Source organism: Periplaneta americana, chromosome 10, assembly GCF_040183065.1.
Source record: "Periplaneta americana isolate PAMFEO1 chromosome 10, P.americana_PAMFEO1_priV1, whole genome shotgun sequence".
NCBI lineage: Eukaryota > Metazoa > Arthropoda > Insecta > Blattodea > Blattidae > Periplaneta > Periplaneta americana.
The window spans coordinates 44,527,481-44,815,838 of NC_091126.1; the positions used below are offsets into that span (position 1 = coordinate 44,527,481).

Sequence of the window (288,358 nt, forward strand, 5' to 3'; positions counted from 1 at the left end):
TTCCTAAATATGAAATTGAAACTGAAAAGAATTCTTGAAAATAACTTTAAAATTAGCTATAATGTCGAATAATATTGAAACTAACTCGCTTACTAATATAATAAAAGTCAATCTTTTGAAATTTCTTTCTTGCCACAAAAGAGAAATACTGCAAAGAAACGACGAAAATCATCCCATAAGTCGCCCTGCATATGCCAAATCTGTTTGTTACTTTGCATGTTATACAATTCCTGCAATTCATTGTTCATTTTTATTCTCAAAATACAATATTTCATTAGAGGGCCATATATTTACAGGAATTCTTCCCCATGTGTTGAACATTACTGCATGTTTTCGTCAGTGGCCATACTTACTAAAATAATTTACAGCTGATTTTACCTACAATCACAGTTCAATGGTGATATCTCCAAATTTATAAAATGAGTGTCACGAAGATGGTACATACATTGTCATGTTTATACCGTTCCAAATTCAGTTCGTTTATCATTTTGCAAATAGATATTACCATTTGTAGTTTATTTTATTAAATCATTGTTTAAAATACGTACATAAATTTACTAGGCTCCCAAATAAGAGTATACACTTTTGTTTTCTTTTTTTTAAATGGAAACAGAGGTATAAGTATTCTTTTCAGTCCCAAGGGATAACAATTACCAACTCTATAGTGTAAAACATTATATAAGTAACACTGTCATACCTTTCATAATCTTTTTAGACTCCATATGTGTAGTCATTTGGCCAGAGGTTATAAAATCTTAGATTAAAATAACAATCAATATATAACTAATTCTGTATATAATTATTTATTTCTTACAATAGTGTGTTTTCTGCCATATAGGTACCATTGCATTTATCAGTTTCTCCTATGTAGTAGAAAAAATCACGAAGTTCTCATTTGGTGTGGATCGCCACTGTGCGTTTTTGATATCAAACACAAACCTGTTAAATTTCACTAAATATTAATAATTAATTTACATCATTATTTCAAATTAACTCACTGATACTGAATATGAAAATCTGCAAAACACTAGTCAGAAATCGTTACATATATGACATGCCTAAAACCTCTTTCTTGGCATTTAGAGTGTTGAAGACTTATATTTTCGTTAATGCCTGGAAATCAAATTTCTGCATCACAACATTTTTCCTTCATATTTAGTAATAAATGTTACACACTTGCTGCATACTATATAAGCAAAAATTTTACATTTCTGTTTTCTTAAATTCACGAGCATTCTACGCTGTAGCATCCTGGTCTAAGGCAACATTCCTGGACTCACGAAACGAGTCCTGGTACAGGTCCTCATGGAGGAAGAAATTGTCTCATGAAATTTCGGTCAGTGTATGACACTTCCTGATTCAGCATTGTGATGAATTTGAGAAGCTATGCTATGTAGCGAAATCCAGTTCCGAAAACCAGTTATAACTGCTGGGGAGGGGGGAACATCGTGCTCACCAGAGGTTATCTCCATACTGGTTGGATGATCGTTCACCTCTGGTGAGACATGTGGACCTGAGGCCAACAGCTATCTGGTCGGCCTTGGTCCTTCATGGACTGTAGCACTACTGACTGATTTGCAAAGAACCCTAATTATTAAGAATATTAACTTCTTCAAAGTAATTTGCCTATTAACGTCCTTTCACTTCGGTTCCATGAATTCCTCTCAATTCTCAGGCATTTAATTATATTTTGATTTTATTACTGATCCATCATTTAACCAGCTTCTTTAACTTGGGATAATTCCTCTAATTCTTTACTCAATGCCCAAACTATCAATACTACAGAAATCGAGGAATGAGAAAGCACAAATAACATCAATCAGTCCTGATATAGACTGCAACAAACACAATTTCTGAGAAAATATAGTGGAATTTTAATGAGTATAGTGATATATTACATATATGAATTGCTAGTACAAATTGAAATTATACTGTATATCCAAAATGAATAACACTAACCTCAGAATGATTTGAAGATTTATACATAATTTTTATATACCTTGTTCAGTTAACAAAAACTTATTTTTCAGCTGGCCTTTCGCTTCTCTTCCTTCCTACGCCATCATATAGCACTGTTTTGCACTCAACTAATATCATTCACTTATATTGTATAACAGCTAAAAAAATAGCACATCGGTTAACCAACATTTTTCAACAATACTTCATAAGAAACCAGAGTGAGGGAGTGAAGATATTGACAAATATATCCCATTTGCACTCGGATCCACTATATAACATACCACTATTATAATTTTACAAATTATATTACATATAAAACGCATATAATAAATGTAACAGCACACTTTGCATCAATTTCTTGTTCGTTATATAGACAATAAAGAATATAATAAAATTTTGAACTCCACCCAGTTAGCATTTCACCTCACACAGTATTAATAGTAAAGAGACGAAAACATATACATTAATTTTTGTGTATTATTAAAATTGGAGTGTCCAGTGGCCAAACTGTCTTAAGACTTGCCACAAGCATTAACACTCTAGCAATGGATATACGTATGCCTGCATGTGTGCTGTTTTGTGACTTTTCTCTAGTTATATGCCACAGATGCAATGTAACACAACAAATGAGTACCCTAAGATTCTTCAAGAAAAGTATTTTTTTTTTTTACACAAATACATAACAACGCGGTCCAGGACCAACTTGCAAGCAAAGAACAAAGTGCTTAATGAAATTTAATTTTTTATAAAGGAAGGTCAGTGTGTGAACTCCAGCTTGCTCATTTCACAACTAAGATTTTCAGACCCTACATTTTGAAAATGAATATTTGTTCCTGTACCCATAAGACTATTCTGTATTTACTGAAATATAGTTTATGTACATATTACAGATAATTATAAACACAAATACTTAAAATAACAGTACATTTTTGAAGTTACAGATTGTGACCTTTATAAAATAGGTTTACATAGTTTGCAGTAAAATCAAAAGTATGTTCATGCTTTAAAAAAATCAAACCCATTGACGAACGGTATACTCTACGATGTAATGTTTTACGTTTTTAGCGTAGATAGAGAAAAAAAATTATAAATATTTTACTGGTTCAGCCTTGAAACTTGAAGTGTAATCGCTTTCTCTACCAAATATTTATTGAGCCCGAGACTGAAGGTAAATTTACTTCTGCTTCGGAATTAGGACACTGAAAACTTCCCATTATAACGAAGATTTTCATAGATTTTCTTTCGCCCCCCCCCCCACTTTCATTAGAACAGCCCTGGGCATAAAGGGGAAGGAATAAGGAAATTACGCTTTTTGCTTACTCTGCTTTAGAAACAAACACACAGTTAGGCAGTGTGCATCAGTGGTGGGCTTAGGTGACCAGCGAGAGCCGAAAGCTATGATGCCTGCCTTTCACAGTCACTCAGCAATGCTTGCCTATCTGTGTACTCATAATGGTCCAGAACATAACTGTCTCAGCCAGGGAAGGTAGAGTAGGGAGCTAAGGAGTAGTCTGCATGACTCAATCGAGTTAACGCCCAGGCCTGCACTAGAATAACTTAGATGTAGACCATGACTTGAAAACCTTCCATACATTCTCCAGTATGTAATTATTTCAACAAGTCTAATAAATTTCAATTTTAATTAACACATTATGAACAATTCCTTAATAACTAAGGATTAATATTTTAATATGATTACTATCCTATGCGCAATATCTTCTGAGATACCTATTCATTATAGACTAACATTTACACGAATAATCCGTGCAGTTTTTTTAAAGTGTAATGCTAAAAGTCGGGATGTGTGAAATATGCGGGACAATATCGATCAGCCAGGCAAATCTGCAGGTGGCATGATTAGCCGCCAGTTACTGCATATTTATGTGGAAAGTTTTTCCTTCTTATTTGTTCATGGGAAAGGAAGAAATTAAACAGTACTGAATATGCTAAAGTAAATAGTAATCAGGCAAGAGGAAAAAATTATGACGTGGATGAAAGCTGTATCCAAGGCTGGAGTAAGAATAAAGTGTGCCTTCAACAAATGAATAGTGATAGCAAAGCTTTTGCTGACATTTCCGGAAGTCGAAATAAAGATGTGTGATTATGTGAATGACAAAGCGTTTGGCTTTGTTATTACTACAAAAATATACATGGTACGAGCCTTTTAGTATCCAAGGATCTAGGAGTATTAGTGTCCAAGGCAAGCAAGGGCTGACCCAATTTTTATAAGAGGAATGGAGTTAACTTCCACAGAAGAAGAGCATTTTAGAATCCACTGTTCTTAAATAATAGAAAGTAGGTAATGTCCCCAAAATTAAGGTACACTGATTCTTCGAGGACATGAATTATTTGGGCATATATATATGGCATTGATCAGCCCTGGGCACGATGGGGCAATGTATGGAAACAGAAACCTCCACCCATGGCATTTACCTACACTGCTCTACAAATGTACAATAAAGGCACTCTGTCTACGTCAGTGGTGGATTTCATATGGCCACAGCGAGAGCTGAAAGTTAGTGAAAGCTATGGTAATATCATGCAATCAATGACAATCAATATAAAAATTATTTTCATATCCGTTTGGCACTTTGCATCAGTAATAACAAAGATGTAGTTGAAAAAAGTTTTCCTTTATTTTACGTATTTCTGGCATAGATTACTCTCTTGAACAGCATTTGGGACTAACAAGCTGACAAGTCTAAGCCTCCCCTCCTTTTTTTTTTTCACGAGCAAAACTAATTGCGTAACTGTCATGTACTGTATTTGTAATTGAATCAATGGTGGAACTCATATCTTCAATAAATCACAAACCATACTTCATGGAGAAAACTGTGACAATAAAATGAATGGTTTTCTTAGTTTTTTTTTTTTTTTTAACTAGGATGACTTTATCCCATTTTAATAAAAACTAAGGAAAACTCAAAAGATATAAAATTATTCTCTTAAACTAGAGTTGGCATCTCAGGAGTAATGAAAGTGAAAATATTTCCTTGTTTACAGTATTAGGGTGAAAATATTTCCTTGTTTACAGTATTAAATACAGTATTATTTAATGTTACTTAAGTTCACGTGAAAATAGACGGTATTTTCTGCTTGTTAATTTATCTGCTTAGTTCATAAGATGTCAGTGAAAGTATGAGAAGCCAAACTAGATGAAAATACGTCAGGCTTGAACGACTATCACAAGATCCAACAATTCTTCATGGACATTAAAATTATAATCAACTCATCGAATAAACACGATTAATTGCGAAGTGTTCCTAAAACAAAAACCACAAAGAAAATGTTTATTTTAATTTATAATTTAATTTCCATATGAAACAATTTTTTCTATTCTACTTGTCACTGTATGTTGAGGGAAACTTAAAATTTCAAATAAATTGAGTTTCTCAGGGCGTATTTAGTCGGCTGTTACAATGGGGCACTTTTTAACAAATTCACAACTCACATTAGGGCTTCATACTGTTAGAATTTGCTGTAAAATTTGATGACTATTAAAATGTTTTCAATATTTATGTCGGGAAGCTTATCATCATCAATATGATTAGTTCTTCTAGCTTCATCATCCGAGTCTTTCCTAAAGAAAATTAAGATGATAATATTATTGTACAATATTCATAAAGGCAGCCTAACATGCCCTCTTACATTTAAATTTGTTACACATTTAGTTATAGATTTGTATGTCACATATTTGACACTATGGTAGCCTTCCTGAACACAAAAATTATTTTAGATCTTACAATCGGCTTTCCATGATGAGCCTGCCTTAGACAATCCACCACTGAGCAATGGTTACCTTAGTGTCTACTATGAGTTCAACGTTACATGTCTTCTATCATAGTCGTCCTATTACTACGAAGCTATGTTAAAAAAGAAATCTTGATTGCCATTTGATATGGGCAACCAAAAATACAGTACAAAATTCTAATAGGAATAATTTTGATAACAGATTTGTAACCGCTGTTGCTCCTCAAAATGAGATTTGACCTCAGGAAAGTACATAACTTATAAACACTGTTGTTACTATTAGAAATTGAATAATTACTTCTACTGATTAGGTATGTAGAAATTTATAGGAGCCATAATATATTCCTGGTCCAGTATGTGAATTAAGGATATTCCTTTACTTTGAGGCTAATAATGAAAAAGAACCTTAACCAAAGTCGTCATGAAGTTACATACACAAATGTACCTGCTCCTGAATACAAATTCCAACTCACTATGGTAATAGGGGACACAATAAAGGGGGCCAAACCAGCCAGTAAATATGTTAGAAGTCTATTGTCAGATTCTAGTTAAGAATATTAATGACATTACTGCAAAACTCTCATAAATAGATACATAAAAAGGAACAAAGTTATTTTATTATTAAAATTGAGAAGGGAAGATATATCTCATTTATTGTTAAAATATTTTCTTGAAAATGAAAAAAAAAAAAAAAAAAAAAAATGCTATAAACCAGTTCAAAACTACGCTGAATTCAATTTAAAGAACTTTTTCACTATTCTCTAATAAAGAATAAATCTTGCCTCTGCTAATAGTTCATATCTGAATGCAGAAGTTGCAAATTTGATTTTATTTCTAAACTTAAGTAGTAACACTAGTACCAGTGACTAATACACTCGACTAATTGGAGAACTGCATAGGACGTCATGGTCTTTCATCTGGAATGACAACAAATTGCGTTCCTGATACAAGTAATCATTTCTGCACCTAATATTAAAGCGGAAATTTCCGAATTTTCAAAGGGTAGTGTTTGTGCCAGAGTTACTTTAAATATCATACTCAAATTTGTTCAGATAATGTGACACCAACTTGATGACACAAAGTGTTCACTGCAAATGAAACACTGCGATTAAATTTCTTAATAAAGAAAATTTGTTAGCAATTTCCTCCTATGATGCAATGCATTAATTCAAAGCTATGTGGACTTGCATGCATGAATAAAACAAAGTATTCGAAATCCACTAGCACAGAATTTCTACATTATAATGAAAGTTTCGATACATAAAAGTTTCTTATAATAAAATTTACATGTTATATGTATGTACTTCTACATTACAAAATTAATATATTTGTGCTTATTTTACATTTCAACGAATAAAAGTTTTACACGGCAATGGAAATCATTCGTTACACGGAATTTCCGTAACCATCTGAAATATACAATGACACACATCTTCATTTGCTTTCCATATTGCACATATGCCTCATACATTATCTCCTCAAGCACACAACGTATCAGAATTCACACCCAGAAAATTAATTTTTCTATTATGTGCGAATAAACATCAGCTAAAATATATTATCGAATTATAAATTGCATATGAAAATAGTATGGTATTAAAAACACGCATTCCACACTCAGACAAGCTGCACTGGTTGTGAGGTATCTTTTGATACACCACTATTCAAAGTGGAATGAAATTAACTTCAAGGTTGCAATATAAATTTTCGTTTCCATATTTACATCTTTTACAGTTCTTTATTAACACTTTCTTCATTTCTTGGCACTGTTTAATATAAATGAAAGCTAAAATCGTTAAACGTTGAGGCAGTGGTCAACAATATTTTGGCAAAATGCATGCAAAAGCTAGATATGCCCCAAGCATCAAAAGGCTACATAAACTTCTTTATACATACATTCCATCAATACATTCAGTGCAATATCAGATATGCTGACATTTCTGAAACCAATTCGCTTTAGTGAATGTGCGTTAACACAAATATCTACCATATTTTATATGACAAATTTGTTTCATTACCTGGTCAGTAATAAGAATATGTAAAATCTAGTCACACATACGAGAAAAAAAGCTAATACTTCTTATGTATACATAAAAAACCAAAGGAATAAGAAGATATGTTTGCATAGAACAATATTAGAGATAAGATGGTGTGCAAATTGCTGCACATTGCTTTTTTATGTGTTTTAAATTTACTCAAGTTGTCTTGATATTTATCTTGCTTCACGATTATGTGATTACTGCACAAGACCCACTTCAACCACTTGGTAAATTCATCACCCAGTACACAGAATGGAACATAGAAGAATCAAGTGTGAAAGATGTTTAGGCCCGTTGCAGAAACACCGATCAAAATATGATTGGCAATCAAGGAGGGTTTGATTGGCCCTCAGTTCTATTTCTGTTGCAGAAAGAACAATCAGTGTTTGATCGGAGATCAGTCTTCCATCAGATTTGATCAACAGATTTTTGTTGGTTAAGTCACTGATCATCGATCAAGTAAGCTATTTATGTTGTTCTGTTTATAATGCAGTTACTGTAATGTATATAGTAAATAGTTATAGCGTAAAAATATTGTTTTCGACATAATGGATTCTTCTGATGAAGAAATTTTAGAATGAAAAAAATATTATTAAGAAGAAGGCGTTTCCGTGATAGACATGAATTGTTTTTATGTATAATGACAGAAAATTTGAGCAAAGATTTAGGTTAAGTAAGGATTCGTGTGTTTTGTTACTTTAAAAAATTGAAACAAATATATGCAGACAGACAAATCGAAACCTTCCACTTTCTCTTATGAACCAAGTTCTAATAACGCTGAGATTTTATGCTGTTGGAATTTTTCAGGCGGTCTTGGATTACCTTGTTAGAGTCCACAAATCAACTATTTGCCGAGTAGTTAGGAATGTTACGTATGAAATTGCTTTGTTATGGCAGGGTCTCATAAATCCCCAAACTTCAAACAGGGAACGATTTGAAATCCAGAGAGAATTTTCAGCTATGTCAGGATTTCCAAGAGTAGCCTAATATTGGTTGTATAGGCTGCTCACATCCCCATCCAATCACCTGGTTGAAATGATGCCGAACTTTATCGAAATAGAAAAGGTTTCTTTTCTGCGAATATACAGGCAATATGTAGTCTACACCATCATTGAAATTCTGGAATGTTGTAGCCCATTGGCAGGGTTCTACACATGACAACACAATATTTTTAATGAGTAGGTTACGAGCTCCATTTGTAAACAGAGAGATGGGAAATGGAATTATTTTGGGTTATGGAGGCTATGCATATTCCAATTTCTTGTCGACTCCCCTAGCAAATCCCACAACAGAAGTCCGCCATTTCCTTTCTACAAAAAGCAACAAAACAGCAAAACATTCACTTGAACATTCACTTGTTTTCCTAGTCACCGCCCACTTGATGCATTCGTTTCGCGACTTTTAAAGAGCATCAAATTGGCTATGGTTGCTAAATAGCGCTGTTGTCAAATGTATTTCTTTCTCAAATCAGCAATTAGTAAATTGAGACAAGTTGATTGGAGATTCACGTTTGTGCAACGCAATGAACAATCAAATAAATCAGACATCAACTGATTGGCGATCAGGGACTGATTTGATTTGCGTTTCTGCAACCGGGCCTTAGTGTTCTTTCCGCATTAGGGGAGAATTTCAAGCCACTCAAAGACAGCAAGATTACATAAAAAATAATAACTGTGCAGAAATTCCCACTAGATGTTACATAGCATTACATTTGTAGAAATTATCTCACTTTTGTAAATCCTTACAAATACTCGTTAAAAATCAGAATGACTTATAGTATTTAATTACGTATATACAATTTCTTTTAAGACTCTGATACCCATGCATCTTCATTTAAATTTTCTCACAACTCATAGAAAGAAATTTTTGGAAAACTTAAAGAGAGTTTAGTCTTTACAGACAAAACGACAACGAAGAAAAATCAATTTTCACGTTTAAAAATTAATTATATATTATAAATGTACATTAGAACCTAGAGTCCATTGAGTCCCATAAAACAAACACCTACGTCACAGCCTCAATCATCAGTTTGACGTTCACTTCCACATACTGTATAGATGAGATTTTTCTGGCCAGCAAATCAGTGAAATAAATTAATTTAAAATATTAGAGCCATTTATCAGAAATTCGTAATATTCTTTCTTTGATTTTAAGTTATGACATGGATAGAAATTAAAAATATAAAATAAAATCACATACTAACTGGTGATTACACACAAATGTTTACAGAGCCTTACAATTGAAGTTCATAAACCTAATGGGTGGCCAATGTTCCAGAGCACATCTTGATTGTATGTCCACGAAGAAAACTCTCAATTAAATTTTTAAGGAATGCTTCATCGACTCAGATCTAATCAGGAAGAAGTGGCTACTTTTTTTTACTCATCATATATGAATCAGTGCCACAATTTCTCAAAATTCCAGTCCAGTACTTCTGATAATTTTTATATTCTTTATTTCGTTTGACAATATTTCATATAGAATCTTTCCTTCACTGCCAATATTTTATACTCTGTCTTTATAAGGTACAAAATATTACTAAAATTAAATACATGACTTTTGATAACAATATTAATGGTAAAACAACATGTACTACGAAAAATCTGTAATTATTCAAAACAAGCACTATAATATATTATGAAACACACTTGATATAAGAATGTGCAATAAAAATTAACTTCTTAATGGAGGGCATGCTGAAAATATATTTTACACCTAATATTTCTTCATATCTTTCTTTTTGTTCTGTTGAAAGTTGTAAGTTTCGTGTTGTATTGTACATTAAACCTCCAGTGTTAAACAGTTTTTCTCAAGAGAATACATATGCAAATGCAATAATATTAAAAATAAACTGTAGACTGCGAACACAAAGTGATTATATATATGAATCTGTTTACAAGGATATAAATAATTATTTTAAGGAAAAAATAAAACATAAAAGTATACAGTATATTTTAGTACTGATATCATTAATATTGGATTACAGAGATTACCAGTTTTCATTTCCACTACTCGTGATTGAAGCAAACACTTCCTAATCTACACTCAGTCACTTTTTCTCAGAGGAATTAATATAGTTAAAGCTCTCACAATGAAAGAATCAACTTCTAACAGATCTGTAACAAGTAGAACTCAATTCTACTGGCTACCTGCATGGGCTAGCTAGTAGGAACTGGATTCATCACTTGCCCTTCCAGTGACACAAGGCAAGTGAAGATGGTGTTGCCACGTAGATACTTAGTTCAGTTGTCATAATGTAAACACTTCCTTCCGAGCTTATCAGTAATGAAACAAAACCTCTGCCTGCCTTGCCACCTATGTCTGCCTCCAGGTTAAGAGAAGGGGAATGCTGCTAGTTGCAACGTCATGCTCTGGCCTTGTACAGGGACATCATTTTATTTTTACTTCAATTTTTATTGTACCTGAGTTTCTGAATGTACTTCACTCCCATCCCTTCTACTAATGAAGTTCAACCATCCTCCACACAGAACTAAGACCGCATATACAGTCATAGTAGCCTTACGGTCATAGTAAACAGTATGTTCCAAAAATATGTTCGCGTTTTCCAGTGACAAAAGAGCTTTCAATATTGAATCATTTTCGCACAGGTATTGTCGTCCATTTGCCTACGTCGCATCCCAGTTTCTCACCACCTGCTTCTATTCACCTCTCTGTAAGGGCTAGTGGCTGGACTGTCTCAGCTCTTTTCTGAGAACATTAATTTCTGTTAGGAATTGGACATCTACGTAATATTATACCCATACAATTATTTAAAATAACTTAAATAAAAGAGCCTCGTTAAGTCACTGTCATGTGATTTCCTCACTTTCTATGACCCTGTGACATAACCACTTGGACGGACAGTAGATAGCATGTCTGAGTAATTTTATCTTTTCGGATTGGGCAGAAGTGAAGACTGAATTTACAGTACGTAAGGTACTCTTTTATAGAGTAGGTACAGAATTATTTCAACCTGAGTTACTGATACGAAGCATGAACCTGGTAATTGGAATTATGTACAATAGTCTAGTGCGATAATATGCACATTAGAATTGAAGCCTGTATCGAAATGAACGGCCACCATTTTAAAAAATGTATTTAAATATCCATATTATGATTATTTTTCAATTTAGCTTCATTCTCTATATTGTACGCTAATGTGCTGTAGACAGTATAATATACACTGCATAATGAATAGGTCTGCATGGACAGCTCAGTTTGTGAATAAAAACACTTATTGTTAATACTGTACTGTATTTTGATTAAACAAAAACCTAATGAAAATTATCACACTCAAAAGCGTGATATTTCCTAGTTTAAGTAAATGGATAAACTAATTTTCTTCCCTCCTATACCTAGTAAAGTGATTTGCTTGTATTTTACGCCAGTATCATCGAACTCCAGTCGTGGAAGGGGGTTTCTGGTTCTCAATCGTTGATCCGAAGGTATAGTCAGGTTAATATTAGGAATGTTAGTAAAAATAAAATGATGTCCCTGTACCATCCACGTGCTTCACTAGAGACATTAGAAGTTGATTCTTTCATTACAGTAGCAGTAAAGACACAAACGTGTCTCTTACATAACAGCAATATTTCCTATGTACTAAGTAAAATTCGAAATGTCTGCGAGTATTTTGATAAAATTCTCACGAGTATTTTAAAACTTATATGGTAGCCTAATTGTTGCATTCATCACCAAAATTATTACTTGTTTACAGACATTTCCAATTGCCAGAGTTACTCAGGGTCAGTGACATGATGATGAGAATGGCACAATGGTGGATTGAGAATGACAAAGTATACTGAAACACACTTGAGATAGTCAACCACAAATCGAAAAGAAATATGCTGTGTAGTGAAAATCAATCCCTTTGTTGAGAAGAATTCAGCTGACTCACAGAACCAAATTGATAACAGGTGTTTAATATTTGCATATCATAAATAGGAGATGAGTAGAAAGGAAAAGAATAATATTATTACCCAACCATTCTGTTTGTGGAATGGCAGTCACTTGTACTACACAATACGCCACTGTTACATTGCCTGTGCAATACAATCACTCTCTTATTCTAGTCATAGACTACGTCTTTCTCTTTCGCACAGAGTAACAACATAAAACCGCAGCACCACTGTTTACGTTCCACAAACAAAATGGTCATCTAGTATATACAAATTATTTACAATCAATCATGTTAATTTACTACACAGATAAATGTATGTGAATGAAAAACACTTGCAAGTATTTTGATTAATGTCGTCTCCTTTTATGTTGTATGTTATAAACTCAGACAATATTTAAATTTTAATTTTAGTTTGGACTCATATAGTATAACCAAAAGAGACTCATTCCAAATGATTTATGACACTTCCTATATGGACAAAACTTCTTTCACCTAAAATTATTCTAACACAATGTTTAATAACGTTGCACTCTAAAATGGCATTATGTCACTTACGTAAATAAAACTTAAATACTTAATTTAGTTTAAAAAGTGGACACCTAAGAAATAAGACAAGATCTCGTGAATTAACAAAAATAATTATATGTTTTAGAAAATACAAGTTCATCGAATAAGATTTTCAGCATTTCATGCCAAAATAATTAAACAAATAAAATAAAATTCTCTTAAATGTTGTACAAATTACTAAAGTTTTGTATGCTACATTAGTAAATCCTGTAGTGAGCATCACTCATAGCTCTGCAGATATGAAATTGGTATTAAAATTCCCCCAAGTACATTGAATCTTATCAGGCATTCGAGCTGTTATCATGCTGGTAATCCTCTATTTGAGATGATGCAGGTTATATTTCTCAGAGTAAACAATGGTTTCCACATATCACCACATAAAAAACTCCATGAAGGTGAATGGTATAAACACACGATCATGTGTTAATATGTCCCACACATTTACTTTTGAAGCATCACGAATGTACTCAGGACTTTTATAGTTGCTGTGAGCTCCATATTCTGCTATCATAATAATTATTAACAAAGTCATTGTTGTGGAACCTGTCATCATCAATAATAGTTTTAGTAGTCTTTAACATTGCCAATTTCACTCAGTAAGTGATTCGACATGTTTAGAATGATCTTTAACTTTTATTTCATATTTCAATTGAATCCTTTTCTCTCATTTGGTTACATAATGACACTGTATCAACTACAAGGTTATTTTAGCGTCAATGGAAAAGACCCAAGTGGGAACTGAACCGACACTCGAGTCCAACTCCAGAACAGCAGGAAAATGCACTACTAACTGAGCTACATTAGTGGTTAATTGAATCTTATACACATGCAATGCTACCCCTTATCTAGTTCCTAAGGAACCCTGATTGTATTGTATTGTATTTATTTACATTCCATGGTATTCGTACATCATTTCACACCTAGAATATGGAACATGTCAAAAAAAAATCTTAATAGTACTATGAAGTCTTAATTATAGGAGTTTTACAATATAGTCTACTAGTACAACATAAAGGTTTAGTATCAATACTTATTACAACACAGAAATATTCATGCACCATTGTAGAATGTCATAAACTCACCTACAGAATAGAAGGTGTGAGAAATTAGCTACTTCTTTAATTTGGCCCTAAATAATCTTATGTTTTGAGCTTGATTTTTTATATCCATAGTGAGGCCCTTAAAAATTTTGACTGCCATGTAACGCAATCCTTTTTGATAGCACAATAAACTTGCCGATGGAGTATGAAAGTCATTTTTTGACGAGTATTTATGCTATGAACTGTTGAATTAGTTACAAAGTTTTCACAATTACATACGAGGAAGTTCATTAATGAAAACATATACTGACAAGCCATGAGCATTATTTGTTTTTTTTTTTTTTTTTAATGGTCCTACATGATTCCCTAGATTTGGCACCTACTATTATTCTAATTACTCTTTTTGTAGTAGGAATATACCGGTACTGTTACTATCTGTAGAATTTCTCCATGGATTTCATGTAGGATTATAAGAAACCATACTGTTTACTTAGAGAGAATTTTATTATTAATCTGCATAACATGATAGCTACTATCATGGCTGACAAGATTCAGTGTACTTGCAGGAAAATAGAGTTACCTCCTTTGTGTCTGCAGTGTTATAATGTTTACATTAAGATTTACAAACATAAAACAAAGCTTGCAGAGTTCTTAAACATTTTAAAAGAAAAATCAGACACTAATAAGTTACTGCGCTAATTATTTGAGAATGAAATCCTGGACACCTCAGTCAATGAAACAGTATATTCTAATAAACATGTCCCAACAAGTCAAAACATTTACATGTAATTTATCAATGAAAAAGAGATTAATTTTTAAGGTATTATACTGGAACTATTTGAATAGCAATACAATTACAAATTTCACACCTATTTTGGAACATGCCACAGACTTCACTGAAACATACTGACCTGTTAAGCATGTATTTCAAGCTATTCCGTTATCTCTCGCATTATACAATTAAGTAAACATAATTTCTGCAAAATGGAGTAATTTCGAATATAATGCTGCGGATAAATTTAACTGATAAAATAAAATAAAATCACTCATACCTAATGTAAAAAGAAATTAATCATGAGACACTAAACTAATCCTCATTGCTTGTTAGGATTGTTCTTGGGCTTTCCATCCAAATGACAAGATAACTAGAATTAGGCCATAACAGTTTTCACAATACTTTCAATAACCCTAATTCAATAATTTTATCACTTCATTGGCACAACACATAACAAATGTTAATAAATTCTAGAACACTTATATTTTAAAATGTCTGTATTAAATTGAACAAAAACTACTTAATAGGGGTATCTTAATGAAATACAGGCCAGCAGACTTAATTAATGCTGTTCTATTACACCATAAGCTAGCACTCAGAAGAGAAAGTATCTGTTCTCCATGCTTCTCCTATAAGCCTTTACAATAAAACAATATTGACGTAACATTAGCTTAGTAACGTTACTCATTTTGGTTAATGCTTTTTTATTGTTCGCTGGTTTCATTTGGTCTTGTGGTCATGGTTAATAAACTAGTTAGTGATTAGCTGATTACTCTGTTTTATATTATGTATCTTTTTTGTGTAGTGTAATGATATTACTAGTTAAACTGCAAAGACAATGTCTGCATATTTGGATATGACTGATCTTTTTCAGGTAAGCATTTCTTTACACCACGTAAGACAGAATAGTTCTCTCCAAATGAAGAAAGGCATAACTACTTTACAGTTATGCATACAGGTTTCACTTTTTGACTAAGATGTGAAGCCCATGTTCGGTATGCTCTACACCATATCTGAATTTGGATTATAGTATTTGAAATATGTATTCTTCTTCCACGCTAAGCAAATATGCAGCAAAGGAAGTTGACTTCTTTAAAGGCAGTGAAATCATTTCGTAAATACAAAAAATTGGCTAACTGCTGAAAATCTTTCTAAATTAAAGTTAATACAGCAGGTTTTTTGTATGTTATAATAGTTTTGAATTCCTGTTCTGCCACTAACACTACAAGTGACATCTTTGAGGTATTTCACTACAATTGCAGGAAAGATCACACTTTCCTTTCTATACACTATGCAATAATTTACATATAATAGGGTTGATTTTGGCCTTTGTATAGGCATCTCAAATTTTTAGGCAGACATCCAGATGTTCTACAAGTTTAAGTATATTCTTCACACAAAAATAAGCCAATTGTATTTGAAAAATCCCTCATTAATCCATTATCCTCAAAACTCTCAGCACTGAACCTCTTTGATAGATCACTGATTGAAATACACTGAAGTAGGAATCACAAATTTCACTGCTATGCAGCAGAGGTCGGCATGTCTGACTACAGAACTAATGAGCTCGGGTTCAAATCCTGGTTGGAACAAATTGCCTTGATTTTTTCCAAGTTCTTCCTCAACCAAGTTGAAACAAATAGGAGATGTTCATCATTGGACCCTCATTTCACCATCATTAATTTGAACTTCATCATCATTTGATAGCTTCAGGTCAACAAAAGATGCAGCACGATGTAGTACTGTTGACTTACACACAGAGGGTATTGTTATGAGGAGATTACAAAATTCTCAGGGGAATGGAGGGATGTTAAATGCAGACTTGTTTGTAACTGGTTCTATTGTATACTGAATCAATAGATGGCACCAAATAGTGAATCGCGATACTTACAGGAATGCAGTATGTCCGGACTTCAACAATCTTTACGGTAGGAGTGGCAAACACAATAAGCCTCGGACTGCGGTGTAAAACTTCAGACCTCTTCTCCATGAAGAGAGAAACGCAGTACAGTACATGGGCAAGAAACTTTCATCCAAACATCTGTCATATGTTTCGGTATTGCTTCCGACATCTATACAGGTAATTCTGTGCTACAGGATGACACCATTGGACAAAACCACATTATTACTTTTTATTGTCTTGTGGTTTTCACATGTTTGTATCACTGAGAAAATCGTTAAATTGTCTGTAGAGCTTTTGAGGAATGGTTCCAACATACTTTCAGCATCCTCCTATGCAAGAGGCAAAGATGAACTTGCAAAGCATTGGAGCTGCAAAACATAACTCTGTCATACTATGTTCATCTATGCACACATTATTAGTGTTAATAGCACTATTGTACGTTTCATTCAGACATATAATGAAAACAATTCTCCCCAATTAAAATTTAATCTCTTATTGTTAAATAAAATATTTAATAGTGTCTAATACTACGCATGTATAAAATATATTAATTGCAAATTTCGTTTAACCAAGTTAGTTTAAAAAATGTTATGTTCATAAAGCACAATATTAATTAAATATTAAACAATTTTGTCTACGAAAGAAATATCATATGACACTTAAAATCACCTCCGTTAGATAGATGTACATCTTCAGACTTTACGTATATATTTCCTTTTATTTGCACGTGAAATACTTTAGTATTTTATATATATATATATATATATATATATACAGGGTGTAACAACTTTAATGTTTAGAATTTCTGGGACGTGTTCCCTGACATGTTCTACGTCGATTAAACCTAACATACCTATATCCAAAGTTCTATATGTTTGGATTATTTGTACCCCAAAGTTAAATTTTTGAGTTTAATTTTATCGCTGAATACTGAAAGAAGCAACACCAATTTCCGAAAGTGACATGTCTATGTCATTATTTTTATTATTACCATATTACATTTTAATATCAACTACTTGTGAGTATGAAAGAAGCAGTGCAAAGTTGAAAAAAAATGCCCTTAAGATTCCAAACACTGTACTTCTTTAAATTTGCCAATAGGCACGTGAAAATACCTGTGCACTAGGAATCCTACGATTTGGGAACCATGCTTGATATGCCAAAACAGCTGCTGTTGCATTGCCATCACACAGTCCATACACATAAACTATGTCGGTGTATTCCTGATGTGTGTACATAAAAGGCATGTTTTAATGGTTAAAACTCAATAAAAAGACTAGTCACAATGGTTCATTTTTCCCACAACTGTTATTTTAAACTGTTGTCTGTTTCGTTTCCTTAGCAACCTAAACAATTTTAATTTAATTTCTCTTAAAAGTAAAATTTCCTTCATTCACTCCTTTTCAAATGTTTCTTATGTATCTCTACTTAGTAATGCCATAAAATAGTCCTTGTATAAACGGTATTATGCTTGGAGCTGCAAGAAGTTCTATTTTTTCCAGCTCTGTTATCTCTGTAACCTCTCAATTTCGGATATAGGTATGTTAGGTTTAATCAACGTAGAACGTGTCAGGGAACATGTTCCAGAAATTCTAAACGTTAAAGTTGTTACACCCTGTATGTGTGTGTGTGTATATGTATATGTATATGTATATATATATATATATATATATATATATATATATATATTCATTTATTTGTAAACCTATTTGACACAAGACTTCATTTTTTGTGGAACATCTGAAGAATTAACCAAAAATCAACAAATTTAAAAACCTACAGACCATACCCCGGTGACAAACTACTTACTGTATTTGATAATTTAGTTTGTACAACAATACAAATTACGATAAAAGGTACTGAGTGCTGGTAGCAAAGCTGTAGCGGAATTCCAGTCCCTAATTTTGCTGTGAAGGCTGCCTGTGGACGGATCATTAGCTTTGTGCACATCAAAGCATCTGCTAGTTCAATACATATAAAGTAAAATAGAAATGCAGGAAAATCTTATCGAATTTTCAAATAAGAAAATAAACTACAGAAATTTAACCCTAGACAAGTAATGATTAAGCCAAAGTACATGGAAGGTAAACATTCGTAATTTGTACTACTTTTATAAATAATTACAATATTGCCAAATTAATAGAATTAAATTTATTCTTCTCAGCTATGATTATTAATACATTAGTAGAGAACACAGAAAACAACTTTAGAAATTTATTGACATTTGACACACAACATGGCTCAATGTTTTTTTTTTTTTTGTAAAAAAAAAACTCTCTGCATCCACTGGAATAGGTCATCTCCTCTTTTTGAAGGATATATCGAATGCACAGATCTCTTGCTCAACTGCTCAGGCATTGCAGACTGCTCTTGGTCTAGGTTTTCTTCGACTTTTCTCTTCAAACATTGATGCTATCCACGAACTGTCAGGCACTGCTCCACCCAAGCCTGCAATAACTTTTCAAACAGCTGGAAGACAGACTGTTTTCTGGATAGTACATTTTCATTTTTCAGGCCACATTTTCAGAAAAAAAAAATTATCCATGAATTAACTCTGCGATATTTAGAATGTTATAAAATACTGCGAGTGGCCAGTGTTGTTTTCCTGTTGCATGATAAATTGTGACAGATTTGGTTTAATGCGTCTACACTTCCTTTTGTACTATTATAATATTCTACTATTACAGATTCCTTTGAAATTGATTTTGCCTCAGGCTGTTCGTGAATTGTGGATAAATATATACGAATCTTCTTCTCCTTTGGTTTGTAGGAAACCATAATCAATTCTTCATCAAAAGAAGACACTGAAATTTCAACCTTTGTTTTGTCTTTCTGTGGCGTAAATGATGGAAATTCAGGCTTATTTTCCACAGCTAATTTTACCTAATTTATCTGAAAAAGTCTTCTCCAGCCAGTGACATCTGAAATATCAGAACATATCCTAAATTGAAATATTGTATAATTAACAAAGAGTCTAAGTAACGAAAATATATAAAATATTTAATTCGTTCTCTGAGTAAAAGACTGATAAATGGGCACTCACAATGAAATAAAGTAATGTAAGTAAACACTATTGCAATTATAAAATGAGACAATGAAAAATGTGTCAAAATTAACAAAACTTACCTTTGTCGTTGCAAGCACATATTTATGCATGGGCCACATGACCCTGGGCCCAGAGCAGCAAATCCTAGGAGTGACAAAATTTTGAGAAAACAAAAAAATAATCAAGCTGAAAATATATATATATATATATATTTTTTTTTTTTTTCCTACTTCGCAGAAGCCTGTTTTAGTTAGTAGTATATGTTAAGGAGGGGGTGAGGGGTGAAATTTTTTTTTCTCTACAATTTTTAATGCAGAGACTTCATATTTTGTACACTTCATCCTCTTCCTATAAGTATTTTTCTACGTATGTTCTATATGATCAGATGTATAGTTTCTGAGTTATTCAAATTAAAATAATGCATATTTTGAAGATCTATCTCATCTTAAGAAATTTAAGTTTCATGCAAGACTTTTTTTTATGACATGTGTGATATGGTTAGAAAAGAACTAAGTATCAAAAATTTTTCTAAACACATATGCAACTTCAAAATTCAATGTCAACTAAATATGTTTTATTTTTAATTTTGAAGGCATTTATTATATAAAAAATGATACTGTGTTTTGTTAACCACAGTAAATAAAATATGCAGTAAAAATGTCATGTTCCTACTCTCAAAATTTTAAGAATCTTTACACTTTGAACATGACGAAATGTGCTAAAAACATGTGAGAGGAAACAGCTTGTAAAGTTTGCGTGGAATTCAAATTCAAGAGTGCAACAATTTAAATATGACGTAATGTTTATGCTTCCAAGCACTGCAGACCACTGGAACTTGCTCAACATATAAATAAGCGATTGAAGATTCATTTTTCACAAAAAAGAAATGAAAATGCAATTATTTATTGAAAATAATCAAAATTTCACCTGTCCTCCCCCTTAAATCGTTGTTACATACCACTCTGTTTTAGAGTTTGACTGCTAAATGTATAAAATTTGTAGAAGTAAACTGGTGGTGGGCGCAAAATTTTTTCGAGTCATGGGCATAGCACTACCTAAATAATCTCAATAGATACTCAAAACTCTGAAAAAGAAAAACATACAAATAAATGAGTAGACACAAAAGACGTAAGTATGCGAAATAACACAATTATCAATTTAAATATATACTGGGTGTTCAGTTCAAAGTGTGTCACGGCTCGCTGTATGCCGTCATGTGGCTAGTCGATGAGCCTAGAGAATTCAATCTTCCTACACTTCCGCAGAGGCGTATTACCTTTGTGCCAGAGAAGTTGCCTAGCAAGTACGGCGTTCATTCTGAAGAGTACTTATCAATATGTACGGTAATGCCGGTAGTGGCAGGAATGTGAACTGTTTGGAAACACGTACTGAGGTGAGTTTTTTCTTACTGTTGGGATATGGGGAGAGGGTTAAGACGATTACTTACATATTTGTTGACATTAACTTCGACAGTCAACATGGACACGGAGCATTTGATTTGTATTGTGGAATGTTGCCTTACGCAACCAATAACAAATACCCTGTGTATGTCTTGGCCGCGCAAAACACAGTTCGAAGGAGGTTATGGTAGCACACAGACCGTACAGACCACCATCTGTTGCTACGACGTTCAAGTTATACCGTACACGTTCTCAAGTTCAGATTGACTGCCTTGATTAATAGGCAACTTCTCTGACACAAAAGCTGAAACTCACTTCAAATCGCTGACTCATGAACAGTGACGTCATGACACACTTTGAAATGAACACCCAGTACTTATAAATGGACAAAAAAAACATACCGCATCGAATTTTCTGTAGATATTACCTGTCTAGGGTTAAACCTGTATCAAAGCATACTTATAAATTGAATAAATTCAAATTCACTTCAGAGTGATAATTGTAATAGTAATATTTTATTTACACAATCAATTGCATATAGGTTATTCAGCAATGAAATTAAATGTGGGCAAGAAGTGGTCAAAAGCTTTTGGCTGAATACTCTATCAGGGTCAGTTTTAATCTACGACATGGGACCCAAAGTTTTATTTCCCTCCCAGCAGAAGCCATATGAAGGATTTCACTGCCATTTAAAATCCATTGCTTTTGGTTGGGTTTGAATCCTTAAACCTTGGATTAAACAGCACAAAAACTGCTAGACCACCAAGGACGGCACAGTACGTATAACATGGATAAAAATAATCATGAACTATTGGTATCACAACAACTGTATCCATTTCTTAATACTGATGTCACAGTTAACATAGAATAGTATGGCTTGTGCATAGTAGGATATATGGAGAATAACTGAAGGGAGGAAACTGAAAAATAGAAATGGCAGTTTAAAGAAAGAAAGAGTACGGGAATATATATGTAAAGAAAGATAGAAGTGATTGGAAATAAATTAGAGAAGAAAAATGAGAGAAAGGAAAACAACGAAAAAAAGAAAAATACAGAGAAAAAAGACAAATATTGAACAAAACAAAAGAGGGATGAAAGGAAAGAAAAGCAGAGAAAGATATATATATATATATATATATATATATATATATATATATATATATATAAAGCAGCATATAGATGACGACAAAAAATAAGAAAGGGAAAACAGAAATAACAGTGTTATGAAAATGACACATACTTTCTCATTATAGAATTCACATGTTTCGTAAAAATTCGGTTCTGTAATCTATTACGAATATTGGTATTTGCAGTTTATGATTTTTAACTTTCATTCATGTGAAATATATAACTGATACTAAACTTTTCATTCAAACCATAATTAACTTCCATTTTTCGTTCGTGATGAAAAAAAAAAATCTGTTACAACCCAGAAAGTACATAAGGTTACTAACTTCATTAACATATGAGGGGTCAGAAGTAAAGGGATACAAATGACATTTCTTAGAACATGAGTTAAGTGCATCCAGGGCAACCTAAATCATCTAAAATTTTAGTGGCAAAGGGATATATATTTTAACCATATCACACATTAAAATTTAAATAAAAAATTTCACTGAATTTACGAAGGCTTAAGTACTTTCAACCACATTTTCTCAAAAATAACTTAAGTGCACTTACACCCTTTGCTTCTGACCTCCTCACATGTTACTCTTTAATTACACTAAATAGCTATTTGTTTACTTATGCTGTTTACGATAATCAATACTTAAAATTTATGTAAATATTGAAAAGTACTAACAGTTAATCTGAGATAATTTCTAGCCTTAAAATTTTGGTCTGAAGATTTTATATACAGTGAAACCTGTTCAAATCGGAACCTGAATAATCCGGAATCCTGTCTATTTCGGAACAATTTATTGGTCCCTTTGAAATTCATATGTATTATGTGTAATTTTTCCTGAATAAAATGGAAACTGTCCAACGCGGAAACGGAAACTGTCTGCTACTGTTCAAAACGGAAATACAAGATTTTGGACACACTACTTTAATGTAAACTATATTTTGAAACAGTATGTGCTTTCAAGGAATGTACGAAATACGTAGATCAGTAAGATAAAAAAAAGTTTTCTTTGTAAAATTTTTGAGGGTGCTAGAGTGTGTTGGCCTGGTAGTCATAAATTTTATTACCCTATTGACTAGGCACACGAGTTCCTTCAGCGATGTTCAATTCTTCACTCCTGTATACTGTCGTAGCTGGGTAGAACGCAAGTGTATTAGTGATTTCGTGATAAAAAAAAAAAGTTGCGTAAAAATGCTGCGCTATCATTAATTGATGAAGTAAAAGTTATGGAGGAAAATGAGAAACGAAGAGTATGGTAAATAATGTTGAAATTTATGAATGGAAAACTCAGGTGTAACTTAACACTTTCAAAAATAAAGGCCGCATGATGAGTGAGTGGCTTGCGGTCAATAATGGTGACATGAAAGGAAACAGAAAACAACTGGTTACATAGAAATGAATGAACTGTTGTGGAAGTAGATTGTTCTTGCCCTTTCAAAGATCGTGCAAATTTCTGGACCTATTCTGCAAAGAAAACCCTTGAACTGGCAAAGAAATTAGATAATCCAGAATTCAAGGCTTGTAGGCTCCTAGTCCAATTAAATAATGTGCTGTGATATACAGTACAGTATTATAGTATAGTGTTAAATATTAAATTTAGTGTAATTAATAAACTTTATAGTGTTTAATGAGTGAGTTACGATACTTTTATACAGGAAATGGGATTTTCATCAAGATCATTCACCAATTAAATAAGTGACAGGAAGCTGATTTAATGTCAGTAGTGTTAAATGGAATATTTTGTAATTCTTACAACTTGCGGCATACCATTTTGTTTTTCATTTATACAAATGATAAAATATTTCAGTTTAACTTCACACGTGAATAACACAGAAACCTGTCCACAACAGAAAAAAAATTAGGACTATGTCACTTCCGTCTTGAACAGGTTTCACTGTATATAAATTGATATAATGACTGTAGTTGCATTTTTTCTTAAAAGCTTTTCGTGTAAATATCTTAACATCTAATTTTCTGGCTCAAGATATTCTAAACTGTAGACATAATTACGTAACTAATAATTAATTTCTCAGATATGAATCGCTTACCAGACATACTGTTTATACTATTTAATTTATTACTTCATCTTACGTAAAAACAAAAGTTTGAAATAAATCGTTGAATACTTATTTAGAATAAATCACTATTCTGTATTAATCCTAAAATAAAAAAAAAAAACTTTCATTCTTCTGTAAAAAAATATGTTTTAGATATTTCGTGTGCATCATTCTTGGATCAATTCACTCACAGATTCTGAATACGAATAGAATTCGTAGTATAGTTTAGTAGAAACCAGCAATATGGGAAACTATTTCTTTGAAAACCTCAAAATCGATTTCTTGCGGCACCACATTAATGAGAAAGTAAAAAAGTAAAATGAGTCAAGAAGAATAAAAATAAGTAAGGCAGGAAGGTTTGATCATCAAGGAATAAATCTGGAATGGTGATTTCTACTGACCATGTCATGAACAATAAATGCAGGGTCTTGCACACAAATCCAACCATAGGAGCGCAGATCCTATATCATAAATTATTTATGTAGTAATTTTATAATTTTCTGAATGTTTTATTATTATGTTGTATGACATGAATTATACAGCGAAACCTGTTCAAATCGGAACCTGAATAATCCGGAATTCTGTCTATTTCGGAACAATTTATTGGTCCCGGCGAAATCTGTATGTATTATGTGTAATTTTTCCTGAATAAAACGGAAACTGTCCAACGCGGAAAAGGAAACTGTCTGCTACTGTTCAAAACGGAAACAATATTTTGGACACACACTATATTTTGAAACAGCGTGTAATTTTAAGGAATATACGAAATATGTAGGTCACTAAGATAAAAACTTTTCTTTGCAAAATTCTAGAGGGTACGAGGGCGTGTTGGCCTGTCGGTCATAAATTTTATTACTCTGTTGACTAGGCACACGAGTCCCTTCAAAGATTTTCAATGCTTCACACCCGTGTACTGTCGTAGCTAAACAGAGCGCAAGTGTAGTGATTTCCAGGTAAAAAAAAAGTGCATAAATTGTGGCATTAACATTAAGTGATGAAGTAAAAGTTATCGAGATAAAGGAAAATTAGAAACAAAGTCTATGTGAAATAATATTGAAGTACAGTTGTAGAGAACTCAGGTGTGACACTTTAAAAAATAAAGATCATAATGAGTGAGTGGCGTGCGGCCAATATTGGTGACACAAAAGGAACCAGAAAGCAACTGTTTATGCGGAAATAAATGAACTGTTGTGAGAGTGGATTCTTCATGACCTTTCAAAGAACAAGCCAATTTCTGGATCTGTTCTGCAAAGCAAGCTATTGAACTGGGAAAGAAATTAAATAAACCAGAATTCAAGGCTTCTAATAGATGGCTTCTAGTCCAATTAATTAATAATGTGCAGTGATATGCAGTACAGTATTAGAGTATAGTGTTGATATTAAATAGAATGAGATTAGTAAACTTTAGTAATGTTTAATGACTAATGAGTGAGTTACGATAATATTTATACAGAAAATGAGATTTTAATCAAGATGATTCACCAACGTAATAAGCGTCAGAAAGCTGATTTAATGTGATGAGTGTTAAATGGAATATTTTGTACTTCTTGGAGTTTGCGACATGCCATTTTGTTTTTCATGTATATGATGACAAAATATTCCATTTTAATGTCACACCTGAATAATACGGAAACCTGCCCACAACAGAAAAAAAATTAGGATCATGTCACTTCCGTCTTGAACAGGTTTCACTGTATTTAGCTTGAATATGCATTCCGTGACTCTGTAACTGGTGGCCATTCCTTTCCAATTACAGATAACTTACAAGAAAATCCACATTCACCCATCCGAGATTCGTGATATGGATGCCCATTGAGGATGGGGTCATGTGCAACTGCAACTACATCATATAAAATGGCAGACTTGGTCATATGTTGTGTAATTTTATAGCGTGAATCAAACAAAAATAATAGATATTTATGCCAGGAACAGCAAAGTTAAAATGAGCAATTTGTAAGTGTGTCTCTTTCAGACTAACCCAATTAGAGGCACTTTCTGCTGGCACATGGAAGCAAATATATCAGCCCAATTTTTACAATCGGTAATTTCTGCCATCATCACTATACACGTAATATTATCAGTAATTATTTGTATTTGGGGAAGTCTGCATTTCTTCTATTTTAATATGGCGTCTTAGCCATGCTACAGTCAATTTTTGACTAGTTTTATAAACAGCACAAATTTCACAGAAATATTCCTTCTTAAAATTATAATTCCTTCATGGAAATCTTAAATAAACTGCATGTTCCTACTTTCGTAAATATATTATATTCTAACAGCAAAAGAAAAGAAAACATGTTATGAAGATACTGCAAACATTGGCCTTTAATTTTATAATAAAAATATACACAAAATAACACAGCCTTTGTTGTACTAATATTGACTGCAAAAACCATGGATTGCACTTATGTCTGTAAATACATAATAATATACTAGAAAATTAGCATTATTGAGGCTTATGTGGCAGGTTATGGAGACTGAAATGAATATCAATCCTAAGAATATTTCTGCAATCTGTGATTTCCATTTCATGGTACTGGCCCAGAAACATAATGAAACATGCACTTCAGGCCAAAGCTGTGCATATGTATAAGGAATGATCCCCTTTATCCTTAGCTTTAATTGTCAGTTTCAGTACTCAAAACGTGTTACATACAAGAATGAAGAAGAATTCTATGCTATTCGTTATGATAACTTCTTAGATATAAATTAGTTAAGATTGCTCACGAAGGTTTCTGGAAAGTTTGGCACCTTCTAGATTCTATTTCAAAACACCAAATAACTGTCGAGAAACGATCACACTATCTGCACTATTAACCTACACTGAAAGCTTATATTCTGAAATCATGCTTATCTACAAAGGAAAGAGTTGAAAAATGCTGACAATTTTAATGCAATATTGATCTTTGTGGATTTTCCATAATTATTTAAAACAGTAAACAATTTATTACAAATATGTGGTAATAAACATAACATTTACAAAATTAATAAATATCGTACCAAATATTAAAGTAAGCATTGACAATCTAATTCCTTCAAAAGAAGAAGCATGAACAGTGGAATTACAAAGTTATTCGTCATATGTTCATTTGCACCATTCATTCTAGAGATAATTCTCCCAAAATACTCAAATTTGGCACAGTAACAAATATGAAATCAAGCAATTATCTAGATATTACGACCATACTTAATACACAAAACTTTAACTCTAACTGCTTGATGAATTGACAAATCTATTATAATCTTCATATATAGACATTTCGCAAGCTGCATACAATATGTATTTATTTCTGTTATATTCTGTTATATTACAGACAAAAAAAAAAGAAAAAAAGAAAAAAATATATTTTGAGAGAAAGATCTATGTCAATGTGTGAACACCTTTTCTCAGCAAGAGGCACTATAATTATGTAGACACCATGCTCTTCGCTCTTCTAATTATTGGACTTATATCCTGAGCATGATACCAAATAACTATTTACTACCCAGTTCATTGAAGCATGAATCGCAGACACGGACGGGTTTCTTGTTGCTTGCAATTGGAGCATTCTTTGATGAACACTCATTACAAAAGATTTGTCCACAGTTCCGGCAATGATGCTTCCTAACTATTAACGAGAACTCCTTCTGACAAAGACTGCAGCTGATGACATCTGAATCTTCTGTCCACTTGCGACAACCCAACTTCTCCAATTCAAGCTATGATGCAAATAAATTAATAATATATCAATAAATATAAAGTGAGATTAGTACTCAGCTAATAGAAATATCAGAATCACTAATAATCAGCCCCTTGGAGCAAGATAATGGTAACTATAAATTGGTTTTCACATAATCTTAGGTTGTCATTACTCATAATAAATAATAATAATAATAATAATAATAATAATAATAATAATAATAATAATAATAATAATAATAATAATAATAATAATAATTTAATATGTTTTCCTGGCTTTTATTTATCACTGTAGAGCTAGGAATTTTAGGTGCAAAGTTTTGGTCAAAAGGTGCAAAAAAAGGGTACCTTAATTTAGTTGAAAAGGTGAGAAAAGGGTGAAAATTTCAAATGTAAATGTTCATTACAAACAGTACCAAAACCAATTACATGACATATAAGCACAGTCTACTATATACAGTCGCGAAGCTTGAGGTGATTTTTTGCAAATCTCGTGATAAAGCGCTCCAAGCAGTTAGCAACTAGAAACAATAGACTGTCCACGGTCGACTTTGGACTGTGTCGTATTTCCATCGAGTGCTAGCTCGCTGCGTATTTCACATTGATGCTTGTGAAATGTTCGTTATTGGTTGTAATGAAAATGTTAATGGCTAAAATACAATAGGCCTAATTGGAATAATAATATTTTACTAGAGAAGTAGAAAAATTAAGTTTGTTTTAATGAAATTTATTGATCACGTTTTATTTTCAATTCTGGTGGGATTATTATTGTACTTTTTTTTCAAAGGATATGTTTTTAATTATAGCTGTTAATTTTGTTGTTATTTTTATTTATGTGTTACTTTACTAGAGACGTAGAAAAAGTCTGTTACAATAAAATTTATTGATCACGTTTTATTTCCAATTCTGGTGTGATTATTATTGCTTAACCTCATCCCACTTTGTTAACTACGTAAGCCTACACTACAAGTACCGGTACACGTAAGTTACTCCATTAATTCATATTTCCATTATTATTGTTGTGAAGGGAAATGCAAATTAATATTTATTGGTTTCACAGTTAATTATCGCTATAATCTTGAATGAGTGAAGTGATTATAGTAAATTTCAGTTCGTTTTGCACAAACAAAAATAATATTAACCTATTTCTTGCAGGTATCTTCGAGTTTATGGTGGAATTTAATATACTTCATTAAAATAATAAATTAACTTTATGCATTTAATATTTCAATAATTGAAGGAAGGTGTTAATTTTTTCAAAAGAACACGACAACGAAAGTGTAACATATTTTGTCGTCTGCTAGGAGAGAGATCTGCGATGATGAGGCGATAGTAGCGATCCTAGTGGTGGGCAACTACCCATGTTTGCATTTTTACTACATATTGAGCTTCGTGACTGTATGTAGTAGACTGTGATATAAGGATACAAAATTCCTTGAATAAGCTCAGTTTCATCCTCCTTGGTGAAAATGTCAGCTGACTGACCTAAAGTTGGAGTTCAGCCAATATGGCAGATAATATTGACAAAGGGAGGAAAAGAATTAATCTTTCGCCAATGAAGGAGCAAGCTCAAATCCTTTTCTTCCTATTCAATAGCTTCCGCCTAACAGTGGTGTGATGAAGCAAAAAGTAATTTGTAGACATTTTACCAAACGGGAGTTCATTGAAGGGCAAATTAATTTGGAACTTTTGCCAAACAGGATTGCACTGAAGCGAAAGCAATGAGGTACCACCACAGTCTAGTATACACAGTCACGAAGCTTAAGTTTATGAGGGTACTAGGAACAACAGACTGTACAGGTACTATTTCGCATTGTCTGTAATAAGGCAATAGTAGCGATCCTAGTGGTTAGCAACTATCTATAGATGCATATTTACTACATATTGAGCTTCGTGACTGTATATACTAGGCTGTGGTACCACACTAAAAAATAGTAAATTCTAATAAAAACTTTCAGAAAGCAGTAGATTTGTCCATTAATTAAAAAAATCAACAGTAGAATAGTAGATTAAGTTACCTGAATGGTGTATTTAACAATACATAGAAGCCTTGTCAAGCCGCACACGTTCAGTTTTCCCTGTTTAATTTTTATAAGAATAAAATGGAGCAAAGGAGCCAAAGAAAGAAGGAAAAAAGTGCAAGAAGATGCTACATTGACAAAAGGTGTTAAAGGTGCCGTACTGGAAAAAGGTGCAACCAAAACACAGTTTGGAGTGTTTGCTTCACGTTTTCTTTGCAAGACAAGCCAATTTGGGCATTTCAATAGCAAAAAAAAATGAAGATGCAGCACCTAAAATTCCTAGCTCTAGTTATCAGTTCACACAACTTCTGAACATACAGCTTGTTTACTCTTATAACAAAAACATTTTTAGAAGCAGGCTGAGTAGAAAATATAACCCTAAGGGGCTGAATTTCAAACACTAATTCTTATGTCTTATACCTAAGTTGTATTCAGGTATCGAATTTTGGTACCCAATGGAATAGATCACAGGGGATTCAGGTTAGCAATATAGAGAAGGCAGCAGCTGGGGTCATTGGCTGGAGAACGAGCACATACAAATAATAGATTTGGGGAGGACAGTACCAAGTTCTATTCTGATGTGGTTTGATTGCTTGCTAATACGACAATGCAATAGTGAATGTCCTGCTTATTTGTAATGTGTTCCTGTCTACTAAAATTACTTATAATGCCAAAAATGTAGTGTTCGAAGACACATCCATTTATTCAAGAATTTGGCAGTCAGTATTTCACACAAAATAGGGAAACCATCATAATATGTAAACTGTGTAATGTAAAAATAAGGAGGACAACAATTTATACAGAACCATTGCAACACCAAAACACAATTCACAACTTTGTCCAAAAGAATTGCATTCTTCTAATAAATTTTCAAATAAATAATCTCAATATTATTATTAAATTGGTGTGAAATTATGATAGCTACTAATATCCTCTTTAATGAAGTACAATTCTCAATTTAAAGCCTTATTGGAAAAATGTACAGTACTAGTGAGAAGTTTCTGTCAACACAATGTTGCAACATGCTTATTTAGAAAAATGTCATGAGATCATACAAACTAATTTCAGGCAGCAAGTAGGAATTTTCTTGTCTGAGAGTCCAAGAAAGAAATTACTACAGTCAAGTGAAGAGGGCACTATCAATATGTCCAGAGATAATGTAACCCTCCTTCTACCATTCTCTTCGAAGTCAGATATTCACTCATACAAACAATTTTATTTATAATTGTTTGACTAATGCCATATAGATTATTTTAATGTACTGAAGTACATATGATATTTCCATGCAGATATTCTGCGTCATCATACGATGAAAGAGTAATGGAACGGAGAAAAATTCTCTCCGGCGCCGGGATTTGAACCTGGGTTTTCAGCTCTACGTGCTGATGCTTTATCCACTAAGCCACACCGGATACCCACCCCGGCGTCGGACAGAATCATCTCAGAGTAAGTTCCAACTCTTGGGTTCCCTCTAGTGGCCGCCCTCTGCACTACATCATAGATGTCTATGAACGTAGGACTGAAGTCCATGCATGTGCTGAGGTGCACTCGTTATGAGTGACTAGTTGGCTGGGATCTGACGGAATAAGCGCAGTCTTCACATATCATATATATTATTTTAATGTACCGAAGTACATATGATATTTTCATGCAGATATTCTGCGTCATCATACGATGAAAGAGTAATGGAACGGAGAAAAATTCTCCAGTGTGGCTTAGTGGATAAAGCATAAGCACGTAGAGCTGAAAACCCAGGTTCAAATCCCGGCACCGGAGAGAATTTTTCTCCATTCCATTACTCTTTCATCGAATGCCATATAGGCCTATTAACTGTTGATACATTCAGGCTGTTTTGCAAAAGAAAGAAACTGGCCACTCTATTCCATTAACTTCTGGCTTAGTCGCCTCACGAGTGATGCCTTATTATTTTTTTTTATTGGGTTATTTTACGACGCTGTATCAACATCTTGGTTATTTAGCGTCTGAATGAGATGAAGGTGATAATGCTGGTGAAATGAGTCCGGGGTCCAGTACCTAAAGTTACCCAGCATTTGCTCGCATTGGGTTGAGGGAAAACCCCGGAAAAAACCTCAACCAGGTAACTTGCCCCGACCGGGAATCGAACCCGGGCCACCTGGTTTCGCAGCCAGACGCGCTGACTGTTACTCCACAGGTGTGGACTAATGCCTTATTGGTGTCACTTATGAGGTTCTAACCTGTCTTCGAACTGTTCACTGAACAACTACTTTAGCTAAAAATATAATATTTTACAGTCCACAAAATCATAATGAGATATGGTAAAATTCATAAGGAATTTTTTTGTTTCATGTATTGCCCTCCATTAGTAAAGAAACAATTGCACTTAATTATCTAATAACCTGTATATTTTACATATACTACAAATGTAGTAGGCAATAATAAACTACATTTTATAGCAGTTATTTTAATACAAATAATGAAGGATCATTGAAAAGTATATACTTACTTATATTTAAAACAATGTATGGTTGATTCATTTGCAATGGTATGTCACCGGTTCTTCCAAACTTCTCTTAGCTTAACTGATAACCATTTTTAATTTTTGCATCTCGTACATGCACATCAGTGGGTACTGCTACACGAAGAAGGCTGAGAGTGAGATATTCAATGGACGTGCCCTCGCTCTTTTCTATCAGAGGCCTTCAGAATTATCGTGATAACATCAGTTACCAGCAGTTGAGAATGAAATAATGAAGGGTCTGAATTCGTATTTATTTATGAAAAAAAAATAACTTTCACATGCAGTAAATGTACATGTGATCAGTTTGTTTCCTTATCAGATGGAAGCCGCACTTAGGAGATTTTTCTGACTAAAAATGCACTAACCTCAAGTGTAACAGATTTGTATCATTTGCAGTTGCAAACAGTGTTCTTCATAGTTCGAAAACGGTAAATGCAACTTCAATGTGTCATTCAAATTTCATACTACTGCTGCCATTATTATCACAATTGTTTATACCAAGAAAAGTACTTTTTTAACAAGTTCAAATAACAAAAGAGGTAAGAGAAACGAACCTCCATAAGAGGAATATTCTGAGGGACCAACAAAGTTCACAAATTTACAGACAAATGATGATAGCTCAAATGGTAAGAAAGGGGTTTTACTGGACAAACATATACCTGAAGTGTTTGGTTTTCTCGCCCTAGCTCATGCAATGCTGCCTGACTTTCCTCCAGGCGCCTTCGAAGATCTGCAATTGTCTTCCTCAGGTTTTCACTTTCTGCAGAACTTGCATAACATCTTTCCAGAAGGGCTTGTTGCTCAGACTGACTAGCAGCCAATTGTGCTTCCAGGGCTGACAAAACACACATTGCAAAAATAATTGATTGTTACAGCTTCACGATATGAGCAACATGTACAAAACATAGTTCAAATGTTAACTATCTCCAATACTTTCATCTCAATGGACTCGATAGAAATGTATGCTCTTCATACAGAAAATAACTTTAACAAAGGGCAGTGAAGTTAGTTCATATTTAGGAAAAGTGTGCAGCTAAGACTTATCAGTGACACCTGAGTCTACTATTTCATGGTACAATCTGGTACTATATCGTTTCAAAATTAATTTTGCTCAAATACAAAAATATATGTGATACTAATAAGCAGATCTATTAGGAAACAATGCATCAGAGTTTTACAAAACGACGAAAGCTAATATCACTTGAAAGTAGGACACACAAACTTGAAAATCCAAGAAGATGAAATATATGAGTGGACTTTCAAAACACACTTTATCCAAAGTTTTAAAAATTTGGAAAACGTATTATATGTCTTTCACGTGTTAAATTTTATGTTAATTTGTTAACATGTTTCGGCCTGCTATCGACCATCATCAGAACTGGTTGTTGTTGGTCTTGGCGCCTTTTGTTTTGTTTCCTGTGGGGGTGTGTTTGTGTAGTGTAATGTGGAGTCAAAGAGTGTGTGTGTTCTGAAATTGAGTTGTGTGTTGAAAATTTCATTTGGATGTGTTTTTGTGTGTTTGTATATTTCGTATTGATCTAGTGTGTTTAGTTTCTGGCTTTTTGGTTGGATGTGTAGAATTTCCATGTCTGTGTTGATGTCTCTGTATGTGTGGTTGGCATTTGTGATGTGTTCTGCATATATGGAAGTATTTTGTAATTTTGTTATGGCTGTGATGTGTTCTTTGTAACGTGTTTGAAATGATCTGCCTATCAGTCCTATGTAGAAGTTGTTGCAGGTGTTACATTTGAGTTTGTATACGCCTGTAACACCTGCAACAACTTCTACATAGTACAGACAGGCAGATCATTTCAAACACGTTACGAAGAACACATCACAGCCATAACAAAATTACAAAACACTTCCATATATGCAGAACACATCACAAATGCCAACCACACATGCAGAGACATCAACACAGACGTGGAAATTCTACACATCCAACTAAAAAGCCAGAAACTAAACACACTAGAACAATACGAAATATACAAACACACAAAAACACATCCAAATAAAATTCTCCACACACAACTCAATTTCAGAACACACACACTCTGTGACTCCACATTAAACTACACAAACACACCCCCACAGGAAACAAAACAAAAGGCGCCAAGATCAGCAAAACCAGTTCTGATGATGGCCAATAGCAGGCCGAAACATGTTAACAAGGTAACATAAAATTTAACACGTGAAAGACATATAATACGTTTCCAAAGTGATATAGTGTTAAAAGTTGTGTAATCAAGATGTATATTTTAAAAATTGCTTCAATGTAAATTTTTTAATGCAAGCCTACATATTATACTTATGATTTTCCCATCAAAATGCAGTAATTTCCGCAATTACATAGGTATGAAGTTGGTTAGGAGTGTTGATCATTTTCCATAAAGCGGTTTTTTGCATTTTTCTTGAAAAGAAAATGTGTACAGAACTGTATTTCCAAATTTCACTTCTCATATACTTTTACTTCATAAATTTTACGGATTTCGACAAAATTCTGTTCTTTCATCATGCTGTGAATGAATATTATTTGGCACCCGACCACACTCCTCTTGAATTACTGCTTAAATTTTTCATGATGTTCAGAGGACAGATGAAAGAAAAAAATAAAGACCCAAACTGAGATAAATATATGATGTTGAGTCAGATTTACAAATCTCAAAGTAAGGAGACAAAGACTTACCTAACTTTTCCCCTGCTACCTCATCTAGAGATGCATGAACATCTTTCAACTGTTGAATTTTCTTCTCTATTTCATTTTCATACGATTCTTTCATTCCAGCCATGTCCTTCTCTAATCCTTTGTTCTTATTTCTTTCGATGTCCTGTATGTTGGGAAAATTTAAACCAAATAATATGTTATCCTACAAGAATTTATCTCACTTAAACTACACAAAAATACCGATACAGATGTAATTTAATTTCCCATGGAATTACAATGAATTTTCTATTATTATTGTCTTTGACTATTGTCATTTCTACTACCTGTCACTTGCTATTCAATATCAATAAATTCAATTACTGACGAAATGACATTGGTCACCCTAACCAGTACGTGTACTGGTAACTAGTATGTGTACTGGTGAGTCTGTCTTCAATGAATAACATCTGCACAAGTCCTATAAAAAATTGAATAAATTTACTTATTCTCGATTAAATTGAATCCATGTAATAGCGTTTGGGGATTATGGGCGGAATTCACAGTCGTCACTTATAAATGAGTGAACCCTTAAGTGGTTACTTATACTCATTTCTAATTCATAGTTGTCCCTCATTCACATAATGAGTGATTACTTAAGTGAGCTGATTTGTACCCTTAAGTGACTACTCATTTTCAAAATGGATACCGAGAATGATTTTGAGGATTTTGTTGAACGAAATGAGGAAGATATACGTGTCCCAAAAAGGTATATTAGAGACATGGAGAATCCTCTGGAAATATATAGTGAACTGGAATTTAAGAAACAATATCGTTTTCGTTGATATTTTAGTGCCTTTAATGGACAAATATGTTGCAAACAACAGAGGTTTACCACTCCCATCGCTGTTGAAAAAGTTGATAGCAATAAAATTTTATGCAACATCATTTCAGGTAGGTCGTAATTACACTAGGTCTGTTTCTCACAACAGAATCAAAGGCCTATACTTTATTAACACAGAATATATTATTATTTTACAGTTGGTGTGTGCAGATCTGTACTACGTAAGTCAGCCTACAGTGTGCAGAATGATTTCCGAAATCATATTAAAATGTTCAAATTTCCAGCATCTGTCTTCCTACGAGATTTTATATTTTCCCATAGTTTCTTCAACTGCTCGACGTTCTTTGAAATATTTTCGAGGTTGGAATTGAATTCTGATGCAATAGTTTCGCAAGCAGCTTTCTTTCTTAGAACAGAGACACAACCAGATTGCCTGTTTTCTACGATATCTTTATGCCTTAAAACAAGCTCTCGAAGCCAAAGTCATTTTTCTTTGGAAAAATTCTTTCCTTTCAGCATACTTATTTTCAGCTAAATTGATCGTTATTCAGTACAATAATACTGGTAACTCGTTGTTACAGCAACTCCACATGTACAGCGGCCTTAGATTAGTCCAATGAGAGCAAGCTTTTGTTATGACATCATGTCCGGCAGCTGTAAGTGAACACTCATTATGCGAGAATAAGTATTGTCTATGAATTCGGAATTTACTTACATGTTCACTTATTATAAGCAATCCCTTATTACTTAAGGGTTCACTCATTTTATAAGTGACGACTATGAATTCCACCCTATATTTCTTAAAACAAATAATGATATTAGAACTTATAACCTAAAATATAGATATTCATATATGCCCAAGTTCTATTCTCAAAACAAACTGTCATTATTAGAAGATCCAAAATTATTACCATATTATCATTTCAAACTCAAAGAATGAATATAAGCATGGAAATTACATAACTGGGGCATCCCATAACTGTTTAGAAGGAAATTTAAGAGACCAGCATGTCTCCTGAACTCACAAGGAAAAAAAAAACACATGGTTCCATAAATGTCAGAAAGCTTAAAGTGTAAAGCAATAGAAGATTTTTGAAACATTAAAATGATTAGAGATTCCAAATGATTTAACACCAGATGATACATAACAGCTGCATGAATTGTGGTTCATGAAATTATCATCACCATTACATACAATGAAATCATGAGGAATGAAAACAACATAGTAAATTAGCACACTTACCAATTCCTTCTCTACTGTTTCTTTGGCAGAAGTCTGAGTTGATAATTGATTCTGAAGAGCTGTTATTTCTTCTTGAGCATTTTTCTGTAATTTTTCTAATTTTTCTTCAAGCAATGTTATTTGTTTAATCATTTCTGCTTTTTCACTTAATAAAATTTCTTTGCTTGCTTCGAGTTTTGCTACAGTCTAAAATGAACAGAAGAAAAATATTCATAATATTAATGTGAAAATAAGTGATGTATACTGCAGGATGTAACTAAATTCAATACCCAAACTTCTAGGTATGATAGAAGAAACCAAAACAAACATTTTTTGTTAAATGACCATGGGTCTGAAACTTTATTATTGAATGACAAAACCAGAAACTGTAAAGAATAAACATACTACAGTTGTAACGTTACTTATGAGTGATGATTCAAAACTATTTCAATTTGTAATCGTTTACAAAAACTGTTCAAAAGTGCGGCCTCCTGCTTCAATACAATCTCTGCAACGATGTGTCATTGCCTGTCATAAATGTTCAAAGACTCCAGGCAGCTGCAAGCACCCGAGCAATGAGCTCTTACTCTGATTCAATTGGAATCTCATATACCAGGCTCTTCAAGAGCCCCCACATGCAAAAGCCTAGTGAGGTGAGATCAGGAGAACAAACAGGCCATCCAATGGGTCCACCACGACCAATCCACTACTCACTGAATCTGCGGTTCAAATGTTCTCGGACTTTATGAGAGAAATGAGGAGTTGCACCGTCATGTTGAAACCACAATGAAGAGGAACATCTTGGAGGAAGTGAACTGTTCCATCTCTCTACTCTCAAGAACAATAATGTATTGCGTGGTCACTGCACAAACATTGCACTCTGACATCATGGCGTGTTTACTGATTAATGTAAATATTGATGGTTTTGAAGCATGAGCATCATCATAAGTAATGTTACAACTGTAGTCCTTAATCCTTACAGTACAGTAGAGTTTCTGGTTTTGTTTTTCAATGATTAGTTTCAGACCCATGGTCATTTAACAAAAAACGTTTGTTTTGGTCTCTTTTATCATCCCTAGAAGTTTGGATATTGAATTTAGTTACACTCTGTAGATACGAAGTTATATTTCTGTATTTTCTTACAAGCTTTACCTTTTATTTTTTTTATTTTTGCTATCTGAATTCACCAAATACTGAAAATTTACAATGATATTAATCTGCATTTCAAAGGACAATAATAATAACCATTAAACACAAAGATATTTTACCCAAGGGAATCTGTAACTAGAATTCATGTGACAACTTCTAAGTGAAACTTACCACCACAAAGGGAGCTTTCAATTACCTCATATCGAAACCTCTTCACACTGGGTAGACAAAAAAAAAAAAAATCTGCCTATACTAAGTGTAAAATTGCGAAACTGAAGCTTGAATAAAATATTATATAGAAATTGAGTAGCCCTTAGCTATGCACAGAGAATGACAACTCAACCACTCTCTGCAAGTAGGCACATTGCTCTTTACTGCAACTTTCCACTAAGTTTTCACAAACTTATAGTTAGTATGCACAGCTAAATTTTTATATTTGTCTATTTGCTATGGAGATTTAACTGTGTACGCAACTTGAGAAGAGATTACACCGTGAGCTCATTGACAGAACTATCCCTTGCAAATAAAATGTGTCTTTACAATTTAGAATCACAAATGTGGGTATAAAATGCTGAAATAAATTTGTATCTGTTCTGACATTCAAAATTAATAAATTATGAGTGACACAAAAATGTTTTCATTTTTTTTAGTTGTTTATTTAACAATGCGTCCTGTGCCGTAGCATCGTGGTCTAAAACATCCTGCCTGGGACACATATTACAGAATGCGCACTGGTTCGAGTCTTCATGGGGGAAGAAATTTTCTCATGAAATTTCGGCCAGAGTATGGGACCGATGCCCACCCAGCATCGTGATGCACTTGGGGAGCTACGATAGGTAGCAAAATCCGGTTTCGAATGCCAGCTGGTTGGATGATCGTCCACCTCTGCTTCAGCATGTGGGCGTGAGGCCAGCAGCCGGCTGGTCAGTCTTGGCCCTTCATGGGCTGTAGCACCACGGATTATTATTATTATTATTATTTAACAATGCTGTATCAACTACTACGTCATTTAGCGTCGATGAGATTGGTGAGAGCGAGATGGTATTTGGCGAAATGAGACCGAGGATTCGCCATAGATTACCTGCCATTCACCTTACAGTTGCGAAAACCTCGAAAAAACCCAAGCAGGAATAGAACCTGTGCTTGAGCACAAGTTCAAATCGGCAGACAAGCAGCTCAGCTACACTGATGGTTCAAAAGTATGTTCTCTGAGAACAATTTAGTTCTTTGAAAACTATGAACTGACATTATGAGTGTATAATGATTCGTAATCAGTTGTGGAAGTATTAACCTAGTCTGAATTGAGTTTCAGGAATCAGACAAACGAAATATCATACCCAGTAAGATCCCTTCCTATTCTGTGAAATGTGTAAGAAATTCGGATGTTACAAAATCAAGGGTTTCAAATGGCTATGTATTCGAAAGGATTTATTTCATTACAAGAACATTTGAAGAAGATATCCTTGCAAGAAGATAGAGTGTAGGAGTGTTCTGTTGATTAATGAAGCAGTAGCATTAGTAGTAATAGTAATAGTGATGATGATGGATTATTTATGTAAAAGTGTTGAACAAAAGGTTAAAACATCAGTGAAACCTACACATCATCTTATACGACCAAAAATTCCACTTTTTCTGCCCTGCTACAAATACAAAGTTTCTGGATTTGAAATTAATAGAGAACTTATAGTTAGTGGACAATAAAAGACAGATCAATGACTATTCCTTACCAAACTCTCCAGTTGTCGCCAATTACAATAAATTATATTATTTCTACAGTTCCAAAATACTACCAGTGTGCTAAAATTTTGCTAATAGTGTGTCTATAGACCAAATTATTAGAGCAATTAATAAGTAAGAACTGCAACTTACGTCTTGACTCTCTTGGAATGTCGCTTTCAGGCTATCCAATTCCCTCTTCCATGTGTCTTCAATTTTCTTCTTGTCTTCTTCCATTTGTGCAGCAAGTTCAAAGAGACTGGTTTCCAGAGATGCTTTCTGTACCCCCAGCAATTTTATTTGTTCTTCCTTATCTTTTATATTTTCTCTCAAAGATTCACAATCACCAGTAATGTTTGTATTTTCCTGTAAGTCGTGAAAAAGAAATCAGGGAAATAAGTATGTCACAAGCCTTTGTATCAACTTATAAGAGTAAGCTTACAATTCATTGTGAAATTTCAGATAAGTCTATTACAGTGAAAACTGTTCAAATCGGAACCTGAATAATCCGGAATCCTGTCTATTTCGGAACAATTTATTGGGCCCGGTGAAATTCATATGTATTAAGTGTAATTTCTCCTGAATAAAATGGAAACTGTCCAACACGGAAACGGAAACTGTCTGCTACTGTTCAAAACGGAAATAATATTTTGGACACACTACTATAATGTAAACTATATTTTGAAACAGTATGTGCTTTCAAGAAATATACGAAATACGTAGGTCACTAAGATAAAAACAAGTTTTCTTTGTAAAATTTTTGACGGTGCAAGGGTATTTTGGCCTGGTGGTCATAAATTTTATTACCCTATTGACTAGGCAGATGTTCAATGCTTCACTCTGTATACTGTCGTAGCTGGGTAGAACGCAAGTGTATTAGTGATTTCGTGATAAAAAAAAAGTTGCGTAAAAATGTTGCACTATCATTAATTGATGAAGTAAAAGTTATCGAGGGAAATGAGAAAAGAAGAGTATGGAAAACAGTGTTGAAATTTATGAATGGAAAACTCAGGTGTAATGTAACACTTTCAAAAATAAAGGCTGTATCATGAGTGAGTGGCTTGCGGTCAATAATGGTGACATGAAAGGAAAGAGAAAAAAACTGGTTACATAGAAATAAATGAACTGTTGTGGGAGTGGATTCTTCTTGCCCTTTCAAAGAGCATGCCAATTTCTGGACCTATTCTGCAAAGCAAACCTTGAACTGGCAAAGAAATTAGATAATCCAGAATTCAAGACTTGTAGGCTCCTAGCCCAATTAAATAATGTGCTGTGATACACAGTAAAGTATTATAGTATAGTGTTAGATATTAAATTTAGTGTAATTAATAAACTTTACAGTGTTTAATGAGTGAGTTACGATACAATTTATACAGGAAATGAGATTTTCATCAAGATTATTCACCAATTAAATAAGCGACATGAAGCTGATTTAATGTCAGTAGTGTTAAACGGAATATTTTGTAATTCCTACAATTTGTGGCATGGCATTTTGTTTTTCATTTATACAAATGATAAAATATTTCATTTTAACGTCACACCTGAATAACACGGAAACCTGTCCACAATGGAAAAAAAAAAATTAGGACCATATCACTTCCGCCTTGAACAGGTTTCACTGTACTAATATCATCTACAATAATCACAGCATTTGCCATCAAACTATTTCCTGTTTCCAAACCTCAAATAGGATTTGAAGCATTGAGTCAAAAACTTATTAATGATATTCGTAGTATAAAAGAGAAAATCACGCCATTACTACAAGAAAATTTCTAGAACAAATAAGTACATTGAAACAGAAAAAAAAAAAACAAAGTTACAGCCTCTCTCATAAACTGGGGAATGAAAAGAAGCAACAGCAAAAATTTCAAGAAGCTACACAAGACATGCAACCGAACTCCTGTAACTGTGAATTATGTAATGATCCTAAACTCTTATCCTGAATGCTGAACACTGATTAAAATTCATTAGTTAAAGAAAAACTAAAGTAAAAATGAAACGCTATAGAAAGCAAGTAGCAGAAACAAGTTTTTATTTGAAAGCAAGACGAAAATGTCAAAATGAAATATCTACCATTGAAACAGGTATTTTACATTTGTAAATGTACTAAAATTTAATTAGAATTTGTACTAGACACTTACCGCTTCTAACTGAGAAATACATGAAGATTTCTTCTCAAGTTCAGACTCCAAATCCTTCATTTTTGTAAGTGACTTCGTTAGGTTCTCTTCTGAGATTGTAAGATTTGTTTCAAGGTCAACTACTTTTGATTGTCGCTCTTTAAGTCCTTCACTAATTGTATTATTCTTTGTTTCAAGTTCAGCTACTCTTGTTTGATTTATTTGCACTGTTTCCTTTAATGTTTGAATTTGGTCACTATACTCAGACAACATAGATGACTTATCTTTCACGAGAGATTCCAGTTCAGCAATTCTGTTTTCATAAGTAGTCTTCAAACTTTCTAGGTGATCTTTCGATGATTTGAGTTGTTGATAATCATCATCCTGTTGAAAAGGAGACATTATTATAACTGCATAAAATCTTATAATTAGACAAAACAATATCAAAATTACCGAGCGAGATGGATCAGTGGTAATACACTTGACTAGCATTTGGAAAGTCGTGGGTTCGATTCATAATCGAGGTTCTTTTCTGTGTTCCTCGACTGAATATAACTAAATTTCAGCTAAATAAATGTGAACGTCAGTTTGGATACCCATTACCACGAAATACTAGACATGGTGCAACAATAATAAGCATTCCCAACAGTAAAATTACAGTCATTATATGACCTAGGAGTTAAAGCTACTATAAATGAGAAAAGGTGAAGACAAATAAAATAAAAAAATCTATATTCTTAAAATATTTAATTCCTGTTTCAATATTCAGCATTTCCTATATTACATATCACATTACAACAGACTACAGTGCAGGCCTGGACGCTATTAGCTCAATTGAGTCACTACGGAATTCCCCTTAATTCCCCACTCCACCTTCCCCAGCTGAGATGAGTAGTTCGGCAGTTAAGCACTGCTCAGTGAAAGATTGCTTCATAGCTTTTACGAACTTTCGCTCTTGCTGGTCACCTGAAATCCATCACTGATACATAGTGCCCACTGTGCATTTGGAAAGGACATGGGAGGTGGCTTCAGAGTTCCATTTCACTTCCCCGTTGTGCCCAGGGCTGGACTACAGTGTCTTCCAATTCTCCATCTCCTTTCGTAGTTCTTTCTCAATTCTTTCTGTATGAATTTCGCATTCTCTACCTTCTTGCCAATCCATTCTTGATTTCCCTCATTTTTTTAGTCCTGGTGGTATCAAGTTAAATACAGAGTGGGTTAAAAGTCGCTTTCCCAAAACACTTCCTTACATTTAATTACATTCAATTTACATTTGATTACACATTTCTTTACAGATTTTGTTCAAAATAGAGGCCCTGTTTCTCAATACACAATTCACAACATTTAGACACTGATTTACAGATGGCAGATTGTAACTCGATTTTCATCCAGTTTCACGAATGACCGATCATCTGTCGCAACTAATGGAGATCCTGCGGTTTCTGAGCAAAAACATTATTTTTCAGGATATCCCTCAGTGAAAATCGCATGATCTGGGTGACCATTGTGCCACGACAGCCAATCCATTCATGGAATCGCGATTCATTGCAAGAAACTAGCAGTTATTGCATAGAGACGCAACTCAACACAATAAAACAAAACAATAGCAATAACAAGACATGACATCAGAAAAACAGTTGATGCACGAACATGGTTAACAACCCACCACTTATTAGTTATTACACTAGCTATTCGTTTATTCAAGTTATGGTATCTGTATATGTGTACGAGTATGAAACCTAAGAGTGAATATTGGGGAAAGCAACTTTTGACCCATCTTGTATATGCTTTGCTAACCTTTAAATCCCTATTCTTTGGGCAAATAAGTTGTTTGTTTCTACATCATGTCTTAGAGCGTGTGTTACACCCATGAAGTCTCTAATCCGTTCATTTGTAATTATTTCCCTTCTGAATTCTCCTGAAGCTCATCTCCAGAAAATAATTTCTGTGGCATTTAGCCGAACTTCAGATCTATTATATTATTATAACTTTGACTATTGTATCAGATACGAGTTTCTTATTGCTTTTATTATATTTTTGTCTTATCAATAGTATAATTGATATACCATCCTATAATATTTTAAGTAAGCTACCATAGTAGTCTAGTGGCTAGAGTACTGGACTTATAATCCTGTCGACACAGGTTCAATTCCTAGCATACCACCGATTTATGATTTGTGTTGTGCAAGCTCATGGTCCATGAACTCCATTTCCCCTGTGGTATTTCAACAAATCTCCATCTCATTGCAGATGTAGAGTGGACCATCTCCTACGGCACACCCCAGGCAACGACTGTCAGTAAATTGGTGTATACAACAGGCTTCATATGGGTGTATGATGAAGTCATTTACCCGCCATCGGTTAAAATGAAATTTTTAGTTAGAATGAACTCTTGATTATCTGGGTTAGTGAAGACAATTTTTCTACTAAAACATATGGATAATCCAAAAAAGACGCATTAAAATCCCCTTCAAATCCCAATACTTCGTAGAAAAACTTGGCTTCCTTGGAAAATATTGCAAGAGGGTGCTCCCTATGGGGAGAAGATTAGCTTCAAACAAGGAACACCTGTTACACTGTAGACAACTAGATCCAGGGAGAAAAGACTGAAAAGATCTAGCGAGACTATACTGGGAAGCACGAGGACTAATGGTGTGAAACAAAGCTCTAGCCATTTGAAAACAACACAGCAACATAAATTAGGCATATCATTAGCATCATCGTTATTATTATTGTTATTATTATTATTGTTGTTGTTGTTTTCGTTGTTGTATTAATGTGCTAAATAATAATTGGCCAACACCTATTGACCAGCACATAAATATCAATAAATAAATCAATTATTTATTATTATTATTATTATTATTATTATTATTATTATTAATTTTATTATTATTATTGCTGTTTGTTGGAATTAGAGTAGTTTATAAGTTAGATTTAACATTCCTTTAAACAAAATGGATTTTATTCAACAATAACATGCCTTTACTGGCAATATGGTCCTAAACGTGGTACACTTGTATGCACCACAAACAGGTTGGAATGGTGAGCCTTTAACTTGTATGGATATGAATCTAAATGGGTGAAATCTTTTCAGAATGTGGCTGAATGTCTGTTCAGAGTGCAGTTGGACAAATGACAGAATATCTAAAATATGCAGATATCAATTGAAGAGCCCACTGCAAGAATGATGGATGTCATTTGGAATACATTTTGCAGGAGAAGCAATTGAAAGTTTGAAATGCTTAGCGCTCAAAGCTTAACTGTGATTTTCCGATCATTACTGGACAATGACTATCAGTGTTAATGTAATATAACTCTCTATGTACATTCTATATGTCTTAAGCTATGCATTGACAGTCTTGGTTCATTTTCGACAAGAAAGTGACATCCATCATTCTTGCAGTGGACTCTTCAATTACATATTTGACAATTGAAGGGTTCAGAGACATAGTGAGCCAAGCGCCATTTATTAAAAACGGAGAAAGCAAGGGTTAAAGTTAAGTGAATTCCATAGTTTAATGAAGACTGACATATCATTTAATTCTAATGTGTATACTTTATATTATTTGCTATATGTTTACACTGAATTATGGTAATAACTTCATTTTAACCCTAGTTTTCTACTGTTTTAGTAAATGGTGCTTGGCCCACTATGGTTCTGAACCCTTCAATTATAAGTATTTTTCATGTGTTATACGCAGTTACCTGCTACAGAGAAAGACCAGACCATTATAAAGACAAACATCTACTTAAAATATGGCTGACCATAAACTGCCAACACAGATTTATAACAATACTGGATGCTAGGAAGGTGGAAAAGCTATCTAAATTATTGTCACACTGTATTCAAAAAGATACATGCATTAAAAGAAAGGAAGAAGCGACAGTCATGTGGAAAAAATGAATAGGATGTGGAAGATAAAATTACACTCTTACTGAAAGACACAAGGGAGAGATTAAACAAAGAAAGAGATAAATGTTATATAAAATGTATTGAAATTTCGTCTCAAAAGTTTATTAATAAAATTAATAAATTAAAATAACGAATGTAAAATTTACTAACAAAGTATTAAAAAGTTAACTTTTAGCTTACCTTTTTATTAACTTCGTCTATCAACTTGACAACCTTATCATGAGATTCCTTCAGCTCTTTTGAAATCGTTTGTATTTTATTTTCCTGATTACTTATCTGTAATACCAGGTCCTTATTTTTAGAGTTCAATTCCTGTATTTGAGTTTCTGCTCGATCTAATTTTCTTTTCATCTCTTCCACATAAGATGCGTGGTTCTGTATTTGTTCTTTTAACTGATTACTCAGCAATACCTAAAAATATAATTCCATCATGTGTATCAACATTATATTCACGGTATTTTGTTCAATTTGTCACTGAAATAAATATTTTATTTTTATTTATTTTTCTTTTATTGGACACCATTCTCAGAAAACTTGTACTAAGTACACTTTTGTTACATCGGCAGACAAAATTTTTGTCACTCTGAACATAAGAAGTTTTTAATTTTGCAACACAAGTTAACTTCCACTGAAATGGCATGGAAGGCAGTGCATAGAAAGTAGTTTTATTGAAATCATATATAAATATTTTCCCCATAAATTATCCAATAGTGCTGTTACCTTCTCTTGTGAAAGCTGTTGAATGGCAGTATTGGCCCCTTCACCAGCTTGTATCTGCACAAGAAGCTCCGCTCTTTCTGCCTCCAATCTACTGATCTCTTCCTTTTTTTGAGTTAAGGCTTTCTCTGCTTCAACCACCTTTTCATTTCTTTCAACATTAAAAGAATTAATTACAATACAAAAAATATGAAGTACCTGTACACAAATATATTTACATAGGCATAGAATATTACCAATGTGACATCTGTGATTTATGATACAAAAGAACACCATACAAAAGACAGATTCATAGTGTGATATTCAAATTCCGGAGTCATAATAATTCAGTATTTTATAAATATGAACATTTTTAGGATTAGATTACACGCCACTGAGAACAAAACTTCTGATACTTAGCCTACAAATTCCACAAAAAATTTCATGGATCATCAGGTATCCATAATACTGTAGCTTTCACAATAATGTATTGTCAAACATGTGCATAATTTATTTCTAAATAATTATTTAATGATGTTGTATCAACTGCGCAATTATGCAGTATAGTGGAATTGGTGACAGTGAAATGTTATTTGTCGAGATGACACCAAGAACTCGCCATGGGTTTACCTGATATTTGTCTTACAGTTGAGGAAAATTCAGAAGAATATCAATCAGGTAACCAGCCCGAGTGGATTCTACACAGTCCATTACTTGGTTCTCAGTAATAGTCACTTTCTGAACTGCCAGCTAAGGCAGTACATTTAAGTAAATGTCTTATCTAACAAGTTTCTGTATGAACATAAACACAATCATGACTTGTCGCCATGTACGACCAGCAAGTGAGATCTTATTTTCATTGCCCTAGCATTAGTAAAGAAAAGGAACAAAATTTCATTGCAAGGAGCTTAGTGAAGCTATGAACAATAATATGATATAAAAGCTCTTAAAAAGCCACAGCATTTAAAATCCTAAAGAGACAGCAGTTTCAAAATTTTATTTAATTTAATTTTAAAAGGAGAAAGGGATTGAAATGCATCACTGGTCTCAAAAGAAAGACAGCTCCGTTATATAAAATGCTAAACGTGTTTTCTAGACAGATATAGAGAGTGGATCATTTAATTTCTGACCCTGTCAAGGTACAAAATTTGAATATTACAACCCTAAGAGAATACAGACTTAACTTAAATGGTCTACTCTAAATGTGAAAAATGTATCAACTTACAACATGATATTTGTTTTATCGAACTCCTCACAGACTTTTGACTTGTGAATTAATTCACTCTTTAGAATATCCTTCTGCTTATTAAGAGCATCGAGAAGAGCTTGAGTCGATTTTAATCCTTCTTCTTTCTCTTCTGATTGTTTTAGTGCTGTATCACACTTAAGTTTCATGTCTTCAAATTGCTGTGTAAGTGTTTTTACTTCGTTTGCTCCATTTTGCTGTAATTTTTGCATTGAATCTTTCAGTTGGTCTCTTTCCTTTTTCACCTAAAACAATAAATTGATGTTGAACGTATTTTTATCCTGCTATATAAAAAATATTTATCACAAAGAACTGGTCACCTCTTTCAGTGGAATACCTTTACTTGGACCTACTATGTAGGAAACAATGGTGTTCATTTAATAAAAGCTACTGGTCTTGTAAACCAAAAATAAGGAACACTTTTTAAAACTTCAGAGAAAAGATCACTGAGAAAATGTTGAAAGGAAAGAAATTCTGATACTAGCTCAACACATCGGAAAAAATTAGAAATGCATTGTATTTATAAGCAATCACTATAACACGAAATGAACAACAGGGTTCTTGAGAACCCTGGGAAAAACCCCAACTGCGACCTTGTCTACCACAAGTGTCACTATGGATTTTTTCAATGAGGTAATGCCAAGAGCAAATAAGTCTATACATTGAAAGGATCGAATGCGCAGCCATGCATATTGGCATTTTTAATGCATCTAGAGACTGGTGAAAGAAATTTTGAATTTTTATTATAGAAAAGTTTGTGAACTCTCATATATTTCGTTGGAATACGTAAGCTAATATTGTGTAGAAGAAGTCACAGGAACTATAAGGACCTTACAAAAGAACAGATAATCGAGCTCATGGCATCTAGTATATAGGCTTCGACAATTAAAGTATTCGCATTTTCGCAGAAATCTGAATGAACATAAAGATATGAATTTTCTTTGTATATTTTCTAATTTCGCCTAATCAGTAGCTGTAATCGAGTTCCAAACTACAGATGCATATTCGAGTTTCGATTGCACCAATGTATAGCAGAGCATTAAAAGAGAATCAGGCATGGAAAAAGAATAAGTTATTGACCGTATTATTCCCAACATTCTGAATGCGTGACTGTAAATGTAATCAATGTGACTATGACAATACAGTTTACCATCAATGAAAATTCCCAGATCTTTTACACAATTAGTTCTGTTAATTAGAACTATTTAGATAATAATTAAATTTCAGTGAAGAAGTTTTTTTAGAAAAGATTATTACATTACATTTTGAGAGGTTAATTTTTATAATAATAATAATAATAATAATAATAATAATAATAATAATAATAATAATAATAATAATAATAATAATAACAATAATAATAATATCATTCTTTTGGGCGAAACAGTCCATAGATTATCAAGGCTGACCAGCAGGTCTCACCTCCCGTCCACAAGTCTCAGCAGAATTCAACGATCAACCAACCAGTGCAAGGATATTGTATGGTCAACACAATGGTTCCCCCAACTAGCTCGCAAATCCGAATTTCCTTACCCACTCTAGCTCCCCAAATTCATCATGGTGCTGAGTGAGCACCAGTCCCATACACAGGCCAAAATTTCATTACAAAAATCATTCCCTCATTAAGAACCGAATCAGTGTTCATTCCATAACCTCAGTCCAAGCATGATGTCTAAGCCCACAATGATACAGCATAGAACAAATTATTCACGTTACTCTTCCCTAAATATTTCTGCAACTTTGATAAGTTATGAGATACAGTATTTATACATTTCATGCATGTGAAAACAATACTAGATGCAGGATAGTAAAATACAAGTGAAAACAAATCTTGAACTTATATATTACTCAAAATTAAGTGACTCAGTACTAATCATTCAAGGACATCACTTTCATTTAGAGCAGGTATGTTCATTCTCTGACTCGCGATTACGTTCTGTAATCACAACCTTCGAATGTAGAGCGTGCTGTTCCTTGTTCGAAGCTCGACAGATGGCTGCAGAAGGCAGTTAAAGTACTTAGTAAACGCACGAACAGTGCGGGACAATGACACAGTCAAAACCTTCTGTAAGCAAACGATCATTCCGTACAGTGGGAGGAAGCCTACTTTTGTTGTACGTTCGGTGAAAACCGAAAGTGATTACTATATTGTAAGGTACTGTCAGGAATACTACTGAGGAACATAAAACTACATTATAGGCTCTGCTACCCAGATCATGCCGAAGTGATAGAGAAGCTGTTTTCTGTAATATAGCCTATTTTCATATACCAACGTTATTATTATTATTATTATTATTATTATTATTATTATTGTGGTGATATTATTCCAGCAGAAATAGATATTTTGATAAAATAATTTTTCAGGGATGCAACGTGCACTACAGCTTCAAGAATTGAAAGCACTTCATGAAAGGCCAAACATTGAAGAGAGTCGAACAATTCAGAGTCTATGTTTTGGAGCAAGTTAGCCTATGTAGTATGTTGGGAATTAGCTAAGGCACTAAAACCCTTCACGGATGGTGAACTTGTAAAGAGATGTATGGTGCCTGAACAAAATATAGTTAATTATGTATCTGTACTGCAACAGTTCAAATGTGAATTCACAGAACATAGATTTAGTGATTTTAGACGTATGGAGAGTGATATTAGTATTTTTGTTAATCTTTTCATAAATTTAGTAGAATCCGTGAGAGTGCAGTTCCAGGACGAGTTAATTGATTTACTAAATAACGTAGAATTCAGAACTAAATGCAGAGAAAATGACTTGACAAGCATAGAATTATTTAAAAAATGAACAAAACTAAATATTACAAGATGAGCTTATTCGTTGCCACTATGTTAGCTACCTTCGCCTCGACATATGTGTGCGAACAATTATTTTCGAGAATGAAGGTTACTAAATCCAAACATAGGTCCCGATTAACAGATGAGCATCTTTAGCGCATTGCAGTAAATTCGTTGGAAATAGATTCCCAATTACTTGCAGAAAAGAATCCAGATGTTGAATAGACCCCAAAGTAGGCTATATGGTGGAATATGAAAATGATATTATCTATGACATTATTATATCATAACTATATTAAATATAATAAATAATGTAATAACTGAACATTGCAGTGTATACTCTTTCCTTTTTCAAATTCAGTTTATTATCCGTATTTGTAAGAGTGTAAGAACTATGCCACGGACGGTGCTGCAACGTAGTTGCGGAGCCCAGTCCATACACTGTGTGTGTTATGCAGTGCAGCATCATCCATGTAATTGGGGCTTTTACAATTTTCAGCATACCTGATTTAGAGACACTAATTTTTTAATGTTTCAAACAAGAGTTTTAGAAAATAGAGAGTTATGTATTTCACACCCTGTACAAAATCATCCAAATGAATCCTTTACGAGAACTACTACAATGATGTGCTGTATAAAGAAGCATAGTTCATAAATATTACAAATATATTTAGTAGGTCTAGTGAGATTCGAACAGAAATGATCTCCATGTGGAGAAGTGAGATGAAGGAGAGATAAAGTTAGACTGTAAAGGACATGGTATCATATCTGAACAACAAAGGAGAAGTTACCTAACAGATTACATTTGCACAGAATATTAAATAATCCATTCTTGTGGGCCACATACACATGAAGACTTGCCTGAAGGTAAGTGTGCACAAACCTAAATCTACAGGCAAATCTCCTCGTGTAAGGCAAAAAGTATTAAAATTTTGGTCTTGAGATAAGTCTCGAGATTTCTGCAACTGCTTGAAATTTTCTGACAGTAGCACCCTCCAAATTAAGCAATAGAAAAAGTAAACATAGAAACAAAAAGTACCACAAGCATATGATGGAAATTTCATTATTTTGTTGTATATAGTTTTCTATAGTGAAATGGCAGCAAGCTATGAAAGTTCAGATTTGGGGAACTATTCTCATGCATTTCTCTTAGAATTTATAGAAATGTTCGTTTATGTATTATAACACCTATAACAGCAAAACTACATAGATGCTACTTAAGAATGACTTTAAGGAATGGAGAATAAATGAACCAGAACCGTAGAGAAAAAGCATTTCTCCACGGGAAATAATTGACTTCAACGACCTCTTACGAGTTCTTAATGAATTATAAATCTAAAAATTAAGTCTGGGTGTGTATGGACAATCATCCAATTCAGATATACCTCCCGGAAGTAGGCCTGTACAAAAAAGTCTTTACATGTAAGAAGGGGCCTGAGAGTTGCTACAATATACAAGAACACTGTACCGGTAACTTTATTAAGCATGTTACAATCATTTTTACAAGGGAACCATATTAATAACTCTACATTTACAGTGGCAGAATTAAGTTACATTATCTAATCTATTATATGACTGTTACCACACACTTTGTAAATGTACATACTTCGTCATATTTATCCTGCCAATTTTGGAAATCATTATTTTTCTTTTGGCATTCTTCTACTGCCTCGGATAATTTCTGTTTCTGCACACTTAATTCTTCTTCTAACATTTGTGATCTGGAGAATTCTTGCTGCAATTTCGTATTCATACTATCTATGTTAGTCTTGTACGTATTTACGTTCACTTCCATTTCCATAATTAAACTGTTTTTATTTCGTATTAATTCTTCAAGTTCCTCAAGTCTCCTGTAACAGCAAAAAATACGATGTTAAGCAAAGAATTAAAAAAGTATTTGTATTGTTTTTTCAGCATACTTTTTATTCATGTACATCTTATTAAAGAAAAAGCATCTCTGTTCCTCATTTCTAGACTATACGCTTCATTCTGTCAACTGTCCTATCACGAATATATTTTACTGACCTTTGATTCTCAATATTACTTGCACTTTTGGTTTGACTAGACACATCTCTGGCATATTTGTCTTTCAGTTCCTGCAGTTCTGCTTTCAATTGATCCCGTTCTCTCTCCTTCTCACGAGTCAATTCATCCATCACTCTCTGCACTTGAACCAGCTCTTGTCTCAGTACTGCAGCATCATCAATGCTCTCCCTTACAATTAAATCAACACATAAATTATTTTAACTTCTTAACTAGTTTGTTACAGTATTTAATGTAATGTGTCCAGATGAAAGGTATCCAAAATACAAAACAGAATCCCTGTAATCCAAGCTAGTTGTCCCAGAAGCAGACACTTTCCATGTTGGAGATTCACGTTCAAATTGCGTCTTAATTAATACTGAATAGCCATAACAAACTTTTAACTTGGCTACAACATGCATGCAACCTTGTCCTGCATTATCAAAATTGTTTATTGATCTAGGCCAAGATCACCATTTGGTGCATGTGTTTAAGCAGGGTATACACAAAACTTCGAGATATTCCCTTTAGGATGGCGCAAACCGAATATGTGTCCAGTAAATATTTGTAAAAAAAAATTTTTATTACGGACATTCTTTCATTCTGACACTCAGTATAAACAATTCAATATCTAATGTCAAATTCTAATACAATAAAAAATTCCTTACTATAGCAGACGAATCTGCAACCAGTGTTACTAAACTGTGTGAAATTCCACAAAATGTGTGAATTTTTTATTGCTCTGTGGGATGATTGGCTGTGTGTATTTTGTGAGGAATTCTCACAGCTAGGCCTGCTAAATTTTTAAGTTAATTAAAAAATAAATGTGCATATGAAAATATTGATACAGTTGACTTTAGATTAACCATGGGTGGATTATCTAAACAGCACTTATTCTATAGGAGTAGCTTTGAATTTTGTCATTCTGTATGAAGGTTTTTGATATTTTCTTCATAGACTTTCTCCCAGGCTTTCAAAGTTCTGAGTAACAAGAAAATACTGGACAACGCTCATGGACTCGGACAGCTGCCTGACAATGAACCTGAGGGGGGATGGTGTCGGCTTGGAGAACAAATTTTACCGCTATCCACATAAATTCCTAATATGCTAAACAACCTGCTTATGCTTTCATTAAAACTATTTTTCAGCATCATTACTTTCCTTAGTATTCTTTTCATGTTTATTTGCACTTTTCTGTTAGCAAAACAAAGTAGCTTCCAAAACTGAACTATATAATGTTTGTACAGGAAGACGAACCTCAGTAAAACTCCTATAAAGGTACAAGCTATTAACACAGTACTGTACATTATATTGCTGTTGGCATTTGAACACTCTACTCTGAGATATAAGTACATTGCTTCCAAAGCAAAAGTAATAAAATCAGGGTAAAAGTCAAATAATCTATCAATCAGTTAATGGATGACTGCTAATCTGGGTTGTAATATATTTTTAAATGCAGGAGTGGAGAAAAAAGGCTAAAAGGAGTATTATTTCTGTCGTAGTGTATAGGTGTGCCCATTTTATTTCATTATAAATAAGCAGCACTCTATCCCACAGCGCAATTATGTTATAGGCCTATGTTTGCCTTATTACATAGCTTTTGCTGTGTACATTGGTTACGATCAATACCAGTGGTAGCAATAAAATAACACATAACAAACCAATGACAATGAGACTCGCCCAATCCTTATGGAAGGGAGTTAAGTTTCCCACAGGATTTGAGAGTTATTTTTAGGTGATTATTTAACGATGCTGTATCAACTACTAGGCTATTTAACGTCAATGGAATTGGTTATAGTAAGTTGGTATGTGGTGAGTTGAGGGTGAGAATTCGCCATGTGATTACCTGACATTCGACTTATAATTGCCGAAAACCCCAGAAAAAAACCCAACCAGGTAATTAGCCCAAGCGGGAATCGAACCCACAACTCAGCACAGCCCCATATCAGCAAATAAATGCACCTACTGCCTGAGCTACATTGGTGGCTCTGGCAGTTGTACGCGTGAGAATTTTTTTTTTGTGATGATAATGTGATTAAAATATATTTTTTTTCTGTCGACTGTACAAAAGCAAATGTTTATGTTGCCCATGTGCTCACTAACTCTGTTTGAGAAGTGGAAAGAAGATTGCAGAGAATTTTCCAGGCATCAGAAAGTTCTTGGTCTTCTGTCAGTGCATAATCTTGTTAAAACATTTAGGCCCAGTTTCTTCAACGTTTGTTAAATTATAACAGTGTGTTATTCCATTTTAATTGTAAACTTAACAGTTGAAGCATTTCTTCAACTACTGTTAGTACTAACAGGCTGTTAAAACCTATGTTAATTTAACTGCTCAATTTCATGCAGTTAAATCATTTAACTCTCTGTTAGCATAGAAGTATCCAATATGGCTGGTGCATTAGATGCTGAACTTATATATCTGGATCATTTAGAAAATGATATCCAAGAATACATAAACAAAGCGGTTGATTTATGTGATTTGACAGACCAGAAGTTCATACAAAGGTATAGAATATTTTCTACCAAGCCTCACTTTTCTCTTTCAACATAGATCCGTTTGTTTGTTTATTCTCAATAATTGGTTTATACTGCGAAATAATTTCCAGCACAAGGTTTCTTTCGAACGAAGATAAATTAGTCCCACGATTTTTTTTTGTTCCAGTGTTTTCCATTACACAACAGCAATACCAATACGCCGCTCGACGCTATTGTGATACAGACGAGGAAAGAAGCAGAAATCAAACCTGAGAGAATAGAATGACTTCTATACTCTCTGAATCAAACAACAGAAACAAGCGAGAATCGCAATTGTCAGTTCAGAAAACAAGTGAGCCTATACTTGGTTATAGGTTATGGTTAAACTCTAGAATCTCTGGTCCTAACAGAGAGTTAACAAACAGAATGTTAAAATGTGAAATGTAAAGTTAAAGAAACGCAATATTTTTAACAGCAATTCATACTTTTAACTTACAGTTAATTAACGCTATGTTAGGTACATTTTAACAAAGGTTGAAGAAACCAAGCCTTAGAGAAACTGAAATGTGCAAGGCAAAACGGTTAGAAAGTGGTGAAATAATTTGTCCCAGAAAACCCTAAATTATACATACAACACTTCAGGTACAATAATTTTTAAATAAAGCTATGTATTTTATTATTTAATGTAACAACAGTTAGTAGTAATGACGAGTAACTGTCGAAAAAATTATTTTGCATATATATTGAAGAATGCACGACAAGCAACTAGTGCGGCTGCTGACAGTGAAAGTGCTGCTTTGTGGTAAAGGAATGGAAGAGGCATACTGTATTTGTGTGTCAAATAATTGTAAGTTTATTTCCCAATTAAAACCACAATATTAAGTCGCTGATGCTAAAATCTAGTACCATACTTTAGCATATAGTTCACCAGGAATTTATGAGTTACATTATGTTGGATATATGTTAATGCAAAGACACTATATCCATGCCTCTCAATCAGAAATGTCGAATGAGTGTGTAATTGGATGATAAAATTTCCAACTACCTGTGAGCTAACTGTGCTTCCACAACTTTCAAGCGCTCTTTCAACGCAACTTGATTTCCTTCTCCTTCATCAGAAGCTGCTTTCAAAGTGACATTATCACGTGCCAGCTGTGCTGCACGCTGTTCTAATCGTTCTTTCTCTTGCTGTAATAGAGCCCTACTTTCTAGGGACTCTATTAGCCTTTTCTTCAATTCATCAAGGTCAGTTATACCTGCAACATCAAAGTTCATACATTCAATTCACTGCTTTCATCACCTGCTCCAGCTCCAGCTCGTCAATTTAACTTATAACTAGACAGCAGAAGTTTAGGCATTAAAAGTTAACAATGTCACTTAGTATACTAGAGTCAATGTTTGGAAGTTTTTAGGCTGGGTTCATAAGATCCCTAAATCTAATAGTATACACTGAAGTATGCATCCAGTGAACCATGTGTGGTGTGTATTACTAACAGTTAAGACTGCTAACAAGATACTGTCAGTGTTCTGTTTTGATACTGTTAATGTTCTTAACTGACAAATACGTCAGCACACAATTTAATAGATGCATATTCCAGTCCATGTGGCTCAGATTGTCAGGTTTCATAGTCTTGTGAACCAGGCCTAAAATCCCTCCCAGTGGACACTGCATCCACTCTAGTATACTCTCTGGCATTCTTAGCTTTGAGTACCTAAACTTCCCCTCCCTACTTATGAGTAGAGTCCGGATTTTTTTACATATTTTTTCCTTTGTAGGTATCTATCTGAAAACTCAAAATGTTGGCAAATTTGGCTAAGACCAATATACTATAATATATTTTTACATATTTCACACAATAATACATATTGTAACTTTTATACAAAGCAATAATGTAATTTTATTGTTTCAACAATAGTCACTTTATAATTTAGTTTAAACACTTCCGTCAACAATGGGATTTCCACTCCACACAGTAACACAGTATTCGTTATTGCACTCCACAGACAACAATGACAATTTACTTGGATTATTGAGAACAACAATGAACTGTTAATCTTAACTAATGTTCACAAAGCACTATTTACAAAACAGAACTGTCAGTTCTCAGTTCACAGTTCGTTTGCCTTGGCTAGTTCTTCTAGTTCCATCACTCGAGTTCACAGTATCTCGAACCCCAGCCTTCAGAGACAGTCCACTGAACTTCGAACTCAGGTCCCCCAACTGCGGTCCACTGCACTCGAACTCCGGACTTCTGGCGACAGTCCACTGGCCAGGATGCTCACACAGCTGCTGACACACTTGAACTCCGGTCTCGAAGCTGGCTTCACTGCTACACAAGACTAACTGGCTTGCTGTCCAAATCTTACCTCCTCTCGGAGGCTGGCTTCCTTTTATTTGCTAGGCAATGCTTCGCAGGCCTTCCGGACGTTTCCATTACTGGATAATTCGTTTTCGAGAATAATCTGTCACGCTGCTTCTTCTCCCCCTTCACCTCGCGCCGCAGTTGGCTTTCTTCCCCTCTCGGCATGCACCAGCGTGCCGACCTTCCCCTTACGTAGCGCTCCTCTAGTTTGCGTGGCTGCAGCTTCCTTCGCCAAGTCGCCCGATCCTTCCATGCGCACCCTGCCCTCTGTGGGACGCGTGATCGAGTCTCGACAGGGCTGTCACAATATCTTAAAGTAATTACATATTGTTACATAACATTAACATCCATGCCAAATGTCATTACATTAAACACCTTAAAAAGATAATTATCAATATTTCAGCATAAATTAAAACAGAATTGTAAAAATATTAATACAATTTTAAACTCAAAGTAGTCAGTATTTAATGGGATACATTATTTCAGCATTCGGGACAGGACAACCACTCAGGTATAACCTGGTATTTTCCTCTTAATCCTGCCGTCTTGCACTTTGTTACATATCGACCTCATGTCACTTCACTTCCTGAGCTAGATCCTAAGTGGAGAAACAAGGAATTCTCCAGAAGACATTATTATCATCCACATCTACTTCTCTAAATATGCACCAATAACTTCTTGTGATGTCGAGAGATCATTTTCAATGTATAAGAACACACTGTCCAATTGCCCAAGGAACTTAACTCCTGTAGCACATTGTGCTTCATGCCTTGATTAATTTAGAATAGCAGCAAAAACTACATTGTGACATATATAAATATGTAGTTTGTATAAAATTAATCCTATTTATCTTTGTTTAAAATATAATTATTTTTTAAATAAATAACTTTTAATTCCATATGCAAATTTGATATTACATACAGTGAAAACCCTCATATCTGGCATCCAGATATCCAGCAATTCCAAAACAATGGCCAGTTTGAATAAGGAAAATAAAAATAAAAATATGAGGGAAAGTCGGTAAGTAAATTACAAATTGATGCAGCAATCTACATTTTTGAATGAGGCACCTGAATCTACCACCATTAGATTCCAGTATTATAATGTTTACACAATCAGTGCACAAACTAAACAGGCAAGTGTGTCAGTCAACTGAGCTATAATGGTGACTGAGAATTCACTATTCTGGTTATATGAAATAAAAAATGTTGCATTCATTTTGTTAATTTTCTTAACATTAAACCAAAAATAAGGAAAATCTTTTAAAACTTCAGAAAAAAGATAATAAGCTTACCTTTTCATTAATCCCCAAAACTAACATTTTAAATAAACTATTCTCTGATATTTAAAATATCCTACTTATAAAATTAACCACAAGAGTCCTTTTCACACAAATAAATAACCCATTAGCAATAGGACTTATAAATGTGTTTCAAAAGAGGGCAAAATCTTGAAAATTTTACAGAATGAATGTTATGTTTTATTTAACGACGCTCGCAACTGCAGTGGTTATATCAGCGTCGCCGGATGTGCCGGAATTTTGTCCCGCAGGAGTTCTTTTACATGCCAGTAAATCTACTGACATGAACCTGTCACATTTAAGCACACTTAAATGCCATCGACCTGGCCCGGGATCGAACCCGCAACCTTGGGCATAGAAGGCCAGTGCTACAGAATGAAGCATGCTTAAGTTTCACCCAACTAAATTGTCTCAACTTTCTGGAACAGTATTATGGAAAATCCATTTGTGAGATGTGTCGAAATTTTAAGGGACAAAATAAATGTAATCTTTTTAAGACGTAACAAAAAAGAGCCTGTAGCTTGAATTTCATTAAGTATTAAAATCTACACACTTTCCACAACATTCAAGAAGAGTGTAAAGCAAAAAATTTCTTTAACAGAAACTACATAGTAAGACTACTGACACAGATTTATACAAACATTATAGTAATCCTCACAAATATACAATTAGGAGATAATTTCGAAGTTAACTGTAGAAGTAGCAATAGCAGTAATTTATTTAAGAATGCTTTGACTGCAGAGGTTATCAGAGTTAAAATTCAGAGTGTACAAGAAATGGCCGACAAATTTTGTCTGCAGTACTCTCTCAGGTACTGGTTCTTCATGGAACCCACGGCCGCAATTCCCTTCCAGAGGAAGCCATGCTAAGAGGATTATTACTCTTTCAAATCCACCATCATTGACAAGCTGAATCCCGGTTCCAACAACCAACATTGTGAACACAAGACCACCAATAACGAGAATTCAAGAAATGAATGCTCCAGTAAAAACATGCATCCTTAATAAACAGATTCATTGACAACATTCTCACTTCTTAAACAAAACTAATCTCTGAATGTAACAGTTCTAAGAGAAACTGTACAACTATGTAGCAGTATTTTGTAGAGTTTTGATAGAATAAGTTCACTGGATGTCATTTTACAGAAAAATCCAAACGTTAGTCTCTTACCAATTAAATTGAAGGAAAATGATTGCCAAATTTTCTTTCTGAATCATTATTTAGTTAAATAATACTTCTATTTTTATAATATTCAGAGATGATGAAAAAATATATATATCAATATAAATAATTGTTTGTGTATCACATTTTCTTTGTCTGAGTATTTCATTTAAAAAATAAAATTATAAAAAGGAAGATTAATACATACCTAGAACGTCTATGCCAAAACTGTCGTGTATAGAGTTCCCATCCTACAAAAAGAAAGCAATACAGGTTAAAGCTAATATTGATAAAGCACTGCAGAAACACAGGAAAGTATGCACTTTGTTGTGACAACAATAAAATTAATAAAAAAATTAATAAAATTAAGTTATACCGACAAAAATTCAATATAATATTACCTCTCTCTTGTAGTGTTCTCCCACTTCTTGATGCAGAGAAAGGAATCCTGGAGTGTTACCAACAGCAGGAAGATCTGATATAGCTGCCTCACCATCTGTCAAATGATAACAATAACATTTTGTGAAAATACACATGAAAACCACTTTATAATTACGGAAAAAATGTTTTAGTTAATTTATTGTTTTATTTAAAATGTTAAAATTGATCAGATAATACAGATGTGGCAGAGTTACATGATGATTGTTGTGGTGGTGGAAAGGAGAAGGAAAAGAAGACGAGAAGAGGGAGGAAATCAATGATTATGATGACAAAGAGGAGGGTGGCTATTATGATGGAAAAGGTAAAGGTATTCCTGTACATGCCATAAAAGCACTTGGGGGTGCATAGAGGTAGAGAGCACTGTGCTTTCTTGATCTTGACAATAGTATCAGACAATGTGGTCAGCATGCACTCTGGTCACCTTTTTACCTCCATCGAAGACCTAGTACTCAATTTGATAGGAGGCTGAGTGAACCTTGGGGCTGTTCTGGAAGTTTGGCAACGAGAAAATCCCGTCATCACCTGGGATCAAACCCCAGACCTTCCAGTCTGTAGCCAGTTGCTCTGCCAACTGAGCTACTTGGCCACTTATTTCGATGGTGATAAAGGTGATGGCGGCGGCAGTGGTGATGGTGGCGGTGGTGGTGGTGGTGGTGGTGGTGGTGGTGGTGGTGGTGGTGGTGGTGGTGGTGGTGGTGGTGGCGGCGATAGAAAATATTAGAAGCAATTATATTGGTACTGAAAATCAAAATGTTCAGTAAAATCCAGGTATTAAACTTCAACACCTTTTCATAATAAAAGTTACCAAATAATTACATATAAAGAGGCATATAAAAGAGCATGTAATCTGACTATTGGATTTGCAGCACAAAAGGAGTCCTAATTAAACAATTGCTGTATACTTTCCGGCGATTTATGATAAATTAAAATTTCATTAATGCAATCGAACTTTGTACTAACACAATTCTTATCAGAACGTGGCAAATTTGGTAGCTATCTCGAAAGGTTCAAGATAGAAACAGAAAATAGATATATTCGTGCATATGAGGAGTATTCACACTCACAGTCAATCATTTGTTATCTGAGTGTCACAAATTTGAATTACAACGTCTTGAACTAGTTTATAGATTAGTTAGGTGTAACGCCAAGTATTCCCCACCATTACAAGTGTTTCGAAACAAATGTTACAAGGATTTTATAAGATATATAAATTATGTTAACAGAAATTGTAAATCTGAATGTATGCTTTCATTTATCTATGTAATACAAATTATACCATATTGTATAGACTCACTGAATTTATAAATTTAACACTAGAACTGCTGAGTGGTTATTTTGACTGCTTTCTATTTTTAAACTCGCTATTACTGCTGCAGTTTCTATCATGTACTGTCGTGAGTTTGTGACTTTTCCCAAGTTGATTCCTAAATCATCTCAGCACAACAATATTTACTTTTGCTAAATTAGTTCTACAGTTATCGGTCTTTATGCTTAGAACTGCTGAATGATTTCCAACGAATGTTATAAAAATTTTTGTGTTTTTAAATTAAACCCAATGCCTTCAATCAGTTAGCTAGTCTGCTGCAATTCATTTCATCAGTTATTTCCAGATAGTAACAATGTCTCGGCAGAAATCGCAGTGTGACAGACAATGGCTTCCCACAAAATGATGGATTGCTGAAGATTATGTATAATTTTCCCAAGGACAAATCAGACGTGGAAGATGACCCAGACATAAGGGAGCTGACACAAAATAGTGGTAATTCCTCAGACGAAAATTACCATCCTTCAGATGATTCGGTGGGTATAAGTTTGGACGAGGGTAACAGAGTCGTTGAACCTGGACCTGGATCCAGTAGTAACCCCAACATTGCCGTGTCTATGGCTCAAGTGCTAGTGCATTGGGTTTTCACCCAGGTGGGCCAGTTTCTATCCCTGACCAGCTCATGATGGAATTTGTTTTGGACAAAGAAGACATTGCAGAGGATTTTTATCGGAGTACTCCTTCCACCTGACCCGCAACAGGCTACAACGTGTGCATAATGCGTGCGTCCGTTATATTTGTAATATTCGTAAGTATGATCATGTTTCCCCGTCTTTCCAAACTCTGTCTTGGCTAAGGCTAAGCGATCGACGAGCCCTGCATTCTCTTGTTCTCTTATTTCAAATTCTGCGCACCGCTACCCCAATATATTTGGCTTCTCGTTTTCAAAATTTATCCGCATATCATCAGCTAAGTACAAGATCTCATTATAACAATTTACTCATTATACCCTACCACAAGACATCTTTATATTCTTCATCCTATACAGTTTCAGTTGCTAGAAATTGGAACTCGCTTCCGAGTGATATAAGGGGTTGTTGGACAATAGCTTCATTTAGGTCAAAATTACATAAATTCTTACTTAACAGATGAATTGCTGATTAATATTTGTTACTTATAATGAAACTAACATCTGTCCATTCTTATTATTATTATCTTTAATTTCTCTAAATAGATTTACAAAACCTCTAATGGCAATTACATTAATATTCTCATTACAGAAATAGAAATATATATATTCTCCCTGTAACATAGTCCTAGTAAGCTTATATTAAATTAATTTTCATTATTTTACTAGCTATCTCAAATATTAAATTAATTATAATTCATTGAATTAAATTAGCTCATAAATTAAGTTACTACTTTACCTTATAGATTTATCTAAATTTAAATAAATGTGTAGTGAAGATTATTGCTGGAGAACCTTTTAAGTGTAGTGAAAATATTTGTAATTTAAATTTATGTATTGTATTGATTAAGGCTGGTTGAGTGGAAGAGAAGGCCTTATGGCCTTAACTCTGCCAGCGAAAATAAAACATTATTATTATTATTATTATTATTATTATTATTATTATTATTATTATTATTATTATTATTATTTCATCTATCATCTCCAGTAATAAAAATAGGCCAGGATGAAGTCTTGGCGGTAGTACAGGTTTCCAATGCTGATATAGGAGGGGCTTGGTGCTCCGGGCCCCTGGGGCTTATCAGGCTACTTGTGAGCAAAACGGGACCTGGCTGTATAAGGGACTGAGGCTGGATGGCCTACCTGTCAGTGTCGGACTCACGATGTCACTAAGGCCACCTGTTGGGCCCCAATTCTTCAGTGAGACAATGGTTAGGAACAGGCTGGGAGATTATTCGATTCCTGTGCTTTGATCTAATGTAAAAATAATTATAATAATCCGTGGCACTACAGCCCATGAAGGGCCAAGACTGACCAGCCAGCTGCTGGTCTCATGGCCACATTGTATTAAATAAAGAAATATATTAGCCTAGATATCTATATTGTAAAGTTACCAGGAGAGTAAGAGAAACACTGAAGTATTATTAAGTGCTGTTTATTTTGTTATTTAGCACTGTACTGTGTATATAATAATATAAGAGATCAAAATGATCGCATTGGCTGTTCTAATTTACACATGTAATATCAATGTTATCAAATCGTATATTCAGATTTACTATGCTGCCATCTAGTTGTTACATAAGGAGTGACGTCATAACTCCCATTTGAATCGCATTAGCAACTGTACTACCATCTCATGTTCGTTTACAGCGCACGGGTGGTGATCCTGGCGGTTGTTCACTTCAAAGTGCTACCTGCTACCGATTTTAACATTGGGATGAGCTATCTGTTATATAGATGATCTAGGATATGAGTAACTGACATAATGCCCTCAATTTATAATAAAAATTAAAAACTTTAACCATAGTTTAATCTGATTATCAATGCTGCCTAACAGATGCAGAGAAAATAAGGGATTATCGGAAAAGAACAAATAAAAAACAAGCAATGATGAAGTAATAATGCTAACCACACATACAGAGACATCAACACAGACATGGAAATTCTACACAACCAACCAAAAACTCAGAAACTAAACACACTAGAACAATACGAAATATAGTCTACAAACACACAAAAATACATCCAAATGAAATTCTCAACACACAACTCAATTTCAGAACACATACACTCTTTGACCCCACATCACACTACACAAACACACCCCCACAGGAAACAAAACAAAAGGTGCCAAGACCAGTAACAACCAGTTCTGATGATGGCCAATAGCAAGCCGAAACATGTTAATAAGGTAACATAAAATTTAACATGTGAAAGACACATAACACATTTTCCAAAGTAATAATTTCGATTGGAGTGGGATAAAACGAGAAAGAGAAAGAGAGGCAAGAACAAGGAAGACAACGCAGAAACTTCGTGAACAATGTAGAATTAAATCATAAGACCAACATCCAAGTGGCATCCAATTCTATCTCCTCGGAAATTACACACAGATACTGAGAAACTTGCCTGGAACTTCTTTGCAACATCTCAGAGGAATGGTCCAATTGATGGAATTTGGTGAATTGTAAAGAGAGGTGTCTGATAAAGAATGCTTCAACATAACTGTTCTTTTCCTGTCATCTGTTGAGATGTTAAATAATCGCCATATGTTAGATAACACATGGAATTCTGCCAAATCATCTTGTATTCACCACACACATAAGAAACATTTTATATGACGGTATGACAATACACATGTCATAAGTCGAATGAGTCCATTCATGAGTACAAACACATTTTTTAACAGTAAAGTTGCTTAGAGATCCAGATAACGAAAGTATTGCTTAAGTTCAGGTTGCAAAAAATAACGCGAGATGTACACAGAGACATACCAAACCTACATCAGAGAAATATACTTAAAATTAAAATATTAGAGTATATTTTAATGATTTGAGGAAAACACTGTTGAATAACGACTAATATTTTAACATGTTTACTCTATATCAGAGACTTGGCAATAGGAAACTAGGCCTATATTGTGGTTGTCTTTTTGCATAGGCATTATTCATGAATTAATGTTATTGCCATAGACGCAGAAAATGAGTTTCTTGTTAATTGTCTTCATACATGTGAAAAAGATTGGTATTAGCCACAAAAAGCAGGAGAAGGAGAAAATAATGAAAGCTGGTATTCTTCTGATGACCTTATTAAGATACTTGAAGCACCATAAGCACTGAACAACAGACGTGTATATACTCGTATATCCAGTGGTTTTAATGTTTGATATTTCTAGTCATAAGTAGACTTTACACCATTAAAAAATGAACAAGTTCCAGAAATGTTACATCGGTTACTTAAATTTTATTTTGTAGAGGACAGAAGGATATAAGATATATTTTCTTTATTAATAGTGCTATGTATTCGAACTAAGGAATATAATTTTTCACTCTTAATGTACTAATTCAGAGAAATTTAAGATATTAACTGTCTCACTAAAATGGTTGTCCCTTCTTGTTACGTGAGTTACTCAAAAATTAAATTAATTATTCCTAAAGGAAAATTATTTTGTGCTGAATCCTCGTTACATATTATAGTGTGGGTTTCGTATAATATTATTTTGTTTCCTTTTTGTGCCATCTTATATAACAGAAAAATTAATAGACAAAGCTACAAAACTGCTGTCTGAAGTTATGCAAGTTACCACGGAATGATCCTCCTAACAATTTCAAAATAATGACAGGAAAACTCAAGAGAAAGGAAGTTGCGGAAACTGGACTTTCAAATCACTTACTGGGTGATAAAGCTTACTATACCACAAGGAAGCCACCAGTGTAGCTCAATCAGCTAAGGTGCTTGCCTGCCGATCCAGAGTTGTGCCCAGGTGTGGGTTTGATCCCCATTTGGACTGATTACCTGGGTAGGTTTTCCCCCCCCCGAGGTTTTCCCCAACCGTAATGTGACTGTCAGGTAATCTATGGCGAATTCTTGACCTCATTTCGCCAAATACCATCTCGCTATCACCACGCTCATCAACTCTAAATAACATAGTAGCTGATATAGCGTCATTAAATAACGAAGTAAAAAACATATATCACAAGTAAATGAAGAAATAATGTTAAATATATTAATGATTACATATACAGAGAGTTCCTAAGAAGACTAGCCTCACTCCATCCTCTACCTAACAAAATCTGTTGGAGGGCTGCAAGTGAACATATGCTGGCATAAGGACAAGATCATGCATGCTTCCCTACGCAAACTGATCCCACTCCACTCCTTACCGCTTAGCTTCCTCGGGACACGTGCTCCGCACTGCAATCATTAACCTGATAGAACATTACTATGTGGGACCAGCTCTTGTAGGAAATCCCTGTATATTATCTCTAATTGAAGTTATGGCTGAGATGTACATCTAGTAGACGACATTCAATTGAATTCCCAACGAGATATAGGAAAAAAGAAGTAATAAAAGGAGAACCAGATAGTTGTAAAATATTTGGGTCTATATGACTATAGGATATCGGTAGTGTGTTTATGAGAATATATGTTGGCTAGATTGGAGAATGGGGTGATGTCATGTGGTCGACGTATGTGAGAAGGTTAGTGGATTAGTTGAGGTGATATCTCAGTGACATGAGGTCAACTTATGTAAGAAGGTTAGTGGGTTAGTTGAGGTGATATCTCAGTGACATGAGGTCAACTTATGTGAGAAGGTTAGTGGGTTAGTTGAGGTGATATCTCAGTGACATGAGGTCGACGTATGTGAGAAGGTTAGTGGGTTAGTTGAAGTGATATCTCAGTGAGTTTTATTTACTCGTCGTGTTGGTTTACGTCGGCCATGTTGTGATGTCAGAATCGTTTGTCAAACTTGACGAAAATTAAGCGATATCCTATAATAAAAGAATCCCAAAATATTTTATCACTATGTATTCGAAATTGGCCAGTGATATAACTCATTATGTTTATAATGACAGCATATCACTCTCGATATTAAAAGGGTAATAGTAATTCAGAATTTAGTCTTCTATAAGTATTACCGGTAAATTAACAAGATTTCGATTTCTCTGTTAACTACAGCAAGTTGCTAGATTCCACATTACCATAGCAATGATGTTAGCTATGTTTGTTTCTGTGTATAGGTTACCAGGGAATGTGGTGAGTGGGGACCATGACTCATATAAGCAATTCCCTCAACATTTTATTGATACAATCATTTCAGTTTTCTTACTGGATAATAGAGAGAGTGACATCTTCAGATTATTAACACAAGATGAAATTGGAGCACGCTTTCTTTAATTTCTTCCTGTTGTATATACGGTACCTAAATTGAATTGAGTAATTCGGTAGAAAATATTGGTCAATATGACGAACATCAATGAAATCATCGAGAATCAGTGACAAGTTAGGTTTGGTTTCTTGACGTTTTTGGTATGCCTTGCATATACGTTTTTTTGATAGGCATATCAAAAGCCAGAACCAACCAAAACTAAATTGTCATTGATCCTCGATTTTATTTTATTTTAGTAGGTTATTTGGGTCTATATGACTATAGGATATCGGTAGTGTGTTTATGAGAATATATGTTGGCTAGATTGGAGAATGGGGTGATGTCATGTGGTCGACGTATGTGAGAAGGTTAGTGGGTTAGTTGAGGTGATATCTCAGTGACATGAGATCAACTTATGTGAGAAGGTTAGTGGGTTAGTTGAGGTGATATCTCAGTGACATGAGGTCGACGTATGTAAGAAGGTTAGTGGGTTAGTTGAGGTGATATCTCAGTGAGTTTTATTTACTCGTCGTGTTTGTTTACGTCGGCCATGTAGAGAAGTCAGAATCGTTTGTCAAACTTGACGAAAATTAAGCGATATCCTATAATAAAAGAATCTCGGTTATTTTACGAGGCTTTATTAGCATCTAAGGTTATTTAGCATCTGAATGAGATGAAGGTGATAATGCCGGTGAAATGAGTCCAGAGTCCAGCACCGATAGTTACCCAGCATTGATCCTCGATGATGTCCACCATATTCACCAACGTTTTCTACCGAATTACCTTAAATTGCATCCTTCTCTGATGTTGAATAATGCACTAAATTTAGAGCACATTAATGATTTAAGCACAATTTAAACTTACATCGTCATTAAGTATTAACGAACATTTCAATATAACTTACAGGAATTACATTTTTTTTATGTTTTGGTTAAATTAATTACAGACCTATATTGTTTCAATGAATGTACTGTCTTTTTTATCTAGTTATTACAGAGATTCAATCGATGCTAGATATTAAAGAAGCTTAAAATATGGTACCGTTTTCCCCATTTAGAATGATAATGAAATTTCACTCTTGTCTGGTCATATAAAATAGTGAAAAAAGAAAACACATATGACAAACTGGAGGAAACATGTGATCCTGACTTGAAGACACAGCCTTTCCATAACAATTAATTACTTGCATATTCAAACGAATGTTTGTACCTATATAATTATTCTTATTACCAATGTTAGCTATGAATAAAAATTACCGCTAAACAATTAAAACAAAGAGTTAGAAAGTAAAATTCAATGTATGAAAGTGGCACAATCATCCACATGCTTCCAAATATTGATAACAACAAATGGAGAAGCTTTACCTCCATCATGTGTTGAAACATAGTGTGACTGCAGTTCTTCTGGTGATGGAAATGCCTTCATGCATTTCGGACACAGGAAACCCTCAGCCGCTTGTTTCGATAAGTCATCTCCCTGGTCTCGTCCTGGAGAGTTGGGTTGGGACTCCCTTCCCTAAGAAAACAAGACATCTTTTTCTAGACTGCTAATGTAATTTCGTACAATATCTTACCAATGCATATGTAATAATAATTCCCGATCAAATAGCATTATTTCTCACCCTGTCTGTTATTTTGTTAACAATATTTTTTATAGTAAACATCATACATTTCCTTGACAACCACGATCACAAACACAATCGTCTGCTATGATGCGATGCGGCAGGATAGCCAACCTCACCTCAAGTAACAGGCCTGTCACGTGTGACGTCAGAATTTCAATGAAATAAATACGTAAATATTCGTATTCATTCCTGGACAAAATATTTTGTGTTAGCTGAATTTCGCTCAAACAGCTAGTCAGACAAGAAACTTCAAAAAACCTCTATGATTATGTCCGTGGTTTTATGGTTGTGCAGGTTTGCCTGTTCATTCATGGGACGGCTATTACGACGATGATCTGGAGATCTAACGAACCATGTATATGTATATACTGTACTATTAGACTACTGTCGGTAAAAACTACAGCATTTCTACGAAACTGGGAAACTGATTTTCCTATCAGCCCCAGAGGTGGGGGGAAGTGAAACTCCTGATTACGTATATAATGTAATCAGGGGTTCTCATATGCAGATTTTCCGCGGAGAATAATGTGAAACTTTTGTAATGTCACCAAAGTTATGTTGGTATTACAAGGGAGACAGCATATGCTTATGCAGGTATGCTTTTCGAACATAAAACTTTTATGCTCCAAGGGTATGCTTTTTAATATGATGAGCAAACTTTCGAAACTGGCGTGTCCACTTTCAGAATGTCAGGTTTTGAAAGTTTGCTCCTCATATATGTGTGCATGTTTCTATGGCTGACCAGCTGGCTTTAAAGGGGCTGGACCCGGGATGGGTCCGTACACTTAAGCACGTTTTCGCCCATTTTGCTCCCTGTATTATATGAGATGATTACCCATATCTGACATGTGGCCTGGGGGCATTCGTGAATCCAACGCTGACAGATGGGCCATCCTGCCTCAGCTCCTGATGGAGCCAAGTCCCTTTTCTCGCGGACGAGTAGCCCAAATAGTCCCTGGGGCCATGGAGTCCCAAGTCCTTTCTATATCAGGATCGTACGACCCGTACTACGCCAGACTTCACCCCAGCTGATTTTACTATTGCAGATGATAGATGAAATGAGAGGGAGGTGAGGAATATTGATGGAATGATAAAGGGAAACCTTTGCAACGTCTGCTTTGTCCACCACAAATTTCATCACGATCTGACCGAGGATCGAACCCGGGTCGCCTGGATGCAACCGATGAGATTTAAAAGGCAAGTACGGGTTCCTGGTCAGGAGTAAAGTCCACTTCCAAACATTTATCTCTTGCCATTAAGTTCGCTCACTCCATAACTGGTGCTTGTAGTGAACGGTTTTGTGTTACAGTACGGAAGTTTTAGAAATACTGTATTCATTGGTAGAATTTATAAGTAGGTATTTAAAATGTGTATATAGACGTAGTTTAAATATTTATAAGTTGAAATTTTGGTTAAGGAAATGGCTCCAGCCATGTACAAAGTTTATACATAAATTCCAATTGTACAAGTGACGTCAGAAGTGGGCAGCGAATGATAGCGAAATATGCTACCCTGAGTCAAGTCGGTACAGTATCAGCTGCACAGCAGTGTCGCCAACTGGACGGAAATTCCGTCAAAACTGACAGAATTTCAATTTAGCGGACGGGAAAAGAATGGCTTTGACGGGTGACGGATTTTCTGGCGGAAATTACGATTTACATCGTCTTTCGACATTTTAGCTGCTGTCATTTTTAATTGCTTCATTTTTGGGGGAGCGTAGACCAACCCGGCACATTAACTGCAGAACTAGAGGCAGATGATGTGGATGAATTATTATTATTATTATTATTATTATTATTATTATTATTATTATTATTATTATTATTATTATTATTATTATTATTATAATCAAGGTTGGTAAGGAAGTTGAGTTAATATTTTCTTTTATTTGTATACAGATATATTGAATGGGTCTTACTTTTTAATTTTTATTAATTCTGACGGATTTTCAGATGTTAGATTGACGAAGATACAATTTATGTGTTGGCAACACTGCTGCACAGAACACACAGATCAGCTGATTACTGATCAGTGGATGGTGTGACTGCTTTGTGTACTGTAAGAAGCGAAGAAACGCAAGGATAACACGATAAAGTTTTATTGCATATTTTTTTTTCCGAGTGTCAAAAATGGAGAAAAGTTTAAATAAATGTTTGGAAGATATGTAAGTATGATTAGTTAATAGCACATATGCCCATAGAAAACAATTGATTGATTCTGAAATTATTTAATTTTATGGAGTACAAAATATTCTGTTTGCTTTTGGCATGATATCAGTCATGTTACTCTAGTTCATATGCAAAGAAATGTCGGTAATGTCAATAATATGGAATTCATGAATGTTTTTGAGTAATTATTTACCTTAGCGATACCATACTTGTTTACGTGTTATTGAACAAGTGGCCAACGACATAATAAATAACGGGGTATGTGGACGTTGTGAAATATCTGCGAAAGGAAATAGAGTTTTTGGTAATTTGCTAGGAGACGTCGTTGCGTATAGACCACTTTTACACTAAACCTAAAATTTGTTTTTGCAAGATATACTAAAACCCTAAACTAACCTAACCTTTTCCTTAATCTGTGACAGGTTACGTTAGGTTAGTGTTTTAGCATGACGAATAGAAACATGTAGTGGTCGCACTCTGTTAATTCAAACGGCAGATACCATGCGGCGCTAGTGCAGAGTTCGCTCAGTCTGTTCCGTGTGTAAGTACGTAAATACATTTAACGTAAGTTGCACTGTTTACCATTCGCTTCATATACGTATGTAATTGACATTGTACTTATAATCTTAATACTATTTGAAAGAAATATACATTCACATACATCACACTGTAAAACAAATAATATTTTAAATACGTAAAACTTAATTTAGGCCTACTTGTAGGTGTGCAATATGTACTCACCAACAGTTTCTTGTCCGACTCTGGAGAATTTACGAGATGATTTGGCGGCCCTCGGAGCTTGAAGTTCTCGTCGGATTTGTTTCGTCCGGAAGAAGAACCGACGTTTCATAAAGTGAAGAATTAGTTTCGGTATGATATCCATGGTATGATCCAAGCAGCATCCTGTTTCCGATCGCTGAATTACAATTGAGTTAATACTGTCTATGCATTCGTGAAATATGTCGCCCCACATTCCATCGCTCAAATTTTCTTTTCTCGTCTTTTCTGTTTACATAAGTAAATGAAACACGCTCTTCCAAGGATGAGTCCGGAAGGAGGTGTCACGACCAGATCCGTAATCCTTTGTTTCTGTAAGTGCAGAATACGGTGATTTGTGTCCATGATCACGAAGGGAGCGGGCGCATTGGTTACATTGAATAAATTTGGAACTTTTTTCACCACGTATCCAGCCAGGTGACATACCAAGCATTTCTCTGCGACAGTAGTGCATTTTCTAAAATTCTGGAATAGCACTTTCCCAACCTTGAAATTTGGAATCATGTTGAAGGACGATTTTTTTGTTTAAGGTTTTTTTTTTTCCGTCGAGTTTTTATTTCTTTATTACGTTGTTCTACATTTCGGGCTAGTAAACTCATTTGTTTCATGAAAAATGTCAAGGGCGCATCCGATTTTGGTTCGCAGTTCCCCCCACCCCCAGATGACAAGGCCTGTTTTATAGGGACGTAAATGCATTGCAACATAAATGTAATTGGAGGAAATCAATAGTCGAAGGATGGTCGTCGCAGCTCAATGATCGCATGATTCCGAAACGGCGTTCCAGGGGATCTTGATAATTTTGCAGTTAACACATATCGAAACCCTTTGCTCCAAAGAAATTTACACAATTCCAGTGTACTCTCAAAGATTCCATGGTTCTGTCAGATGCGAAAGTATTATTTTGTAGTGTTGATGGAATGGAGAAAATTGATGAGGATAGTGTGAGAATTCGAACCTTTATAAAGACCTTTAATACGAATACTTGAATTAAAGCAATCTGCAACTTGATTTAAATCCCTTGTAAATTGTTCAGCGCTTTCGCTGCCTTCGAAACTTGATGTATAAATTTCTCGATACACTGTTGCTGAAGATCTGAAAGGCTAGTCTTGCACTCATTTTTTGAAAGGAAGAGGGTTCTATATATATGCTGAAGACAGTTTAGAACACACTTTAAGTCCGTTAGATGCTGAACAGTCTTCATATACAGCAATTTATAAAAGCTGAAGTATATTAATTCGTTCTTATAATAAACGACGTGTTTACAATTAAAATTGTTTCGTATACATTTTAAGATACGAAGTCAGAAAATGCCCACAATTTCCTTTCATTGTCTGCAAGATTTAAAATAAAACACTTAGACTAACTCTTCTTTCCGCTTATGCCTAACGATTTCCAAGCTTTATTTGTTTGGCTTCCATCACATGTAAAGCCTACAACTCTTGCTCCTGCTTCCTCCAGTTGCAAAATTACTTGGATGCATATTTTTTGCAAGAATATTCCCAGATGCAGCATTTTTACTGGCATAAATCGCGACGGGTTGCACCGAGCTTTGCAGGAAGAGAATAAAGCGTGGTTTGAGAGTTGATGTTTATGAGTGGTGTTAGATCCCCAAAATCAACGAAGCCATCTACTTTAAGTGACGCATTATTGAACTGAATTTCTTCCCTAATTTTCACTTCATCGAATATTAATACACCGTATTTATTATTTCCGTCTTCATCTTTACAGCACTGTGGAATAGCATCAATGGCGTGTGGATTTACTGCATAAGGGCATTTAAGTCCCTTACATAATTTTCTTGAGTGTTTTTCAGAAGGGAGTGGTAGCAATTCATGTTGTAAACAATGTCTGTATCCTTTAGGTGATTTTATTTTAAGCAGGAAACTTTCTAGAATGAATTCACTGCTGTATCTCATTCCATTAGGATTCTTAAAACAGTATTACACTTTTTTTAACATGGCATCTAATACTATTTCCTCCTTTTACTGAGACCTGCAGTGCCCTTATAATGCAATTATGTACTTATAAGTTCGCTTTCTAAAGCACTGATTCTAGCTTTGGCTGATGACAGATTGACCTTAGCGCGCGTTAACTTCCTATTTACATATCTCAGTTGGTTTTTCAAATATGCTATTGTTTTCTGAGGATCAGAAGTTTTTTAGAAGAAGAAGAAGATAGAATATCAACATAATTTGGTTCAATTCTTGTTTCCGGAATATCTGTCATGCTTCTCTCAGGAAGATAATCTTCATCCTTTCTCTTTCTTTTACGAGGAGTTGTGGATTCTTGAATTTTCCGTATTCGTCGTTTTCGGGATTTGATAGGTGTTGAGAGGTACTTGGGCAGAATCGAAAAAATATGAGGAACTGCACCTGGTTTTAATTTCCACTTCAGTCTCGGCAATTCAACTTTTTCGTTATTCGCAACGAACGCGTCTACTTTAACAATAAAATCGTCTGAGAAATGAGAGTCACAAATAGAAATTGTTCGCGACAATGGCCTGTCTTTTCTTGGGATCGCCCTTGCCCATTTATAAAATTCGTCGTTGTCCTTGGGAGGGGTGAAAAAGTGTTTATTGACAGCCTTTCCGCCATATCCCGCCCTATAACCCGGAACAAAACACGAAGGCATTGCTTCAAATATAACAAGACAAGAATATAATAATCTCGTCCTTTAATAAATAAATCATGGGAACTACTCACTTGTCACTCGTGTACGAATAATTACAGATCAGTTTATTGGCACTTAAAGTATATAACGCATTTAATGACATTTAAAAAAGCAAACGAAATGTACGAACACTCTACCGGTACTGCTTATCAGTGGCGTAGCGTCAATGTAAGCTAAAAAGCTTAGCTTTCCCAGTTAATAATAATTTCATAATAAACCTGCAGTTTATGAAGAAAATTATTTATTAATTTTAATAGAATTTATATTTACTCATTAAATATTGTGATGCGGCAGCTCAGGATGATTTGTGATGTAGCAGTAAACAAGAAGCCTGCACACACCAGCTTCCAAGCAGACCGGTTTCTTCTGTGTAATCCACCCCGCAGATTTTCCATCCCTTCCTAAGCTACCCTAGTCGCAAGGCTCGCAAAGAAGCTAGCTTTAACATTTAAAATAAGTAGTTTCCGCGTTATCCCTTTTCGTCAGTTGTGTTCAGTTGAAGTGTTAGTGTGCATTGTGGCTAATATAATAAATAATGAGCGAAATAACAGTTCCTGACACTAATTTACTTGAATTTTTTTTAGGACAATTGTATTATCAAAACTGACTTACGAACAAAAGTGTGATTTAAAAAACAAATGACCGACTCCCTTGCTGTGAATGAAGGACACAACCAAAAGACAGACGCATACTTACGTAATGATACTAATATATTGTGATTTCTCTAAGTATGACAGGGAGTGAGCTAATGTTATACGTATACGTGTATATTTGTTAAGAGATATGTGTAAACCGTGAAATCATATTTTATTACGTATCATTTGAGGTCATGCCTTATTGGTGTTACTTATCGACTGCTGACTTGAAATTGACTACTGGGTACTATTTATTTTAAGACTGTATTTTTGTAATACGTTTTCTCATATTGCATGAAAGACAACTTGAGTTAGCTTCCCCTACTCAAAATTTCATGCTACGCCACTGCTGCTTATGGATATTCGCTTCCAGCTGAGCAATACCGATCATAGCGCCACAATTCTCTTGGTCACCATCGACAATGCTGGACAGATAGGAGTGCGGACACTTCTTCTTTCTATTCGTTATGGTTTTAGCACAGTCTACTATATACAGTCGCGAAGCTTCAGGTGATTTTTTGCAAATCTCGCGATAAAGCACTCCAAGCGGTTAGCAACTAGAAACAATAGACTGTCCACTGTCGACTTTGGATTTAGAGTCGACTGTGTCGTATTTCCATCGAGTGCTAGGTCGTTGCGTATTTCGCATTGATGCTTGTGAAGAAAAATCCTAATATCTATTTCTTATTTTACTTCTAGATGCAAAAAGTGGTTAATAAACAGCAGGAGGGAAGATCTAATGACAAAGAATGAAGCATATCTTTATAATAATATAAAGTTTTGCTCTCTTCATTTCGAAAACACACAATTCATGAATGAAAACAAAAATAAATTAATCTGGAATGCAGTTCGAACTTTATTTGATGTTTCAAATAAACCTGTTCTGTTATTATCTGCAGCTGAGAAACAAAAGCTTTGCATTAATTCTACGTCTGTATCAGCCGATTCCTTGAATAATTGTACATTTTCAGACAACTTAGGCCTACTTTTTTTTTCAAAGGATATGTTTTTAATTATAGCTGTTAATTTTGTTGCTATTTTTATTTGTTACTTTACTAGAGACGTAGGAAAAGTCTGTTACAATAAAATTTATTGATCACGTTTTATTTCCAATTCTGGTGTGATTATTATTGCTTAACCTCATCCCACTTTGTTAACTATGTAAGCCTACACTACAAGTACCGGTACACGTAAGTTACTCTATTAATTCATATTTCCATTATTATTGCTGTAAAGGGAAATGCAAATTAATATTTATTGGTTTCATAGTTCATTATCGCTATAATCTTGAATGAGTGAAGCGATTATAGTAAATTTCAGTTCGTTTTGCACAAACAAAAATAATATTAACCTATTCCTTGCAGGTATTTTCGAGTTTATGGTGGAATTTAATATACTTCATTAAAATAATCAATTAACTTTATCCATTTAATATTTGAATAATGGAAGGAAGGTGTTAATTTTTCCAAAAGAACACGACAACGACAGTAACATATTTTGTCGTCTACTAGGAGAGAGATCTGCGATGATGAGGCGATAGTAGCGATCCTAGTGGTGGGCAACTACCCATGTTTGCATTTTTACTACATATTGAGCTTCGCGACTGTATATAGTAGACTGTGGTTTTAGTATACGTTGTATACACTAAGGTTACATTTAGCGTAAAAGTGGTCTATATGCAACGACGTCTCCTAGCAAATTACCATCGAACTTTTTCCATGTCATTGAAAACGAAAGCTACTTGATATACGGCATTAGACCTGCTTATTTCTTGCTAGTAAAGGGATTGAATCCAATCAGTGTTAACTATGTACAGGCCTATATTATGCATCAGTCAAACATGGGCCATGGCCTGAGGTGGCAGATTTTTGGCGTGAGCATTTTTTGTACCATACCTGAGTTGTGGAAATTTGAGAAATTTAATACATGCGTCGACCTGGTTGGCAAGTTGGTATAGCGCTGGCCTTCTATGCCCAAGGTTGCGGGTTCGATCCCGGGCCAGGTCGATGGCATTTAAGTGTGCTTAAATGCGACAGGCTCATGTCAGTAGATTTACTGGCATGTAAAAGAACTCCTGCGGGACAAAATTCCGGCACATCCGGCGACGCTGATATAACCTCTGCAGTTGCGAGCGTCGTTAAATAAAACATAACATTTTTTAACAATACATGCGTGCATATGTACATTTGCTTATCAATGAATTATTAATTTGTGGAAATTCATTGCAGATCACAAGTTGCTGGTGTTAAAAGCTGCCTTTTAACTGATGAACAAGGTTTATCCTTAGGTTGTAAGTATCACTTTTAATGGAGTGCACTATAAATTCTGAAAACAGACATGGATATATATATATATATATATTTTTTTTTTTTCAATTTTCTGTACAGTATATTAGTCTCTGTGAAAAATAGTATAAAACTTTGTGTATGACAGTATATGCATGGCTGATGGCCGTTACAATACATAATTATTATTATTATTATTATTATTATTATTATTATTATTATTATTTTTATTTATTTATTTATTTAATACTTGAAAATAAGAAGGCGTATATTTTAACTTGATGGTTGTGATTTAAGCCAAAGGAAGAATTGCAGCACAGTCCTCTGGGATCGTCACTGCTTTGGCTCAGCAAGCTGCTCATCTTGAACCTGATAATCCTAAGCGACCTGTGATCATTCTTGAGAACGACAATAGGTATGCACCTTGGTGCATTAAATGACCTTTGTGATTGACATAATGTGTAGTTATAGAGAAGAATTTTAATATTTTGATTTGTCAGCAATTTTCATCCATTTTTAAGTGATATTGTTTCGACATCTTTGAATAGATTTTGTAAGTTTGCATATAGTTAAATGAAATGCCTACACGTGGTAAATGATATAAGCATGTTGTTGTTTTATTCAACTGTCCGAAGACAGGTTTTGAACCTCCTAAGTGAAACTAATAAGGCATAATTCATGAGACAACTAAGCCAGGAGATAATGGAATAGAGTAGCCAGTTCCTTTCTCCCTCCATTGCATACATTGCTGACTAGCAACATATTACAGTAACCATACTTCAGATGTGTACAAACAATAATTGTTCTTCCTCTCACACATATCGTCAAATGAGATGTACTGCCTGATAACAGATGTACATATACGGAAATAAAATTTGGAGCTCCCTTATTGTATAAGTTTCGCTTACAACACAATGTGCATGTGCAGTAAACAAGACTCCCATCTAGATTCCCTCCAAATTTTAATTCCATATCTGTACATATCAGGCAGAACCTCAATCAGAAATCAGGTGTAAGTATATATTTTATCAAATGAATTGAATACATTACTTAAGCCACCGGCATGGCTCAGTAGGTTAACGCGCTTGCCTGCTGGTCTAAAGTTGCACTCGGACGCGGGTTCGATCCCCGCTTGGGGTTTTCCGAGGTTTTCCCCGAACCGTAAGGTGAATGCCAAGTAGTCTATGGCGAATCCCCGGCCTCATCTCGCCAAATACTATCTCGCTTTCACCAATCTCATTGACGCTAAATAACCTAGTAGTTGATACAGCGTCATTAAATAACCAACTAAAAAAAATACATTACTTAAGCGATGTAAGCATAGCTCAGATAGTAGTGAGATGGATTCATGTTCCAAGGCTGCACTTGGGTGTCTGTTCGAATCCTGCCTGGGCTGATTACCTGATTGGGTTTTTCCAAGACTTTTTCAAACTATAAGGCAGTGTTGTCAGACAGCCTAAATGGAGCGGAGTGCTCCACTATAACTCGTTGCGTGCTCCGGTGCTTCCACAGACATAACCAAGTTCATGCTCCGACTGGACGTCTCTAGCACCACAACCGGTTTCAGAGCTTACAACTCTGACACTACTGATGTAAGGCAAATGTCAGTTATTGCATGGTGAACTCATCTTGCGAATACTGTCCTGATGTCATATATTCCACCCTTGTCAGATAACTTCACAGTTTTTAAATAACCAATTAAAAGTGATTTATATGACAATATAGTTACATATGAGGTCTTCTTTTACGAAGTTTTTGATGCCATACACCTAGAAAATAAATATGCAAATAAAAATAATATGTCTATTGCATAAGGAAGTGGAGCTAGGGGGCGGAGCCTAGGGACGAGTGGATATAGAGCAAATCTATGTATAGTCAGCCAGTATGGGTTGGGAATGTGTCTAGCTTGAGGTTTAGTGCACTAGATCTTGAAATGACACAGTTCTGGGTCGTGCCCCCTTTCCGATATTTAATTCAATTCGACTCCTCAATAAAACTGAACTCACCATTACCATTGGAACTGAGGTACCCTAAACCACAACCGAACTACCCCCTGTATACTCAGGATGATACAGTAGCGTGCAAATTAATCTGAACACGACATATTTTTACATTTTCTGTCATTGTTGGCCTCACAGCTGCTCATACCGCTTTAATTGACATCTGTAGTACGTGTAATTCCATTGTTGAAGGTCTGTCATTATTTTTTTTATAATATGTGACATTTTGCCTGTCGTTTTGTACTTATAAGCATTTCAGTTGTGTTGAAGACTTAATACTGCAATCTTGTGTACATTCTGTCGTCTTCACAAATGGATACAACTCCACGAAAACGGTCTAAAATTATAACATTAGCAGAGCATTCTTCTATGACACAGAGGCAAATTGCTGCAGAATGTCACATCGGTTTGGCTACTGTTAATTCGATCATAAAATGATACAGGGAGACTGGATCCATCACACCCCAGAAAAAAAGGAAACTGTGGCCGGAAAAGGAAGACTTTACCTGCAGATGATCGTTTGTCAGGAAAAGTAAATCAAATCCTAGACTAACTGCTGTCGACTTAACCCGCGAGTTAATGGCTACCACTGGGCGAATATTCACGTCACAACAGTGCGCCGTAGGCTTTTGGAAGCTGGACGAAGGGCTCGTAAGCCTATTAAGCAGGGGCGTATTTTTCGGACTACCGGGGCTACCGGCGGTAGCCCAAGGAAATTACAAAAGAAAAAGTTTATAATATAACATAATGTAATAATTTTGTATTATTAGTTTTACCATAGTAATTAGAATTAAAGTAATTGTTAGATTTATATGCGCTCTCTGCTCTCGAAAAGAAACAAGTTGTCAAGGCGGCATCGCTGGAGAAACCGCTTGCTACGTGAGGTAGCCTGTGACCGTTTCGCTCACGCTGTCCTTCGCACAACTGCCCGTCCCCCCCGCTCCCTCCTGTTTCCATCGTGCACTGTAGGCGGGCGAGTTGCCGCTCTCATGATCGGTTTCTTCGCAGGCGCGAAGGAGCAATACACTTAGTACGCTAGCAATTGAATGTGACTGTGTTCTTGCAGTGCATTATTTTAAATCTGTCATTTGTTCGAGTGTCTAAGAGTTATATTAATTGTGAATTATTAAGTTTTTAATTTCCCAAATAAGTGATATTGTGAAAAATATGGCAGAACAAGTTTCTGGAGAGGTTTGTGTTGAAAATGACTGTGTAATAGAAGGTTTATTAAAAGTGCCTTTTAACCGTCGTACATAACAACGAGAAAGTTGAAATTGTGAAAATGGAAAGACCAACTCCTGAGTTAAATTTGTCCATGGACGTAAAAGAAAAACAGTGAGAGTACACACGCCATTTCACTTCAACATCATATGGTAAGTGGAATTGGTTGTGTGGTACTTCTAAACTGTCTAAACTATTTTGCTGGCCATGTTTGTTATTTAGCCGCAAAACTAATATGTGGTCAAAAGAGGGGTTTTCTAATATGAACTCCCTTCGAACGGTAGTCGTAGAATACGACAAATCAAAAGCTCATATTTGTAGTAGCATGAACTTTGCAAACTTTGGGAAGACAAGAATTGATTTACAGCTAGATAAGCAAAAAGCTCTACACATCAACCAACACAATGCTCTTGTGAAAAAAAAATCGGGAGATTTTACTGCATCTTATTAACGCAGTCTGCTTTCTAGGAAAACAAGAATTGGCTTTTCGGGGTCATAACGAGAGTGTGGAATCAGACAATATAGGAAATTATATTGAGTATTTAAGTTCCTTAAGTGAATTTGACCATTTACTGACCAATCATCTTGAGAGTTCAACAGTATTTCGTGGTACTTCTCTCGCAATTCAGAATGACTTAATATTTGCTATAAGTGGGGTTATGATAAAGAACATAAAACTTTTGTGGTCATTGTTGTTGATGAAACAAGTTACTGCTCTAATCAGAGTCAATTGTCCACTGTTTTAAGATACATTGATAGTACTGCCAATGTTCAAGAACGGTTTATAGGATTCACAAATGTCAGTTCGGACAAAACTGCTGCTGCTTTGTTTCAGCATGTGGAAGGTGTTATAGCAGAATACAATGTCAGCAATAAGTTAATTGCACAGACATACGATGGTGCTTCAGTTATGGCGGGAAATATTAATGGCTTAAAAACAAAAGTTCAAGAAAAGTATCCTCAAGCATTATTTGTCCATTGTTACAGCCATGTTCTCAATTTAGTTTTGCAACAAACTACTTCATCCATTCCAGAATGCCGCATTTTTTCAAAACACTGTCGGGTTTAGCTGCATTTTTCTCATCATCTCCTAAAAGATCAGAAAACTCAAGGAATTTATGAACAAGAAACTCTCAAAAGTAGCACCAACTAGATTGAATTTTACATCTCGGCTTGTAAATACAGTAAAGGAATACAGAGAAAAACGGACTGCTTTCTTTAAAAATATCATTTGTAATGACTCTGAAGAAAACTGGGATGATGCTGTAAATGTGCAGGCTCAAGGATATTTGAATTTTTTCACACAGTTTCAGAATATATTTCTTCTTGAAGTCTATGCTAGAGTGTTCGCACATACGGATGTGCTCTACAATATTCTTCAGACAAAAAGTCTAGACATAGCATACTACTTGCAAGAGGTATCAAAGTTAAAAAAAAATACTATATCCGAGTTCAGACATAGTGGGTTTCCGTCCATATGGAGTAATATGGAAAATGAAAATTCTTCAGCCAATACAATGGAACCACCATTAAAGCGAAGAAAAGGAGATGATAAATTGAAATACAGGCAGCTGTACTACAGCATACTAGATCGTATGCACATGGAAATTACTGACAGATTTTCTGCTTATAGAGAAAACTTCCCGAATGAGGCACTAAACAAATTATTTCAGTCCTATAACAGTCACTTTGATCAAGTACGTTTGAAAAATGAATTAAGTGTGATATATTCAGCAGAAGTCTTTGATTTTTCGAACAAACCTATCCATGAAATATTATCTGCCATATATGAAAACCAGCTGAACCAAGTTATTCCTGAAGTCCTTAAATTGGCAACATTAATTGTGACAATACCAGCTACGTCAGCATCTGTAGAAAGAACATTTTCTGCGTTGAAGAGAATAAAATCCTACTGTAGATCAACTCATACACAAGAACTTTTATCCGGCTTGGCACTAATATCCATTGAAAAGTCATTTCTACAGAAACTTTGCAAGTGGCCCAACTGTAATTTCAAGGACAAAGTCATCAACGTATTTTCGTCCCAATCAAGACGTCTGGAATTCACATAAATATGTAAGGAATTTTATTATAGGGATTTTAAAATATATTTTGTGTAATAATAGGGTCAGTGGTAGCCCAAACCCTTTAACCAGTATACGCCACTGCTATTAAGAAGCAACTGCTAACCCCTGTTATGTGCAAAAAACGCTTAATGTGGGCAAAATTACATCACCACTGGACAGTGAATGACTGGAAGAATGTACGTTTTTCCGATGAGTCTCATTTCGAGGTCCACGGCCACTGTGTTTCTTACGTACGGAAAGGATCCGAAAAAGTAACAGCAGCTCATCTCCAACAAGCACCCAAATACCCCCCTAAAGTAATGTTTTGGGGTTGTTTTACACATGAAGGCCTGGAGCATTAATACCTATCAAGGGAATAATGAATTCTGACAAATATATTCACTAATTGGAAACCAGAATTGTACCCCAGCTGCAAAAATCATTTCCGGATGGCAGAGGTGTGTTCCAACAAGACCTGGCACCATGCCATACATCTCGAAAAACTACAGAATTCAACAAGAAGAATATTCAGGTACTCCCCTGGCCAGGCAACTCACCCGACATCAAACCCATTGAGAACTTGTGGTCAATTTGCAAAAGAAGAATGCAAAAAATGGATTGTTCTACAAAGGAGAAGATGATTTCTGCCCTCATTGGTGTATGGTTTCGCGATGAAGAAATGAATATTTGTGGGAAATTAGTGGAATCCATGCCAAATTGTCTCAGAGCTGTTATTAGGAACAAGGGAGGCCACATAGATTACTGAGGTATGTCTTAGATCCTTTTTTTATCCCGTTTGAGTGTTTTTGCATAAGTAATTACGTTGTTCGGATTAATTTGCACGCTACTGTACTTTTCTTCACTGCAATTACTTAGAGTAATTTGCTTCTGGGCTCTTGCTCCTGACTGGAAACCCTTCTCCACTAGGTGACGACTTACTGTTTGGATGGAACACCTTGTTCCAGCCTCCTGCCGAATCAATATGAGAACTGTTTACACTATTGTTGCCAACCCAACAATAGCATGGTGAACCTTAAATGTAATGGCTCAAATTGGGCCAGCCCTTGATAGAGTTGACACACCTTTGTACATATTATAATTCTGTATTATTATTTTCACACAATATCTCCTGAGTTTTAATAGTCTTAAATTTTTCTTTGTCTTTTTTTTTTTTTTTTATCTTTACATAATCCTGTAATCTACAACTGCAAAATTTCTGAAACTTCTTTTCCCCATACTAAAATTGACACCTGCACACTGCAAAAACTCACACTTTACTCTCAATGGATGTTAATGAGTCAAGGAATGAAAATATTGGGGAGGGTTGAAACTTACTAAGTGAGAGATGAAAAGGAAGTAGGACCTCTGTGAAAGAAAAATTTCAAGGAAAAACTTCTATACTTTAATGTCTTTGAAGTTACATGAAGATTGTAAGATTGATTACAAAAATCGTATTTTCAAGCAATTCTGGCCTTATGGTTTGAACATTTTGCATAAACTCATGATGATTTATTATTTTTTTAAAGCTAACAATAAGTAGGTTAACCTTTTAATGTGTGTTCCACTTTCCTACAAATTTGTATGGTGATCAGTATCAGTGAGTTGTTAATCTTCAAAAATGCTACATTTCCGAAAACATGAAGAGAATATTAACAAATTAAAGTCTAGAAAATAGAACTAGGCATCGAAACATTTATTTTGAAGTCATCTATCAGACTATCACCTATTAAACTTAGTTTTGCCAAACAAAAATTCGTTTGCAGATTTTTTAGTTTTTATATGATATATTCTAAACTTTTGAGAATTACTTTATATGCACAACATACAACTTCATGGTAAGGCAAGAAGAGAGGTCATTTGCCTACATTAAGTTTCAGAAGATATAATTCTTAATTATTATAAATTTGGGTCAGAAAACATCTCCAAAAGAAATTGAAATTTCGTGAAATGTAACATTTTAAGGCTGCTTACTTAATTCCGCATTTCTGCATTAGAGAGATAGGTAGGGTGAAGCCATTGCTGAAGGCTGTACAACCTGCCCCTAGGTACATTCTAATTCTAAACAAGTTAGTCATCCTTTAGTGTTGCATTAGTATCTCCATCCAGAAATGCAAGCTGAAATTTAAAGCTTTGCTTCATATTAACCAAATGGTGCCTAAACTGTATTGGTTGACGTCCTGGGACAAAGATATGTCTCATAATTCCATTTGTTATTTAGTTTTTTCTAGCAAATTAAATATTGTCTTAACAGTAGTGAGCAGAAAGAACACACATCAATTTGAAAGAATATTTTTAATTTCATTTGAATACTAACAGTTGGTAATGAAATGTATATGATTAGGACACCCTGCTAGTCCATTGCAGTGTCCCAAGATGCCACAGAACACAGTTGTGGATCATTGCATTAGCCTATTATTAAAGTGTTTAAAAATAATCAATCTGTTATTAAACTTGTATACAAAGCAATTAGTCCATTATTAAAACTTCCCTAAAAAGCAGTCGATTGGTTACCTTGCTTGCCATTAAATCTGTGTCACACAAAAGGTTTGAACGTTAAACATAAAAGTAGGGATAACAGTAACGAAAGATGAAAATGATAGTAGTAGAGATGGAGGAATAGATGTAGACGCGAATGTTACTATATAAGAGTAAGGTGGACAGTAGTGCATAGTATTTGGAAATTAGATTGAGGGAAGAGATAGAAGATCAAGAGTTGTAGATACTGTAGATAGGCAGAAGCAGGGTTAAACTTTAGATATTTGGCAGACTGGGGGAGTCATAGATGATAAGAGAAATATAAAGGATAGAGGATGGAATGTAAGCAAGGTAGTGGTAGACCGTATGCAGAAATGTGAGGGAAGCCATTACCTAAAAGACGTTTGATGATAATAAATATGAATGTATGTATGAATGAATGAATGAATGAGTGTCACACAGCTTCAGACCTGAGGGTATGAATTTTGATGGATGACAGAAATCTTTCTGGTTTCCTTTGCAAGGAAAATGATGTTGGTGGTTCTGTGTCGTAAATTTACTACACATAAAAAACCCTGCCTTTGAATGAATGAGAAGGTTTCAGGTAAAATATACTGGCAGTTTCTTGCCACCAATGCAATCACAGGGATAATTATACCTTCCAAATTTTCCACACCTCGTTAATGAAAGTTTATACTTTTTAGACTAGCATAGTAAAGGAAAATCTGAATTGACCATATGAGGAGCATAGTTTCAAAACCTATTATGTGGAACTTACAATTTTTTTACACGAATGACGAAAAACTGGATCACTCGTAAACCGGAGAAGTTTTCAAAACTCTACACAAAACCATTTTTAAGAACTGGTTTCACAGTTTACAAATATGACGACTTGGAAGCATCAGACTTCACAGCATGAAAGATAAATAAATAGAAAGTAACAAATTTAATTTCGTCCACTGGGGGACTTAATACGTTTTGAAACGATGCTCCTCATATCTGAAAGTATTTTTATACGACCAGCCAAGCAACTATCCTGATTTTCCTATGATGAAAAAGTATAATGCTAATTTTTTTTCTCTCCTTTTTTTTTCCAGGCAGTGTTACATCCATGGTAGTGGAAAAATTATTGCTGCAGTCCAGAAGATAGTATCATCATGAGTTCAGTTTAGTAGGGGCTTCAAATATTGAGAATCATGTCTATGAATTTAACTTCCAACTGTTATGTTAATGAAGTGAGTGAACATGGTATTGTCACAGATCACGCATAATTATTTTTAGTTGTGTTTATGAGGAAAGTGTTATCAGAATTTTTAATATGTTTTATTTATATTAAAAATATTTCCGATGTATATGTTTTTAACTTAACACGAGAATACTGTGATGGAAGTGTGTGGCAGATTTGTATATATTTTGTAAAAGACTGAGTTTGTTACAATGAAATGAAGTTCTGAAATAAATGATTAATCACCTTTATTCTACTGCAGTAAACAATGTAAAGTGGTCTGATATAAAAATAAATAATATTAGAGCATAGAAGCCAGTGGCGGCTGATTGGCTGAGGCAAGTGAGGCTGGCCTTCAGTTACTTTGCTTCCTTAAACTAAAAATTTTGTGCGTTTTATTTGTATATAGTCCCGCGCCGTGGTGTTGTGGTCTAAGGCATCCTGCCTAGGACTCGCATTACAGAATGCGCGCTGGTTCGAGTCCTCATGGGGGAAGAAATTTTCTCATGAAATTTCGGCCAGTGTATGGGATCGGTGCCCACCCAGCATCGTGATGCACTTGGGGAGCTACAATAGGTAGTGGAAATCCGGTTTCGCAAACCAGATATAATGGCTGGGGGGGATCATCGTGCTGACCACACAATAGGCTACCTCCATTCTGGTTGGATGATTGTCCACCTCTGCTTCGGCATGTGGACACGAGGCTAGCAGCCAGCTGGTCGGCTTGGCTCTGCAAAGGGCTGTAGTGCCATGGATTTACTTTTTTTTTTTTTAATTCGTATATAGTATATATCAGTTATTTGAATGAATCATATAGAGTTGCAGTAGAAAACTTTTTGATGTATATAGCCCTGTCTTGCAATAAAATTTGTTCCCGAGATCCAAAATGTTTTGGCTGGGTCAGGCTTCTGCATTTCGTGTGTTTCCATGGGTTTTGAGGTTGCACTTTGAAAGCTGAAAACTGAGGAACATTTCTTGTGGTCTCATGCCTTAGCAGGTATTTGCACACCTGATCAGCCTTCACTTCTCCCATTCAGAACCAGCTCTTTTGTCAGTGCTGGTTTCAAGGGTGGAATGGGGTGAGAATAATAGTGATGAATCATCGTGTAGTCCAGTGTAGTTGTGTTTTGGGAAAATAGAAATCGAAAGAGATGCGAGAAATGATAATTATAATAAATTCTTTGTTAGAGTATTCTTTTTCAAGAGGAAATAATATTGAAAGAAGAGAAGTTTTGAATTAAGACAGACCTACGCCATCATTGACAATTTTTCAGAAAGATGATCTTAAAACGCGAACTTTCAATGCATCCTGCTGTGAGCAACATAAATAGGACTTTGGTTATGTGATGTGAAATAAACTTTTTTGTTCGTGCTTGATGCTGTGAAAAAGAGAGAGAGAGAGAGAGAGAGAGCAGTGTGGCCTACTGACAGCTTCAGTGATCAGAAAATATTTCTAGGGGGATTTCAGCACATGCTTCTTAAGTTAAGGGGAGAGGATGGTATTTTTTGGTGAAAAATGAGTAAATTAAAAAAAAAAAATCTTTAAAATACTCTGTGATATGTGTGGAATGCATAGCATAACATTTTGTGGGTATTTGTGCCGTTATCGGATGTTGCGTCGCCATTTTTAAACTTCCTGCATTATGGATTTTTAACAAAGAGTTTGTAATATATAACTAGAGACACCAACGGCGCTAGTTTCGCGTACAAAATTGAACCGCTGTTCGGCCATTAAAGGGAGTTGATGCTTTGCCGGGAGTGCAAGCAGTTCATGCTTATTGAGGAGTACGAATAAATATAAGTACACTTGAAGGGAAATAAGAAAATGGTGAAATACTGCGCCACAAATATTTTTTCCAACATAGCTACTATTGTAGGATGCCCAGGAAAACATGCATATCTTAATATTTGGAAGAATGTTCCAAATGCAGTTCCTCCTTTGAATGTGTTTACAGAATGTCGGAATATTTCTTGGATAAAGTTTTTCCAGAAACACATTAATCAGGTTTATAAGATTGATTTCAACAATGTATGTAAGGGTTAGGTGCCATCACATTACAGTGGATTATAATAGCAGAGTGCATAAGAAATCCGCAGACTATATCTGTCTAAAACTGTTTTGTTTCACAATAAAAGAATTAATCATGTAATTTCCGTTTTGTACAGCATGTACTTCTAGTTTTTGGTTGTATTAAATGCAAAGAAATTAGTGAAAATATAGCTGATGGCCTAGCTAGGCCTATTATTACCACTGCTACTAGGTCTACTATGACCACTACTACTAGGTCTATTATTACCACTACCACTGACTAGGTCTCACTACTACTAGGTCTACTAATACCACCAAAACTAGGCCTACTATTACTACAAAAACAGCCTACTGCTACCACTAATACTAGGCCTACTATTACCACTACTACTAGGCCTATTATTACCACTACTACTAGGTCTGCTATTACCACTACTATTAGACCTACTATTACCACAAAACTAGGCCTACTACCACTACTACTAGGCCTACTATTGCCACAAAAACTAGACCTACTACTATCACTACTACTACACCTATTACCACTACTACTAGGCCTACTATTACCACTACTACTAGGCCTACTATTACCACTACTACTACACCTATTATTACCACTACTACTTGGTCTATTATTACTGCTACTGCTAAACCTATTATTACCATTACTGCTACCACTAATACTAGGCCTACTATTACCACTACTACTAGGCCTAGTAATACTACAAAACTAGGCCTCCTATTACCACTACTACAAGGCCTATTATTACCACTACTACAAGGCCTATTATTACCACTACTACTATGCCTACTATTACCACTACTACTAGGCCTACTATTACCACTACTCCAAGGCCTACTATTACTGCTACTAATTGTATTAAAAATTCTGTACTGGCCTCTAACTTGGTGGTCATCAACTACATAATGAATAGATTGTTTTATGATAAAATTTATTCTCATTATATTTTTAATTAGTTTACAGAATTTTTATGATCTCATATTTCACCACTAAATATTTTCTAAGCACCATATACCTTCCTCTTCCTTTGCATGAAAGGACTGAAATATAGATTATTTTAAATATTACAGTAAATATCCATTATGTCCTTAAAACAGTACTAGTAATACTGAAAATTAATATTGACATTGCCATTATTCAATATTTCACATACTTATCCCGAGTGTATAGCCTATGGTGATTTAATTTATTTTTTAGAATATCGCCAAAGATGAATCATTATAATACTTTTAATAAATATAGCGCTCCTCTGCCATTTCATGTTTACTTCATCACGCCTCATCCTTTGTAAAAGATGTTTAAAACAGTGTCTATCACCAGGCTACATCAATGTATTGTGGTACTGTTTTCGAATTTCGCGCCGCAAACACTCCCTTTAATGGCGGATGCTAGCCGATTCAATTTGTGACATTTTTCTTGCCTGCCACTCACGGGTATGTGTCTCTAGTAAGTATTACAAACTCTTTGATTTTTAAATCACTCGCCCACTTTTTTTGTTGTTTCCGGTAAATTAAATTAAAAAAAAAAATTCTTTAAAATACCCTTTGATATGTGTGGAATGCATTGCATAATATTTTATGGGTATTTGTGCCCTTATAGGATGTTGAGACATCATTTTTAAACTTCCTGCGCTATGAATTTTTAAATCACACACCCACTTTTATCGGTTTCCAGTAACTTCATTTTTTTGCTACATTGCCAGACAAAAATGGATATAATTTCTGAACTATTAAAGATACATGCATGAAATTTAGAACACACATTCTTTAGACTATTAGAAAACTTTTCTCTGTAACAGAATTTTGTTAATTGATTTCATTTTAAAAATACGTCCGTTTGTTTGCAAGAAAGGAAATCAGAAAATTGTTATTAAATTTTAATTGTTTATTTTACACACGTAGGGACTAATATCAAAATTCTGTTAGTTTGTAGAACATGCTTTTGCAAATACATTGCAAAAAACTGTTTGAATCTATCTTTAAAAATGGTTTAGATATATCGGTTTTAGTACAATCCTGCATTGTGTATATATTTTTTTTCAAAATATTTTTATTTGGTTGAGTTGTCACAGCTATGAGCTCTCTACATACAAAAAATTAATATTTTACACCAAATAGGAAAAAAAGTTAAAAAAAAATACCATCCTCTCTCCTTAAGCACAGTAAGTTAATATCGGTCATAATAAAGTATCAATAATAAACATTTTGTATGGGAGGTAGCCTACTTAAACTAGTTAGATCAGGCCTCACTGAGGATTTTGGTCACTGGCTGCTACTAATAGGAGTATAGCTTACCATCATTGTCTACGAGATATTTCAGAAACCAATCAACAAACCATTATAATGGCAGTTGACTTAATATAAACGTCAAAATACATGTCAGTCTTTAGATTTATTACACCATATTACATAAGTCTATTTATGGCAATATAAAGTGTTTATATTTAAAGCAATGCTTAGTTACAGTATTTAGATTTACTTATTATACGTTAGAAAATACGTAAATAAGTTTAGTTACATTACAGTAAAGAGGGATGTCTGCTAAGAAAACGCCTATATACCCAATGATATTTTCTAAACTCTGAGTGATTTATGGAAAGAGTCATTCGTGCTCCCCAAACATGAAATTTGTACACAACACCAGCTCCAATTTTGTGTCTAGATATCCATAACTAAAAGTCTTTGTCCAGGATATTCAGGATGAAGTCTTGCTCTGTGGGCAACGTTGCTAGGGCTGACGATGTCTTGGGAAATGATATTTCTTAGAATTTTTTTTTTTTCGCTTCAGATTCGTCATAGGAATTGTAATTAGCACAGTCAACAGCTTCACATATTAATTGGGTTCTCTGAAAAATTATTCAGTCGAATGAAGTCCAAAAGATTTCAACAATCTGGCATGTTTCTAAACTTTTGTCTTGCATAAATGACAGTTTTCCCTGCCGCAATTTCACTAAATGATCCATTAATCTTCTTCTTCTTCTTCTATGTTGCATTGTTAACAATGCTAAAGGCAGCAAAAGAAAGATCTATCATGCGAAGGGAGACGGATAGATGGATAACAGGTGAATGGTTAGGAGAAACCCAGGCAGTCTTATGCTATTCCATTGCCCTTGGCAGGTCTCAACCCTCGAAACTCAGATCCAATGACAGACTTTTGTGTGAAAGTTGGAAAAGAATTTCTGCATTCTGAGACTCTCTAAGTATTCCATAATTCTGAACTGTTCTCATTTCGTATTTAATGTAAATACTGGAGATAAACACTCAAAATAAATTGTATTTATAATTAATACAATTAACTACCCTCTTACAGTTATGGGTGAACAAGGTCTTTGAGTTGCGGGATTTAATGGAAACAATAAATACATGTTTAATTGATGCTAGGATTTTAATAAATAATTACCTCTTCAACAAAATCACACAACAGATATACACACAATTCAATCCACTAATCTAGGAATGACATGTTTTTGTTTATATGAACACAATTAATGAAAATTAAACAAAATATATATACATTTCCGATTTTGTTTTTCTTTGTTTTTGATTGAACTAATTACAAAATACACTTAAGTTTGATATCTCAGATAGATTTTCTTTAAAAAATAAACAGATACTTTTATTAAATCTTTTTGTTTGCATTAAATACAATTAGTGCATACTGCAAGCTACTTATTATGGAAAACGAGAGAATCTTTAAAGATAAAAGAGAAATTTTGTTAAAAATAAAAAGAAAAGATAATGTTATTGTTTTGAAAATATATAGTATTTATTTAAACTGCCAACGAAAATTAATATATGTGAGTTAAAAGAAGAATTTGTAAAACCATAAAGTAGCTTTGAATTTCTTTCTCATTGTCTCCCCAAGAATACCCTCATCTACTACAAGTATTAACATAATAATTACCAGTGGTGTATATTGTGGGCAATCAAGGCTATCACTGAGGCCCATGTCCAAATGAAGATTAAGGGAGAACCACAATTATTTATAATTTATAACTTTATATACACTTTTCATCTGCAACTACTTCATAAATTTCGCGCGCAATACAGAGCGCAGATTATGTTCAGTTCCAAGAAGAAAGCTTCGGATGGTTGTACCGCGGCTCTCTAAACAAGAAGAATTTGTGCGACATGGGTGGAGGAAGCAAGGAATAGTACGCCAAGGCTTTGGTTTCTCGAATTTCGGCCTCAACCCAACTGCCCCCAAACTCCTCTGAGCCGCTCTGAGCATAAGGAACAATTGTGGACAGTGACACTACAGAGAAATCTGAAATAATTATAATTTTCACAATTTCAGCAAAACTGCGCAATGAAAAATGAACAATAATGTATTTTAATTATTCCGCAACAAAGATATCTGACACAGGATGTGGATGCGCCTATAAACTTAATATTCACGAAATTCATTACTCTGTACAGGTTGTAACCAAGCAAAAGCCACGAACCACATGTTATTTTGTTGTGATGTGAGGAAGTATAGTTCTCGCAAGCAGAGAATACCGACGGAAGGAATGTGAATGAAATACTGCGATAACGAAGAGTGGGTGACAGGAAAGGTCACGAGATAGCTTGAATGATATTCAAGAGTACAGTCAGAAGAGAAATGACATCGATAGAATCAGTCTTGCATTGTGATAGTTACATTACGACTTTAGTTTGTTCCATTGGATGTGAATACATGTCTTGTATCGCACGGTATTATTATTTCATTCGTAAACATATATTGTGTGTTTAATTAGCTTCGAATTTTTCTCTTGCTACATTCTTTATTTCCACAACGATGTCCTCATTTGTTCATCTTCTTGGAAGAGACAGTACTTCCATCAGCCCTCACCTCTCGCCCCCTCGGCATGCCTACATACACACGTCAAAACAGACAGTAACGCCACCATTGCTTTTCGGTAATCGTTCCTTGCGCGAGGTGTCTGTGTTGAAGCATGTGAAGTTTTATTTTTATAATTAGTTAATGTTTATTATAGTGGCAGTCGGGCAATATATTTATAATATTTTTGTTTAATAGTGTGCATGTGTGTAGTTAGATTCTTCGTAGACAAATATTCAATGTCTGAATCATACAAAGTGAAATAGTTAACTGGATAATCCCTTTTTCCAGCTCAAGTACGAAGACAAACTTGTAATCATAAACAGTGAAAGGCCTACTCCAAATCATTAAGTGCAAAGTGAACAGAAGCAGAAAAGTAAGAATCCCTACAAAAAGTATTTTAATGTAATCACTGATGACCTGAAAGATGGAGAAGAGCCAACGTCCAAAAGGAGAAACTGTAGTGATGAAGATACTCGTGTCATGTATTCTAGAATATTTTGTGAAGTCTGGATGCCGTTATGGCTCACAAACTACGTTAATATTTGAATCTCAAAAACATTTGTATGAATTTTGACAGTTATAATGAAAACTTTCCTATTGATGTATTTTCTGAATTTAAAGAATCTTAAAGCTTATATTTTGAACTTGTGCATTTGAAAAATGAACTTTAAGTATTGTATTCTTTTAAGGAGTTCTCTCAAAAATCACTTGCAAGGAAACAGATAAATTGAAATGTATTAATTGTTAAATATTGTACTGGTTATTTTCTAGATGACTTGTTTAATCAAATTTTCAACAATTAATATATATTTACGTGTTAGTTTGTTAGGGCTATCTGGTCTTTCTTATCAGCGATAGCCCATGCCATTATTCCAGAATACACCACTGATAATAATTACCAATTATATCTTTTAACTTCTCGCATAATTTCCGTTAGTTTCTTTTAACTGAAATTAAACTTAGTATAACAAAATAAGTATTTTAAAAACTGAACACTTGTATTTATTTACTAGCTTAATTTACCATTCTTTCAATTGAAGAAATTGCTGTGCTGTGATACCGTATTAAAAAAGTGGTAAGAATGTAGCGGAAGCAAGAGTCAAGTATTTGAATACAATTATTTTTTCCATTTGCATGCACTCATTTAAAAATATTTTGTGCATGCATATCATATACACACTTTACATATTCCTCTTTATATGAATTATTTTGATTTCTGTCAAGTACTCTTTTTCACAAAATAATGGAAACATTACATATACTTTGTTGTACACTCTCAATCACAGCCTACTAGCAACCTCCAAGGATATTTATGTTCTGGAACACATGGGTGTGTTTCAGAAGTGAGCATAAACATTTATGTTCTTTTTTTATACTTTGTCTTTATTATACAGCGTCTGATGAAACAGCACTTACAAACACAATGACGATGAAGAAAAGAAAATCATGTAGAAGTAGTTACAGTCTAGTTGAAGATATTATACAAAAATTATTTGTTGAGGATGAGGAAAACCATAAAAGAAAACATGAATTGCATACATCATTTAGGTTCCGAGGTGAAATTATAGGGGACCTAAGAACATTGCTACCATGCTAGTAAATCCATAATTTGTCCATTTTCTTCATAAGAACATGCATAATTTCGTTCTTACATTAATTATTTTATGATCAAATATAAATAAATTTCTAATATTGCAACTATGAAGAAAATATATTTGTATTCCTCCATATTAATTATTTCTATTGTATATGTGTAATGAAAGAGATTTTCTTAATTACTGCTTTCATTTCCAAACAAGAATTTAATTATCTTCATTTAATAAAAGAGAAATAGAAACATTTTTAACATACTGTCTTAAGAGTTCATCAGCCCATATATAACTGAAATGAAGTTAGATACAAATTTAAAACAACCATGTCCATAAATTATTATTATTATTTTTTAATTAAATAATTTCGTGCCAATGACTAACTATAGTACAATAATAATTGGCTTACTTTAAAGAGAAATGTTATTTTAATACAGTGGAACCCGTTTAAAATCTGAAATTGGGTCAACCACAACCCAGGTTAACAGAAACTTTTTTTTTTGGGTCACACACAAGAAACATATAGTACACATTCTTTAATGTGGATAGGTTTGAGGAAGCTACAGTACCTGTATTGGCCATTCATTATCTCGTCAAACCAAATGAATGTTTGCACGATAGCTTATAGTAAGAACCTTATGGTAGAAGTGAGCTAGCAAGCTACAAGTGGAAGCGTAGCAAGGAATCAACTTTCTTCTTCCCTCACGCACAAGTAGGTTTCACAAGATACCAAATGACCTATACTTTATTGCGGATTGTTGATTCCTTTACTTGTTAATTTCAAAGTACTATAATGTAGTGGAAGGTTTGAGAAGAACCCAGCAACTGCAGGATTGCTGGTCACAAAGGGACTCTCTAAGAAACACTTTCCCTCCTCTCTCTCTTAAAGAGGGTGGCTTATTAGGTGGCTATCTGACATTGTCTTAAGGCGTTACTGTCAACCTGTGAAATGCCTGCACTTACTTCAATTGTGTTGAATTAGTAGCTTCACACCAGACATAAATTAGTGAAGTAACAGTGTAGATTCTTTACAACTGGACATATTTTATATTATTTTTGTGGTTTTCCTCAGTCCTCTACAGCGAATGTCAGATTGATTGTGTCTTAATGGCAATTATGATTAATAGTTAAAAAAAAAGTTGTATATTTTTAATTCGTCCTTCATATTATTATTATCTTTATATTTTTTTCAATTAACATAAAGGAAATCCAATGAATTAGTAATAGTAACTAAGTTCGTGCTAAAAAAATTATTGAAACAAACTTTATGCTTTTCTATAACAAAAATCGTCTTAACTAAACTTAGCAAGTAAAAGTGTATCTAGTTTCTCTTCCCCTATTTAATTATGCACTATTTTGTAAAACTAGATTCATGTCAAGTGGGTTAAGTGTGACACAAGGTTAGTGGAATAAAAAATGTAAAATACTGCTTCAGATTAAGACAAAATATTGTCATCAGTGGCGAAATATAACACGTACTTTTGTATTAACCCTTCATCGGTATACCAGGGTCTGTGAGACCCTGAAGCATTTTTGTTTGTTTGGTGCACACGCACTGTGGTACTGTAAGTGGTGGGGTGACCATGACAATTCAGTACGAGTCTGTGTGAGTGAGTGCATGTTTCGTTTCTCTAGTGAAGGTAACTTTCGTAAATCAGTATCAAAATTTGTTTATAGGGTCTGTCCGACCCTGGTGTACCATATATGCGACTTTTTTGTAACAGTAAGTATTTCTTTATTTCAGATTGACTCTAGTATATAACATAAAAGATGGCGTCAATGAGTAAAATTTCAGAATGGCTGTTGGAAAGTTCAGCTAGTGAGAACGAAGGCGAAGTTTGTGATGCGGAAACATATCTTCCACTGGATCCTGAAAGCGAAGAAGAGGATAACTGTGAAGAAATTATTGAAAACAGTGACAGTGAAGAATCTGTGGAAGAAGCTAGTGATTGTGAACGCGAAATAATTATTTCTGGTCCATCTATTGAAGGTAAAAACTGTCATCGCTGGAGTTGTCATATGCCAATTAGGAGAGGAAGACCTGTTGCAGATAATATTGTGACTCATTTACCCCGTGTAAAAGGTGATGCAAAGCATGTTAAATCACCTTATGATTCTTGGAAGCTCTTAATCAGTGATGAAATTGTACAAGAAATAACTACAAGAACAAACGATGAGATTCAGCGCAGTAAGTTATATGCGTCAGAATATAGCTTCACAAAGCTTACTAACGAATTTGAAATCAATGCCCTGTTTGGTTTGCTTTATGCTGCCGGAACATTAAAAGGCAGCAAAGTAAATGTAGATGAATTGTGTTCTGATTTTTTTGGCATAGACATATTTAGGGCAACTATGAGTCTCAAACGTTTTCAGTTTCTGTGTTGTTGTCTAAGATTTGACGAAAAGTCGACCAGAATTGATAGACTGCTAACCGACAAATTGGCACCCATACGTGGTATATGGGAAACTTTCATTTCGAACTGCAAACAATACTAGTGTCCCCACGAGTACCTTACAATTGATGAGCAGCTTGTTGGTTTTCGGGGTAGATGCCCTTTTAAAAAGCCATCCCAACCTAATAAAATTCTAATTATATTAGGTCAAACTATTTAATAGTCTAATTTCACCCAATAAATTTAATGAATCTACATGCCAAATAAACCGGCTAAGTATGGAATGAAAATTGTTATGATGAATGACAGGAAGACTTATTACATGCTGTCTGCTGAACCCTATGTTGGTACAGTTCAAAAACAAAACAATGAATCTGTTCCCGAATATTATGGCCGGAAATTATCTGAGCCTGTACATGGAACAAAGAGAAATTTAACATACGATAACTGGTTCTCATCTATACCAACAGCTGAAAGAGTACAAGCTTACAACTCTCGGCACACTAAGGAAAAACAAAAAGGAAATTCCTCCCGTTTTTGTGACAAACAAGGCAATGGGAATAGCATTATTTGCATTCGACAAGGAGAAAACATTACTTTCCTTTGCTCCACGAAACAATAAAATAGTACTGCTACTTTCAACTATGCACCATGATGACTCTGTAGATAAGGACTCTGGAAAACCTGAAATGATCATGACTTACAACATGACGAAAGGTGGCACCGATACATTTGACAAGTTATGTAATACATATACTGTAGCTAGAGGTACTAACAGATGGCAACTCCGCTTTTGGTTTGTGATCATGGACCATGCTGCCATTAACGCCATGATTCTATTTGTAATGGCCAATCCCGAATGGAAGAACAATCCAAGAAACACTAGGAGGGAATTTCTGAAGACCCTTGCGGAGCAATTGTGCAGACAACATCTTGAAGGCAGACTATGAGTACCTGGAATGCAAGAACATGTGAAAGCAAGAATTCGCCAGGTTCTTGGAAAGGATGCATCCAGTACTGACACAACCCACACGACTCCAGCGCTGGAAGGAACAAAAAGAAAAAGATGCCATTTGTGCCCCTATGCAAAGGACAAAAAAAACTAGATTTACTTGCAGTAAATGTACTAAGCCATACTACTTGGAACACCAGGGACAGCTATGTGCAAACTGTGTGGAATAGACGCTAGACAAACCTAAAACATTATCTGTTACTGAAATTGTAGTGTAAATCTGTTGATAAAATATGCAGACTTTTGTGAACTTGTATACATATAATTTTGCCAGATTTTGCTTTCTTTACCTTTTAATTGATTTTCTAAGTTAAGACAGTAATTTACATTTACGGTAATGTTAGGAAATTAAATAATAAATCTTAATACAATGTAATTTATTCAAACACTGTATCTTTCTATTTTGTTGTTTTTTCTTTCATAAAAATTTTTAAAATATTAGTTCCAATTGCCATAATAAACTAAATACAATGAAAGTTTACATGTGATTTAATAAAACGAATAAAATAAAAAAAGAACACACAGATTTGACATTTTCTAACATGGTCTGCGAGACCCTGGTGTACCGAATGAAGGACAACTCATTAGGTATATCAATGGAGGGTTAAAAAAAATGTTACAAGTTCTATTAGGTCGAAAATCTTATATAACAAATGAATTCTGTGCATTAACAGAAAATTACGTTTTAGAACTGTTTAACATTTGTCATGAAAATTCTGGTCTAGTGTAGCCAGTGAGAAGAATAGCTAAAAAAATTTGTAGTCCTATATATTTAATATTACCTAAGTAAAAAGAACATGCATTTAATGTGGTAAATTAAATATACACTAAGCATGTTTTGTTGGCATGTGCTTAGGACTACTCCGATTTTTTTCATGTTTGAGTGCATGTGACTTATCACCTGGGACAATTATTGTGGTCCAAATATCACTTGATAGTACTGTTAACTTAAATATAGAAATGACAAATTTCTCAAGAAAATTGTATTACAGAACAGTTTTTATAACATTAATTGCCTTTATGTTCACACTGTTTCATTTTTGCATTTTTTCCGCAACAAATTTCATTTCTGCATTCCTGTAACTTACTATTTTTTAATTCGTGTACTGAGTCTTGTTTACATATACTACAGCCGAAGTTTTAAGTGTGACTAATTGTTTATCTGACAGTCTGAAAAATAAATGTTTAAAAAAATTTAAATGTACTATATTTTTAATTCGGACTCCAATTTACGTAGTAGGCCTACTCCATATATTAATTGCCTTTTGTAAAAAGAAACAAAAATAAGGTTTGTATCAGTATCTTCAAAATGACTGAAGATAATTTAATTTCGAATAAAAGGCAAACACGTCAAAAATGGTAACCATGCACTTACTTCAGTAGCAGATTAACACTATTAATGTGTTTAATTAGACCATAGAAATTTACACTTCTTAATCAATTAAAGAACGCCCAAAAATAATTTCCCTGAAAGTTCTGACTTCAGGTCTTGAAGTTTTGTCAACAAGAAAAATCCTGCAATCACCTGGGATTCAACCCAGACCTTTTCCGTCCGAAGCCAGTTGCTCTACCAACTGAGCTACCCAGCCGCCCATAAAATCAATACAAATAAAAAATTCCTCCATCTTTTTCACTTACTATAATGATACAATGTTCCGCGCCGTGGCGTCGTGGTCTAAGGCATCCCGCCTAGGACTCGCGTTACGCAATGCGCGCTGATTCGATTCCTCATGGGGGAAGAAATTTTCTCATGAAATTTCGGCCAGTGTATGGGACCGGTGCCCACCCAGCATCATGATGCACTTAGGGAGCTACGATAGGTGGCGAAATCCGGTTGCGAATACCAGCTATAGCGGCTGGGGGGATCATCGTGCTAACCACACGATACCTCCATTCTGGTTGGATGATCGTCCACCTCTACTTCGGCATGTGGGCGTGAGGCCAGCAGCCGGCTGGTCGGTCTAGGCCCTTCACGGGCTGTAGCGCCACGGATTATTATTATTATAATGATACAATATATCCAGCTTTTATTAGTACATTGAATTAGCATATTTTTTCCAAACAAATGCAATGAAAGTGCCTGAAAGATTCACTGCTCACGGAAAACTTCAATGAATCAGTTGTTTAATTTTATTTTAATTTATTCTTTGATTAAATTGCTAATAAGAAATGTTATTTACTTTTTTTTTTGTTTTCAATGCCAAAAATAGTGCCTGTTGTTTGATCATACATTTATTCTTATCTATGAATGTTATTTATTTTATAATTTTAATAATAAATGTCTGGCAATTACGTTACCCTGCTAGTCGGACAGCTAATGTACCAGATCGAATTATATTTCAAATTGTTTCAATGCATACAGTGAATGGTATTTATTTTTATTTTAGTATGTTATTTTATGATCCTTTATCAACATCTTAGGTTATTTAGCGTCTGAATGAGATGGTGATAATGCTGGTGAAATGAGTCCGGGGTCCAGCACCGAAAGTTACCCAGCATTTGCTCATATTAGGTTGAGGAAAAACCCCAGAAAAAAACCTCAACCAGGTAACTTGCCACGACCAGGAATCAAACCCGGGCCACCTGGTTTTGTGGCCAGACGCGCTAACCGTTACTTCACAAGTGTGGACCAATAATAAATGGTATTAAAACAGGTGGAATTCCAGTGAAAAATAACGTCGACATAATTTTTTTTTCAATAAGAAGTGAGTAATTATTTAAATAAATGCTTAGCCTTTAGAACAAGGAGAATATTACGGAATTCTTACACTGGAGTCATGTTGCATTATCCTATCTTTCTATATTGTAAGACAGAACATATCTTGCTGAGAGATTACTACTGCTAATACTTCCCCACTCATCTCCTCAATAAAACATTTTTCATCAACTACACACATACACAAACACAGTACTCATAACTGCTTAATTAATGTCATAACTCATAATCCCAATGAAAGGTTAACCATTCTATGTTCAGATTGTTCTGCAGAAGTAATTACGATACTATTTAGGCTAAAAATCGAATTTTTGCATAATGTATAAAAACATCACAAGATATTATGTCAAAATGTGTTTCTTTCATTATCTTCTATTACTTAAAAAAATGTTCGCAATTATTTCCCCAGCACACTGAAATTCTGGAGTAATAATCTGAACCTGAGCTACCCAAATTTCTAAGTTACACTTACCCCACTTGAACTCATGCTAAAAACTTTCGAATAATTTTATGTATATTTCTAAATTATACGAACAAACGAAGTGGATGATCCTGTGAATGATTATTGGGAAGAAAAAATGGAGATTGATAATTTTCCCACAGTCCACTCTCAAGTGGAAATATTTACTTAACACTTATCAACTATGTGGAAGGAACAGTGTATTACAGTTCTAACATATATAGAATTTTTAAAATATCTTACACTACATTTTCTGAAAGAAATTTTATTTTATAACAGGTACAGTAAAAGTCTGATATAATTCAGCGTCAGGGAACTTACTTCACCCAGATATTATAGCTTAATTCTGGTAAATCAGAAGGTCACGTGTAGAGTGACAAAAAAGATGCAAGGACAGGAGAAAAAATACAATATAATGCAGTGATTCTCAAACTTTGAGACAATGTGGCCTGGTAAATTCTTTTTCCAAAAGACAAGCACCTGGTCCCAAAATATTTACTCATAAATACCTTTTCAATTTTTTTTAAGGTTATACATTTAACCCTAGATCATATATACCCAGATTGCTCTGCGTTATAGGCTTTGACGGTAACAACTTTTGTCAGGTTTACTATGCTGCCATCTAGTTGTTACATAAGGAGTCACGTCGTAACTCTCATTTGAATTGCATTAGCAACTGTAGTGCCATCTCGTGTTCGTTTACGGCGGATGGGTGGCGATCCTGGCGGTTGTTCTCTTCAAAGTGCAACCAATTTTAACATAAGAATGAGCAATCTATATGTGATCTGGGATTTAACTAACATGAGTATTAATAATTAAAGAGTGTTGGTAAACTATGAAAATGGTGTGACATGTTGACAAATAATTTAATTAATTACCAATTACTTGATTAATGAAACTTTGTAGCATTTCGTAGTTTCCTGAAGCCAACATCATAAAAAAACATAACATTTTTAACATTGAGCATTGTATTATTGAATTGATTTTAATGATATTGGTCTGAAAAAGAAATGGTAATGGGAAGAATGATTATGCACTGTAACTCACCACAGAAGTTAAACTGAGCAGGGGAAGCAGCAGAAGGGTGTCAACATTTCGGCAAAACACTTATCACACATACACATGCCAAATGTTTTTATATGCAATGTATATCTAATTTTATGCATAAAAATGTATGAATCTTCCAATTTTAACACTATTTCCAACACTAATTAATATTAGGAATTTAAAAACGTAGCACATTAACACAGCAATAATTATAAGTTATTGAAAAAGTTAACCTTAGTGCTTAATATATATTTTTTTATCGTACCTGTGAATTTTTACGGTTTTATCGAGGCTATTGAGACTTTTGTTGTTGTCTTCTGTTTATTAGCTTGTTAATTCTGGGATGAATTGAAGTGATAGCCAAATGGAGACAGTCAAATTTGTAGCAGGTGGTTCCTCTGTTTCGTTTTAAGCAGTCATGGCAGAAAATGCAGTTTCACAAAGATATGTAGTGGGGAAAATGTTGAAAAATTCCCGATCATTAAAAAATAAGTGGCTTGGACACTGATATTTAGAGACAAACTAATCTGCATTTTCGAAACAATCACGAAAATTATTCTCCTAAGAATATTTCCACTATAAAATATTTATTCGTGAAAAATGCTTAGACAAGTAAAATGACAAATTCCAGGAGAATATCTCGCAGCCCGCTGGTACCAAGCAGTGCCCCAGTGGTTGAGAAACACTGATATAATTTACTGTATTTAATATCACAACATTGAACACATAAATGAAAAAAAAATAAATAAATAAAAAAAAATACTAGTTATATATCATTACTCCTATGAAATATAAAATACATTATGTAATGTACGTTTATGAAAATTAAGGACTAATTTACTGTATGTAAGTGAGGTTTACATACAATAGTTTTACATTGTATACACCATGTGTACGTGACAAAAAATTCTCACGGTTCAGATAAAGTTCCATTACATTATATAAGGTGTATGAATTCATGTGGAAAATAACTGGATTATAGATAGAAGACCTCAAATCAACACAAGAGCCTACAAGAGCATTATGTCCTACGTTCAACAATTTGAGTTACAGGCCTGCATGTATCACCTGTTAGTAGTATGTATACCCCTGCTTGAATACACATTGTGAAGCTCAATGCTCTTCTATTCAGGCAGCTAGGGTTCGAGCCCCAGTCTGATCATAACCGAATTTTTAGTGAACAATGCAGGCCTGCAGAGTTTTTCTCAGGAAACTTTCATTTCCTTCTTTCATCCCACTAAAACTTTCCACCTCCCCGTCATTTCATCAATCACCTGCAATAATTGAATGCGCAATTTCGGAAATGGCATATCTCTGAAAAGTAAACATGTTCAGAAATCACAAAAAAAACTAATTTAACGAAACGAAACAAAACAAATTAATTTGAAGGGTTGGATTATTAAGAAAATGATGTTATAGCAAAGAAGGGCAGGGGAGGAGGAAGGGGGGGGGGAGAGAGAGACACACACATTCACATGATGTCGGTGAATGTTATACCCACCCCTGTATTTAGGTAATATTCTGTGTAGGAATGATTCGGCAGTTATGAAAACATGTATCCTTTGTATGAAAGCTGCTAATTGGAAATCGAATTGGCTGCATGAGCTGGAACGAGAAATAAACAGATTGGGTCTAAATTGGCTATGGAGAGAACTAGGGTCTATAAACACGAAAAATATTGGAAGAATAGTAAAGGAGAGGGCAAATGAAATTTCGAGACAAGATATTTTTAGTAATATTAAAGACCTAGGCTCACTAAAATACTATAGGGAGGTGAAGCAGTTCTGGGAGCAGGAAGGATATGTTAGACTAAATTCAAGGGAATAGAGAACGGGAATTGCATGGTGGAGATTAGGTATCTGGAGACTCAAGAATAAGAGAGGGAATGTAGAGAAGGATAAATGTCCTTTGTGTGGACTAGCGTTTAAATGCCAGGTAACGAATGATTTGAGAAACTGGGTGGATAAAAAATTTCTACAAATAAACGCTATAGTAGCTTATAAAAAAATGAATGGTCACCTAAACGCCAGCAATCTGCATAAATTAGGAAAATTTCTTTTTAGAGTTAAAATTAGATGGGAAGAGAAAGTCAAAGCTCTAACGGAGATGGAATTATAAATGTTGTGTAGTCACACGATAAGAAACGACGAAGAGTAGTCAATGAAGTTAACAGAATAATTCTTAAGAGATTGAGCATAAAATGAAAAAGCTAAAGTAGGAGTTTTAAATAAAAGAGGTATACTTATTAGTTGATTATTATTATTATTATTATTATTATTATTATTATTATTATTATTGTTGTTGTAAACAGAGGATACTTATAGGTTCAATATGTATTAGTTTTTGTCATATTTGTATAGAGAGTGATGGCGGATTAAAAACTGGAATACATCTAATCCGCCATGACGTGAACAAAGATTGATGAAATAAATAAATAAATAAATACCCACCCCTAATTCTGCCTATGAAACCATTAAATACATCCCACATATCTCTACTGTTATTTGGGCTGTCTAAGTAAAAATGAACAGCTTAAGTCAGACATCCTGCACAATGATGTACTAGTGCTGGTGCGTAGGAAGTGCTGCAGCTACATGAACAGAGATGTATGTATAGCTACGTATTAAAAACTCCAGCACAACCTTGGGAAGCCTGTAACTTGGGAACTATCGAACAAAGATATATATTCATATGGATGTGTTGTGTTTTGAGGTCTATTATCCACACTCGAGTTACTTCCCACACAAATCTATACATCCTGAATTTGAAGCACCATTATATTTGGCTTCTACTGTACCATACTCATCCTGCAGGAACAATACCATATTACAACCTATTTGGTTCCTCTTGCATGCAGAGAATGCTGCTGCACAGTGCATCCAAACACCAGGGTCCTATTTCACGAAAGTACAAATTACGAATGACAGGCGACAAATGTTACAAATTCACAAATTGTTCTGTTTCACAAACATACTCTTGAAGTTTGTACATTTGTACTTTCGTGAAATAGGCCCCAGCACTCTTGAATTATGGACTGTTGCTGTCCTCCAACCAGTCTCACTGAAATACATATTAAGATATATGAGTAACATATTTTACACTAACATTTTGCCTAGTGCTAAAGGGGATTTGTGTTGTGTTTTTGTATTTGTGTAAGTTGTGATTTTGTATTTGTGTTGCTTAATTTGTTTGGTATTGAGTGTTACTTCGTGTTTTGGTTTGTATTTGAATTTTGTTATATTCTTTGTATTGTATTTTGTATTTGGTTTTTGTGTGAATTGTGTTTGTTTGGCTATTTGCCCAGTCATAATGCAATAAATTCATTCATTCACAAATTACAGTAGAACCCCGATTATCCATCACCCTATTAACCGATTGATGGATTAACCATCTGTCTTACTCTGTTTTTTTTTTTTTTGCTGCAGAAATATAATTACATTGCTGCACATTGTATTAGCACGTTTTTTTCTAGACTGTTATTACAAGCCTTTTCCTTTACACAGTACGATCTACTCTTAGAATTGTCGTACTGTATAACTTCTATATGAAAATTTAATTTAATTTAATGTTTTGTACGGATGTCAAAATAAATCTCATTGTGCTAAGAATAGAAAAAAAAAAGTGTAAATGGTTTGGGGGAAGAGAAACCGTGGCTCATCTCGCATCAGAATACGAGATTGGAGTGTGTAAAGTACGTAAATCTATAACATGAGACCTCCACTGCTCATATCTTTCCACAGACAGCCATTAAAATCCCGTTGTTAATAATCAGACTTAAATTAGCGAACTTCTGATCCACTATCTAGCATGTTAAACTCAACATCACAAAGGGAATTACGAAAATGTAAAAATATTATTCACCAAATTTACGAAAAATTTTTATGGTACAGATTATCCGATTTTTTCAATTAACAATTCAGCCCATCCCCTTCATTACCACGGATAATAGAGGCTCTACTGTAGTTTACACTCTATTCATCCAAAGAAAGCAAAAGTAGATTTGTTGAATTTAGAGGAGTCAGAGTAAGAATGACAAAATTAAAGTTACTTTTACAATAATTCATACAATCGTTTTTCCTACAACGAAATATATGTGTTCCTAAACACACCATTACGAGATTTTGTGCAATATCTAACGGTACGCATTATGAAGATGACAGACATTTACGAGTTTTGTAACAGTCACTTCTTTATCTTTACCAAAAATATTCAAGTTTAAATATATTCTTTTCAAACAACATATGTAAATGAAATCCTTTATTGTGCACCAAATAAGATGATGAGCTTTCGTTTTTTACATTGCACACAATGTGAATTCCTCAATAAAATTGTCTGCTTGAAATAAATAGTCATAAAAAAAATAATAGTGGTATAGTGGTTAGCATCTCCCTTGTATTTGGGAGTTCTGGGGTTCGGTTGCAAGGGGCAACTACCTTGACTTGGATTCTTCATGGTTTTCTAAATCTGTCCAGGAGAATGCTAGGATAGTACCAATTACAAGAAACATAACCCACTTTCTTCCCAACCTAATTTCTTATGCCTATCTTCTCAGCTTCCAAAACAGGTTGGCCATTCATCCAAAAAGTATCATAGCTGGCTGAGTGTTCTCCTCTCTATCGAGAAGAAAGAACATTAGAGGCAACTGCTTGAAATCAGAAAGGCCTAACCAAAAAGAAATTAAATAATAAAATAAACAAATAAGTAAAAGGAGAATGGAGCAAAAATAAAGCTCATTTATTCTTAAATGAATTGACATACAACAGTCATGACATGGAACGACAAGAAAAACTGTCCAAGATTCACATGCACATTACAAATGTTCGATATGAGCACTGTTTGTGACATGGCAGATGCCAAGATGATAGTCCAGATCTGTGTAGATGCTTCTCACAACATCCTCGGATATCAACTGCACTGCATCAAAGATGCGTTACTTCAAGTCGTTCAATTGTTGTAATGGTGGCAGATATGCAGCACCCTTGATGAATCCCCACAAAAAGAAGTTGCAGGGTATTAAATCTCACGATTGTGAAAGCAAGAGCTCTATTGGCAAACCCTTATTTCCAGCATAATCAATCCAAGCCCCAGAAGAATGTCGTTCTTATTGGCAAAAAATATGTAGAGGGCTGCCATCCTGTTAGAAGATCACGTCAGGAAGATTTTGACATAAGCCAATGGTTATCATGGCCAGTGATTGTCAATTCGGCAAAAAGGGACTACACACTTGGCACCTGTTAATTGTGGAAACACACATTTGGAGGGTCTCTTACATGCTGTATAAAGGTTTGCAAGTTTTCTATGCCCCAGACTCGGATGTTATGATGATTTACTTTCCCGCTGGGATTGAAGGTGGGTGAATACTAGCCTGCCTACAAATCCATCCTTTTCTAACCTGACCTGCATTGCAGTACAAAATCCACGATTTTGTGCATAGGCTGCATGTGAATATATTTTTATGTTTGTTCATTCCTTAATCATGAAAAATGTATTGAGAAATTGGACTTCATAACTGAAGAAGACTTGGTACAGACTATTACTACTAAATCAATTTCAAGATAAACTTAATTTTTCGTTATTAATTTGCATAAAATTCTTGGGTAAAGAGTATCAGGCTTATGATAAACTGGGATGCAATAATATTTTATTTTCATTTTTATGAACAAATTCGTACAGTAGCGTGCAAATTAATCCGAACACGACATATTTTTACATTTTCTGTCATTGTTGGCCTCACAGCTGCTCATTCCGCTTTAATTGACATCTGTAGTACGTGTAATTCCATTGTTGAAGGTCTGTCATTATTATTTTTTTTTTATAATATGTGACATTTTGCCTGTCGTTTTGTACTTATAAGCATTTCAGTTGTGTTGAAGACTTAATACTGCAATCCTGTGTACATTCTGTCGTCTTCACAAATGGATACAACTCCACGAAAACGGTCTAAAATTATAACATTAGCAGAACATTCTTCTATGACACAGAGGCAAATTGCTGCAGAATGTCACATCAGTTTGGCTACTGTTAATTCGATCATAAAACGATACAGGGAGACTGGATCCATCAGACCCCAGAAAAAAGGAAACTGTTAATTGTCAGTCAGGAAAAGTAAGTTAAATCCTAGACTAACTGCTGTCGACTTAACCCGCGAGTTAATGGCTACCACTGGGGCGAATATTCACGTCACAACAGTGCGGCATAGGCTTTTGGAAGCTGGACGAAGGGCTCGTAAGCCTATTAAGAAGCAACTGCTAACCCCTGTTATGTGCAAAAAAACGCTTAATGTGGGCAAAATTACATCAACACTGGACAGTGAATGACTGGAAGAATGTACTTTTTTCCGATGAGTCTCATTTCGAGGTCCACGTCCACAGTGTTTCTTATGTATGGAAAGGATCCGAAAAAGTAACAGCAGCTCATCTCCAACAAGCACCCAAATACCCCACTAAAGTAATGTTTTGGTGTTGTTTTACACATGAAGGGCCTGGAGCATTAATACCTATCAAGGGAATGATGAATTCTGACAAATATATTCACTTATTGGAAACCAGAATCGTACCCCAGCTGCAAAAATCATTTCCGGATGGCAGAGGTGTGTTCCAACAAGACCTGGCACCATGCCATACATTTCGAAAAACTACAGAATTCAACAGGAAGAATATTCAGGTACTCCCCTGGCCAGGCAACTCACCCGACATCAACCCCATTGAGAACTTGTGATCAATTTGCAAGAGAAGAATGCAAAAAATGGATTGTTCTACAAAGGAGAAGATGATTTCTGCCCTCATTGGTGTATGGTTTCGCGATGAAGAAATGAATATTTGAGGGAAATTAGTGGAATCCATGCCAAATCGTCTCAGAGCTGTCATTAGGAACAAGGGAGGCCACATAGATTACTGAGGTCTGTCTTAGATCCTTTTTTTATCCTGTTTGAGTGTTTTTGCATAAGTAATTACGTTGTTCGGATTAATTTGCACGCTACTGTATATAAAAGACATGGTTGTAAGAGAACAGATTGCAAAAAACTGGTGTCAGCATTGCCATTGCTCATAGAAGAAAGCCCAACTTCATCTTTCGAAAGAGATGTGTCCACTACAGTTTTCAAAATGTGCTCTTGTTGGAGATCTGAATCATTATGGGAGACTTAAATAATAGCAGTTTTCTTTTTTGTCTTATATATTAGTTTCTCCAGACTGCTTTCACTTTCTGATCCTTCTGTCCTACTACAGAGCATTTTAATAACACTTTCAGTAACTCATTAATACTATTCTTTCACATTCTAGAATGTAACAACAGTGGAAATATAAATCTACAAGCTTCCTCATTAATATTGTTGGCACCTGTTAAAGTACAGATGCATAAAAATCTTAAGTGGTCAACACAACATTTCTCCAGTACTTCATATAGTGATGACTGATGATACTAAAGGATATGTCAACATAAACCGTTAATACCGACACAATGTTAGGAAATAAGACTTAAGGTAAGTTGATCATTTTACTGTATTATGACTTGCATTCCATTCACACAAAAGCTTGTATTATTAAATGAAAACTGAAGTGTTTCTTTTTAATAGCTTATCAGAAAAGAAAAGTGACTTAAGCCTCACTGACCATGCACTGAAGAACAATGAAAATAAATACAAATTTTACTTTATATGCTAATCTTTAGACCTCCTGTGGCTCGGTGAAATATGTAATCAGAGATCTAGTTTTTTTACTGCTTATAGTAGAGACTACAAGGTAAATTTTGTACACCCTGACACTTTGAATTTCGGATTTTTTTTTTCGATCCGCCCTACTGTACAGTCTTAATTGCTGGTCCCTCCAGTCCCTGCAGGAGATTGACATATATTTACAAATATTTCGACCTCGAACAAAATAAATAAAATAAAGATGTGATATGAAATTCGGAATATTCTGAGGTATTCAAATTGGGGTCGTAATTGGTTTAATTACATTGTTTACTTCAATAAGAATACTGGTACTACATAAATGAAGATCACTATAACGATAAAGATGATAATAACAGTGACGATAATATTACTATCTATGATTATTTTATGTTTACATTTAATTTTACTTTGTAAAGTAAGAGGGTTGCAAATGTCTGTCAAATTACTTCTGCCATGATGAAACTATGTTCACATGCCCATTAATGCAAAGATTATTCAACCTTTAAAGTTATTTTTTTTAACGAGTTGCCTATAGGCCCTATTTATTGACTGAAAGCCACATTAAATGATAATTTCAGACATTTCTGCAGTTTAACTATCAAAACGTATAAACACCAACTGAAACTAGTCGTACCATCTCCTATGAAAACTTACAAATACTGCCACGGCAAGGCAACACTATAGTCCTGTCACTCTAATTTCAGGCAGCCAATCACGTTGCAGGTCGGCTACATTTAAATGTGTGCATCTTGTGATTTGCTGATGAAGACGTTATGCATTTCCTAGGCTCAATAAATAATATAATCGCCCGCCATTTTGGCTCTTTCGTTGGTGTTTGTAGAAAGCACACGTGGACGTTATTTGCCGCTCAATTATTTGCTGAATTACAGTGCATTTGACTTATTATCATAGGAGCTGCGAAATGATGTTAAACTATGTGGCAAATAGATTCCTCGTCTGGTAGCTCGGCAACGAAAGAACAAAAATGGCGAACGATACTACCTACCTAGAATTTACAGAGCCTTCACTTCCTAAGACGTAAGCAAAGAGGAGGAGTCATGCCGGGAATAACAGTGTTGCGACTATAGTAGTACATGCATGGTGTCTATATCATGCTATACTAGCTATTTACCAATAATTTTATTCTTGTTTTAATGTCTGAGTGCTCTGAGTCCATTTCTGTACAGCTAAGTTCACCAGCTCCCTTTCTTCATGGACCCAGGTAATGAGTACTGACAAGAAACAGATGATTCCAACTCCAAGATGTATTATTTTAAATTCCTCAGATAAAAGTGCCTGAAATTCAAACAAACATATATTTTTTTTCTCTCTTACGCTTGCACAAACCACGAATCTATCATTTAAACACGGTGTTTCAGGTTTCATTCTTAAGGGGCTAACCCCTGACTAATTCAACATCATTTAAAACCAATTTAGGTACCAGTACACTTAAAACTGAAGAGTTACAATGACTATTTCGTTATATGACGTCATTCCATTTTCGACCAATGAAGTGTAATGAAATTTCGAATTCCAAGTGATCACAGATATATATCGCGAAAATTTTTGCAGCTCAATTTATCACTATCAATTTATCACATGGTCGTTCTTTTGTTTAGCGAGTGTCGCCAACTGTTTTGCTGTAAATTGATGAAGATGAGTTCAATGTACTAAATAAAGTGTGAAATCCTACTTCCACATCTACATCTTCATCTTCTAATTCCATGTCCATTGTATCTGAAGAAAATGGCACTCGTTCAGAACAAGTATTCATTTAATTAATGTATTAATTAATATTATTTCGTAATGATATTATAAAATTAATAATTTCAAGGGAAAAATTGTTCCAGACCTGGCCCCGGAACAATTTTTCCCTTGAAATTATTCACGTCTGCTTCACAGGGACCTTCAACCTGGAAGCCAGATTTGCATTATATTATAAAATGTTTGAATTAAATTATGATTTCAGCTGATAATGAAAATGTATTTCTGTTATAATAACAAGAGAAAAGCGTAGTAGATGTAATTAAAATTGTTAAACCTGTATTTCGCTTTTCTCAAATGGCATTACTGAATAACATTCAATTTCTTTATTGCAGTAATCGATATTCATCTATTTCAACTTCACAATGTCTGAATAGGTATTCATAAATATACAATTGTTAACATTTTGTGAGCGAATATTAGGGATATATTATTTACATTTTTATTTTATTCACGAAATAGTCCTAACAAATGTCACTGCAGATCGCTTTGCTCGTGGATATATCGGGAAATCTCAGACCTCTTATGATATTACTATAGATAATTGTATGAGAAAGTTTACATATTTTTATAGTTCTGAGCATTAAATGTCAAAATACAGTGGATATTATGAATCAAATTCTAGTTTGTCACGAGTTTAAAGATGAAAATATTGAGAATATACTTCTGACATGTTTTTTTTTTCTTCTTAGTGGAATAAGATTACAGTGTTCTGTGGAATACTTATTATATCGAAATATTTCAGATTTAAATATACTGTATATAAAAATATTTCATGTTATATCTGGAATCTTCTGTATTATATATATATATATATATATATATATATATATATATATATTTGCAATGTTTAACTAATTAAGTTTACGATATTAGACATTTGGCAACATTGCTGGATGAGGAGGAGGGAGTTTACAAGTACACAGTACAGCTCAAGCAAATACAGACATACTGATACAAAACAGATGCTCTGTTCTAATGCAGGGACGGACCACGACAATACTGTTGTTTACATAAAACAAGCAGCAAATACAAACTTTCAATCTCATTAATAGAACACTATGGTAAATTTCCATTTTATTTAACAATATTGCTCCATTTTTTTTTGTATGTCTAAAAAATAAACAATAATGGTTTACTGCAGAAAATCACACAAACTATTTTTTGCAACATTTTAATCTCTCCCACTTTCATAAAGCAGTACCATTTTTAAACAAATTTCTGGTTGTGTGATTTTCGAAACAGGGTAAGAGACTCCTAGTTTCGAACAATCATTGAGAAACTGCTACAGAAGTTTGCCGATTAGGTAACCTTCTTTGTGGAAAACATTGGCTGTACATCCTTTTTGCCTCACTTGAATTGCGACGACTTTCTCCATAAATTAATAACATATGATATTCCTAAACTGTGAATGACATTGTAAGTTGTTTATCGAATACCTGTACTGAACTGCCATCAGCTTGGCAGTAGACCTATGGACAGGGAGCTTGAACTCAGCTGACATGTACGTATGCCTGTGCAGAGTACTGCCTGCTAAACATGTTGCCACATCTGTCACGCCAGAATATTGACAAATTTAAGCATGCATTATTATTTAATTTCACGAAAACTTAATAGAACACACAAATATTTATTTAAACTAATATTAACTCTTTGCTAGATATACCTATTTATGTAATTATTTTCGTAATTTTGCTAACGATATAAGCAGTACAACGCAAATAAAATAAGAAGAGAAATATAAAAGTTTCCAGTATAAGCCTAACAAAATAGAAATAATATTAGAGTTTGTGTCATTTCACTCACTGTTCATACAAATAATTCGAGTTCATTGTCCATATAAATGATTTCTGAGAATTTGTACTCAATACTTAACAGCAGTAACACCCAAAGTTTTAATGTGCTGGTTCAAACATTAAATCTCTTACAAAACTCAAGACAAAAGTTTGATATGGTTCCACCGCACTGGTGGTAATAAAGAATATGTGATACTGTGCATGAAAAACTCTTAAAATCACTTTTAATTTCCAATTGATTTTAACAGATTCAAAGCTGAAGAATAAGTATACTTGCCTGTGATATTTGAGTGACTACGATAACACAAGCTAACATCATTAGGAACAACGGTCCTGGTATAATTCCATTGAGTGGTTTGTATTCTGTGTCCTTATACCGATATTTAATGAACACCACGCTGTGAAACAAAACAGTAATGAAATTAGTTATGGATTTACAATGAACTACAATTATAATTAAATAATTTCTGAATCAAAACCTTTTTTTGTTAGAAATCACTCTCACCAACATGCTTCACATGGAAATTACAAGACCAATCATAAGGTTATGGAACACCAATCAATGTAGAGAAATTCAGGAGGAAAGGTTCTGGAAAAATCATTTCATTTCATTCCAGCTGAAAATTTGTTCTAGATTTGCTTAACAATACAATGTAAAGTGTAAGACAATCTTTAGATACTATATACAAATGCAATGGTTCTCAAATTCTTTAGAGAATACGTTATAATATATACAGTATAAAGATAACTAGAGAAGAATAAAGAAGTGTATATAGTATTTGTGGATTTAGAAAAGCCATTTGACAAGGTGGATTGAAATAAACTGATGAACATTCTTGTTGTACCCCCCTGAAGAAAACAGGGGGGATTGGAAAGCCACGGGGCTGTTCAGTAACCTTTATACGAAACAACGCGTAAAAGTCAGGATAGGAGAAGAAATGTCTGATGGAAGTGAAACAGGGAGAGGAGTACAACAAGAATGCCCTTTATCACCTATCCTGTTCAACATCTACTGTACTTGGAGAATTTGGTGAAGAACTGTTTTCAGAACATGGGAGGAGTGATAGTAGAATGAAAAAGAATAAAGTGTGTAAGATTTGCTGATGATATGGCGTTGTCAGCAGAAGGGGAAATGATACTAAGTCATACGCTACTGCAGCTAAATGACGGCTGTGAGCAGTATGGTTTTGTAGTAGCCATCATAGTAGCAATGAGTGAAGAGAATTTACATTAATGGAGTTATGGCTGAACTACATGCATCCTGAATGTTTGAAGTATTGTCAACATTCAAAAGTCACATAAAACATCAAAGCATAATAAATAGTTTAATAACTGAGATTGAAAAAAACAAACAAATAAAAGCAGCAAAGTTTTGGGCAAATGATGAGGTTTTTCATTTGTTACTTTATGCTTTTCCATAATTATCATTTTCTTGATTACAGCATTAATGATTTTACTAGTACTGTTACAAGAATTCTGGTTTCAAGCCATGGTCCTATCATTAGATGTTAAGATACAGTTGATCCAATTCTATTATGAAAGAAAAAAAGGAATATTTCTCAAGGTCTGAGAAAATTTTTTTTAACAATTTAAGACAAGGTCCATATTCCATTTGTAATTACGGGGATTTAACCAGGTGGTTTTGAGAAAACTGGTTCTGTTGCTTAAAAAAGAAATCTGAAAGAACAAGTGTGTCATCTGGGAATAAATTAATGGAGAGAATGGGATGATAGGTTTACCAACTTTCGTATTTGTGAATGAGCCCAATGCTGTGAAAACAATGAAGTAAACCAGGGAACTGTATGTCAGTGTCTTAGTAGAGTTCTTCTGAAACTTCCACAATGGTAGGAAAAATGTGGGCAAAGAAATGAAGGTTATGTAGAAAAATAAATCAAAGTGTGTTCATTAAAATACTTTACTTTCTTTTCAACAATAAAAGCTTCAAACATATTAAAAAAAAAACGTTGCTCATTACAATAAAACTGTAGTAATATTAACAACTATTTTACCCTAATTGTCATTTATATTATTTTAATGTATCAAAGTACATATGATATTTCCATGCAGATATTCTGCGTCATCATATGATGAAAGAGTAATGGAATGGAGAAAAATTCTCTCCAGCACCGGGACTTGAACCCCGGTTTTCAGCTCTACGTGCTAATGCTTTATCCACTAAGCCACACCAGATACCCATCCTGGTGTCGGACAGAATCGTCTCAGTCTAAGTTCCAACTCTTGGGTTCCCTCTAGTGGCCGCCCTCTGCACTACATCATAGATGTCTGTGAATGTAGGACTGAAATCAACACATGTGCTGAGGTGCACTCGTTATGAGTGACTTGTTAACCGGGATCTTATGGAATAAGCGCCATCTTAAATCACGAAGTGACTTATGCATATCATATATATTATTTTAATTTACTGAAGTACATATGATGATGACGCAGAATATCTGCATGGCAGAATTTTTCTCCGCTCCATTACTCTTTCATCATACGATGACGCAGAATATCTGCATGGAAATATCATATGTACTTCGATACATTAAAATAATATATATGATATGCGTAAATCACTTCGTGATTTAAGACAGCGCTTATTCTGTCAGATCCCGGCCAACTAGTCACTCATAACGAGTGCACCTCAGCACATGTGTGGACTTCAGTCCTACGTTCCTAGACATCTATGATGTAGTGCAGAGGGCGGCCACTAGAGGGAACCCAAGAGTTGGAACTTAAACTGAGACAATTCTGTCCGACACCGGGATGGGTATCCGGTGTGGCTTAGTGGATAAAGCATCAGCACGTAGAGCTGAAAACCCGGGTTCAAGTCCCGGTGCCGGAGAGAATTTTTCTCTGTTCCATTACTCTTTCATCGCTAATTTTCATTGTTATAAGGGACAGAAAAACAAAAAGAGTTGAAATGAAAGTATACATTACCCAAGAGCAATTCTGGCAGCCATGTTATAACAGTTAGCTAGGATGAAACCTAAGCCACCAAACAATCTCGTCAGCAGCCAGGCAACTACGAGGAACAAGACAGACAACATTGCCATGATGCGATTATACCTGCAAATAATAATACAATTAATTGAAATTATAATAAAGTGCTGTAAATGCAAACAATGACAATGCATGCTGTTCCACTCTTAAGTATACCTAATAAGGGAACAGAAAGCATTTCTATCTGCTGAAATCTAATGAGTCTACAGTGGAACTTGGATTATCGTTGTCAATTCCTTCCACAAAACTATTATGGTTATTGAAACGATACATGGTCCAGGAGAGGAATGGGCAATTATAAATACAGTGGAGTCCCTTCGTTTTTCATAAATGGAGGTAAAAACTATTAGCCAATTAAAGGCAATTTAATACATCTGTACATACTGTGTACTACATTATTGGTCTTCTGTGTCTGCCCCTACCTTGGCAATACAACCACTGCAGAGCAATGAACTCAGTGACTCGTAGACAGAGGATGTGGTGTAAGCAGCCAGGTGTGTACAAACACTATTTACTATTTTAATACTACATATCACTGAGGATGACGTACTTGTCTTTAAGCATTGAAGGAACCGCGCGACAGATTCCCTATTAGTTTCAACTTAATTTTTTTTGTCTGAGTAAATGTATTATGAAAGAGTATCAATCTAAATTACTTAAAAATATTTTTGTCATTAACGTTAAAACAATTATTTTATTTAGAGGAATTACCACTGTAATTGTTTATTCTTATATTTGTATGTGTCACTAAAAAATCTTCTCATATTTGTATGTGTATATATTTAGATGCTAAAATAATTCTTATTTAAGTTTGTATTTTCATGATGTGTAAGTGAAAATAAATTTTTCTTCTTTTTCTTTTTTTTTTTTTAGTTTGTTATTTAACGATGCTGTATCAACTGCTACTTGGTTATTTAGCGTCGATGAGATTGGTGATAGCAAGATGGTATTTGGCGAGATGAGGCCGAGGATTCACCATGGATTACCTGGCATTCACCTTACGGTTGGGAAAAACCTCGGAAAAAACCCAACCAGGTAATCAGTCCAAGCGGGGATCGAACCCGCGTCCAAGCGCAACTTCAGACCGGCAGGTAAGCAATTCTTCTTCTTTACTGTATCTTTTGATGTCAATGTCGAGCATGAGCAAAGTGATCGCCTTACCAGTAACATATTGAGCAGTGTTCCTTTAGTGGGTGGAGTCAGCTAGCTTTCAAAATTAGATGTTTCCATACTAGAAAATTCCAGCGGAGGGACTCCAATGTAGTTGGTTATTGACTCAAGAATTTGTTTTTTTTTTTTTTTTTTTTCAAATGAAGTACTTGAGATCATAAAGTACATAGCCTCTCATTAATTTCTTGAAAAGAAATCTCTTAAGTGACTACCACTGAGATGGAAATATGCTTCGTCAGACAACCACAAAGTGTCAATAAAATCTCCACAGTCATAAGATTTAAAATCTCCTCACAAAATGCCCTTTGGTTGAGAATATGGTGATGATTTAATTGATGTACCACCTAAATTTTGTATGAATGAAAATGTCAGTCGCATGAACAGATTGAATGGGATCATGGCACAAAACATTACAGTGATGAAATGTATGATTAACAGCCTCAAAACTGTAGTCGTTTTTGTAAAAGCTTTTCATTGCAATAGCACGTTGTGCACCACTCCATCTTTCCATGATAGCTAAATAACACTGTACTGGCAACAGAATGTGCACGCAGTTTATCGTTCAACTGTGCTGGGAGATATATATGCTCTTTAAAATCGCCCATTCCTCTGCCAGAACCTGTATAATTCTTTAGCGCTATCTATTTTAATTTCATAAAAAGTAATTTAATAAATTATATTTCTTACAGGAATTTAACAGAAAAGCTTAAGAAATTATGTAAATTAATAAACACGGAATGACGTGTTCTGTTCAGACATCATGTGTGTTTACAATATTTGACACTAAAATTAACAATTGACATGTTCTGAAATGTCTTTCAACAAGGGACAGTGGAACTGTAGAACACCATGATTACATACAGAGACAAAAAGTTGGTAACCAAACAAAAATTTACATAAGGATGACTGCAAGCAATATAACGTGCAATAAGTACAATTGAACACTGTCATATCAACAAATGTTTTTATTCTACTTACAGTAATCCAGAATACAGATGCATGTGTCGAAATATTACATATGCAAAGAACGTGAAATCTAGGTAATTTGAAGTTAAGGAGGATTCCTTGTGGTCTCAGGAAATGAAAGTCTCTGAAGTAATTTGTGTGTGTGTTTTAAGCAAAATGTTGGGGTTCTTGTTTCTCATGAAATAACTATCAAGATTTTGTTGTTTCATAACCTTCATCTTAGACACAGAATCTACCTGTAGTAAAATAAGGCTTTCTCAATATCAGAGATCACTTTCGAGGCTCTTTCAAAGTTAGAATCACTGTCCAAAATATTCATTTTTCCCTGTGGCCGAGGAACTGAGATTTTCAGTGTCCAGAGACTTAAATATTCTTCCTTCCAATTTTCTGCTGCCCTGTGTTCATCCAGTAGAATAAGGTCTTCTGTGCTGATATCTGAATGGTTTGTGACTATTAGATTTTTGATATCGTGAACTACCAATTCATTAAAACCTGATAGACAAATTTATTTCTTTTTTGTCAATTTCAACAAGTTTCTTTCTGAACTCCAGTTAAATTGGTTAAGAACCCACAAGATGAACGAGAAGTATAAACATGATGACGCAACGTTAAACTGTAGAGTTAGAGAAATGCAAATCAACTAATAGCACTTGAATGTGAAGATGAATGGCACTAGGAGCAAGGGAAATGGGAAGAAAACTAGTGGTGTAAAAAAGATAATCCAGGAGTCAAGAGTGAAAATGGAGAAAGTGACAGTAATAGTAATAAGGGTAATAAGTTTTAAGGAGAACTTTAGAAGACTTAAATCCAGAGTCTGCTGGGGATATTGAAACTTTTAGAAGCATGATAGTAAAAAAAATTCGAGAAAATAAGTCAAAAGTTAAGTGAGCCAATGGGGATAACGAAAAGTGGTGGAAAAATGTTGAGGGAGACGAGATTTAATAGTAATACGGAAGATATGCAAGTGAAGAAAGTGCAAGTTACGAAGACGAGGGAGGGAGGAGGGAGAAGTCAGTGAAAGAGAAAGAGATCTGTGCTGATAAGGGCCTGTCATTTATATTTCTATAGGTAGTTTTCAGCAGTTTTTTTATCAGCACTGGCTGCTTCACAATTCCATGAACAGAATATTGGACTCCAAATTCGCCCCTTCATCTCTTTCTGGCTACTAATTTAACATTGTAGTGACTTTGTTCAGATTTCACGCTGTTTAAATGTACACTTTGCTTTCTGCCGAATATATGAAGCAGTAATGACGTCACTTCTTGCCTCTTGTTCACTTATCCACATTAAATAAATGCTCCATTTCCATATAATGTCACTACGAGTTTTCATTACTTTAACTGTACCGTGCACTGTTAACTTTGTCTACTTTTTACATTTTTTATAAATGATTCTTCTAATTGTTACATGCTTTCATAATTCATTTACTGCTTCAGAATCTCTAATAATATCTAATTTAACTTCCAAAGAAATAACACATCTAGATCCCCTTATCTTTTTGTGGCACATTTTTCGATCCATTTTGCGTAAAAGAAACACCATTCAACAGTCAATGGATTTCAATGACTACATACAATTCAACTCTTCAAAAATCAATTGTAAAAATTGTCAATGCCCGAAGTCTAGGCCTGGCTGCATGACTCTCAACATTTTGAAACACTCTGCTGTGTTATTGGATGCTTGATTGTATGGATGTTATTCATCCAGAAGAAATGTACCAGTACACGATCTGGCAAAAACAACTGTCAGTAGCATTTCGATGATGATAATCAAAGTTAATGGTATTAAATAGCAAACAATGACTCGTGGAAATGATTATAGTCAAACATTTGATAATAGAAACTTCATGTTATTTGACATATTTCAAAAGCTTTATATGATTTCCTCTTTAAATAAAATTATTTCTAGTTACTGAGATACAGTATAAAGAAGGTATCATGTGGAATTGCAATCATACTTTAACACCGAGGAATTAACTTCACTTCCTGTATCATATACAAACTACACTGAGTGATCAATAAATTCTAATCACTGTTCTGGAACTAGAAACAAATGTGACAGTGACGCAAATAAAAGGAAAAGCACTATCATCATAATCAAGATGTACAGAAGAGATGTCTGTGCTAGTTGCCTGTGGCTATATGATAGGGTTGCCAAATTATTTTGAAGAAAGTATGGGAGACTAAGGAATCGACAGAATTTCACATAGAAATTTGACAAATTATTCAGTTAAAAAAAAAAAAAAAAACTTCATTTTACACTTTGACAGTTAAGCTTAAATTAGGAGCATTTCGAGACAGGTTTTGTCTCATGTAATGTTTTTTTTAATTGAAAAATTTCTCTGTAATTGAAGTTGATAACGATTTGCAGTTCTTAGTTGATCAGGTATGTCATGCTTCTGTTTCAAACATCTGTCCACTTATTGTTCATGAGAGAAAACACCATATATATATCTCTCTCTCTCTCTGTGTCAGCATTACTACCTGGTAAGCTTAGAACAAAACTCACCAGTTTTTCCAATTTTCTAATATTAAAAATTTTTTAACCTGGTCAGCATTGAAACCCATTTCTGCCAAGCATTTACCTTCTATAGAGACTGTACATTTTAATTCATCTCTGGAACAACAAAATTCATCCTGTGAATCATCTTCATTCACAGCAAAATTAAATGTTTGAAATAAAACTTGTATATTATGAAAAAATAAGGGACGAAAATGCTCGAAGAGAAGAGCTAGGAGACTACTGAAAACTACTGCTAAATATGGGAGATCCCGGGAAATACGGAACGGTTGGCAACCCTACTATACGACCATGATAGTAAGTCCGCAGACTTATCTAAATTTTTCTAAGAATAAACTGTAGTTGCCTGAGCTGTGTAGCAATAGCATGATGATTTCCACCACTTGAACTACCCTCCATACTCCTTAGATTTCTACCCTATTGAGCATTTATGTGATGTGGAATACCAGATTTGACAACTGGATACACCAACCTGCTCTACGGACCTCCATACAAACAGCGTGGTTGACATTCCTTAGAGGTTTTCAGACATCATGTTGAATCCATGTCATTGCAGGTACATCATTTTCTATGAGCCAAAGGAGGTCCAAACACAGTATTAGGCAGGTGCTTTTAATTCGAGATCACTGAGTGTAGTTTCTCTTCTACCTACAAAATGTAATCTACGTTGTTGAATGATGCTAGTATTTATTAATTTTAACACTATTTTCTTCTCTATTTTTCTACATTTACAGTCCAAATTGCAATATATAATTCAAAATTGATATACAGATTTTTACATAAAACTATAACAAATTTTGTGGAATTTACATATCTTATGTAATAACTAATCAGACTTAGAAAGGAGTGCATTCTCTGGAAATTTCACATACAGAAAGGTATGTATGACTAATCACTTTCAAGTTACATGAATTCAATATTTCCCGAGTCAAAATAACAAATCACTGAAATGTTATTTCAGAAAAATATAATATGTATTTCCCAATGGCATCAAGCTTGTGATTTCAAGCCATTTGCCTTCTTGCACACCATTTGGTATACACCCTATAATCTTTTCGCTGTAAGAAAAATCCTAATATAAACAATAGCACGTGACTGAAGTGAGGCTTCATTGGCCACTGTTTGGCGCCATAGATTCTCAGTACGTGTTCCCGCCTACTGTTGTACATTCTGTTTCATGTTAAACATTTCCCGTTACTCATCAAGTAGGCCTAACCTCACTATTATACATTCATTTGCTTAGGAAACATTAACTTTATAATATTCTCTAATTAAAACTCACATAACTTATTATATACATTTAACACTATTTGTTTTTCTCCGCTTTTGAGAGGTTTTCTACTCTTATGTTTAATAACCAAACACACCGAGGATGCAGAAGCCATACTTCAGTACCATGTACTTACGTGAACAACTACGAGCCCAAGTGACGCCAGCTTGTTACAAGAACAGACTACTTCAGTATTACTGTTTGTATTCATCCGCGTTCATAGTACATAACAAAATATAAAAGTAGCTTTTCTTTTACATATCGTTTTACATATGAGTGAAGTTATATGTTTCATTGTATTTAACAACTAGAATTCAATTTTTTATTTTCAAATAATACAAGATGATAGTTTCCAAATATAGGCTACATTTTCCTGCGTCGTGTGAGTGTTTCGACTGTGAGCCAATCACGGGTATGACAGCCACGTGCTTGTGTTTACATTAGGATTTTTCTTACAGCGAAAACAGTATATAATTTAATATCCTCGCATTCCTATGCACGGTGAGACTCACTTAGAAAGAATGTACATACAATAATTATTGGCTAGAAGCATAAAGTAAATTGTTTGTGGGTGCTTGTTCTGCATACTGACAATTTTAAGTTTCTCAGCAATATAAAAATGACATTTCATTCTCTAATGCACGAAAAAAAAAAATCGTCGTCATAAACCATCTGTAATAAACTTGGACAATTTGAAGTCTTCCTTTTATCCATTTCGAGAGATGGAAAAATAAACATGGATCATCCTACTCTTTAAGTTCATTTTCGTATTAATTATAATGCACCTAATCTGCTCATAGAACAAACTTTGATACTAAGTTCAACATGCACAAATAAACATGCAGCCAAGCCATAGACAACATATTTTCTAACACTAAAATCTCTGAGATATGGTATTAATTCCTTCAACTTTACAGACAAATATGTATAGAACAACATGTGGTTCACTCCATTTTTTTTGCACTACCAGATACACATAAACACTCAATACTTTCAATGTAAAAACAAATCGGAAAGAAAGGCTCAATCCCTTTTTCCTTTTCCTTTTCCTCTTCCTCCCCTTATTCTTCCTCTTCTTCTTCCTCTTCTTCCTCTTCTTCTTCTTCTTCTTCTTCTTCTTCACTCCATTTTTTTGCACTACCACATACACATAAACACTCAATACTTTCAATGTAAAAACAAATCGGAAAGAAAGGCTCAATCCAGTCTTCTTCTTCTTCATGCAGCCAAGCCATAGACAACATATTTTCTAACACTAAAATCTCTGAGATATGGTATTAATTCCTTCAACTTTACAGACAAATATGTATAGAACAACATGTGGTTCACTCCATTTTTTTTGCACTACCAGATACACATAAACACTCAATACTTTCAGTGTAAAAACAAATCGGAAAGAAAGGCTCAATCCAGTCTTCTTCTTGACCTACATATGGTCTCAATGCTCTTAGGCCTGTTAAATTGTCTCATTGTGTGCCCCATTCACAGGGAATAAAGAGGCATCAGAGAAGTGGACACTTGCACTGACCTACAGCTTCACTTTCTTTAAAATCATTAGGGTATTTGCACCTGGATCCATCCAGTTTAGAACACGGAACAGGAGGACACGTGACGTTTCTTTTCCTCTCCACATTACCTACACATCAGATAAGTGGCGAAAGCCATGATCTATCAGTATTTTTGCAGAATCCATCGTCCAAAATTCTTGTAATAGCAATCTAAGAGGTAATTACTTCTTCAATCAATCTGTCACCCAGCAAGAATATCATCTTTCCAAACTGGATTCCCAAGTTCGAATTCTTTTAAAATCAAGTGGAATTTTAGATCCATGTGACCATTTTTGGAGAAAAACAAGGATTATCTGCTGAAGTTCTCCTTCTTCATTATTAATTTCTATTAATATTACCAGTTTTTACCATATACTACATTATTAATTGTTGCATCAATTACAGAAGAAACAAAATACACTTCCTTAGTTATTGAAGACCATGAACCTTAAGCATTTTTAATAATTATTAATATTATTATTTACCATCATCACTGGGATTACAACCCTGGAGAGATATTGGACACTTGGACAACAGCTTTCAAACTTCTTATTTGTCTGCTGTTAAGCTTCTCCATCCCCTCACTCCGATTCTTTTAATATTATTATTACTAATCTCAAACTCCATTGAACAAAATCAATTAGCGTACGTCATGAATGGGTAATTGTTGCACCTTATATTCATCATTCATACACAAATCGGCATAGCAATATGACTGTCAATTTACTTCATTTTTTAAATGATAGTGAATGGAAATAATTATGCAAAATGGCATGGAAAAAGCAGAACATTAACTTGACAATCTCACTTCCTGCACCTTCATTCTGCCATTTGTCCTTACTTCACATTAACACAATCACCATTTTTTTGGGCAGGGCGAGAGTTTTCTGCATATAAACACATGTACATGTACATGTTCCTACTGGCCACAGGGCAACGAACACTTTATGAAACAGAGAATGCGAAGTTAACTAGTTGCCTTTTTAAATCTTATACAGTGAAACTTCATTTATACTTTTTTATAGGGGTCTGAAAAAAAAAGTATGCTGATTGGTTTTTGAATTGCAGTGAGTTGAAGAAAGAGGAGTGTGTTTGTAACTGACTTTCATTTATTTATTTACTTTTTTTTGTAAAGTAATCACATGTTATTAATTATTAATGCTGTTTCAGATTAATTAAACGCCATTCAGCTAGAAGTAAGGGAGTGCCTTTATAACCTATCTTTATAACATAATAAATTTTAATCTCTAGCGGTTTTTAGCACAAGTGCGTATTATATTCGTCAGTTTTCTTCCTGCATTTTAGGATAAACATAACTGGTGTGCATATTATATTCGATGGCGTAAATACGGTATTTTCGCGTTCTTACATTTTCACGGCAAACCTAATTTCCAACAAAATTGATTTAGTATGTATAAATGAAATTTCGTAGCTCTTGGGGTTTAAAATACGATTGTGTAAGTGAGAAAAACGTATAACTGAAATAAATTAAGATGGAAAGTATAGAAATTTTGCTGGGGTTTCAGAAAAAAATGTATAAGTGAAAAAACATATAACTCAAGTTTTATTGTATTTTTCTTGCCAAGGAGAAATTATTATTTTCATAGGTACTTGACTGCTTATTTAATGAATCATGGGAAACCCAAAAGCAATAAAGAATGTTGAAGAAGAATGTGAAATATTGGGACAAGAGGGGAAGAAACAGACTGCAGCCCTGATAGTGCTGAGAGTTCCTAACAAGGAAATGTGTGTTGTTAGTATGTTATTGCTTGTCCACCTTCTGGCACTAGCATTTGACCACTGAGGAGATATGGCAGGATATGTAACTGTTTACATGTAAAATCACTTGAGGATTGGAAATTAACAGGTGCAGAGAATCATGGGAAACTACTGCATTTTGTCATATCCAAAGAATTTCTATGGTGTAACTACAGTGAATCCTAATAGTCATTATGGATAACAAGTTCTCGTGTAATTTCAAATACAGTGAGTGTCTCATGACAAGGTACTGTCACAGTCTACTATATACAGCCACGAAGCTTGAGTTTTGAGGGGGCTAGAAACAATAGACTGTGCTGATACTATTTTGCAATGCCTGTAATGAGGCGATATTAGCGATCCTAGTGGTGAGCAACTATCTAATGTTTGCATATTTACTATGTATTGAGCTTCGTGACTGTATATACTAGACTGTGGTACTATCTCAACGAAACTCTGTCTCCTGACACCTGCAATACTGTTGGCGAGAGAAGACAATAGTCTTTTGTCTCCTCCAATATTTCACATAAAACATACCTCAAAATATAATTACACATGCACATGCATACACATGTATGTGTACATATAATTCAAATTATACATGGCAAAAAGTAATGGCAACACTGCTGTCACGTGACGATGGTGCGTTCGAGAGTTGCCAGCTGTATGGACATGAACAAGGACTGTCAGATGAGTTAGTGTAGCCAGCGGCGACAGTACTCTGTCAATCTACTGCAGTGTGTCAATCTACTGCAGTGTGTAGAACGTTCACTTTCATAGGGATAGTGTGAGCGCCCTAAGATCATGTTTACAAAACTAGAGCAACGTTCCTGGATCAAAATTGAAGTGGCACGAGGTCGTAGTGCACAAGGATGTTTTCAGGGACTGCGTGAAGCATGTGGCGATGCAGCGTTGCCATATCGCACAGTGACACGATGGGTTAAAGCGTTTCGGGAAGGCCTTGTTGGAAGTGCTGTGAAGGTGATGTTCATTGTGGCGTATGACATTGATGGGGTAATACTGCACCATGCTGTACCTCCAAGGCAGATGGCAAACGCGGACTACTACTGCAGGTTCCTGCAGCACCACCTTCGTCCAGCCCTCAGGAGAAAACGACGACACTTGGTGGTACAGAATCCCATCATTCTTCATGATAATGCAAAGAGTCATACCACTGCTGCTGTCAAGGACCTCTTGCGTCACTGGCAATGGGAGATTCTGGAACATCCTCCGTACTCACCCGATATGATCCATGTGATTACGATCTTTTCACCAAAGTGAAAGAATCACTGGGAGGGACCCGGTACAATACCAGAGATGAACTTATCCGTGCTTTAGGGCGGTCAATACGGAACATCAATAAAGATGGATGCGCTGATGGTGTACGACGCCTTCCAAACATTTGGCAAAAGGTAATAAATAAGGGGGGGGGGCGACTATATAGAAGGTACGTAAATGTTGTACCCCTGTGAATAAAGCCATGTCAGAAATATCGAACTGTTGCCATTACTTTTTATCCAACCCAAGTAAAATCTGAGTACATCTTCTGTGCCTATTGTCCAAAGCTATATTTGCCATGTATATTTTGTGTGAAATCCTTTGCTTAGCATGCTCTTCATGACTTTCTTAAAATGCTGTATAAAAGTTCTTGAACAATTTTATTTCCGTCTCTCCTGTCAAACACTTCGTTTTTTGTGAGAACATGTCAGGACTACTGAAAATGTGTGGTTAATAATTTACCTATCAAGTTGTGCTGTGTTCATGGTCGCAAAAGCATAGCACTCAGTAATTCCATTGATAGCAATGAGGAGGACAGCCAAGCAATGAGCCCGCAAAAGTGTAGGGCCTGGACCCAGAACCAGACTCTCTCCACCATACAGGAAGAGCAGGAGATGCGAATAAGATTGTCCAAAGACTACTATCACCAGTCCAATGCACGTTATGCAACGAATAACTTCATACAGCACTTTAGCAGACTCCGCCATGTGTCTCTGTGAATGGAATTTAAAATATCACGTTCAACAATAACAACTGCACCAAATGATACCATATAAATATGCTTACACTTCTCTCACAACATCTTTGCAAACAAGAACATTCTGAAAAATCAATTCAGCAAGTGTGATCAGAAATCGGACACTGATAATACATTGCAATTGACTAGCACAGCGTTTCTCAAACTTTTTTGAAGTGGGGACCACTTTTTTAAGTCAGAACAATTCCATGGACCACCTTACTCTTGTTCCCTTCGAAAGCAAATTTATCATTTTTGTAGCATATTTTAATACCAGTATACTTAATCACAAGTAACTTATAACAAATTCTGTGCATTGTTGCTAGTAGTTGTTCATGTCTCTGTTAAATAGTGCCCATTATAAATATTGGAAAATTGGCTTCGATCCGGATCATTGAAAAGAAAAGAACATGATGATACGCTTCATTTAGGCAGTGCTAATAGTTCAGAAGCTGTGTGTGAAGAAATATATTAATATCAGTGATTATAGTGGCATTAAAGAAATATCTAGTCCTAGTAGTAGCTATTCAAAGAAAAAATACTTTCGTAAATATAACAAGAGTTATTTGGAACTTGGATTTACTTGGCGTGGCAATGAGAGTGAATCAAAACCTCAAAGCGTTGTTTGTTACGAAGTGCTTTCGAAAGAATCTACGAAACCCGCGAAATTGAAACGGCACTTAGAGACGAAACAAGCAAGTGTAAAAAGTAAACCTGTCGGATTTTAAAATAGGTGGAGTCTAAAATTTCTTATATAGTCATCTGGAAAAACAAATAAAACAATTAATGCAGAAACATGCCCGATTTTCAACAAGTAAAGATGGAATTTGACACATTCTGTTATTGGTGTACGACATACTGTACGTTTCCCATTTCATTGTGCATACTGGGTGTCAGCAAAACTATTAAGAAAGTCAATACATGAAAAGGTTCGGTACTTTGGTCCTCTGTTATGAATTCGGATGGTCCCTGGCTGGGTTACAGGCGTGGTGCCAGAAATTTCATGAAGTATTAGTACTGGAAGAAAAAGTGAAAGGTGATTACCATGTGTCATTTCCAAACTCTGAGATTTTCAGCTATAGTGTGATACACAATTCGTTTGAATTTTATTTTTTCTTCAGTCTTTTTTGAAGGACCAAAAGGCAGAACTCGAGGACCACAGGTGGTCCACGGACCATAGTTTGAGAAACGCTGGACTAGCATATGAAATTTCACAAATGTCGTCTTTGTCATTGACGTCATCTATGAGGTATATCCGGAAAGTGAAGATACAAATTCAATAAAAACGGAACAACATTTATTTACAAAATGAAGTAATGAAACTATTTATATATCAGGGATGTGCAGAGGCTTGATTATTGACAATGGGCAGTTAGAGTGGTAAGAAGCAAGTGTAATGACTAACACCTGTTGCATTAGAGTGCATAGTTTCAGTTACTAGCAAAGCAGTATTTAGTGGCATAAAATCTGTACAAATGGCGGAACGTTTTGTAATGGTACATAACCGAGGATTCCAACTTCGTTCCCATATTTACAACAGAGACCCCGAAAACCTAGCCAAAACCTCAAAATACAAACGTGATAAAACCTGTCCCCGAGCTAGCAAACCAAGGAGTCAATGGCCTGGGGTATTCTAAACTATCTGGGTAGTCATGAAATTCTTAGTCCTTAGGCTGACAGAGATTTCAGAAGTGAAAGGTATCGGGTGTCACAATTGTCTGTGTTTTTCAAGTTAGCAACTGCGAAGTTACACAGCTAAACACCAGTAAGTACTTTTCCAATACATATGTTTATATACCCTGAATTGTTTCGATTTAAATTTACTGTTCTATAAATGACTAGCCGTACCTGTGCGCTTCGCTGCACCAGTTAGAAATAAATATAAAGTAATTACATAATTAAAATAGGACGTTTGATCCAGGGAACATCCGTGTTTGATAGAGGGATAAATCGTTTAATATGTTACTTAATTTAAATTGTATTTAAATAATTAAAATGCGATCATTTTGGTACAGAGACCACTCATTTGGTGCAATGACAATTCCTTTAACATGTTTCTTATTTGTTATTACATGCAACCATAATTTAATGAATGTACAAAATAGCCTATTAAGTTTTCTGTGCATAAGAAGCTATTTTAATCTTACCTGTCCTCAATTCACTCAGACGTTACTGTAATAACATTATAGCATTATGTCCATCTAGAGAAACTACACTTTCCAATGGTGAAATAATAATTAATTATACAAATCGGTTAATTTAGCATCCGATATTACTTCATACAAACATAGAAACATTCTCTTTAGGCTATGTTTAATATCTTTCGATTGTTGTTGACCAAGGCCCCTTATAGAGGAAGTAATTTGTTCTTATTTCAATACAGCACCTTAGATGGCACTGTTATTGTAATTTTAAAACTCATTTATCTCATTAAATATCAGTCCTATCAAAATTTTGCAAAGAATAAAACTTATCGGAAATCATTTTTAAAGAAACCTTTGTTATGTAACATTTTTTACAAATGGCAATAATAAGCGAGATATTTCGATTTATTTAATTCAGGCCCCCTTATAACCACCCTTTCAAATAAAGTATTTTGAATGCCATATAGCCTAAAATCTAAGTTACAACGAACTTAATTTATATTCCAATTTTCATATAAATCAGTTCAGCCATTATCGCGTGAAAAGGTAACAAATATCCAGATAGACAGACAGATAGACAGACAGACAGACAGACTATAACCCCCCTTTCAAATAAAGTATTTTGAATGCCATATAGCCTAAAATCTAAGTTACAACGAACTTAATTTATATTCCAATTTTCATATAAATCAGTTCAGCCATTATCGCGTGAAAAGGTAACAAACATCCAGATAGACAGACAGACAGACAGACAGACAGACATACAAACAAAAATTTCAAAAAAGTGATTTTCGGTTTCAGGGTGCTTAATTATATATGTCAGGACCAATTATTTTTGGAAAATCGAAAATTACCAGATAAATTTCGGCTACAGATTTATTATTAGTATAGATTACACAGAAGTAGGTTGTGACCAAAATGTCACGTACCGTAAGTTTGTTATTTCTATTACAGTTTTAATTTGATGGCTACCCTCTGCTGCTCAGGTTTCTCTTTCCAAAAGTAGTTCAATTCTTCCTATTTTTAGAAGCAGTAAACAAAACTTGCTTGTTTTCGTGAAAATAAATTATTTCCGAGGCCTCGTCATCGAGCACGTGGTTTAATTACTCTAAAGGCTTACAGATTAGATCTCCAGAGATGGCAGATGCGCTGAAAAGAAACACAGGAAACGATGCAAAAGAAAAAAAGAAGAATCCAGAAGTCATGAAGGCCAAGTTAGGCTTCATTATAGACGAGCCAAGACAAGAGGGCAGCGTAACTTCAAATTATGGCAACACAGCCTGTCGTTCTTTCCAAAAGTCCCAGAAAGTCAGAGCAATAACAAGCCTGAATGAGGAGCTCATAGAGAAGTGTGCCATACTCCTACAGGCCTTTCTTCTGGTCTGGACATCGATCCAGAGAAATTTGATGCTGAGCAAATGAAATTCGTGATTCTATCTGCAATACTATTCATGGTTCTACATGTTCACCTCGGTACATAAAATTATGGTTCGTGGGTCCTCTATAATTTCTCACAGTCTTTTACTGATTGGGTGGATGCTCGATGAGTCCCAAGAAGAGAGAAACAAGCATATAAAGAGAACGGAGAGCATCATTCTCGTAGATATTCAAGAGAAGATACTATGAAAGATGTGCTCATTGGCTGCTGGTCTCAAGCAACCCAAAGACTGTGCTCCCTTGGTTGCTGGTCTCAAGTGACCCAAAGACTTCCACCTACAAAGAGCCAATGGCCCAAAAACGTAAGAAAAAGAAGTTATCTCTATTTGTGCTTAGCCTCCTGAAAGTGGTAGAGAAGCCTCAACTGTTAGATGATTTCAAATGAATATATATATATATATATATATATATATATATATATATATATATATATATAGTGTAAATAGGCTATATTTAAGGAGGTAGATACACCTATATAGCTTCAAATATTTGATTTTTCAAAATAATTTTTAATATATGCCCCATCTCTTCAGTTACATTTTGTTAAACAATTATTTAAATATCTACATTATTTCCAATTACTATTTTATGCATAATGCTGCGCTCTTCTTAAAAATTATGTAGGGGAGATTGTATCACGTTTTCCTGCCAACTATAATAAATTTTCAAATCTCTTTTAATGTTATCTCTGAAATGACTGAAGAGAAAGTTCTGAATGTGTCAAAATAAACACTATCTACAATCTGTACCAAAATCATGCTCTTATGTTGGATAAATTGTCTAGAAAAAAATTTATTAGCAAAAATACCTTTAAAATCAGTTTCTTAATTTTAAATGTAGATTAAAGATATTATATATTTACCAAGAATCCAGAATGGTGGTTACATTTGTAGACCTATCTTTTGGTTTAAAACTGAAGAAAACAGAACATAGAAAAGTTGAAAATTAGTCGAGTTAGGATTAAAACACTGAACTTTGAAACAGAAAGCAGTCGCCATTTTTTAAAATTAAAACACACATTAATAGACAAATTAAAAATGGATAAAAGTCTTAATATAAAGTAGAACAGCCCTGGGCATCATAGGGGAAGTGAAAGGGACGCAGAAACCCTGTCCATGTCCTTATTTGCTTACACCATCTTATAAACAAACACACAGTAAGGCTCTATGCATCAATAGTGGATTTTAGGCGACCAGCGAGAGCCGAAAGTACATAAAAACTATGATGTCCATTTGATATAATCCATCACTGACCTTCCTATTTGCTTGTACCGCACCAAAACATTACTGTCTCAGTCGAAGAAGGTGGAGTGGGGAGTTAAGGGGTGGTCTGCAATGACTCAATTGAGTTATTAGTGTCCAGGCCTGAAGTAGGATGATGGGACTTTCAGATGCTTATATTTTTCCTTGTATGTCATATATTTTACTGACAAAAAATATTCGAAATGCTAAATTTTTGACTGCTTGAAATATGTACACCCTTACAATCATTATTCATGTAAGTGTTTTTCTTATTTTTGTTCTAAAATAATATTATTGTCTTGAAAAAACCGATGGATTCAAATTGTAGGCAAAAAAGAGTTGTGATCAGGTTTTCAGGGTTCCTGGACCACTGTGCAGTGTGAGGAACCAAAATATGTTTGTTACAACAGATTAACATGATATATGAAACACATCAGATTAAGAATAAAAAATCATACTAAGATACAGCTAACATCGTAAAGATAGTGACAGTATACAGATGAGAACAGAAGCAGAAAAATCGAACTCAAACTGAAAAATTAGAAACCTAATGTCAATCCTGATTTTTATAAAGTGAATAAATGACCAATAAATGAAGTGCTACTAAGTATATTAGTTTACAATTATATAAACTGGAAGTTAAATGTATCTTTATTTAATACTTGCATCAAAATGTACTCAATTACAAAACAACTTCTAGAAATACATATGATATGATCTGGTATATGATATAATTATATGATGATATATCATATGATACAGTATGATATCACAGTCTAGTATATACAGTCACGAAGCTCAATACGTAGTAAATATGCATCCATAGATAGTTGCTAACCACTAGGATCGCTAATATTGCCTCATTACAGACAATGCGAAATAGTGCCGGCATAGTCTATTGTTTCTAGCACCCTCACAACTCAAGTTTCGTGACTGTATATACTAGACTGTGTTGATTAGGGCTAGGTATTTTATGATGTAGCATATATTTTTTGGCAAGACTGATATGTTCCTTAAATATATATAAATGCTTGTTATGAAAAAACTAATTGATTTAAAGTAATTTGTTAAGTAATATTTATTCATATTTGACCATTTCTATGTGATAGAGCATATTTTAATAATTTAATGACCATATTTGGAATATTTTCACTCTTTCAAGAAGTAAAGAATTTTTCTCATACAATTTTTTTCTTCCATGTTCATTTGAGATGTTAAATTTCTCAGAATTACATATCAATTTTGTTTCCTGGAAAATGGCAAAATGTACTTTCTTCCCCTATTTCGTTTAAATTCACAATATGGACTATACCCTTACATATCAGTGAACAGATATTTGTGTGGACCTATTGTTTCGCGACAAGCAGATAGTTACTGAAGCCTGTCTTTATGATCTGGGTACCGAACTGCACACAAGGGTCTCATTGAGTTACTGAATCTTGTTGAAGTCGGAAGTGTGTGTAGTAAAGTTCAGGAAAAGTGCCAAAAGCGAAGCAAAATATTCAAGTAAAATTAAAACAGTGTCTCGATATGGTGAGAAAGTGTTTTCGAGTGATGGAAATATACTGTTATTGTAAACTGTGTGACATAAGAGTAACCACAGAGAAAACATTTAACATTGAGCAGCATGTGAGAACAGAAAAACACAAACGTGATCTACAACGAATTGAAAATGGAAAAACACTACAGCAAATGCTCCTAGGGGAATCCTGCTAATCTTATTCACCATTCTGTGAAGAACTTTGTACAGCCTTCCTTTGTGCTGACATTTCCCTAAGTAAACTGGATCATTCAAAACTTCGTAAATTCTTAGAAAAACACACAGGCAAATCTCTTCCATTTCTTCCACGAAAAGAAAGGACTAAATTAGCCGAAGCTAAGAAAAAACTATGCAACAGATCAGAAAATGGGTTGCAAATAAAAAATATGGGTTTCAATTGATGAAACCACAGACTCTATGGAAAGATACATTGCAAATGTTATTGTGGGAACTTTGGAAGAAGATGGTCCAGGTGAAATTTTTCTAATAAACTGTGAATATTTAGAAAAAAAAAAAAGAACAATTTTTTCACCATTAGTAAACTGTTCGACATGTCTATGGATTTCATATGGCACACAGGCGTTCAGCATGACAATGTACTGCTCTTTGTAACGGATGCTGCGCCTTATATGGTGAAAGCTGCAGATTCACTCAATGCATTTTATAGTAAAATGATGCATGTGACATGTTTGGCTCATGCCTTACACAGAGTCTCAGAAGAGATTCGTAGTCAATTCAGTGAGGTTGATAAATTAATTGGGTGTGTTAAAAAGGTCTTCTGGAAAGCTCCTTCATGTGTTGCATCATTTAAGTTGGTAGCTGCAGATATTTCCTTGCTGCCTTCTTCCATTTTGACAAAATGGGGGTCCTGGATTGATGCCTGCAACTATTACTGCCAGAATTTTAAGGTTGTGAAAAACATCATTGATTCGTTTGACAGCAGAGAAGCCGCTTCAAATAGACTAGCCCACGAATTAATGTCTAATTCCAACATTTCAGGCCAACTTTCATATATCAAATCCAATTTTGGGTTTCTTCCTGCTGCTACAACTGCTTTGGAGCAATCAGAAGTGCCCCTAGTGAAGCAGATAGAACTAGTGAAAAAAAAAAATGTGAATAACTTTGATGTTGTTTGTGGTAAAGTGGGGCAAGAAGTGTCAAAGAAAATGGAAACGGTGTTAGAAAAAAACAAAGGGTATCAATAAATTGTGTTCCATTTCAATGATTTTGTCTGGTGAAAATTTTTTCTCTTAATGACTCAGAATTATATTCAAATGATATTGCCCATTTTAAATATGCTCCTCTTGTGTCAGCTGAAGTAGAAAGAATTTTTCGAAGTACAAAGCTTTGTTGGCTGACTATAAGAAATCTCTTTTAATTGAAAATTTGCACAAGCTATTCAATGTACATTGCAACTCAGGATGCATAAACTGAACTAAAAGAAGCATGCGAAAAAATCATAGCATACGCCAATTACTGATAATTTTAATAAAATAAAAAGCATACTATAATATCAAATTCCATACTTTAGCTTGCTTCTCATGTGCATTTTATTCTAAAATAAATAGTTCATTGTCATAAACTGATTTACTAATTTATTTTACAACTGAAATCATTACCTAATTATAATATTGTTAGGTCATATTTTTTATGTTATATTGCATATTTTTGGAATTTTTAGGTCGTAAGTGCATATTTTATACTGCATATTTTGGATTTTTTAGGCCATAAAAACACGGTCCTAGTTATGATATATGTTACGATATGATGATATATAAGTGATGTGATATGATATAGTATATATGATACATAACATGATATATAATATATTTTCTTCTGCTGAGGAGTACGACAAGGATGCCCTTTATCACCTACCCTATTCAACATCTGCTTGGAAGATTTAGTGAAGAACTGTTTTCAGAACATGGGAGGAGTAATAGTAGGAAGAAGAAGAATAAAGTGTGTAAGATTTGCTGATGATATGGCATTATTAGTGGAAGAGGAGATGATACTAAGGTATATGCTACTGTAGCTAAATGACAGCTGTGAGCAGTATGGAATGAAGATAAATGCCAACAAGACGAAGGCCATGGTCATAGGAAGAAAAGTAAAGAAGGTAAACTTTCGAATTCTAAATGAGACAGTAGAGTAAGTGGACAGCTTCAAATACTTGGGGTGTACTATAACCAGTAACATGAGCTGCTGCCAAGAAGTCAAAAGGAGAATAGCAACAGCAAAGGAAACTTTTAATAGAAAAAGGAGCATCTTCTGCGGACCTCTGGAGAAAGAACTAAGGAAGAGACTAGTGAAGTGCTTTGTGTGGAGTGTAGAGTGCAGAAACATGGACACTACGACGAAGAAGAGAAGTGAATAGAAGCATTTGAAATGTGGATATGGAGAAGGATGGAGCATGTGAAATGGGCAGAGTAAGAAACGAAGCTGTGTTGGAAAGAGTGGATGAAGAAAGAATGATGCTGAAACTGATCAGAAAGAGGAAAAGGAATTGGCTGGTCACTTGTTGAGCAGAAGCTGCCTACTGAGGATGCATTGAAAGGAATGGTGAATGGGAGAAGAGTTCGGAGCAGAAGAAGATATCAGATTATAGACGACATTAAAATATATGGATCATATGCAGAGACAAAGAGGAAGGCAGAAAATAGGAGACTGGAGACTGCAGGGTTTGCAATGAAAGAACTGCTCTGAATAAATGAATATTGTCTTCAGCTTCCAATGGTAGTGGTGGCCCTCCACAACTTGTACATGGTGCCCTTTGTTCACATTTACATAATTAATGATTCCTTGTTGTATGACTATGAGTTAAAAACATGTTACATTTTACGCCTTTTGCCTCCTTTCTCTACTCTATCTTATTCCTCACCTACTCTCCCCCATTCTTATTCCCTCTTAATGTTTCCTAGCCCTCTTATTCCTAATTCTATAATTTCGTGTAAGTTACCTTCTCCTTTACTATCATTAGGTCCCTCTTTATTTACCTCGCCCTACCATTATTCTAAACTAACTGTCACCCTCCTCTATATATTCATTTGTCTAATAACTATCCCCTATTATACAAACCCTACTAAATACTTGAAACCCATCATTCTCTCTTATTATTTACATTTTTTACTCTTAACATTCAGTGCACCTCTACCTGTTCACGTCTGCTTTTATTAATTATACTGTTGTTACCTTATATTAAAACCTAATTCACTACTGGGTGTTCATTTCAAAGTGTGTCATGATGTCACTGTTGTGAGTCAGCGATTTGAAGCGAGTTCAGCTTTTATGTCAGAGAAGTTGCCTATTAATCAAGGCATTCAATCTGAACTTGAGAACGTGTATGGTATAACTTGAACGTCGTAGCAACAGATGGCGGTCTGTGTGCTACCATAACATCTTTCGCCCAGCTTACCAGTCTCCGTTTCTGATGGAGAAGATGGTCACACTTCATTTACGTACTCATGTTATACTAAGCAATATTCTTGTAAAGGCAAGGGTCCATGTGACCTGGAACTTGTGATGACATGTGTCTTTATTGACACCATCAAATAAATAAATAAAATAACCTTTTTCGAACTGTGTTTTGCGCGGGCAAGTCGTACGCAGGGTATTTGTTATCATCGGTTGCGTAGGCAACATTCCACAACACAAATCAAATGCTCCGTGTCCATGTTGACCGTCGAAGTTAATGTCAACAAATACATAAGTAATCGTCTTAACCCTCTCCCCATATCCCGACAGTAAGAAAAAAATTCACCACAGTGTTTCCAAACAGTTCACATTCCTGTCACTACAGGCGTTACTGTACGTATCGGTAAGTACTCTTCAGAATGAACGCCGTACTTGCTAGGCAACTTTTCTGGCTTATAGGTAATACGCCTTTGCAGAAGTGTAGGAAGATTGAATTCTCTAGGCTCATCGGCTAGCCACATGACGACATACAGCGAGCCATGACACACTTTGAACTGAACACGCAGTATTGTTCCCACTAAGTCTCATTTTAGAAATATGATTATATAGTTTTATGGTTTTTTAATCCAACCATGTAGTGACAGGCAATAACTGCCTTTATTTTGATTCATTTTATTATGATGTAGGCCTATATATAATATATAATCACTTTTAAATAAAAGTGCTGTTGTCTTATCAAATAGAAATAAGGAGAACTGAATATAAACAACATTGGCAGAAATAAGGAGAAGTGAATACGAACAAAACTGAAAACGTCTTTTATTTTTTAATGCTGATTTGAACTCATTTGTTTATGGACACACTGAAAACTGTCATTAGAGCTAATAATTAAGACTGTAATGCCGGCAATAATAGATTTGTGAAATTCCAATGAATATTTTGAGAGCACTCATGACCATATCTAGCTATTTATAAGCAAAGGCAAGAGGTTATCTTACCTTGCAGGCAAAGCCTGAACATTCCTGATATATATCCTTTAAACATTTTTCTACAATATCCCAAGAGTTTTTGTATTCTAGTGCCATAGAACTCCACAGCCTGTGCCTGCAACCATGCAGCAGCAATTTTGTTTTTCACCTCTTCATTCTGTAGGCCAGAAGTTTCTCTAGAAATAAAAGCAGATGGTAATTACTGAAAGTGATATCTGGACTGTGGGCAGAATGGTGTAAAAGTCTCCAACTCTTGCATATGCGTCATTGTGCAGCAAAGAAATGCTGCAAGTCAGCAGTTCTTGACTTCTATGTCTCAGCCTCTTCAATGTCTTGCAATACATTGTAGCGTTTAAGGTGATCTTTGAAGCATTAAAATCAACCAGAAGAACACTCATTTGGTCCCAGAAGAGAGTTGCCATAATTTTCTTGGTCGTTTTGAAAATATTTGTAGCAGCACTCCATCTCCTGTTGATTTGTCACTATTGTGTGGTGAAAGATTACAATGGAGTGAGCTCAAGAATGACAAGTAACAGTGTAATCATCCTTGCAGAGGTAATTTTCTTTAAGGTAGGCACTCACTTAGTGGAAAAAATTCGTTCAGCATGTTCGGATTTTTATTATAGTATCACTTATTTGTCCACTCATATAAATTGAGGGAAAGAAGGCAGAGGACGGACACTGGAAAGTTTTCTTTTCTCAATCATACTATCAGGGACTGGAATGCTTTACCTGCAGACTTACTAAAGGCTTTACCAACAACCAAAAATGTATTTAAAAATAGGCTTAAGGACTTTACTAATAGACAGTAATTATACACAGTATTTAAAGGGTGTAAATGATATGTTGTTATTGAAGTGTTGTATCAGTGAAGAATTATGTTGTGTCAGTGAAGTGTGTAGTGTAAGTGAAACGTGTTCTGTCAGTGAAGCTTTATAGTTTATAGTGGCAGTGCAAAGTATTTGAACAGTGAAATGTTTTTGAAGTGTTAGTGAAATCAGGATAGAATCAATGAAATGTGTTGTAGTTCCAGTGCAGTGAGTGAGTTGACAGCGAAATGAGTGTCATGTTGAAAGGTAAGATATGAACATATCATACTCGTGGGTTTTAGTTCGATCTTAGGTTTAAGATACAAATTAGATTTATTTCAAATGCTATATTAAGTGATCGTTTCATTTAATTTAGGATATTCCCTGTTGTTGTTGTTGTTATTATTATTATTATTATTATAAATTATTGTTAGTATTAATTATTAGTATTATTATTAATTGTATTTTTAATTAATAAGTTTATTATTGTCATTACTGAGTGTAATTAGTTACCACTGCCACTGGTGAATACATACATACATACATACATACATACATACATACATACATACATACATACATACATACATACATACATACATACATACATACATTTCTGAATTATCATCAAACAGTGTTGTAATTTACCAACAGAGCGCATTATTTCATTGTAGTTTTCTGGATTTAAACTGTAAATAAAATGAATAGCTCTATAATTTAAATAAAGTGTGAAGAATATACCTAGTCGATTAATTATTTTTTCAATCTCTACATTCTAATTTGATAAATTGTAAAACTCTTCATACTGTTGGATTCGCAAAATAAGCTTCAGGTCATCTATTTCATTTACTGTATACCTTCAATATTACCGCAATTGGAAGCACTGCTATCGAAACAATTAATTGTCACGACATTCGTTATTTTCATCACAGCTTATATGGAGATTCGTTTAAAATTCTCTGGTCAGAATTCTGAATGGAATCTGGTTATGCGGGCAGAGGTGATATGGCCAAGTGGGTGATACTCCATTTAAAATAATGCAAAGAATAAAAATACGAACGTGCCAAACAAATTCTTTCCTCTTTCTCCTAGAATGTATCTTTGTTTTCTGGATATACCTCGCATTTTCAAAGTATAAGACCTTCATCAATTCCCTTCCGACCTATATGAAGATTCTGAACCAACATTAGACATTCAGAATTAGTGGTACTCTCTGGTCATGTAGTCCATTGCACAAGTCCTCTATTTTAAAAATTCAAGAGAAAGGACATACATAGTCTCTATGGGAAAGAGATAAGTCTCACTTTCCTGCCAGGAATCAACCTCAGTCTTGCTACATTTGTAGCTAAAGAAGCTACTACTTCAGCAACAGTAGATAATTAGTAAATCATCGTAAATAAAAATATTTACAGCAGGGTCAATACCTGCTATCATGCATATAGTGGAGCTTTCATTATCGTTCAACAAAAATGTAATTATTATTGAAATACTCATATTTGTTGTCGTTACATTATTTTTCGATCTCCAGTTTTTAAATAATTATCATGATAACAAACATTTGTTAAGCTCAATTAAATTACCAGAAAGCTCTCAGCATTCATTATATTACAGAAGATAATCAAATTCAATGGCTTTAAATAGCAAAAGTCTCTCAGTAGAAATGATCAGAGTCAAATAAAATGATAATTGAAGCTCCACTGTATTTACTGGATTGGGTGGAATTAATAATAATGTTGAGCAAAGTACCTGGTAGTAGGTACTTGAAAATGTAGTGAAGTATCTGCTATAAAACATGTTAAGCATTCTATATTGATATAAATGTAACTTACAGAACATGAACACTGGTGATCTGAGTACTGTTCAAACTGTCACCAATCTTATGCTCCAACTTCCTACATTATCTGTCTTTCCATCGAAGCTATGGTAAGTGCAGATGAGGATGCAAAACGCCAAATGAATTTCAATGAAAAGCAATTGCAGATTGTAATAAAATACTACCCAGTGATATGGCGGAAGGAAAATTATACTTCTCAGGCCTTTTTACTTTCAAAACAGTTAACGATATTGTTGTACGCCAACATTTTCCTCCACACAACTTTGAAATCCATCCACTATAACAAATGTCATCCTCCTCTATCTTGAACTCTATTTCAAAGAAAGTATTCAGTTATTCTCTCGAAATTTCTTTCATCAAATCTATATAGACCATGGTAATTAAATCCACACATACTTCGAAAATAAGATACCAGTATCCCTGGATTCTTTATCACTTCAAACCTCACAAATTTTCAGTTCCAATACAAGCTAAAATCCCTTTAGGATACATATAAGAACACATATGGAATCAACAACCTGCCACATGCAGGGTTCTCACGAATATAAAACCTGACAATTTACAGTCATTATTACGTTTTTAAAACTTGTTATGCACAAATTAGCCAGTATGGTCTCTCTGAGTTTAAAAACCCGCTTCACTCAACTCCATAAGACAGAATGTGTTCCTGATTTCATTTTGATACCCAAGGAATATATTATAAGAAGTTGGGTAGGCTCAACAGCTTCATTCAGAAAATCGACTGTGAAATTCTCCAGCAACAGTTTCATTCACGAACTAATTTTCCTAACACTACTGTGAACATATTGACATGAATTTACATGTAGTCATCGCTATATTCCTGCAGATTTGTGGGAATGATATTTCACTTATTTCTTCTTGAAGCAGCATCTCGTAATATTGAAATATTTGAATAATACTTTCCTAAGTAGGAGAATCATTCATTTCATCAGATAGGATATTTAGAAACCTAGAGAGGGAGAGGGAGGGAGGAGGGAGGGATGGAGAGAGGGGGGAGAGAGGGGGAGAGGGGGGAGAGAGAGAGAGAGAGAGAGAGAGTAAAATTCTGTCACTGAAAATCCACAAGAGTATTTCAAAGTTCCGAAGCGTACAAAACAGTAACATGTCTAGAAGAGGATTGGCTTGTAAAAGGCTGGAAAAGGTATTCAGATGATATTCTGAGGAACACTTGATAATGGTACTTTCAATTTCAGAAAACGAAGAAAACTAATCGTAGCCACTAGCAGAAGTAATAATAAATCTACTTAAATTCGAGGACAGCCTTTTTACAATTTTGAATTTGGTTAACTAGAAAGTTTGCGCAAGAAAGAAAAAAATGTATAAAGAATAATTACATCACTAATATTTTATTCTTGTCTTCCACACTGGAGAAACATTGAACAGCAATCCAAAATCGAAGTACAACATTGATGTCTTCAGAGAAGACGACCCTAATCCTCGAAGTTTGAATGAGGAAGCAGATAGTGTTGATCTTCTGAACTTCAAGTTAATGGAAACGGAGGTTATGCCTTTCAATCTGTAAGTTTCACTGTATGGTCCACTGACAGTATTTTTTAATTTTATAATTTTGTTTATTACCTATTATCTTCATTCATACACATCACGCATGAGCAGACAAAAAATTAATATATATGAAGCATCCAATTCCAAAACTGTCTAAATCCATTTTTTAATGGCGGTTTTGTCATCTACCTAAATGTCTCTAGCAATTTTCTAATGAATGTTGTACCTAAATTCTCTCTTTCCTTCCATAAATGAGCTTCAAATATGACAAACACTGCAAACAATTAGGAAAAACGTTATCAGTTTTTGGCGTTTCCTGAAAATTGTTAAGAATGGATGTAGACAGTTTTAGAATTGGAGGCTTCATATATATTAAAGGCAACCCTATTACAGATTACTGAAAGCCACAGAGTAGTGAGAGCTGAAGACTCCAACCTTTATAATCAACATTAGCAGCAGTAAGGATATCAATATTATGTGCTTGTCGCTTTTATTCCAAAAGAAATATTCCTAGTACTCATTTCTGTTAGATACTGAATGAAACCCAGAGCCACAGTGTGGCTGGAAGGATAAAACCAATGGATAAAATTCGTGCCTCCATCAGGAATTGAACCCAATACCTCCTACCTTGCAGTACAACACCTTAACAATTATGCTACCACGAACCTAAAACATTATTACCTTTGCAATTGAATTCTAAATCATTACCTGCAAATTTCACAGTATTTATAGTTTTTATATTTCTATACTACCCAAGAATTTATATTTCATCTATTCTATTTCCTTGCTAACCTTCGCCACAAAAATTGTCTACAATATTAATATAACTCACATGCCAGCTCAGAAGAATTGTAACTAGCTGCTACCAAACTTTCAAACCTATTCACACAATACATTAGCGAAACCTGCTGTCTCCAAAGAATATCATAACACATTTTGTAATAATCACACATTTTACAACTCTGAAAAATAAAATACTATGCAATGTTATAATATTTTTTCTTTAAAAAGCACTCTTCTCTTACACTTCAAGATATTTTATGCACTTTACTTCATTTGTCAAAAACTGCTTAGCATGCACATATCAAATTTTGCAAATGGATAACTCATGTAGTGAAAGTTACCTACTTTCTTATTCTTTGCAAGGAAGCTATGCAAACTAAGGAAGCAACAGCATGACTACTCTCTGTATAAATTAAAATATTTAGAAATACCATAATATGAAGCAGAATTGATGTATATTACAGTACCTGATTCTGTTCTTTTATCGGCATATCCCTTGCAATCATCTGTGAGAAATAGAAATATGCTGACTCTTCTACTGGTCGGAAGAGAAATCGAGCAGCCATAGATCCCAAATTGTTGACGACATCGTACACACCCTGTTCCGAAAATGAAAGCACAGAGAACAAGGTCATGATGTACCTTTCTCCTTCTGTCAGAACCTGCTTCAATATGCCCTGCTTGAAGAAGCTCCATGTTAGTCTTGCAAGGTCGTGGTCTATTATGGGCTGTAAAAAAAAAAAGAAAAAAGAAAAGAAGTTTCAGTTTAATAAGGCATGAGAACACAGACAACACGAAATAAATCCAAAATTCCCACAAAAAACTATAATAATAATAATAATAATAATAATAATAATAATAATAATAATAATAATAATAATAATAATACTAATAATAATATTGTTGTTATTATTATTATTATTATTATTATTATTATTATTATTATTATTATTATTATTATTTAGAAAGTGAACAAGGTGGAGAATTTAGTACCACATTCACTCAAATCTAGTACGACCTCGACTATAATATAGGTAACCTTAAGTTTTCAGATGTTCCACACAGAAAAATAAAAATATATGAATATAACATGACCTGCACTTCGACAAGGTTACAGATGAAAGAACTTATACATTTTAAGCGATTTCAAGTTTTCCGTTCCAGTCTTGAGTAACAATTCTCTCTTCTGGTTACCATTCCTGCTCTTCCTATTGCCTCATCTTCTGAACTGAAACTGGATTCTTCTTGAGATTCCTAATCCTCCCAAAAATGTCTTTTCCCTTTAATTGATTTTACGACACTTTATCACCTGATATGATTATCTAACATCTGAGTGAAATGAAGGTGATTACGCTAGTGAAATAATTCCAGGGTCCAGCACCGAAAGTTACTCAGCATTTGCTCTTAATGGACTGAGGGAAAACCCCGGAAAAACTCAACCAAGTTACTTGTCCCAACCAAGATTTGAACCGGGCCCCACTCATTTCAAAAGGTAAGAAAATGCATTATTAAATGAAAATTGTTGTGAAGCAACAAGTAAGACACGTTTAAATTATCTTTACCTGGTTGTCCATCTTTGCTGGTAGAAAGTCCATTAAAGATTCAAACGGAAATTCATCTTCTAGTTCAGTGATAGAATCTCTGCGGACAAACCTATAATTTACTGGAATCCTGCCATTTTCATTATTCTTTTCCTTTAAAGCACGTTTTTTCATTAAGTTTTTGATATAATAATGAAAGTACACATAATGACCTACGGTGTACACAACAGCTGCCAGCACCTGCAATAAAACATCAATCATTAGAAAATACTTGAGAGCTCTTCTTAGAAACTACATTTCAAATCACAGTAGGCCTAAGATCACAAACGAACTCATCAGGATGAATAAATTCTAACAAGAACAGTGTATCAAAAGTTAAGTCTCAAGCAGTGTAAACAAATTAAGTGATTGGTGATCGATCTTGCATAAGACACGTGAAATCATTTGCAAAAAGTATTTTGAGATCCATCAGCTATTCAACCCTGGATATAATGCAACTTGCTGAGCCTATCTTGTTCATTACAGCAGAGGTTAAAGAAAAAAACACTGCACAGTATCGAAAGAGAACCAGTTCTGCAAATGAAGAGAAGACTAGAAAACTGTGTTTCGAAAGAATTATTCTGAACATGTTCACATGTCACTGTGGATGAACAACTTGTTTCCTTCAGAGGACGCTACCTTTTCAGAGTGTATATGCAGTCAAAGCCAGGAAAGTATATTTAATAGGATTTATACCTAGAATGAATATATGATGATTTTTATTAAGATCTTGTATAATGGCTGCACTAAAAATATTGGTGTCTTAACCAAAAATACCATAATTATACACAAATAAAATAAATTATTAAAATAAAAATTATTTATTAGAATAATAAAATATTAACTAGTAAGTGTTAGTAATTTTGAATAACTACGTTCTGCTGTATAAAAATCTGGACCATGGTAGATGTCAAACCAACATACAGTATAAATCTTCAAGTTTATACCGGAAAAAGAGGGAAATACAAGTGAAAAAAAAAAAAAAAAACAAGGACAGAGAGTTGTACTCGACTTAATGAACTGTCTTGGAGGGGGTTATGGTGTTACAACAGACAACTTCTTTTTCACTATTCCTCTAGCAAAAGAACTTTATAAGAGTAAACTTTGAGGAAAAATAAGGCAGATATTCCTGAAGTCAGGCTCCCAAATCCATCCAGGCCAGTGGAATCATCTATTTTTGCCTTCAAAGATGAGTTGATCATGATATCCTGTCCCCAAGAAAAAGCAAGCTCTAGTTTTCTCAAGAACTGAACACCATGACAAAAGAGCTGAAGACGAAACCCAACACCACAAACCTGATATTATTCTCCATTATAACCAAATAAAAGGTGTGGATACAATGGATAAAATGGTCAACGAATATTCCATAAATCATGCAACAAGGAGATGGCCATATGTTGTGTTCATGAATTTGGTTGACATAGGATCCATAAATGCATTCATAATTTGGATGAAAAATCTTATGTGGAAAGATGTTTCCTTCTGTAACTGGAAAAGAAGCTAGTAACTACACATGTGAAGAAGAGAATGCAGGCTTCATTCGGTCTACACAGAGTGATCACAGATGCAATTAAAAACATGAACCCGAAGAGCAGAATTCAGAAGTTGCAGAAAACAGCATAAAATCAAAGGCTGATGTCAATTATGTCCGAGGAAAAATGATCGAAAAACAAGAACAAAGTGTGAGAAATACCAGAATTTCGTTTGTGAAACACACTGCAAGAAAACACAGAGTGATGTGTCTTGGATTACAAATAATGAATATGAATTTGTGAAACTCGATGTAAAGAAACTTAAATAGTAGTGTGTATCAGTTGTTAAAGTGATAGAAATGCATTTGTGAAACCTATGGAAAGTAAAACGCAAAAAGCATTGTCTTGGACGTTGGAAGTGGAATTATAAAAAAAAAAAAATTGTTTCATTCGCCTAAAAAATCCAAAATGTTAATTTGACGCTTCATGCCTGTTAACTAAAGCAGTGTTATGGTATTGAAATTGTTGTTTTATAATAAATTATTGCAGAAGTTCTAAGCTAAATATGTAATAAATAGAAGAAGCCTCCAATTCCAAAACTGTCTACATCCATTCTTAACAATTTTCAGGAAACGCCAAAAACTGATAACTTTTTTCCTAATTGTTTGCAGTGTTCGTCATATTTGAAGCTTATTTATGGAAGGAAAGAGGGAATTTAGGCACAACATTTATTAGAAAATTGCTAGAGACATTTAGGTAGATGACGAAACCGCCATTATCTCAATTTAAAAAAAATGGATTTAGACAGTTTTGGAATTGAACGCTTCAAGTATTAATTTGAATTTTTGGCCTGGGGTCCGCCTGTACCCCTCTTGATGATTTAAGAAGATTCAAAACCGTAGCAGTAGGAAGGTTAAATAGGATGTATTCCTGTTGTTATTTCTAAGGGAAAATATCCATTTACACATTCATTCTTTAATTTATTTATTATTAATTAATTCATTCATTCATTACTCACAACAAATGCAAACCTTTCTCATATGCATACTCTTATTTCTTCTTGCATATAACACAGAAACTTATAACTGTAACGTTATCTGATGCCTTAATCTGATCTTACTTGGGCAATAGAAAATGCTAGAACAGCCAGACGTGGACTATACACGATGATAGGTGTGAATGTTGCAGTGCGAACTAATATATGGATTGTGTCTATGACAACCTGAAACAGTGAATTAAACAACAGTTATAATTTTAAATACAAATAAAGAAAATGTTATAACAGTACAATGTAATGTTACAACAGTACAATGTAAATGAAGTTCTGAATGTACATCAGCATTTCCCAAACTTTCAACATGAAATATCTAAGCTTTATTCCCAGACATACTCTGAAAATAATTATTTAAAAAAATTTAATTTTTGTAATGGAATCATTATATGTCGTGTAAATTAACGCCAAAATAGAAAGGAATATATTAATTTTACTACGTAAAATCTGTTCTCTGCTAAATGATCAGCATAAAAAAATGACATTTTTTCTGATTATGCATGTACGTATGCATTTTGCAACAGTTCTTTCATTGTAAGATATTTATAATTGTAGCTTAATTTCAAAAGACTGACACTCGTTAAAAAATTTAATTTGCACTCTAAAAAATAATAAAGTTTCGTTTTGTGCATTACACAGAATAGATATTTTCACGATTTTCTTCTACAATTAACCCTCAACATTTACTTGGAATCTTTTGACCCCACATCATGTTTTATTGTTAATATCTACTACATCCATATACTCCGAAACATTCCAGTAAGATAGATATGCTATCCTTGGCTATTTTAGTTTCCATTACAATTAAAATTATTATGTCATAATTAAATATAGATTATTATTTTCATATTTATTCCTTGAAGTCCTGGATGGCCCCACCTATACAACACGTCTTTATTTTTTAATTACATTTATTTTACACTTAAACTTTTACTTATAACAGTTTGGACAGAAATAAATCCAAATACAACATAAATAGTCTGCTATTACAACAGGACATAAAAGTTTGTAGGTGCAAGAGTAATTGCTTGTATTTGTAAAATAAGCTTCTTGTACTTTCTACTGCAGCAGGTGATGAGAATACATTAATTAATTAATTGTCTAAACATAATAATTAACACTTGATGCAATAACAATTTCCTTATTGTGTTTTATTTTTCAAGGTAAATGAAAGTGTTTTCTGATAACTGAAAAAATTGAAACAGACACAAAATAAATAGTCTCCCATTATAATAATTAAAATAATTAATTCATTCCTTGTTTCAACATGAGTATCTCTAGGTGCAAAAAGAAACTGCATAAACCTGTAAAATGGCATAATTGTTTACAACAAGTATGCTTGGGGTAAAAGAGACCCCAGATAAGTAGCATGAAATTCTACAGCAGTTAAACAGCAGCTAAGTTGCGAAGGTTAAGACAAAAAAATTTCATTACAAAACTATACGGTTTAAGTAGATGTCTAATTCCGCAGATATTACATAAAATATTTATATTCATATATTGAAATTTCACTTTTCTACTTACGAAAATTATTATTCAAAAATGATAGAAATATTAAATTGTACTGGTAGCTTATAATGAGATTTTAAGTAGGCTATACTACTTACTCTTTAGGAAACCAACACCACTGTAAATGTGAATGTGAATTTCTCGAGTAAAAGTCATAAAACAAAATTCTACTTTGGACAGAGTGCTTTATTTTCTAGAACGAAAGATAGTAGAACCCTATAAAATTTACTGGAGAGTAAAGGGAGATGATTACTGTCCAATGCGCCAGGAATTCAAGGCCTAAATGGAGTTCAGAAAAAATCATGCTATAAACATAATTAACCTTATTTATTTTCACATCTTAATACACCTTTCACAGAAAATGCAAATTAAATCAATGTTAGTATAAAGTGACTCAATTTGAGTTAACAATACTATAAAAACCAGTACTCAAAGTATTAGTATTAGTATCATTATTAAGTAATGTAGCCTACTTAAAATATCATTATAAGCTAACAATACAGTTTAATATTTCTTCAAGGTCTTTATGGTGTTAACTAGCAGGGATGATCTCAGTAGAGAGACAATGAAGTTGAGTTAGAAGAAGCCTCACAATATATTAGTGACGCGAAATTCGAACATTTCTCGGTTCTATGATGAAAAATATAACAATAAGGTGCTGGAACGTCATTCTGGCACATTCTGCCAGAATAAAAAGACACTGTGGGCAGTCACTCCAACACACAGAGAGCCTTGCAACATCTGAAAAGAGATTATCCTTTTCCAAAACCCAACCCTACATGGTTGAATATGGCTTTTAAATTACTTGTGACAAAAGCTGAACATAGAATGTGAGAGTAAAGTAGTTTTTTGAAGTAATTTATATAGGCCTAAATGTATTCACGCATTAAGATATTTCTGGAAGAACTTTTCAAAGCAAGGCATAATTATGTACTTAAAAAAAAAAAGAGTATCTTTATGCTCTCTCTATTATTGTAAGAAACAAGGTTACATAATTTTCCAAGTCTTAATTTTCTGTCTGAAAAAGGTTTAGATTATAGGTATAATTCCATATCCAATTAGGGTAAAGGTTGGTAATACCATAATATGAGTAATATCGTGATACTGTGTTTGAAAAATTATCACGGCTTTACTGAGAGAAAGAAAATTGTGATATTGTCTCAAACTAACACCACGATATTACCAACCTTTATGCTGCATTTTCCCTGAAACCATCATTTTTGGAAATGTATTGAATATGTTAGTGTCATGCAATGTTCGAACATGAGAGAGGCAACCAAAATATTACAAAATTCGTCTTACTCCATATGAGAAACTAATTGCAAGATACATGCTAAAATCCTTAAGTGCTTAAAACATGAAGAATGACGAATATTTTCATAACAAGGCCGAACAAACATGACACTGCCTTCTGGAGAATGAAAATCGGTGAATATCGAACTTCACCATATTTGACTAACTTGAAATGAACAAAGTGCCTGTAATCCACAATGCTATTACATGTCATTTCATTTGTCACTTAATGTATGAAAAGTATTCAAAAAGGAAATTCTTAAATCTAAATTGTAAATAAACTGACTACATTCTGTTATCTCCCCTCCCCAAATAAAGGATCATCAACCTCTGAAGAAAACTGTTCTCAGAGACATTAACTTGTATGTAGTACGAATAATGTAGGATAAACTGCTATGCAAATAGAGAATGCAGATCAAAAACAATTTTCACGGTATCAGATATGCAGGAAACGTAATTTCCCTTCAAATTTAAATTCTTTATTAATTAAGAAGAACTTATCGAGGTACTCGACTGTTTTCAACCTCTCTATTTCTGGGTAATGCTAGTCACAATATATAGCTGTACAGTAACGTACATAATTTAATAATTTCTTGGATCTATAGTCTCGTCGCTCTAATTTCCGGCAGCCAATCACGTTGCAGATCGGCTACATTTAAATGTGTGTGTCTTGTGATTTGCTGATTCATTTCTTAAGGCTCGATAAATACTTAATATAATTGCCCGCCATTTTAGTTCTATCGTTGGCATTCACAGAAAGCACACGAAGATGTTATTTGCCGCTCAATTATTTACTGAATTACATTGCATTTGATTTATTATCATAGGAGCTATGACATGATAATGTTTAACAGTGTGGCAAGTAGATTCCTCGTATGGTAGCTCAGCAACATAAGAACAAAAATGGCTAATGATACTACCTACCTAGACTTTATAGAGCCTTCACTTTCTAAGACGTAAGCAAAGAGGTGGAGTCACGCCGGAAATAACAGCATTGGGACTATAGTAAGACATACTCTGTTTTGTCCATATGTACAGCCCCCATTCAGGCCAAGCAACTACAATCCATTTTTCAAAATCAGCGATGTTATTGGCTGATCAGTGCTTACGATGGATTACAAAAGTTCAAGCATCTGTTCATTAACACCTTTACAGGTAGAGAGCAATCTTTACAGTGATCCGAAATGTTCAAACATTTACTCTACAATGTCAATGTTGAAGATGATTATGATGTTTGCAATATTTATCTAGATTAATTACTCTCCAATTACATTATCCCAAAAATTATGTAGGCCTAATGAACCAGCTATATATTAAAATTAAATGCAGTACTTATTCATATAAAAGTCAATTACCTTGAATCTAACAAAGAGAAATGCCTGAGAGACCAGATAAACAGGTTCACAGCACATCTCAATGACACAGCTAAAGCATATTGACCAAACTCCGAGTTCATAGTGCTCTGTTATCAATGTGCTTGGTGGTGTCAGAATATGCAGCCAGATATAGCCAAATACAAAACTGAAAATCTGACACAATGGCACTCTGTAACATAAAGAAAAAACTAATTATGCAGTGTTCCCTTACTTTTCGCAGTATAGGTAAACATAATATTGTGACAGAGTTATGAATACATGTTGTAAATAAAATTTACAAATATCACTGAAGACCTTAAAAAATAATAATGCTTTAGAAGGCAAAATGGAAATGCAAAGCAGAAAAATTTTGATGTGATAAATTTGTCACATTGTAAATGTTACATTTTACTACCCATATTAAAAGCGGGGAAAGTCTCAAAAACGTTTGAAGGTTATTATTATCATTACAAGAAAATTTATAATAAAGTAATAAGTCAAACCAAAAAAAAACTGCACAATGATAAATTTATAAATTCAGCTGGGAACAAGTCAAAATCTATGTGCAAAGTTATTAAAGATGAACTGGGACAAAATAATAATGATATAAAAAATATCAAAATAAAATGTGATGTGGAGAAATATGTGACCCCAATAAAATAGCGAACATATTTAATGATTATTATATAGGTATTGCAGAAACTATTCTGGTAACAGTACACAGATTAAAAACAATAATATAACAAAATACAAAGATAATATTATTGTAATAGCACATTCCTAAATCCTACTAATGAAACAGAAATTATGGAAATTATTAAATAATTTGGGAATAAAATATCAGCAGGCTTCGATAGGATTCCAGATTTTATTATCAAAAAACCTTTTCCTAAATATAGTTACTCCTATAACTTTCATATTAAATCTTTCACTGTCAACAGGCCACTTCCCAGATAGTTTAAAGATAGCAAAAGTGAAAACTTTATATAAAAATCTCCTTACTGCCTGTTTTTTCTAAGATAATTGAAAAGGTTATGCACAAGAGGTTTGTATCATTTTTAACTCAACATAATATAATTGTTGAAAACCAACATGGATTTTGTAAGGGTAAATCAACTAATATGGCAACTATAAACTTTTTAAGAGAGTATATGAATCTATCAACAAAAAAGAAATAGGAATAGGATTACTTTTAGACCTCTCAAAAGCATTTGATCTAGTGGATCACAGTATTTTGTTAGAAAAATTAAAAACCATTGGAATTAGAGGCTTGGCACACAGTTGGTTTACTTCTTACCTGTAAAACCGTGAACAAAGGACAGAGATCACTTGTAAAGAAAATGGTGAAATAATAAATTATCTGTCAGAGAAAAAACGTATAGGGTATGGTGTTCCACAGGGCTCAATTCTTGGACCAATTCTATTATAAACGATTTAGAGTCATACATCAGTCATGGAGAACCAACTTTCTTTGCAGATGATACCAGTATCATTTTGTCAGGAAAGATATCAATACCATGCATTTTCTTATAGAAATGACAATAAATCAATTAGTGGAATGGTTTGAGAGAAACAGACTGGTAATCAATAAGTTGAAAACCATAGCCATTTCTTTTCATCATTCACAAAACAATAATTCTGAGTGGCTGGTCATAGAGTATCAAAATAAAACAATTCAATGTTCTAACAATACAAAATTTCTTGGTATATGGCTAGATGAACATTTAAAATGGTCTGTACACCTTCAGGAACTAGGGAAAAAATTAAGTAAAATTTCCTTTGCCTTGTGATTACTAATAAGAGCATCATCTATTGAATCTGCTCGCACATTGTACTTTGCATACTTTCACTCTATCATAACATATGGTAGACCTATAACCTTTTGGGGTAATTCACCTAATGCAATCCAAATATTTAAACTAGAAAAGAGAGCTATTAGAGCTATAGTTCAAGTATCTCAAAAAACCAGCTGCAGGCCATTCTTAAAAAAAATTACATATCTTGCCATTACCCTGTATTTATATTTATGAAACCTTAAATGTTATCAAATATAATTTGTATAGCTTTCCTACAAATTCAGATAAACATCAGAACAATACAAGAAATAAAGATAATATTAAAGATAATATTTTTATTGAAAGTTTCAACACAACTCTAAGTAAAAACAGTTTCATTCATGGTGGTCTTCTTATGTATAATGGCCTACCAAATTATCTTAAAGAAATATCTGCACATCAAAAATTTAAGAAAGCTCTTTAAAAAATGTTAATCAAAAACTGCTTTTACAGTATGAACGAATTTATTGAAAATTCGTCATAACTGAATAGAAAAAGAATGCCTTACTTCAAAAATTTTACTTTCTCTTTTCCAGATCCTGACTTCGAGAAGAGATGGATTCTTCTCATGAAGGACACGTTGGTCGAAACTGACTTCAGACAGCTAAATGAATTGTGATTTGTCTTGTAAAGTGTTATATCTGTTCTTGTGATTGCTATTTGTTAATATTGAAATTATTTATAATTAATGTTGAAATTTTGTAAGTTGTATTTTAGTTAATGTACTATGTTGTATTTTTATTATGTTGTAGCTTAGTAATTATGTGTTACTTTTGACATGTCCCATACCATGTATGTGGTCAGTTGGATGCAATAAATGAATATGAATATGATTAAGAAAACGCCTCAAAGTTGGTTTTCCTCTTTAGTGTGTTCAATTAGTAGGCAAATTTGGATGATTTTGATGTTTAACTAAATGTTGCCAGTTTATTCGTGGAAGAGGAAAAGCAACAATAGTGCATGAGTAGGGGGTTATATAAATACGTTATCTGTCACCTGTTAAGAAAAAAAAAATGTAGCCTACGAAGTCTATACATCTTGATTACACAACTTTTAACACTGTATCACTTTGGAATTTGTATGATATTAAAACAAGAAAGTTAATATCATACAAATTACGAAGTTTAGTTTTTTCTCTTCCTTTCTACATCAGTTTATCACCGTTACTGATATAAAGAAGTCAGTGTTATGTTGCAAAGCAAATGCTGCGTCACTGTTCATTGTTTGTGGTTAATTTTGAAAACAGAAATTATTTAAACAAAAAAAAAAAAAACAGCATCCTTGCTTTTTTTTAACTTGGTTTTTTGCCAACCCTGCTCATAATATCTATAAGAACAGACTTTCTTAAAATTAAAGTACAGTAGAATCTCTCTTATCCAGCATCAAAGGGACCAGGCTAGTTCCGAATACGAGATTTTGCCGCATAATTGAATAAACAACGGTACAGGCTATACAAAAAAAAAGTTCGTATGTCATGGTGCCAAATGTTGAAAATGCATGCCATGTGAAGTTTATTTCTCTATCACTTGCTCATAACTGAATAAACACAAAAAATTGTGTGGATTTTCCTTATTAAAACACATCAAACAAAACAAATATTACACTAATTCCAAGTTCGAATATTGATTGAAAATTAAAGTTCGTGCGATCTTTCTAATGTAGAACACTGAAGGTCCGAACATAACTAAATAAACTGTGTGGATTTTCTTTATTAAAACACAACAAAAATAATACACTAATTTTAAGTTTTAATATGCACTGAAAATGAACATTCGTGCAAACTTCCTAATGTGGCAAAACTGACAGCCCATATTGTGGCAATGTGGCAGATTCAAAAAATTTTTGGCCCAGCCAAAAGTGCTGTTGTTTTGGTATTGTCGGTTATTTGGTTGCCGGTAATGAGAGATTTTACTGTATTCAGAACGTTTTGGAGAGAAACACATGCCATGATATAGGCTAAATTCCTCCAATTCAGATTTAAGTTCAAAATCTCTCTGTAAGTACAAGAAAAGCGTGTGTGGAAAAAACAAAGAAAGCCCATTTGAAATTGAAACTCACTTAACAATAGAGTAAAAATGTAGAAGAAAGATGTTCTGTGAAGCATTTTACATCTGTGATAAACCAGAACAAAGTAAAATTCAAAACCATATTCTTTCAAGATATACAGAAAGTTTCTATGCAGACTGGTCCCACTCCAACCTCTACTTAACAAAATCTTTTGTTGGGCAGCACACAGTCATACACAGGCATACAGACAAGTCCATGCATGCTTCCCTATGCAGAACAGTTTCATTGCACCCCTTACCTCTTAGCTTTCTTGGGACACGTACTCTGCACTACAGTCATTAAGCTGATGGAACATTATTACCTGAGACCAATCTGGATAGGAACTAGCAACTATCCATATATATATATATATACACATATATAGGCCTATTGTTCTTTTTGACACTCTAAACACTCATGGAGCTTAACTTACGTTAGCCACAATAAATTGATGACTTGAGCCCAGTTGTGATCTGTTGTCTTGCTAAGACAAGCACGTCTGAATGCTTCACGGCTCAGAAACAGTATTGTTGATTCCAGAAGGAGAAGACGAACATTCATAACACCCACTACTGACTGACTGACATATCGGAGTACAAAGGCATTCAGTCCAAATGTCACAAACCGAAAAACAATCTAAGGAAAAAGAAAATACATTATGAACATAGTACAAAAAACACTGTATTAATCTATTTCGGCATGTTCACTCTCCTTACTATTGAATTAAGTAGTGAATGGAAAGAAACCCAGGATAATTTGACTATCAAGAATTCAGTGACACCTAAACAGAAAATTGAACAAATTCAAAGGAAATAACATGAAGTTCGTACAAATTTGATGTGCTCCTACATTCACCATGATACTGAAATATGGAGATTCTATTAAAAATGTGTCATTTTTAACATTTAATTTTAATACAAATAAGTATTTTGGCATCTTGTTAGCCAACTAATGTCTACTTTTCACGACGGAAATGTATTCAAGTCCAGTCAAATCTATGTGGATATAAATAATGTTGAGGAAGGTTATCTCAAAATATTCCAAATTTCCTATATCATTTCACTCCCTCTCTATTATACACAGTAGAGGTCTCCTTTCCAATAAAAACAACCGACTGAGGGTCATGATATTACATGCAGTTGGTCACTATATGCTGCAGGCTGGCTGAGCATATACTGACTCCACATGAAAGCAAACACCCAGCTGAAGCATCACAGTCGACCAGTCTGTCTTGGTCATTTCTGGCATTATCTTAAGTTGCAAACTGTCTTCAATCGATGCATTTACAGCTTGCACTACAGCAATGTTAAACTGCCTGAGACCCTGTCACCTGATTAGTGAACCTAATAGGTATACAAGCTATCAGATGTTGGCCTTTATCCTCTAATTGAATGGAACAGTAGTAATATTTCGTAATACCGTTGTATACGTAATGTCACATGACAAAAGTAAATACAGTAAAGAAATGAAGAAGGGAATTTTAGTGGAGATTGAACAAAAATGATTAATTTTAAAGCCAAATGGCGATTTTTCCATTGATTCTTTTATTTTTTTTTCAGCACAAATTTTGTTTCCACTATCCTTGATATTTCGTGATATGGTTGACGGATGTGAAATAATATACTCTGTAGCCACCTTAGCATAAGTAGCTTCAATGTGAATCATTGTTTTAATAAACATATACAATTGTAAAAATCTTTATTAAAGTAAACATTTAGATTTGGTTTATTTTTATTAACTCTAGAACACAAGCATTTGTAAGTTTTATAGGTGCTTAGGAAAATATTTGGGGCTAAGAGGGATGAAGTTACAGGAGAATGGAGAAAGTTACACAACACAGAACTGCACGCATTGTGTTCTTCACCTGACTTAATTATGAACATTAAATCCAGACGTTTGAGATGGGCAGGGCATGTAGCATGTATGGGCAAATCGAGAAATGCATATAGAGTGTTAGTTTGGAGGCTGGAGGGAAAAAGACCTTTGGGGAGGCCGAGACTTAGATGGGAAGATAATATTAAAATGAATCGGAGGGAGGTGGGATATGACGATAGAGACTGGATTGATCTTGCTCAAGATAGTGACCAATGACGGGCTTATGTGAGGGTGGCAATGAACCTCCGGGTTTCTTAAAAGCCAGTAAGTAAGTAAGGGGGAAGGATAAAATGTCAGTCAACAGTACCATCTGTTCAGTACCTTTCCAATTCTTGATGATGATGATGATGATGATGATGATGATGATGATGGTTGTGCTAGAGTTTCACACTACATACAGCTCTGTCAGCAAATCAACAAACCAGAAACTTTACTTCCAATGTCGCAATTTTTACAAGTGTTTGTGAATGTGTAGCTTTTAATGAGTGTAAGGCAAATGATTTTCATCTTACACAAGTAACTGGCATTACATAATATCTTACTTTCCTTCTAAAATTGTTGTCAAAATATAATTTTTATACAATTTTGAAATTTTCATAGTATACAATGTCCAACAATTCCGGCATCATAGGCTAAAATATAAAATACATTCAATATGGCCCCCTCCGATTTGTAACATGTCTGGAAGAGGAACTTCATGTTATGTACAGTTGTCAAAAGAAAAAGTGGCCGCTCTCTTGAGACAAAGTTCCCTTCGAGTATCTTTGCTACAATTCGGAGACAGGCGATGTTACACGTTGTTGGACCACGTTGCCTGATATCTACAGTTATAATTGAAGTATTCTGTGTGTTACTCAATAGCGTAATGGTAGCGTTCCGGCCTCTTATTCGTGAGGTCCTGCATTCGAATACAATCTCGTGCTTTTTATGTTCTTTTTTGTTTTGTTTTTAAGAGAGAGAGACAAAATATACATAATTCCTCCTTTCTCTTTTACGATTATTTTAGTAATTAACATGAGGTTCATTGATATAGTATGCCATGACTTTATCATTATGACATTGTAGCTGCAAATGGAAAGAAAAAATATTTTATTCTCCATAAAAATATCTTTCGTGGCATAAACAAAGCAAATTTATTGGCGTCTGCCTTAGAATATTCAAACAATTAAGCGTTCAAAAAAAAAAAAAAGCCACAATTCAATATTTAGTCTATCTTCCACTTATCTCGACCACATCTTGCAGTCAAGTGAGCATGGAATCGATTAGTCTTTGCAAATAGTGACTGTTCTTAGATACGACATTCCAGGCATTCTGAACATACATACATAAGTGTTCTGTCCATGGGCAGGTCTTTCATTGCAAACCCAGCATTCTCCAATCTTTCCTATTTTCTGCCTTCCTCTTAGTCTCCGCATATGATCCACATATCCTAATGTCGTCTATTATTCTTTTCAACCAGAGACCCAACCAATTTCTTTTTCTCTTTCTAATCAGTTTCAGCTTCATTCTTTCTTCACCCACTTTTTCCAACACAACTTTATTTCTTATTCTGTCTGTCCACTTCACACGCTCCGTTCTTCTCCACATCCACATTTCAAATGCTTCAATTCTTTTCTCTTCATTTCGTCGTAATGTCCATGTTCCTTCCCCATACAATGCCACACTCCACACAATGCATTTCACTAGTCTCTTCCTTAGTTCTTTTTCCAGAGGTCTGCAGAAGATCCTTCTTCTTCTATTAAAAGTTTCCTTTGTTCATGTTTGCAGTTTTTCTTGGGAAGGAGAAATGCGGTAACTTCCCGTTGCTTTCCGCACACCACTATCTCTTTCGCATCTTATTAGATTCCAGGGGGCCCAAGCATGGAGATGAGGAGAGTGGATTTGACTAATTGGGTCCTTCGGACTTCACCGAAATTCACCGCAAGGGTTAAATATTAGTTCTGACCCGATCAGAGACCGGGAAATCCCAATTAGCCTTTGCCCCCCGCATCCTGGACTAGCTTCTAGAGATCAGAAAATCTTGGAGTGTGATTGGGCCAATTTTTCCGAAAATGTTTCCACACTTTTTCCCTCGTAGCTCAGCGGAAGAATGTCTGAATTTAGATGTCAATGTCTCAGGTTCAATTCCTCATCACTCCTTTTCATTTTATGGCGGTTCAAGATAGTATAATGTAATAATATAAAAAGAAAAACTAACACCAGTATCATGCAACTGTATTGTTCCAAACCTAACATTAAATTTATGTCATTTATATCGTTAAAGAACGATAACTGAATATAAATTATATCTTGAATATTATTTATGTCGCTGAAGAACGATTAAAATATAAATAACTTAATATTATTTATACAGTATCACTAAAGAACAACAGAATATAAATGATAAATATCGCTTTGTTTAATTAATATAAGATAGTATATAATACATACTTAATTATCTTGAATATTATTTATGTCGCTAAAGAACGATTAAAATATAAATAACTTGAATATTATTTATACAGTATCACTAAAGAACGATAACAGAATATAAATGATAAATATCAGTTTGTTTAATTAATATAAGATATTATATAATACATATTTAATTATCTAAATAAAATAACCTACTTTACAAAGAAAAATGGTTATTCGTATTATAATAATTACTTACATAAAATACAGATTATTTATATCGCGAAAGAACAATAACAATATAAATGACTTGAATATCATTTATAATACTAATGAAGGAAAACAGAATATAAGTGATAACTTGAATATTATTTGTATCGCTAAAGAACAATAACAGAATATAAAAAAATGTGAATATTATTCATATCGTTAAAGAACGATAACAGAATACAAATGATGACTTGAATTTTATTTATATCTCTAAAGAACGATAACAAAATATAAATAACTTGATATCGATAAAGAACGATAACAGAATATAAATGATAATTTGAATATTATTTATATCGCTAAAGAATGATTAAAAAATAAAATGAAATCTTGAAGAAGGCCCGAACCCACAACTTTCGAATCATTAAGCAAGCACTCTACCGCTGGTCTACGAAGCGCAGATATGGAATGCTTTCATTGTTCTGGAACTGCTTCTACAAGCACATGCATCGTGTAACATCGCTGTGACCCGAAGTGGACTTAGAAAATATTCGCTGTTCATGAGTGCAGCCACTTTTTTTTTTTTTGACAATTCTACAATGTGGTGTAGGATGTCAAAGGTGATTTCACGGCACTTGTCTTCCATCTGCATTCGTAGATGGTGCAGGTCACAAATCTTCACTTCACTTTTCCTTAACCCAGAAAGTAAAGTCACGTGGATCTACGTCAGGCAACCTGGAAGCCTACTCTCTGAGGAGTTTGAGACCTATCCACTGGTCGAGGCAGTTGTCGAACCATTCTGCACAGGTGTGACATAAGATTATGCCAGAATTGGATCTGCTAGGCGAAAGAACAGAATGGTTCATGCAGGGTGGTGTTCCACCATTCCGTATCCCATTATATGTTGCGTGGAATGCTCAATATTGCTTGCGTCAATTCATAGGTGGTTCATGTATATAATACCTATCATGAACAAAAAACTACACTTTCGAAGGAAAAACTATATTGTATTAAGATACTAAGTGAAGAACTAATTGCGTCATGGATGAAGTAAAGACTAAGCATTCTAACAATTTTACTGAACTTTATTCAACGGTCAAATGTGTATTGGGGACCGAAAATCACCAAGAAGAAGTTACTGACCCTTTTTTTTACAAACAAGAAAAAATGTGCTACATTTGCCCATTAAAGAAGAAAAGAATGACTACAACATACTGTACCATTTGCTGGAAGGCTTTCTGCAAAGAACAACATGAGAAATAGTGCAATAATTGTTATAAATAATTACACTGTATGATGGTAATGCTTGATTTGAACACCATCTTGATGGTGGTGGCATTGAAATCTGTTTTGTGGCCTATTTCCAGGCTATGTTGCATTACTGCCGACTTAATGGGGTAATGTACTCATATGCTGCGTTGATTTTCTTGCAGTATTCCATAACGGTGCGTCCTGTCTGGCCAATGTAGCATTTTTTCACGCTCTCAAGGCATTTTATAGACACCAGGTATTCTGAGAACAAGGTTATCCTTAACTGGTCTCAGTAAGTTCTGGATCTTTGTGGGTGGCTTATGGATCATCTTAATCCCTTGTTTTCTTCGTAGCCTGCCAATCTTGCCTGAAGTGGGGCTATAAAATGGGACATATGCCGTACTCTTCTTCTCCTCTTTTTCCTCAGCAGGTGGTTTGTTATGAGAGCCAAACTTACTTCTCTGTTGCCGAAGTTGTGCTACTGGAATGTCTTGCGTACGTGTTGAATCTCTGAAGGGAGACTTTCTTGGTCTGAAATCCCCCTCACCCTGTGTAGAAAATTCGACAGGACCATTTGTTTCTCTGCCAGGTGATGGTGACTGCATCTATTCAGGTATAGGCCTGTGTGGGTCGGTTTCCTATGTATGCTGTGTTGCCATGTGCCATTCAACTTCCTGGAGATGAGAATGTCCAAGAAGGGGAGACAACTATCTTTTTCCACCTCTTATGTAAACTGGATATTCGGTGATGCTGTTCAGGTGTTCTTGGAATTCCTGAAGTCCTACATTAAAAAGTGACTACCTGGCAATGAAATTAGAATTCTAAAAAAGTATTCTTTCATGAAAGAGGTTAAGTTAAGCATTTAATAAAGCTCAAGATATGAAAGATTAGAATATACGACTTAAATATTCATCAATTAATAGAGGAATTTAATTCAGTCAATACTTAACAGTGAGAAATACATTAAAATTTATGTTATACTAAAAAAGTAACATTACATATATTTAACGACAAACGTTTTCGCCAATTATATTGGCATCTTCAGGTCGAATAAAACATGTTAACAAATTGAAAACTTGATCTTAACTAGTTAAAATAATGTTAAAAGTAGAATATAAATTAAAACAGTTAATAAAATTGAGAGACGTTTGAGATGGGCAGGACATGTAGCACGTATGGGCGAATCCAGAAATGCATATAGAGTGTTAGTTGGGAGACCGGAGGGAAAAAGACCTTTGGGGAGGCCGAGACGTAGATGGGAGGATAATATTAAAATGGATTTTAGGGAGGTGGGATATGATGATAGAGACTGGATTAATCTTGCACAGAGGCACCGATGGCGGGCTGAAGCAGTAATTAGGAGAGGGAGAGACCGATTTATTAGCGAAGTGATATCTCCATATTTCTATTACATGTATTCGCGGGGATGTTCCGGCGACTTCGTTAGAATTAGCTTCCCACACAAATGTTTCGCATCTTTTCTTCACTTGTCAGCATCGGACAGATTTAGGGCCACCTTGAGCGGGGTTTCGTATAGACTCGATGAAGCATAAAAGCCGAAGTCGGACTGGACCCGTGGGAAAGATACTGCCAAGCTTGGGTTTTCCAAAGAACGGGTATTCTTGTGAGATATACAAACTAATTTGAGGTTATGGGAAATCCAAAGTCAAAATTTAGAGATGACATATTTCGCGCCCAATAAGAAGAGATCTTGGTCCAGCTTATGAGGTCACTTTGGACCAATAGGGAATAGATTTTAGGCCAGTAAGTGACGTAGTTGTTAGCCAATAGGATAGTTAGTTTTAGCGTAGGATAGGTTTTTATAAATAAGGGTGACGGGGAGCGGAGATAATGACTACTATTCCGCTTCGGAGCGGAGATCATAAAAACAACTTCACATCGTGTCGGCAGCCCTACATACAGGGCACAATAACTACTTCGTTTGGTGTCGACAGGACTACTATTTCGCTTCGTGTCGACACAATCACAACATCTCATCGTGTCGGCGGCCCAACTTAATAGTCTTTCTTCAGGCGAAGACTCGATAGATTGAACTTTGTCATCGGCGATACTACTCGCCAACGTTTAGGAGCTTCGATCGTAGTGTACGGGACAGAGTATTGAATTTATAGTATCGGATAGAGCTTATTCAGAGCTGCAACTGAGTCGATACAGAATTGCGACCAACGATTGAATTATAAGTCAGCCGGAAATACATACTCTAGGGTTTACCAAGTGAATACGACAATAAACTTATAGTTTTGGAATTTACACTGCCTTTTATATAAGTAGACGGCTTGGGATTATTCCCGACATCAACCTACACCACAACCGTACCTCGGCTACCCTGAGTGAATCTCACGCAACATCGAGACGCACCCACCCTCAAATGGCGCCCAACGTGTGGTCCCAATAACCACTCACCCTCAAATGGCGTCCAACGTGGGAACTCAATAACGACATCCACCCACAGGGCTTATGTAAGGGCGGCAATGAACCTTCGGGTTCCTTAAAAGCCATTTGTAAGTAAGTAAGTAATAAAATTGAGTGATGCAGCCACCAGGTTGTGTGTAGAAAATGATGTATAGTAGAAAACATGTATGACGAGGGGGACGGCAAGACCTCTTCTAGTATTGTGGTAACAGTTTCGGAATTAGATTAAAGATGCTACAAATAGGGCGGTCGTGTTGCTGAGTAACGGTGACAGGATAAAGCCCTGTAATTAGCAAAGGATGGTATGAACAAAATTGTTTTAAAAAGGAGAAGATTAACGTGTCCTTCTGTACCAATAACAAATTGAATAATATTATCCCCAACAACCTACAAAATCACAACAAATTTGCCAATAATTAGTGGGATCTACTTATTGCAATGTAAAAATTGCCCAGCAAATACATAGGCCAAACTAAAAGGAACTTTCGCACTCGCTACAGAGGACACATTTCGGACTTTAAATTCAATAGGAATAAATCAAAATTCGCCGCACATCTCATCAACCAAAATCACGACTACATGGGCATAGAAGATGCTTTGCAGGTTCTAAAAATGATCAATAATCACAATTACATGAATGCTGCTGAAGAATTATACATTATCACTCACTCTAATAGTAACAATAGCCACCTGCTTAATGAACAATATCCAAATTCAAATAACCCGCTGTTTAAGATAATACAGAAGTAACATCCGATCATCTACTAGTCTTGTGGGGTATGCAGTTTTCTTTGTAAGCTACTTCTTAATGTAAAGGTCAGTCGTGCCACCGCTCTCATGAACTCCAGTCAACTCTTTCAACTTCTTGTAAGTAACGTTCTATATGATCTTAAATAATATTTTTTCAAACAATTTTGTTCATACCATCCTTTGCTAATTACAGAGCTTTATCCTGCCACCATTATGCGGCAACACGACCGCCCTATTTGTCGCATCTTTAATCTGATTCCGAAACTGTTACCGCAATACTAGAAGAGGTCTTGCCGTCCCCCTCGTCATACATGTTTTCTACTATACATCATTTTCTACACACAACCTGGTGGCTGCATCACTCAATTTTATTAACTGTTTTAATTTATATTCTACTTTTAACATTGTTTTAACTAGTTAAGACCAAGAGTTCATTTTGTTAACATGTTTTATTCGACCTGAAGATGCCAATATAATTGGCAAAAACGTTTGTCGTTAAATATATGTAATGTTACTTTTTGGTATAACATAGTTCATCAATTAATAAATTTTAATGTATTTCTCACTGTTAAGTATTGAATGAATTAAATTCTTCTATTAATTGATATTGTTCTTAACGGACCAACATGTCTTTGAAATTAAATATTCATGTTTTGGTAAGCAATGTTTAATAACAAATTTCACTAGTCCTACTGAATGGTAAGAGAAGAAATATAATATATAATAATCTGCCTACAGGCTATATTTCATTTACAGTGGGACAATGTCCTTATAATAAAACAGCTCTAACTTCATAATTCTAGTCAAATTTAACTGTTTCGTCATAAATTCTGGAGGAAAACCTCTCCATGGATTTTAGAAGTTCTGAGTATGTATAATTATTCTATATTAAAATCTCATCACTTAAATGCGTAGATTGTTGCGGAAGGACTATAGTTTTACATGTTTTAGATTTTTAAAGTTTTGCGTAGTTTTGGACGGTAGTGTAATGTAATGTTTGTTGGTAGGCGATGTTCACTGTTTGGTGGCGATTGGAGTAGTTTAGGTAAGGTTAGTTTTCCTTAGGTTAGTTAGGATTAGTTGAGGTTAGGTTAGTTTAGGTTGTGATAGGTTACGTTAGGTTACAGTGGAAATTATGTGTTTCCGAAATTGTTTTGTATTACCTTTAAAAAATCGAGCATAAAATCGTCGTTTGTGGAGGGAAAAAAAAAAGGTTCGAAAATCGTGAAGTGTTCGTCCAGAATTACCATTTCGTCTATGAAATGAGGAAAACATCGCAAGTCATCAGGGTTAAGTTCAGTATGCAATTTGTAGGGGGGTGAGATAAGGGGCATCCCCCCACTGGCTCAGACCATCCCAGCTTCTGGATATAAGTTACACATCCCTCCCAGAGATAATTATTTCCCTCCCAATGAATAATTAATTTTACATATAAATATTTACTTAATAATTTTATTGTTAGATAAGAATCTTCGAAATGAATCTTGAAAACATAGTTTTCGTATAGTAACTACAAAAATGAATTATTAGTCAGCCAATCAGAAGCTTTGTGGTGTTGAAAATTAAACTGTCCTGCAGCCCTGCGAATCCTTCACAGCTCTAAGGAGGAACGGATTTCAGACTGCAGAGAAGGGAATTCATAACTGTGATACGTGAAGTGTGTCCATACATGTTCGGATCCTTTTATTGCGAACATCACATCTAAAGAACAAAGCATGAATGGTGACTTGCTGAGCATATGCAATATCAGCAAAACTCAGGTAAATATTTGGGGAAATTGTTCTAAAAATCTTAGAATCAACTCCCACAGTGAGAAATCCACTAGTAGTTGCGCTACAAGAGAGCAAATAAGTGAGTCTTCAAATATAGAAAGCTTTGAGAGATCTCACAACAATTAACTACAAATAAATAAGAGTGATATTATGATGAGGAAACTGTGTTCCTCTTTCGCGTTTTCAAAATTGGCAGAAGAATCTAGGTAAAGATTAATTTTTGGTCCTACAGAATTTATCTGTTATGGTATTTATTGTTATTAGAGTAGAAAAATCCGCTCCGGCGCCTGTGATCGAACCCGGGTCCTTAGTTCTACGTACCAAACGCTCTAACCACCGAGCTACACCGAAGTTCAACATGGATCAAATCGAAACGTCATAGCGCCCTCGATAAACCAACAGGAAAGCCACCAACCCAGTCAGTACATCATTCATCTCATCTCTTCTGTTAATTTATGTAACGCTCATGTTTTACATAAGGTTGATATCAGAGCTTCCAGGAATAAAGAATATTATTTTTACTAATTAACAAAGAAAATACCGACACGGTAATAGTTTATTTTAAGAAATCATATTTCGGTAATTATGTGGATAAGAACGGCCAAGCGGTCGAAGTATGTGACAAGGTTAGTGGATTAGTTGAGAGGATATATAAGTAACTTTAAGACAGTTAAGTGACATGAAGCAAGGTATGTGACAAGGTTAGTAGGCTATATTCCCTCAACCAACCCACTAACCTTGTCACATACTTCTGCCGCTTGATCGTTCCTATCTACATAATTATCCATAATTTAATAAATTAATAATATTTTAGGTTCATGTAAGTTTCTTTGTACCTTTAAGTCAGTTTTCAGGAGCGGCGTCATATTTTTAATTATGATGAACTCTGTAGTCATCGCCCCTGGTAAAATCACAAATCGCACACTAGGCAAGTTCAATTGCGAGAACGGTGGAGTGTCAATCTCGCCACCAGTCATGGGAATATCGTAAATGTAAGAACAGAACAAATTACAACTTACCTGAAATATGATGCTGAAGGAGGCATTCTGGAGACTGCTTTTTAGATAATTTCTTGCCATTACTAATTTGCGTGATGTTACTTTTGAAGAAATCACCTTAGTCCACGGGTTAAAGTTAAACTATCATTTCCGTGTTTTTATTTACGTTTTACTGTGCGTTCTCTAGGCCCTTAAATTGCCAACACAGTTCGTACAAATCCGACAAAACATTTCTGAGCATTTTCGTAAGAAAGTGAGATGAGATTCAATTCGGTGCCACGTCAATAACATTACTACATCCCTTTCCCTCACCACATATGATTGGCCATTCCCATGTTATGAAATGGCAACATAAAATGAAATGAACCACCGGAGCCTCCACGGTAGAAAAGGTATGTTCTCGTTACAACCGCTAGAGGGAAGAACAGTTGCTCCATGTATTATCACCATAGACAAATCCAAGACATTTCTTGCCAACATTCGACAGCCGAGTAGCGCCCAAGCGGCTAGCAAGTTAAAGCAAAACATCATAGGATTTAGATCATAGTATATGATCTGGGCTACTAATAATAGAACGTGCTTATGAAAAGGACGCGGTTTGTTAATAAAGTTTTAATAATTTCTCTGAATAAAGGAAATGTGACTAGTGCTGTAAATTGCAGTGACAACATACTAAAATCTCTCCGAGCTTGTAGTTATTCAGATTCTCTAAAAACCAAGAAACGTCATAAGGTCATAATCATAACCAACATGGTAGTATTGTATTATACATATATATTAATTTGTCCTACAGAATTTATCTGTAATTTTGACACTTAATATTTTAGGAGAAAAATTCGCTCCGGCGCCGGGGATCGAACCCTTGGTTCTACGTACCAAGCGCTCTAACCAATGCGCTACGCCGAATTTTTCTCCTAAAGATTTCTTCAATTATATGCATATTTAAAACTCCAGCGTTAAAATACTGTATAAAACCAAATTGCATATCTACAAGGCCTTAATTCGAAATATTACACCAGCTTGGGCTTATGCTAGAAAATCAGTTATGAAGAAGATACAAGTTATCCAAAACAAGATACTGAGAACAATTCACGGCAGTGGTTGGGGAACAAGTACCAGGCAACTTCATGAATATAAACAAAAAAACGTCCGCCAAGTTAAGTCTGTGGCAGCGCGTACGCCTCCAGACTAGCCGGCCCGAGTTAGATTCCCGCTGGGGCCAGAAATTTTCATGTAAAATTTCTACCTCGGAATTAGAAGAGATGGTGGTGTACAACTTCTAATCACTAGATTGTGTATCAATATGCCTGGGTTAAATCCCAAATCTCTCCGCAGTGCATATGAGGAGAAGGTATACTGTATGTCATTGTTGATAGTGATTCGTCCGTTGGAGGGGACGTTAAGCCTGGCGTCCCCCCTTGGTGCTATTTGACAGGAGTAGGTTACGTGCCGGCACCGGGTTCACTCCAACAAATGCCATCCACAATATTTATAATGTACTAATCCAGAGCCACCTACCAAGCTGAAACAAATTAATATTCAGTAGGCGGCCCATATGGCGGCATTCGTGTCGACTGAACTCATCTATAGATACCAGAGGTATCAATGTACTACATCATCGATCCAATCGTTGCTTACGGATCCAATCAACGATAGAAGGCCTGCAAACCTGACTGTGATGTCAAACTGCGCATGCGCGGACCTCAACTAACCAAACCTAACCTTTTTTTATCAAATAACAAAGGTGTCAAAAATTATTTATTTCGAAATAAATTGCAATAACAAACCGATAGCAGCGACTGCTAGCGAATTGCGATACGACTCGCATGAATACGTCCATAAATAAGCAACACCAATAACAAAGAACCAATTTGTATTTTCACACATAATTTAGTTTATTAACATAATTTTATAATTATACCCTGTGGACTTCATATCTTAAAATCAGTGAAATAAATAAATTAATTAATGTACTATAAAACGTTTCATATTTAAAAAAAATAGCGATAATCTATACTGTTTCATTGTAACTGTGCATAACCTACATGTGTGTTTTCTGTCGAGTGAAATTTTTTACAATTACCGATTACATCTGTTCAAGCGTTAATATATTGTAATCTAAATCGTCACTGTGGTAATATTTATTGGAACTGTTGAATAAAAAATCGTAAAAAATATTTAATTTACTATGACAAGAGATTCAGATTTACCAATGCTAACATCGCTAACCGTAAGTTCACTTTTCTACACTGCATACTACAACACTTTTAACCAAATTTATTTCATTACTTATCTATTGTTACCTATCCCCAAAGCTCAAAATCTTGCAGTGACATCGCGTTAGAAGAATTTGTATTAGTTTGCTATAAGTGAGATTAGGGCTATATAACCTGCTAGGAAAATTCGATTACAATTTATTTAAGACACAAATATAATGGGGAAAAGTACAGAATTATGCAAAACTAAGGGGAATCAAATTTCTTTTGAGGGTAAGACGTCCATATGCACGCCACTAATGAGCTGTCCTATACGAAATAAATGATTACTACATAGGCCTATTGTAGTGGTATATCGAATAACTTTGGGTGAAGCTAGCGCTGAGGTGATTCTGGTGATTTTGGAAGTTAAAATCGCTGAATATATAAAGGAATTATTTGTGGAGATGAAGTTAATCGCCTAAGCAAGGCATAACAGACGCCTAAACTAACCAAACCTTACCTGTCACAAATTCGTATATGTGAGGTGTATAAGTGGAGTACGAAAGGAACTATCTCAGCGCTAGTCTAGCCTAAATTTGTTTTCATTCCACAATCTCTGAATAGACCCTGTAGTTTAAAAGGAAACTTTAAATAAGTATTACAAATTTATTCAGGTATTTTTTACTGAATTCTTGCTAAAAAAATATGTACATAACGCTAAGGATTTAACAATGAAGTTAATATCCTTCTTACTTCTCACTCCATTCTTCTTCTAAACTTTACATGTACTGAGGTGTTCTGTATCAATCTGCTCTCCCTCTCCCTCTCTATATAGCAAATAGTATGACAGCAAGCCAAATTTGTGAATGTAACCAGCCAACAAATTGGTCATGACGTGTAACTAGTTGGACGTCAACAAAAACTACAGTATGTGGTAGTCCAAGAATTAATTTAATCTGTGGCGTGACAGCCTATGAAAGGTTAAAGAAAAGCAGTCGACTGCTGGCCTCACGTCCACATGCTTCAGCAGAGATGAATGATCATCCATTCAGTACAGGGATAGTGTGTGTTCAGCATGATGATCCCCAGCTGTTGCATCTGGTTTTGCTACTTTGCAGAATTTCGCAATAATAAACATTGCCTTTTCTGATTATAACCAATTAAGTAGATTAATAGGGAAAAAAATTGTATTCTTTATTTTGTACCTTACAATTCTCTAGCAATATACCTGCCTTCTTATTACTCTTTATTCCACAAATGTAAGAACAAATGTAATGTTCTCCTTTTATCTAGTCCTTCAGTCTGTGGAATTATATTTTGTGTTTCCTTAATTTTTACTGTCTTGGGATATGTTCTTTTCCCAGAGCAGCAGTCTTTTGCATAGGAATTTTTTACAATATTGTCAATATAAGCAAGTGAACAAAATTCTTGCATTTTAAGATAAATACAGTATCCAGTAGGGCTACATAAGGATCACAAGTTAGAAGTTTTTAGTCCGTGTATATGAGGATCGAATTTAAAAGAATGCTGTTTGATTATACGATTTATTAAGTATGTTTATATATTTCTTTTAGTGCAAAGAAAAAAAATTATACAAAAGTTTTAAGTTGCTTCATAGAAAGATACTCATGTTAATGCTAATTTGTGTACACATAAGCTTATAAGAAATGAAGCTGTGTTGGAAAGAGTGAGTGAAGAAAGAATGATGCTGAAACTGATCAGGAAGAAAAAAAGGAATTGGTTGGGTCACTAGTTGAGAAGAAACTCTTATTGAAGGATGCACTGGAAAGACTGGCAAATGTAGAAAAGTTCGGAGTAGACGAAGATATCATATGATAGATGATATTAAGATATATGGATCTGCCCAAGGGCAAGTTTTTAACTGCAAACCAAGATTCTTCTTCAATCTTTCCTATTTTCTGCCTTCCTCTTAGTCTCCGCATATGATCCATTAATCTTAATGTCGTCTATAAACTCGTATCTTCTTCTACCATGAACTTTCCTCCCTCCCTTTCACTATTCCTTCCAGTGCATCATTATGTATGTATATACAGGGTGACAGTTTTTAACTGCAAACCAAGCATTCTTCTTCAATCTTTCCTATTTTCTGCCTTCCTCTTAGTCTCCGCATATGATCCATTAATCTTAATGTCGTCTATAATCTCGTATCTTCTTATACCATGAACTTTCCTCCCTCCCTTTCACTATTCCTTCCAGTGCATCATTATGTATGTATATACAGGATTAACCGTAAGTAATGTCATTAATTTCAAGAGGTTATTCTTTGAGATAGGCTATTTCAAATAAAAAAAGTTTAATTCAATTTTGCTCGTTTGTGTGTCTTTTTCGAAAATAAATATATTTCATATGAAACATTTCATAGCATATTTCGGGATAGCTATTGAATTAATTCCCAATATGCTCAGTCAATTTATGACGGCAGTGTATTATGATAATAAATGACTGAAAGAATTTTAGTTTTGTCCTTTAAATGTGCAGAAATTTTTTACAAACAAATGTAAGTTTTCGTTCTGTAAAATAATTTTAAAACCTGATGCACTGTGACAATGCTGTAAAAATGCCTGGACAGATGCAGCTCGCATATGTAAGGAAGGGGTAAGACAACGAGAAATGTAAACAGAACACACTTGCTTTTAAATATAGCTCAGGAAACTTGATTTTTTGTATGTAAGTTTACCGATTACTACTTTAAAAATTAAAGTCAAGGGAACTATTTCTAACTGGATGAACTAAATGCTCATTGTACAACAAATGGAGATTTTTTAAATCATTAAATTACATTTGTATAATGCAAAATAAACTTTTCTTTTTGGCATTGTTCACTGAATATTTAATAAAAATTAAATCTAAAAGTTTAAAATTAATATTTTTTGTGCATCAGCATTATAAACAGTCTTTATCGTTAGTGAAAATCATGCCTAATGTGCCATATTATCATGCTAGTGCTGTAAAAAAATATTGCCATGCCAACTAAAACGTCATGAGTTCTGTTATGAAGGCACAACTTGTATCATAAAGTTAAGGGGAGGCAGAGGTGAATATTTCAAAATCCACAAAATTTATCCGATTTGTTTGAAATTGATCATGGATACTAAGTATGTTATTAGTAATGGACATACCAAGTTTCAACTTTCTAAGTACAATAGTTCTGTAAATATTAATAATTTTATAAAACTTTATATCATTTGATATAAAATGCTCAATGCACCATATTGTAAGAAATTTTCAATATTTCTTTTTATTTATATGTTCAGAGAAGGTATATAAATAACGATAAGTATTAGTTTATTATGGGAATAATATAGTAATACAGTTATCTTGGTTTTAATTTCATACTTTTAAGGGCACAAAATCAAAAACTAACATCGGAATATCAAAATAAAGATAATAAAAATGGAAAAAACCAAATTTTCATTTTTTCTTCAGTTTTGTTCGAAAAATTCACCTCTGCCTCCCCTTAACATTATGAAACAATTTGCCAATGCTATATCATCATTGTCACAGCAAACTCTTTCTTCACATACCACGATATCAAATTACCATCATTACAAATAATGTATGATGTTATTTCTTTATTAATATTGTTTTATGATGCTGTCGTACAAAAAAAAAGTAGCGTATGAAACTCATTTATAATGTTATACAATTATTACATTCGTAAAAAGTATGAAACTCACTACAATCATTTCATAACATTTACTCATGTAATAAACTATAACATTATAAACTTGTTTCATAATTCCTTCTTTTTGTTTTTACTTCTCATCTCTAAATTTTTCTTTAAAATATCTTAAAGAATAACTCCTTGAAATGAATGACATTACTTATGTTTCATTCTGTATTTATAATCCACAACTTCTCCATGCAGAAGTAAACAGAACTGCATAAATTGTTTTGGAATTAAATCTATGTAATGGTAACTGTTACTGATATGTGTTCCAGTTTGTCATTTGTGTTTTGTAAATAAATACTCCATAGACGTGTAATTTGAAAGAAGTCTAGACTGTTAATGTTTCAGTGACAGGGTTGCCAGGTTGTACGTTTTTTCCCGTATTCCTACATTTTCTGGATGCTAATGTTGCCTTAAATTTTTTATTCCCCCATACAACACTTTCCTCCTTTATTTCTAATTTGGCACTTGATAATAATAAAATATTGTAAAACAGTTTTACTGACTGTATTGCTAAAGATAGTGATGTGCCTAAGTGGGTCAAATTCTTCACATTGGTGCCTTAGCAGAAAGTGCCAAATATTTCCCGACTCATATGTTTCATATTGAACATACCTGGATCGAATGCATTTGTGGAACGAGTGTTTTCAATGATGAAGAACAAGTGGACTGATGTGAGGAACAGATGCTTACCAGAACTGATAAATTCAGAGCTTCAAATTGTTATAAATTTTTACATGCCTTGCAACGAGTTTTTTAATGCATTAAAAGCTATATGGGCCCTGTCCTTTTACACATACAAATAATTACTGTTGACGCATTCATAAATTACCATAATTGTTTTTCACAGAGCGAAGATTGTTCGAAATTGATCCTGTCTCCCTCTGAAAATTTTCTTTTAGATTTTCCCACAAATACAAGTTTCAGGGTTTCATATTGGAGGAACATGATAGTCATAATACAACACTAATAACTCTGTTCTCAAACGTGATTATTTAATTTACTAAGAATACAGCTGTATGAACTTTAGAAAACAGCATGCCACTGTGTGTAGGCAGTCATGTTTCGAAAAAAGTTTTAAATATTCGTTGTCTGTATCTTTGAGTGATAATTATGTCATTTGAGAAGATGGACCCTATTATTTTCTTAGCACTTATTGCACAGCAGACAATGACTAAGCCACAGTTGTGCAGTAGTATTTCCAGAATTATAGTTCTGCCTGCATGCTATTTGGTACATCTTGGCAGTGGGCTATTAAGGAAATAATCGTACTGAAAGTGTGATTTAATCAGTAGCTCTTTTTACCTTTCCTTATTAAGCACAGTTAAACATATAAGAACATATTTTGTTATAGGTACTTTATTTCTCGTATTAATATAACTTTTTCACATCACATCATCTGTAAGATACTGCACCAGAGAAATTACTGAGGCACTGAGAGTTTACTACTGAAACACCATGTACAGACCTGAGGTGGTTGACTATTAGACTATTACAAAACTAATACATTTATACAAGAATGACTATAAATACTGGGTGTTCAGTTCAAAATGTGTCTTGGCTCGCTGCATGCCGTCATGTGGCTAGCTGACGAGCCTAGAGAATTCAGTCTTCCTACACTTCCGCAGCTCAGGTGTATAATCTAAGAGGCAGAGAAGTTGGCTAGCAAGTACGGCGTTCATTCTGAAGAGTACGTGCCGATACGTACGGTAACGCCGGTAGTGGCAGGAATGTGAACTGTTTGGAAATACGTACTGTCGAGATATGGGGACAGGGTTAAGACGATTACTTACGTATTTGTTGACATTAACTTCGACGGTCAACATGGACACGGAGCATTTGATTTGTGTTGTGGAATGTTACCATACGCAACCGATGATAACAAATACCCTGCGTACGACTTGCCAGCGCAAAACACAGTTCGAAAGAGGTTATGGTAGCACACAGACCGTACAGACCGCCATCTGTTGCTACGACGTTCAAGTTATACCGTACATTCTCAAGTTCAGATTGAAGAACGCCTTAAATAATAGGCAACTTCTCTAACATATAAACTGAAACTCGCTTCAAATCGGTGACCCAACAACAGTGACGTCATGACACACTTTGAAATGAACACCCAGTAGTTGCAGTACACTTGTAAGAACATTGAATCATTTAAATGACAGCGAGTAATTTTTGCAGGCAGGTGGAATTGCGGGAATAACAGTTGATATGGCTCTATTTCCTCTGGATACATTAAAAACCAGACTTCAGAGTCCTTCTGGATTTTTTAAGAGTGGAGGATTTCGCCACCTTTATAAAGGAGTTGGAACCGCTGCTATTGGTTCAGCACCTACAGGTAGAATTAAGTCAAATATCTTTAATTGAAATTTCATGATCAGTAGGCTTATAAATGTACAATGAGATAAATCATTCCCTTGTTTCTAAACATCATTATAAAATGTTCTTGGAAATATCGATCTTTAATTTTTTTTTTCTATGTTTTAACATGAATCATTTTATTTTCTGTAATATTAAGAAAGTTTTTGAAGCATTTTATTCCATTTCCTGCATACCACTTTATTGGTTGCATTATGTACAGCCTTAGACACAAAAATGACCCATCTCCTGTAGCGTGAATTTGTCTAAGTCGTCCTTTATGCAGTGCCTGGTTCACATGACGAGGAGAAGAATACTTATTTTGCACATAATTTACGCCTTGAATATCTTGTTATAGATTATTTATAACACTTCAAGCAACAAAAACAAAACAAAGGAAAAACAGAGTGGAGTCTTGCATGAGAAATTCGTTCATGTGTAAAACTAAGCTCTCACAAAATCAACCAAAGTCTTTCAAAGGGGACTTGGTGTATGGCAGCCAGTATTTTTTTGTCTAAGATGATATATAACTTTATTTCAGTAGAATTTAATAACTTCGCTGTAATTGTTCTTTTATTTACAGCTTCTGTTTTCTTCTGTACTTATGATACTATTAAGAAGATATCTGCTAAACATATCGATCCAAAATATGTACCTATAATACACATGGGTGCTGCTTCAATTGGTGAAATTGTAAGTAAAAAATATCTAACAGCAAATGCGAGTAAGATCATGAAACAAGTTTATATTCCTAGATTGTTGAAAACTTTTCTCTCTGTTTGTCTCATAATGTTACATAACACCAATATAGATATAGTCTAGGAGTAGCAAGAAAGGATCATGAATAATTTCGAGGGAAAAATTGTTCCAGAGCCGGGTATCGAACCCGGGACCTTTGGTTTAACGTACCAACGCTCTACCACCGAGCTACCCGGGAACTCTAACCGACACCGATCCAATTTTTCCCTCTATATCCACAGACCTCAAAGTGGGCTGACAACCGTCAAGCAACCAACTTCGAGTGCACACTAACTCCGTGTGACTTAAGTTGTGGTTTTCTGTTAACGAACAGTGACGTGTATTATGCAAATCAAGATTTCAGGTATAACTCCCTGTAAAGTTGATTTGAATAATTTCGAGGGAAAAATTGTTCCAGAGCCGGGTTGGATCAGTGTCGGTTAGAGTTCCCGGGTAGCTCGGTGGTAGAGCGTTGGTACGTTAAACCAAAGGTCCCGGGTTCGATACCCAGCTCTGGAACAATTTTTCCCTCGAAATTATTCAAATCAACTTTACAGGGAGTTATACCTGAAATCTTGATTTGCAAGAAAGGATCATGTTCCAAGGCAGTGTGTAGTTCTTGAGTATGAGTTTAAGTCATGTTTGTGCCGATTATCTATCTATACTAAAAGCTAGGTTATGAACCGACTAAACAGGAAGTAGAATAACTCTTCTCGGGTTCTCAGCCAGGTGAGTTGGAGATTAGCTTCCAAGCTTTCGACGGCTAGCTCTGCCATCTTCTTCGTCCCTGAAGAAGATGGCAGAGCTAGCCGTCGAAAGCTTGGAAGCTAATCTCCAACTCACCTGGCTGAGAACCCGAGAAGAGTTATTCTACATCAAACGCCGGGAAAGCCTCAAGTCATACAAACAGGAAGTAGTTGGCAGGGCGAGAGGAAAGTGCAGGTTAGAGGGGTAGCCTGTGCAGCGATGACATGTTGAGTATGGTGGGGTGGAGGGGGGAAGGAGAACGGAGCTTTTCATTGGACCTCACGTGAAAATGTCGTCTGCTAACGAAAATCTGGCAACGGAATCATGGAGACAGTGGAGCCAAACTTCCCAGTTTATTTGCAGTACCACGTGCATTATGAGTCGCATTTCGTACCAGCGTCATTAGATCATGCTTTCTTAAAAACAGTAATTTTAATTACTAATATTGTTGATAGTGTTATCGAGAACTATAGACAGTAGTTATTTTAAATACACTTTGAATCTCGCGCCACTATGTGGCAACAGAACTCAGAAAGAGAGCAACAGAACGTTGCTTCCGGTTTAGTCAGTTCATAACCTGGCTTTTAGTATAGTTGAGTGTTCCCTAACTGTAGGGAGATCGTCAGGTAATTCATTGGAAAATCCTCTGACATCTCGTCAAAACACCTTCTTGCTATCATCAGCTCCATTGATGTTAGATAACTGCATGATAAAATATATTATTAAAAGAAAATGCCAAATTATAAACATGATCAAAAGTATTGATCCATAAGAAAATTTTATTTGTACAATTTTTAAATTTAATGGATTACTGCAATTCAATTTCCATAATAAAAACATTTAAACAATTTAATTCTGTCATGCAACATATTAACACCTGGCATCTAAAGTAAGCTTACCAGATTTTTTTCACAATTTCTGGGAACAGATATATCGACATATAATAAAAAAAATATTTGTAACATTTCTGCCAGATTGTTGTTCACTTCTATTGTTTTTTTCACAATCTGTAGAATTAAAATACTAGTACTCATTCTGTTTACAGACTAAAGTACTGTTTTTTCATGAGAGTGAATTCTTTTAAGCAGGCCTTATGTAGATTCCAATTTTTTTGCAAATTTCTGACAGGTTGTGTCCAAGTTGGTTATGATAGCAAACATTGCACTAACAGTTTCTAAACTCATTCTGGATTTTTGAGATGTCCACATCACGTTCATTGAAGAAACTTTCTCCACTGAAGCATTACTTCCAAAAATACACAAAATTCAATCAACTTCTGGAACTCGGCACAGGGAATCATTTCCTCAGAGGAAATTTAAGAAGTCACTCCATTTTTGAGCAAAGAGTAGCATTCTCTTCATTCCACTTTGTCATTTTCTCTGAAATCACATATTTCTTCAAGTAAGAAATTTAATCAAATAAATTATTATCCGTGTCAAGTCCATTTATATTTTGAGAAAAATACTAGACTGTCTCTTCAAATTAGTCTCTTTCTAGAGGAGGTCTCAGCAATATAAGTACATTTCATAGATATCTTGTGAATGAATAACCCAGGCACTGGGATATTCAACAGCATTTTTATAAAATTCATGAGAGACTGAGAATTTTTTTGTGAAATAAGAGTCACTTCTAAAAATGTCCAAAAGTCGCATAATTGACGGTGGAATAAATTTATCTTCTTTCCTGGAGTTCAGTTTTTCAGTTAACTTCGATTACAATGGAAGACTCGACAGCAGTTACGTCCTCATCTTCATTTTTGATTATGGCATCATGAATAAGCGGCAAAGTTGCATTATCAGAATTTATCACAGTAATGTGCAAGAAGCATTAAATCATATTAATAATTACAAAAGACCTGAGCTACGAGATGAGATGTGAAAGGAAGCTACTACTCCCTTTCATGAAGGCAGCAAGAGCGAATGGACACTTTACAAAGTTATATGAAGATAAATTAAAAGTCAATGGGAAATACTATGATGTAGAATTCTGTAAGGCAAATGAAGATCACCCAATATTTGGATTAAATACAAAGAAGCGAGAACATCAATTTGAAAAAGAGTAGAGGAGATCTGAAGAAATGGATACGAGGTGGCAAGGTATTAATGGACAAACTGATGGAATTACAATCGTGAGGCAGAAGAATGGTCAACAGGGAAATAAAATGAAACAACCGCAGATATATGGAAAATGAAGAAAATCACTGGCATAGATTAATACCGACCAGCGCAAGTAAACAGAGGATAAGAGAAGATCGAAATTCGAACTGGGACAAAATATACGTGACAGGTGATGGACAGTCTGTTCAATCAGCAGTCGTGGTGGATCATAACAAGATCGTTGACCAGATGCGAATAGACGACAGAGAATTTGCTGAATTTCAAAATGAGCATTTCGTGCCGGAGGAAGCGCGAGACAACCAGGAAATGCTGAGATCGAGAATACATAAGAAGAAAACATATGTGAAGAAATCAGATAAGAGCAGCTTAAGTACCACAAGTGCAATGAAGTTTAGTGACGCAAGTAAAAATTCAAGTGATTCGGGAAGTGATTTAATTAGTTTAGTGGGATGGAAGGTCAGTGCCGAGAGGAGAAGTGAAAGTGTTTCTGTGAATACAAGGGCTGAAATGGAGAGAAGATGACAGAAGTGGGTGAAGTGAATGTGCCTGATTGATGATTAGTAAGTAGATTAGATAATACATTTGAGAAGTTAAGTAGGAAGATAAGTGAGAAGATAGAGGAAATGAAAATAGGCGAGGAGGATGGTGGCGGAGGCTAGCCAGGATAGTGAAGCATACCATGTAAAAACAAGTGAGATAGAAAATGTAATACACTTAAGAAATAGACATAATAACGATCTGATTGGATAGTGACGTAGTAAGGATTAGCAACAAGTATTATTAGAAACAGAGTGTGTTCGATGTAAGCGAACTGGAAATCAAGAAAGGAGTTGTAAAAGTGTCAATTTTGAATTATCTAAATTAAGTAGTTGGGTTTTGAAGGTGGGAATACTGATCACTTTAGATGGAGACAAAAGTAAGAGATTATAATAAATAGTGAATGAGTTTAAGGGAAAGAGGAGGATACAATAATGAGGAAATATAAATAAGAGGTATTGTGACAGCCGGGATACGATCTCGCGACCGGCAGAAGAAGGGCAAAGTCGGCAGTGGCTCGGCACAGCAAATGAAGTTGCGCGCGCATCTGCTTCCTGGGGCATGTGCTGTGGCGTAGAGAGGAGAGGAGAGATGGCGACAGCGGCAGAGAGGGGGAAGTAATGCACCTGCGACTGAGGGGAGAAATCCAGAGAAATCGAGAGGCGCCATCTTCTGGGCATCTGTAGAAATTTCCAGCATCATACTTTCCGGAAACTATGGTTTAGTTATAAATACAACACGCGAGTGAACTTGAGTAGTTAGTTGCAGTCGTTGCTAGTTTTGGACAGCAAGGCAGTCTTGTGTAGCAGTGAAGCCAGCTTCGAGACTGGAGTTAGACTTGAGTTGTGTCCGTAACTGTGGGAGCCAGAATTCCTGAGTTTGAGTGCAGTGGACCGCAGTTGGGGGACCTGAGTTCGAAGTTCAGTGGATTGTCTCTGAAAGTCTGGGGTTCCAGATACTGTGAACTCGAGTGACTGAGCTAGAAGAACTAGCCAAGGCAAACGAACTGTGAACTGAGAACTGACAGTTCTGATTTGTAAATAGTGCTTTGTGAACATTAGTTAAGATTAGCAGTACATTGTTGTTCTCAATAATCCAAGTAAATTGTCATTGTCGTCTGTGGAGTGCAATAACGAATACTGTGTTACTGTGTGGAGTGGAAATCCCATTGTTGACGGGAGTGTTTACATTCAATTATAGAAAGTGATTATTATCGTAACAATAAAAGTTACATTCTTGTTTTGAATTAAAGTTACAGTAAGAATGGTATGAATCTAAATTAGAAGAGCATCTACAAAAGGTATATCTGCAATGAATGTAATTGTGGCACAGGATACAAAATTGTGAGGTCCACATTACATGGATGTAAATGTTGACATCAAATATATATCATAGCATATCATATTAATAATTAACACAAGTCCAGGGATATCTGATATAAATTATTAAATCTGGGGACGAATTTTGTCAGGGACAGAAAGAAAAATTCGGGGACTGTTTCTGGGAAAAGAGGACGTCTGTTAACCCTAATGTAAAGAGAATTTCTGCCTGCTTTGTATTGAATATGACGTATTTATTTTCAGGCTTCATGTCTTATCAAAGTACCAATTGAAATAGTGAAACAGAGGCAACAAGCTGCAGTAGAAAAATTATTACCTCTTTCCATTTGTAGAAGAACTATTGAAACAGAAGGTTTTTTAGGCATGTATCGTGGCTTCACCACGACTGTTCTTCGAGAAATACCATTTGTGCTGATACAGTTTCCAATGTGGGAGTGGTTGAAAGCTGAATGGTATGAATTTACGAAAGAAGAGTTGAATGTTATTGAAGTATCAGTGTGTGGATCTTTGTCAGGTAATTTACCATAGGCTTAATGCAAAATTATTACTTAAGAGTGTTTTCTAATTTAATATATGATTCACAGATGAAAAATGTTGACGAATTGTGCAGATCAGATGTTTGCTACATGGCCATTGAGGAGATCCTGTGTAAAGCATCATGTACTATAACGCACGCATTCAGACCAGTGAGATAACAGCGATTAAACATTATTTGTGGATGAACTGCATGACATCAAAATGTTCAGTTCCGAAATGTTAAAGGCTTCACGTAAACATACTTTTCAGGGAAAATATGAGGATTCCCTTTATTCCATACTGATATTATCAGAATATTTAGATAATCTAAATCATTGTCTTCAAGGGCACAATCATAACTTAGTACATAATATGACATGGTTAAATCTTTTGTACTGCTAACAGATTTTTGAAATGAAAGAGAGACAGAATTTATGAAGATAATTAAAAAAAATTCAATCTATTGACAGAATTTAAAATTAGGATTTAAACAAAAATATCTATAAAAAAACAGATGAAAACTCAGTATTCATTCTTCGAAAGAGGTAGCTGCCAGCTTTATGAAAGAAACAGTGACGTGAAAACGGACCATTTGTATTCTTGAAGTTAAACTTGTGTGGTTTTAGCAAAAACCAAATGGTTTAACATAAGTTAAGTTAAGAAATAAAATGTAACATTTATACACATCCATTCCGTGGATGACGAGTTATTGTATTTGTATGGACTTGTTGTCATTAGTAGGCTTTTTTTTTTCTTCCAGATTCTGAATTCACACGTACATAAAATATTAAAACATAATTCTAGGGAAAATAACGTGGGGTAGAATTTGCACTCCAGTTAGTTCACAGCATGTGCATTTGATGTCAGCTTGTGAAGGATTATATTACATGCTATTTGCAACCAGCATAGCTCAGGAGTAGTGAGCTGGACTCATGAATCTGCACTCAGGTGTGTGTTCGAATCCCACTTGGGTTGATTATATTATTGGAATTTTACTGCAGTTGTCCTCAATTGCAATGTGAATATCAGGTAACCATATGACATTTTCATCATCACATCACAATTTTTACCGACATACGAAATAATTAATGAAATCTCGTTGAATAACCATTAAAAATTATATATGAATAACCTGAAGTTCATATTTGATTTCTAGTTTACACCAAATTGGTAGAGTTACTAGTAAAAATAATATTTGACTCGTAAAGTAGTGCCAATTTCTTTCAAGGTGCTGTTGCAGCTGCAGCCACAACACCATTGGATGTAGCTAAAACTCGAATAATGCTGGCAAAGAAAAATATACATTCCAAAGGTGACTGTGCAAAACTTCGAACGACTTCTATGCTTGTCCATATCTACAAAGAAGGAGGTATTCAGGGGTATGTAAACACTTCAATATACCGGTACACGAATTCTGTAAATTCATCTTGTGTTTTTATTGTTTATGATGATGATGATGATGATGATGATGATGATGATGTCGCGGAGGAGGAAATGGAGGAGTAAAAGAATGAGGATGAAAATAAGGATCCTGATTACGATAATGAAATTAATTAAAAGAAGGAAATAGAGGTGCAGGTGGAAACAGTAAAGGTGATAAAGTACATAAACTGTAGGAGAGTGAGAAAGAAAAGACAATAAAGAGGATAATGATGATGATGAGGAGGAGGAAGTATATATCGGGTAGGAGAATGAGAAAGAAGATTACGAAAATAACAAAGATGATAATAGGGAGGAAGATTATGACAACAATAAATGTGATAAGGAGAAAGAAGAACTACTCTTTAATAGGGGAGTGAGAAAAAAAGATTACAACAATAAAGATGATAGGGAGGAGGAAGTAAATAAAGTAGGAGAGTGAGAATGAATGTGATAAGGAGGAAGTTCATAAAGAGTAGGAGAGTGAGAAAGAAGAATACAACAGTAAATATGAAGAGGAGGAAGTACATAAAGAGTAGGAGAGCGAGAAAGAGAAATATGACAACAATAAATATGAAGTCCATAAAGAGTAGGAGAGTTAGAAAGAAGAATACAATAATATGATGGGAAAGTACATAAAGAGGAGAGTGATAAAGAAGAATACAACAGTAAATATGAAGAGGAGGAAGTACATAAAGAGTAGGAGAGTGAGTAAGAAGAACATAATAAATATGATGAGAAGGAAGAAGTGCATAAAGAGTAGGAGAGTGAGAAAGAAGAATACAACAGTAAATATGCTGAGGAGGAAGTAATAAAGAGTAGGAGAGTAAGAAAGAAAAATGCAACAATAAATATGCTGAGGAGGAAGTAATAAAGAGTAGGAGAGTAAGAAAGAAGAATACAACAGTAAATATGATGAGGAGGAAGTAATAAAGTGTAGGAGAGTAAGAAAGAAGAATACAACAGTATGAGGAGGAATCAATAAAGAGTAGGAGAGCAAGAAAGAAGAATACAATATTAAATATGCTAAGGACGAAGTAATAAAGAGTAGGAAAGTGAGAAAGAAGAATATGGCAACAGTAAATATGAGGAAGAAGTAATAAAGAGTAGGAGAGTGAGGAAGATGATCACAACAATGAAGATGGTATGGAGGAGGAAGTAATAAAGTAGTAGTAGTAGTTTTATTTTGCCTGGCGGAGTTAAGGCCATAAGGCCTTCTCTTCCACTCAAGCAGGTTTCAATAATATACATGAAATACAAAATTGTGTAATAGAATAGAAAACAACACAAAAGAAGAGACCTTGGATACTACATAAAATATAGTAGAAAATTACATATAATCAAAATCAGTTACATAACATAAGGGGTAACTTATATATACAATTTATAAGACATAAACTGCGAGATAAATTCGACGATTAATTCCCTTGAGATATAATATACAGTTAATATATTAATAGGAGAATACATGCGGATTACAAGACATAAAAAGTTGAATAGCAAAAACGTACTATATAGCATATAGATACAAACGATAAAGTAATATATCAAGATAATAAAAAAGGAAAAAAAAAATGTAAGAGTGAGAAAGAAAATTACAAAAATAAAAATGATGGTGTGAAAGTGCAGGAAGAGTAGATTACGACAAAAATCAAATGGTGATGATAAGTACTTACTTACAAATGGCTTTTAAGGAACCTGAAGGTTCATTGCCACCCTCACATAAGCCCGCCATCGGTCCCTATCCTGTGCAAGATTAATCCACTCCCTATCATCATATCCCATCTCTCTCAAATCCATTTTAATATTATCCTCCCATCTACGTCTCGGCCTCCCCAAAGGTCTTTTTCTCTCCGGCCTCCCAACTAACACTCAATATGCATTTCTGGATTCACCCATATGTGCTACATGCCCTGCCCATCTCAAACGTCTGGATTTAATGTTCCTAATAGGAGGAGAAGTACATTATTTTTAAAGTAGGAAAGTGAGAAAGAAGATTGTGACAACAATAATGATAAGGAGAAAGTTCATAATGAGCAGAAGAGTGAGAAAAAATATTACTACAAGGATAAAAATGGTGGTGGTGATAAGGTAGGGGAAGTACATAAAGAGTAAGAGAGTGGGAAACTAGCAGATGACAAGAATGGAGATGAAATGAGGAGGAACAACATAAAGATTAGGAGCTAAAGATGAGAACAATAAAGATTATTATTATGGGGAGGGGAAGGAGAGATAATGATGACAATGGAAATGAAGACATCTCCTGAGGTGTTGACAGTGGTTGTGTCCACATTTTGTAAATGGAACAATAACAACAAAAATAATTATATATTGACAGAATAATGATGTTATATTATTTTGTGTTTCAGATTGTTTGCTGGTTTCGTGCCTCGTGTAATTTGGATTACTTTAGGAGGTGCTGTGTTTTTTGGTGCTTATCAAGCAACAGTAGAATTCTGTTCAAAATGTTAAGTGCTGTGATAAAAATATGCATTCACAGTTATTAGTTGTATTTAATAATTATGACCAAGGGACCAGCCATTAAGAGAATGAACGAACAAAGACATTTTATGTCTGTGATGTGTTTATTACTAGTCATTTAAAAAATATTATATAATAAAATATTTTCTGTAGAAAGAGTTTTATTTGTAGTATAGAATCTAGAATTCAGTACAAAAACATACCTTCATAATTACCAGTATCGTGTTTTATTTCGAGGACACATCTGTTATGCAGCCATGGATTTACTGTAGCCTATTGGCTTATTATGCCCGCCCTCATACACTCTACCTGGTTTCCTGCTTTATCTCCCATAGACTTCTATGGTATCACCAGTCGTTTTCTTGCAGGGAAATCTGCAATCTCAATGGAGACGAAACAGAGATGTCTGCAAAGCATTGATTTTTATAAATGCAAGAAACACCTGGTTGATAATCTTCCCTGGATCCCTGAGAACAGGGACTGGTTTCTTTTATGTACCACAACTCTTATCAAATCCTTTAAAGAGATGGTCTCATATAGGAAAGGTAGTGAATGACTTTTGGAAACTTCCACTGTACATCAATGCCAAAAGAAAACCAACTGTGTGGTTCTTATTCTGCCCAGGGCAACCATCTGAGAAATGAAACAACTTTGTTATAGTTGAAGGTACACATGTATCAATGAAGTGTTTTATAAAGTTGGTAAATTCGTTTCGTCCTTTCAAGGTTTCTCGCTCTTGATATGAATAGAAGAATGCTTTATTGTACATCATGTCATAAATACAAAATTCATGAATGCAGAGTTGCATATAGTAGAAAATTTCCTGAACAGGAATTTGTGGCAATGACAGATTCTGAATATAGTCGAATGTTATTTTCTGAGTTTTAAGAAAAAATGTTTGCTCTTCTATAGTTTCGACTACAGCAGCGCATTTTACATTTTCATTCAAATGGAAGTTCGAAATTATTTCCAGTCACTTACATTCAGAACATGAGTCCACCTGAGACCTGACAAATGACATATTAAGTTTGTTTCAGCAAGCAATTCAGAATGTGTTACGAACTAATACAGAACATCTTTTGATGCATGCACTAGTTGAGTACATTCTCAGAACTAGTTTGAGATTTTACGTTTTGGAACATTTCTTTAACTGTTCTTTCACAGCCTTCGGAGTTTCTTCTCACATTAAAATTATATTCATCTTCCGAACTTAATTCGTCATAAGATATAGCATTATCACCTTCCAAATCACTCATGATGGACTATTTTTTTTTTTTTTTTAATTTTAACCTGCATTTTAACCTCGACCTCAGATTAAGCCATCTGTGCATGCATCAGCATTTCAAAATTCCCAGTTTCTGCTCATAATTAAGAACCAATTTCACTTGTTCCAAAGCAAGTTGGAACAGAAAACTAACAGAAAACTGGGAGTTCAGAATCAGTTCAAGTCTTGTTGAAACGCACATTGAGATACTTTGCATGAGCAGGCAGTTCAGAATGAATTCTGAACCATGCTAGAACAAACCTATTGGAATTCTCCTCTAACTATACGGTAGAATTACAATACTTTAAATTTCACTACTAATATTAGGGTTCTTCTGTAGAAACATATATTATGTAAAATTTTAATATTATCAGCAGTGAACTGTGAAACTCCTTTTCATTACTCAATGATATTTCATGTTTTATTATTATCAATCTCCTGAATCGCCTATGAAGTAACTACAACTGCTCTATTTGATACAATCAGCTATCATAGTTTGGTGGGAGCAATGTATTTAGCTCATGTGCATAGAATGTTATGGAGTTCCACATGCAGACCGAAGCTGAATCTGTTTTGAAATGGTAACATTTGATGCACATGTAATGTTTTCAAAATAATTGAATCAGAGCTGCTGTTGCATGAAGGAGGCGACTTCTGTTACACTTTCTAACGAGTTATGATGTATGAAGAGAAAGAAGTTTGGCTAAAAAACGCAACATTAAAAAAAAAGCTCGCATGTTACTTTTTCGAAATAAAAGATTCAAATACAATCTCATCGTATGGACATAACAGTTTTGTTAAGAACAGAATGTTTTTATTATCTGGTGAATCGAATAATGTTTTAGAGGTATTTTTTTTCTCACAGAGTTTGAAATAAATTTATTTTAAGCTCCTTCCATCCTGTCAGTTGTATATACACAGAAAGTTCCTATGAAGACCAGACCCAGGTAGTAATGTTCCATCAGTTTAATGATTGTAAAGCGAAGTTCTTGACCAGAGGAAGCTAAGCAGTAAGGGGTGAAATGGGACTGGTCTGTATAGGACAGCGTGCATGGATCTTTCTGTATGGTGGCATACGACCGCTTCCTGCCTGACAGCAGATTATGTTAGGTACAGGTTGGAGTGGGACTGGTTTCATTGGAGCTCTCTGTATAATCTTACAGATAAAAACTGTCGCAATATTAGAACAGGCATCATGTGTAACATCAAATAAAATAACTGGTGTGTAATGACAATAATGCTCAATTTTAGTAACACTCACGGAATTCTTTGAAGTCTAACCAGTTTTATAATTACAATTACAAAAAATTTTGGGCAGCCGGGTAGCTCAGTTGGTAGAGCAACTGGCCACGGACTGGAAGGTCCACGGTTCGATCCAAGTGATGATGGAATTTTTCTTATTGCCAAACTTTCAGAATGGCCCCGAGGTTCACGCAGCCTCCTATAAAATAGAGTACCGGGTCTTTCCCGGAGGTAAAAGACGGTCAGAGCGTGGTGCTGACCACACCACCTCATTCTAGTACTGAGGTCATGGAAACCATGGGGTTCTACCTCCATGCCCCCCAAGTGCCTTCATGGCATGTGATGGGAATACCTTTACCTTTTACAAAAAGTTTTAAAAGGTTATGTTTAGCAACTTCAATCAGGGAAGAAAAAACCAGATGAATCAATCATCTTGAGTTTCATCTTCTGCACGATGCAAATCCAGGTCATAAAAGAGTTCTGGGATGGAGTGGAAAAAGAAAGCTCTGGATGAGAATGACTGGACAGCATCATTAGGGAGGCAAAGGTTAAACTATAATGTTCATTATGGCAAATGTATTAGAGCTGTCAATTTATCGATTAATCAAACTTATTAACCAATAAATTTTAAAACGCTGTTAACTGATCTAATGTGCTTTAATCCATTAACCAAACCAATTGAAAATTGTGTGGTAAAGGAAAAATAATTATTTTAAGAAGTCTGTATAGCACAAAATCTTTTTTATCATTTAGTGTTGTATTGTTTAAGTTTTCTAAAGGTTAATGCCTATAGATAGAAGGAAAGTGGAGTTCCTTTCAGTAATTAACACTAGCTGTGGGGGATGGGCGTTTCTAGCTATGTGTCATTGTCAGTCTTTCTCCTATTGTTGTTAAAAACCTAGATTATCAGTTCACTTCTAAAGACATGCGTGATTGTGGAAAGATGGACAGAAAACAGTTTTTTTGTAATAAATACAGAAAATCGTTCAGTTACAGTGGAAGCGTAAGTTATCTTCCATAATATCTTAAACATATTCATCTTTTTCAAGGTGAATCTACGTCTATTAACATTGCTACTTCTAGTTCATCTCAACATTGCAACACCTAATAGTGAAGCCTCTATACCCTGTCAAGGCTATGGACCTGTGAAATTTATACGTCTACAATTTTACACTAATTAATCTGAAATTTTTACCACATATTTCTGACAATGTGGACATATAATGCACAAATTTTCACTTTAATATTCCAATGAATTTACTTATAATTAATTTTTATTGCTTTTCTTTTTAATACTGAATTATAATTGTCCCAATTTTCAAAGTTTATATAATTTTTCTTTTAATTTATATCTAATTTATTCCGGATAGATGTATGTAAAATAAGACACATGCTTTTCATTTTTTCCAACTACTTTTTGAAAAAAAAATATTTATCCTTTTAGTTAGTTTTTCAATATTTTTAAACTTATCACATACTCAACACATGGCGATTTGAATACTTTCAATAGGAGACAAAAACACATGTGTTAGTTTACTTCACATGCTTTTGTAGACTGAGATTGGAGAAAAACTGCATTCAATAGAGCATTTTTAATGTTACGAAATGTTGAAAACTGGAAAATCGAGAAAACGAGTATCAAAGTACAGCATGTTATGACATATCTTTACTTTCTATACAAGTCTACCATACACATTTTTCTCCTACGTAACAGCGCGAAATATGAACCGAATGAAAAGTACAGTTAGTTAGAATGAAGAACACGGAAAGAAACTGGCCACACTACCCCATTACCTCCTTGTCTAGTTGCCTCATAAGTGATGCATTATTGGTGTTACTCATGAGGTTCAAACCTGTCTTTAGACAGGTGACTAAACAAAACAACAATGAAGAACAATGTGTCAAAATGACAGCTGTCAGTTTAAAGGGCTGCAGCTCCACACACACACACACATGCTGGTACCTTTAAATTGTCATAGGGCCAAAATAAACACAGATTTATAAAACTGAAACATTTTACTTTTTAGATTTAAAAACAAAATTTTAATTTTTAATGTTTTTTTTTTCCCCCGTCATTTTCGCCAATCCATAGCCCTAAACAAACTGAAATAATGAATAAACTTGTGAAGTGGATTGTGCAGGATAGCAGGCTGGTCAACATAACATCTAGAATTATATAGTCTTGAAATAATTTTATGGGAAACTCTTGTTTCTCACTTACCATCTTCTAGAGATATGTTAACTAACAAAATTGATAACTTGTATGATATTGGAAAATCAAAATTATGAGACAAACTCAAACATGCAGAACTTGTTAGTCTTAGAGGATTTTTGGTCTTTGTATCTAACCATAGCTACTCAGTTATGTGTATTGATCAACTCAAATTAGGAATATCACAATTCAGCATTACAAGTTAAGAATGTCAGAGAGAAGAGCAACACCACTATTTGCAAAGAAGAATTTGAAGTTATAGTTCGTGTGAGGGCTTGAAAGACAAAATTGTCGCTGTTTGTACTGGCAATGAAAGAAATATCATTCAAGCTGAAAGAGTAAAAGTGCAACAATTTTCAGCGCACTGCCCATATTCTATAATTGAGTTTAAATATAGCTGTTAAGGACGCATTTATCGAAAATTTACTTTCAAAATGTAGGAAAATAGATATTTTAAACATAGCCTTTATCTAGAAAATCAGCTTATTCGAAAACTAAAAGAACTGAGCTTTTAGGCCATATAAACTGAAACATGACATGGTTACTATGTAGAATAGCACATATTTCATGATCAAGAGCCTAGTGAAAGCTATAAGGAGTGTTACAGACTTGATAGAAAAAATGGTTTTCTGCGTTAAACCATGTTTAGAAATACCAGACCTTCTTGGTAGTAGTAAATATGTGAGAGGTAGTTTTGTATTCTTAGCAGTAGCACATTTCAGATTGTCTAAGTTCTTCCAATGTCAAACCCGGGTATATAACCAGAATTCAAAGGGCTACTGTAGAAGATTTAATGGAGAGGTAAATGAGTGGAGTAATTTAGAAACACGCTAGGAATCTACAGCTCTTGATCCTAGACTTAAATATCTTAGATACAGTGGAAGGGAACAGGGAATGTGTGTAGAAAAGTTCAGAGAGAGGCGTAGACAGCACACAAATTCCCGTACAATCATGCAGCAAGAAGTGGAAGCTGCATTTTGAGAGTGAAAAAGACGATCAAGATTCTGGTCATGCCCTTTCAGTTTCGACTTCGACATCACTTGCAGTGGAGATCACAGTCTACAAGATGTTGCTGGAACTATTAGATGATTTTACAGATGCTCTGCAGTGGTAGACTAGGTTATTTTTTATAACACTTTATCAACATGTCAGGTTATTTAGCGTCTGAATGAGATGAAGGTGATAATGCTGGTGAAATGAGGCCGGGGTCCAGCACCGAAAGTTATCCAGCATTTCCTCATATTGGGTTGAGGGAAAACCCTGGAAAAAACCTCAACCAGGTAACTTGCCCCGACCGGGATTCGAACCCGGGCCACCTGGTTTCACAGCCAGATGCACTAACTGTTACTCCACAGGTGGACCTGCAGTGGTAGGAAAGACATTCTGTTAAACTTCCACATCTTGCAGGCATACCAAAAAAATTTCTTTTCCATTCCAGCTATTTAAGTCCCCATGAGTTTTCAGTGATGTTGGAAATATTGTTAGTTTTTTTTTCTAGTAGGTTATTTTACGACGCTTTATCAACATCTTAGGTTATTTAGCGTCTGAATGAGATGAAGGTGATAATGTCGGTGAAATGAGTCCGGGGTCCAGCACCGAAACTTATCCAGCATTTGCTCATATTGGGTTGAGGGAAAACCCCGGAAAAAACCTCAACCAGGTAACTTGCCCCGACCGGGATTCGAACCCGGGCCACCTGGTTTCACAGCCAGATGCACTAACTGTTACTCCACAGGTGGACCTGCAGTGGTAGAAAAGACATTCTGTTAAACTTCCACATCTCGCAGGCATACCAAAAAAATTTCTTTTCCATTCCAGCTATTTAAGTCCCCATGAGTTTTCAGTGATGTTGGAAATATTGTTAGTTTTTTTTTTAGTAGGTTATTTTACGACGTTTTATCAACATCTTAGGTTATTTAGCGTCTGAATGAGATGAAGGTGATAATGCCGGTGAAATGAGTCTGGGGTCCAGCACCGAAACTTATCCAGCATTTGTTCATATTGGGTTGAGGGAAAACCCCGGAAAAACCTCAATCAGGTAACTTTCCCCGACTGGGAATCGAACCCGGGCCACCTGGTTTCGCGGCCAGACGCGCTGACTGTTACTCCACAGCTGTGGACGAAATATTGTTAGTAAGAGAAGAGTGGTTCTTACTTCTGAACATGTCAATGTACAAAAGTTTTTAAAGTCCTGGAGCTAAGAAATGTGACTAAGTGTAAACTGGACAAATTTGTTTTTCAAACTTTATACATATACAAGTGCCACTGCTTAATTATTTTCGATATGCATCAATACAATTTAAAATATTTGTAAAATTATGTATTCTTTATGGCATATGGAATTGTTATAGAATGACATTAGGTCCTTCTGTTTTAACTTACACTGTTTAAAACTGATTGAAATTTGATTAATCAATCGAATGCATTCAGTGAAACGATCACAATTTGTATTCAATTGACAGCTCTAATAATGATATTCCTCAAAATAACTTAAAACTGAACTGTTGCCAACCAGACAGGAACTTTATTTTAAGGTTGTATAAAACTCTGATACAATATAGAAGCTGGTTTTTCATAAAAGGAACCCTGCTGTTCCATTCAGACCTATTTGATCCAAATTAAATTTTATCCAGTGATACAAATATAATACTTTGACATACTGCTTTACAAATTCGTATTTCTCAGGCAGTATGTGAACTGCCTAATGAAAAAAAAAATTGTTTTAATAAAGTTAAGCACATTTATTACTAATTTAATGTTCAGGTCAATATGACTGTAAAGGAAAATAAGCAAATATAACATCTGCAGAGCAACTAAAGCACATATATACATTACGGTTACATTGTTGACACTCTTATCATCAGACTGTGGAATTTCGGTTCCTACACAGTATCAGGACCGAAAATCTGTTGCCTGTTTACCACATTACCACAATCATTACAGATTTGTACACACAGAAATCTATGTTTATACAAAGCTTCTGCTCTGCAGTAACATGTCCATATCAGCATACAAAGTGGCAGAGCATACCTATAGTGTTTCGAAATCAAGTGAATTACCTGCTGTGGTAGATGCATCTGATAGTCTAAAATCATACAAGTAATAAAAGTGAAAGTAGAAATTTGGAAGGTGAAGGCTGGTTCACAATAAACCAGGAACGGAAATAATCTATACTAATAATAAATCTGTAGCCGAAATTTTTCTGGTAATTTTCGATTTTACAAAAATAATTGATCCTAACATATATAATTAACCACCCTGAAACCGAAAATAGTTTTTTTTTTTTTTTTTAATTTTTGTTTGTATGTCTGTCTGTCTGTCTGGATGTTTGTTACTTTTTCACGTGATAATGGCTGAACCGATTTATATGAAAATTGGAATATAAATTAAGTTCGCTGTAACTTAAGATTTTAAGCTATACGTTATTTAAAAGGGGGGTTATAAGGGGGCCTGAATTAAATAAATCGAAATATCTCGCTTATTATTGATTTTTGTGAAATATGTTACATAACAAAAGTTTCTTTAAAAATGATTTCCGATAAGTTTTATTCCTTGCAAAAGTTTGATGGGACTGTTATTTAATGAGATAAATGTGTTTTAAAATTAAAATACAATGACATCTAAGGTGGTGTAATGAAATGAAAACAAATTACTACGTCTACAAGGGGCCTTTGACAACAACAATCGAAAGCTATGAAACATAGCCTACAGAGAATGTTTCTGTGTTTGTATGAAGTAATATCGAAAGCTAAATTAACCGATTTGTATAATTAATTATTATTTCACCATTGGAAAGTGTAGTTTCTCTAGATGGACATAATGCTATAATGTTATTACAGTAAGTTCTGAGTGCTGTCTGGACCAAAATGACCGCATTTTAATTATTTAAATACAATTTAAATTAAGTAACATATTAAACGATTTATTCTTCTATCAAACATAAATGTTCCCTGGATCAAACGTCCTATTTTAATTATGTAATTACTTTATATTTATTCCTAACAGGTGCAGCAGAGCGCACGGGTACGGCTAATGTTAAAATAAATGTATTTAATTGTGAGCATTCACAATAGTTAATTGTGAATGCTCACATTTAAATATATTTTAACACTATTTCTGTTCTCATTCCTGGTTTATTCTGGACCAGCCTTGACTGTAAAACTGTTTTGAATTCTGTTGCTGCAACTCGTATTCTATCAAAGTTTTCATATGTTTGATTCAGAATGAAATCATAGGCTTAACAAACATTATAGCGCTTATATTGTATTACTGTTATTAGTGACCCATTTTAGGCAAATGGTTTCTTGAAATATTTGTCACTTTTGTAATGACAATTCTACAAATTTTTAAATATATCAATTAATAACAACATACATGTTTCATAACACGGTAGGCAGCCTCAGATCTTTATCTGCCAGCTCAAAAATTGTATGAACAAAAAGTAAAATCGTCATATAAATCTAAAAAATTGTCTTTTTTAAACGTGTAAGCTTTTATGAAACACAAAACCGTCTATAGACCTATGTAAACTTTGACGATTTCCTGTTACCTGTAAAATTGTAACTTTTATGAACAAGAGCAAAAAATATATTATAATAATAATAATAATAATAATAATAATAATAATAATAATAATAATAATATCAAGAAACACACATGTTGTGTGGTCTTACAAATGATCTTACACAATCTCACTTGTAACTACTTTCACAACTGCAGACAACTGCATCTAGAACAAATATGACTATTTGTGATTATACACAACAAACCTGAACTTCCACGGCAAATAACAAGAACATACATAGTTCAACATTTTATTTCACTGAGGACACAAGAGTAATATTTTTTCCAAAGAAGAACAAAAATGTTGTTCCATAACGTCATAAATACTTTCCATCATGACAAAGACACCAATGTAACACAGCTGACACAAAACCATATATTTTATTACATTATAATGCAACAAAAGCTTCTTTAGACACTTGAGCAGCTTGTAAGTGTATAGATCTGTAAAAGAAAAAAAACTGCTCGGGAAGAGTAATAGATCGATGGCTAAGAAGTGATACCTTGTGCATGTAAATCTGCAGGTGAATCAAACAACTGTTTTAAAAACTAATTTTTCTCAAAATAGACAAACTTTTTATACAGGGTGATTCAAGGGGAGTTACTGCCACTTGCGGAGCATATTTCCAAACACATTGTGGGCAAAAAAAAATCATATAAACAGGATTCTATTCTCAATATTTTCAGAGTTAACACTAGTTTGAAGTTGTTTGTAAAATACTACTCCCTCTGTTCCAAAATATGGTATAGAAATATGTCATTTATTCTGTTCCAAATTATGGTATACATTTGTTAAAGTTCTCAGTAATATAATGTAACTTTAATACATACATTTTCTAGATACTTGTTTGATAAATTAACATAAGAGAAACAAATAAAGTGCATTTCATTCTGTGTGATGTCAAATTAATAAAACAAAAACAAACATTGTTTTGAGAGAGACAAATTAACATAAAAACTGCACAAAAAAAAATACAACTCATTTTTATACGACTGTTGTGCCTTACATGTTTATTCAAAATTGACTGGGTTGGTGTTCAATTTTCTGCAACAGGAACACCAGAGCAGGTGCCCATTTGATTTCTGTTCATAATGAATTATTTAAATATTATAGTTTGATGCACTACAGAATACTAGAAACATTCACAACTGCTCCGTCTGATAGTCACTTCACTACTGAACAGAATACCACACTGTGAAACATTTCGTTTGTGCATTCACAATAATCAAACTTGTTTTGTTTGTTACTATACAATATTTTGGAATGGAGGGAGTATTATTATTTAGTTTTAAGGGTAAAAGAATATTACAAATAAAGAATGAACTATTCAGGAGTATCATTTCTTTAATTAGCTAGGATTCTGAAGCTAAAAATGTGTTGTGAATTTCATAGTTGCTTCGTACAGAATTTTTTTTTTTTCGATTTTAGCTACGAAATTAAATTTTTCTTATGCACTTATCACAAAAATTATTACAAATCACGCCACTCTCCTAAATCCTTTAAGACTGTACATTAGGATGCAGAATTAAAGTGTAAGGAATCAAGTTCATAAAGTCATGTGACATAACAATTGTTGCGATAAGTGCATAAGAATGATGTAATTTTAGTTAAAAATTGAAAAACAAAATCTGCACAAAGCAATTAACAACACATTTTCAGTTTCAGAACACTAGCCAATTAAAGAAATGACATTTCTGAATAGTTCATTCTTTATCTGTAATATTCTTTTACCCTTGCAACTAAAGAAAAAAGGTATTTTACTAACAACTTCAAATTAGTGTAACTCTGAAAATAATGAGATTGGGATACATGATTATATGAGATCTTTTGCTCAGAATGTCTTCAGAAATAAGCTCCATAAGTGGTGATAAGTCCTCGTGAATCACCCTCTGTATGTTTCTGCTTTGCAAGATGATCTACACGAGGACAAAATATTAGATAACTCTCCAACTTTGTGAACATAATAATGTAGTTAATCGAAATAATACTGTAGTTAAACTAAATGACTATTTTTGAAGATACAAGGTATCACTACATAGCCACCGATACATACATATATTGTAATTTGCTTAACATATCTGCCTACAATGAATTTGTATTGTGGACTTCAATAAATCCAAAATGGAATGGAAAAAAAGAGAGAGAGAGAGAACTTGTTTTAAAAAAGGGGAGATTTATAGACTTAGAGAAATCACTTATTCAGGAGCATTTTCACAAAACTCGCTAACTACAAAATTTTCAACTTTGAGATTTTTATGATCCATATGGTTTTGGATCAGGAGAATCCAATGTCGCTATCAGAAATGAGTTAAACCTGGAAACTACAGCAGCAACTTGAAAGTTACACATTTTTTTCTTCAAAATCCAATACATACAGAATGGAGAGTTTTAGCATAACTTGCAATTTACAAGAGGCGAGTTAATTTTATTAATAATAGATACTGTATTGAGTAACTGTTTTTATCTTGCGGTCATACTGGTTAAATTCTGAAGGACTTGCGTTTACTTTCAATGTTAGCTCAATATAAGCACACTGTTCATTTTTGTGGTGTCTTTCTGAATACTGTATGACCTGTGCCAGTGACTTAAAATATTGGCGTCGAAATTTCGATCTTTCTGTAGCCAGGATTCACATCTCAGTGTCCTCATTTGAGCAGTTTTACTGTGAGTGAAACACCACTCATTTTTCAATACAGTTAATAATAATTATTAATCTGTTATGTATTATTAATTAGTTCCTGCAGCTATGTTTTGTGCACTAGTTCTAAGTATTTATACAAGAGCTAGACTAAACTACAAACTTGCTGGTCTGAGCTGCACTTATCTCTACACTAAGGCAACATCTGTCCCGCCGATGGGGAGATGTCAGCAAGGTTCACTGCAATGTGCACTGTCTCACCTATGAATTTTGAAAGTGTGAACCCGCGTTAAATAAACGATAGTATGGCATGTCGTGATGTTGCCAGGACAGATAGTTTCACTGCAGTGTGATACCTGTTTTTTTTTAACTTGAAAACATATTACTATACTCAATTTTTTTTTTTTTTTGCCTTTTATGACAGAATGCTTCAAAATAAACTGATTAAATCTTGTGGAATGATGGTAATTTTCCTGAGAAACTGAACACAAGCTTAAACTGTGATGGAATATGGAGACATTAGAAAGATGTATAAAAGAAAAAAACTGCTAATGAAGGTCTAATAAACATGTGATTTTAGACATTCTGCAGAGCGCCCCTGGCTTTTTATGTCAAGATTGCTTCAAAACAAACAGATAAAACCTTGACGAAAGATGGTAATGCTCCTTAGAAACTGGACATAAGCTTAAGTTGTAATGGAATATGGTATCGGATAGCTACATTATTACAAATATGTATAAAAGGAAAACCCCAAAGCACCAATGAAAGTCTAAATAATGTGATTTGAGGCATTTTGCAAAGGGCCCTCCCACATATGCAACTGAATAATATGTTTGTATTAAAATAACTGGCACTTAGTGTTTACCATATTGAATAATATGTTTGTTCCAGCAAGCAATTCAGAACGCGTTATGAGCTAATATCGGATATCTTTCAACTCATGCGCTGAGTATGTTCTCATAACTAGTTCGGGATTTTACATTGTTACGTTTTTTGAACTGTTCTTTTACAGCCTTCGGAGTTTCTTCTCAGATTATATTCATCTTCCGAACTTAGTCATAAAATATCACCTTCCAAATCCACTCATGATTGACAATTTTTTAATTTTAACCTACCCAGTCTCGAATCCTATTTTTAGCCTCAACCTCAGATTAAGCCATCTGTGTATGCATCAGCCGTTCAAAATTCCCAGTTCTCCCTCTTAATCAAGAACGCATTTTGTGAAAATTCCTGAAATTGATTAATTTTTTTCAATGATATTAAATCATAGAAAAGAAAATTCGTGACATTAATTTTTTCAATGATATAATTTAATAAAATAATGTTCAAAATACTGTAACCTATTCCAATTTAAGGTGCCAATTTGTAATAATTTTTAGAGGAAAAAATCCTTCGTGATATAGATGTATTTAAAAAAGATTTTCACCCTGTTTTCCAGAAAACAAGTTTTGTGAAAACGCCCCTCAATTATGCTTCAATACCTTCGAGATTACACATGTCAGGGATGCAGGTGTCATGTAACGTAAATAGAAAACTACAAAGAAAAGGTCATGACGAGACGTTAAAATTTTCTTCAACAATACCCAGTGGTGTCAAGAGTAATAGCTGTAAATTCTGTCCATCAAAGAAAAACAATAAAACAAACTGCAACATATCTGCAGTGCTTGGGAAAAGTGACATAAGTCAAGTCTCCACAAACCTTTTTTGATCATTTATTGACAACTTACGGAACATCTGCTCGCTTGGAAAAAGAGACATAAGTATTTCTCCCATTACAATAATTCATACAGAAAAAAATCAAATCGACATAAACCAGTGTGAGTTGCCAATAAATTATCAAAAAAGGTTTGTGAAAACTGACTTATGTCACTTTTCCCAAGCACTGCAGATATTATTGCCCCACTTTAAATGACAATATGATAGGTCTGAGATTTATTTCAATATTGACGCAAAGTGATTTTGCTTAAACAATTATTTTTCATAATGATTTGTACATATAGTAAAATCGCTCAGAACCGGCAATATCAAAACAATGGCACTTTTGGCTGGGCCAAAAAAAAAAAAAAACACACACACAGATGTTTAATCTGCTGCATTGCCACAGCCTGTGACGACTCAGTGTTGTCACATTAGGAACTTTGCACGAACTCTCTTGTTCAGTGAACATTCAAAACTAAAATTAGGGTATCATCTGTATTGTGTGATGTGTTTTAATAACGAAAATCCACACAGTTTTTATGTTATTTAGTTATGATCAAGTATTGAGAAAGGAGCTTCACATGGCTGCAGTGTTAACAGTTGGTATCATAAAACACCAACAGGTAATTTTTTTAAATATTCATTCAATTATCCGGCAAAATTTCATATATGGAACTAGCCTGGTCCCCTTAGTGCCTGTTAAGAGGGATTCTACTGTATATTAAATCTAATCATAAATATGTATCGAGTTATTAATTCCTTAAAGTGTTCAAATCTCTCAGTAAGTCACATGGACCCAAACAATGTAAGTGTGCAGCAAATGTGAACAGAACAGCAGGGTTAAAATAGCAGATAGTAAATTCAAGAAATTATCATCATATGTAAGGAACATATCCATAAAAATAAAACAAGTACATAATCATAAAGAAAAGCTGAACACATATTTCCAGCATATAGTAAATGCCATTTTCTGGCTTTCTGGATGAATTGGTCTCCTCAAGTAACAAAGATGTTAGAGTTGAGCATACTTCAACTGTACCGATCTGATATTCAATTTACTTTTCTGAGGTCAAGGGTTTTATAATTGATATCCTATACTTAATGTATGGTGAATTTAAAAATATAACATTATGTTCAATCAGGTCAGGTTTTTTTAATCAAAATTTTTGGGAAGTATTACAGAAACTAATCATGTTAACAGTTATGAAACTATGATGTGTCACAAAGCAGACTGACACATCACATGTACATTAAATATACGAAGAGTCCAGGGGAAAAGCCTGGTAAGTTTCTGTTTTTGATGTAAAAGCTCAGGTAGTGTATATTCATACAGTTTTACTTACAAAATAAGAATCTGGGGCCTATTTCATAAAACTTGACAATTGTAAATATGTCATTCTGAGAAGTATGAAATGACTCTACAAAATGTCAAATTTCTGTTCCATAAAACATTCCGTCTGTCAGGAAAAATCGTGACAATTTTTCAGATTCCTGTTTCGTAAAAGTTTTACCATGACAGGTAAAATTTTACAATTTGTCAAGACTTTTCTGACATATTTCATTTTATGAAACACAAAAGTGTCGATTCATTTTTTGGAAATTCTGACAACTCATGTTTTTAATGTCACAGAAAGTTGACAATTTATTGTTGCCATAGTTGGGCTATATTGTAATTGGTATGGATTTTAGGGAAAATACTTTAAGTGTCATGTTTAATACTAATAGCAGTAGAAAAAATGATTATAGGGGAACCACATAGGACACAGGTTTTTAAAGAAAGGATAAATCTAAATTATATTTTCAGTGAGTTTGTAACCATAGATAAATGTTGTATTAGCAAAACAACACTTGATCCAAAATAATTATGTGTTCTTACACTTAACTGCTGATGCATATAGCTTATCGAAATCATTCTACAGCTTTTCATAAGAGCAGCCAATTTGCAAGAGTTGATGGAATTATCGATGTGTCCTTGATTAAAAAAAAATGGATACTTCCTTTGAAAATGAGGCTACATTCGTTGATAGAAGTGTCGTTGCTTCCCCAGTAAAATTTAGAATCGTAATTTTCTCGTTGTTCATAATTGAATTTCTAGTGATGGTTACTAATTTCAACAATTCAATAATAGTGCACATTATAGATCATCCGATCAGCTTGTTTCATATCGATTACTGTTATAAAAACATAAACTGAATAAGAAATAATTTGCTATCAATCTTACATATTTACACATACTTTATCTGTCATTGTCATGTTTATGAAACACCGTTGAGAATTCACAAATTGTATTTATCAAAGCAAGTAAGAGCTGCAGAAAACAAATACTACAATATTCTAACATATCTGTAGAACTGTCATGATTGTAGGACTTGTCAGTTTTATGAAACAGGGCCCTAATTAGTCTAGAGAAATTTGAAAAATAACCCAAAGACAATAGAATATAATGGGTCTTGAAACTTTTAATTTGTCCTCCTCTAAAAGCAGTAAAATGTGACTCCAAGTTTTCCCCTGGACTCTTCATATAAATACAGTTAATATGGAAGAAAAGGCCTTTTCTAGAGCTTTTGTTTATGTTTCAAATCTAGAAAATTAAACTTGAAGCACTGGTCATAGCTGGCAACTCAGTAGGAGGGAGCGCCGGGGACAAGGTGACTGTTTCTCGCAGCTGCAGTCAATCTTGGCTTGAGCTTTTTGGGCAATCATAGGAGCCCAGAATACAAATACGCTGTTGGGGATCTCCTGTGGAGCTTCCAGGCTCTTGGTGCACCTGTGTTCATGAAGACACACTTCCTCAGCTTGCATTTAGATTACTTTCCTGAAAACGTTTAGAATTAAAATGAGGAGCAAGGTGAGTGGTTGCTTTCATAGAGATATCCGAGTGATGGAAGAGAGGTATCAGGTTTGCAGGGATGTGAACATGCTTGCAGACTATTGCTAGTGTCTCAAGAGATGTTCCAGATGCAAAACACACACACGAATAAAGGGCCTTTCTTCCACCGAAACCTTAATCAGCAAGATTTCATAACTATTTTATTTATTTCTGAGATATTTGAGGGGGAGAAAAAAAAAAAAAAAAAAAAAAAAAAAAAAAAAAAAAAACCAGGTAGCAATAAAGTCTGACCTGAGCAAAATGAGCTGCATTTCTCAATTCAGCATGCGCTAAGTATCACAGAACAGCTATAAAACTCTCTACCTCAAAAATGACGTAGTTCAGTGCTGCAATATGAAACGCTTGAGGACAGACATTATACATCTTCAATAAGACGCCCATCATTTTCTGTGGAAGACTTTTAAAATTATATACTTTTTTTTTCTTCCAAGTAGTAGTTTTCTTTTTGTATGTCATTTGAGCATCCTGATTCAAGTTTCTTTTCATCCACACTTTCCAATTTTTCCAGTTTCTAGCTTGATGATGATCATTTGTAAGCTCTGTAACAATCACATTCTCTATGAAATGTGACACTGTATTCTAAGTGTCAGCTGACATTTCATAATTTCGTAAACAATTATCTGATATTTTATTTGAACTTTGGAGGAGACTGTCATCCAATAACTAATCAACAGAGTAACACTCTGTTCCTCCTACTCGAATACCATTCTGAGAATTATTCAGGTACTTAAATATTTTAACAGTCTTTGATCGATTTGTTGAATTGGAGGACTGTACATCATTATGTGACTATGCATCCTCAATATGATCATCACGGACATCTGATAACTTCGTAAAAGTAAACAAACCTGGAATTTCTTCCTAAGCGTCATCTTTTCTTTTGTGAGTCTTTGAGCGTTTTGATCTGGAATGTCCTTTTTTGCCACTTCTTGATCTCTTACGTTTAACACCCTTCTTCGCCTTACCAGATCCAGTTGCTGCACTCCCATTATTCTTTGAATGTGGACGCCTTAGAAAACCAAGATTAGCACCCGATGCTGATGTCCCAGGGACATTTAGATCAAAGCTACCTTGATTCCTCTCATTTTCTTCCTCTTCAAATTTCTTCTTCCAAAGCTGCGACCACCATTCCGAGTTTATGAATTCTGGTTCATCACCAGATGCCCAAAGGGGGGCGAAGTACGACTCAAGTAATACAGAGTCTATATCTTTTGCTTCCTCATCCTCCTCCTCCTCTTCCTCGTCGTCATCGTCGTCATCCTCGTCCTCCTCCTCTTCATCTTCCATTATCTGATCTTCTATTTCTTCATCCTCGTCGTCATCATCATCATCATCATCATCATCATCATCATCATCATCATCATCTGAATCTTCCTCTGAATCATCATCTGAATCTTCATCTGAATCTCCATCTTCATCTTCAACCTTCAATGAACTGACATCTGGCTTGGTCTCTGGTGGTTCTGGATCCTTGTCTGGAGGTTCTTGCTTTATCCTCAATATTCTCGATGCGTTTTCTGAATTTAATGGAAGGTCTCTGACTGGATCTAGTTCTGATGGTACTGTTGTATGCCAAACTGATAAAGATGAAATGTTGTTTCCTTGGGCGGAAAATGCATTCTCTGTTTCTGTCGAATTATCTGCAGCATTCTGTGAATATGCTGAACTTGTTAAAGAAGCGCCTCTTCCTAACTGTTGTGGCGTCTTACTTTGCATTGATGTATCTGTTGTATTTCGGGAATGTCCAAATCTCCTTGAAGGGATACTTCTTCCACAAGAGGACGGGCTTTCTTCCTGTAACCTCTGTCCTTCTGGCTTTGGCCAACAGAATCTCTTTTCACGGTATTTTGAATACCGTGATGATGGTGCTGCACCCCTTATTTCTGTTGAAGAATGTGGATTCGTTGACCTTATTTCAGGAAAGTGTGTTGTATGTGTTGACAAATTTGGTCTTATATTGTATTGTGCATGTGGTGGTGCCAATAGTTGTGCTGGTGCCAGACTCCTTACTTCTGCTGAAGAATGTTGATTCGTTTGTGATCTCATTGGAGAAGAGAGTCGTGCTGACATTAGTGGTATCCTTGGACGGTATTGTGCATCCTGTGATGGTGATGGTGGTGGTGGTGGTGGTGGTGCTGCATCCCTTATTTCTGGATTCGTTGATGATCCCACTACAGAAGTGCGTCCTACAGGAGCCGATGATTGTTGTGGTTGTGATCTGCTTTCTGTTTGTGCTGAGACATCCGGCGTCTGTGGAATAATTCTGGTGCTATGACCAGAAGCAACATTAGAAGACACCCTGGGTGAAACTAGGCACACTCTTTCAGGCAAAACATTTCTTGGAAAAACATTTCTATTTAGTGGTCGTGAAGAGCTACGATTTTGGAGCCCAGATGCACCTTCATTAAGTACTATAGGCCTATTCACATTCTGATTAGTTGATGAATTATTCCTGTCAGCATTTCTTTCCAAACCTGAGGAGTTCTGTGTTCCTGCATCATTATTGCATCTTGGGTCCCTTGTCTCTTCTTCATTGAATTCTCTTGACCACGCACTCATTTCTCTTCTATTAAAACTCCTGTGATATCCCTCAAGGAGTCTAAGCCAGGCTTCTACTTCTACATTCACACCTTCTATGTTATCGACACAGTGATGACGAGTTAATGGTTGTGAAGAGCAACGTTCTTGGGGCACAGATGCACTTTCATTATTACCAATGTCGGATGCATTCACATTTTGATTACTTGACAAAGAATATCTACCAGAATTTCTTTCCAAATCTGTGGCATCTTTTCCTATGTTGGAGTTGTGTGTTCCTACACCATTATAATTGCAACTTGGGTCCCTCATCTCACATTCATTGAAGTCTCTTGGCCTTGTACTAATTTCTCTGTTGTTAATATTCCTGCGATATCCCTCAAGGAGTCTAAGCCAATCTTCTACTTCTACATTCACACCTGCTATGTTACCGACACTGTGATCACGAGTTAATGGCCATGAAAAGCAACGTTCTTGGGGCACAGATGCTCTTTCATTATTACCAATGTCGGATGTATTCACATTCTGATTACTTGACAAAGAATCCCTATCAGAATTTCTTTCCAAATCTGTGACATCTTTCCCTGTGTTGATTTCTCTTCTGTTAATATCCATGTGATATTCCTCAAGGATCATTTGCAAGGCTTCTGCTTGTCCATCCAAATCTGCATTACAGACAGTGTGGTGCTGAGTTAATGGTCGTGAAGAGGAACGTTCATGGGGCACAGATGCTCTTTCATTATTACCAATGTCGGATGTATTCACATTCTGATTACCTGACAAAGAATCCCTATCAGAATTTCTTTCCAAATCTGTGGCATCTTTTCCTGTGTTGGAGTTGTGTGTTCCCACATCATTAAAATTGCAACTTGGGTTCCTCATCTCACGTTCATCAAAGTCTCTTGGCCTTGCACTGATTTCTCTTCTGTTAATATCCATGTCATATTCCTCAAGGAACATTTGCAAGGCTTCTGCTTGTACATCCAAATCTACATTACTGACAGTGTGATGTTGAGTTAACGGTCGTGAAGAGGAATGTTCTTGGGGCACAGATGCTCTTTCATTATTACCAATGACGGATGTATTCACATTCTGATTACTTGACAAAGGATCCCCATTAGGATTTCTTTCCAAACATGTGGCATCTCTTCTTGTGTTGGAATTGTGTGTTCCTGCACCATTACAATTGTATCTTGAGTTTCTAGCCTTAAATTCAGCAATAAAGTTTCTTAGCTTCTTATGCAGTTCTTGAATTTTCCTCAGCCGTTCCAGACAATATCTACGCAAGGCTCGCTCTTCTCCACTTATGCTTTGTATATGGTGAATGAATTCCCAAATAGGAATATCGCTGTCTTCTGATTCTTTCGGCATATTTCCCCACCTCTTCACAGCTTAAAAGGTTCGTATTCTTTTTGTGTTAGAGTGGCATTCTTTCATACTCCTTTCAATCTCTGAAAAAAAAAACAGAAAAAAGAAAAAGAAAATAGAATCATTATTCACAAGTTATGATCCATGCGCGCACATACACACTATGGAGACTAATTTATTATCCATTTAAAAATGACTAATTATTTAATTTATTTAGTCAGTGCTTCATGCCTGTGACAAAACTTGTATGATAGGTGTTAAATACACCTTTATTTACGAAAAGCAGATATTAATATAACAGCATTATTAACCCATTAACGCCCAAATTATTTTTATTAAAAAAAAAAAAACGAAAATAATATATCTACTTCATAAATTTAATCCATAAGATGCCAAGAATATGTTTTGTTTATTCTGCTGTGCACCAAGTAGCTGAAAATCATCCGGTCTATAAATAGACCGCTGGGCACTTATGATATCTGCGTATTCATTTGCAATAAAGTAAATATATTTTTTGTGTATTTAATGTAGTATAACCAGAAACATTTACACCAATGTAAATAAATTTATTTATGATAATTTTAGTATTTAATGCAACAATACAATGCTGCAGCAATAATGAAACACATTTATTTTAGTAATATCTGTCTTTACCGAGTGTGGTAAGGCTCAAAGCATCTTTGACAGAGAGTTTCATCACACCTCTTGGGGAATGTTACTGGTCTGCATTTACACCATTCCATCCGGCAGTGTTTCTGAGAAGGTCATTTTGCCATGAAATGACCTCTACTACTCGTATCTATCCTCATACCAAATTTCACTCCTCGAGGTGATGAAATAGGGCGCTCCATTCTCTTGCAGTTCGAAAACATCTAGAGATATTAAACAGCCAAGCATCGTCGGAATTCAAGTAGGTCCAGGAAGTTTCGTCCATGTATTTCTCTGTAGACAATCCAACCATTTACTATAGCCATATCCAGCATTCTGACTAAGAGATCTCAGTATCACTTTTTTCCATGGATTGAAGTGGCATATTTCCCTGCTAACCAATCATGATGGTCCACTCCACTCATGTACTTACTGTATTTCTTTATAACTTATGAAGTAACGGTTAGCGCATCTGGCCACGAAACCAGGTGGCCCGGGTTTGATTCCAGTCGGGGCAAGTTACTTGGTTGAGATTTTTCCGGAGTTTTCTCTCAACCCAATATAAGCAAATGCTGGGTAACTTTCGGTGCTGGACCCCGGACTCATTTCACCGGCATTATTATCTTCATCTCATTCAGACGCTAAATAACCTAAGATGTTGATAAAGCGTCATAAAATAACGTACTAAAAATATGACCTGTGGTTGCTGCACACTTATATTCTGTCTTACATTTCTGTCCCACCTGCTTGGAGAAGCCCCTACATCAAAGTTTGATCCTACAGGTACACATCTGTTGTCATCCCACTTCACGAACAGACTTTCACTATTAGTGTCAAATGTATAATCATAGGACTCTCGTACTGCATTCTGTAGTAATTTCGTATCCTGAAGAGTAAAGGCATCCATTCTGTTTTCTCTCTCAGTTTCTGTAAGCCGGAAACCAAGATCCTGAAGGTGGAGCAAAAGGTCTCTACTTATAAAAAAAAATTATCAAATTATGTGTCGTGAGCATGAGGATGTACAATGCAATCGAGTATATTCAGCACAACTCTGCAGCCTAAGACTAAGTCGTGCCTATTACCAACGTGATTTCAGCTGTGTCCTTACCAGAGATTTTTTACACAGGGAATAGAAAACCTCAATGTGATGTTGGCCACAGAATAAATTAGTCAAAAGTGGTGCCATCTGACATAATATTACGAAAGAAAATGAAGCAGTATATCATAAAAAATAAATCCTTGGCGCTACAGCCCATGAAGAGCCAAGACCGACCAGCCGGCTGCTGATCTCACGTCCACATGCCGAAGCAGAAGTGGACGATCATCCAATCAGAATGGAAGTATCGTGTGGTTAGCACGATGATCATCCCAGTCGTTATAGCTGGTTTGCGAAACCGGATTTTCACTACCTATCATAGCTTCCTAAGTGCATCACGATGCTGGGTGGGCACCGGTCCCATACACTGGCCGAAATTTCATGACAATTTCTTCCCCCATGAGGACTCGAACCAGCGTGCATTCCGTAATGCAAGTCCTAGACAGGATGCCTTAGACCACAACGCCACAGCACGGGACAGCAATATATCATACCATTAGAATATTGCATTTTTTCCTGTTTACTGTTATAATATGTTGGTGAAAATAGGATGTACGGTTTTCTTTATTGGTCGAGAAGTATTATTGCACATTTTATAGACCACTGTACTTGGAAGTAAAAAGGAATATTTCCAGTGTTAAAAAATGTATACACTGCAGACGTATACGTATCACATTTATTTCCAATTTAGGGCATACAATAGCACGTTCTGGGGATCGAATAGGTGCTAATCATCTTTCAGATGCTAATCTACTTGCAATAGCACAGTACTACTGCCGACATCACTTGCTGACATCAACTGTTACGGTACAGAGTGCAATGACACACCTTTCTCCACTGTTATTTTCACGTGATATCATAAGTCCCCAGCGGTCTATTTATAGACCGCAGCCGTTTCAATTCATATTGCTCCAATCATTTTACATAAATCTGTGTTTTTCTTGTGCGATGCAATAGTAGTAACCTTGACACTACTACATCACAAACCAATAACAATATCGAGACATTATTATATGGAAAATTAATTATATTCTTTACACAGTGCGACATCATTTTATACCTAACTAATTCGAACTAAGATACCTTAATGAATTCTTATATTTGAAGGAGGATAAAATGTTGGCAAGTTTAGTTAACATCTTTCATGGTATATTTATGATGATCATTAATATTGAATCAATGTGGCGCCAATAAAAAAATCTAATGTAGTCAAATGTGCAAGAGTCTATAAATAGACCACTGGGCGTTAATGGGTTAAGTTGGTTTATTAAATGAATAGCGGACAAATATTTTATAAAAAATATTTTCTAATGCATGAGTCTCCACAGCATATTTCAACATGATATTTTATTTTGTCACTTTCATTTGCTTAAATATATAAATTACGCACACGCGTACACATGCCTTGGTGCTCTTTTCACTGAAGAAAATACTGAATTACCCCAAAAAGATGACAGCTGCTAGATTTAAACACTGCACTGGAGAGGAATGGCATATGAGGATTTACTCCAGATAAGAAGAAAGCTGAACTACTGGAAATTGTGAAGGAACACAAATCACAATTAATTGTGTATGAAATTGCAGCATAATATGGACACAAAATGATCCACCTCCCTGCCTATCATTGCCCTTTTAATTGTATTGAATTAATATGGGCTCAAAATAAATGCTATGTAGAGGACAGAAAAAAAGCATTTAAATTAAAAGATGTTGAAATGTTAAATTGTGAAGCAATGTAAATACTCGAAAAGGGGAGAAAGTCACGTATCATATGTGGGCATTGGAAGAGTGTAAGAATGAAAGGGTGTTATGAAAGAACAGATTGATGAACTGATAATTACATTAGAGGACAGTGACAGTAGCTGCAGTGAAGAGAACGAGGTCCAAAAAGGAGAAGAGACTGGAGATGAAATGGCAGCAACAGATCAAAAAAATCTATATAAGTGTGGAGCCTATCCTCTCCTCTGAAGTCACACAGTAGCCATGCATCACATATGAAGGGTACACGGGAATAACGATCAAGGTCCATTTTAGAAAGTTTCGAGAAAAACGACTTTTAAAGTTTAAGCACTTAATACTTTCTTATGTGTGTATTTAATAGAAACTGATGTAGTGGAATGTCAAGAACGACGATTTCTTCTTACTAGCTAGACCACATGATAGTACTTCCTTTCCACTATAAGATGGCATTATTAACTCAATTTCGCTTTTTGATGGACCTTGATCGTTTTTCCCATGTACCCTTCATATGCAAGCAACAGCAGTACTTTTAAGCAGCAGCAGCAGCAAATTGAATTTGGAGAAAGTTACACAACGCAGAAGTGCTTGCATTGTATTCTTAACCTAACATAATAATTAGAAACATTAAATCGAGACGTTTGAGATGGACAGGGCATGTAGGACATATGGGTGAATCCAGAAATGCATGTGGAGTGTTAGTTGAAAGCCCTGAGGGAAAAAGACCTTTGGGGAGGCCGAGACGTAGATGGGAGGATAATAAAATGGATTTGAGAGAGGTAAGATATGGTGGTAGGAACTGGATTAATCTTCATAGGGACCAATTGTGGGCTTATGTGAGGGTGCCAATGAGCCTCTGGGTTCCTTAAAAGCCATTTGTAAGTAAGAAAGATGCAAAGTATGAGATGCAGCGCAGATCATGTGTATGGATTTAGACGCAGCCATTTCTTGGATTTGAAGTTATTACATTTCTGCCTGCCAGAGCACTGTGCTACCAGCAGTGTGCAGTGGTACAAAAAGTAAATCTAGCGGGACAAAATTAACAGCTTTTATTCTATGCAACATACTTTCATGGACCTAATGTTTAGTAGTTACACATAATGAATTTATTTTGTATATAAACTTGTGTAAAAGAAACTGCTCCATTACAGGGGATGAATTTAGACCAAATTATCAACTTTTCTTCTATCTTAACAGATTTTCTTCAAACTTTATACAGTAGTTACAGGTAACATACTTGTTTTGTGTACAAACTTTCATGACGTTTGTTTAAAAGGAACTACCCCAGTATAGAGGGTGAATTTAGACTAAATTAGTAACTTTTCTATCTTACAGATTTTGATCAAACTTTGTACCTTTTACAAGTAAACATATTTGTTTTGTACGCAAACTCTCATTACGTTTGTGTAAGAGAAAGTACCCCATTATAGGGGGTAAATTTTTATAAAATGTTTTCACTTAATAAATGTTAAACCATTACTTTTTTACTATTATATAAAAATTCAGAACAGTCCATTACATTTATTTTTGGAGGAAACCTGATGTCTCAAACAGGAATAAAATTACTGATGGTGACTCGTATGGAATCTTCCAGAAAAAAGGGTTTACAGTGAATGATTTATGCAATTATGTGAAGGACAAATTAGAATATTACGGCCTTGTTGTTAAGCAAACAAATTTAATGTAAGAAATTTAACTTTTATTTCAAGACTAATTCTGTAACATAAGTGCATAAAAATATTATAAATCAAGTTCAATTAGTTTAATTCGTTCAAATTAACATCCTATTTACTTTTTCATTAGGCTTCTGGTCTCTTTTTGTCGATTTGGTATGATACTGACGAATCTTTTCTTTTTGATTAGGGAAAGTCCCGGTTGCAGGATGCTTTTTTCTTGTCAATCGCCTTGGAAGAAATTAAAAATTACTTCAAAAGGCGCAAGTGGCGCACTTTGCAATTTTAAGCCTCTTATAGCCCTTAAATGTCTCTAGAATATATTACAATTTATTCATACGTTCAGATATGTATTTTTTTAAGTCTGTTTAAAGTTCTAGAATAAAAATAATAATTGAATTTTTTCCTCTAATGAATAGTAGTTAATATCACAGACATACGTATAATTATTATACCAAAAAAGTTACACATCCCTTTATCTTTAAAATCTAGTAAGAGTGGGAAATTCCTCTTATTCACACTTCCTTGCAACCACTAACTACTCTCACAATGACAATAACAGTCTGACACCAGACACGAAGTCAGCATCTAAACATTCAATCTGGAGGCTCAGCCACACGGTATTATTTTAGATTACACTTGTTGAAAGACTGAATCATGATAGGGCGATATGTTCTGAGTAATACTGAACGATTTTTACTTCCATCTTCAGGAGTGGCCGAAATTATTTTTGTCCCACTAGATTCGTGATTTGTACCACTGTGCAAGTGGCCAAACTTGACATGACTGACCTAGCAGTTGTTACCAAAAATTCACTTTCGACAGTGCCTGATGCCCTTAACACCACCAGAATAAATAAATTTATTATTATTATTTTATAACATGGGAATGGTCAATCTACTGTGATTAAGGGTTTACAATGATCATACTGTGACACCTCGGCTACAGCAACAGTAATTAAGTAGAATTTAAAAATGTGATTTATTATTTTTATAACGACACATTTTTAATAAGCAACTCATTTATAGCAACATTGTACATTCTCTAAAAATTCATGTTCTACGTACATTTAATCGAGAATGTTGTTGAAAGGAATTTGTAGGTAGGTGGTAAAGTGACAAAAATATAGTTTTAGTTACATTAGGTTAGGTCACGGTGGCTACAGGCGAGTTAGGATGATCCTTTGCATGTTGGCAATACTGACGCCTATTGTGCATCCCGAATGTTATGTAATGAACGAGGATGAGGGTGTACCAGCCCACCAGCTGCATATGACCCCTCATCCGCTCACCCAATGGGGGCCTCCTACCCTCCCCTGCTATAAGTTCATACTGCCAAAGTGGCCAAGCAGCACAGGATCCACTCCAATGACCCTACCAAGGTGCCGAAGCAACCTTGGAAGTGCTCTTAAGGAATGAATCCTCACAGAGATATTGCGGAGGGTTGAAAACTCAGGAACGGTTGTAGAGAGGACACCCCCTCCTGTAAGTGGATGAAGACATGCGTCTTGACCTGAATAAGGCTATTGAATGAGATGAGAAAGATGAATGATATGATAATCTAAATTATTTTTCTACACTGGAAGGGAACGGAAAATGGACTGTGGCAATGAAAATTCCAACCTGGCATTTGCCTATGTAACTGTGGAAAACCACAGACAAACCACAGTCAGGTTGGTCAGCGCAGGAATCGAACCACGAACCTCCTGAATGCGAGTCCCATGTGATATGCATGAGCCAACTTGCTCGGTTATTGTTTTTAGTTACTATGACAAAACATTTTATGGACCAAAAACTGGAATTCTAAGAAAAGAGGATGAAGTGTTAAGTTAAACTATTCGTGTTGAGTTAAGTTAAACTCTTTGTATCATGGCAACAACCCTTTAAAAATACAACAGCAGGCCAAGTTATCTACCACATTGTAATCCAGACATAAATTCAAACTGTAACTTACATTGAGTTTGCAAACATGTGTTATATAGGAATGTTCACAAAAAGAATTAAAGGTACAATATTCATATATTTACCTCTTACTCCTCAATTACATTCTGAAGAAAGAAGTCCCCATTTCGGCTACTGAAATGCCCTCTTCATTTCCAGGAATTTTATGAGGAAGCCCATCAATCTCTTCACACTGTAATGGAATATATGAAAATTTTAAAATATATTAGCCATTCAGTAAGAATTCAGAAGAGGTCGCTTGCTCTGTTACCAAACACGTCCAGAAGCAATATTGGTGATATGATTAAAAATATCCTGACAAAATAAATTTTACAAAAACAAATATCATGTCCTCCATAACAAAGGGAGTAATGTCTTCTGAATAATTACCATCCATTATAAAGATCATAAAAATAATTCCATTCTTAATAACTGACTCATAAGCATACAGTCATGGACTACATAAACATATAACATGTTACTTTTCCACCAAGGAATGATATACTGATATCATGCTATTGGTATGTACTATATTTAAGCACTACACTACTACTTTTTCAATTGAACGTAAATGGATTATAACATTCTTTATGTTTCTTATAGCCTGAAGTGAAACAAACACTCTCAGAATACGCCTAATATTTTAAGAGGAACTGTATCATGATATTTACATCATGTTTTCAATTATTACATTTCCAAGTGAAATTCCAAGTTTCTTAACATCAACTTATAAAAACTATTTTACACTAATGAACTAAAAACATAGGGCCAGCCTGAGTAAATTCGCAAACTACCTGTTAACCTCTAATATTGTGTTGTGATATGCAATAAACTTTGATTTAGCACAAAGAAGACAGACAAGCCTTTAAGTTCACCCACACCAACTACACTCTTTTGAAATGGTCAAAGATCAAATAAATGTATTGCATGATTGGTGGGTGGATGAAATACATGTTATGTAAACACAAGTGATGATCTGATCGAAGATAATGTTGCAGGCCTATATTGGACTTTCTAAAACTATTATAAATAATATTAAAGCAAAACATAAGACGTTAAGTATTTTTTCTGATGACAATGCAAGAAAAATTAATGAATAGATTATACAATAACTAACATAATTTATGTATGATTTGAGGCTTTCTCGGCGTTGGTTCGCTAATATGTTTTCGCGGGATATCAGCCGAGTTAAGATTTTGGAATGCTCCAAGCTTTCGACTGCTATCTCTGCAGCCATCTTCAGGGAAGTGATGTCCGAACAGAAAGTCGAAAGGTTATATAGATGTGGCTGTCTCAGGTGAAACGGGATTGGTTGGCGGATCGGCCAATCCGGGGCCGGGAATTGTCATCGCTCGTAAGCTCCGCCCCTCCCGGGATTACTGCGTGAAGTTTGGCGGGCGGCGAGCCCTGTTCCGCCGGTTGGAATCGGTTGCCGTCCTCGGTCCGTGATCTTCATGACCTTGATTGTAAGAGGGCCTGAGTTGGTCTAAGGCCGGTGTCCATGCCTGACTGAGCTGGAGTCCACTGTCTCTGTTAAAGTTGTTTTTCTCCAGCTTGATCTCTATGGCCTCCTTGATTGTACGATCCCAGTAGTGGCTTGATTTGTTAATGACCTTGGTGTGGTCAAACAGTATTTTATGCTCCTTTTCTATGCTATGTTGCGCCACTGCAGATTTTTCCGGGTAATACAGCCTCAGGTTCCTCTTATGTTCTTTGATTCTGTCTTCTATTGTGCGGCCAGTCTGCCCTATGTATACTTCGCCACACTCGCATGGAATCTTGTAAATCCCTGGAGTCCTTAAGCCCTGATTGTCTTTAACCTGACGTAGATGACTCCGGATTTTGCTCTGTGGTTTATGGATGGTTTTGATATTAACCTTCTGGAGGATTCTGCTTATTTTGTGTGACACGCTCCCGCAGAATGGAATGAAAGCTTTCTTTGTCGGTTCTTGCTTGCTGTCTAAGTCTATTGTGTTACATCTCGTGGTAACTTGTTTGAGGGCTTTGCTGATGTCTCTCCGGCTGTAGTTGTTTTGCTGTAGTGTTCTACGAAGATGGTCCATTTCTGCAGGCAAGTTGTTGATATCGGAAATGACTATGGCGCGATGTAGTAGACTAGTCAGGACGGACCCTTCGCAGAAGAAGTCCGTCCTGACTAGTCTACTACATCGCGCCATAGTCATTTCCGATATCAACAACTTGCCTGCAGAAATGGACCATCTTCGTAGAACACTACAGCAAAACAACTACAGCCGGAGAGACATCAGCAAAGCCCTCAAACAAGTTACCACGAGATGTAACACAATAGACTTAGACAGCAAGCAAGAACCGACAAAGAAAGCTTTCATTCCATTCTGCGGGAGCGTGTCACACAAAATAAGCAGAATCCTCCAGAAGGTTAATATCAAAACCATCCATAAACCACAGAGCAAAATCCGGAGTCATCTACGTCAGGTTAAAGACAATCAGGGCTTAAGGACTCCAGGGATTTACAAGATTCCATGCGAGTGTGGCGAAGTATACATAGGGCAGACTGGCCGCACAATAGAAGACAGAATCAAAGAACATAAGAGGAACCTGAGGCTGTATTACCCGGAAAAATCTGCAGTGGCGCAACATAGCATAGAAAAGGAGCATAAAATACTGTTTGACCACACCAAGGTCATTAACAAATCAAGCCACTACTGGGATCGTACAATCAAGGAGGCCATAGAGATCAAGCTGGAGAAAAACAACTTTAACAGAGACAGTGGACTCCAGCTCAGTCAGGCATGGACACCGGCATTAGACCAACTCAGGCCCTCTTACAATCAAGGTCATGAAGATCACGGACCGAGGACGGCAACCGATTCCAACCGGCGGAACAGGGCTCGCCGCCCGCCAAACTTCACGCAGTAATCCCGGGAGGGGCGGAGCTTACGAGCGATGACAATTCCCGGTCCCGGATTGGCCGATCCGCCAACCAATCCCGTTTCACCTGAGACAGCCACATCTATATAACCTTTCGACTTTCTGTTCGGACATCACTTCCCTGAAGATGGCTGCAGAGATAGCAGTCGAAAGCTTGGAGCATTCCAAAATCTTAACTCGGCTGATATCCCGCGAAAACATATTAGCTAACATAATTTAATTACTTAGCTCAAGGAACATTAAATCCAGAGGTAGGATATGGGCAGGTATGTAGCAAATATGGACGAATCCAGATATGGATATAGGCCTAGTGTGTTAGTTGGGAGGCCGGAGGGAATAAGACCTTTGGGGAGGCTGAGACGTAGATGGGAGAATATTCAAATGGATTTGAGGGAGGTGGGATATGATCGTAGAGCTGGATTAATCTTGTATAGGATAGGGACTGATTGCAGGCTTATGTGAGGGCGGGAATGAACCTCCGGGTTCCTTAAAAGCTGTAAATAAGTAAGCTCATGACGTACCTACAACCCCTCATAGAAAATAAGCAGTAGATGGTGTAGGGGAAACTTTTTTCATTGGATTATTTTAAAATGTTTATCAACTGTGACAGTTATCTAATGCCTGAGTGAGATGAAGGTAATAAAGCTAGCGAACTAAGTCCAGGGTCCAGTGCTGAAAGTTACCTAGCATTTCCTTTTTCTTTCCTATTCTGCACCAACACAGTACTGTAACTGGGAGAACTGTATCATCAGAGCCTGATTTACACCAAGTTTGGCAGGAGGTGAACAACAGTGATTCAGAAAGTTATACTAATTTAAGGTCAATGTTACTTATGTCCCACCCACTATAAAGACATAGGCCAATTTACACATATTTAGTATAACTTGTTGCTTCTTTGCTAGGTTAGGTTTGGTTAGTTTAGGTTTTTGTTATAGCCTACCTTACATATACGATTATAGCGCAACATTGGCAGCGATAAAAGTGAAATATTTGTTCAGTGGGCATTGGATACTCTACATTCACCTAATTTAATAGCCATTCAGAAATTATCCAAAGTGACATAATGATGTATATGCAGACAAATATTGAAGGGTACTGTGAGATGAAGAGGATTTTAAAAGGCGATATTAAGGGAGGCCAATACCTACTTATGAAGCAAGTTGGTCAGAGCAAAACACAGACAAAACACGTACGTGGTAGTTAGTCAAGAAGATTTGGAAGACTATGACAGCATTCAAGTTTACTAAATGACAACAAACTTTTCAAAGACATTTTCAAATTGGAAACAACAAAAATTCGTAGTAAAAGTTTTAAAAGTGACAAGGTTACTAACACAACTTCACCTAAAGCAAGTCGGAAATAGGATTTACTATAAATTTTCAAAGAAAATTCCTGGACTTCAGACTAACAATTTACACCACCTCCAAAACAATCTACCCCACCACAGATAAGAAACACTGAAACTAGAAGCAATACCAAGCTGATACAGCAGTGACTGGTTAGCAAATTTTAAAATGCTCACTCTTTGCTTCAATGTTACCAAAATAGTTTTATTACCTACACAATTGTACATTAAAAGCAAACTTTAAATTGTATTAAATTATATACAATTTTTGCTGTTGAGACTTCTTGCTTCATACATAATGTCCCTTCTCTAACATGTCAAACATTAAACATATCTTTTTGTAGCCTACAACAAATGTAAAACCTCTTCACCCATATATAAAAAAACAAATTTGATATTCTAGAAGGTTTAAAAAGAAATTCCTTCAAAATTAACAGAAAAACTTCAAAACTCAATGAACTAATATTGTGATGTCCAAAATGAGATCCCATCTGTAACAAACTTTGAAAGTGATATAACACAATAACCATCAAATAGACAATTTTTAGCGTAATAATTGAAATGATAATACACACGTTTATCAAATAAATGAAATATCAATTTATGCATTCCCTGGAATAGCAACTTAACTTATGTTATGTCATTTTTCCATTCCCAGCACATATTGAAACCTTAAAAACACATCTCCCTCCTGACAAAATATTACTTTCCTCCAACAAAGTGCCCTCTCTAGAAACATTTGAATGTCATGCTGCGCAATGCTATTACACCAGATCTAAATGTTGATGCTCTATATCTCAAATTCAAGATTTTGTAGTTAAGTTCTTATTCTGGAGAACACATTTTCACTTTGATATGGCTTTAATATACACTTTTAAAAATTTTAAATTTATCTCTGAATATCATATCTGTAACGATGGAATGGTAGCACTGTATTATATGTTCATAAAATATTGTAAGAACTATGTATATAAAAACTATTTTTTTTACATTAAAAACTATGAAAAGATGTTCGCAGTTTATAATACGATTCAAATATTATACTAGCTTGTTATGCAACAGAATCATCAAAGCAATAAATCCAAGGGAAGCAAAATTCCATTATAGGTATTAACTCACAAGCACAAAGATTTTGAAACTAATGTCAGCATGTGAGGAAACCCAGTTCGCACTGTTTACCATGTTAAGTTAAGCTACAAAAGTATTTATGACTTGGTTTCTACTCGAGCCATATGCATTGTAAACAAAAGAAAAATTGAATGCCGACACCAATTTCGCACTGAAACAATGGTGGAAATTTGCTTTGAAAGTGGTGGCCAGCAGAGAGGAGTAGGCAGGCAGAATCACTCCATCAAATTGGAAGGTGTACATGGCAGTACATACACCTTATTTTCGTGCGTTCCCTTACTTATAACAGAGAAAAGGCGAGTCTTCGTAAGTCTGAACCAGTGATAGGTTAGGTTAGGTTAGGTTTTGGTATGTTTTGCATATACTCTCAATTGTCTAAGAATGTGCCTTTTTTCTGAGGCATACCAGACCTTGCGAAAACTTGCTTTTCCTCTATGATCCGTAAGGAAACACATGGAAATGAGATGTGAGTTGCAACTCCCTGCTGCCTACACTTTCCACTTCGACAGAGTAATCCTGCCCGCCCACCAACAACTGTCAGCCACCACTTTCACAGCAAATTTTCACCTTTATTCCAATGCGAAATGTGTGTCAGCACTCAATTTTTCTTTTGCTCATGGTGCATATAACTCGACTAGAAACTAAGTGGACTATGTAAATGAATTTATACCTTAATGTGGTAATGCAATTTTAAAGGAATACCAGTAGTTTAATTATTCGTGACAAGAAAGATTGGTATGCATCTAGTTGCAAATTTTGCACGCAAGTAAATATTTCTGAGAGAAAAAAAATGTAATATTCCTAAGCTGTGTAATGGAGTGAACTTCCAAAATGCACTATATACAAAATTAAACAAAAAAAAAAATGCTTTAATAATTTTTAATGTAAGCCTCCATATTATACGTATGATTTTCTTGAATGGCTGAAAAGTTGATTACACTAGGGAAATGCGTACATAATTTACTACAAAAATTGATCGGAAAGCAATAATTTTCACTTCAATTTTAAAAAAATATAATCGAATGTAATTTTAAAATTTGTAATTTACAATTCATGTTTTGATTTCAGATAAGTCAGTTATTAAATACAATAAATAATGTTTTAATTTTTCAATCTTATAATATCAATTTAATATTAACATTTGCTATTACATGTTAAAATGTAAAAACATTTTCGCCCTTTTATGGCATCATCAGATACAATTTGCTCCGATATCTAAATTACATCATGGAAATAAATATAAGAGAAAACAAAAATTCCACTATGTAATTTTGATATCGTACAAGCAAACTGTATCTGATGATGCCGTAAAAGGTGAAAACGTTTATACATTATTTTAACATTTAACATTAGCAAATAACCATCAAATTAAACAATTCTGTGCTGTTATAATACAATTAAACTGATAATACATAATATGTATGATTAATTAATAAAATATTAATTTTACTGTGATACCATTGTATTATACACTTTAGAAGTAAAATTTTATCACATATTAATATTAAAATGGATTTGAGGGAGGTGGGTTATGATGGTAGGGACTGAATTAATCTTGCTAAAGATAGGGACCAATGGCGAGCTTGTGTGAGGGCGGCAATGAACCTCTAGGTTCCTTAAAACCATAAGTAAGCAAGCTATTCAGTAGGGTACTCTTAATCTCCAAAGTTGTCTCAAGTTTTCTATGCAAATATTTCAGCCACTGTCTATACCATTACATGAACAAGTTCAATCGTATAACATTTCCAGCATTTATACTTACTAAAAGCATTTATACTTACAAATGCCTTTAAAGAACTGAGAAGTTCATTGCCACCCTCACATAAGCCTGCCAAAGCACTACTTCAATTATATACAACTAAAATCATTAAGTAATTCCTCTCAAACCAAATATGTTTGGAAACACAGTTACAGTAACCAGATACTGTCAATGAAAAATAGGACACTAGTTTTAACAAAGTAAAAGAAACATTAAATTATTTTTCTTATACACTTCTCAAAAGTTAACACAACATATCACACTGAATAGGCTAACCCACATAATATAAAAAAAATACGAAACTATGTAGCCTACATAGCATATGTTGGAAGAGGAAAGTCGAAGATGTGCCCGATCACTAGGGTAATACAGTGAAACCTGTTCAAATCGGAACCTGAATAATCCGGAATCCTGTCTATTTCGGAACAATTTATTGGTCCCGGCAAAAATTTGTATGTATTATGTGTAATTTTTCCTGAATAAAACGGAAACTGTCCAACGCAGAAACAGAAACTGTCTGCTACTGTTCAAAACGGAAATAATATTTTGGACACACTATATTTTGAAACAGCGTGTAATTTCAAGGAATATACGAAATATGTAGGTCACTAAGATAAAAACAAGTTTTGTTTGCAAAATTCTAGAGGGTGCGAGGTGTGTTGGCCTGTCGGTCATAAATTTTATTACCTGTTGACTAGGCAGACGAGTCCCTTCAAAGATTTTCAATTCTTCACACTGTAGCCTGTCGTAGCTGAACAGAGCGCAAGTGTAGAGATTTCCTGGTAAAAAAAAAGTTGCATAAAATGTGGCATTAACATTAAGTGATGAAGTAAAAGTTATCGAGATAAAGGAAAATTAGAAACAAGGTCTATGTGAAATAATATAGAAGTACAGTTGTGGAAAACTCAGGTGTGACACTTTAAAAAATAAAGATCATAATGAGTTAGTGGCGTGCGGCCAATATTGGTGACACAAAAGGAACCAGAAAGCAACTGTTTATGTGAAAATAAATGAACTGTTGTGGGAGTGGGTTCTTCATGACCTTTCAAAGAACAAGTCAATTTCTGGATCTATTCTGCAAAGCAAGCTATTGAACTGGGAAAGAAATTAAATAAACCAGAATTCAAGGCTTCTAATAGATGATTCCTAGTCCAATTAATTAATATTGTGCAGTGATATGCAGTACAGTATTAGAGTATAGTGTTAGATATTAAATAGAATGAGATTAGTAAACTATAGTAATGTTTAATGACTAATGAGTGAGTTATGATAATATTTATACAGAAAATGAGATTTTAATCAAGATGATTCACCAACGTAATAAGCGTCAGAAAGCTGATTTAATGTGATGAGTGTTAAATGGAATATTTTGTACTTCTTGCAGTTTGGGGCATGCCATTTTGTTTCTCATGTATATGAATGACAAAATATTCCATTTTAATGTCACACCTGAATAATACGGAAACCTGTCCACAACGGAAAAAAAAATTAGGACCATGTCACTTCCGTCTTGAACAGGTTTCACTGTATTTCTCACTATGTTTGATGTATTATCCCCACTGACCGCAATCTTGAGTAAATTATTTTCTTTTAGAAATATACCAAACACTTATTGCATATTTTACCTCTAAAATTATGTAGCACATGTAGCTCATAGTCAAATCAACATACAGTTTATTCCAAACCTCAGTACAAGTTTTAAAATAGTGCACATAATTCTCCAAAGTTTACATTTGGTCTATTATGGCTCAAAAGATTTACTAAACCTATGTTACGAAAATTAGTTCAAGTGAAATACCATTTTGTCAATACTATGCCAATGCTCACTCATAAACACTGGTAAATTCGCTGTTTATTTCACTTTTATATCATTCATTCTACATGGTAGAGAAAAATAGTTCAGTCAGAAAGAGTGAAACTGCGATGTTTGTTGCAAACAAAATAATTTTTTTTGCAAATTTATTTTGCATTCTTCATCAGGTTTTTAATATATACAAGTATTTATTTATTTGGGTATTCTTTAGATCATTTCCCACTGATTGGCTTTAGGCACAATTAAAAATTTGCAGTAGGATATGAAAATACCATACAAGATCTTTATACGTTATAATGCAGTAACAGACGAACTAGTGATGGAAAAAAATAGTAACAATGTAGAAGAGAATATCAATAGCAATAAAGAGAGAAATATGGTAGAAGTGAACAGTGCTGAAAGGATTAAACAAGTCATGGAAAGTGGCAACGGATGAAATGAGGGAAAAAAATGGATATACTAGTAAATGAGATAAGTAAGGGATGGTTGCGAGGACACAGGCCATAAGATGAATGTTTCGAAACCTAGTAAATGGAAATAGTGTTGTTATAGTGAACAGTAAAGGGAAATAGTGTTAATATAGTAAAGAGCAAAGGGGAATAGTGTTAATATAGTAAAGAGTAAAGGGGATTAGTATTAATATAGTAAAGAGTTGAGGGGAATAGTGTTAATATAGTGTTTTGTTTAAGTTATGTAAACTGAGTTGATAGTCGAGAACAAAAGTGGTATTTGATCTGTTGAGTAGAGAAATTCATAATTTTAATAATAGGAACAGAGGTGAGAAAATTAGATGAGGAAGAAAAGTAATGAAATGGCAAATAATGTAATGAGTTATGGTAGTTCCTAAAAACAGGAATGTGAAGGTGCAACATGATATTATAAATGCTATTTGACTAATGATATGTTATAAGTAGACTTCGGATTTTAGGTAAAAGCCTATTTTAATCCTTAAAAGACGAGTTCATAAAAACTTGCAAGTACATGTTTCATATAAAACTATGCCTAAAATTGGTATTTTAATAGCACCTAAAAATGCCTATTTTGACCTATTAAGTATGCTTTATCTCTAATAGGTCAAAACACCTATTCTGCCCTCCCAAGCCGAAAGGGCGTAACTCAAGGATTTTCTGAAAATCACTTTTGGAAATAATTGGATAGTTCAGATGGTAATGTATCTATTTCCTAAAGGAAATGGCCGTTTCTCAATAAACTGTGCCTTTAAAATGTGATTTAATGAAAGCCATATCTCAAAATTAATATGAATTCCTAAGCGAATTTGGCGGAAGTTCATTTTTCTAAGCAAAAAGGCCGTTTCTCAGACATACGTTCTTTTCGCTTAGTATTTCTTATTTGCCATTCTAGTCAAATTAGACGTAACTGCATTAGTAACAAATCCTTCGTGTTTTAATCTGTTTTCAGCAATGTAATCGTCACTACCCGAATGCTCATTTCCCATAGTTTAAACATAGTTCTTATAATTAATTCATTGTTGATCATGAAAATTAATATACAAGATGTATTCCGATTAATTTTTCTAGCTTATTATTGAAAACATGTCACAATTTTCATTTGCTTGTTAGTTGTTATGTAGTCAAGACACGGAATATTGATTCTACTCAACCTTATTTTAGAAACGCCATTATAATCACCATGTAAGTAAAATAATATATATTTTTATCACTATTGGACTGATAGTTCATATGCACAAATATTTTAGAGGCAACGAAATGGACAATGAAATTATTTCATTTAATCCTACCATATCACATTAGTACATTACCGGAGGGAACATGCACCTAATCGTCTTTATTTACCAAGTGATATAACTCTGACTGCCATGCACCATGATTTTATTACTCAGAATGTTAATTACAAATGTTCATATGAAAATTACAGAATGGTAGCCAGTGAAATGGACATATCTTTTGCTAAACTGTGAAATCTTCAATGTGCATAATAATTGCCACACAAAGGAAAATTTGGACACTAATTTTTAAACTTGTAAAATGTGGAAAACATATCGAGAGCATCAAAATCTCGGGCCAAATACAGAGAAGATGCTGAAAAAATTGAAGAGGTTAACAAAATAATTTATTATGCAGATCTTCAAAAAGTTATCTTGTTGCCAAGACTGGACACATTTAAGGTAGCTATATTCACAAATGCTTGACTGTCTACATCAGAGCTTCGTTCCTGTTGGAAAAAACAAAAAATGTGCAAGACATTTGCAGTTGTATGGCACGAGGCTCTCTTTAAAAGGAGCAAAGAAGAAATCGTAAGCATTTCCTACAATTTTTTCAAGTACAAGAGAGATTGTTCAAAATTACTCTATGGTTGGACAACTGCACGGTCCAGAACAAAAATTGGACATTCTTTTCATTTTTTTTTTTACATTGTTAATTCAAATGAAGCAAGTACTAATGAAATTTTGATAAGATATTTTGAACCAGGCCATTCGTTTACGCCTTTTGATCCTTTCATCACAAAGTAGAACAGTCAGTGAAAAAGACGTGGATATAAAGTATATGATTTTGCAGACTTTGTAGATGCAGTAAAAGCAGCATCTTACTAGACTGAGGTATTGCCAGTGGAGCTTCAGTATTTTTTTCATTTGGTCTGACTACTCATCACAATATGAATTGAACCTGATTCATTCAAGAACCTGTCTGCATGATATGGATGAAATATCGGTTTCCAGAGGATCCTACAGTATGCAGTACAAAAATGACTTTGATGGTACATCATTCAACATAAATTTCCTGACTGGAAAAATAAACTGAAGGAAGGAACAGTTACCACGTCCTGAGCAGCAACGAAAATTCTTGGATTCCCTGCTTAAAAAAAGTGTCATAATTCGTAATTTGGGTGGAATAATGAAAAACAGACTGACATTTTGGGAGAATCTTTCAGTAAATGATGACTAAAATTTTATTATGTTCAAGTATCAATTATTTGGTATTAACTAACTTTTCAGTGTTTTGTTATTTTTTTAGTTAATTTATTTACCTCAGTAATTTACGTAGAAGTATTTTGTGAACTGTGTACCTTAGTAAATATAACCAAACATTTATTTTCAACTTCAATGTTGTACCTTTGTATCATTAATATAGACTATTAACAGAATGATTTGTAAATAAATTGCTGTCTCTTCACTAATTTTCTAGATAATATTTGTCTTAGATTGCAGTATTTTTTACAATACTGCTATGCGGTATGTGTTGTAATTTATTAAAATAATAAAAATAATTAATAAAATAAAACAGAATTAATTTCACTTACTGGTTTTTTATGTACACTATGAGATACGCCTAATTTGCTAAGTATCGGTATATCAGTATCTTCAACAATTAATACTTAGCAAATTAGGCGTTACTCAAATTGCCCACAAAAATGTAAGCTAATAAGTCTAAAAATTTGTATTCTATATATTTTGAATATATTTCAATAATGAATATGCTGAAAATTCCAATAAATTAACTTTAAAAGTAGGCGCGCTTTGATCATTCACTAAATCCTCAATACTGAAAAATATTAAAGTTTTGAGATACGGCCTTTTGGCTTGGGAGGGCAGCATTCTTATTTCGAAATTTGTATTTTAAATTCCGAATGTGTTCCTGGATCTGTTGGAAATAAAGTCCGGGATAAAATGGAGCAAGTTCTGCAGAGAAATGTAGGACTGAAGGACCTGCGTACTGCTTCAGATATCCTAACAGGGAAGAACACGGATTTACAAAGTAACATTCCTTCCAAGTAGTGTCAAAATTGCGCTATACTGGAGAATTAGCACGGTCACTTTGAACCGTGCCGTTACGTTTACCACCAAATTTAAGTAAATACACAATGTCACCAACATAAGAACATGACGTTGGTGTGTGGCGTAGTTGGCGGGAGAAATTTTTTCTCTCTCTGTCTACCTCCTTCGTTCTGAACATTATTGAGAGATAGCACCACTGTTAGCGACAATGTGTATTTGCGTAAATATTGCGAGTAAATTATGACGAGTGCCTTAGATGAGAGGCTCGGGACAGAAACAGTTTTGCTGTAGCGCATGCGCGGACCTCTCATGCAGTGGGAGCGTGATCCTTACTTGAATTTATTTTTGTGTGTACTTGCAGATTAAATGATTGAGATCCCTTCTTGCTCCGGTTACAGGCCTTGCATTTACGAAGGTTATGTTATGTTAGGTTAGCTTAGATTAGCTTAGCTTAGGTTAGGTTAGATTAGCTTTGGTTAGGTTAGATTAGTTTTGGTTAGGTTAGGTTAGCTTAGCTTTGGTTAGGTTAGGTTAGCTTTGGTTAGGTTAGGTTAGCTTTGGTTAGGTTAGGTTAGGTTAGCTTTGGTTAGATTAGCTTGATTTGATTCGTCCATGTAGTAGTTAAAATTATATAATATGACAGATTTTGATTCGTAATATTGTTAAAAAATAATAGGCCTATAATGAAAGCGGTGAATAATTTCATGGTCCTTAAATTTTTTTTCGTAAAAGGCTGGGTATTTTTCTATAGGCCAGAAATAAAACAGCAACGCCGTCATAATTACGTACTTTACGCTTTGGCGAACATTAACCGGAAATTTACTTTCCGTCATTTTAATTGTATTCCGTGAAACACACCTTTTTTCCTGTTAATTTCCTTGTGATAACCTACTTTATTATCTTATTACATCTTCATTTTCTTTTAATGCATTCAAAAAAACCGCCGTTGTACTACATAAAACCTTGAACTTGACTAATGGAGTGAATTATTTAAGAATATAGTCGCGAATTTGACTACCACCATTTCGATTATATTTTGTTTGATACGGCTCGGTACGGCCCGGTGACTAGTGGCCAGCGAGTAGGGTCGACTATCGATATTGGTCTGCCGTGGGTATTATCCAGTTGTTCCCAAAATTGAAATACGCTCCTGTTGCTTCAGTGGATGTGGAGCGTTGATTTTCAGCATACAAATTTGTGTTGAGTGACAGATGGCATTCTTTTTAGTTGAAAATTTAGAAAAAGTATTAGTAATTTATACAAGCTAATTATAGACATTAACGGACAAGGCTTGGTAAAAATTGATTATATTTAACTTGTTTGTGTACTGAATTTTGTCTAAAACTTATTTTTCACATTTAATTGTTTAGTTTATGTATAACTAGTTAGATATTTGTTGTTCTTGTACTTTTAGTAGTAGTGGTGGTAACAGTGTATAAGCATTTAAAGTTATTAAATTCTAGCAGTGAATTCCTGATGATTACAAGACGTTATTTAAATTTTGTGAAACATTAAAGATCTCTGCTGGGAAATTTCAGAACACGGATGCCTTCCTTTCCCTCTTACTTCAAAATTCCAACCTTGTCCACACAAAATAAATTATTTTCACTGAAAAGTGCCTTTTCGTAATCATGATGATGCGCATTTGACAAACACAGACAAATCTGCTCTTCTTAGTATCTGAAGATATAATTGTCAGTGAGGAATCCGTATACTGAAATTTTCCCTGAAACACCCATAATTCGAACAATTCTGTTCTTAAAAAATATGAAATGCTTTAATATTCAATTCCATCTGCAAAAAATATTCCTTACAAATTTCGCGATTTTCACTTCCAAAACCACAAGAACTACCTATGTGTTAGTTTACCGGCAGTGTCAATATTCCCGCTTTCCTAAAATGTCCAACTAGGCCCACTGTACTTGAAATGATTTGATTTTTCCTTCGCTATTAGCATGTTTTGATACAGAAATATTGCATCCTTCTCAATTCCGAGATAAAAAAACCCATTCAAGCACAAGCTAAAGCGAACTGAAAAAGTGCTGCCGCCTTTCTTCAGTCACACGTCAGTTTATTACCTGCTGCCGGCGGCCATAATGATTTGCCCTCAACTGTCAACTCTAATTTACCTAGTGTGATAATAATAATGACTCACCACGAAATTCGCCAGTTACCACAATAGATTTCGCAAAGAAAGACTTTTATGACGTATATTTGAAATGAAAAGTAATTTTTATTGATAGCATCCTAGCAGCTAGTCTTCACGATCTATTACGCCTACTCATGACAAAGAACTGTCGGTGCACCGAACTGTCAATTTGCCACGTAACATTTAATTTACCAAGGATAATACCATTCACATACAACGTTCTCTTTCAACTTAAAGACTACCAAGTAACCGTCAATAAGAACAACAAACAATGTGTTTAAATTTTCTAATATTACCAAATCTTTAAAGCAAACGCTTACCAGCTCAATCAGAAGACGCTCAACACTTTTCTTCCACATCCACACCCAACGCTACATTAACATTGTAGCCACATAGCAAAAATAGAATTCCCCCATCCAGGGCAGGATTTCCCCAAAATTAGGATATTTTTATAAACATTTCCCAACTGCTTTTACGATATCGGTCAATAATTTCACACATATCGTATAATAATAATAATAATAATAATAATAATAATAATAATAATAAATTCCAGATAAGACTATTGAGGTAAACAAAAGGGTGGAGTAAGTGCCTTTTCGTATTCCAGTTACCTTGATCAAAGCATGCGTGGCTAGTGTCGATGTAGCGCGCTAGAAATTAGTTCGCTATTCCTTATCAAGGTGTTGGTAGTTTATGATAATTCAAACAGAAATTAAATATATTAAAATCATGAACCGAGATTCATGATACGTTCAGAGTGCAGATATGAGCTATCACAAACCCATTCTCACAAAATTAATAATAACTGTCAGAAGTAAGGCGGCTTCCAACAGGCAGTGTCACCAACCTACGAAAGCCAGAAAACCTCAAAGCTTGAGAAATTCATTCATTTATTTTATTCCATAAATCTTACATGAGCAATGAAGCTTTAAGATGTGGAACAAGTCAAAATTTTACAATATTACAATTACAATTTTTACAAATGTTTATAGTTTTACAATTTAGTAATTTTCTACAATTTTTACAATTTTGTGCAATTTTTTACAATATTTGGGCGAGATGTAGTGAGGTGAGGTGAGGTCCGAGGATTCGCCAAAATATTACCCGGCATTTGCCTTTTGGTTGGGGAAAACCTCGGAAAACCCCAACCAGATAATCAAATCAAAGGGGTTGATGCAGAGCCTTCTTTAGTTACAAGCCTGGGCCATACGTCGGCAACACTGTAATTATCTGTCACCCGGAGGCTGACCGTACAGTACACGTGTTTGTGCTAATGCCGATTTCCAATGTAAATTAATGTTACAATATAAGTGTGTGTCGATGGAATTATGTTTGCGGTCGTACCAAACGTTAATTGTTGATGTATTATAAACTGAATGCGTGTTGGTGATAAAAAAACAAGACAATAAATGAAAATAAAATGGTTGCAGTCTTTGGGAATTTTTACGGTTATGGATGACAAAGTAATTGACTATTCTATTAAATATTGTATAACCACATTTTTATATTCTTATTTGTGATTTGTGTGTATCAGAATTCTAGTCAAATTGTTGGGTCTCGCCTGCTATATCAATAAAGTTACGCCGTTGGTTTTCAAAGTCATTGTAAACAGCTGTTTTGTGGTCCCATAAATGTTGCAGTTTTGTTGAAGATTCGGAATGCCTGCTATACGTCAGAACTATCTATAATTTGTACATGCATATAATCACTTTGTTGGTTTGGTCAATGTTACTTATGTCCCGCCCACTATAGAGACATAGGCCAATTTTACACATATTTAGTATAACTTGTTGCTTCTTTGACAGGTTAGGTTTGGTTAGTTTAGGTTTTTGTTATAGCCTACCTTGCATATACGATTATAGCGCAACATTGGCAGTGATAAAAGTGAAATATTCGTTCAGTGGGCGTTGGATACTCTACATTCACCCACTTGGTATTTACAGGATTTAAAGTCCACTGAGTTTACGCTAATTGATACATACATGTACTTAATAGATAATGTTGCGTTTTGTTACGTATTATGTTGAAGGGATGTGTTTTCATTTTTTCATAGATTGTTTTACTTGGCTTAACTGTATTTACATCCTCATACTTTTATTATAATAGGAATGTCAATAGTTTCGTCTGTTTACATTTTATTTTAGGCCTATTTGCATAATTCACATTCTTAGTTTGTTTTCTGTAGTTATATTTATTTAAAATTATATTTTTAAAAGTTTATAACAAATAATTTAGGATAACAGTATTGTTATGGTGACTGGCCAGGTTCAAACTAAAACTGGCTTCCTGGACATCTGAAATATTTATAGAAAAGCACGACATAATCACATGAAATTAAAATGCATATGATATCCTACACCTTTCATGTCAGAGGTGAAACAACATTAAGCGGCAAAACATTGTCAATTTACTAGCCACATAATGGTTAATTGAATGGAATAGGGTATTGCGAAAGTACGTCATTATTTTATTTATTTTTGGTACAAGTAACATTTCTTTAAGTAGGTCTATTTATTTATTTTCCCTTGTACCATCAATAAAAAAACAAGTATGTTATTATTTTTTTTTTAATTATAAGTGTAGTTGCTACGACACATAGGCACACAGCACTTTCTAGGCATCTGAAATATTTGTAGAAAAACACGATAGATAATCGCAGAAGATAATATTAAAATATATCCTAAACCTTTCACAGATGAAACACCATTAAGTCGCAAAACATTGTCAATTTGCTAGCCACAAATGTGTTAACTGAATGGAACTTAAGAATACTGCGTAGGAACTTACGTCTTTATTGCATTATTGATTTTATTATTTTCGGTGCAAGGAATATCTTTTTTATTTATTTATTTACCTTCGTACTATCAATAAAAACATGTTTTTTTGTAATTATTTTAAGTGGCAGCCTTTGTATGTAAGTAGCCTACTTACGCCGTATTCTGAAGTATAGCTAATTGATTGCAATAAAACACTATTTTCGAACCCGTAATAATTTACATCACTACTCTGAATCTTGATCTTACCTTTGTGCATGAAGTAATATTGAAAAAATACGCGTTACGTATAACGAAAGCAATGAGCAAACACAATATCACTCTGAAATCTCCCGCCTCCAATCTGCCTTGCCAAACCTACCCATGCCCCGGCTTGTAACTAAAGAAGGCTCTGGTTGATGCCAAGGACTCGCCATAGACCATCCGGCTTCACTGGAAATCAAGAGGACTTGATATATTAAAGGCCTCTTGCTGGAAATGTCTTATTCTTATCAAAAAACCGTACAGTCGGAGCAGAGCCATCTTCCGTTACAAGCCGGAGCATGGGTAGGTTTGGCAACGCTGAGTGGAGGCGGGAGATTCTAAAGTGACATTGATGTAATTGTGCTTGCTCATTGCTTTCGTTGTACGTAACGTGTATTTTTTCAATATTACTTTATGCACAAAGGTAAAATCAAGATTCAGAGTAGTGATGTAAATTATTACGGATTCGAAAATAGTGTTTTATACTTCAGAATACGGCGTAAGCAGGCTACTTATATACAAAGACTGCCACTTAAAATAATTACAAAAAGGATGTTTTTTGTTGATAGTACAAAAGGTAAATGAATAAATAAATAAGAAAGATATTCCCTGCACCGAAAATGATAAAATCAATAATGCAATAAAGAGGTAAGTTCCTACGCAATATTCTTAAATTCCATTCAATTAACAAATTTGTGGCTAGTAAATTGACAATATTTTGCCGCTTTATGTTGTTTCACCTCTGACGTGAAAGGTCTAGGATATTATATACATTTTAATCTCATGTGATTGTCTGTCGTGCTTTTCTATAAATATTTCAGATGCCCAGGAAGCCAGTTTTAGTTTGAACCTGGCCAGTCACCATAACAATACTGTTATCCAAAATTATTTGTTATAAACTTTTTAAAATATAACTACAGAAAACAAGCTAAGAATGTAAATTTTGCAAATAAAATAAAAATGTAAACAGAGGAAACTATAGATATATTATAATAAAGTATGATGATGTAAATTCAGTTAGGCCAAGTATAAATATCTATGAAAAATGTAGAAACATACCTTCAACATAATACATAATAAAACGCATCATTATCTATTAAGTATGTGCCAATTTGCGTAAACTCAATGAACTTTAAATCCTGTAAATACGAAGTGAATAGAAACATGTTCACAACTAATTTATTACAAAAGGAATAATATTAATAAACAAACCTTTAAAACCAACAAAGAGGGTGTGTGCATCTACAAATTATGGGTAGTTCTGACGTATACAGGCATTCCGAATCTTCAACAAAACTGCAACATTCATGGGAACACAAAACAGCTGTTTACAATGAACTTGAAACTCAATGGCGTAACTTTATTGATATAGCAGGCGAGATCCAACAATTTGGCTAGAATTCTGATACACCACAAACCACAAGTAAAACTATAAAAATGTAGTTTGTACAATATTTAATATTTAGAAGAATTGTAAATCACTTTGTCATTATTAATAACCGTAAAAATTGCCAAAGACTGCAACCATGTTTTCATTTATTGTCTTGTTTTTATCTTCAACACGCACTTAGTTTATAATACATAAAAAATTAACGTTTGGTACGACCGCGAACATAATTCCATCGACACACACTTATATTGTAACATTAATTTACATTGAAAATCGGAATTAGCACAAACACACGTTCTGTATCGTAGACCTCCGCTTCACAGTTAATTACGGTGTTGCCGACATATGTCTCCGGCTTGTAACTGAAGAAGATTCTGGTACAGTGCTAATTTCCATCAAATTTACTACATTGTTGTAGGATGTATGTAATAATAGAAACATCAACGTATAATACGTAAGTGACGCCTGTAAATTATTAGTCAGAATCAATGACGTAGCCACAAATTTAAGCTGGCGTGGGAAGCGAGTTTTGGGAACATCATTTGGAAAATCTGTCTATAATTTTTATGAAACATATTTGGAAGAAGATAATGATACAATTATTGCTTTTCTTTTTTCTCTCTTCCTCTCCTTTACGAAGGTGCGACACAAAGGCTTGCACTGCAGCCTGAGGTTTATTGTGCTTAGCAGTCCTATTCTGTGAATGATTGGGTAGTCGAATGGCAGTGTTCTTGTACAAGTACAGCACGCTGCACCGTGAACTTAACCTAGACCTAGGTGTGGTTAGCATTTGTGATGTGTTCTGCATATGTGGAAGTATTTTGTAATTTTGTTATGGCAATGATGTGTTCTTTGTAACGTGTTTGAAATGATCTGCCTGTCTGTCCTATGTCCACACTTACAACGACGTAAACACAGACATGGAAATTCTACATATTCAACCAAAACGCGAGAAACTAAATACACTAGAACAATGTGAAATATATAGACACACAAAAACACATCCAAATGAAATTCTCAACGCACAACTCAATTTCAGAATACACACACTCTTTGACTCCATATCACACTACACAAACACACCCTCACAGGAAAGGCAAACAAAAGGCGCCAAGACCAGCACCAACTAGTCCTGAAGATGGCCCATAACAGGCTGAAACTAGTCTACCAGGTACTATAGTATTTAACACGCGAAAGCTATATAATACATATTCCGAAATACATGCTTTAGTTTTAAAATAGCAGTATTGTGCATTTTGAAAAGCTAAACACCATTAGAGCGAATTAAGCATTCGCTATTGTGTTTTATGGCAGAAAAAAAATTCTTAGTAATGAGACTTATGATGGTCTTGTTTTAACTTCTATCTCCAATGCCAAATGCATTAGTTATCAATTGAAATAAGGCTGCCATTAATTTCGACCTTATCAGGATATTTTCTAATGACCAGATATATTTCAGCTCCATTAGAAGATTATATGGAAATAACGACCAGACGAATGGGCAGGTAGCCCACAGATTGAATACCTTTAGTCGCATTCAGTTTCTTTATTTCAGCTCTCAGTTGTCCCAGCTTAAGCTTCTAGCCTCCTCTCTCTGCGTTTTTGGTTTAGAATTTGTTTATCCTTTTATGAAGAAGCATATAATTAATATCAGTTTGTACAGCAATATCAGTTTTACCCAGTGGCGGCTCTTGCATATTTCTTAAGAGGAGGAAAGAAGTTAACAGAGCAAAATGACAACTTCTTGAGAGAAACAAGCTACAAATTAGCCTACATGCATACATTTAAGACCAGGTAGTGTTAGGGTTGGCCTTCCTTTTTGTATAGCAATAATCTGTTTTTGTAAACTGAGTTTCCTAAATTGTCCAAAATATAATAGGTTTTCACTTCCATTCATTGTTGAATAATTGCACAAATTAACAATTACAAGGAAATTCACAACCTCGCAGCACTTTTCACGCACACTACAGCATCACACGTGTTGGAAGAGACCAGCTACTAACACGTAACCGGAACTGTTTTACGGAAGTGGGTATGAGAAATAATCTGTTAGGAAAGCGAGAACACTGCACCCACCCACGTGGTCTGTGTTACCACATGTACATTTTACGAGTTCAGTATCACATGCTTTTGAAGAATATCAGTTCTTGTAAAGTCATACTACCATTATTGTTCAAAGCTGCCGGTGGCCGATTAATTTTTTTATGTTAAAAATAATGTAGTTTGCAGTACTTTCAATTTCAAATATATTTGTACAAAACTGACAACTTGGCTGTTGTCCTGTCTAGTAGACAATGAATGGAAATGAATTTCAGAGGCCAAAAATATCTGCGATACTAACTTAGAACTACTTCCTCTTTGTTTTATATAAATCCAACTTCAACTTTCAGATATCCTCGAAAGTTTCAAACCATGAATATAGCTTATATAAAGTGCAATGTATATATTTCGATTTATAATTTTTAAAAAAGTTTATATGGTGTCTTTCATAGCTTTGCGTTAAAACTGTTTTTATTGTGTCTCCTCCTAGTTGACGTGTTATAGTCTGGTTGAATCGTTGCTTACGAGATTATACAAGCTGGCGCATAGCACGATCGAGAGTAGGTCTCTGAGAGTCATGACAACTTCTGCCGCTAGGTTCGCCTCGCTGCACTAAGAAACAGAGTCCGTGGATATACAGAGTAGCGCAATCACCGAGTCGGCCGCCATTGTTAGTCCTTTTCAACACGCGTGGGCTAGGAATATTTGAAGTAAAACTCAGATATTTTTAATTTCAAGGGCAAAAACGTCTAAAGGATCTTCTCACATTATAGAACATTATTGTCAGTCAACATACTAACGTAAAAAAACTTAATTTGATAATTATAATAGTATAAATATGCATTTAAGTGTTCAATACACTCCTTCATAAACGTCACAGTTGTAGGTATTACAGCAACAAGAACTTAATAAGTTATAAGTAACAAATTAAAACAACAATGTTTCAAATAAAATAACAATAAATCTAAACATTTGCAACTACATTCCTCGTGCAAACTCTCCGGCTTCCACATATAAGGGGACACTATACTGAAACTTCGCGAAGTTTATTAGTATTAAGAGTTCACAACAGTGAAATCCATAACTACCATACTTACAAAGCTAGATTCTTCAAACTTTTATCACTGATATATCTGCTTAATAGTGACAAATGTACAAAATTGCATCCGCCTACGATACGTGGTTTGCATTTTATTAATTATTTTATTAAAATATTGAACCGCTTTATATAAAAAGTCGCTTGCATTACAATTGACATTATTCTTAAGTGATTTTCACTTATATGGATCCTTACATACATGGAATCAAAGCTTACTATAAGGGTTGGCTGTAAAATTAATCAGTAAATTACTAGAATTTTTTATTATAAAAAATAAAAAATTAATAGCCATAAAATTTCCTAATAATTTACCCATTCGCTGTACAGAAAATTCCAATAGTAATGTTTGTTCCAATGTATATAAAGAATCATATACGTGAATATCAATGAAAAATAATGTAAATTGTGACGCAAGGGACTTTTTGTATAAAGCAATACACTATATAATTAAGTTATTAATAAAGTGCAAACCACTTATCATAGAGAGAGACGAAAGTTTGTACATGTGTTATTATCATCCAGATATAGTACTGATAAACATTTTGTGAATTTAGCTTTAAAAATATGGAAATTAGTAATTTCAGTATAATGTCCCCAAGGATACACTGACGTGAGGTTTTATCATTTTTGGTCAAAAAATCGTTTCTTTGTTTTTACCTTTAACAATTCATTTTTGGTCTAAAGATGCCCTCTGCCAATTTTCATGACCATACGACCGGTCTATCAGCTATTTAGGGTCGTGTTTTTAAAAGGCTGCGAGCTCTGACTGTTAATTTAAATACTCCGTCCACGACCTCCACTCTGAATTCTGTGACCATTTTGGAAATTACGCTCTATTTCATACATTATTTATTATATTAGATTTCCGATTGAGCCAGTCTAGCTTCTCGACTTCTCGAAATATTTCTTCATAGAATCCAACAGGTGTTAGGCCTACTTCAAAGGCTGCTTTCCTTTAAAAGATATCCAGTTACAAAGGAGAGCACAACTCTTGTCTAAAGGAAAATTCCACTTGTTGCTAGTAGCCATAGCAACGTGTTTTCCATGCTTGGTTTTTGTTTGTGATACAAGAAATATTTGCAAGTTTCTAACAGTTTTATTGTTAGTGTTATAATAGTTTCTACAGTCTATAGTGATTTGTAAATAATATTTATCTATTATAGTGTTTTCATAAGTTTACATAGTTTTTTTAGTCACCTTTATTTACTAGTGTAGGTTAGGTGTGCACAGCGTGGTAGTGTATATAAGGCTAAGTTCTGTATATAATATGCTAGGTTTATATGTTTCAAAATGCCTAAAAAATAAAAAAGACAGAGACCTGGTTCATTATTATCATCCAAAACTTTGAAGTGAATTTTATCCACTTTAATTTACTGTAAATTTTGCATTGCTAAAAATTCTACTCTTTCTACGGATTTTGTACTACGTGCATGATTTTTTGTAGGTTTTTTTTTAAATTTATTTATTTGATGTCGTTTTAGCTTAGGAAGTCATATCGCAAAAATACATAAACAATTCTTACAGTTTACATATAGTTTACTGTATTACAATAATCATGAGAGCAGTTTTTGAATATGTTCTTAACAAAACTTACTATCAGGATTATACCTAACACTCATATTTTTTGTTGTTGCTGTTGCTTAGTCAAATGTCCGAAGACATGTTTGAATCTCATAAGTACCACCAGTAAGGCATCATTCATGAGACAACTAGGCCAGGAGATAATGGGGTAGGGTGGCCAGTTCCTTTCTCCCTCCAATGCATACTTCGCCGATTAGCTACATATTCTACTAATTAGACTTCATATGCATACAAACAATTGTTCTTCCTCTGACACATATCGTCAAGTGAGATATACTGCCTGATTATATATATGCATATCAGCCAGAATATCAATAAAAGGTACTTTAATCCTATTTTTTTTACGCTCGAGTTGAATTTTTTTTTTTCCGTTTTTATACTTTTAGTGCATTAAATATTTTTAATTATTTTTTAGTAAATTGAAAGGAAAATTGTATAGTAAATTTTGTTTCTGAAGGTCTGACAAGTATGTAGAAAAAATTTGGCCATAATAGTAGCAATTTTTGAAAACCTAAATTTACACAATTTAAAATTACAAATTAAAAGTACAAAATTTCAGAGATATACCTAGAATAATTTAGAAAACTGAAATTTCACATCAGTCTAACTTTAATAGGGTTTCTAGTTTCTACGGCCTCTGCATTTTCCAATCGAGCCAAACAATACAATCTTGTCTCAAGAATGAATTCAGAACTTCACAAATATATTATGTCATTCTTGCAAATAGCAAATAGGATAAAATTCAGAAATGCTTGATTTGCAAGGGAGAAGACGGTAAAAATTTGACACTGATCCTAATTGGTACGTGATTTTCATTTGTTTTATGTAGAAATATCATTGCTGAAACAACTTAAATTCTAGATTAGTTTTATAAAAATATTTTGGGGCCCAATTTTTGAAAAAATAAATATCAAAATACAGTCATTCATTAATCTCACAATGTATGCTCTCTTAGGTAGAGGATCGTTCCTTTTTATATTTATAGTCACTTCTTTCCTTTTTCCTTATTTATTTCACCTTGTCACAGAGAAAACAAATGTGCGCTTTTTTCAGTTCTCTGTGAACAGTTCTGAACACAGCAGCATTGCATTTTTTCGCACTTAAATTACATTCTTTCCCTATGCAACTGTATACTGCATAGCGCGCGCTGGACTAACAATGGCGGATTTGTCGGCATTTGCCGGCTCAAACGATTGCGGTACTCTGGATATCCACGGACTCTGCTAAGAAATACAGTGACTATACAGTCACTATACAGTCACTGTACTAAGAAATGATGAATAGTTCCATTACTAAGCATTGTGTATCGTGAAAATAGTTTGATTAGGGGAGAGTCGGGTAGTATCGGACAGCGGGTATTATCGGACAGTGAGTTTCTTTTATCTATCACACGATGATAGTACCTAATTGACATGGTTACGTTTCTGTGATGTCGCATAGAGAAACATAACCATGTCATTCAAGTACTACCATATAGTGGTAGATGAAAGAAACGCACTTTCCGATATTACCCGATGTCCGATACTACCCGACTCTCCCCTAATTGTGCATTATTGATCGAGTACGAAAATTATAAATATGCCCAGCATATTACAGTCTTATTTGAGATTTATTGATTACTTGTTAAATATCAGTATGCAGATTTTCAACGTCATTTAATGGAATTTACAATTTTGTTTCCCGAAAGTCTGAATTTGTTGAATTAAAATTTTGCTTCCAAACGACATTGTTCATATGGTTCATTTACTTTGGCAAGTTGATTGTTTTCAGTTCCGTGTTTTTCCTTCAGATTTCGTTCCCTCTAATTTGTTATAATTGCTGAAAGTGAACTACCGGTTTCTGCTACTTTCAGACATTATTATTATTATTATTATTATTATTATTATTATTATTATTATCATCATCATCATCATCATCAAAATCAAATTAATATAGTTCTTAGCTTGTCTTGCCTTACGGCAATCAATAGCGTTATTCGAGGAAAACAGTATGATTTACCATCATCATTTATAGTGGCGAAATATTCCACGACAATGGTTAATTATTACTGCTGAATATTGACACATATAGGATTTGCTTTATTTAGGATACAACATACACAGCAATGCGATTTTAATGTTGAGAATGCAGAGTTTAGTGTAACGTACTACCCTCATCCTCCAAGCCAAATCAAATATTATTACGACATTACGAGTAATAAATAAATAAATAAATAAATAAATAAATAAATAAATGAATGAATGAATGAATGAATGAATGAATGAATGAATGAATGAATGAATGAATGAATGAATGAATGAATGAATAAATAAATAAATAAATAATTACTACAATTATTCGTTGTGATAAAGTACAATTATCACTGCATGATATACCGAAAATTTTACTTTAAGTTTTCATTAAATTGACATGTCATGAGTGACGACAGAAAACAGTTCAGGGGAGCGAGATTCAGACATTACTAAAAATGAAATGGGGATCGGGGAGAGCAGATGCGCATGTGCCTATTATCGGAAAATTCTAAAAAATATTGTCCCTGAGATTCCTGAGATATTTCTTTATGTTTTGGGAAATGGTCAAATTCGAAAAACCATTTCTAATCACATATATTGCAGTCTAACTTCCTAATTAATTTAATTCTAACTCCTAATTTAAAAACTGTTTACACACATTAAAGGTCCCGCGCCGTGGCGTCGTGGTCTAAGGCATCCTGCCTAGGACTCGCGTTACGGAATGCGCGCTGGTTCGAGTCCTCATGCAGGAAGAAATTTTCTTATGAAATTTCGGCCAGTGTATGGGAACGGTGCCAACCCAGCATCGTGATGCACTTGGGGAGCTACGATAGGTAGCGAAATCCGGTTGCGAATGCCAGCTATAACGGCTGGGAGGATCATCGTGCTAACCACACGATACCACCATTCTGGTTGGATGATCGTCCACCTCTGCTTCGTCATGTGGGCGTGAGGCCAGCAGCCGGCTGGTCGGTCTTGGCCCTCCACGGGCTGTAGCGCCACGGATTATTATTATTATTATTATTATTATTATTATTATTATTATTATTATTATTATTATTATTATTTATTTATTTTTATTTATTTATTATTAATATTTGTGTGCTGAACAACAGCCAGAGGCCAATTATAGTTCAGCACAATACACAAACAGAAGATACAAAGGTGCAAAAACAAATAAATAATATCTTAAATAAACAAAAACATACATAAATAAAATAGATAACAAGAACAGTAAATACTAATAATCAAAACGAAACTATACCTTAAAAGGATCTAAATTGTGCCCATGCAAATTGGCATATTTTATGCATCTACAGACTGGAGAAAGTGATTGAGAATTTCTGTTATAATTTTTTTTTTTTTGAAATCTTAAACCTTTTGTAGGAATACGAAGGCTGATGTTGTTTATGACAGACTCACAATCAATATCACCATTGATAACTTTGCAAAGAAATTGATAATTAAGATTTTGGCGTCTAGAATAAAGGCTACAACAGTTAAAATATTTACAGGTAATCTCATAGTTAAAGTCAGAGGAATTGGGTATAAATCGAAAAGCACATAAGGAAATAAATTTTCTTTGAATATTTTCCAATTTAACTGAATCTGTTGAAGTAATGGAATTCCAGGCTACAGATGCATATTCAAGTTTAGATCGAACCAAAGTAAAGTATAGAATTAATAGTGACTCTGGAGTGGAAAAAGAATAAGTTATAGACCTTATTAAGCCAAGCATTCTTATTGAATGATTATGAATATATTGAACATGATCGTGAAAGTATAATTTAGAATCGAGTAGTACACCAAGATCTTTAATAGAATTTTTCCTAATAATACAGACGTTGTTAAGAGAATAGTTAAATTTTATGGAAGTAGTTTTTCGTGAGTACGAAATGACAAAAGTTTTTGTTTAATTAATTTTCATTCCATTATTGTCAGACCAAAGTTCAATAGAGTTACTATAATTTTGAAGAGTTTGGCAATAGGCAGGACTATTTATTGAGCGAAAGATTTTGAGATCATCAGCAAATAACAGGTAGTTTGAACTTATTCTTTTACATATGCCATCTATAAATAATAAAAATAATAGAGGGTCCAATGTAGATCCTTGGGGAACTCCACATAAACAATTAAATGGGTCCGAGAGAGAATCACCTAGACGAACACAACATTGTCTATTAGTTAAATAGTTTTCAAGCCAGCTCACATAGTTAGAAGAGAGACCAAATGTTTCTAATTTATTTATCAAAATATTGTGAGGTACAACATCAAACGCTTTGCTAAAGTCGATGTAGATTGAGTCAATTTGACCTTGCGTTTCAACAATCGGCATAACAAGATTAAGGTAGGATACTACTAAGTTAGTAGTTGTTGATTTACCTTTAGTAAAATCATGTTGGGCTGAATTAATTTTATTCTTAACATAAAATGAAACATGTTTGTGGATTATTTTTTCAAAAATTTTTGAGAAATTGTTTAATATTGAAATAGGTCTATAATTGGAAACAACATTTTTTTACCATTCTTAAAGATTGGAATAATGAATGCTTCTTTCCAAAGCATAGGGTATGTACCAGTTAATAAACTTAAATTAAATATAAAAGTTAAAACAGGTATTAGAATATTAGAACATCCCTTAATAATAAAATTAGGAATGCCATCAGTGCCCTTGGATTTATTAGGTTTAAGCTTTTTTATGGCTAATGAAACGTCTTCAACTGTAATTTTAGGTAAGGATAAGAAGTCAGTAGAATTATAATCCAACAAACAGAGATTAGAATTAGACTGTTTTTGAATCGATTTAAATTGATTAGCAAATGCATTAGCAATTTCTTTCTGATCAGTAATGTGAACCACATTTATTAATAATTCGGCGGGATAATTATTGGATTTTCGAAAATATTCTACATATTTCCAAAATTTCTTGGGTTCATTCTTCAAATTTTCATCAATGGATTGTAACCACTTAAATTTATCATATTTAACCATAGCTTTAACTTGTTTTCTGTAATTGGAAAAAATTTGATAATGATGATCAGTTTTGAATTTCTTAAAATTTCTATGTGCTTTGTTCTTTTTCTTAATAAGTATATACAAGCTATTTGAAAACCATTTAGGATACTGCGATTTTTTTACGAAGGTGACAGGAACAGCAAGAGATATAGCATTGTTCATAATTTGAGATAAAGAGTTAGTAGCAACGTTAACATCAGTAGCCTGATATATGGAATTCCAATCATGATTGTATAGAGTGGAATAGAGTTTCAAGTAATCACCTTGAGAATAATTAATGAAGGTACTAGATGGGCAGTGATCAGGTAGCGGCAAATAAACTTCAAGATTAATGGAAATAGATGGATGATAAAAGTCCTCCAAAACAAGAGAATGATTGGCTAGTTCTACTGTACTGTTAATGATATTAGTAAAGACAAGATCAAGTAGATTTTTACTTGAAACAGTAAAATTAATTTGGTTTAATCCCAGAAGGCAAGACGAGGAATATAAATCACCGGACTTAATTTTAGAGTAGTAATGAATATCATTAAGATTAAAACCAGTTAACCAATCCATACCAGGACAATTGAAATCGCCAATAATTACTATTCTAAAATTATGAGTATCGAGGTTTTTTTTCAAGAAAATTGAGGTAAGATTTTAAGTGATTATGACCGAAATCAGGTGGGAAGTAATGATTTCCAATTAATAAATTAATACCATCAGCCATTTTAATTTCAATCCAAACACATTCATTAATAATTTCTAAATCATATCGCCGACAGGTAGAAGGTAACTGGTTGTTAATCGCTGTTAGAACACCCCCACCTCTTTTTTTATTGGTGTCCTCGTAGGTTCTGTCTGCTCGAAACACAGAATAATTGTTAGGAAATAAATTTGTATTTAATACTGATTCAGATAACCATGTTTTAGTAAGACAGATAATGATATCATTATTACTTACTACATTTTGAAAAATTTAATCAATTTTTGTATTAAGACCACGAACATTTTGGTAAAATATCTCAAGATGATTATTAGAACTGTGCATTGAGAGTTAGAGAATAATATTAAGAGGCATTAACCCTAGAATCAACTGAAGTACCTGGTGGAGCAAAATGCTGCTCAGGTTTAAGTTTACCAAAAAAGGGTGCAATGAGGCATCCCGCAGGCCAAACATCAGAATTATTGATTAACTCAAAATCCCTCTCATCAACTGATATGTGAAAAGAGGAATACGATGATATTTAGTTTTCAATTTCGTTATTACGAGAGACCTAAGTTCACGTTGATGAAAGAGTGAATCATTAATATTATTCTCGTTTACATTAGGACTAAATCTAGAAACAAAAAGGGATTTGGTTCTGATTCTCTCTGGAGCCATTTCTAAGTTGCTATTAGTTAAAGTGCCAACTTTAGGATCTCGTTTCTTAAATTTTTTACGAGTTACAGTTTGGAAACCATCAGAGTCAACGTTATTTGATAACGCAACAGTGCTATCGTCAGAGCGTACGACAGCAGAGATTACTTCATTACTGTTATGTTGACTAAGAGGAAATGAAGTACTTGGTGCTGACTTCGCATGATTGCCAGATAATAATAATAATAATAATAATAATAATAATAATAATAAATGAATATGTGAAAAGGGTAGACTACAGTGTTCATGTAAAATATATTAAGTTTCTTTCATTATTTCCGAAAAGGTACGGCCTATGAATTGAACAACAGAAAGGTAGTACCTTAGTTTATAATATGTAATATCTTTTAATATCAAGAATGACAGCCTTTTATTGTAATACCGGTATAATTGAGACGTAAAAGTTTGGAAATTACGTCTATTGTCCATAAAATATTGTACGAAGCATTTAATAAGCAATGGTGAGTCCTTTAAATGCCCCAAATGTCAATGTCATTTAAGTGTTCCGCTATGAATATTTAGTCTAGAACAGCGCTCCGAGCGGCGGAATTGGCATTACGAGGGAACCACTTCAGACCACAGTCTAAGATATACAGTCGCGCAACTCAGACGTATAAAATATGCCAATTGACAGCTGGCGCGACAGTAACCCTCTAGCGGCAGGCAAGTTAAAAGTGTGCAGACAGCATATGATAACACATCAGAAAACGTGTTTTGCGTAATTTATTTTATATTTTTATGCTATGCAGTAAGTGCATATGGTTCTTATTAATTTTACTTTAGAATCCTAGAAGAATTTCACACGCAGTTAATCTACAAGTTTCAGAAGCTGGGAATAAACGTAATTCTTTCTGCTTCTTACATTGAATCATGGCCCTGATCACGTATCATGGTTTGAAATAATATAATTGTTCGTACGTGGACGGTTAATTCAATTTATTCCTAAATATATTTATGCATCATTGGAACTCTATATTTCCTGTGAGAAGAGTTAAAATTAGCAGCTTCAAAATTGTAGGGCATATCTCGTAGAGTACATCGCGTGGTGAACTCCTCTTCCTATTTCCTGAAAAATTAACTATTTTCCATACTGCAAATTGGGGTAAACTCGACAGCTGAGGTAAACTTGAAAATAAGAAAGGGGAGGATTTAAACCTTAATATGGTAGACACTGATTTATAAAGTTAATTTTTTTCCATTTCTTAAGAACCGGTATTTCCTTTATTATTTTGAGTCACAAATAGTGCTGATATTATGGTTTATTTTTTTATGGCAAGTTTACCGCATTTTACATTACATTTCCAGTTCTCACACATAGGCTTAATATTAACTTATAGTATGTAATTTACATGCACCTACTGTTTATAAGACGTAGATGAGAACAAATAAATGAACACACAATTTTGTTGCAAAAATTTTAACTTCCATTATACTGGGGACAGAACATCTAGAAGCTTGGAGACGGTTACTTTTAAGCGGTCCGACCACCCCCTCCTCCCGCACTAGCAGGTACAGTACCATTCAGCTGCAAAACATTTTCTGAACGGAAGTTACTGAACTGTGAGAGCGCAGCTGGATCAGTGAAAGTAAGTGGTCAACGTTTTCAGTTTACAGTGCAACGAACAATTCTGCTGTGTGTGGGTTCTTCTGTAGTGACGTCACTGAAGCCTCTAGTTGTTCTGTCCCCGGTATATCTCAGCAAATATACTTTTATTTTCAATAAATAATCACTGGAACTGTAAAATCATCACCAATAACAGTCATGCAAATTATTACAGAACAGATTGTTATCTTATATTAAATTTAAAAAGGCTCTTTTATTTCTTGAGAACTTAATAAGTCTGCCAAATGAATCTACACCAACACATCAGACATTTATCGACATAGTCTGGATTTATTCAAGAAGTGAATATTTTACAAAAGGATTACAATACTCCATAAATTCTTGAAAAATTAACACCATAATCCCGACTTGAATGCAATATAACATTCAACTTTTGAAAAATACAAAGAAAAAAGACACGAATACAAAAAACATGGAATTACTTACATTAAGAACTCTAGATACATTATCCAAAATCGGAATGGTTACACATTTACACATATAATCTCTGCAACAAAACAATATATTGTAACAGGTATTTATTTTGTTCTTATGTAAACTGTCCTCCCTGACATACAAATAGCTAACTGATAACTAATAAATGTTTTATAGAACACAATACATAGGCTACCTACAATGTGAATTATTTGTTATGACTGAGTTATGATTTTCTGATATACACTTACCTTTCTTGGTCTTCAGGGAATCTGAAGAACGACAAATTCGGAGATTCAAACTTGTTGTTACGCAATTTTCATCATTGCACGCATTGCCTTTATTCCGACGCATGATTAAAACGTTATTATAACATATCGCATCCTGCCCCATACACTGCTACACTCCACACAAAGTACTTCACTAGTCTCTTCCTTAGTTCTTTTTCCAGAGGTCCGCAGAAGATGCTCCTTTTTCTATTAAAAGCTTCCTTGGCCATTGCTATCCTCCTTCTGACTTCCTGGCAGCAGCTCATATTACTGCTTATATAGTACACCACAAGTATTTGAAGCTGTCCACTTGTTCTACTGTCTCATTTAGAATTCGCAAGTTTATCTCCTGCATTTTTCTTCCTATGACTATGGTCTTCGTCTTATTTGTATTTATCTTCATTTTTTTTCATTTTTATGTGTCGATTAGCGGTGTTTATTAAATTGATTAAACTGAAATAAGCCCGACTAATAATAAAAAGTATTATTTGGTTATGGGAGATGAAGGAAAATAGATATAAATTTAATATGCCTTCATATTTATATCCCATGCATAGCCATAAGTACTGTAATTACATGCATAATTATAAAGCAATTATGTTCAAATTGCTAATGTGAAGAATGGTGTTGTTACCTCGTCTCACAAATTTCTTTCAAGTTGAGGGAGATAGAAGAAAGTTGAATTCTCATATCTCAACTGGCATCCAGGCGATAACGGATTTTTTTTATTTTGTTGCTGCATATCGTGAAAATCCTACTTCGCACAGATATGTTGTTGGAAATTGGAGGAGTTTCGCCACCGCACATGTAGAAATTTCCGAATATTCCTGAAGTAGGCTACATCAGAATTCGGTGACAGGAAGTTCGCTAAATCTTTCTTTCATCAGATTTTTGTGTTTTTGTTAATTCTTCCGCTTGTAAATAGCAGCACCTGGGTATGATACTTGACAAGGTGGTCGACTGTTTTCTGAATTTGTAGAACTGTAATTTTTATTGTATTTTATTAACCACCGATCCCTTGAAATGACACTGTATTACATTAAAATTAAAATTATTCGTAATATTAAGTTAATATAATAATAATAATAATAATAATAATAATAATAATAATAATGATAATAATAATTTATTTTTTCTGGCAGAGTTAAGGCCGTGAGGCCTTCTCTTCCGCTCAACCAGAAGTCTTGTTCGAAATCAAAGACTCGTGGTTATACAAACAGTTCAACACGAACACCTCACATAAGCCTGCTCGTACTGAATTAATGAAAACTGACTTTGCAATAAAAGTAGCAGAACGAAATTCGTTTCTTTTCTAAAAATACTGTCAAAAATTATTGCTCACTAAATAACATTGTCAATCAAATTTATTTTAAAATTATGACATTAAGCATATTTCCAGAAACTTATTCTTACCCTGTTGTCTCAAGAGAAGAAACTGCAAACGTTCACACACACCAAGCGGAGAAGAACTAACTAATAACTCGCCAAGCAGACAAAAATTTACAATAGAATTGACCACAGACAAATAAATAGAGGGGAATTGACTACCTTAACTGGGGGGAAAAAAAAAAAAAAAAAAAAAAAAAAAAAAAAAAGTCGTGTTTTATACAAAAGTCGAACACCACCTCACGCAAGGGTGAGATCTGGTCATCTACCCTTGCCGTTATACTACGAGTAACTTTCACATGTACAGCACTGTACAATCGTGTCGAGAAAACAGTAGTATTATTTAGTAGGTTATTTTACGACATTTTATCAACATCTTAGGTTATTTAGCGTCTGAATGAGATGAAGGTGATAATGCCGGTGAAATGAGTCCGGGGTCCAGCACCGAAAGTTACCCAGCATTTTCTCATATTAGGTTGAGGGAAAACCCCGGAAAAAAACCCAACCAGATAACTTGTCCCGACCGGGAATCGCACTCGGGTCACCTGGTTTCGCGGCCAGATGCGCTAATCGTTACTCCACAAGTGTGGACGGTAGTATTATATGTTATTTATTTCAAAATATATATTACCAAGTTGGCCTGGATAGCGTAGTCAGTATAGCGCTGGCCTTCTGTGCTCGAGGTTGCGGGTTCGATCCCGGCCCAGGTTGTTGACATTTAAGTGTGCTTAAATACGACAGGCTTATGTTAGTAGATTTACTGGCATGTAGAAGAACTCCTGTGGCACAAAATTCCGGCGCACCGGCGACACTGATATAACCTCGGCAGTTCCGACCGTCGTTAAAAAAACCATAGCTTTTTTCATATTACCAACCGCGAATCCCCTTATAAGTGATGACGGATCCCCAGGGGTCCGTAGAGTACACTTTGGGAATCACTGCACTAGACCAATCCATCTACCTGTAAAGACATTTTCCAGGAACGCGAGAACATGGTGCTGGGTGACCGTCATGCTGCAATCACATGCGTTGCCATACTGCCAAGGGAACCTCCTCCAGTAAGGGGAGATTGTTTCTTGGAGAAGGTGAAGGTAGGGTTCTCAGTTGAGATGGGCTGGAAGTAGACCCTAATATGGAACCAACCAGCGTACCAGCTGAACAAACAGCACTCCCGAGACTAACACAGTCTAACGAGCTATTGGCGCATCGCGAACCATAATTCTCTGTTGAGCGGGCAAAAGGACTTAAGCGATTCTATGCAAAATTTACAGAAGAAATTTTTAAAGATTTAAATAACTGCTGTAAATCCGAAAAGTGACATGTTTCGGCTCTTCCATGATTTTCTTTATTGTTGACGTCACTGGTTTTCGGATCTCTTTTAGGAAACGGCTTTAATGAAGGAAATCTTTTATCACAAAAAATTATGACTTAAACCCTTTCGCCAGCCCACCAGAGAATTTTATGACAAACATTTTTGGTCTCTTCTACCATCCATTAAATTTAATCCACTGACTTCTGTGACACCCGGTGTGTGAACTTTCGGAATAAATACTTCTGAATTAATAATCATGCTCCGTTATTTAGGGTAGCCAAACAAAAGTAGCCCAACAAGGTAGGTGACTTTTCAAAGCGTCGATGGTCTCGAACCATACTGTTCTGAGCCCATTCACCTTATTTTACAGTATAAGCTATTTAAGTTTTATGATAATCAGTTTTGTTTAATTTATAATTCTACATACTTCCACTCGATAATGAGTTTTGGAATAATATTCTGGGGAAATTCCACAGATAGTAACAGTATATTTCTATTACAAAAAAGAGTAATTAGAATAATGGTAGGTGCCAAATCTAGAGAACAGTGTAGGACTATTTAAAAAAAACTACAAATAATGCCCATGGATTGTCAATATATATTTTCATTAATAATCTTCCTCGTATGTAATCGTGAAAAATTTGTAACTAATTCAACAGTTCATAGCATAAATACACGTCAAAAAATGAATTTCATACTCCATCGGCAAGTCTATCGTGCTATTAAAAAGGAGTGCGTTATATGGCAGTAAAAATTTTTAATAGCCTCCCTATCGATGTAAAAAATGAAACTCAAAACATAAGATTATTTAGGGCCAAATTAAAGAAGTACCTAATTTCTCACGCCTTCTATTCTGTAGGTGAATTCACGGCATTCAATAACACTTCATGAAATTGATACTAAAACTTTGTGTTGTACTAGTAGACTGTACTGTAAATCTCGTCTGTATATATTTGATCTAGACTGTGACTATAAATTAAGACTTTATAATAGTATTAAGTTTTTTGACTTGTTCCATATTCTAGCTGCAAAGCAATATATGAATACCATGGAATGTTAATAAATACATTACAATACAATACAATACAATACATTGACTGTGTCCTTCTTAAATCCCACTGCATACATACTATAAGGCATATTAATGAAGAAAAATATCAGAATATTTTATAAGCATAGGAAATATGGGTGTTACGGTGATGAACTTAGAACACAGTATCTATCAGTAATACAGTGATAGTTTAATGTCAAAGATAGACATAGAAAATTTTGCTCTCACCAACAAACTAGTATTGCATTACAGACTACCTCAATTTCTTACATCGTAATATTACACAGATTTTACTTTAAAAAACTATTAAATGCCTGCCTATCTTCTAACGAGAAAATTTTCGAAGTGACTTGATATCTTTTTTTACTTGGATTTCACTAACTATTATGTGCTTTATTTTTTAGTAGAAAGCTTTGTTTAGGACAATTTAAGGACAACTGATTTACAATAAAAAATCTTTAGTTGGCACCTTTTGGCTAATCTTGAATTTCTTATTTGGCCTACAATTCTGAACAGTCCTAAAGACAACTAATGGCCTATGAGTTCTGCATTCCTAATGTACTAATATATTACATTTACATGCAATGATTCAATCTCTTGGACAGCACTATGGCCAGGTTCTTGATTTTATGCCCAATAATTAAAAAAAAAAGTTAATGCAATAGACATGTGGACGTTTCGATTGTGTGAAATAAATGTATCTGACTACAATATAATTTTATTTTATGTAATTTATCTATCAAAGTAACTGTAAGATTTTATCAGTGTATTTGCGATATCATTTTCTCATCTTTCTGAAATGTCCTCTGCCACAGTAAACAATAATTTTTTTTGTTAATAACACCATAAGAGCTTAGTGTGTACACTGCAAATTTTGATTTATAGAAGAACAATGAAGTATTAGAATTATCTGACCTAGAATACGTAACAGAATTTAAGTCGGCTAGCCAATACACGCATTGGACATTATCCTGCGGTGTCGACATTATTTACTGAGCTCGGCGAAAGTTACCAGCTGGGACATTCGCTTGAGTTGGACATGAAAGAAACTATGAAATATTCGCTTTGCGATGGCGAAAACCAGAAATGTACATAATAAATTCATTCCGAGATATAATTTTTCATATTGTATATCTTTCCTTCCGGTAATTCTTACCTCCACTCGTGATAGGCTAAACAGTTGTACTTTTTACCGAGTCCTCAATTTATTTGCATTTTGTCTATTGTATTCACGAATATATAAATGATCGGTTCTGCGCTTCCATTTTGCCACCTCCGCATAAATTAGGCCTACTAGAGATCAGTGGCGGTTCCTCGGGGGAGGGAAGGGAGGAACGTCCTCCTCACATTTTTCTTCTTTTGAAAATAAATACCAAATGAAATATATGCCTTGAAATTCGAGGAAGATTCGATAATTTTTAAGTTCACAGCTATAAGAAAACCTCGGTTGATCGAGTTTTAAACCACACGCACTCATGTGCTGCTAGAAAGCTGTGAGAAGGATGCGAGATTGTTTGTGTGGAGGAAAGCCAATCCATTCCTCCTTTACTGCAGTTAACACACATAGACAACAGCGCGCTAGCGGCCAGAGAAAGAAGCAGAGTTTTAAAGCAAGTAAATGAACGGATAGGGAGGAGATCCTCCTCTGAATCAGCGCATGGGCAGGAAATAGTCTTGCAGCAAGCTCGCTACCGCTGCCATCTAACGATGCTGCATTCAACCAGACTATAACACGTCATCTAGGAGGAGACACAATAAAAACAGTTTTAACGCAAAGCTATGAAAGACACCATATAAACTTTTTTTAAAATTATAAATCAAAATATATTCATTGCACTTTATATAAGCTATATTCATGGTTTGAAACTTTCGAGGATATCTGAAAGTTGAAGTTGGATTTATATAAAACAAAGAGGAAGTAATTCTAAGTTAGTATCGCAGATCTTTTTGGCCTCTGAAATTCATTTCCATTCATTGTCTACTAGACAGGACAACAGCCAAGTTGTCAGTTTTGTACAAATATATTTGAAATTTAAAGTTCTGCAAACTACATTATTTTTAACATAAAAAAATTAATCGGCCACCGGCAGCTTTGAACAATAATGGTAGTATGACTTTACAAGAACTGATATTCTTCAAAAGCATGTGATACTGAACTCGTAAAATGTACATGTGGTAACACAGACCACGTGGGTGGGTGCAGTGTTCTCGCTTTCCTAACAGATTATTTCTCATACTCACTTTCGTAAAACGGTTCCGGTTACGTGTTAGTAGCTGGTCTCTTCCAACACGTGTGATGCTGTAGTGTGCGTGAAAAATGCTGCGAGGTTGTGAATTTCCTTGTAATTGTTAATTTGTGCAATTATTCAACAATGAATGGAAGTGAAAACCAATTATATTTTGGACAATTTAGGAAACTCAGTTTACAAAAACAGATTATTGCTATACAAAAGGGAAGGCCAGCCCTAACACTACTTGGTCTTACATGTATGCATGTAGGCTAATTTGTATCTTGTTTCTCTCAAGAAGGTGTCATTTTGCACTGTTAACTTCTTTCCTCCTCTTAAGAAATATGCAGGAGCCGCCACTGCTAGAGATATCAAAGGAAACCAGGAGAACGCCTGCAGGTCCGATGATCGAGCTCCGGACCTGCTGGTCATTTTCACGCATACCTTGGGGCGTATGGGTATCGAATGCGCCCGAACTGTAGCATTCTGACGTGGGGCAATAATTACGTGTGCGTCTGCTCTCAGCTCAGGAAGTGTGTGTGGCACTATGTACAATACTAGGAACTAGAAATCTTGGGCAAGTTCCAGACATGCGCTATTGTAGTAGTTCTGATCGCAAGCAAGTGAAGTGTGAACTCGGACCAAGACGTGTGGACGAGGCGAGACGAGACGAGACGCGACGCGACGCGGACTCTTGTCTTCAACAATGAAGTCGATAAGGGGAATGGAGTCGACTTCCTCTTAGGGGGACATAACCCCACGGTGGTGGGCCCAATTAATTCCTGTTTCCAAGAACTCTTCAGTGTACAATCTGGCCAGCCCCCTCCTTTTACATCCGAGGTTGTTGAAGCGGAGAGGGAGGGTAACACTTCTATTATCTTCCTTCTTTCTGATGAGGGAGAAATTTTATCGGGTTCTGTCCGTCCGCGCCTGAGAAGACGGAGCCACTGCGGAGATCTACGCGGCACTCACTGGTAAGTGAGATTTTCATATTAATTTTCAACATTTTAAATAGAAATTCTATCATAATATAATTTTTCATAAAATTTAAATATCTGTGAGGAGGGTAATATCAAATATAAATAGTAGGGTCTCTTTAGTGTTTCTCGCATAAAGTCCTAAGTTCATTACTGCAATCAACGCGGTTTCAATAATTCCATCGCAGTCTTCAGGGACTTTCTCCCTCTCTCAAGAATGATTGTTTTTTCAATGTTTCGTGTTAGCAAACGAGGGTCTTGCGTCATGTCGAGTATAGGAACAAGGAAAATTACTACTTGCATATGTTTGTTTACTATTGGGCCATATTCCATGAAGAGGAAAGACAGGATCCTTGAAAGAGATAATTATTATAATTGTAGTGACATGATTAAAAGAAATACACAATACTAAAACTAGTAATTAGTTAATCGTTTTGTTTATTTTACATTATTATTAAATAGCCTGACAAGAACATTCTGACATCGCATGATTTTATGTAACATTTTCTCTAAATGTTTATTTACGAAGTAATTAAAAGGGAACAATGTATCTTCCTTTGCGAGCGTGCGTGCATGCGTACGTGCGTGCTTGTTTGAATTCCACAAGTTCATCTACTCATGTTTATTGTTTGATTCGAAATTAATGTATTATAACTTCTGCGAATGTGATATGTAGTATATTACAAACACATTAACGCATGTACATATCCACTAATTAAACAAATTTGTCAGCCATATCATGCTGCCTAGAATATGATAAGATGTTTATGTAACAGTACTATTGATGTATTTTAGTTTTATCAAGGGATATAAAATGTTTTCAACATATTCCTTTTTAAGATATAATTACCGATCCTTATGCTGCCCAGTTCTAGCTCTATAAACCGACAATTTCTTAATACAGGGGTTGAGGTTAAATCCCAGAAATCTTATGTGATGGTTTTCCTCGGAGTGATTCAGTTTCGATCACTGTTGCGTTATCGATTTATCACGCCATCCATTATGAACAGCCTTTTTATCATAAAACTGGTGTTGAGTAAAGAATTATAGTTATAACCACAATTCTCATGACAAAGTTTTGTTTAAATATACGAGGTTATGACGTACTTGCAATCTGTATTTAAGTAAAAAAAGTAAGAGCGTTGTCCTTAAGGCAAGAGTTAATAATAACAATCGACTTCGGAAGCAAGAAGCACTTTGAGAAGAAAACATTTCACTTACATGATTGGAACAGACTGAATATGAAGCAGAAAGCCACAAGTTCGACTTAAGACATTCGACTGTTCTTTATTGTAATACAAAATAGACAAATTGAAGTCTCGGCCATGTTCCATCCACTTCCTAAATATTTGAAGACATCGTTGTTAAGTTTATTTTAACCTTAGAATATATACAATTATATATTTTGATTTAAAAAAAATTACACTGAAACTTTGTGAAAACTAATACAATATAGCAGTTAGTATGGGACTACTGGAAATGTATAATTTGACCTTTTTTTCTCCGCCTGTGTACCAGTGGAGAGTACTTTCTTCTCAGATTGTTCCACACGTTTGTTTCATGTTCAGTTTTTTAAGAGTTGCTTGATATGCACATTATTAAAGAATAATGTCACGAAGATTACACATACACCCATTAAATGTTTTCCGTGTTTTGCAATAATTCACTTAATTTATTGTCCCGAATGATGTTACCGATTACAGTTTATGAATATGAATATTTTAATATCAGCACATATACAGCTTATGGTGTACCTTAACAGCTCTTCTTTACATTTTATATTCTTGAACGATTATTAAAGAATCGTGGCTAGTTAAAAAATTTAATATGCATCACAATAAGATGAATTTTGTTAATTGGATTCCACAATAAGCTTTCTTAAGTTGAGTCAATTGTCCTCATTAACAAACTCTAAGTTCCATATATATATATATATATATATATATATATATATATATATATACATATATTGTTTAGTCAAATGTCTAAAAATCTCATAACTGATACCAATAAGACATAAGATATGTACATATCAATCTGAGCAATACTATATACAAGGTGAACCCTAAGTAACGCCATTAAATTGAGGGTGGTATTCTTTGAGATATTTCAAACCAAAGAAGTTTAATATAATTTTGGTCGTTCTTGATTCCGTACCGAGATAAAAATTGTTTTATATGAAACATTTCATAGCGTGTTTTGGGAAATCCTTTGATGCAATTCCCAATATGCGCAGTCAATTTAAGAGAGCATGGTATTATGATAATAAATTATTGAAATAATTTTAGTTTTGTCCTTTAAATGTGCAGAAATTTGATCCGAACAAATGTAATATTATAAAATACCTTTGCAGAACGAAGAGTTACATTTGTTCGGATCAAATTTGTGCACATTTAAAGGACAAAGCTAAAATTCTTTTAATAATTTATCATAATACACTGCTGTCTTAAATTGACTGAACATAGTGGGAATTAAATCAATGGCTTTCCCAAAACATGCTATGAAATGCTTCATATAAAACATTTTTTTTGAAAAGAAAGCAAAAACGAGCAAAATTATATTGAACATTTTTGTTTGGAATACCGCAATGAATAACCTCCTGAATTTAATGATATTACTTACGGTTCACTCTGTATATATACATAATTCATTTCTCATAAATTTATGTACAATAAATACACCCAAATAATTTATAATTTCATTTCTATATCTACAAAAATCGTCATTTAAAAGTGATATGCATGTTCAGGCGACCCACTTCTGAGTTTTGGTCAATTGTTCATTTTCTTCAAATTTTAAATATGGCGCCAAAATAGCCTACTGTTTCTTGAGGAATACCTGTACTGAAAATTTCATCGCAATATTTTTATTCCAAGTTTCAGTTTTTCCCCTATAAGTGGTTAGTATATTCAAAATGAATGTACACTTTTAAGCGATTTTACCGCAAATCATAGTTTTTACATTTTAACTTACTAAAAATAAAATATTTCTTGAATTGCTACACATAGAGTAATGAAACATTGCACACTTATCCATAATAGGCCTGTGTATGAAATGCTGCATTCAGGTACATATATGATAAGATTAATTTGGGCAATCTAAGATTGTTCATTCACGTGATATTTTTATTATTCTTTTAAATGAAGTCCTATATTTTACAGATAAGAAAAATACCTCAAATTATAGAGAAAGGAGGGAAAACGATTAAATGAATAATTATGTCATTTTAGATTGTGTTTTACGCATTTTAGGTCGGATAAAATTGCTGTATTTTGCTCCACCGTCAAAAACAACTACTTGTCGTGGTATTACTTTAGGAAACTTTCGGTCAAACAAAACAGACTATGTGCGTAGAGCATAAGAGTTTTAAAGCTTACAAATAGTTTTTAGAGAATCCGGAGGTTTATTGTCGCTCCCACATAAGCCCGCCATCGGTCTCTATCCTGAGCAAGATTAATCCAGTTCCTACCATCATATCCCACCTCTCTCAAATCCATTTTAATATTACCCTCCCATTTACGTCTCGGCCCCCAAAGACTTTTTCCCTCCGGCGTCCCAACTAACACTCTATATGCATTTCTGGATTCGCCCATACGTGCTACATGCTCTGCCCATCTCAAACGTCTGGATTTAATGTTCCCAATTATGTTAGGTGAAGAATACAATGCGTGCAGTTCTGCGTTGTGTAACTTTCTCCATTCTCCTGTAACTTCATCTCTCTTAGCTCCAAATATTTTCCTAAGCATCATATCTCAAACACCCTTAACCTCTGTTCCTCTCTCAAAGTGAGAGTCCAAGTTTCACGACCATACAGAACAACCGGTATTATAAATGTTTTATAAATTCTAACTTTCAGCTTTTTTTAGAGCAGACTGGATCACAGCTTCTCAGCCGAATAATAGAGGCCTTTCCCATGTTTATTCTGCGTTTAATTTTAAAACATTCGTATTTCTTCAAGAAATTTCGGCCAATGTATGGGACCGGTGCCCATCCAGTACCGTGATGAAGGAAAGTCAGTTATAGCGGCTTAGTGATCATCGTACTAACCACACGATACCTCTATTCTGGTTGGATTAAGGACTTGCTTGCTTGGCTTGGCTTTACGAGGGCTGGACGCAGGACGAATCCATACACTTAGGCACGAGTTGGCCCATTGTGCGCCATATACTGTACAACACGATGATAATTCAAGTTCGACATTCGTGAATCCGACGCTAACGAGTGGGTCATCCCTGCCTCAGCCCCTGACAGAGCCAGGTCCTACTTCGCTGAGGAGTGGTCTGATAAACTCCAGTGGCCTGGAACCCCAAGGTCTTCCTGATCAGCCGATCCTAACAGGTGGGCCATCCTGCCTCAGCCTCTGATAAAGTCAGATGTCATCCGCACACGAGTAGCGTGATAAGCTACTGGACCCTGGAGCCCAATCCTTTCTATATCAGCATCGTAAACGTTTACTACACTCAAGAATTCACCCCAGCAAATTTGTACTATTACAAATGATAGGTGGAGGATTTTGGTGGAATGACTGAGGGGAAACGGGAGTACCTAAAGAAAATCCCATTGCAGCATCTGTTTTGTCCTCCACAAATTCCATCACAACTTGGCCGGGGAACGAATAGGTCCGTGTGGATGGAAGATCAGGGCTCTAACACTTGAGCCAAAAACGCTGATAAAACGAGAAGTAAAATAGGCCAAAACATAAGAATACCGGTACAGGTCCTACTTCTTATAAGATCCAGCTGGACCAAGTACGCAGCATTGTAACAATATCAGGAAGTGACGTAGAAAATTTATAAAAGGAATGATTGTATATATAGTACATGTATGAATGCTGACAGGCAATTGAAGGAAGCAAATTGTCACTTCTGTTAGAATGAATAGATGTTGGAGTCCGGTACGCATTTGGCGTTAATTCCACTGACTCCATTCACATCGTCATCTTGTATTCCTCAGATTGAGCACAGTGCACTCCTCTTGTGGCTGTGAATCCAAGTCAAACAGAAACTTATTTCATAATTGCTCTTGAACAAATTTTACCACATAACTGTTGTATTTCAGTTATATCTCACCACACTCATATCTTATGCTTCACTTCTCTGATATTGATTAGGGATGCCATCCGCAACACCTTCACACTTTTGTGTATAATTCCGACATAATTTAAATTCAGTCGGTTACTGTGTATTACTCGACCAAGGCGAGTGGAGCCGCGGGCGTAATGTGAACTATCGCGATGCGGTATTACGAACGAAGGAGCAGAAGCGCCACGGCTCCGGGCTGCAGGACTCCACTGGTCTTGGTCGAGTAATAACTATTACCTCAGTGTTGAGTCTATGTTATTTGTCTGTGGATGGAGCGCAGGCTAACATTGCGAGAACTCGGATTTCAATCTCGGCACTGACAACATTCTTATGGGAGCAAATAAAATAGTTATTTTTTTCTTCCATCATGTTAATAATGCCAAAACAAGTGCTTATACAAACAAATCTTGGCAACTCGATCTCAATTACGAGGGCAGTAAAAATAAGTGAAATGCATATAGAATGTTAGTTGGGAGGCCAGAGGGCAAAAGACCTTTGGGGAGGCCGAGACGTAGATGGGAAGATAATATTAAAATGGATTTGAGGGAGGTAGGATATGATGGCAGAGACTGGATTAATCTTGCTCAGGATAGGGACCAATGGCGGGCTTATGTGAGGGCGGCAATGAACCGCCGGGTTCCTTAAAAGCCAGTAAGTAAGTAAGTAAGTAAGTAAGTAAAAATAAGTTTCCCTGGTACCGTTTACAGAAAGAAAACAGAATTTCTTTGGAAAATTTATTGGAACAGATACCGGTACAGCAATTGTTGAGCTAATTTTCAACTTATTTTCCAACAGAACTGAGACTTTTGTCATATCGTAGGATCAACATAGAGGTGTAGACGGCTCTCACATACTGGTTCCGATTATAGATGGCAGACTTCTACGACACAGGGATACAAAAGTTGATCCCCTGGTATGACAAGTGTCTCAATTCCAGTGAGATATATGTTAAAAATAGCTCGACAATTGCAGTATCTGTTCCAATAAATCTTTCCATGAAATTGTGTTTTCCTTCTATAAACGGCCCCAGGGAAACTTACTTTCTGGTCGAACCTCGTAATTGCGCTCGAGTGGCCATAATTTGTATAAGCACTTGTTTTCACATTATTAACATGGTGGAAGAAAAAAAAACATAACGTTTTTATCTGTCCTCATGAGAATGTTTGTTTCTGAGTAGAACGGTAGGTCCACTTGTGATAAACAATAGGCTATCGGAGGAATATTTTACGGTAGATTTTTCGTCTTCCTTTACAAATTCCATTTTACCAGTACCTCATATTCCTTCTTATTTCGCACCATTCTATTTAACGTGAGACCTGGTACGAACTTAGGTGATATAAGATGGAGATAACCAGCCAAATACACAACTTCTCCATGAAACATTGGACCGGTACCCATAATAGAAGGAAGTAGGCTATTTCTCAAGACATGTCGCAGAGTTTCATTGGTGAGACACACTGGGATACGGAGATGGTTGGTTGGTCAAATTTTGTAATTGTCAGCACCGTCTTTTTTCTCTTTTACTGAGGGACCCAAAGCTTGCGCCTCAGCCTGAGGCTTATTGTACTTACCACACCTGTCTTGTGAGTGATATTTGTAGCCGAATGACCGCGCTCTTATACAAGTACAGCACGCCGCACAGTGTACTTAATCCGGACTATGTTATGGATGGTGATGGTATGTGAATGAACGATGGCGAAATGAGTTCGAGGTCCAACGCGAAAGTTGCCAAGTAATTCCGCTTCAATTGGCTGGGAGTAAACCCAGGAGATAACCCCAACCAGGTAATTTGTCCTAACCAGGATTTGAACACGGACCCGCACGTTTCACGATCAAATGTGCTAACCGTTACTCCACAGCGGTGGAACCAGAACCATCTTACGGAAAGCTGGTTTTTGTAATTTGTATTTTATATTTATTTCCCTAGCTTGAAAGAATGACAAAAGTAAAACCAGACAGAGATAGCAACGAAAACAACAGAATGTTTGTGGATTACGAATTCCAACTTCAAATCGCCGTGATTTAAATGTAGGTAGGCCCTATATAGGTAAAATAAAATAACCCCATGTCAGGTCAAATCGGCCCAGAGAGGCGAGAAATTAAAGCTCGGCATTTAATAATAATAATAATAATAATAATAATAATAATAATAATAATACTTACTTACAAATGGCTTTTAAGGAACCCGAAGGTTCATTGCCGCCCTCACATAAGCCCGCCAGCGGTCCCTATCCTGTGCAAGATTAATCCAGTCTCTATCATCATACCCCACCTCCCTCAAATCCATTTTAATATTATCCTCCCATCTACGTCTCGGCCTCCCTAAAGGTCTTTTTCCCTCCGGTCTCCCAACTAACACTCTATATGCATTTCTGGATTCGCCCATACGTGCTACATGCCCTGCCCATCTCAAACGTCTGGATTTAATGTTCCTAATTATGTCAGATGAAGAATACAATGCGTGCAGTTCTGTGTTGTGTAACTTTCTCCATTCTCCTGTAACTTCATCCCGCTTAGCCCCAAATAATAATAATAATAATAATAATAATAATAATAATAATAATAATAATTTATTTAACCTGGCAGAGTTAAGGCCATACGGCCTTCTCTAACACTCAATCAGGAGTAAAAACTGCGTTACAAAAACACTACAAATTTACAAAGTACACTACAATTTTACACACAAAACTGAATAAGATAATAATAATACTTACTTACAAATGGCTTTTAAGGAACCCGAAGGTTCATTGCCGCCCTCACATAAGCCCGCCATCGGTCCCTATCCTGTGCAAGATTAAGCCAGTCTCTATCATCATATCCCACCTCCCTCAAATCCATTTTAATATTATCCTCACATCTACGTCTCGGCCTCCCTAAAGGTCTTTTTCCCTCCGGTCTCCCAACTAACACTCTATATGCATTTCTGGATTCGCCCATACGTGCTACATGCCCTGCCCATCTCAAACGTCTGGATTTCAAGTTCCTAATTATGTCAGGTGAAGAATACAATGTGTGCAGTTCTGTGTTGTGTAACTTTCTCCATTCTCCTGTAACTTCATCCCGCTTAGCCCCAAATATTTTCCTAAGCACCTTATTCTCAAACACCCTTACCTATGTTCCTCTCTCAGAGTGAGAGTCCAAGTTTCACAGCCATATAGAAGAACCGGTAATATAACTGTTTTATAAATTCTAACTTTCAGATTTTTGGAGAGCAGACTGGATGATAAGAGCTTCTCAACTGAATAATAACACGCATTTCCCATATTTATTCTGCGTTTAATTTCCTCCCGAGTGTCATTTATATTTGTTACTGTTGCTCCAAGATATTTGAATTTTTCCACCTCTTCGAAGGATAAATCTCCAATATTTATATTTCCATTTCGTACAATATTCCCGTCACGAGACATAATCATATACTTTGTCTTTTCGGGATTTACTTCCAAACCGATCGCTTTACTTGCTTCAAGTAAAATTTCCGTGTTTTCCCTAACCGTTTGTGTATTTTCTCCTAACATATTCACGTCATCCGCATAGACAAGAAGCTGATGTAGCCCGTTCAATTCCAAACCCTGCCTGTTATCCTGAACTTTCCTAATGGCATATTCTATAGCGAAGTTAAAAAGTAAAGGTGATAGTGCATCTCCCTGCTTTAGCCCGCAGTGAATTGGAAAAGGATCAGATAGAAACTGACCTATACGGACTCTGCTGTATGTTTCACTGAGACACATTTTAATTAATCGAACTAGTTTCTTGGGAATACCAAATTCAATAAGAATATCATATAATACTTCCCTCTTAACCGAGTCATATGCCTTTTTGAAATCTATGAATAACTGATGTACTGTACCCTTATACTCCCATTTTTTCTCCATTATCTGCCGAATACAAAAAATCTGATCAATAGTCGATCTATTACGCCGAAAACCGGATAATAATAATAATAATAATAATAATAATAATAATAATAATAATAATAATAATAATAATAAAATGTGAACAACAAGTAAGAAGAAATCAGACATAATATATAACATACTGAAAGAAAGGAAAAAGCATAATAAAATGTGAACAGCAGGTCAAAATAAATGAGGCATACAATGTATAAAAAAATAAGACAATTATTGATAATAATAATAATAATAATAATAATAATAAAATAAGAATAGTAATAATAATAATGATGATGATAATAATAATAATAATAGGACTAATAGTAATAATGGCAGTAGGGATGTAATTCCCGCCTTTACCCCCAAGGAAATGCCTCAGGTACTCATTTCTGTTAGAGCCTGAGTGAACCCCGGGGCCATAGTGCGGATGGAAGGATTAGATCAATGGAAAAACCAGTGACTCCATCGGGAATCGAACCCGCGACCTTCCGGCTTGTAGTGTTACGCCTTAATCGAGACGCTACCACGCACTCCTTAGGTATACCAATACGTCCTTGAACTTCGATGCACTAGATATACTGTAGGATAAAGGAATAACAATAACTGTGCACTCGTGAATTCATGGTCTTAGAATTAAATTCCGTTGTGAATTGCTTTTCAATGTCATTGCAAGTCAGGATTCCCAGGAGCCTGCCGCCACAAAGCGCGGAAATGAGAGACCCTGATGAGGACAAAAAATATTAACATACCAGATTTATTTATAGCACAGAATTTCATTAGTAACAACGAGTGCATGGGCGAGATTGTTATGAAGCCCACAAGTCGGCAACGGCTTCTTTTTGAATGACATTCTTCAGCCTTCGTCTAATTTACAACTACATTACTACACTTTAAATTGTGATGAATGACGAACTACAAGGAAAAAAAGACAATAAACTTTTATATTAAGTGCTACGTTTTCAAGAAATTTTATATTACATACTTCTTGGAACGACTTAACGAGTAACAGGAACATAATAAATTGAATTTTAACTTAACATTCCTGCTTTCGTATTCAGTAATTGAAGCAAGAAGACGTCGAATTCTTTTTTTTTCTCTCTTCAGTTACATATTTTAAAGTCGATAGGTCGATGTGATTCAAATTTTATGGAACGTGAATTTAATGTGATGTAATACGAATGACCTAAAGAGCTGTATTCATACCTACTGTTCGTACCTTTCACTCGCCAAGGGAAAAAAAGAGACAGAGGTTGAGAGAGACGGATATAGGGGAGTGTTATAAAGTAAACACTGTATATTCTCGGTCCAATTGTACACCAAATCAGATACATTCCGACACCACAAATATGTTCGCATTTAGGTCCGATGTTTGCGGATTCAAATCCAGCCATTTCTTTTCACCGATTATTTAACGCCGATGTATCATCTGCGCGATTGTCTAGCGTCCGTTAAATTTGTGATAGTGAAATGGATTCGCCATTGGATTAAGTGATTTTTGCCCTAAAGTTGGTAGAAACCTCGAAATATACCCAACCAGACAATTGAAAGAATAAAATGGTAAATGGTAAAACAACTGGACATAGGCCTATACTTTAGCTCGGCACCTTGTTTGGAAGCAGCGCCATATATATTTGTTGTTTGTAGACGTATAATATTTTAAAAATTAAATTTATTCACTACGAGTCGAGGCTTTTCTTCTCACTACACGTACAATACAATTCCATGGTCTGTCACTCTCAAACTGCTATGCATTTCTACCAACGAGTTAGAAAGAGAAAGATTCTTCTCTTTCTATCTCGTTGATTTCTACCCCTAGACCAGTATTTAGTATTTACGCATCTCCAGTCTCTCGTTCGTTCGGTGCAACGTTCGGTGAGCGGTCACTTTCAGCGCCTGAGGGGTTTGTAGGAATTCACATATACCCAAATTTCTGTCAGATTAAAATAGGCCTACTCTGAGAATGTATTTCACTTCCAATATTACGAAACATTCCCGCATTGGGCGCATTTTCTCTGCAGATGAAGTCATATAATCGATCATAAATGTGGAAGATGGTGCCATCAATGAATATAATAGGATGCGAAATTGCGGTCAGCACCATCTTACATTTTACGGACCAAATAACAAGATCAGCGCCCGATGTCGTAGATCAGGCATGTCAATTGATACACACAGGAGCAAGCGCGCGCTTTAGAGCCCAGGAGAGCCTGAGCGCTTTACAGCGGAAAGGAAAGAGACAGACGAAAGAGGTGGTATATGCCGCTTGGTCGAGCTATATTCAGGGATGGCCAGCACTGATTAAATAGATAAAGGGAAGAGAACTTATTAAAACTGTATCCATGTTAATTTTTAGATTTGCCTGAGAAGTATAAGTGCATTATAAGAATGTAAGTTTTAATTTTAATGCTCATTTTTCACAAGTTTGATTTTTTTATTCAAAGAAATATTTTCTCAATTCTTCGTATAGGAAAGTGAATTTTCTTCGTATAGGAAAGTGAAATAGGCCTATTTATTTAGTAGCCTTACAGAATGTTTTCGTAAATCTAATATACCGTATATATGTATTACTGAAGATAGGGTATTGAAATTTTTGAAAATATTCGCATGGAAATTGTTTGTAAGGAAATGAATTAACAAAGCAACTACTGTTACATCATAAGCAAAAGATATGTGCCCATGTGTTATAAAAATGTCAGCTCTATAGCTTCAACAGATTTCGAGAAAATAATTTAATGTTCTGATGATAGGAAGTTGCTCATAAATATCACCTTAAAAGCATAATGCGATAAGAGTTTTGTTATGTAATATTAGTTACACTTAAAACAGATACAGTACCTAGGTAACTTTGCTTTGTACTGTAATATTGTTTTGATTAGTTTATTGATTACTTTTGTAAGGCTAAAGATACCATCAATATAAATTCCAACTTATCATGTCATACTCAATCTTTTTCTTTGGAATATCACTTTCTTTATGAATGATGTGTTTCATTCACTTAATACAGTATAATATTATACTACTATGGAATTTAAGTGAATATTCCTTCTTAACTCTCTATTATGTTATTAAAGATTTAAAACACAAGTGCAATATTAAAAAATCAGTGTTTTGTTTTACAGACAACATATAGGGACATCATTTTATTTTTACTTCAATTTTTATTGTACCTGAGTTTTTGAATGTACTTCACTCCCACCCCTTTTACTAAGGAAGTTCCAACTCCACACAGAACCAAGACCGCAGATAGTAAGCAATACTGAGTTACTGAGTATAGTACGTTCCAGAAATATGTTCGCGTTTTCCGGTGACGAAAGAGCTTTCAATATTGAATCATATTTTCGCACAGGTACTGTCCGTTTGCCTACGTCGCATCCCGATTTCCCCCACCTGCTTCTGCTAGCCCCTCTGTAATAGCTGGGCTGTCTTAGCTCTTTTCTGAAAACAATTTCTCTTAGGAATTAGAAGTTTACGTAATATTATACAGCTGTTTAATTTAACTTAAATAAAAGGGCCTCGTTAAGTAATTAACTGTCACGTGATTTCCTCCCTTTCTACAATCCTGCGACATAACCACTTGGACGGACAGTAGATAGCATGTCTGAGTAATTTTATATTTTCGGGTCGGGCAGAAGTGAAGATTGAATTTACAGTACGTAGAGTAGGTACAGAATTATTTCAACATGAGTTACTAGTACGAAGGACGAAACTGGCAATTGGAATTAGATGCAATAGTCTATAGTGCGATAATATGCACAAAAGAACTGAAGCCTGTATCGAAATGAACGGCCACCATTTTCAAAATTGTGTTTAAATATTCATATTATGATTATTTTTCAATTTAACTTCTTTCTCTATATTGTACGCTAATGTGCTGTAGACAGTATAATATACACTGCATAATGAATACGTTCGCATGGATAACTCACTTCGTGAGTAAAAACACTTATTCTTAATACAGTACTGTACTTTGATTAAAGAAAAACCTAATGAAAATTATCAAACTCAAAATCGCGATATTTCCTAGTTTACGTAAATGGATGAACTACTTTTCTTCCTTATACCTAGTAGAGTGATTTATGTTTTACGCCAGTATCATCGAACTCCAGTCTTGGAGGGGGGAGCAAGCGGTGTTTCTGGTTCTCTAAAGGTATAGACAGGTTAATATTAAAAATGTTAGTAAAAATAAAATGATGTCCCTGTAGATAATATTAAACAGAAAGAAGCCATATAAAAATAACGACATAAAATTTCACGTTCCGTTTGAAGTTTGTGCACCACTGTTTTCTTAATCCAACAGGTTACTTATTCATATACACAATTCTTCCTCTTTCCATACTTAGCGCTTGCTGCCCGCGCACGACGTCAAGGTCAGAAAAATGCGCTTGCTTTGACATCACTGTCGTAGATGGTGAACATTAGAACTATATACATGATAGATAGGTCCCCCAGAGTTCTCCACTTATCCATTAGAGACCGCTGGTTGAGAAGACAAGACGGTAGCCAGAAACTTGCACAGAAGTGGATATAAGAGATACGTGTGTGTATAAGCAGTGTGTGTTAAGCAGTGATTTTTATGGGCCTTGTAAAAGTAGTGTTGTTGAATGTATTGCAAAATGTAGTAGATAATAATATAATAATTTCAAATATGGAAGCAGTTTTTGCAGACTTCCAGGAAACATATTCATCCATGATGGTGCCACATATTCATATTGACACTTGTGACGGACAAGGTCGGAGTTGGGGTTATCTCGGGGTTCTGCCATTTCCCAATATTAGGCATCTACAGCATTCTGTCAACATTTCTTCATTCCGTCATCATTGCATAGCATTCCCCGACGCACTGAGGAGGCTGGCCTGGGGACGAATGGAGTTGCCTGTTCGAAATCCGGGTACGCAGCGAACCTTAATGTAGTCAGCCGTTGTGAGTTTGGGGATGCGCCTAGCTCTTGAAAGGTCACAGTGCTGGGTCATAATGCTCCATCCTGAAATTCAATTCAATTCATGGGGTTATTATAGTTTGACAAAATTCCCATCCTAATGTTACAATCAGAAATATAGGCAGTGTAATAATCTTGTAATTATATTTAAACATATAACATCTTCGACATAAATAACAACACATTTTAACCTAACCTCAAATTCAATTAGAATTTTATAAATTCATTTAAAATACTAAGAACTAAGAAAAATACTTATGTTCATATTCAAGATATTTACACAGTCTACTATATACAGTCGCGAAGCTTGAGGTGATTTTTTGCAAATCTCGTGATAAAGCGCTCCAAGCGGTTAGCAACTAGAAACAATAGACTGTCCACGGTCGACTTTGGACTGTGTCGTATTTCCATCGAGTGCTAGCTCGTTGCGTATTTCACATTGATGCTTGTGAAATGTTCGTTATTGTTTGTAATGAAAATGTTAATGGCTAAAATACAATAATTGGAATAATAATATTTTACTAGAGACGTAGAAAAATTAAGTTTATTTTAATGAAATTTATTGATCACGTTTTATTTTCAATTCTGGTGGGATTATTATTGCTTAGGCCTACTTTTTTTTTCAAAGGATATGTTTTTAATTATAGCTGTTAATTTTGTTGTTATTTTTATTTGTTACTTTACTAGAGACGTAGAAAAAGTCTGTTACAATAAAATTTATTGATCACGTTTTATTTCCAATTCTGGTGTGATTATTATTGCTTAACCTCATCCCACTTTGTTAACTACGTAAGCCTACACTACAAGTACCGGTACACGTAAGTTACTCCATTAATTCAAATTTTCATTATTATTGTTGTAAAGGGAAATGAAAATTAATATTTATTGGTTTCCTAGTTAATTATCGCTATAATCTTGAGTGAGTGAAGCGATTATAGTAAATCTCAGTTCGTTTTGCACAAACAAAAATAATATTAACCTATTTCTTGCACGTATCTTCGAGTTTATGGTGGAATTTAATATACTTAATTAAAATAATAAATTAACTTTATGCATTTAATATTTCAATAATGGAAGGAAGGTGTTAATTTTTCCAAAAGAACACAACGAAAGTGTAACATATTTTGTCGTCTACTAGGAGAGAGATCTACGATGATGAGGCGATAGTAGCGATCCTAGTGGTGGGCTACTACCCATGTTTGCATTTTTACTACATATTGAGCTTCGCGACTGTATATAGTAGACTGTGATATTTACTTAGATTTACTAATGTTCACCACTGTGGAGTAACGGTTAGTATGTCTGACCGTGAAACATGCGGGCCCGGGTTCAAATCCTGGTTTGAATAAGTTACCTGGTTGAGTTTTTTTTCCGAAGTTTTCCCTCAACCAAATGAAGCAGAATTGAGGACCGTTTTTGCAAAACTTGCTAACTGAAAAAACTAAATTTTACAGGAGAGACAAAACACTATAGTAAGCTAGTTTTGCTGTATCTCTTACTTATAGGAGAAAGCAAGTTTTAAAAAAACGATCACACTTTGACACACTACAATGAAGAGAAATAACCCAATTTTACTAAGACGCTTTGAACATCATGTAGAGACCTGCCTTATGTTAACGAATCCATCAAAATCTCAATTTTGCAAATTTTGCAGTTAGCAAGTTTTGCAAAGACGGTCCTCAATTGCTGGGTAATTTTGGACTCATTTCGCCAACATAATTACACTTCCGCTCTTTCATCATCATTTCCGTTTCTTTACTATATTTCAGTCTTGCTCCGACGTAGATTCGGCTGCGGGCCGTCACCGAACTTGAACCCCGTGGTATGTGATGTGGTCATTAGTTGCTGGTGATAGTGCTCGTGGGAACGCGGCGATGCCTAAGTGGAAAAGTAAAAGGATTCTATAGACTGTAGGGGAGTTCGGAATGAGGTCCGTGAGGAAATCTTTAGTATAATGGGCTCACCCAAGCGGCCCACGTGCGACGACAGTCCCCAGTTCGTGACCCTCCTCTCAAGGAGGGTTAATAGGTAGACATGTCGATAAATAGACAGATTTACTTATGAATAAAATATCGTTATTCTGAAATAAATGTTCATATTATTTACATAGCAGCAACACTCCTTAGTGTTGAAGATGTTAATTCTTTACAGCAGCTAAAGAAACAAAATCCAGTAAGTTAAAGGAGCAGTCCGCGATAAAATTCTAAATTCTGATTATATTATAGGATGTTTACCTAAATAATCCTTAGATTAACGGCGTTTGTCCCATCTCTCTACGCCTTTTAGTTTGTGAAATATTAAAGGTCTTCCTGCAAGCTCTGACGTCATAACCACCGATCGCTTTATAAGACTGCGTTGTAGTTCCGTTTAACATACAGTGGTGCAGGACGAGTAAATACAGATTCAAATGTTACAGTCAGTTATTATTAACTCACTTAGGACCTATCACATGCATATACTGTAACAACAACAACAACAACAACAACAACAACAATAATAATAATAATAATAATAATAATAATAATAACTTACCCAAACTCTATCCCACTTTAAATCCCGTGTACAATCCATTCTGTGATTAGAACGACTGGTCTGGTAAGGGTTCAAACTGAAACGGTTTAATATTTCGATCCATTATAATCTAAGTCAACGCCTTCATTGAGTGAGTGAATGTATGCGAGACGTGAAATATTCGTATTGAAGGAACTACAGATACGTGTTTATCTCACGTTAGCATTAAATTAGTACATGGTTTATATTATTTTATTGCACCATAGTTGTTGAGTCATACGGTTTAGGCACTTCCAACACATTTCTCTGTATATCTTCCCTCCACGTGTTTTCCTTCCTGCTGTATGTTTTCTTTTCCATCCATCATTTAGTGACTTTCGAGTATTGGAGTCTGGAGCCAGTTACATCTCTTTTCACATTGTAATTATGGTCATTATCGCAATCATAGTTCTTGTTTACCATTCCATCATATGGAAAGTGTTTTCTCTTAGGAGTATAAACCAATCTGCCGTTATGATATGATTCAAGTTTGCTGGTGTGACAAAACTGATTAGTCTGCTTTAGGTCTTTTAAAAGGGCAGGGTTACATACAACATTTTTCAGAGCATTATAATCGCTGGATCCAGGTTCGATCCATTCCCAACAGCGGAATGACAAATATTACAGAAGAGAAACTAAATTTGTAACGCTGACCAGAATACAAAAAATACCTTTTGGCTTTCTATATTACTTTCTGTTTCATGTGCAGCGTCCTCGGAACCTGATGAATTAGAATTTGAAGTTTCTTCTTCTATTTGAAAAGATCTAAGTCAGTTTCTGGCTCACTCACATCTGATTCACCACACACATTTCTTGGCGTTTCGCACCCTATCTCACACTGCACAGCTTTATTTATATTATGTTCCTGCGAATTTTCAGCCTCATCGAGAACTAGACACACGTCCATATTTTCAGCTATAGGTGCATCACTGCAACTTGCTATTGCTTCTTCGACGACCTTCTTTCATTTATAAGCAGAGGAGCGCGTAGTATCAGAACTGTCTTGGCGAGATTCTCCTTTCAAAACTAAGGAAGGGACAGCAGTTTTCTTCATTTTCATAGGAGTTCTGTTGTCTTTCACTGAACGTCTTTTTAGTAGAGACGATTCGTCACAATCAATTTCATGGAAATGATTAGAACACACAATAGCAGTTTTCGATGGTGTAAAACATTTCTGTTGATTTTCTTCACCCATGTTTTTAAATATTTGCGGTGACTTTTCTCTGCTCGGAAATACATGAAATGATACCTCTTCTCCATGTTGTGCTTTTGTTCTTCCCTCTGAACACGAAAAATCACGACACCACGGCATTTTAAACTGTATTACGATATAATTTCTTCTGTTTAGTCTACTGTAGTTCAAAATCGTTCATATAAAGAAAAATAGCCCTACATAAAACCACAACGTAGGCATGTGCTGTTTTATGATTAAATGAAAAGCAAAATATGACTTCACTCAATCACAACTAAGTCTGAAATTCTGTTCACGTGTACTACGGCGCGAGAAGATTATTTAATACAAAGCACTGCACTTGGAGATGTTCTCGGCCTACTACGCAATCACACCAGTTCAGTGGCTATGACGTCATAAGTATTTGTGCGGAGTCAGTGACTCAAGAACCATGCCTCGCATTGACATGCGGCAAATTGCATTCTACTTAGATTGAAAAACGTGTTTGATTAAAGCCAACTTAATTTTATCGCGGACTGCTCCTTTAATATCGGTACTGTGTTCAGAAATGACATCATTTTAATATATTACGACATTGGTTCCCATCATTTTGAGTGTCACAGGCTGACGCTATTCAGACGATGATTATAGTAGGCCTAATACTAATAGCCCCATTCCTTTTTGACGGGAAATCTATTATTTGTGACCAAGAAGAGATTTTTCATATAATTGTCACTGATTAAATTTCTAACTTCTTTTTAGGATTTACCTTGCTTGACTAGTTTCGAAGTCTTGTGCTTCATTGTCCAAACCTAGTGGAGATCCTGCGCTATCTTCTGGTTTCCTGTTGTGGTGAAGTGTTTTCATGATTGTGTCAAAAAAGGTGTGTGTTTTGAAATTGAGTTGAGTGTTCAGGAAGTGATGTGGGTGTGTTTTTGTATGTTTATAAATTTCACATTGTTCTAGGATGTCAATATAATTGTGTTCTTTTTTCCCATTGCAGGAACAATAATATTACCTTAATTGTATTGTAAATCAATGAAAATATTTTTGTACTTTCAAATATATCGGATGAGACTTCAATAACATGTGTCATTAGAAGGTTAATGAGAATGGGAACCATATCGAATTCTCGATTTGTAACTCAGCGAGACCACAAATTGTATTTCTTCATCGCTGTTTCAGTTTTATTCTGAACGGTGAATAGAGTTAAGGTTGGACCTTGAAGAATGTAATTAAAACATAGCAATAAAACTAAAAATATCGGGTAGGTACGCACGAGTTGCAAGCCGAGAGATGTCCTTCAGGCGAACTCATTCCTGTTAAACTTTGTATCAAAAGTCTGACATAAACAAATATATTCCAGCAAGCTGGCAAAATCAAAGAACGTTATGAACTTAAGCTAAGTTGAAACATCGTTTGAAAACCACGTTGGTCCCGTGGGACCCTTTTAAAACACTCCAGGGTCCCGGGGTACGTGGACCACAGGTTGGGAAACGCTGCATTACAACATAATGCATTCAATGGCATTTTCGTGCAAATGATAGCTACTATGAGCATATCTAAAAGATATTTATACCACGAGTACCGGTATTATAAAATATGGTTTGTGGTACAAAAGTATTACTGTATTCTCCCGTTTTTAACAATATTTAATTGAATCAAAAATAATATTTTACCTATGCAAACGAATTTCAGATGCTGTTTTCTTCTACTGTTTAAGCAATCTGAATCAAATTATGTTAGAACTATCGTAACAATTGAAATTTTCACCAAAAACTCCTCTGGAATACGAAGCCATTTCAGACGAAATTAATGAAACTAACATTGCACTGGGTGTAGAACATCCAGCAATAACAAAACGAAGTGCGACAGGTCATATATGGTCCTTATCTATTTATAGAGACATAATCAAAACTCTCCCTCTGATTGAGGTTCTGGGTGATATGTACAGTAGTGGCAAAAAACCGGACCGATCCTTGTAGCTGATTTCAGAGCCTTGTTCACTCTAGAGCACGATACACTCGTAACTAAGACTTTCATGGTTCGAAACCTGCCTGGGAAGGAAACCTTTTTTTTTTTGTTCCTTATTCAAATTTATTCCCAATACTTTTCGATTGCTGGTAAAATTCATGTTCTGGGAATAATAAGTTAATTGAGTAGTAAAATATCGCTGTAATGGAAAAGTATTGGGAATAACTTTGAATAAAGAACAAAAATAGTTTCCTTCCCAGGCAGGATTCGGACCACGAAAGCCTTAGTTACCAGTCTATCGTGCTCTGGAGTGAACAAGGCTCTGAAATCAGCTACAAGGGTCGGTCCATTTTTTTGCCTCTACTGTACATCTATTAACAGGCAGTACATCTCACTTGACAATATGTGTCAGAGAAGAACAATTTGTTTATATACATCTGAAGTCTGACTAGTGTAATATGTAGCTAGTGAGCGATGTATGCAATGGAGGGGGAAAGAAACTGACCACCCTACCCCATTATCTCCTGGCCTAGTTGCCTAACAAATGGTGTCTTCTTGATATCACTTGTGAGGTTCAGACCTGTCTTCGGACAGTTGACTAAACAACAACAGCAACAACAACAACAACAACAGCAGCAGCAGCAATCAAAACTTCACAGAATTATGCAGGCATACCAGGCGAACGTAATGGTGCAAGGACATGACGTAAGATGGTCGAGCTCACTGACAAGTGACTGAAAGCCTCTAAAGCGGAAATGGGCCTTCGTCAGTGGAGCGAATTTATAGCGGAATATTTAAAATATTGTTTCACATACATGCATACATACATACATATATACATACATACGTACATAAGTGTTCTGCCCAAGGGCAGGTCTTTCACTGCAAACCCATCATTCTCCAATCTTTCCTATTTTCTTCCTTCCTCTTAGTCTCCGCATGTGATCCACATATCTTAACCCGATTGCCTCATTTTACGAGCTGTGGTCGCGTGAAATTTACCACATCAAAATATATTTAGTAAGACATCTAAATTACTCGTAGTAAGTACATATTTTCGGCATAGATTCTTATAAATTCTGCATTAAAAAGCTTGCGTAGTTGTTTTTTGTATTAATTTTTTACAGCACTCTGCACATTCATTCGCAAATTGGACGTTAAATCTGAGCAAAGTTAATTTAAATACGAGTCCATTGGGTTAATGTCGTCTATCATTTGATATCTTCTTCTGCCCCGAACTCTTCTCCCGTTCACCATTGCTTCCAGTGCAAATTTCAATATGCAGTTTCGTCTCAACCTGTGACCCAGCCAATTCATTTTTCTCTTTCTGATCAGTTTCAGCATCATTCTTTCTTCACCCACTCTTTCCAACACAGCTTTGTTTCTTATTCTGTCTGTCCATTTCACACGCTCCATTCCTCTCCATATCCACATTTCAAATGCTTCTAATCGCTTCTCTTCACTTCGTCGTAATGCCCATGTTTCTGTTCCATATAATGCCACACTCCGCCCAAAGCAATTCACTAATCTCTTCCGTAGTTCTTTTTCCAGACGTCCGCAGAAGATGCTCCTTTTTCTATTAAAAGTTTCGTTTGCCATTGCTATCCTCCTTTTCACTTCCTGGCTACAGCTCTAATAATAATAATAATAATAATAATAATAATAATAATAATAATAATAATAATAATAATAATAATCCGTGGCGCTACAGCCCGTAAAGGGCCTAGACAGACCACCGGCTGCTGGCCTCACGCTCACATGCCGAAGCAGAGGTGGACGATCATCCAACCAGAATGGAGGTATCGTATGGTTAGCACGATGATCCCCCCAGCCGTTATAGCTGACATTCTCAACCGGATTTCGCTACGTATCGTAGCTCCCTAAGTGCATCACAATGCTGGGTGGGCACCGGTCCCATACACTGACCGAAATTTCATGAGAAAATTTCTTCTCCCATGAGGACTCGAACCAACGCGCATTCCGTAACGCGAGTCCTAGGCAGGATGCCTTAGACCACGACGCCACGGCGCGGGACGTGTTTAATATAATACAATATAAATTACGTATGTACGAGTGTGTGTCGGTATATATATATATATATATATATATATATATATATATATATATATATATATATATATATACATACACACATATATGAAATAGTTTAGTGGCGTGTGATGCAATTATACTGCGTGTTCAGTTCAAAGTATGTCATGGCTCGCTGTATGCCGTCATGTGGCTAGCCGATGAGCCTAGAGAATTCAATCTTCCTACACTTCCGCAGAGGCGCATTACCTAAATGCGAGAGAATTTGCCTAGCAAGTACGGCGTTCATTCTGAAGTACGCAGAGTCCGTGGATACCCACGGACTCTGGAAGTACGTACCGATACGTGCGGTAACGCCGGTAGTGGCAGGAATGTGAACTGTTTGGAAACACGTACTGAGGTGAGTTTTTTTTCTTACTGTCGGGATATGGCGAGAGGGTTAAGATGATTACTTACGTATTTGTTGACATTAACTTCGACGGTCAACATGGACACGGAGCATTTGATTTGTGTTGTGGAATGTTGTGGTATGCAGCGGATGATAACAAATACCCTGCGTACGACTTGCCCGCGCAAAACACAGTTCGAAAGAGGTTATGGTAGCACACAGACTGTACAGACCGCCATCTGTTGCTACGACGTTCAAGTTATACTGTACACGTTCTCAAGTTCAGATTGAACGCCTTGATTAATATGCAACTTCTCTGACATAAAAGTTGAAACTCGCTTCAAATCGCTGACTCACAACAGTGACGTCATGACACACTTTGAAATGAACACCCAGTATTTGAGGGAGCAATAGTACAATTTCTATATGTATAGTACATTACAATATAAATTAAAATGAACGTATATATATATATATGGCTATACACGCACTACTGTCTGTGAAAATTGCAACACAATGAACGAATCATGAGAACAGAATCAAATTTATTTTACATATTACTAATATTGATGTACACATATGATTAGCATTGCAATACACATGAATATGCATGAGTACATCAGTACTTTGTGAAACCTCCACGAGCTGCTATACGTCGTGGCATTGAATCAAAGAGGCCTTGGATTTCTTCCTGGGGAATGTCCTGTCAGTCTGCTTGTATACGTGCTCACAATTCATTGCAGCTGGCTGCTGGAGGTTGTTGACGGACTACTTGTCGACCAATCATACTCCTTACATGTTCAATAGGCGACATGTCTGGCGAACGGGCAGGCCACTGAAGAAGCTGAATGTGCTGTGCATTGAAGAGAGCTTGGACATTCCTTGCAACATGTGGTCGGGCATTGTCTTGCTGGAATATAGCGTCAGGAGTGCGCTGAAGGAAGGGTATGACTTCTGCCTCTACAACGTCCTCGATGTAGCGGTTGCTGTTGAGTCTACCCTCAATACGTAGCAGCCGAGATCGTGAGAATGATACCCAATGGCGCCCCACACCATCACGCCTGGCGTTCGGCCAGTATGAAGCTGGACAATGCAGTCTGGATGATACCATCTGATGCGTATACGAGTATCATTATAGTCCAAGTTGAAACGGGATTCGTCCGAAAACACCACGTGTTGCCAATCTGCACACCACTCTGTATGTTCACGAGCCCATTGTATCCTGAGACTTTGATTATGAAGGTTCAAGGGAATCCGTCACAAAGGAGTGCGTGCAACCAGCCCTCTGCAAAGCAGACGTCTTCGAAGAGTGGAAGCAGATAATGCTACACCTGTTACAGTGCTCCACCGTTGTGCTAACACTTGTGATGAAGCTAAACGATCCGTCACTACTATGAGGACGAGATGTCTGTCATCCCGTGTTGTCGCAGATCGTGATCCACTCAGGGGCGGCCCGTCCTTACGTGCTACAGTGCTACAGCACAATGATAATTTTGGCTCAAATTATGTATTTGTAATAGCACCATAGTATTTGATCTGTCATTTGACAATTTCCCGTGGTTATGTTCATGACGCGTTATAAAGTGTTTAGTCTTCGTGCCTTCTTTGGTGCCTCAGGGGGTTCGTTATGCTACACAAAGCTCCACATGAAAAATGTAGACAGTTATGCGCATGTGCGAAGCTGAAATAACTGCTCTGATTGGCTATTTTTACGCGGGAAAGTGCTGTAGTCAGCTTCAGCACAACACAGCTTGGAGATTGCAAAAGTAAAGCGTAACGAAAGAAAGCTTGTTTGTGGAAGAATTCGGAACTATGTACAATGTATTTGGTAATTCAAGTGTCCGACTGCTGCTGCCATCTACCAGTTAAAGTTGCTGTCAACAGCTATACTATACTGAACAAAAGAGTGTTCCAGATACAAGTTGCATTTCTATACGGAAGACCTGACTTCCGAACAACAATTTACAGGATCCATTCTGTGAAATATCGAAGTTGTTAAATATTTTGGTTACAACATCAATGACCACTGCTGAGCCAGAAATATTTTTTTCTTGCTTGAAACGCATAAAAACGTTTTTAAGGAACACTATGTCCCAGGATCGTCTCACTGCTCTTGCAATACTGTCAATAGAAAAGTGTATGATGTCCAAGATGGAGGGGGTTTAACACCAAATGACAAGTTCTGCAGTACGAAAGAACGTCGCATGGACTTCATATTTCATCACTAGGCGAGACTCCAAATTAAGATAAATACATAAGTGTAGGCCTCTACAGTAGGCCGATATAGAGATTATAGCACACTCATTATTTTGACCACCAGCCGCTACTGGATCCACTGCCAGATTTTCGATGTGTCCGATTCTCTTCGGTCCACTGCTTCCACACTCTCATCACTATAGTGGTATGATGTACCACACGAACAGCAATATCGCGATATGAAAATCCACTTTCACGCAGGCCAATCATTCGTCCCCGTTCAAACTCTGTTGTTTGTTTACACTGCGCCCTTTTAGCACGACGAGGCACAGTGACTCTAAGACAGCGGTGGCGAAAATGTAGTTGTGCGCCGAGCCACTATGTAACCTGCAACGTGCATAGCACCTATGGAGAGAAGCGGACACCCGAAGGGGAAGTGAAGCAACTGTCTGACTTATTAACGGATTTTCATTTTCCTTACTTCAAGCACTTAAATATAATTTTATGCAGTATAAGGTTACAAACTAATGTTTAGTACGTGTAACGAAGAAAGGAATGAACAATAAATGAACAATATCACAACCTAAAATTAACTGTCTTCAGAATGTCTCTGCGACAAAGTTTCAAAACCAGGAATTATGTCACTTACTGCCAGTCGTAGTTGATCACGAAGGTGTTTGTCTGTCAGTCGTGATCTAAATTTGGTTTAGTATTTTCATTGTTGAAAACAATTTTTCACAAACGTAAGTTGTAGCGAACATGGCTTCAACAGAGCAAGCGAAAGAACGAAGCTTCGGATATTTATTATTTGGCAAAGATTTGAAAGTTCAACATTTGTCAAGTCCTTACATCTATCTTTCATTTGACATCGCATAGTAAATCAGTGAGTTCAAATTGAAGAGCTAACCGCATTATTCGTACATATGCTGAAAATGTTCGACGTACAGAGATGATGATGATATTATTATTATTATTATTATTATTATTATTATTAACACCTAAATTTTAATGTTTCATGAGTAACATGTAGTATAATGCCGTTTTATGGTATACAACCGTTTTCCTCGTAATACTTTTGAACAAATCGTACATTTAATATTCTCATCATATTGACAGCAAAAAAATGCGTCCTCCCATCCTATTTGAAACTTTCGTTTTTGTAGAGGTACATGGTTTCGAGAGAGACATATGCCATTCGCAGGTCAGAGACAAAAGCAAATGGAACGGAGTTTGACTCCAATGAGTGAGAGGGCGGGGGTTGGGGAAAGTTAGAAGCAAGAGAAATGCATAGCTCTCACTGCGAGCCACAATGTACTCGCGAGTCGCATTCTCACCACGGCTGCTCTAAGAGAAAGGTTTACTGCCTGTTAACTCTAATACACTTCTCATCTGGCACTACAACGGCCCTCTATTTATGCGCCTACCACGACAGTTCAGAGGGCATTGCTGGGTTCAGGGATGCAAAATCATTCTGAAATAGTGGCGTGCGATGCAATTTTGTGAGAGAAAGCAACAATACAAATTTGTATATATACGGTCTTACTAATAAAAACTCTATATACAGACGTTTAATTCTTATATTTATACAATGAGTAGCTCGTTTATAAGTCGTGTGTAAATTCTTTACTAATAATCACTACATACGTCGTGTATAACAGTATAACTGTTACACAGCTACGTCATAGTTTCGTCATTACTTCGTTACGAAAGGTAATAGAATATATGAGGTTCTCTATTGCATCCGGTAGAGCGCTCTAGTGTGGCGTGTTAAATATCGATAGTACAACTGGCTCTAATCGATTACCACACTACATTTTGGTCAAAGAGTACAAGCTACAGCAATATTATTTTAATAATTCTATGATCTTTGGTTTGTTCTTCTGTGGTTACAAGGTAATCATCATCATAAAATGACAGTCGATACGAACAGCTGTTAGGGGGGCGGCCATTTTTTCCCTATATACAACGCTTAAACAAGGGGTTTCGTGTATATAACTACTGCAAAGCAATTCCCATTGTATAGTTACAGCCTGTTTATACGTCCATAGCTTATTCACAGTTTATTAGTAACGTTTTCTGTCTCAACTCTGCATAAGTCTCGTATAAAACTATACACGGTTTATTAGTAAGACTGATATTGTATAGTACAAAACTGTTAGCAGCCAACTCAAATATATTTGAAGACCAAAGCAATTCTTATGAATAACGAGTCCGCCTGGACCAAGATAGGCGCTCAGAGAAAGAATTTTTAACATTTCAAGATTAGAGAATTCATAGTTCTCACGATTAAAATATAATTTCTACAATAAATTTCTTATTTTTCGCTTTATGAACAGAAGAATTAATGCTTCCCTTGCATTCCATGTACGGCACGTCACTGAATAGTAGTCACAAACATAGATGTTTACAACCGATTTAATAAGGTAACTAAATAACTAAATCATTGTATTTTAGGCCTATACGCGTAAGTATGCAAATTCTTTTGTCGTCGTTTACCGACACCTTTTGTACCAACTTACAAGTCAATACTGTGTAGGAGAGGGCGTCTTTGGCTCAACACTAGACTCTCTCATACTGCGTACCTCGCTGACCGTGTGGTCAACACGATGCAGGAACACCGCAGAGACATTACAGGACTAGTACAAAACAAGGCACCAGCACTCAGTCCTGTGGAATGGAGATACATTTTTTGCCCACGCCACAAATTGAACCACGGACAGCTTGACTGGGAAGCTCACGCGCCATCACAGAGCCATAGAGACGGACAGTAAGTAAAGGTAGGCTACTATATATAAAATTAAAATAGTTTAGTGTATGAACTTAGTTATTTATTAACTTATTTTTGTGTGTTATGTGAGTATAACCTCGAGTTATATTATTTGTATTGAAGCCAAAACATCCATTGTGATTGAAAACGGTATCACAACAGTAGGCACATGTTGCAAATTCTAGCTGTAAATAGGAAGGTAATATGTTCTTTTGCAGACGACAGAGGACAGATTCAAAACATATATGCAAGGACATCATTTTATTTTTACTTCAATTTTATTGTACCTGAGTTTTTGAATGTACTTCACTCCCACCCCTTCTACTAATGAAGTTCAACCGTCCTTCACACAGATCCAAGACCGCATATAAGTTATAGTAGCCTTACGGTCATAGTAAACAGTACATTTCAAAAATATGTTCGCGTTTTCCAGTGACGAAAGAGCTTTCAATATTGCATCATTTTCCATTTGCCTACGTCGCATCCCGGTTTCCCCCACCTGCTTCTATTCGCCTCTCTGTAAATGCTAGTGGCTGGGCTCTCTTAGCTCTTTTCTGAGAACATTAATTTCTGTTAAGAATTGGACGTCTACGTAATATTATACCCACAAAATTGTTTAAAATAACTTAAATAAAAGGGCCTCGTTAATTAATTGTCACGTGATTTCCTCCCTTTCTACGACGCTGCGACGTAACCACTTGGACGGACAGTAGATAGCATGTCTGAGTAATTTTATCTTTTCGGATCGGGCAGAAGTGAAGATTGAATTTACAGCACGTAAGGTCTCTTTTATAGAGTAAGTACAGAATTATTTCAACATGAGTTACTTATACGAAGTACGAACCTGGTTATTGGAATTACGTACAATAGTCTATAGTGCGATAATATGCACATTAGAACTGAAGCCTGTATCGAAATGAACAGCCACACATTTTCAAAAATGTGTTTAAATATCCTTATTATGATTATTTTTCAATTTAATGTCATTCTCTATAGTGTACGCTAATGTGCTGTAGACAGTATAATATACACTGCATAATGAATACGTCTGCATGGAAAGCTCAGTTCGTGAGTAAAAACACTCATTGTTAATACTGTACTGTATTTTGATTAAACAAAAACCTAATGAAAATATCAAACTAAAAATTGTGATATTTCCTAGTTTACGTAAATGGATGAACTACTTTTCTTCCCTCCTATACCTAGTAAAGTGATTTATTTGTATATTACACCAGTATCATCGAACTCCAGTCGTGGAAGGGGGTAGCAAACGGTGTTTCCGGTTCTTAATCGTTGATTCAAAGGTATAGCCAGGTTAATATTAGAAATGTTAGTAAAAATAAAATGATGACCCTGTATAAGAAAAAATAGCTTTATGAATAAACATAATATAGTCATATAATATGTTCTCCAAATAAAGATGTGTTTTTACAGGGTTTTGTACTTCAACGAACCTAATTATTAAAGGCAGGAATTTATAACACAACATGAGAATATTAGATTAGTTGTGCTTAGACTGTCCTTACGTCATGAATGGCGTTTTTATATATTTTTTTTATTTTAGTAGGCTATTTTACCACGCTTTATCAACAGCTTAGGTTATTTAGCGTCTGAATGAGATGAAGGTGATAATGCCGGTGAAATGAGTCCGGGGCCCAGCACCGAAAGTTATCCAGCATTTGCTCATATTAGGTTGAGGGAAAACCCCGGATAAAACCTCAACCAGGTAACTTGCCCCGGCCGGGAATCGAACCCGGGCTACCTGGTTTCGCGGCCAGACACGCTAACCGTTACTCCACAGGTGTGGACATCAGGGGCGATTTCTCAGGGCATGCTATGCTTGCTGCGCAAGCCCAATATTTTCGTAGAATGTGTATTTCTCAAAATGGGATTACGTACATTAAAATTTATTTTGATTTTTGGAACATTGTATAGGCGTAATACCATCAGCAGGTTGCACACCGCAAGTATCGCAACGCTTGCTCGTTTCTCGGAGCTACAGGAAAGACGTAGAAATAGCGAGAATATGATGCGCGCGCAAGTGCCTTCCTCTAGGCGCACATGCTTCTGTTATGTGTTGTTTGAAGCTCTGGTCCGAGAGCTACACCAACAACTATTTAACGTTACACAGAGCAGTATTGACAGCGGGAATGTGCTGTGATTTGCGAATGCAATGTAATTGTATGAGCGGAATGCACGTGTTAGTTGCTGCATGTATTATTAATTCTTAAACTTTAATTTGAAGTATTGTAATGAGTTCGGAATTGTGTGTTATTGAAACCTTATTATTAAATCCATTTTCCCGAAGGACTATTCAACAGAAGACAGACATTAGCCTATATAGAATATGTGCGCTCGTTCAGTGCAGCTCAATACAACAATATGCATTGGTTGGCAGGGTCGAAAAAGTAAATAAACTGTTTTGTTGGCCATGTTTGTTATATCATATTGAACTTCTACTTCTGATAAGCGAATATGATCCATGACTCATAATGATTTCATAATTATAAAATAAATTATTTAGGCTATGTGGGTCTGATTATTTTTATTAATTATGAATTATTATATCCTCCCATCTTCCCCTATGAATAAAAGAGCAAGCCTAACTTTTGTGACTAGAATTCGCCCCTGGTGGACATAAATGACGTGAAGCCTGAGGTATGGCCAGTTTACAATTGAAATGTGTTTTGTATCACAGCAATTCAATGGGCATATGTTTCTCGTGCGTAGGATTCAGCGTTGTGATCCGACAATTGGTTTGTTTACATTGCACCACATACAAGCTACAATCTCACCCTGCTTATACCACGGCAGAGTTCCCTAACATGCACCTGCACACACACACACACACACACACACACACACTCTCTCTCTCTCTCTCGCTCTCTCTCTCTTTCAACAACGAACACACTATGCATAACTAACCTTGTAGTCTCTGTGGTAAATTCATGTCTTTAGTAATTATTAATGATGAAACCGTTCCTTCCATGGACACGATGTTGCCTACGCTTCAAGTATACAGTGTGGGTGTCTCTGAACTCTGCACAGCGGTCAGATGTAAACAAGAACAGGTTTCAGACATACAGACAGAGTATACCGTATTTGCTCGCGTAATTTGCGCACTTTTTAATTAACTTTGGCCACTGAAAAATTGGGGTGCGTAAAATATGCGGATTTTTCAAATAAGAGGCGAATAGAAGCTGGTGGGGAAAACCGAAATGCGACGTAGGCAAATGGACGAGAGTACCTGTGCGAAAATGATGCAATATTGAAAGCTCTTTCGTCATTGGAAAACGCGAACATATTTTTGGAACGTACTGTGACGGTAAAGCTACTATTGCTGTATATGCGGTCTTGGTTCTGTGTGGAGGACGGTTGAACTTCATTAGTAGAAGGGGTGGGAGTGAAGTACATTCAAAAACTCAGGTACAATAAAAATTGAAGTAAAAATAAAATGATGTCCCTGTATGTACCAATTAGTCCAAGACGTGTTGTACCTCTGAACGACTTCGCGACAAAGCTTAAAACTACACAAAGGAAATATTTAAAATCCATTACTTTCGGCAAAATTCGAATCCATTAGTCTCGACCCACCAACATGAGATGATTTCAATAGTTACTCTTTAACTACTCATGTCGATGTCGGGTATTACGTGAACTTCAAGTAAGTTACTGAAATGTATGTAAAAACTAAACGGTGACTCCAGAGAAAATATGATGGTCTGATGGAATACAATTTTGGAACTCGTTGGACGGCATGCAGAGGTGGACCAGAATCGCGAAGACCTTCTGAGATACAACGCAGACGATAAACTCGCGAGGCCAATGTCGAAATACCGTCCTTTATTTTTCTCTCTCTCTCCATCCCTCCCTCTCTCTTGGCACTTTAACAGTTCTTCTGCCATCTTTCTCGGAAGATACCCGACGCTATTCCACGAACCCTTTCCCGTATCAGTGTTAACAAATTGAACTGGCGTCACCAGAAGAACGCTGCTTCTTGGTATGCGAGGTAAACACTTTACGTTTCATCGTTATCTCTCGCCATGACCCTCGCTCGAGATCATTTAAGACAGCTCAAGAATTATAGCATTACTTGCACATACGCACTCGCAGTTCCTGTTCATCACTAGAACAGTGTAGTTGCATTTTCCTGCATTTCAAAGATGACGACAGAAGTCACCAGTGAGAGCTTAAACGACTGTATAACTTAACGAAGAAGCTTGTGAGCATTTTTATTTCATTCTGCTCTTAAATTAAATAAGCATGAATGATTTTGTTGTTTGTAATCGATAAAAATGACAGCACTCTTAATTATAGCCCATGAATATTTTTAAAGATGTATTTAAGAGATACAGTATTTACTCGAAAATAAGACCCCATCGATTATAAGACCCTCCTATTTTATTTAAGTATTGATTTGGGAGCTACGATAGGTAGCGAAATCCGGTTGCGAAAGCCAGCTATAACGACCGGGAGGATCATCGTGCTAACCACGCGATACCTCCATTCTGATTGGAAGATCGTTCACCTCTGCTTCGGCATATGAACGTGAGGTCAGCAGCCGGCTAGTCGATCTGGGCCCTTCAAGGGCTGTGGTAACACGAATTATTATTATTATTATTATTATTATTATTATTATTATTATTATTATTATTATTATTTTATAAAATATTTTATATGCGAATATTATACCTATTAGAAAATACCAGTAATAGAATTCTAGTGTCGTATCGCAGTCGCGAAGCTCAATACGTAGTAAATATGCAAACATTAGATAGTTGCTCACCACTAGGATCGCTAATAACGCCTCATTACAGGCAATGAAAAATAGTACCGTCACAATCTATTGTTTCTAGCACCCTCAAAACTCAAGCTTCGTGACTGTATATAGTAGACTGTGGTCGTATTCTAAGTGAGACAGAAACAGTAAATTTTTCAGAAAACGTTGTCAAGAGAATACAATAGATCCCCAAGTCAATAGAAAATGTTACGTGGAATGCCGTTAAGTTCAGCCAATGACAGACTTTATTTACCCTCTTTCAGTAACTTTTAGCGAAAACAATGAGACCGCAGGAGTGTGAGAGCTGGCCGTTCCGTTTATCCTTTCTACTTGAGCACGCCTTTCAGTATTACAGCTCATAAAATCATCATCATAAATATCTAAATATCTTTTGATATAGTCTGTGTTAGTACAGTACAATAATCTTTACTTAGTTACAATATAAGTCCTCAAATTGCATTTTCATATTTCTGTATACTTGATTTTAAGATCTGACGCGAATATAAGACCCTCATAAATTTAAAGGCAAAAATATGGTAACAAATGGGGATCTTATTTTCGAGTAAGTTCGGTACATTCTCGATAAAATGATAACTGTACGATAGTACCTAGACGATTTTATTTATAGAATGCTCACAGTCTAACAGCTTCTCTGAAACAGATTTGTTTTAAATGCAATTATAAATATCACTTTTGCACAGCGAAACTAAGAGAGAAATGATTGTTTCTCCCGGTTCAGAAATCTGAAAGCTATTTATTAATTTCCTTATAAAATACTGAAGTTATTATATGTCTTCTAATAACAAACCTTCATCAAGATTGTGAGTGGTCCACTTGGATTATTATTAATACAAAAGTTTTTATAGGCCTTGTGATCCCAATTGAATGTATTATCACAGTCTAGTATATACAGTCACGAAGCTTGAGTTTATGAGAGTACTAGGAACAATAGACTATGCAGGTACTATTTTGCATTGTCTGTAATGAGGCGATAGTAGCGGTCCTAGCAACTATCTAAGGATGCATATTTACTACTCATTGAGCTTCGTGACTGTACATACTAGACTGTGGTATTATTTCGTCAACATCTTTGTACATATCACAAGCATACATTAAAATGGATATAATGAGGAGTTTCGCACTAGATTTAAAATAAAATAAAATTGTAATTTATGTTATGCGTCGTAGCCTAGTTTAAAAATGAGGACGGACAAACATAACATACCATCAATGTAATTTTTTCTTCTAAATTCTGTTCATTCGAATTTATTCCTACGTCCGAATACTTCAGTGACACGGTTGTAAAACCATAAAAGAGAACTAAAAATTAGTTATTTCTAGTGACTGGTAGTTATTTCAGTATGAAACGTCCACATCACGTAACTGAGGTGATTTGCGTATTTATCTATTTATTTGTTTATTTACTTATTTATTTACTTATTTATTTATATATTTATTTACTTATTTATTTATTTAGTTACTTATTTATTTACTTAATTAATTAATTAATTAATTAATTTATTTATTTATTCTGCTATTAAGAAATATCCGTAATCTTCTCACTATTAAGATAATTATTATTGCTACAAAAAATGTGCACTTCATTCAGATTCATAATAAAGTCATAGCCATTTTGTTCTTCAATATTAATAATGTTCCACTTTATTGATATATATATTTTAATAATTTCACAAAGATTCGTATTTCTTTAACGTTTTGTACAATGCTTGTTGATGATATGTGAAACAGCTCTTCCCACTTTCCCAAATATAAAAATCAGTGTCATTAAGTTGACGCTATCTCATATTTATGTTCCACAGATTTCATAACCATTCATTTCCTTGCACTCTCACCGGTATTGATAATATTCTTACTTATTGATTGTTTAAATTGTCATTAAAATACAGACACAAATGAAATAATTCACCATGTAATCCAATTGTTTTGGATAATGTTTCAACTTCCGCATTATATAGTACTTACGAAATATACTTCTTACCTCTGATTGACGTTCTGACTGATATGTACGTACATCTCACTTGACGATATTTGTCAGAGGAAAAACAATTGTTTATATGCATCTGAATTCTGATTAGTGTAATATGTAGCTAGTCGGCGATTGTATGCAATGGAGAGGGAAAGGAACTGGCCACCCTACCCCATTATCTCCTGGCCTAGTTGCCTCATGAGTGATGCCTTATTTGTGTCACTTATGAGGTTCAAACCTGTCTTCGGACAGTTGACTAAATAACAAACAATATATGTTTGAATTTACCAATTATTGTACAGGCTATGTAGTTGTATATAATGATTTTGTATATATTCGCTAGGTTTATTTATTAACAGTCTTGCCAGGCTGTGTGAAATTCCACAAAGTGTGTGGAATTTCGATTGGAATGACTGGCTGTGTGGATTTTTGAATTCTCACAGCCAGGCCCACTAAATTTTAAGTTAGTAAATTAAAAAATAACTGTGCACATAAAAACACTAGTACAGTTAACTCTCGAAGAACTATGGGTGGATTATCTAAACCGTCCTTAATGTATAGGGACAGTTTGAGTTTTGTCATTCTGCTTGAAGGTTTTTGACTCTTTTTAATAGACTTTCTCCGAGGGGGATGTTGTCGGCTTGGGGAAGAAATATTTATCGCTATGGGCAGTGCCTTCTCGACCTCTATTAGATCACGATGGCAGTGGCTATGGGTAATGTTGAGATGGTGGGGAGAATGTAACAAAAAGTTCAATCACTTGTCTAGTTTTCCCTGTCTCTCTAATCTGCTTCATGTACTACTTTCAAATATACTTTCTGTTACCTAAGGTTAAATTGCTTATTATACATTATATTTAAATGAATGAATGAATGAATGAATGAATGATGAATGAATGAATGATGAATTAATGAATGAATGAATAAATAAATTATATATATATAAGTTTAAACATTACCATATATAAACAACTAATATACAGTGTAAGATGTTTATAAGTACCGGTACTGTAGCGATAATAAAAGTGTGAATATCAGAGGGACATTA

General features: G+C 34.9%; 5 protein-coding genes and 1 long non-coding RNA gene across 14 annotated transcripts in view; 3 read left to right on the forward strand and 3 right to left on the reverse strand.

Annotated features, from left to right (window-relative positions):
• Positions 1–27,884: 27,884 nt before the first annotated feature.
• LOC138707622 (early endosome antigen 1-like) lies at positions 27,885–69,678 on the reverse strand. The gene is made up of 16 exons (XM_069837286.1): positions 69,578–69,678; positions 69,321–69,471; positions 60,816–60,910; positions 60,623–60,665; positions 56,636–56,846; positions 53,119–53,307; positions 52,700–52,943; positions 48,289–48,554; positions 47,088–47,235; positions 46,548–46,778; positions 42,473–42,835; positions 40,485–40,697; positions 37,488–37,673; positions 35,446–35,587; positions 33,419–33,594; positions 27,885–28,258 (listed from the first exon to the last, which is right to left on the reverse strand). The coding sequence occupies exons 1-16, from the start codon at positions 69,620–69,622 to the stop codon at positions 28,034–28,036; spliced, it is 2,928 nt and encodes a 975-aa protein (XP_069693387.1). The 5' UTR covers positions 69,623–69,678; the 3' UTR covers positions 27,885–28,033.
• A 1,897-nt stretch (positions 69,679–71,575) lies between these two features.
• Lamtor5 (Late endosomal/lysosomal adaptor, MAPK and MTOR activator 5) lies at positions 71,576–100,154 on the forward strand. Of its 3 annotated transcripts, none has more exons than XR_011334294.1 (5): positions 71,576–71,744; positions 78,059–78,120; positions 78,413–78,530; positions 86,975–87,112; positions 97,311–100,154. XR_011334294.1 is itself a non-coding variant. In XM_069837288.1 (4 exons), exons 1-4 carry the CDS (start codon positions 71,710–71,712, stop codon positions 87,036–87,038), a joined length of 279 nt encoding a protein of 92 aa, XP_069693389.1. In that variant the 5' UTR covers positions 71,578–71,709; the 3' UTR covers positions 87,039–87,353. The 3 variants fall into 3 exon arrangements, 1 of the variants encoding a protein (XP_069693389.1); XR_011334293.1 differs by lacking the exon at positions 97,311–100,154 and adding an exon at positions 94,266–94,551; XM_069837288.1 differs by lacking the exon at positions 97,311–100,154 and having other exon boundaries at positions 71,578–71,744; positions 86,975–87,353.
• Positions 92,519–168,547, reverse strand: LOC138707623 (man(5)GlcNAc(2)-PP-dolichol translocation protein RFT1-like). The gene is made up of 11 exons (XM_069837287.1): positions 168,232–168,547; positions 156,961–157,163; positions 152,647–152,836; positions 148,559–148,660; positions 145,949–146,167; positions 144,854–145,114; positions 128,401–128,651; positions 117,367–117,495; positions 114,704–114,824; positions 111,999–112,162; positions 92,519–106,254 (listed from the first exon to the last, which is right to left on the reverse strand). Exons 1-10 carry the CDS (start codon positions 168,289–168,291, stop codon positions 112,007–112,009), a joined length of 1,692 nt encoding a protein of 563 aa, XP_069693388.1. The 5' UTR covers positions 168,292–168,547; the 3' UTR covers positions 92,519–106,254; positions 111,999–112,006.
• Positions 168,548–169,884: 1,337 nt separating this feature from the next.
• LOC138707626 (S-adenosylmethionine mitochondrial carrier protein homolog) lies at positions 169,885–186,550 on the forward strand. 2 transcript variants are annotated; one of them, XM_069837291.1, is made up of 6 exons: positions 169,885–170,440; positions 176,284–176,440; positions 177,044–177,153; positions 182,183–182,453; positions 183,684–183,834; positions 186,244–186,550. In XM_069837291.1, the coding sequence occupies exons 1-6, from the start codon at positions 170,399–170,401 to the stop codon at positions 186,344–186,346; spliced, it is 834 nt and encodes a 277-aa protein (XP_069693392.1). In that variant the 5' UTR covers positions 169,885–170,398; the 3' UTR covers positions 186,347–186,550. The 2 variants fall into 2 exon arrangements, with proteins under 2 accessions (XP_069693392.1, XP_069693393.1); XM_069837292.1 differs by lacking the exon at positions 169,885–170,440 and adding an exon at positions 170,456–171,063.
• LOC138707625 (uncharacterized) lies at positions 178,686–229,127 on the reverse strand. Of its 6 annotated transcripts, none has more exons than XR_011334298.1 (4): positions 229,042–229,127; positions 221,693–221,784; positions 213,950–214,056; positions 178,686–179,324 (listed from the first exon to the last, which is right to left on the reverse strand). XR_011334298.1 is itself a non-coding variant. In XM_069837289.1 (4 exons), the coding sequence occupies exon 4, from the start codon at positions 206,770–206,772 to the stop codon at positions 203,725–203,727; it is 3,048 nt and encodes a 1,015-aa protein (XP_069693390.1). In that variant the 5' UTR covers positions 206,773–206,852; positions 213,950–214,056; positions 221,693–221,784; positions 229,042–229,127; the 3' UTR covers positions 203,041–203,724. The 6 variants fall into 6 exon arrangements, 2 of the variants coding, with proteins under 2 accessions (XP_069693390.1, XP_069693391.1); XR_011334296.1 differs by lacking the exon at positions 178,686–179,324 and adding an exon at positions 193,576–196,080; XR_011334295.1 differs by lacking the exon at positions 178,686–179,324 and adding an exon at positions 193,576–202,788.
• A 23,847-nt stretch (positions 229,128–252,974) lies between these two features.
• LOC138707630 (uncharacterized) overlaps positions 252,975–288,358 on the forward strand; it is a 66,840-nt gene continuing 31,456 nt past the window's right edge. The window contains exons 1-2 of the long non-coding RNA XR_011334302.1: positions 252,975–253,538; positions 280,314–280,554. This is a non-coding gene — a long non-coding RNA (uncharacterized lncRNA). The remainder of the gene's footprint in view (positions 253,539–280,313; positions 280,555–288,358) is intronic.

Excerpts from the sequence above, each read along its gene's own strand:
- LOC138707622 (XM_069837286.1), bottom strand. The coding sequence starts at position 69,622 with ATGATGTTTACTATAAAAAATATTGTTAACAAAATAACAGACAGG. Across the intron at positions 52,944-53,118 it reads AGTAATATTGAGAATCAAAG|GAGACTTGAGGAACTTGAAG; the intron begins GTCAGTAAAATA and ends TTGCTGTTACAG. Across the intron at positions 47,236-48,288 it reads GATAAAACAAATATCATGTT|AAATGAAAAGGTGGTTGAAG; the intron begins GTAAGTTGATAC and ends TAATGTTGAAAG.
- Lamtor5 (XM_069837288.1), top strand. The coding sequence starts at position 71,710 with ATGGAGAAAAGTTTAAATAAATGTTTGGAAGATAT. Across the intron at positions 71,745-78,058 it reads AATAAATGTTTGGAAGATAT|ATCACAAGTTGCTGGTGTTA; the intron begins GTAAGTATGATT and ends AATTCATTGCAG. Across the intron at positions 78,121-78,412 it reads ACAAGGTTTATCCTTAGGTT|CCAAAGGAAGAATTGCAGCA; the intron begins GTAAGTATCACT and ends TTGTGATTTAAG.
- LOC138707623 (XM_069837287.1), bottom strand. The coding sequence starts at position 168,291 with ATGGCAAGAAATTATCTAAAAAGCAGTCTCCAGAATGCCTCCTTCAGC. Across the intron at positions 152,837-156,960 it reads ATCAATTTATTGTGGCTAAC|AGTGCCATTGTGTCAGATTT; the intron begins GTAAGTTAAGCT and ends TTTATGTTACAG. Across the intron at positions 145,115-145,948 it reads CAGCAAAGATGGACAACCAG|CCCATAATAGACCACGACCT; the intron begins GTAAAGATAATT and ends TTTTTTTTACAG.
- LOC138707626 (XM_069837291.1), top strand. The coding sequence starts at position 170,399 with ATGACAAGAGATTCAGATTTACCAATGCTAACATCGCTAACC. Across the intron at positions 182,454-183,683 it reads AGTGTGTGGATCTTTGTCAG|GTGCTGTTGCAGCTGCAGCC; the intron begins GTAATTTACCAT and ends ATTTCTTTCAAG. Across the intron at positions 183,835-186,243 it reads AAAGAAGGAGGTATTCAGGG|ATTGTTTGCTGGTTTCGTGC; the intron begins GTATGTAAACAC and ends TTTGTGTTTCAG.
- LOC138707625 (XM_069837289.1), bottom strand. The coding sequence starts at position 206,772 with ATGCCGAAAGAATCAGAAGACAGCGATATTCCTATTTGGGAATTCATT.